Genomic DNA, 288,358 nt, shown 5'->3' with positions numbered 1-288,358 from the left:
CTGTATGTGCACCAGTTTGATAAGTATAGATATTACCAGGATGGAGTGGATCATGCAGCAGTGGCTGGTTGCGTCTGTGCCAGTGGGACAATGAATCTACTCTGGAGTTTAGTTTGAACTTCAAGACAACTATCCAAAGTAATATGGTTCAGCCCCTTAGGTAGCTATGTTCAAGCTAAGACTGAATCCCAGAGTAGATTCACTGAATGTTTTGTTTTGTTTGTTTTGTTTGTTTTAAGGAGCTCTTGGTGGCATAGAGGGTTAAAGCACTGAGCTGCTGAGCTTGTTGAGCAAAAGGTTGCAGGTTCAAATCCGGGGAGCGGCATGAGCTTCCACTGTCAGCCCCGGCTTCTGCCAACCTAGCAGATCAAAAACATGCAAATGTAAGTAGATCAATAGGTACCGCTCCAGTGGGAAAGTAACGGCGCTCCATGCAGTCATGCCGGCCACATGACTTTGGAGGTGACTATGGACAATGCCGGCTCTTTGGCTTAGAAATGGAAATGCAAAGATACAGAATGGGTGACGCCTGGCTCGAGAGCAGTACGTGTGAAAAAGATCTTGGAGTCCTCATGGACAACAAGTTAAACATGAGCCAACAATGTGATGTGGCGGCAAAAAAAGCCAATGGGATTTTGGCCTGCGTCAATAGGAGCATAGGGTCTAGATCTAAGGAAGTAATGCTACCCCTCTATTCTGCTTTGGTTAGACCACATCTGGAATATTGTGTCCAATTCTGGGCACCACAATTCAAGAGAGATATTGACAAGCTGGAATGTGTCCAGAGGAGGGCGACTAAAATGATCAAGGGTCTGGAGAACAAGCCCTATGAGGAGCGGCTTAGGGAACTGGGCATGTTTAGCCTGAAGAAGAGAAGGCTGAGAGGAGATATGATAGCCATGTATAAATATGTGAGAGGAAGCCACAGGGAGGAGGGAGCAAGCTTGTTTTCTGCTTCCCTGGAGACTAGGACGCGGAACAATGGCTTCAAACTACAAGAGAGGAGATTCCATCTGAACATGAGGAAGAACTTCCTGACTGTGAGAGCCGTTCAGCAGTGGAACTCTCTGCCCCGGAGTGTGGTGGAGGCTCCTTCTTTGGAAGCTTTTAAGCAGAGGCTGGATGGCCATTTGTCAGGGGTGATTTGAATGCAATATTCCTGCTTCTTGGCAGGGGGTTGGACTGGATGGCCCATGAGGTCTCTTCCAACTCTTTGATTCTATGATTCTATGATTCTATGAACACCAACCCCCAGAGTTGGACATGACTGGACTTCATGTCAGGGGAAAACCCTTACCTTTACCTTTTAAGAGCAGATTTTAAGACTTGTCTGAAATGTTATGTAATGGTGATGCTAATTCTGCTTATCATATAGGTGGTTGAGGTGATGAGTCTCTCCCATAAAAAAGTGGCATTCATAGGGTCACCATAAATTGAAGCAGACTTCATAGCAAACAAGAACTTAGAATTAATTGCTCAGCCACAAGCTGCCCTAATATTTCATTGAAGAAGAGATGAGTATGTCACCTCTACATCAGAACAAAATGATCTCTTGATACTGCGACCTATTGCACCCTAGCATGTCTGAATGCAAGTCCAACAGTCTCAGAGTTCATATTTCATTCCCATTTGAACTTAGGCAGCGATAGGCAAGTCATTGTTCTTTCCATTTCAGCTTTGCATTTGCAATGTTGATGTTATAAAATTCTTGTAACTGAGATGATGGATGTGGTAAGTTCTGAATACCAACCTACTTTGTAAGGCTGTCGGAACATAATCTGTCACTAATTCCAGTCTCGATGGAAGCGACAAGTAATTGTCAACAATTTTCCCAACTAACAGGAAGTATTCAAAAACTGCCATTTTCAATGTTTATTTGTAGTTCAGGATTCATTATGTGCAAAATGCACATAACAACATTTTTTGTGAAAAAAAAGTTTTCTGAACAGGAAGTACAGTTTCTGCACAGAAAATGAAGGTTTCTGCACAGAAAATGAAGTTTTCTGTACAGAAAATGTGTGGGCAGGCTCTGCAAAATATATAAATTTTGCAAACTCCAAACTAGAAAAAAATGTCAGGAAATTCTTGTCCAGGATTCCCATCAGGGTCGTCACCAATGAAAAAAGCACCATTTTTCAATATTTTTTGAATATTTTAAAATATATTTGTCACCACTGTAGATTTGCTTTAAATGAGAGAAAGGATATGGCTAGACCACATACAAAACACTATTAAATATCAAGGTCCAGTGACATGTTTAAAATGGACCTTAGACAACCTATTGTTTTAAAAAAATCCCAGTTAAATAGAAAATGTTCACAGTTTTTTCCAGATAATAATAATAAACTTTATTTATACCCCGCCACCATCTCCCCAACAGGGACTTGGGGTGGCTTACATGAGGCCAAGCCCAGACAACATATTACAGCCAAATAAAACCAAAAGCATAAGCAACAAACAACAGCATCATAATTAATTTTTTTTGTCATGTCAGGAGCAATTTGAGAAACTGCAAGTCGCTTCTGGTGTGAGAGAATTGGTCGTCTGCAAGGACGTTGCCCAGGGGACTCCCAGATGATTTGATGTTTTTATCATCCTTGTGGGAGGCTTCTCTCATGTCCCCGCATGAGGAGCTGGAGCTGATAGAGGGAGCTCATCTGCCTCTCCTCAGATTTGAACCTGCAACCTGTCAGTCTTCAGTCCTGCCAGCACAGGGGTTTAACCCACTGTGCCACCGGGGGCTCCATATCATAATTACATAATGATATGTAATTATCATATCATGATATGTAATTATCATATCACTATATATGGCCATTGAATGCTAAACAAGGTGATCAGCTGAAACATTCACACCTAGCCCCAGCAGACAAGAGTCCTTTGTCTCACCCTGGTCATTCCACAGATATATAAACCCTTTTTTCCTAGTTCCAACAGACCTCACTACCTCTGAGGATGCTTGCCATAGATGCAGGAGAAACATCAGGAGAAAATGCCTCTAGAACATGGCCATATAGCCTGGAAAAACCTACAACCCAGACAGATATTTATTTATTATTTATTTACTATACTTGTATACGGCCCCTCTCAGCCCAGAGGCGACTGGAGGCGGTTTACATTTGGCTATCAATGCTCCACAAAATAAAATACAGTAAAAAAAAACAATTATATATAATATAAACCATATAAAACAATATACAATTAACAATTAAAATCAGATATGACTGACTGAATGACCTAAAAGCTTGGGCAAGCTCATATGGGAGAATATGTTCCTTCAAACAGCCTGGAATAGAGGACATTATGGCCCATATCCAACACTTAACCAGCAACATAACCACCATTGTTCTGCTGCCTCTGTTAGAAATAATCACAAACTAGCTGATATGTATTCCTGCATCACAAGGGTTGGACTGGATGGCTCTTGTGGTCTCTTCCAACACTATATGTCTTTCTGAAACTGAGTATACAGCGCTCAGCTGATGTCCACCAGAAGTTCCTTTACCCAACCACACCAAATTTATTCTAAACATGATCACAATGAAGGTCTGTAGCAAACGTGTTCGAGAGATCCACCCAGATGAATGCTGTTTTTTCAAACAAGTTAGAACCAGATGGCCCACAAGATCATCTTACTCATGTTTAGTTTCCAAATTGACTCTTATAAAGGGAGACATCCAAGAGAGCAATCGACACTGAAAGCTCGGGCTCAGCTTGCCCATGGAAGCAGACATACTTTTGCAGAAACAGGATACAAGCTACCTGTGTACATCCACTCCCAGTTCATGTCTCAACATCACTTATTGAGGGAATGCATGACATGGAACAGTGTTCTTTTTTCATAACAAGCTGGACACAGAAGTATGTGTTTTGTTGACACATTAACAGTTGGCTTAAAAACTCTTCAAGTTTTCGCACCAGTGTCAATATCTGTATCCTAAGACCTAATGCTATCTGGAATATTGCCTACAGTGCTGCTTCTTGGGGTTTTTTGGATCTCCAGATGTTTAGGACTTCAGCTCCCCAAGATCCCAGTCACCTTGGCCAATGATTAGGAACTCTGGTAGTGTATCTTTGAATAATTGCTGGCATAGATGGTCAAGGAATAGTTAAATGGTTATAAGCATTGATGAGCCATGTTTCTGTTAATGTTTAGAACTGGTAAATAGGGTAGAGAACCTGTGACCCTCCTAATATTGTTGGACACCAACAATTATTTCATCTGCTCCAAGCCAATATGCCATTAAAAACTTGTCAAGTGCTAGAATGCTGTTAAAAACCATTCATATCTCTGTCTTCCCAATATCACAGTTCACCTCAGCAAGTGAGAGTCCAAAAGTGGCAGACTAAAACCCATAACCTCAATCAATGGCTGATATCAAATGAGAGACTCCTTCCTGGGCACACAGAAAGCTGGGTGACTTGGAAGGCACTCTGGCACCACAAGATGCAGAGCCAACCTTAAGAAATGCAGCTACAAAGAGGAATCCATGACATATGAGTATGGAGAAGAGCAAACCACTGACCACTTACTACAATGCAACCTGTGCCCTGCCACATGCACAATGGAGGACCTTCTTATAGCAACACCAAGTGGCCAGCTACTGGTCAAAGGACATTTAATAGAATGCCAAGTTTGCAAACTTGTTGTTGTTGTTGTTGTTGTTTTAATACAACGGTTTTAGTTCACCTTGTGAAATGAGGCCCAATCTTAGAGACCCAAGACCAGTGATGGTTGAATTCGTTCTGGGTTTTAGACTTAATTTTCAAGGAGCTCTCCAAAGTACTGAATGTGTTTCAGTGTCATAGTCCTTTATGTACCTCCTTTAAATTTTGGCCTAGTAGTGAGAGCAGATTCACTGCCCCATGGACAATAAAACCAACAGTCTCTACTGCCCATGACATAGATGTTCCAGGAACAATGTCCAAAGCCATCCGTATAAACTAGTAGTCCTTGCAGAGGGAAATTGCAATATTTGAGAGCCATATAAGCTTCTCCAGTGACCTAATCCCACCCCATTTTTTAGCCACTTCAGCTTCTCCCCATCAGCCATGCAATGTTTAGTGGAGAGTGAGGAAATTTGGAGAAATACCTGCCTATGTCCCCATAATGAGGTGTAGAATCCTTACATCAGTCACAAAGATCTTCCAGCAGATCCCAGTAAAAGATCCAATCATTCTGCATCTGGCTATGGAATATAGACAGTGTCTACTTTCCATCAGTCATTGAATGTCCATGGTTGTCCTTGTAGTGGACAAACATTGAGTCTCGAGTGATGGCCAAGAGGACAGATGCTGTTACATGCAGAACTATTACGTAATGCTGTGCCATGCAGGATCTCAACCATAATGTGTAGCATCTGGACTTACTCTCCTCCATCTAGTCACGGCTGTATAATATGGAACTGTGGGCTTGAAGTTTAGAAAGGTACTAGAGCTGTCAAGCAGAGAATTCTAAAGATCTCTTTTTAAACCACAAATCCCACAATTCTATAGTTTGCAGTGAGGGTGGTTAAGTTGGAACCATAGCTCTATAAATGTGTAGAGTGAAAATGTCCCACTGTTCACATTCTGAATTTAGGTAAATAACTACAGCATTTTCTATGTTGGGACCCAAATGACAAGGTTCAATTCAGACATATGTTCTTGGTATCAACTTTGTTCTTTTGCTGCGACTGTCTTCTGTGTAAGAATCATGATACACCTTGAAGCCACCTGATAGTGAAAGTGTGTGCGTGTGTTGTGTACCTTCAGGTTGTTTCTGATTTATGACAAACCTAAGATGAGCTTATCATGTTCTTGGGGTTGAGAGAGTGTGACACACTCAAGGTCATCCAGTGAATTGTTGAAGGCTTTCATGGTTGGAATCACTAGGTTGTTGTAGTTTTTTTTTAGGAGGCTATATGGCCATGTTCTAGAAGCATTCTCTCCTGACATTGTGCCTGCATCTATGGCAGGCATCCTCAGAGGTTGTGAGGTCTGAGGTTGTGAGGATGCTATAGATGCAGGTGAACTAAAACAGTTGTATTAAAACACCAACAACCTCAGAGGTTGTGAGGATGCCTGCATCTATGGCAGGCATCCTCACAGCCTCTGACGATGCCTGCCATAGATGCAGGCAAAACATCAGGAGAGAATGCTTCTGGAACATGGCGATATAGCCCAGAAAACCTACAACCCTGTCATCCAGTGAGTTTCCATGGCAAATATGGAATTTTAATACTAACCTCAATAATTGTAGTCCTACATTCAAACTATTATATCAATTTCAATTATATATATGTGTGTGTGTGTGTGTATAAATACACACACAATAAAATTATATAATAAAATTGGCAGAGTTGTTTAGGCAAGCTAGGTATTTTAAATGAACTTATTGTCAAATGTGTGGTCTTTCAATAGTACCTTTTGCTGGGAACATATTGCCTCAGCCAGTTGGCCCAGCTGAAAAGCTGAGCCCAAATTTCCTTGCCCTTCGAAGTCATTTGAATTACCTAACCTTACTGTTTACCTAAATCAGTGGACCCATTTCCAATGCCCGTCCACCTCTGGCTTTAAAACAGACCCTCATACATTTTCCAGGATCAAAAGAAAATTCGGTGATTGGATGCAACCCTTCCAAGTTCATAGTCAACAGTCTGGCAACGCTCCTGTTTATACACTCTTAAGGCAAAAATCAAACCTGTCTCGACATTGGCCAAGTTTCAAGTCAATACAAAAAGTCCCAAAGGAGTTCTGCCGCAGCAAAGCCAGGCCAATGTTTAGCTTTCATTTTGTTTGTAAAAAAACATACACCTAAAGCTCATTTTTGAGTCAAAGATTTTTTTTTAGTTTCCTAGCCATACTTATGGAAGAAAATATGGTCAAGCTTTCAAGTGTTTATTCATGGAAAAAGCAAGGTAGTGCCTACATGGATGGAACAACGACACGAATGGAACAAATTGAGAGAAACCGTGACTTTGTTGTCACATTAACAAGATCGCCCATCCTGTACTGCCACCAGAATAAACCTGGTCAAGAATGAGATTTGGCCCCAAACTTTGAATGACAAGAACAACAACACATTTGAAAAGCATTTGACTTAGACTTATAACGGCATGCTTGGTAAAAAAAAAAATCAGTCATGGACAAAATAATTCAGTTTACATAGAGTTTTCCATAAGCAAGTGACTTTTTGCAGGAAACCTAAATTCAACCCCACAGCATTTAAGCAGAAGCCAAGAATTTGTCTAACCAATTCCAAGTGCAATTTTAAATCCTTAAAAAATCTCTGCTTTGTACAGTAGAAGGAAAAATACAATCTCTCTGCTACAACAAGAAAAAGAAGCACTAGATTGGGTTGTTGTGAGTTTTTCAGGCTGTATGGCCATGTTCCAGAAGCATTCTCTCCTGATGTTTTGCCTGCGTCTATGAAGGCAAAACGTCTGCATAGATACAGGCAAAATGTGAGGAGAGAATGCTTCTGGAACATGGCCATAGAGCCCGAAAAACTCACAACAAACAGTGATTCCAGCCATGAAAGCCTTCAATAAATCACTAGATTCTCTCCTGACATTTCACCTGAATAGATGCAGGGAAAAGGTCAGGAGAGAATGCTTCTGGAACATGGCCATACAGTCCAAAAAACTCAAAACAACCCTGTGATACTGGACATGAAAGCCTTTGAGAAAGCACTAGATTATCTCCTTACATTCCACCTGCATAGATGCAGGGAAAACGTCAAGAAAGAATGCTTCTGGAACATGGTCATACAGACCAAAAAACACACAATAACCCAGTCATTCTGGACAGGAAAGCTTTCAACAAAGCACTAGATTATCTCCTTACATTTCGCCTGCATCTATGCAGACGAAAGGTCAGGAGAGAAAGCTTCTGGAACATGGCCATACAGCCCAAAAACCTCACAACAACCCAGTGATTCTGGCCATGAAAGTCTTCAACAAAGCATTAGATTCTATCATTGACAAGACCTGGCAGTCTGAAAACATAAATATAAGGCAGATGTAGATTGGGACTGGCTCACCAAACTCTGAATTTGCCTCTAGAAAAGGCCAGGGGTTTTTCCACCCTTAGTTCTAAAAGTTTTGTTTCCAAACGCAGTTGTACGCCATCCAAAAAATTACAAAAGAAAAATGAAAAAAAAGAGGGAATACTCTTTTTAAAGGCATAGCACAGCAGAAAACAACTGAGGCAGAATATTCACAAGCTGAGGTTATTTAATACAATCTGCAAAAGTCTATGAGCTACAGACAAGCAATCCAGGGAGCAAGGGCAGCAAACCACCTCTTTTATGATTCCCCAAGCATTTCTTTGGTAAACTACATGCTTTTTTCCTCTCCAATGCCATTGAAAATTGTGCAAAATTTTCCCGGCGTATGATGAAGCAGTGCCAGAAGGCAATGTCTCTCTCTTTTTTTAAAAAAAAGAAGCCTAGGGGTGGGAATGGATCTCTCCCCCCCCCCCCCCCCCCCAAATCCTTTACACCACATTTGTTACAAAGGAAGCATTAGGCCACTAAAAGGAGGCATGTTTAGACCGACTCTAGACGCTCCCAACCGCTCCGACACTCCAAGTTTGAACAGTAAATATTCAAAACAGTTTGAAATGTTTCTCTGGGTAATTATAGAGATTGGAATACTTTTGTCAATGGGAACAGAACAAGAGAGCCTTCTAAAAATAGGATCCCTCAAAGGGTGTATTTTTAATCCAAGGCGCATGCTTTAAAGGGAGAAGAGGCTGGAACAATGCTGGTTTTTATTAAAGCACAGCAGAGGTAATTCCTCCCTCTCTTGTTCTTCAGTCCTTTGTATGCTGGATTATATATCAACATCACAACCATCATTGGATCTATAATATAATATGGAAGCTTGAAAGCATTTATGATGGCCCGGTTTGAGAAAGTTAAACCGAAACTGCTAAGGCCAAGAGTTTAAAGCCTTGCCAAAGTTCTGGATGATCGGCCTGCTTGCAAAGGAGACGTGGCGCTTGAATCTCATGCATAAGAAGGAAATGGGAAGCCTGACAATATTCTCCACAGATAGAGACAAACCGAAAGAGATGGATTTTATCCAAAGAGTTCCAAAATCCTCACTGAAAGGGGGAGAAAGAGACAACGTCCTCTAAACATGTCGGAGGAAACGTCGAAAGCTCGGAAACATCACTGCTCATTTTTGTACCTGCTCTCCATTCAAGCTATTCCTAATCTTTGGCCTCTTTAGAAATAATGGACCAAAATGGACTAAAATGGGGAAAATACAAACAGAAGAACAGATAGCAAAATTAATGCTCATTTTGCATTTTCGCGACAACAGAGAATACCAGATCCAAAGCTATACAGATAGATAAATTAATGCACATACACACAGTAAATCTTCTTGTTGGAGCCGTCTTATTGGAAAATCTTAAAAAGCAAGACATACACCACCAGCACTCCTCCGAAATCATCCACTTAAGAAACCGCGGCATTTGACATATGACCAGCGAGCAACAAAACAGCAAAGGTACAAAGCAACCACCACCCACCGCATTGTGATAATTCCTAATTTTGCCGAATGTGCTGCGGAGCTGTTTATCATAAAAAGGGGGGAAAGGACAACAATGTCTCCTCAATGTTTTCCTCCTCCACTGCTACCCTTAGGCTGGGGCCACTGGTCAGGGAAACGGGTTCAGGGGGAAAAAAGCAGCAAAGTGAGAGGCTCCAAAACAATAGGCAACCGTGGCATTGACAATGCCGTCCCGGACCCTGCTGCGACACGTCCATTCAAGAAACAGGGGAGGGCTGCCATCATAAGAATGGAGAATGGCGCAAGAGGAAGATCAGGGGACCTGGGTTGATGCCTTTGGGGTCGAGGCAATAGAGAGGAAATTAGATGGATTCAGAGTGAAGATGGCAGAGCGCTCACCTTTTCTGGATGGAGTCGTCCCGCTGCCAGAAGCTTACCAAGACGTCCTGATGGATTCGGCCAGTTCTGAAGACTTCGACTTTGGCAAATTTTAAGAACTGTTTGTAGGGGTATATACACCGGATGCTCTGTGTGTGTATGTGTGTGTGCGTGTGTGCAAGTGAGTGTGTATGTGTGTATGTGTATGCGTCTCCCTGTCTCTCTCTCCTGTTTTATGTCCTGCTATCTGCATCACACACCTCTATTAGTATGAAGACTTTCTGTGTCCATGTAAGTAAGCGAGTGTGCGTGTGTTCCTTAAATGTTTGATCCGAGATAACACACATCTGCATGCATTTGTAAGCGAAGGGTAGCCTATCGCGGTTACTACAACTATCAATTAGTCAGCAATAGCATGCGATCCCCATGCGTCGGGGTGCACAAAAGGTGGGAAATATGCAAATAGGCTCTAACACCTGGGTCACGTACAGTAACTTCGCTGGCAACAAATAAATGCCTCCTTTTCTACCTTTTCAAAACGTTTGAGCCTCTGTTCCTTTTGCTCTGCTTCCTAACAGACAGCAGTATTATCCCTCAGTTTTCCATTTCCATTCTCCATTTGCTTTATTTTGCATTAGCTTTCTGTTCCCACCCTCCATTTCTTTATTTGTTAAGAAGATACAAAGGGAAAGATTATATTTAAGAGAAATCGAGTCTTCTATTTAAGAATAATGCTTGAAACGGCTAAAATAGGTGTATGTTTTTTATCATTTCCCATGAAACTCGAATTGGAGATAGTGAGCAAGTGAAAAGGGATTCGAGATGGAAATAATTCCAAAATAATATCAAAGGGTAAAATGACATGGAGAGAAGGAATCTACCCGACGAATCTATTTTTAAAAAACAGATTTTCTTCCTTTATAATGTATTATTGCATTAAGATTTGCACACACACAAATATATATATATATATATATATATATATATATAGCAAAACTTGTCCATAAGCAGCTTTACTGTTTAGTCGATTATGTTTTTTTATGAGATACGACTCGAAAGTATAATCCTCTCCAATTAAATCTCATTTGTGTTAGTTGTTTCTGAGCAGATTTAGCACCCGTTGCATAAACACAAACCAAAACCGAACGGAGCTCAGCAAAAGAAAAAAAAAGAGCTTGATATTTTTAAAAAGAGAGACTATATATTTAAATGACAACGACAAAAAAAGCAACATAATAAGGTTCTGTGCCTTATTCCCATGCAAGCCACGTTGCCTTTTTGTTTCTTCATTTTCGACTGGAAGAGCATTCTCCTGCCATTTAAAGCTTTTCGGTTGCATTCAATGGTTTGGTGACCCTTGAATGCAAATCATTTTCTTCCGCATCGGTCTAGATTGTACAGACAGAGCGTCTTAAGGTGGCATAAGGCTGGGCGCTTGGCAAAGTCCCAGCAAAAGGGGAAAAAAAACCCTGAAAGGCTGAGCTGTGAAAGAAAATGGGGGCTTTTCTCGCACTCTCTGCAACCCCGATAGCTGTTCGTTTCGCTAATACTCAGAGGGGGTGCAGTCCTCGAAAAACATGCAAAAAAAATTGCTCCAAAATCCCATCAAAAAGAAAGATGAGTGAATTTTGTGTTACGTATTTTATGAGTGGCAAGAAGAGAGGGAAGTAGAAAAAGAGAATTGCTCGACGATGGTGTAACGAGAGGGAATTTCTACTGTAAAAAAATGTGTACCAAAATACACAGCTATTGTCTAGCGGTGTTAAGCGGTTGGGCCACCATCTCAAGCACTTTGAGACATTTTCAGTGCAATCCAATATACAGAAGATTTTCAGTTAACCAGCACCCATGGGGATTGGTAGATGTTGGATCACTGTAGTTTCTCGTTGCTTGAGGGTTACATTTAAGAAGAGACATAAGTAATACTATACGCCATCCTATACCATACTATAAACTATATTATCTTGATATTAATTTTTAAATATGGTAATTAAAAGAAAATAAAGACAAGTTTGATCTTATTATAAAAAGAGCTTTGCGATTTTACTGAGTGTGTTGCTTGTTTGAGTTCTGGTTAAGTGAGAGACTACTATATATCTACAGTAGAGTCTCACTTATCCAACATAAATGGGCCAGCAGAATGTTGGATAAGCAAAAATATGGAGGGATCAAGGAAAAGCATATTAAATTTCAAATTACATTATGATTTTACAAATTAAGCACCAAAACATCATGTTTTACAACAAATCAACAGAAAAACCAGTTCAATACACAGTAATGTTATGTACTAATTACTGTATTTACGAATTTAGCACCAAAACAGACAAGGGTTCTTTCTTCCTCCCTCCCTGGACTGTGTTGGATAATACTGAACGTTGGATGAGCGAAGGTTGGATAAGCAAGACTCAGTCATACTTAGAAATGAATCCTGAATCGAGTGGTGTTTGTTCTTAGGTTGAGATGGACAGGATCAAAGCCTTGGGGGGTACAGATTTGCACCAATGATAGAAAAGCATATTTATTATGGACTAGCTGTACGTACCACACATTGCTGTGGCCAAACTTCCCTCCCTCATTCTCTTTCTTTCCTTCCTTCCTTCCTTCTCTCCCTCCCTCCCTCCCTCCCTCCCTCCCTCCCTCCTTCCTTCCTTCCTTCCTTCCTTCCTTCCTTCCTTCCTTCCTTCCCTTTTTGTCTTTCTTTCTTTCTCTCCTTCTTTCCTTCCTTCTCTTCTTCCCTTCCTCCCGTCCCCACATTTTCTTTCCCTTCGTCTTTCTGCCCTTTCTTCCTTCGCTACCTATTCTTGGACTACAACTCCCAGCAATCCTCCTGATTTATTTATTTACCTACCTATCTCTATCTAATCTATCTATCTGGAGGATTGCTGGGAGTTGCAGTCCAGGAATAGGAATTTGGAAATATGCCAGGATTGGGATGCTCTCCAAAAAATCCAAGGAGAAGAAAGCTTGCATCTTGCATCTTCCTCCTCTCCCAAAGAGGAGATTCTGGGAGCTGTAGTCCCAAAGAGAGTGTGTATATGCCATTGTGTGTTTTGTTTGCCAGGGGGAGTCATTTTTGCGCATGCGCTATAGCATCTTTTTGCTTTTTTGGCTTTTAAGTCCCTTCTGTTATGTTTTCAGTATTTTTATGAGTGATGGTCACTCGTTGGCCTGATAGGTGTCCAAATTTGGTGTCAATTTGTCCAGTGGTTTTTGAGTTATGTTAATCCCACAAACTAACATTACATTTTTATTTATATACATTTGGGAGCTTTTCCACTCACATGCCTAAAGAATTGTATTAAATGGAAAATGAGACAATGTTTGATCTTAGGGCTTTCCGTCCCACTGGAAATGGACGTCTCCCTCTCCGTCTGTTCCTGCTTTGCCCCAACCTTCCGACCATGACAACAATAACATGAAATCATCCTCACCCAATGCCAAACAAAGACAATCTAAACTATATACACAGGCTGGGTTGTGCTTCCTGGAGAAGTGAAAACCAAATGTATTGTCGAAGGCTTTCATGGCCGGAATCACTGGGTTGTTGTAGGTTTTCTTGGGCTATATGGCCATGGTCTAGAGGCATTCTCTCCTGACGTTTCACCTGCATCTATGGCAAGCCCAAAAAAACCCACAACAACCCAGAAAACCAAATGGTTCATGCTGCAAAAAATAAATTAAAAAAGATTTCTGATTTGCCATCCAACAGACACTGCCCTCACTGTACAAGAGGGCTGGATGGAAATGTAGCTGTACTTTCAGCTTTGATTAATCTTTTTTTTGAAAAGGTAGACTACATATCTAAGGTTGGATGGGATCTAAGGATACTCTGGTTTCTGGAAAGGTTGGACCCTACTGATTTGAATAAGAATGTTTAAGAACACCTTATGCCTTATTTGAAGAGGAATCACCTTGAAGCATTGGTAGTGTCTGCATGTCATTAAACCGAGTGTGCCGTGCTATAGCTGCCCAGACTGAAAGACAAATACATGTATGGCTTTGATTTACCATTATATTTCCATCTCTGTTGTCTTGTTTGTGTATAAATTACACTCCAGATAGCATCGATCCAAACAAAAGATTAGACTGGCAGATTCAAACTTTCTGTTGACAATCTTTACACTATTTCTTAGCATTTTTCATGATGGGTCATTTATTCATTTATTTATTGATGACATTTCTACCCTGCCCTAAAACACAATGTACACTTAAATAAATCTATATAAACAAAAATGTAATGTTCGTTTGTGGGATTAACATAACTCAAAAACCACTGGACGAATTGCCGCCAATTTTGGCCACAAGACACCTACTAACCCAAGAAGTGGCCATCACTGAAAAAATTGATTTTGTCATTTTGGAAGTTGTAGTTGCTGGGATTTATAGTTCACCTACAATTAAAGAGCATTCTGAACTCCACCGATGATGTAATTGAACCAAACATGGCACACATGACTCCCATGACCAACATGGGCATTGATAGGCATTGACTTTGAGTTTGGGAGTTGTAGTTCACCTACATCCAGAAAGCACTGTGGACTCAAACAATGATGGATCTGGACCAAATTTGGCACGAATATTCCATATGCCCAAATATGAACACAGATGGAGTTTGGGGGAAAATAGACCTTGACATTTGGGAGTTGTATAATAATAATAATAATAATAATAATAATAATAATAATAATAATAATAATACTTTATTTATACCCCGCTCCATCTCCCCAAGGGGACTTGGTGTGGCTTACATGAGGCCAAGCCCATCAATGTAGTACATACATCATAATACAAAAACATAACAATAACCAGAAAATAAAATACATAAAATCCAAAGAAATATAATAAACAACAACAGACAATATAAAACATGCAATTAAAAACAGAGGATTTCAGAGGATTGCAGTTACTGGGATTTATAGTTCACCTACCATCAAAGAGCATTCTGAACCCCACCAACGACAGAATTGGGGCAAACTTCCCACACAGAACCCCAATGACCAACAGAAAATACTTAAGTCCACCCAGTCCAACTCCCTTCACCAGGGCACGAAAACGTAATCAAAGCCCTCCTGACAAAGAGCCATCCAGCCATAGATAGATATATATGATTCATACACAGAGAGATATAGTATCCTAGATTTGAATGAGACCTCAAAGAAGGACAATTATATGTTGCATGTTCCAGAGTAGGCAAACCAGACAATCTTAACATCAGCACTGACAAAGAAACAGCAAGCATAAAGAAATTACATATATCAGAAACCAACACTTTCTAATTATTTCATTTTCCAGATCACTAGACTGGGCCACATCAATGCATGGCAGGGAACGGCTAGTATTAAAATAGAATTTTAAAGTACATTAAAACAATTAAAACATTTAAAAGCAATTTATTCAGAGTTAACCACATAATCCACTAGCGTAATCCAGGCTGTTCCAATGGCCATTGCACATCATTCCAAGTATATCTATTGCACAAGTTCTCTAAAGGCTTGGTTACAAAGCCACATTTTCACTCTCTTGCGGAAGGTCAGAAGGGAGGGGCTGATCTAACCGCTCTGGAGGGAGTTCCACAGCCGAGGGGCCACCACTGAGAAGGCCCTGTCTCTCGTCTCCGCCAATTGTGCCTGTGAGGGAGCATAATATGTACCTACTTAGGAGCAAGTCTCATTAAACTGGTTCTAGTTTTTAGACCCAACCACAGCAAAACATTTGAATCAATAGGACTTTTAAGTCAAATGATATTTAATCAACTACCAGGCTTGCAAATTTTGTGTTTTGTCTGTCTGTCTGTCTGTCTGTTTGTTTGTTTTGTTCTGTTAGAAATGTAATACAATTGTCTGGTTGCACCTGACATGATAAATAAAATAAAAATAAATAGTCAATGCTTATATAAGTCCTTTTGATTCAGGGGATCTACTCTACTTGAAGGGCTAGTACTTCAATTTAACCCAGTAAGAAATGCATAGGATTGTTCTGAATGCACCTTATTCTGCCCATATATAATTATGAGTCTCTCTATCTCCTTTCCCCCATTATCTCGGTTGCATACTTGCATATACACAAATATACAAATGCAAAAATGTAAGTTTATGAACCATTTAAATAGCAGCACTCAGGCTATTTAAATGGTCCATAAAATAGGGCAAACTTGGTGTTTGAATTCTCGATGACTATCTCTGATTTGGTCATTAACAGGGAAACACTGGACATAATTTTAAAAAGAAATCTCAATTCTAACTCAAATTGCAAGCATCAAAAACAGCAGGTTAAACTGCCACATGCAGGAAATCTGCTGACTGGAAGGTCGGCAGTTTGATGCTGCAAGTCAGGGTGAGCTCCTGACTGTCAGCCCTAGCTTCTGCCAACCTATTTATTATTTATTTATTTATTTATTTATTATTTGCACTTGTTAACCGCCACTCTCAGCCCGAAGGCGACTCGTGGCGGTGTACAGAACATAGAACATAAAGACAACAGTTACAGTAAATTCAGGGCCATAACACACATCTTACTAACACACAGCTAATTAAACTAAAAATCCGCTTCGTCTTGTTTGGGTCATAATCAGTCTCGTAGTCATAGTCCATTCCGGTGGTCATTCCAAAATATAGCACTTAATTGAAGGCCTTTTCGAAGAGCCAGGTTTTCAGGCCCTTGCGGAAGGCCATGAGGGAAGGCGCCTGTCTAATTTCAGCAGGGAGGGAGTTCCACAGCCGGGGGGCCACCACCGAGAAGGCCCGCTCTCTAGTCCCCGCCAAGCGTGCCTGTGAGGCAGGCGGGACCGAGAGAAGGGCCTCCCCGGATGATCTCAAGGTCCTCGTGGGCTCATAGGCCGAGATGCGGTACTCAAGGTATTTTGGGCCGGAACCATTTAGGGCTTTGTAGGTTAGCACCAGCACCTTGAATTGGGCCCGGTAGCTGATCGGCAGCCAGTGGAGCTGGGACAGCAAGGGCGTTGTGCGCTCCCTGCGTCCCGCTCCGGTTAACAACATGGCTGCCGCGCGCTGGACTAGCTGGAGCTTCCGGGCCGTCTTCAAGGGCAGCCCCACGTAGAGAGCGTTGCAGTAGTCGAGGCGGGATGTGACCAAAGCGTGTACCACCGTGGCCAAGTCAGACTTCCCAAGATACGGGCGCAGCTGGCGCACGAGCCGAAGCTGTGCAAATGCTCCCCTGGTCACCGCTGAAACCTGGGGATCCAGGCTCAGCGATGAATCCAGGGTCACACCCAAGCTGCGAACCTGCGCCTTCAAGGGGAGTGCGACCCCGTCCAGCACAGGCTGTAACCCTATACCCTGTTCGGCCTTGCGACTGACCAGGAGTACCTCTGTCTTCTCTGGATTTAATTTCAGTTTGTTCGCCCTCATCCAGACCGTCACAGCGGCCAGGCACCGGTTCAGGACTTCGACAGCCTCCTTAGTAGCAGGTGGGAAGGAGTGACAGAGTTGGACGTCATCTGCATACAGGTGACACCGCACCCCGAAACTCCGGATGATCTCACCCAGCGGCTTCATGTAGATGTTAAACAGCATGGGGGACAGTATGGAGCCCTGAGGAACACCACAGGTCAAAGGCTGTGGTGTTGAACAGGAGTCCCCCAATAACACCTTCTGGGTACGACCCTCCAGAAATGACTGGAGCCACCGCAAAGCGGTGCCCCCAAGGCCCATCTCTGCAAGGCGTCCCAGAAGAATACCGTGGTCGACGGTATCGAAGGCCGCTGAGAGGTCCAGAAGCACCAACAGGGACACACTCCCCCTGTCTAGCTCCCGGCGGAGATCATCCACTAAGGCGACCAAGACCGTCTCGGTACCATGTCCCGGTCTGAAGCCAGACTGTGCCGGATCCAGATAATCCGTGTCTCTCAAGAATACCTGGAGTTGTGAGGCCACCACGCTTTCCATGACTTTGCCCAAGAAGGGAAGATTGGAAACAGGCCGAAAGTTGTCAAATTTAGTGGGGTCCAGTGATGGTTTCTTCAACAGCGGCTTTATAATAGCCTGTTTTAGGCTCGCTGGAATCGTGCCTTCCCAAAGGGAGGCATTAACCACCACCGTTACCCACTCAGCCAATCCCCCTCTGGCCTCTTTCAGAAGCCAGGATGGGCAGGGGTCTAGGATGGACGTGGTAGGCCTCATTCCTCCAAGTATCTTGTCCACATCCTCGGGTTTCACAAACTGAAAAGAATCCATCAAAATAGGACAAGCAGGTGCTTGTGTCACATCCACAGAGACTGCATTTAATGTGGCGTCCAGTCCAGAACGGATCAAAGCGACTTTGTCTGCAAAGAACCGAGCAAATGCTTCACAGCGTGTGTCCGAGTTGTCAGGGCTCCCACCTGAGGTAGGGGGAGTTAAAAGACCTCTGACAATCCGAAACAACTCCGCCGGATGGTTTTTTGCAGACGCAATAGTAGCCGCAAAGAAAGTTTTCTTTGCGGCTTTTATTGCCGCGGCATATGCCCTTAAAAAGGACACAAACCGTGCTCGATTTGGCTCGCTTGGGTCCGAGCGCCACACGCTCTCTAGTTCCCTCTTCCTTCGCTTCATCGCTGCCAGCTCCCCAGTGAACCAAGGAGCTGGTTTAGCTCGGTTACTTGTGAGGGGACGTTCCGGAGTGATCCTGTCAATTGCCCTGGTCATCTCCCCATTCCAGAGAGCGACCAAGGCCTCGACATGGTCACCTACCGAGGTGGCGGGAAAATCTCCAAGAGCCGTCAGGAATCCGTTCGGATCCATAAGCCTCCTGGGGCGGACCATCTTAATGGGTCCTCCACCTTTGCGGAGGTTAGGGGGCGCAGTGAGCCTAAATCTGATCAGGAAGTGGTCGGTCCATGGCAACGGAGAGATGGACAACTCCTCCACACCGCCACCTTGCTCCCATCCCTGACAGAAAACCAAGTCCAATGTGTGTCCAGCACAGTGGGTGGGGCCAGTTATTTGTTGGGACAGCCCCATGGTTGCCATGGCAGACATGAAGTCCTGAGCCGCTCCTGTGAGGGTCGCCTCGGCATGGATGTTGAAGTCCCCCAGCACAAGAAGCCGTTGGGACTCCACCACCAGGCTCGAGACCACCCCCGCTAGCTCAGGCAGGGAGACTGTAGTGCAGCGAGGTGGACGGTACACTACAAGAATCTCCTCAGGCAGGGAGACTGTAGTGCAGCGAGGTGGACGGTACACTACGGTACACTACAGCGAGGTGGACGGTACACTACGGTACACTACTACTAGCAGTTTGAAAGCATGCAATGCGAGTAGATTAATAGCTACCACCTTGGCGGGAAGGTAAAAAGACACCCCATGCAAGCATGCCAACAACACAATCAGAGATGTCTATGGACAACAGGCTCCTCAGCATGGAAAAAAATGGAACAAGAGCACCTCCCCATGGCCAGAGTTGAGCATTGCCTCCAGACGCCAGAAATGGAACAAGCGGAAAGCCTTCACCTTTGTATGTGTTGTATGTCAGTGTTCACTGTGTGTGTAAAAAAGGCATTGAATGTTTGTCTCATATGTATATTGTAATCTGCTCTGAGTCCCTCCAGGGAGATAAAGCAGAATATAAATAACATGTATTATTATTTTACTGACACAAAAACACAGTATGTCACAGCATATGAGATCTATATGCTGGATTTCATATCACAAAATCACAGTGTATTGTTGTTGTTGTTGTTGTTGTTGTTATTATTATTATTATTAATTGTATTATCATCGTCATCATTATCTTTTATTTATTTATTTATTTAAAATACTAATTAAGTCATGTCTTGCTTTTTAAAACCTATAAATATTCTCCAGGCAACTTAGAAAAATGGAAAGAAAATAAACATAATTTGGATTGCATTTTGAAAGCTATTAATTTGAAATGCATATATGAGTAATGGGATATATGCATGTGTGCACATACATCCATGTACACAAATGTATTCACACACAAAAATTTATGCATATGTAGTAGGAAATCTACTAGTGTTCCCCAAGTTGTTGTTAATGATTTTGCTTATGAATTGAATGAAAAGTTTGACTGATAATACATATAAGAATACCTTTAAAATGTATTTCATAGAAGATTTCATACAAAATAGGGAAAAATATACAATTTTCCTCGAAACTTGGACAAAATTTTCAGAATGTTTATCTATGTGTTACTATCATGTATGCTTGATAACCAACATTCTAGATCAAATATTTAAAGACGTTTTCAGGTGATCATCATATTTGTTGACAAATTCAGACCCAATTCAAAGTGCTGGCTTTAGCCTATAAAGCCCTAAATAGTTCTGGCCCAGCTTATCTGTCCAAAAGTATTTTGTCCTATAAACCCTCTTGGAAATTAAGATCATTTGGGGAGGACTTGCTCTCTGTCCCATCTCTTTTGCAGGCGCAGTTGGTGGGGCCTTCTCAGTGGTGGCCTCTTGGCTATCTGCTGATACTGTTGTATTTCATTGATTTTTAACTAGTGGGGTTTTTGGTGTTGTGCTGTTATGTTGTCGTTACTGTTTCTGTTATTGTTATTGTGATATTGTTTAAACACTTATTGTATTTTGTGTGTTGCACCTTGAGTGCTTTTGTGAGCTGCCAGAGTCACTTCGGGGAGATGGTGGCAAGGTACAAAGTATTATTATTATTATTATTATTATTATTATTATTATTATTATTATTATGGATCTCTCCCCTCAGTGAAATCAGGCCAGCCACCTCGCCTCCCTCCTGACCTTTAGAAAGAAATTCAAGACATGGCTCTGGGACCAAGCCTTTGGGTAGAAATGCAGTGCAATAAGAGAAGAGGGAATATGTCCGGTCATGACTGGAATGGCCTTGACTACAGTTATGGATTGTGTGGTTTTAATAATTGGTTTTAATGTTTATATGGTTTTTTAAATGTTATGTTTTTAATGTATATGTTTCTTTTATTATTTGTTGTTTGATAAGGCATGTTTGGTAAGGTTAAAGCAATGGCATTCCCCATAGCATCCTGTGGTTGTGAGAACTAGATCATAAGGAAGGCTGAGCAAAGGAAGATAGACGCTTCTGAACTGTGGTGTTGGAGGAAAGTGCTGAGAGTGCCTTGGACCACGAGAAGATCCAACCAGTCCACACTCCAGGAAATAATGCCAGACTGCTCATTGGAGGGAAGGGTATTGGGGTAAGGATGAAATACTTTGGCCACATCATGAGAAGAAAGGAAACCTTAGAGAAGACAATGGTGCTGGGGGAAAGGGAAGGAAAAAGGAAGAGGGGCCCAACAAGGGAAAGATGGATGGATGGTATCCTTGAAGTGACTGGCTTGACCTTGAAGGAGCTGGGGGTAGCGACGGCCAACAGGGAGCTCTGCCATGGGATGGTCCATGAGATCACAAAGAGTTGGAAGTGAATGACTGAATAAATAACAACATGGCATCAAATTGTTGCCTGTTGTAAGACCACTCTGAATCCCCTTCAGGGTGAGAAGGGTGGGGTACAAATGTGACAAATGGCACAGTGGGTTAAACTACTGAGCTGCTAAACTTGTTGACCAACAGGTCACAGGCTTGAATCCAGGAAGTGGCGTGAGCTCCTGCTGTCAGCCCCAGCTTCTGCCAACCTAGCAGTTAGAAAACATGCAAATGTAAGTAGATCAATAGGTAACGCTCCAGCAGGAAGGTAACGGTGCTCCATGCAGTCATGCTGGCCACATGACCTTGGACGTGTCTATGGACAATGCTGGCTCTTTGGCTTAGAAATGGAGATGAGCACCAACCCACAAAGTCAGACATGACTGGACTTAATGTCAGGGGAAAACCTTTACTTTTACCTACCCAAGTTTAAAGACTGATCCATCATAACAGACCAAGACTTTAAATTATAGAACCAGTTGTTGGCATTGAATATTGGACAAATCCCAATGCAAAGTTTTTAGGCAGCCGAAATGAGGAAGAACAAACAACCCATATTTATGAATTTGAGTATAACAATACATCTATAACACCATCGACTCCGCTTCTTTAAATGATAAAAAAGATCATCATGATATTTAGAAATCCAGCACCTTTAGTACTGTATCTCTCTCTCTCTCTCTCTCTCTCTCTCTCTCTCTCTCTCTCCATATATATATACTAGCCATCCCTTGCCACGCGTTGATGTGGCCCACATGGGGGTTCTGTGTGGGAGGTTTGGCCCAATTCTATCGTTGGTGGGGTTCAGAATGCTCTGTGATTGTAGGTGAACTATAAATCCCAGCAACTGCAATTCCCAAATGTCAAGGTCTATTTTCTCAAACTCACCAGTGTTCATATTTGAGCATATTGGATATTTGTGCCAAGTTTGGTCCAGATCCATCACTGAGTGCACCATGCTCTCTGGATGTATGTGAACTACAACTCCAAAACTCAAGGTCAATGCCCACCAAACCCTTCCAATATTTTCTGTTGGTCATGGAAGTTCTGTGTGCCAAGTTTGGTTCAAGTCCATCATTGGTAGGTTCAGAATGCTCTTTGATTGTAAGTGAACTATAAATCCCAGTAACTACAACTCCCAATAGACAAAATTAATTTTTTGAGTGAAGAACATACATTGGGTTGTTAGGTGTTTTGTGTCCAAATTTGGTGTCAATACATCCAGTGGTTTTTGAATTGTGTTAATCCCACCAACGAACATTACACACACACACACACACACACATATATATTTCAAATATATATAAACATTTCAAATGGCTTGCCATTCAGTATTTTCCCTTCTCAATGTTCTTGCCTCTCAATGTGGTTGAAAAGTCTGACAATGAACAAATAATTCATGTCAAACCAAAAATGTGTCTGTGTGTCTGTGTGTGTTTCGATCAGTTTTGTGCAGCTTTCCTCCTGCAGGGCTCCACCACGGCGAAAAGCGTGGACCTCGTATCCGTTCCATCCATCCATCACCTTTCCTGAGTCTTTCAATTAATGACACTGCAATCAGATCGATAGCATGTAATAAGAACAGAGCTTTGCATTTCTGTACCTATTAATTCGCTGAGTAGCTCCAATGGTAAAACGTGACCAGAAAAAGGGATAACGACAAATATCAGCCCTTTAATCATTTGGGCGGCCGGGGAGAGATTTGATCCAGGGGTGGGGAGGGAGAGTGTTCTGTAATAGGAATAGCTCCTCCTCACACTCTCCAGCTCAGCTCGAACCAAATCTTCCATGTTAAAGGAGGGGGAAAACCCATCCGCACCCATTGCCTTACACATGCTGAAATTATGCTAAAGAAGAGCAGAGAGTGGCGGTCACATCAGAGATATCGCTCCAGAGAAGGGTAACATGAGGGCATTGCCCCATAGGAATATTGCCCCTCCTCCCCCCTCCAAATTGAATTCTCCTTCAGTCCCTAATTTCTAGCATTGTCATAACTTAAAACTCAGTTGAGCATTTAGAAATATAGCAATACCTCCCCTCCCCCCCAGCCCCATATTGAGGGGACACATTCCTGGCCAACCGTGGTTATGTAAACCATGAATAGGACTGAACATCACCAAATTGCTACACTTTAGGTTCCAGCATATAATTGCATTGAAGGACCTAGAGATTCCCAGAGGTATCACATCAGGATTTTGCTAGGTCCTTCAACACAATTCTATGGCCGCTACTGGGGGAAGTCTACCATATAATCATCTGGAGAACTTTGCTAGGTCCTTCAACACAACTCTATGGCCACTTCTGGGGGAAGTCTACCATATAATCATCTGGAGAACTTTGCTAGGTCCTTCAACACAACTCTATGGCCACTTCTGGGGGAAGTCTACCATATAATCATCTGGAGAACTTTGCTAGGTCCTTCAACACAACTCTATGGCCACTTCTGGGGGAAGTCTACCATATAATCATCTGGAGAACTTTGCTAGGTCCTTCAACATAACTCTATGGCCACTTCTGGGGGAAGTCTACCATATAATCATCTGGAGGACCTAGAAAATTCCTAGAGGGACAATCGCCAACTTCTGCAATGAGAAAGGGAGACCTCAATCAAAGTAGAAGCAAAGAGATTCCAGCATTGACATGCCCTTATTTTAGTTTCTCCGGCATCTTGTATGCAGGATATTTGCATCTTCAGGACTGGTATCTGCAGTTAGCTACTGGCATTGAATACATTATGTCCTCTCTCGGAATTTCCTAGGTCCTCCAGACAATTCTATAGCATACTTCTATTAGAAGCTACCATAGAATCATGTTGGCACATTTCTAGAGAGGATACTTCTCTGGGATTTTCCTTGGTCTTCCAGCATGACTTCATGGCAACATCTGGTGGCTGTTGTTCATTTCAATTGGGTTTGCTATGATTAATCATGTTCTCCTGTTTCCACAGTAAGTTCAAGAATATATATCTTGAAGATATTAGGGTTGTGCTGTATAGAAATAAATTAAGCTTAGTAGTAGGGTCAACTACCTGGACTTCTATGCCATGCCACTGAAGAACTTTGAACAGGAAATGTCACAGGCCTCCTGAGACCTGGTGCATGCATTGTTTCTGCAGTATCTCTAGAGTAGGCTTAATATTACAAACCAGTGGTTCTCAACCTGTGGGTCTCCAGATATTTTGGGCTTCAACTCCCAGAAATCATACACACACACTCACACATACATTAACAACTTGCAGTGTAAACAGAATACAAAACAATGAACATTTTTCAAACACATAACCCCACCACCATGGCCTGAAAAAGCATCATTTCCTTTGCCATACATTTATGAGTCGACCATTAACCAAATGCCATATCCAAAATTTCTGACAATGGGGTTGAATTGTTTTCCTTTTATTAAAACATATTTAATTAAAAAAAAACAACCAGTATGAATTGAAATCTGACCTGTTAGTTCTCTCCCTGAACATCCTCATTTCCATTGATAGTTTATCATTTATGGCTACGTTCCATACCTCTCCATACCATGCTTCTAATGTTACTATTTTCCAGTTCCTTGTAGTTATAAGTCTCACCACTGTGAGTAAAATAATCACCAATTCTTTCTTTTCCATACTCTTCTAGAAATCTTAACAGCTGATAAACTGGCTGGGATTTCTGGGAGTTGTAGGCCAAAACACCTGGGGACCCATAGGTTGAGAACCACTGTTATAGCCATTCTCGCTAGCCTCTGTGCCAATGGGTCAGCCTGTGGATGGAGGAAACCACATGCACATTTCCTGGATGCTCCACAGCACCACCTCGTTAATGGCAGAAAGTGGTACTGCACTTTTCCTATCCAGATGATCCAGCAGATCAACAAGGTTGGAAGTTCTATTGGCCTTAATGGAGATCAGGCTTGGTTCTAAGTCTGTAGAGTTTAACACATACTGCACTTGAGGAGCTATTGCAGGATTTCTCAACCTGGGGGTCGAGACCCCTGGGGGGGGTGGTCGCAAGGATGTGTCAGAGGGCTACCAAAAACCAGCAGAAAACACAGTATTTTCTGTTAGTCATGGGGGTTCTGTGTGGGAAGTTTGGTCTAATTCTATCATTGGTGGGGTTCAGAATGCTCTTTGATGGTAAGTGAACTATAAATCCCAACAACTACAACCCCTCCCCCCCCAAATGTCAAGGTTTATTATCTTCAAACTCCACCAGTGTTCACTGAGTCCCTGGTGGTGCAATGGGTTAAACCCTTGTGCTGGCAGGACTGAAAACCGACAGGTCACAGGTTGGAATCCAAGGAAAGTGCAGATGAGCTCCCTCTGTCAACTCTAGCTCCTCATGTGGGGACATAAGAGAAGTGTCCCACAAGGATGGTAAAACATCAAAACATCCAGGCATCTCATGGGCAATTCTCTCACACCAGAAGTGACCTACAGTTTCTCAATTTGCTCTTGACATGAAAAAACAAAACAAAAACAAAACTAGTGTTCACATTTGGGCATATTGAGTATCCGTGCCAAGTTTGATCCAGATCCATCATTGTTTGAGTCCACAGAGTTCCCTAGTGTAGGTGAACTAAAACTCCAAAACTCAAGGTCAATGCCCACCAAACCCTTTCAATATTTTCTGTTGGTCATGAGACTTCTATGTGCCAAGTTTGGTTCAATTCCGTCATTGGTGGAATTCAGAATGCTCTTTGATTGTAGGTAAACTAATAATTCCAGCAACTACAACTCCCAAATGACAAAATCAATTCCCCCACCCCCATCAGTATTCAAATTTGGGCATATCAGGCATTTGTGCCAAATTTGGTACAGTGAATGAAAATCCATCCTGCATATCGGAAATTTACATTACCATTCATAAACAGTAACAAAATTACTGTTATGAAGTAGCAACGGAAATAATTTTATTGTTGGGGGTCACCACAACATGAGGAACTGTATTAAGGGGTCACGGCATTAGGGAGGCTGAGAACCACTGAGCTATTGTATTTAACTGATTCTGGAACCTAACTCTAGACACAAATCCTGACCTTTCTAAGGCTACTTGCTGCTTCTTTTTCCTTCCTGCATTGACCTGTTGTGAGATCCCAGCCAACAAAGTATCACATCCTGAAAACAAAGCATCACATCTTTGGCTTTGTAACCAAAGAGAACTTGTTGCATGAGGATGTCACAAAACAAACAAATTAAATTGAGCAAGCAATGAAGGGCAATATGACTCAGTAGATAAATTCCCCTCTTCCCCACCTCCATTCAATGTGAATGTATTGCTGACAAGTTATTTCAAGAAGAAGTATCCCGAGCTCTGAGGATCACCTGGAAAGGAAACCCACTGGAGCATTGCAGCACACCCAAATACCTGGGAGTCACCCTGGACTGTGCTCTGACCTACAAGAAGCACTGCCTGAACATCAAGCAAAAAGTGGTTGCTAGAAACGATATCATATGAAAGCTGACTGGCACAACCTGGGGATCACAACCAGACACAGTGAAGACATCTGCCTTTGTGCTGTGCTACTCTGCTGCTGAGTACTTATGCCCAGTGTGGAACACATCCCACCACACTAAAACAGTAGATGTGGCTCTTAATGAGACATGCCGCATTATCACGGGGTGTCTGCACTCTACACCACTGGTGAAATTACACTGTTTAGCTGGCATTGCACTACCTGACATCCGCCAGGAAGTAGCAGCCAATAGTGAAGGGACCAAGGCAGTGACATCCCCAGCACATCCCTTGTTTGGGTTTCAGCCAGCACATCAACGACTTAAATCAAGAAATAGTTTTGTAAGATCTACAGAGACACTCACTGGAACACCACAGCAAGCAAGAGTCCAAAAGTGGCAGGCTCAAACCCAGAACCTCAATCAATGGCTGATACCAAATGAGAGACTCCCCCCTGGGAACACAGAAGACTGAGTGACTTGGAAGGCGCTGAACAGACTGCGCTCTGGCACCACGAGATGCAGAGCCAACCTTAAGAAACAGGGCTACAAAGTGGAATCCACGATATGCGAGTGTGGAGAAGAGCAAACCACTGACCACCTGCTGCAATGCAACTTGAGCCCTGCCACATGCACAATGGAGGACCTTCTTGCAGCAACACCAGAGGCACTCCAAGTGGCCAGATACTGGTCAAAGGACATTTAATCAACTAACAAGCTTGCAAATTTTGTTTTGTGTCTGTTTGTTTTTGTTCTGTTAGAAATGTAAAACAATCGTCTGGTTGCCCCTGACACGATTAAAAAAAATCAAGAAGAAAACATTTTTGGACACTGTTGAAAACCGGAAGGTGCCATTGAGTCCAACCTTCTTTAAATAGGGTGACAGGCCCTGAGCCATGACAACAAGCACCACAAAGTATTGTCTGTCCCACACAGACACCTGTTCTCATCTGAGTGCCCTGAACAACCCAATGTGATCTGTTTAACTATCTGGGGCAGAAAAACCACTGGGGAATCACAATCTGCAGTTTATTTTGGCTACAGTGCTCTTCCTTTGCCCCTCTTTTAATCCTTCACCGAAGACTTCAAGGTACTTCTAAAGTAGATAATGTGTTTCATTATCTGGCTGCTCAACAGTTTAATCTGCTCAACGCATCGCCCTTTTCTTCCCCAAATTACCATCTGCTCCACCTTGCATTTGTTTCCCTGCCAGACTTTCTCTCTTTCTCTCTCTCTCAGCTTTCACTCGGACCCTTCTGGCGCATTCAGCGCTTTCACATTTCTCCTCTGGCCTTATGTCTAGCTGCTTATGTTTGGTGCCAGACAATAGAGGTGATATGGCCCATTATTCATGAGGAGCTTCATGTGTAACGTGAGAAACTTCTCATCTCCTGACCCCTGTTAGCATAAGAATTGCTGATAAAATTCAGAATTCAAAAGAAAGAGAAAAAAGGGTCTTCTGGGAAAAGAGGGAGAACGAGAGAGAGTTGCAGTACAGAGAGGTGGCTTAAGGGAAGAATCTGAAAGGTTCGACTATTTAGGAATTTGCATTCCCTTCAATTAAACCTTTTTGGATACTGTAAGAGTTTAAAGTGCTCCTTGTATAAAACAGAGCCAACACGGTACAGTGGTTTGAACATTGGACAATGACTCTGGAGACCTGAGTTCAAGTTCCTACACTGAGCAGCTTTTGGGGAAAGTCATGCTCTCTCATCCTCTGAGGCAGGGAAAGCCCATCTGAACAAATCTTGCCAAGGAAAGAGTGGCCATCACTCAATGGGAAACCACATCTTTCTCATTAAGGTGGACCTCCATTCACTCATTCCCTTCAATTAAACCTTTTTGGATACTGTAAGAGTTTAAAGTGCTCCTTGTATAAAACAGAGCCAACATGGTATAGTGGTTTGAACAATGGACAATGACTCTGGAGACCTGAGTTCAAGTTCCTACACTGAGTGGCTTTTGGGGAAAGTCATGCTCTCTCTCCTCAGAGGAAGGGAAAGCCCATCTGAACAAATCTTGCCAAGGAAAGAGAAGCCATCACTCAATGGGAAACTACATCTTTCTCATTAAGGTGGACCTCCATCCACTCATTCCTTGGCATGTCTCCTTGAAGCAACACCAGCAAGGAGGGACATCAAAATCTTCCTGGGTCTACTTAAGATGAACCACATTGAATCAGACCAAAAACATATCCACTCCACTACTGAAAATGGGGACATCCTTCATTGATACATCTCCCTGTGGAGGTAATATCAAGCCATTCTGACCTAAAGCCATAGACAGCCCTTCTTTTTGTTGATGTGTGCCTTCAAGCCATTTCTGATTCCTAGGAAAACCTATCACAAGAGAAACTAGGACTTAAATCCCCACTCAGCCATGGAAAACCATTGCAGGATCTTAGGCAAGTTACAATTTCTCAGCCTCAGAAGAAGGCAAAGACCCACAAATCATGCCAAGAAAAAATCATGATAGGCTTTCTTTGCAGTCAACATAAATTGGAATGAATTGGAAGTGTGCAGCAACAGAGAAACAACAACTACAACACTGGGTTGTTGTAGGTTTTTTTGGGCTGTATGGCCATGTTCTGGAGGCATTCTCTCCTGACGTTTCGCCTGCATCTGTGGCAAGCATCCTCAGAGGTAGTGAGGTCTGTTGGAACTAGGAAAATGGATTTATATATCTGTGGAATGACCAGGGTAGGACAAAGAACTCTTGTCTGTTGGAGCTAGATGTGAATGTCTCAACTGACCACCTTGATTATCATTCAACAGAAAGGAGGAAACCATGAAAATGAACAAAATTTGGCTACCAGTATTAAAAAAACTCTAAAGTTACAACAGCAAAACAACAGAGAGGAAACAATCAGGGACACCTAATCACCTCTCAACAAAAGATTGCCCCAGGTACCAACAAGCCACACCAAACAACTGCCAGGCCATCAAATGCTAATCAAGGTGGTCAGTTGAAACATTCACACCTAGCTCCAACAGACAAGAGTCCTTTGTCCCACCCTGGTCATTCCACATATATATAAACCCTTTTTCCTAATTCCAACAGACCTCACTACCTCTGAGAATGATTGCCATAGATGCAGGTGAAACGTCAGGAGAGGATGCCCCTAGAACATGGCCATATAGCCCGAAAAAACCTTCAACAACCCAATGATTCCAGCCATGAAAGTCTTCGACAACAACTACAACAACTACAAAACCCAAATGTCCTAGTTCCAACAGACCTCACAACCTCTGAGGATGCCTGCCATAGATGCAGGTGAAACGTCAGGAGAGAATGCTTCTAGAACATGGCCATATAGCCCGAAAAAACTTACACCAACCCAGTGATTCTGGCCATGAAAGCCTTTGACAACAACTACTAAACCCACATTTCCTAGTTCCAACAGACCTCACAACCTCTGAGGATGGTTGCCATAGATGCAGGTGAAACATCAGGAGAGAATACTTCTAGAACATGGCCATATAGCCCAAAAAAACTTACAACAACCCAACAACTGCAACAGGCTATGAAGATCAGCAACGCTGTTACATCAAATTGCGCATTTTAGCGTGCCAATCCAACCCGGTTGCCCATCTCATCTTATACCTTCTTATTTTCCTCAGCTTTTCCAAGCATGCACTGAATTTGGCTTGACTCCACTTTTGTTCTTGGGTTCTTTGTTTACTCTGTCGATTCATGTGCCCACTGTTGTGGTAAATTTGTTTATTTTAATCATTTTTCTTAAATTGGTTGATAGTATCTAACGGAAAGGCAGGAAGTGTGAAAATATTTAAAGTAGATAAATAGCTAAAGATAAAATAAGACACAGGGCGCTCAGACTAGGCCAGATTTCCACATCCACTGCCACCCACCTCCTTCCTCCTTTGCTGCCCATTACATTCGCCATTTGAGAGAATGATATGAGTTTATCAAATTGATTTAGGGGAGGCCTCCAAACGTTCTTTTTTTTTTTTTTTGGTCGTTCCTATGGAAACCACTCCCTGGATGCCCTCGGCACACACTCAGTATTCCTGTCTTACACACACTGTTTGCTTCTCACATATGAGATGCAAACACACACACAAACTTGCACTTGAAACCTCACTAAATATACATTCTGGAATGTTTCCATTTTGTGCCCAGAGACAGCATATTTGATTAATCATTATTAATAATGGGATAGAAAGGTGCCAAATGGGGTCTTCAAGAAAAGGCATATGCTTGTTTCTCTGACCTGAAATAGCTTGGACTGAAATCACAATCATCAACCTGAGAAACTATGTCTGAAAGCAAATTCCAATTGCCTTTCAAAGGCTAAGGTTGTACATATCTGACTTAGCTTAGCTCTTCCTACCAGCATTGGTGGCTGCTGCCCTTCCATCTCAGTTGATCATGAATTCACTCTGTGTTTGTCTACACCTCAAAATAGTCACCCATAGTTCTCACCCTGCCAAACAGGTTATCCAAACTGTTGAAGTCTACTCCAAAAATACATTTAGCACCTTGGTTAGATCTCTTGAAATTTGGGCCAAAGTTTCCTATAGATTTATTGGCTGGTGACTGCTCTTCCAGTAGTCCATAGCCCGTCATCATTGATAAAGAGTCTGGGAGTCCTTTTGGACCCTCTGCTGATGATGGAGGCCCAGGTCTCCGCCATCAGCAGAACCGCCTTCTTTCATCTGCGGCAGGCTAGATGGCTGGCCCCCTCCCTGTCCAGGGATGACCCAGCTATGATGATCCAGGCTACGGTCATCTCAAGAGTGGACTACTGTAACGCCCTCTACATTAGCCTTCCTCTGTCGGTGATCCGGGAGCTCAAGTTGGTACAAAATGCAGCTGCTCAGCTTCTTGCGGGAATTCCGATGAGATGCCACATAACACCAATCTTACTACAGCTGCATTGGTTACCAATTGAGCACCGGATCACTTTCCAAGTGATGGTACTCACCTTTAAGGCCTTGCGTGGTCTGGGGCTGATGTACCCGAGGGACCGCCTCATCCCTTACCAACCCCAGAGATCCCTCCGCTCTGAGGACCAAGATCTATTGGAAATTCCCAGTGTCAAGACCTTGTGTCTGGCAGCAACCAGACGCAGAGCCTTTACAGCAGTGGCACCATCACTCTGGAATACTCTGCCACCTGAAGTCCGTGCCTTGTGGGACTTATCAACTTTCCACAGGGCATATAAGATATACCTGTTTCAACAGGCCTTTTTTTAAATTGTTTTTAAATTGTGTTAGATTTTATCCATTCTTGTAAGCCGCTCCGAGCCCCAAGGTGCTTGTTTATAAAGCTATTGTCCTCCCAACCCTGTTATACGCCTGCAAGACATGGACTATCTACAGACGTAGATAGAATGATTCCATCAGCATTGCCTCTGAAAAATCCTGTAAATTTCTTGGGAAGACAAGCGGACAAATGTCAGCATGCTGGATGAAGCAAAGACCGCCAGCACTGAAGTGATGGTCCTCCACCATCAACTGGACTGGCCACATTGTCTGAATGCTCGACCACTGTCTCCCAAAGCAGTTACTCTACTCAGAAAACGGAAAGTTGGTGGGCAGGAAAAGAGATTTGAAGATGGGCTCAAAGCCAACCTTAAAAATTCTGGCATAGACACTGAGAACTAGGAAGCCCTGGCCCTTGAGCGCTTCAGCTGGAGGTCAGCTGTGACCATCAGTGCTGTAGATTTTGGAGAGGCACGAATGGAGGGCGAAAGAGAGAAACGTGACAAGAGGAAGGCGCATCAAGCCTTCCACCTGGAAGCCGATGCCCTCACTGTGGGAGAACATGCAGATCCAGAATAGGGCTCCACAGTCACCTACAGACCCACCGCCAGTACACTGATCTTGGAGGACAATCCTACTCAGACAATGAGGTAAGTAATTATTGGTCCACTGTGTTCAGTGGGTTTGATACTGGAAAAGTAGATATTGTTCTAGAGTAACCTAAACATTGACACTGAAATACAACACCGCCTTGTCTAATCTAAGAAGCTAAACAGTGACACTTTTGATTTGTATTTGGATGGGAGACAGTCAACCAATATCAAGTGCTGTAGGCATGGAGGATATGTTCCTGGCCAAACAGTGATTACCTGAAACCACAGATATGACCGAATGTACAGATATGACCAAACACCATTAAAATATCTAACTTTTAATCCCAGCATATCGAAGAGTCATACTGTAGGATGTAGAAATTCTTAGAGGCATTCTCTCTTGGAATTTGCTAGGTTCTCCAAAGCAACTCAGTCATAACGTTGAAAGAAAGCATACCATATAATCACTGGAGGAATTAGCAAATTCCTAGGGAGGACAGCTAAGTGAAACTGAAGATACGGATTCCATAGTTCTGGGGTAATATTATATTTCAGGGGAAGGAACTGGCAAAGCTACCCCTGAGCATACCTTGCCTAAGGAAAACCTATGGTCACTCAGCTAGAGTTGAGAAAGGATTCAAACCCTGGTCTCACAGAGTCCTATATTCAAAATACTACACAACACAGAGTTCAATATATCCCTATACAGTTGCATTGAGAAAAATATAATACCCATAATACCTGATGCTATATGGAGCCCCTGGTGACACAGTGGGTTAAACCACTGAGCTGCAGAACTTGCTTACCAAAAGGTCGCAGGTTTGAATCTGGGGAGTGGAGTGAGCTCCCGCTGTTAGCCCCAGCTTCTGGCAACCTAGCAGTTTGAAAACACACAAAATGTGAGTAGATCAATAGGTACCGCTCTGATGGGAAGGTAATGGTGCTCCATGAAATCATGCTGGCCACATGATCTTGGAGGTGTCTATGAACAACACCAGCTCTTTGGCTTAAAAATGGAGATGAGCACCAACCCCAGAGTCAGACAAGACTGGAATTAATGACAGGGGAAAACCTTTACCTACCTCAGTGGTTCTCAATCTTCCTAATGCCGTGACCCCTTAATACAGTTCCTCATCTTGTGGTGACCCCCAACCATAACATGATTTTCATTGCTACTTCATAACTGTGATTTTGCTACTGCTTTGAATTGTAATGTAAATATCAGATACGCAGGATGTATTTTCATTCACTGGACTAAATTTGGCACAAATATCCAATACACCCAAATTTGAATACTGGTGGGTTTTTCGGGTATTTATTTTGTCATTTGGGAGTGTAGTTGCTGGGATTTATAGTTCACCTACAATCAAAGAGTATTGTGAACTCCACCAATAATGGAAATGAACCAAACTTGGCACACAGAAGTCCCATGACCAACAGAAAATACTGGAAGGGTTTGCTGGGCATACACTTTGAGTTTTGGAGTTGTAGTTCACCTACATCCAGAGAGTAGGCTTGGGTGGTTTCGTTCGTTAATTTCGTAATTCGTTATTAATTCGTATTTAAATTAGCTTACGATCCAATATTGAGCCATGTAGGAATAGTGTGAGGAGTAAATTTCGTTATTATTTTGTAATTATTTTGAAATTATTTCGTTATTATTTCGTAATTATTTTCGCATGTCTGGTGCAAGTTTTATAGTTGTTGTTTGTTTTATCACACCAACAGTCAACAACAGAGGGAGAGGGAAGCTTCAGAAGTTCCCCCTGTCCCATTTGGAGGTTTTTTTTAGCATATTGCACAATCTCATCCGCCATTAACGAATCAATTCATAATTATACGAAATTTTGTAAATTTCGAAATGTTTAAAAGGAAAATTTTGGAATTCTTTAAAAAAACGAAACACGATGGACCCCTAAAAACTAAACGAGTTTAGAAACAAATTTTTCCGTTGTTACCCAAGCCTACCAGAGAGCACTGTGGACTCACACAATGATGGATCTGGACCAAGCTTGGCACAATTACTCAATATGCCCAAATGTGAACACCGGTGGATTTTGGGTAAAATAGACCTTGACATTTGAGAGTTATAGTTACTGGGATTTATAGCTCACCTACAATCAAAGGAAATTCTGAACCCCATCAACAAGAGAATTGGGCCACACACAGAACCCTCATGACCAACAGAAAATACTGTGTTTTCCGATGGTCTTTGGTGACCCCTCTGACACCCCCTCACGACCCCCTCAGGGGTCCCGACCCCCAGGTTGAGAAACACTGACTACCTGATGCTGTAGTTCTAAAGCACAGATTAATGAAAAACTAACCTCATTGAAAACAGGTACAACTGGATTTGGGATTAATTGGAAGCTGGAACAGACATCAGGAAAAGGGAGTCCTGTCCGAACATTGCATGAAGACTTACAATCGCATGTCTTTAAAACCTTTTGAATGCAAACGCGGTTGTGGATGCAAATGTTAAATTCCTTATTGCGGCAAAACCCTTTCTTTGATTTCGCATAAGTTGTCACTTAATCAAACCCCAGATTTGTCGCACTTTTAATCTTTTCATGTCAGTCCGTACCTCCATCCTCTTAAATTATTTCGGTGGCTTTTTAGCAGAAACCCCTTGAGTGTTCCAGTAGACGCTATAAGCCGCCGAAGAAGAAAAAAAAGGTCAGGATGTTTCAAGCAGAAAGCTTCATTTCCAAGGTTTGACACCTTCATTTCTTGGGAACGTTTGAGAAGCACACACAAGGCCATGAATTAAATATGCATGCCTCATCTATCTGGATAATTTGAACACATTTCCAGTGAATAAATCTACTTACTGCTCCCTTGATCTGTACTGTCGATCTGCTATGGGGCATATTGTACATAAAGGGAACTTCAAATGCTTTCCCTCATTCCCTCAAGATGTGAACCTCAGCTTTCAAAAGCTGAAAGACACAAATCAGGTTTCAAGTAATCACTATGCATTTCTGAGATATTGCTCTTCAACATCTTATGCGTTCAGAGCGGAAAGTGGCTGAAATGAGACAAAAAGTATGTCCCCTCATCCCATTCCCAGAAAAGCACTAAAGACCAGGAAATTATGTTGTTATCCACATCATACATACATCTCAATGTAATCTTCAGTCAAAAGTGTTGTGGAGTTCGGAAATGTATGATGCTCATTGAACCAAAACCACAGTAAAACAAATGCAAGGCTAGCGATAGCCAAGGGCAAAAACTAGCAACTTCTATATCAGTGGGACTCTTAGGATGCATCTACATTATAGAAGCAATGCAGTTTGGTACCACTTGAACTGCTATGGCTCATTGCTATAGAATTGCTATAGAACGTATCTCCCTTTACGAACCACTGCGGAAACTAAGATCTTCTGGGGAGGCCCTGCTCTCGGTTCTGCTACCATCACAGGCACGTTTGGCAAGGACAAGAGACAGGGCCTTTTCAGTGAATGCCCCTTGGTTATGGAACTCCCTTCCTGGCAATATTAGATCAGCCCCCTCCCGCCAGTCACTTCAAGGATGCCATCCATTCATCTTGCCACTGGTCGGCCCCTGTTTCTTTTTCCTTCCATTTCCCCCAGCATCATTGTTCTGCAAGGTAGACTCCAGCAATATAGACTAAAGCAATACATGAAGCAAGAGTTGCCAGAGGTACAAGCTGGGTTTAGGAAAGGCAGAGGAATGAGAGACCAAATTGCCAATATCCGCTGGATAATGGAGAAAGGCAGGGAGTTTCAGAAAAATGTCTATTTCTGTTTTATTGACTATTCTAAAGTCTTTGACTGCGTGGATCATAATAAAATGAGGCAAGTTCTTGGTGGTATGGGGATCCCAAGCCACCTTGTCTCTCTCCTGAGGAATCTGTATAAGGACCAAGTAGCAACAGTAAGAACTGACCATGGAACAACAGACTAGTTCAAGTTTGGGAAAGGAGTACGGAAGGGCTGTATCCTCTCACCCTACCTATTCCACTTGTATGCCGAACACATCATGCAAAGTGTGGGGCTTGATGAATCCAAAGAGTTAAAACTGCTGGAAGAAACATTAACAACATGATATATGCAGATGATACCACTTTGATGGCCAAAGGTGAGGAGGAGCTGAGGAGCCTTATAACCAAAGTGAAAGAAGAAGCGCAAAAGCTGGGTTGCAGCTAAACACCAAAATAATCAAGATGATGGCAACCAGACAGATTGATAACTGGCAAATAGAGGGAGCAAACATGGAGATAGTGAAAGACTTTGTATTTCTAGGTGCAAAGATGACTGCAGATGCTGACTGCAGCCAGGAAATCAGAAGATGTCTACTTCTTGGTAGGAGAGCAAGGACCTATTGCAATAAAATAGTCAAGAGTACAGACATCACACTGGCAACTAAGATCCACATAGTTAAAGCAATGGTATGCCCCATAGTAACTCATGGATGCGAGAGCTGGACCATAAGGAAGCAAAGGAAGAGAGACACTTTTGAACAGTAGTGTTGGAGGAAAATTCTGAGACAGCAAGAAGATCAAACCAGTCCATATTCCACGAAATAAAGCCTGACTGCTCACTGGAGGGAAGGAGATTAGAGGCAAAGATGAAGTCCTTTGGCCACATCATGAGAAGACACAAAAGCTTGGAGAAAATAATGATGCTGTGGAAAATGGAAGGAAAAAAGAAGAGGGGCCAACCAAGGGCAAGATGGATGGATGGTATCCTTGAAGTGACTGGCTTGACCTTGAAGGAGCTGGGTGTGGTGATGGCCAAGAGGGAGCTCTGGCGTGGGCTGGTTCATGAGGTCATGAAGAGTTGGAAGCGACTGAAAGAATAAACAACAGCAACAAAAATAAGCAAATGTGACAGTGAGAAGACAAAATCATCCTCTCTGACATTTCACAGATATTTTTTTTTATGTCAGGAATGACGAGAAACTCAAGTTGCTTTGGGTGTGAGAGAATTGGCCGTGTGCAAGGATGTTGCCCAGGGGACGCCCGAATGTTTTGATGTTTTACCATCCTTGTGCGAGGCTTCTTTCATGGGGAGCTGGAGCTGACAGAGGGAGCTCATCTATGCTCTCTCCGGATTCGAATCTCCAACCTGTTGGTCTTCAGTCCTGCTGGCATGGTCTGGTCCATGAGGTCACGAAGAGTCAGAAGCAATTGAACGAATAAACAACAACAACACTTTGGAGAGCTACTTTAAAGCTCAGTAGCATATCTCTTTCACTCACAACATATTTAGCAGCCAACTGGGCCCTGAAAAGTCGTACAAAATGCAATAGTAATGGCATTTTCACAAGAGTTGGTGTGGTATGTTTATTTTATTGTAATTCGTATTTTATTTTATTGTTATTTGTTATTTGGGCTGGGCCTCATGTAAGCCGCCCCGAGTCTCCGTTGGGGGAGATCGTGGCAGGGTATAAATAAAGATGATGATGATGATGATGATTATTATTATTATTATTATTATTATTATTATGTGAGTGCTGAAGTGGAGCTTTGGAGACCAGGGTTGGAAACTCCCCTAGGCCATGGCAACTCATCTTGGGTGAGTCACACTTTCGCAGCCTTAAAGGAAGGCAAAAGTGATACTCTTCTAAACCAACTTTTAAAGAAATCTCTGTGATTGATTCATCTTGAGATGTCTTGAAGGCACACAACTGAATGGCAACCCTACAGAATCCAGACTACAAAATACTAGGGCTGCAGGTCTGTTGAGTATTTGAAATTCTCTGCCAAAGAATTCCAGGACCTCACCAAGCCACTAATCCTGGTATTTCATAGTATGCAACCATATATGTTAAAGTGGCATAAAAGAGCTGCTATTATATAACATGAAAGATATATCTATGTCACCCAAAGCTTCCAACGTATATGTATGAATATGATCAGAACCTATCAAGTAAGGAGGAAAAATTTGGACCTCTCTCTTTCTATTGATTTTGGGTAAATAAATATCCACCAGTATTTGTAGAAACAAGAAAGGTTCTGCTGACCTCAATCCAGGACATTTAAAAAAAAATCCAGGATTGTTGCTAGGTAGAAAGAGGAAAAACCCCACTGTCTGCCTTCTGTGGTCCCCAATCTTGGATACGTCATGATGGATAATTATGTTTTTCAATATACATTTAAAATAATGTGTTTAATGTCACTTCTGGTTTGATCTTGGACTTTTCTGGCTTGCTACATCATGTCTTTACATAAACCACTTTCCCAACAGACGCAGAGTCTGCATTGCTTGCTTTCGTCAAACTCTGAATGAAAGCAAAGTTAAATTTTATAGGCTGTTTCAAAATACCTGTGTAATTGGCAACCCCAGTGTTTAACCTACATTCCCTCTTCGTTTACCAAGTATTTCGCTGCATCATGTCTTCCTGCCAGGAAAATTAGCCGCCTTTGATTGTGGGTAAGTTAAGAAAAATACCTTGTGTATACCTTCATCCCTTCTTGGAAGAGAGTACTGTATATTTAGTAGGAGATCCCTAACTCTTCCTTATTGGACCCTCTATGAATGAGAGTCAACATCCAGAGTGAGTTGCTCTTTATTGCACATCCTGGCATCGACTTACTTACTTAGAAAGTCGTTGTCTGAGTAGGATTGTCTTCCAAGATTGATGTACTGGCAGTGGGTCTGTAGGTGACTGTGGAGCCCTATTCTTGATCTGCATGTTCTCCCGCAGTGAAGGCATTGGTTTCCAGGTAGAAGGCGGTCTCAGTTGGGGTTGGCTTGACATGCCTTCCTCTTGGCACATTTCTCTCTTTCACCCTCCATTCGTGCTTCTTCAAATTTTACAGCACTGCTAGTCACAGCTGGCCTCCAGCTGGAGTGCTCAAGGGCCAGGGCTTCCCAGTTCTCAGTGTCTATGCCAGAGTTTTTGAGGTTGGCTTTGAGCCCATCTTTGAATCTCTTTTCCTGCCCACCAACATTCCCTTTTCCATTCTTGAGTTCAGAGTAGAGCAACTGCTTTGGGAGACGGTGGTCGGGCATTCGAACAGCGTGACCGGTCCAGCAGAGTTGATGGCAGAGGACCATCACTTCAATGCTGGTGGTCTTTGCTTCTTCCAGCATGCTGATGTTTGCCTGCTTGTCTTCCCAAGAGATTTGCAGGATTTTCCAGAGGCGATGCTGATGGAATCATTCTTGGATGTGATGTCTGTAGATAGTCCACGTCTTGCAGGCATATAGCAGAGTTGGGAGGACAATAGTTTTATAAACAAGTACCTTGGTATCCCTATGGATGTCCCGGTCCTCAAACACTCTCTGCTTTATTCGTAAAAATGCTGCACTCGCAGAGCTCAGACGATGTTGTATTTCAGTGTCAATATTGACTATTGTGGAGAGGTGGCTACCAAGGTAGTGGAAATGGTCAACATTTTCTAATGTTACACCATTAAGCTGTATTTCTGGCATTGGAGAGGAATTGGCATCTACTAAACCCCCCGAGAAGTCATTTGTAGGCTTCTTTTCATGTCATTCCCAGTCCTAGAAGGTGGATGATGATGACAAAGTAAGCTAGCTCAGATTCAGTCTAAAGTCATGTCTACAAAGGCCAAATAATGTGAACTCACCCATTCAGCCATAAATCCAGTGCAAGGAGAAACAAAGTTTACTCTGGAGCTACTAGTGCTACTGGTATTTTGAAAGCATTGATGGATGAATCTGGCTGGATCCAGCCCAGTCTAGTGTCTATGTCTACAACAGATCCACAAGCATTCACTGGCAGAGGCTTATTGATGATGCTACTTCTGGGGAGGTCATATCATGGCAACTAAATATGTGATCGGGAAAATCAATATAACAAGCCAGCCTCTTCCAGAGTAGGGTTGCTGGGGTAGTATTTAAGACACAGAGACAGCCCCTAGAAATGTCATGGAATTGGACTTCTGTGATATTATTAACATAATAAACACCATCCTTATAACAACAACAACAACAACAATAACATCCATCTACATGTTTTTTCAAGGCACTTCTTTCACTCTGAGATTCTACTCTCTTGATTTGAAGCTATGGGATGATCAGATAGGCTTCGAAACCCAAAATAATTCAGTGGACTTCATGCATTATGTGCATGGGATGGTAACCTTCAAGGACCCAACGGGTCATTGGATTCTCTGCTGAAGCAGATTATATTTTATTGTGTTTTTGGCATGATGGCAGAAACAAGAAGCACAGCAAAGACAATGTGCTCCTCTCTGCATCAGTTTGTAAGTAAAGGCAATATGCTTCCCTACATCCAGACTCATAAATCTATGTTATTTTCTTCTACACATTCCCTCCATGTCAACGTTAGGGATTATATAGCTGTGAAGTATACGAAAAGTATTTTCTCATATAAAAGAAATATTGTCACACGGACTCTCCTGGGCTGCCCGAGACACTGTGAGAGAGACTTCTATCATAATGATCTCCAGACAAATAAATCTGATGAAATTAAAATTTCAAGGTTTATAAAATATTAAATAATTGGCATTTGCATTTCCAAGAGTGCCTTTCATCACCAGGCTTCCTTCTTTGGAGTGATTGTCGGCTGGAATTGCTCAGAATTGAAGGCCCTGCATAGACACAACCAGAAAGAAATTGACCATGTGAAAAAGGTGACAGCCATGTCTTCCAGCTGTCCTGGGCCTACTTCTCATCAAGCTTGCTAGCATGTCAGTAACCAAGGAAGATTTGTTGGCCCAAATTTTTGGATGACAACAAGCCACCTTCTGAGCTGCCAGACTTTGATTTGTGGCAACCCCGATGAATGAGAGACCTCCAAGTCACCCTGTCCTCAATTGTCCTGCTTAGGTCTTGCAGACTCAGGACATCCTGGACTGAGTTTATAGATTCACACTATAGAGCCAGATTGACAGGGAGCCAGGTGAACTCTAGCCAGGAACATGGTTGGAGAGGGAATGCAGAATGACACTATCTGTAGCCAAAAAGAAAGAGAAGCTTCAATGGATGACCAACGACAGTCTTCAAGTTGACCATAAAGTCACCCTGGAGATATCAGAGATCCCTAAAGCGCCTATGTTGGATGGGGTTCCACTCCCCCTGAAGATGCAGGTTAGCAGCTTGGGTGTGATCCTGGATTCATCGCTTAGCCTGGAACCCCAGGATTCGGCGGTGAGCAGGGGAGCATTTGCACAATTACATGAAACCACGTGAAAAGACCCCAAGCTCACATTCACATTTATTCAAGAACCTATACTACCTCCCAATATTCCAGCTGTGCCCGTACCTTAGGAAGTCTGACTTGGCCACGGTAGTCCATGCTCTGGTTACATCCCGTATAGACTACTGCAATGCACTCTACGTGGGGTTGCCTTTGAAGACTGTTCGGAAGCTTCAAATGGTCCAACTGGTTATTGACAGGAGCGGCGCTCAAGGAGCATACAACTCCTTTGTTGCACCAGCTCCACTGGCTGCCAGTTTGCTACCGGGCACAATTCAAAGTATTGGTTTTAGCCTATAAAGCCCTAAACGGTTCTGAAAGCATCTCCTCTTATGAACCATCTAGGACCTTGATCATCTAGGGAGGCCCTGCTCTCATTACCATCTTCGTCACAAGTATGTTTGGCGGAGACGAGAGACAGGGCCTTCTCAGTGGTGGCCTCTCAGCTGTGGAACGCCCTTTCTATAGATACTAGGTCAGCCACCTCCCTTTTAATATTCCAGAAAAAAAGTCAAGATGTGGCTTTGTGAACAAGTGTTTGCAAATGCAGAGTATCTGACATAGGAAAATGGAACAACTAGACAATGAATCCAGACAACGTTTTTGACCAGGAGACACTACAAATTTATATTTCATTGATTTGTTTAGTTTTTATTATATGTTATGTTTTAATTGTATTTATAACATCGTAAGCATTGAATTTTGCCCTGTTAACCGCCTTGAGGCACCTACGGGCTGAGAAAGGCAGTATATAGATACAGTAAATAAATAAAATAAATAAATATTTTGGTTGATTAGAAATAGTGTTGATTATTAACAATTGTTTGATGTTTCATGAAAAATTGAATTTCTAGCTACTACAAAAGTAGACACCTGGACACCTGGAATATTGTGTCCAATTCTGGGCACCACAATTGAAGAGAGATGTTGACAAGCTGTAATGTGTCCAGGGGAGGGCGACTAAAATGATCAAGGGTCTGGAGAACAAGCCCTATGAGGAGCGGCTTAAGGAGCTGGTATGTTTAGCCTGAAGAAGAGAAGGCTGAGAGGAAATATGATAGCCATGTATAAGAGGAAGTCACAGGGAGGAGGGAGCAAGCTTGTTTTCCACTTCCCTGGAGACTAGGGTGTGGAACAATGGCTTCAAACAACAAGAAAGGAGATTCCATCTGAACATGAGGAAGAACTTCCTGACTGTGAGAGCCGTTCAGCAGTGGAACTCTCTGCCCCGGAGTGTGGTGGTGGCTCCTTCTTTGGTGGTTTTTAAACAGAGGCTAGATGGCCATCTGTCAGGGGTGCTTTGAATGCAATATTCCGCTTCTTTGCAGGGGGTTGGACTGGATGGCCCATGAGATCTCTTCCAGCTCTATGATTCTATGATTCTATAACTTCAGGAACATCATAGAAGAACTAAACTGGCTTTCAAATGGCTGAATTTGGTGCTGGCTTTGCTCTATAGTGTCCTCATGGATTTAAGGGAAGGGTATCTGAAAAACCACCTCCTCTGACTTGCCTCAAACTTGCAATCTTTGGCAATCTTGCCTGTTCTGTGTCCTAATATCTTGTGAAGCTAGGATTTCCTCTGTAGTAGAAGCCCACTTATGGAACACTTTGCCAAAAGAGATTTGGTTGGTTCCATCCATTTTGAATTGATAGTAGGCAACAAAAACAAAATTGTTCCCCATGGACTTTGGCATTTGAAACCGCTCTGACTGATTTAATTGCACATTTTAAAATTACTTTAAGAAGTGGATTTAATTTGTTTCAAGAAGTTCTTAAAAGAGCATTTCAATCTTTTGTTTTGAAAGTGCAAAGTTGTCATTTAAAATGTTTTCAGCTTATATGCATTGTTTTCGGTTTCCTGGTGGGCTAGCTTGTGAGAAATAAGAAAGGGCTGGAATGCATTGTTTCAAAATGGTGACAATCCATTAAGTCAGCATTTGTCCAAACGTAGCTGCTATGATAAGGCATTGGCTAAATATTTATAGAAGTGTGCCATAACACTGACACAAAAGCAGAAAGAGAGATAGAGAAAGGTTGCCAGAATACAGAGCACTGACTTATTCTCCACATCTTGAACTCGTTGCCCTCTCTTCCCCTTCTTCACAGCCACCGCCATCTCCACCATGACAGAAATAAATTAGGTAGAGGTTCAGGTCACACCTTTGAGGGCAGTGAAGTTTCAGTCCAGACTCAATAGACGAGACTGGGAGAGTACTATAGACAGCTGAAGCAGAAGGAATGTGGCTTCCTTGTTAGTTTGACGTCATTCCAGACAAAAGATTCCCTGGCAAAATCTCCCTGGTTCTTAAAATAAACTGATAACTATTTAGGCAACTCTTCTTGGAGGGTATCATGTAAATATCCATGTGGAAGGATGTGATTCATGAGCACCACAAGACCCCCATGCAGAATAACACCTTTGGGCAGCCTATGTCAATGACTAGGTGCTGTTTCACAAGGCATAATGTAGGATGCAGCGGTCTAATGACTGCTTCTTTTAAACAGGATGGAAAGTTCCCCTCCTTGAGAGATGTATTAATATTTTGCTCTATATGAGACTGAATTGCATTGCCTCCCTGGACGACCAGCCAAGATGGACAGGGATCAAGAAAGCAGATTGTTCTTTCTATTAGCCCTCTAAGCTTGTCCACATCATCATATTCACACATTGAAACTGATCCAGTGTAACCCCACTTATGGAGTTGCTGGGCACCTCGTTCTTTGCCTCTTTTCAATGACGTCTGCATGGGGACGTCTGGGCTCCTTGTGTGTGTACAGTGCTCAACTGCAATGTACAGTGTATAACAGCAACACATAAGGCACCATGCACAACACACAATGTGCCATGTACAGGTACAACGTACAAAGAGAAGGCACCAAGAGGCATGCTACCTGAACAACTCCACTTCTGCTGCTATTAGTAGAATATATTAATCACGCAATGGTGTGTTTTTGGGCTCTCATGCATAGGACTTAGATATGTATATCACTAACTGGATGCCATCCAATGACTGGTAAAATAGACAACAGCAATTGTGAGTTGCTCCCATGTCAGTGTGGCATGGAATCCACTCCAAGTTTTAGTCCAGACCTCAAAGGAGCTATCCAAGATCATGTTTGGAAATGATGATAAACACATACATAGATAGGCAGAGAGAGAGAGAGAGAGAAACCCTCCTACATAGATAGCTAATATCTCAAACCAAAGGTTCAGTTCAAATCATACACTTGGCAAAATGCTTTTCTGCTTTATTGGAGCCTGAAGAGGTAGAATCCAAACTAAAAATGCTCTCCTTAGGAGGAACTCGATCTCATCCAAATGCATCCCATCCCCAAAATGCAGCCTCCCAGTCGAAGGCCAGTATACATCTAATGCATATATATTGTCATTTATACACCCACAGCCATATATACACACACATGTATATATACATATATATATACACACACATACGTGTGTGTGTATACCGTATATACTTGAGACACCTAATTTGACCTCAAAAAACTAGGAAAGCGTATTGACTCGAGTATAAGCCGAGGGTGGGAAATGCAGCCACAAATAATAAATTTCAAAATAAAAATAGATACCAATAAAATTACATTAATTGAGGCATCAGTAGGTGAAATGTTTTTAATATTTACATAAAGCTGTAATTTAACATAAGACTTTCCAATTCTGATTAAACCATCATTCTAACCTTCTTCAATGTAAATGTGCTTACGTATCCTTCCAATAATAATAATAGAGTAAAATAACAAATGTAATAATAGAGTAAAATAATAACTATAATAACAATAACAATAGAGCACAATAATAATAATAATAATAATAATAATAATAATAATAAATAGAGTAAAATAATAAATGTAATAAAATAATAATAGAGTAAAATAATGTAAGTGTAATAATAATAATAAATGTAATAAAAATAATACTAATTACAGAGTAAAATAATAAATAACATTGACTCGATTATAAGCCAAGCGGGGCTTTTTCAGCCTAAAAAAGGGGCTGAAAAACTAGGCTTATACTCAAGTATATACAGTATATACAGTGTGTGTGTGTGTGTGTGTGTGTGTGTGTATATCTCCATCCTAGTCCTCATTCTGTCTCCATCAACATGAAAGTACTGATTTCAGGACATATCATAAAGTATGCACTTAAAACAGTCAAGATCTTGAGTACTCCATAGGAAGCAACAACTGAAAAGAGTCTGGGGTTGCAAGAAGAGATCCCTTTCTTTATCTTTCTGGAAATGCAACAAGTAATTAGAACCAAAGTCCAGCAACACCAAAATTTGCTGCCGAAAGGAGACACACAAAGTTTCCAAAAGTTCCCAGGTTAAGAGCAAAGACACCAGGCTTCAGTGCAGGAAGAGGAAGTGATACCTTTCTCTGCAATCCACCAGGTACCTTTCCAGCCCCCAGTCAGCTCTCTCATTGACAAGGAGAAGAAAGAAAGTTTTCTTCCCCTTTCTAATAGGTTTGTTCATTCACTCTGAACCATCCTGAACAAACTGAGCATTGAAGGAGTTCATTTGCTGAGGAGACAAACGAAGGAATTCCCTTTTCGTTCACAAGTTTCAAAGGAAAGGAAAGGAAAGGAAATGAAAGGAAAGGAAAGGAAAGGAAAGGAAAGGAAAGGAAAGGAAAGGAAAGGAAAGGAAAGGAAAGGAAAGGAAAGGCTTGCAAAACTTAAATGTTTTCCAGTTCAACTGACTTGCTGGTACTGACCTGTTTCTCTCGATCCAACCAGCAGCAAACTCCCTCCTTTATATAATCACATTTTCAAGCTGCATTTGTGCAGAATAGCATAAAAGTGAACGAGAAATCTCTCTTGCTCTAGATATGTTCAGATAGAGACAGTTTCCAGTTTCTTCAGGATGCCAGAGGAAAGACAGAAGCCAAAGACTCTGGTCATCTTTCTGCTTTGCAAAGTAAATCCACTCTTCTGGGACGATTTCAAGCACCAGGCTTGACAGGCAGCAATGAGAAGCTGTTCTCGGCAGCTGGGCAGAGTACTTCCCCTGGTTGCATAGAGAACGCACTTAATGAACATCCCTTTCTTCCCTGCCGGCTGCTGGGGGAAGCCAACACCTCCCTCATGCCGCAGAGACCAAGGCGACTGGTGGAATCCCCCAAAACAGGCTCCGCCACCAATAGCAAGGCAAGGCCTCTCCGGATCAAGAAAGACAGGTTGCAACCTACTAGGCCGTTGATCAGGATGGAAATTTGGAGTAGGGGGTACATTCTGGACCACTTCTTGAGTGGTATAAACAAGACAAGTGTTGAGCTGTGGCTCCATTCCTCCTCTTTGCTGAAAAGTTTAGAAAGATTATGTCCCCATCTGAATTAGATGTATCTAATGCAGTGTTTCTCAACCTGGGGGTCGGGACCCCTGTGGGGGTTGCGATGGGGTGTTGGAGGGGTTGCCAAAGACCATCAGAATACACAGTATTTTCTGCTGGTCATGGGAGTTCTGTGTGGAAAGTCTGGCCCAATTCTATTATTGGTGGGGTTCAGAATGCTCTCTGATTGTAGGTGAACTATAAATCCCAAATGTCAAGGTCTATTTTCCCCAAACTACCAACAGTATTTACATTTGGGCATATTGGGTATTCATGCCAACTTTAGTCCAGATCTAGCAATTGTTTGAGTCCACAGTGCTTTCTGGAGATAGGTGAACTACAACTCCCAAACTCAAGGCCAATGCTCACCTAACCATTTCATTATTTTTTGCTGGTCATGGGCATTCTGTGTGCCAAGTTTGGGTCAATTCCCTCTCTGGTGGAGTTCAGAATGTTCATTGATTCTAGGTGAACTATAAATCCCAGCAACTACAACTCCCAAGGTCCAGAGAATGAAAATACATCCTGCCTATCAGATATTTACATGACAAATCATAACAGTAGCAAAATTCCAGTTATGAAGTAACAACGAAAATAATTTTAGGGTTGAGGGTCATCACAATATAAAGGGCTCACGGTGTTAGGAAGGTTGAGAACCACTGATCTAATGTGAAGAGAGATACTGACAAGCTGGAATGTGTCCAAAGGAGGGTGACTAAAATGATCAAGAGTCTGGAGAACAAGCCCTATGAGGAGTGGCTTAAAGAGCTGTGTATGTTTAGTCTGAAGAAGAGAAGGCCGAGAGGAGATATGATAGCCATGTATAAATATGTGAGAGGAAGTCACAGGGAGGAGGGAGCAAGCTTGTTTTCTGCTGCCCTGGAGACTAGGATGTGGAACAAGGGCTTCAAACTACAAGAAAGGAGATTCCATATGAACATTAGGAAGGACTTCCTGACTGTATTGTCGAAGGCTTTCATGGCCAGAATAACTGGGTTGTTGTAGGTTTTTTCAGGCTATATGACCATGGTCTAGAGGCATTCTCTCCTGACGTTTCGGCTGCATCTATGGCAAGCATCCTCAGAGGTAGTGAGATCTGTTGGCACTAGGAAAATTTATATATCTGTGGAATGACCAGGGTGGGACAAAGGACTCTTGTCTGCTGGAGCTAGGTGTGAATGTTTCAATTGACCACCTTGATTAGCATATAATGGCCTGACAGTGCCTGGACCAAACTTTTGTTGAGAGGTGATTAGATGTCCTTGTTTGTTTCCTCTCTGTTGTTGTGCTGTTGTAATTTTAGTGTTTTTTTTAATACTGGTAGCCAGACTTTGTTCATTTTCATGGTTTCCTCCTTCCTGACTGTGAGAGCTGTTCAGCAGTGGAACTCTCTGTCCTGTCCTGTAGTGTGGTGGAGACTCCTTCTTTGGAAGCTTTTAAACAGAGGCTGGATGGCCATCTGTTGGGGGTGCTTTCAATGCAATTTTACTGCTTCGTGGCAGGAGGTTGGACTGGATGGCCCAACTCTGTGATTCAATGATTCTATCTATACTGCAGAATCCTCTTTAACTGCCATGGGAGTTGTATTTTTACAACATATTTCACTTCCCTTCCAAAGAGTACTAGTACGCCACCAAACTTCATCTCCCAGAATTCTATAACCTGAAGCCTTGGCTATTAAAGTGTTGTCAAACTGCACTCTAAGACTGAGCACTGCAATGGAAAACTGTCTTCAGTCATAGCAGAGTGAGGTCAATATTCAGACAGACTTGCTGGAATGATCAAAGGCAACAGATTATTTCCCCCTTAAGTAGCCAGGGAAACAGTGTGGCAGTCTAAACCTCCTGGCATGGTAGTCTTGTATGGCCAAAATGTATTCTTTTGAACAAAACACAAGTCTACATAGGGACCCCCAAACACAGCAGCATTGCCCAAACACGAATCAAGGAACATGAAAGGCACTGCAGACTCCTTCAAACAGAGAAATCAGCCATAGCAGAGCACCTGATGAACCAGCCTGGACACAGCAGATTATTTGAGAACACAAAAATGCTGGACCACTCTCACAACCACCATGTCAGACTGCACAGAGAAGCCATTGAAATCCACAAGCATGTGGACAATTTCAACAGAAAGGAAAAAACCATGAAAATGAACAAAATCTGGCTACCAGTATTAAAAAAACTCTAAAATTACAACAGGACAACAACAGAGAGGAAACAAACAAGGACCTTAAGAAGTCAGACTTGGGCACGGTGGTCCATGCTCTTGTTGCATCCCATATAGACTACTGCTATGTGAAGTGCCTTTGAAGACTGTTCAGAAGCTTCAAGTGGTCCAATGGGTATGCCAGATTTCTCACTGGAGTGGCATACAAGGAGCATACAATTCCCTTGTTACCCTAGCTCCACTGGCTGTCAGTCTGCTACTGAGCACAATTCAAAGTGCCAGCTTTAGCCTATAAAACCTTAAATGGGTCCAAACATATCTCCATCTATGAACTATCTTGGAGGTTAATATCATCCGAGAAGGCCCTCCTCTCGGTCCCACCTCCTTCACAGGTGCGATCCATGGGGACGAGAGACAGGGTCTTCTTAGTGGTGGCTCCTCAGCTGTGGAACTCCCTCTCTAGTGAAATCAGATCACCTCCCTCCTGACCTTCAGAAAGAAATTAAAAACATTGATGTGGAACAAAGCAGTGCAATAAGTGAAGATGGAATATGTGTAATCCTGACTGAAACGGCTACTTGACTATGATTTCGGATGCTGTGGTTTTTAAACAATTGCTTTTAATGTTTATATGCTTTCTAATTTTATGTTTTCAATGTATGTGTTTATTTTTTATTATATGTCTGTTTTATATGGAATTGAATAGTTGCCTATTGTATGGCCACTCTGAGTCTCCTTCGGGGTGAGAAGGACAGGGTGTAAATACAATAAATAAACTGCCATGGCTCCATGCTTTGGAATCCTGGGTGTTGTAGTTTCGCAAGGCACCAGCCCTCTTTGGCAGAGAAAGCTAAAGACCTTGTAGAACCACAACACCCATCTTCCAGCAGCAGGATTGTAGATAGATGGCATTGCAACACCCTGGTGAAGAAGGAGGTGGAATGATGCAGGCTGAGCTTTGTCCTTCATCTGGGCAATATAGGATGCCAGTTGATATAGCCTTTACTCAGAAAAATGTCCTCCTCTTTCTTACATTTTGTGACAAGCACAGAGACAAGCTAACAATTTGAAACAAGCTTGGGAATACACAATTGTCAGTTCAGCCTTTCAGGCAATGGACCCTGATGTGTCTTGTCCTTCACCTACAGCAGCTATTTTAATCCACTTGAGTCTGTTTAGAGAGTGTCCTCCAAAAGGGAGATCTGAAAACCCAGGTGATTATCAAGAGCTTGAGCCTCTTTTCAGGAGTGAAAGGCCCCACCAGGATTAATACAGTGTGATTCAAAAGATGAAGAGCATCCAAAGTGTGTACGTCTCACAGTAAGACTGGAAAGAAGCAATATGTGTATGTATTTCTGGACAAAGGGGCTTACTATATGTAGTGAATCAATGACACTTTTAAAAAAATATATTTTATTGGTTTTCTTAGAATACATTAGGGCTGGTCAATTCGTTTCGTTAATTCGTAATTCGTTAAAAAAATCGTTAATTTTTGAATTACGAAACGATTACAAAACATTTTTTTTAACCTGGAAGTGTTTTTAAATATCGAAACGGCAGGCGGCCAAAAAATTTTTGTATTTCCGTCCATTTCGGAAATACGTAAGATGGCCGCCTGCCCATGCGTACCTATGGTACGGCAGGTCAAAACTGGAAGGAAATTTTGGCAACCACTTCGTAAGATCTAGTCTCCTCAAAGTATGGAATAAGTATAGGAACTATTTCTATTCCAAAACCCCCCAATGGCTGTCCCCGATTGAGGCGAAACAAAGACGCCTGCTAGGTTGGCAGAGCTGGCCAACCTATAAGGATATTCTGACTAAAGATAAAGAAAACAACAAATGGAGCATGAAACATCAGGAAGAATTAACTCAGGAATTTAAAAATCTTACATGGCTACAATATTTTCAGCTTCGAGAAACTTTTAAGCAAGATGAGAAGATCGGGTTCGAAGATAAACTATCACCCTGGGACACAGTACTAACAACAGGAAAGAAGCTTATCACAAAGCTGTATAACCAACTTCTTACTTGGGAAACTGAAACAGAGGAAATTAAAAACTGTATGACCCAATGGGCCCAGAATGTAGGACGGACAATAAATCTACGAGAATGGCAACTAGTGTGGAGAAAAAAGCTAAAATATTCCTGCTCCACGGCAATAAAAGAGAACTGGCTAAAGACCTTTCACAGATGGTACCTAACACCCTACAAACTCAGCCAAATGTACAAAAATACCAAGATTTCCTGTTGGAAATGCAAAGATCACTCAGGCACCTATTTTCATATGTGGTGGTCCTGCCCCGTCGTGAAGAAATACTGGCAAGGCGTACAGGAAGAAGCCCAAAAAATCCTTAAGATCAGATTTCCAAGAAAGCCCGAATATTTTTTACTAGGACTAACTGATGAAGACTTCATGCTGGACGCTAACGAGGACATCCTTTGGATGTACCTATCGACAGCAGCACGAATAGTACTAGCACGACATTGGAAAGAAAACCAGATGCCCACAGTAGAAGAATGGCTGGTTAAAATCTCGGAAATAAGGGATATGGACAAATTGACCTTCCTGTTGAAATCAAGTACTGGAAAGCCTATTAAACAGACGGATTGGGCGAACTTTGATGAATACGAGACAAAGAAATACGAATCGTAAAGGAGTATGCGCAATTGCAAGAGACATAGTCAATGAGAGTGTAGAATGAACTAGGTGCAAGTCAAGTCCGGAATAGACAGTATACCTCCGGAAGAGTGCACGGAAATGCTCTGGATGGAAACTAAATGGAAGTCACCACCCAACATCCCTCCAAAGCAGGAGGGACAGTGGGTACATGTCGTGGGTGCCCGCGACAACACCTTCCCCTTCCCCCACCCAAAGACGTCCCTCCCCCACCCCCTTCTTTCCCTGGAAGTTGATTGTATGTTATAAATATTGAAATGTGGATTTTATACATATATGTGCAAACGATGTTTTTTTATCCTATATCGATGTTTCTACTTTTTCCTAAAACCAATAAAGATTATTTTAAAAAAAAAGATGGCCGCCTGCCGATGCTTGCTGAGAGGGGTGAGCGAGCGGCGAGCGAGAGGGGCGAGCGAGCGGCGAGCGAGAGGGCCCGCCAGAGTGAGTGCCTGCCTTCCCTCCTTAATAATAATTAATAATAATTAATTCCTATTCTACTAAATTAATAATTAAATTTTAAAAATATTTTTAAAATATTGAAAAAAAAAGGGCGCCATCTTTACAAAATGTTTTGTAAATATTTACGAAATTTCGTAAATACCGAAACTTTTTTTTGGGAAAGTTTTGTAATTATTTTAAATATCGAAACAAAAAAAACCCCCAATTACAAATCGATTTAAAAACAAATTTTTGCGTTGTTACCCAGGCCTAGAATACATCAATACATCAATACCTTCAATACTCTTATATTCTGTACTCAATTCAATACATCAACTATAAGTGTATATATATCTTGTATACTTTTTTTTGTTCACCTCTGTGCGCCCCTCCCCTTTCCAAGCCATTTACATTCTCTTTCCAAAATACCATTTCTTCTTGTGGAGGTAATTTCCCATTTACTTCTTTTAAGCCATTCTCAATAAATTTTCCCCATACTTCATCAAAGTCATTTTTCTTCCATACCCCTTTCCTGACTCTTAACCTACATGTTAATTTATCATTTATTGCTATTTTCCATAGTTCTTTATACCATTCTTCAATTGGTATATTTATTCTGCCTTTCCAATTTTTCGCTATCAGTTAACTGTTATCTGTTGCATCTTTCTCTGTTTTTTTCAATTTCTTAACGTTATATAGTGACAACAATGCAATGCTTGCACTTTTTCTTATCTTCACATCCATTATAGCTTCTATTTCTCCAAATACCTTCCCCCAAAATTCATATTTACATTGCCACCTCATATGTATATATGTACCCACCTCCTGGCAACCTCTCCAACAGTCTTTTTGTGGCATTCCTATTAATGCTTGCAATCTTTACTAGTGTTAAGTACCATTTCCAAATCAATTTATAATACTTTTCTTTAACATGTATCGATAAATTCTTTAAATATCTTTGATCCCATAATTGTACCCAATCCGCTTCTTTTATTCTAATCCCTAGGTCTTCCTCCCATATCTTTCTTAATGTTGCACCCCCTATTTTTTCCCCCTTAATATCAATTATTATCTTATACAATTTGCTGGTTATTCATTTCATCTTGTGGTATCCTCGCGTAGCTCTTTCTTTTTGCATCATTTGTGTAGTGAATCAAGGTTACATTAGAAAACAGGTTGAGCATCTCTTATCCAGAATGCTTAAATTTGAAATACTCCAAAACTCCACATTGTCCACACATGTGGCTGAGATCATGACACTGTTGCTTTTGGATGGTTCAGTGTCAACAAACTTGGCTTCATGAACAAAATTATTAAAAAATATGGTATATAAATTTACTAGGTAGTGGTTCTCAACCTTCCTAATGCCATGACCCCTTAATACAATTCCTCATACTGTGCTGACCCCCAACCAAAAAAATATTTTTGTTGCAACTTCATAACTGTAATTTTGCTACTGTTATGAATTGTAATGTTAATATCTGATTTTTTTTTACTTATTTATTTATTTATTTATTTCTGGTGCTTCTACCCCGCCCTTTTCAACCCCCTAAGGGGGACTCAGGGGGGCTTCCAACCGGCATACATTGATGCCTACAATTCACACAATAAAATACATAGTAACAATAATTATAACAATTAAAACATTACATTAATACAAAAATACAGTAAAAAGCCAGCCTTGGACTGCGAGGAGATCCAACCAGTCCATACTTCAGGAAATAAAGCCTGACTGCTCATTGGAGGGAAGGATATTAGAGGCAAAGATGAAGTACTTTGGCCACATCGTGAGAAGACAGGAAAGCTTGGAGAAGACAATTATGCTGAGAAATTGGAAGGGAAAAGGAAGAGGGGCCGACCAAGGCAAGATGGATGGATGGCATCCTTGAAGTGATTGGATTGACCTTGAAGGAGCTGGGGGTGGTGACGGCAAACAGGGAGCTCTGGTGTGGGCTGGTCCATGAGGTCACGAAGAGTCAGAAATGACTGAACAAATGAACAACAACAAAGGTACTGTTGGGCTTGGCCTCATGTAAGCCACCCTGAGTCCCCTTTGGGGAGATGGTGGCGGGGTATAAATAAAGTTTATTATTATTATTATTTATTATGTGGCCAGCATAACTGCATGGAGTGTTGCAACCTTCCCGCCGGAGCAGAACCTATTGATCTAATCGCATTTGCATGTTTTTGAACTGCTAGGTTGGCAGAAGCTGGTGCTAACAGCAGGAGCTCACCCCACTCCATGGATTCGCACCCTGACCTTTTGGTCAGCAAGTTCAGCAGCTCAGCGGTTAAACCCACTGCACCACCGGGGCATTATGGAGGAGATATATTCCTTCCAATTCCTAACCAGATCAAATAACCCAGGGTCCTTTGAAGAGAACATTTTATTAGCAACCAAAAATATCCTTCATGCCTCAGTGCAGGAAGAAGCCATTGATTCGAGGTGTGTTCAAGGATCCCCCTTTTTTGTTGCATGCATGAGAAGGGGGGGGCATTAAAAAAAGGCTGTCTTCACCTCCTCTGCCCCCCTTTCCTAAAGACGTGCTCAGACTCCTCAACACTCAGGGCTTGCCTAAGAATCCACTATTATCAGTTGAGTCACGTCGAAAGCCAGGCAAAAGGTCATTTCAGGTCATTCCAGAGATGAAAGGAAGGGCTCAAGTCTGTGAAAGAGGCTGAGCTGCCAGCGAGGAGAGAAAGGAGGGAGGCTTGGTGCGCGGAGGGAGAGGAACAGCAAAAGGGACACCATGAAGGTGAAGGAAGAAAAGATGAAGGGCTGCCTGACATTGCAATGGGATTAAGAGTGGTTTCCAAGAAGAAGAAGAAGCAGCGAGGCTGGGATACGGCCATGCACACAAACACTGGGCCGAGCAGCTGAACTTGAATCTATGCCACATCTGAGACAGAGAGCTATGGCTATCCAAGGTCGCTGTTTGAGTTCACTCTCGTTCCTCAGATCCCTTTCTCTTTACAGCAGTGGTTCTCTATCTTCCTAATGCAGTGACCCCTTAATACAGTTCCTCATGTTGTGGTGACCCCCAACCATAACATTATTTTCGTTGCTACTTCATAACTGTTATTTTGCTACTCTTATGAATCATAATGTAAATATCTGATATGCAGAATGTATTTTCATTCACTGAATCAAATTTAGCACAAATACTTGATACTGGGGATCAATGTTGTCATTTGGGAGTTGGAGTTGCTGGGATTTATAGTCCACCTACAATCAAAGAGCATCCCGAACTCCACCAATGATTGAATTGAACCAAACTTGGCACACAGAACTCCCATGACCAACAGAAAATACTGGAAGGGTTTGGTTGGCACTGACCTTGAGTTTTTGAAGTTGTAGTTCAACCCTACATCCAATGAGGACTGTGGACTCAAACAATTTGGACCAAACTTGGCATGAATACTCAATATGTCCAAGTGTGAACATTGGTGGAGGTTGGGAAAAATAGACCTTGACATTTAGGAATTATAATTGCTGGGATTTTTAGTTCTCCTAAAATCAAAGAGCATCCCGAACTCCACCAATGATGGAATTGAACCAAACTTGGCACACAGAACTCCCATGACCAACAGAAAATACTGGAAGGGTCTGGTGGGCATTGACCTTGAGCCCAAGTGGGTTGTGGGGATTGATTTTATCATTTGGGAGTTGTAGTTGCTGGGATTTATTGTTCAGCTACAATCAAAGAGCATTCTGAACTCCACCAATGATGGAGTTGTAGTTCACCTATATCCAGAGAGCATGGTGGACCCAAACAATGATGGATGTGGACCAAATTTGGCATGAATACTCAATATGCCCACATATGAGCACTGGTGGAGTTTGGGGAAAATAAACCTTGACATTTGGGAGTTGTAGTTGCTGGCATTTATAGTTCACCTATGATCAAAGAACCTTCTGAACTCCACCAATGGTGTAATTGAACCAAACTTAACATGCAGAGCTCCCATGACCAACAGAAAATACTGAAAGTGTTTGGTGGGCATTGACATTGAGTTTTGGAGTTGTAGTTCACCTACATTCAGAGAGCATGGTGGACTCAAGCAATGATGGATCTGGACCAAACTTGGCACGAATACTCAATATGCTCAAATGTGAACATTGGTGAGGTTTGGGGAAAATAGAATCTTGACATTTGGGAGTTGTAGTTGCTGGGTTTTATAGTTCACTGACAATCAAAGAGCATTCCAAACTCCACCAATGATGGAATTGAACCAAACTTGGCACACAGAACTCCCATGACCAACAGAAAATACTGGAAGGATTTGGTGGGTATTGACCTTGAGTTTGGGAGTTGTAGTTGACCTACATCCAGAGAGCACTGAGGACTCAAACAATGATGGATCTGGACCAAACTTGGCACAAATACTCAATATACCCACATGTGAACACTGGTGGAGTTTGGGGAAAATAGACTTGACATTCTGAGATTTATAATTCACCAACAATCAAAGAACATTCTGGGCTCCACCAACTATAGAATTGGGCCAGACTTCCCACATAGAAACCCTTGACCAATAGAAAATACTGTGTTTTCTGATGGTCTTTGGTGACCCCTCTGACACCCCCTCTCAATCCTCTCAGGCGTCTAGACCCCCAAGTTGAGAAACAGCTGCTTTGTTACAGTCTTCTATTAAAAGACAGACATCTTAACAGCATGGGTTCATGAGTGCTGTTTCCCTATATAAATTTCACATTCCATCGAATGAATTACAGGCTGCATTCATTTTATTGCCTTATCTATCAAGGATTGATTTGCAATCCAAGATTGGAAAGGGAAATGCTCAAATGGCATTGCAGTCACAGCTAGCACTCCCTTCCCCTTGTTTTGTTTTTCTCCTCCCAAGGCAGTTGAAATTTCCAGTTTTGAATCTATTCCAAAGGCTCACAACAACACCCTCCTTCCCTCTTTTCAGTTTGAGGCCACTAAAATAACAAGGCCACACAACCTAGCTAGTTCAGAGCTGCTTAAAATGTTGGCAAATGAAACAGAGAGAGACAAATTCAGCAAAAGTATAATAAACTCAGCAGAAAATATATGTAAGCTGTAGATATTATTAGATGGATGTTAAATGAGTGAAAATGTGCTGCATTGCATCTCAATCAGCAGCTTCTATGTCTTCGGTTTTGTAGATTCACAGCTGTATTTCAAAGGAGATATCCAAGGTGCTGCACTCTGCCCTAAATCTAGTCCCATACTTTGTGTAGCTCCTTTAAAGTTTGGACTATAACCCGGTGACGAAAGCCACTGTCTACCTCTGATGTCCCAAGTTAATGGGATAAAGCTTGTAGCCTTGACAAGAATACATCAAAGTGTGTAATGAGCCACCGACTGAAGGCATGGCTGGATTCCCATCTCGTCTTTTCATTCTGTCCGACTGCTCTGAAAGAAGAGCTTTGCAAAGCCTTGGATATCCTCCTTGTGGAGCCCTGGCAACATAACACTCTGCTTTTCCTTTTTAAAAAAAAAAATAGTATTATTTCCTGCCACCCACTGGCCTACTTTCACAGTTTCACAATGCCCTGCTTTCCCCACTCGCTATATATAGCTGCCTTGATCATTCAAATTCACAAGAAGTGGGACAAAATCTGGTTCAGTTCAGCTTTCTTTTGTCGGGAGTGCTGTGATGGAGCTACCAGAAACGAGACTCTCTCTGCACTAGCCATGGCAATGACGGTTCTTGGTCTCATTTAAAAGATGAAAGCAGAGTATAAATATATTATTATTTAAAAGATTACAGCAGATTATTATCATTATCATCATCATCATCATCATCATCATTTGAAACACAACAAGATGAGTCCACAGCAGTCACTCTGCTGAGTTTGTATTGGATCACACGTCGGACACTTCCCAAGTGTCTAGGACTGTGTGATGTATTGGCGAATAATGCATGCAGATCCCAGTAAGGTGGCCTTTTGCAGCTGGCAGGTGGAAATTTTGTCAGCGCCAATTGTGTTTAAGTGCAGGCCAAGGTCTTTAGGCACTGCACCCAGTGTGCCGATCACCACTGAGAGCACCTTGAGTGGCTTGTGCCAGGGTCTTTGCAGTTTGATCTTTAAATCCTCATATCGTGTCAACTTTTCCAGTTTTTTCCCTTCAATCCTGCTGTCATCTGGCATTGCAAAATTTACAATCCATATTTTGTTTTTTAACACGATTGTGAGGTCAGGAATACTATGTTCCAAAACTCTGTCTGTCTGAATTTGGAAGTCCCAGAGTAGCTTGACATGTTCATTCTCTTTAACTTTTTCCGTCTTATGATCCCACCAGTTCTTTGTCGCAGGCACAAGCTCCAATGAATCACCTGAGCAACAGTGTTATGCCTCTGCTTGTAGTGTGTGTGATCTTCTTGCAGCAGCTGAGGATGTGATCTATTAGTTCGTCTGCTTCCCATTATTATTATTATTATTATTATTATTATTATTATTATTATTGTGCGGGGAGCCCCCCGATGGCGCAGTGGGTTCAACTGCTGAGCTGCTAAACTTGTTGATAGAAAGGTCGCAGGTTCGAATCCGGGAGTGGCGTGAGCTTCCACTGACAGCCCCAGCTTCTACCATCCTAGCAGTTTGAAAACATGCAAATGTAATAATAATAATATTTATTTATTTGACCAGTCATATGACCATTTCAAAATAGAACACGAGTAAAAAAACAAGGCAAAAGGTGAGGACAGCAGCTGACCTATTTATAGTCTATAGACATGCAATTGTTAATAGATCAATATTAATATGGCAGGAAGGTAACTGCCCTCCATGCAGTCATACTGGCCACATGACCTTGGAGGTGTCTATGGACAACACTGGCTCTTCAACTTAGAAATGGAGATGTGCACCACAACACAGAGCCAGATACAACTGGACTTAATGTCAGGGAAAAACCTTTACCTATTATTGCGCGGTTTTCTGGCATTGTATATTTTTTTTCCGCTTCTGTGACTGTTCATTTGTATTTTGATTCTGTAGCCCACTTGTCGATGTATGGTCAGAATCATCAGCATCTACCATGGTCCTTTTTATCCTGGCCAATGACAGAGCCAGTATAGACTTTGTTTTGGTTTGTTTCTCCCTAGTGCTAATGGGTTAGGTACTCTTAGTTCCACTCTTCAGCTGAGACCTCTTTGACTTTGTTGGATCTGCTGGTAGTTACATTACCACCAGCACAGCTCTCAGCATCCTTGGAGCAGTTAAGACCCCCACCATGATAAGGTGGCACCCAAAATATTGTGGGACTTTCAAATCCAGACTGATAAAGTTTTGGAACACAATACACCAGACATCACGATTGTGAAAAAGAAAAAAAATATTCTCAGCTGCTGCAAGAAAATCTCACAAACGGACTACAAACAGAGGCACAACTCTGTGGCACAAATGATTCATTGGAACTTATGTCACAAGTACCACCTGCCAGTAGGAAAGAACTGGTGGGATCATAAACCTGCAAAGGTAGTAGAAAATGAACATGCAAAAATACGGTGGGACAAAGTTTTGGAACACAATAAACCAGACTTCACAATTGTGGAAAAGAAAAACATTTGGATTATTGATGTCACCATATCAGGTGACAGCCGCATTGAGGAAAAACAACAGGAAAAACTCAGCCATTATCAGGACCTTAAAATCGAACTGCAAAGGCTCTGGCATAAACCAGTACAGGTGGTCCCAGTAGTCATCAGCACACTGGGTGCCATGCCAAAAGATCTCAGCCGGCATTTTGAAACAATAAACATTGAAAAAATCATGATCTGTCAACTGCAAAAGGCCACCTTGCTTGGATTTGTGTGCATCATTCGAAAATAAATCACACAGTCCTAGATGCTTGGGAAGTGTTCGACTTGTGATTTTGTGATATAAAATGTAGCATACAAATCTCATTTGCTGTGACATACTGTGCTTTTGTGTCAGTAAAATAATAATAATAATAATAATAATAATAATAATAATAATAATAATAAGGTGTGCAGTACAAATCCTTCTCTTCCATCCTATCTCCTGGTTTCTTTCAACTTTTCCTTTCCAAAAATGTTCTGGGTAGACGTCTCCTTTTTGCAATTGTTTCCAATAGTTATGATCTGCTCAAACCAATCTGTGAAAAAAAGAACAAGATAGAAGCAGATAATTGTCAAGTAATAGAGGAAATGCAGGTGGCGGTGACTAACGAGGTACTAATTAAGGAAACAATAATGAAGCAATGGGTGTCAGAAGGCAAGAGACAGGAGGCATTTGAGTAGGGGCAAACTGTTGCAGGAAGAAGTCAAGACTGTGAATTAGGCTTGTGCATTTCGGCTGAACTTTGATCCGTTTTTGCTAGCCGAATTCCAGGAGGCCTATAGATCTGTTTTCACATGGTTCCCGAAAACAGGTGGGTAGCCAGAAGCTGTTTTCAGTCCACAGCCGAAAAATGTGGCTAGATCCAACCCATAGTTAGAATGGGGGGGGGGGGTCCTCTTCTTACCATTTTTAGAACTATCAGGATGAAAATGACCACACTTGGAGGACAAATAACAACAACAACAACAACAACAACAGTTTATTGATATTCCACCCTATCTCCCCAAGGGAACTCAGGGCAGATCACAGTACACATACATGACATGCATGCCATTTGGACAGACAGGACAGAAGCAGACAGAAAGGAGGGATGTTGTGTCGACATCCAGCTTTTTGGCACCTTGGAGGTTGTGCTCAAATCCAATCACAAGGGGGTGCTGTCGCTCCAGCCTCTATGATGAAGAGCCATCAGGACTTCCTCTTTCCTTTTGGTCACTGAGCATTTTCTGATCTTTTTCTTTTATGGTGTCGTAAAATACCTCCCCCCCTCCCCCCATTTTTTTAGTGGTATCTAATTTCTCTACTTACAGCTCTAAGCTGTTTTCTAATTGCTTAGGCAACCAGTGGGCTGGGCTGACAGTCAGGTGTTCACAATGACCCAGGGCTTTGAACTGGCAAGCCTTCAGCTGGTAGATCTTATCACTGCTGGTGATTTACCACATCTACCACTGTTAGCCCACCAAGTATCATAATGTTTGGATAATCTTCTGTTTTTTAGGAATTACTTTTCTTTTTAGAAATCAAATCTTTAATAAATCCCCCAAAAGGTATATACAGTGGTGTTGTAGAATGGTCCTCATTATACAAATGGCAAAATTGGGATTTTTTTGGAATATTTTTAAACAGTGGATGGTTGAACCCGTGGATGCAGAATCTGTGGATATGGAGGGCTAACTGGATGCAGATGTTCTCCAATACTTGCTGGAGCTTCTCCTCCACATCTTGCAACCTTGATCCATTCTGATGCAAGCAACGGGAATGCTCCTTCCCATCACAAATGGATGAGATAGTCCAGGGGTCAACTTTTTAAACAGAGGACCAGATCACAGTCCCTCAATTTGTTAGAGGGTCAGATTATAATTTGAAAAAAAAAATGAATTTCTATGCACACTTAACATATCTTATTTGTAGTGCAAAAAAACCCCACTTAAAAACAATACAATAATTAAAATGAAAAACAATATAAACAAATATAAACTTACTAGCTGTACCCACCAAGTGTTGCTGTGGCCAACCTTCCTGTTTCTCTCCTTTCTCCATTCCTTCCCTTTTTTCTTTCCTTCGCTCCTTCCTTCCTTTCTTCTCTTCCTCTTCTGTTTCTTCCCTCACTCCTTTCCCTTCCTCTTTCTCCCCTTTCTTCCTTCTCTACCAATTCTTGGACTGCAACTCCCAGCAGTCTTCCTGATCGATCTATCTACCTATCTGTCTATCTCCATCTAATCTATCTATCTGGAGGATTGCTGGGAGTTGCAGTCCAGGAATACGAAACTGGAAATGTGCAGGGATTGGGATGCTCTCAAAGAAATCCAAGGAGAAGAAAGCTTGCACCTTGGAAGCAGTGCTTTTGGATCCTCCTCCTCTACTAAAGGGCCTGGTCGAGGGGATGCTAGAAGGGAGTGTGGGTATACTATTGTGTGTTTTGTTTGCCAGGGAAGACATTCTTGTGCATGCGCTGCAGCTTCTTTTTGCTTTTTCTTTTTTTTTTGGCCTTTTAAGTCCCTTCCACTGTGTTTTTCAGTGTTTTTATGAGTGATGGTCACTCGTTGGCCTGATAGGTGTATTGTATCCAAATGTGGTGTCAATTGGTCCAGTGCTTTTTGAGTTATGTTAATTCCACAAACGAACATTACATTTTTATTTATATAGATACTAGCCGGCCCCTGCCACGCGTTGCTGTGGCCCAGTTTGGTGATCTGGAAAATAAAGTAATCAGAAAGTGTTGGTTTCTAATATATGTAATTTCTTTATGCTTGAGGGTAAACAGTCTTTTTTACTGTTTCTTTGTCAGTGTTGATGTGGAGATTGTCTGGTTTGCCTACTCAGGAACATACAACATATAATTGTCCTTTTTTAGTGGTCCCTTTCAAATCTATGATACTATATCTCTCTGTGTGTGAATCATATATATATCTATCTGTATCTATGGCTGGATGGCTCTTTGTCAGGAGGGCTTTGATTACATTTTCTTGCCCTGGTGAAGGGAGTTGGGCTGGAAGTATGGGGGTTCTGTGTGGGAAGTTTGCCCCAATTTTGTCGTTGGTGGAGTTCAGCATGCTCTTTGATTGTAGGTGAACTATAAATCCCAGTAACTACAACTCCCAAATGTCAAGGTCTATTTACCACAAACTCTATCTGTGTTGGGTTGTTGTAGGTTTTTCCGGGCTATATGGCCATGTTCTAGAGGCATTTTCTCCTGATGTTTCACCTGCATCTATGGCAAGCATCCTCAGGGGTAGTGAGGTCTATCTGTGTTCATATTTGGGCATATGGAATATTCATGCCAAGTTTGGTCCAGGGTGCTCTCTGGATGTAGGTGTACTACAACTCCCAAACTCAAGGTCAATGCCCACTAAACCCTTCTAGTATTTTCTGTTGGTCATGGAAGTCCTGTGTACCACATTTTATTCAATTCCATCATTTGTGGAGTTCAGAATGCTCTTTGATTGTAGGTGTACTATAAATCAAAGCAATTATAACTCCCAAATGACAAAATATTTTTTTTAGTGATGGTCACTTCTTGGATTAGTAGGTATCTTGTGGCCAAATTTGGTGGCAATTGATCTAGTAGTTTTTGAATTATGTTAACCCCACAAACGAACATTACATTTTTATTTATATAGATTAGTATTTCAATGGGAAGTGTGGGCTTGCTTTTGGCTGATGAGTTAGGATTGTTGTTGTTGTTGTTGTTGTTGTTGCTGTGTCCTTTCAAGTCGTTTCAAACTTAGGTTGACATTGAGTGACGGCTGAGAAAATGATCTTGGAGGGGTTGTATCTGGCCCCTGGGCCTTAGTTTGGGAACCCCTGAGATAGTCCCCCCTTGCTTGGACCACTGGCCACTACCATCTATCATTCTGGCCTTCTTCCTGAAGCCAGAGCAGACACTTTCCAGGTTATCATCCCCAAGGTGACAAATATGCAAAAAATGGGCTAGATTGGAACTGGTCTGCATTTTAAAAAGGGATGCATAGAGAAATCAAATGAAGGGCACATTGGGTTTTAACTTCCTGGCGCTTGCTCCTTCCACCTGCTTCCACCACCATTTCTGCTGCATCTCCGGAGGGGTGGGGTTCAAGCTTCGTTTCATCCCTGTGAGCAAGACAATAATGAGACACGATGGGAACACACAGGCCCCTTGACAAAGGCAACGGCTGCCTCCTTTGTCTGGCTCCCGAAGGCTCTTCCGAATGGCCGATCCCTCCAACCCAGGCAGAAAAGTTTATCAGTTCGGGCCAGCTAATCAAGCCACTCCACGCCGTCTGCTACAATTTCCGTCCTTTTCTTCTCCAGCTTCTTCAGATCAAAGTTAAACGTCCCAGACTTGTTATTCCCCAAGCGCAGCCCCCTCCGAGCTTAATGAGTTCCAACTGAGGCCCGTCCAAAAGACAACGTGGAGAAAAGACAAGAGCCGATGCAATTCACTGAGTCTGATCCGGGTGACAAAAGAGGCAAGAGCGAGAGAAAGAACCACCCGGGAGTGCGGCATCCGCACCACCTCAATTCCCAATGCACTGATTTGTATTTGAATCCAATTATGAGTTCTTCTTGGGTAGACTAGAATGGGAGAGACACCTCCTCCTCCTCTCAAGCATTGGCAATGGGGACTTTGCATCAGGTTTCATCGTCTGCTCTTTAAAACATCAGATGAGGGCACCACTGGCTGTATTCGCAATCCTTTCTGAAACACTGTTTTCTTGGGGGAGAAACAATTCCACCTGCGAGCAAAAAGAGAGGATGGTTCACAGTGTGGAGATGCAAAAGTCAGACATGTTTTTCTCCCCCCCTCATCTTCCTTGCTGGAAGGCCCAATTTCAGAGGCCAAAGGAGTCCTACTTAAAATGATGTTAGAGGTGAGCTTCTGCATACAGATTTTTCCTTCCCTTTGTTCTGGCAAGCGTTCCCCTCACCTCCTCCTTCTTCCGCAATCACAGCCCCTTGGAAAGCTTGCCAAGACTCTCATTGCATTATCGGGTCAGAATATTCAGCGCCCAATTATTTTAATAGTCGACAATGGTTGAGCGCACCAGTCGGAAGAATATTCCAGAGCGAGTCGCTCATTCTAACATCTGGGAAGGGGTGTCCCCCCCCCCACCTCCACTCTTCCCAAGAAGAAGACGAAACACATGGAGATTCTCAGAAGTCAATGGAAAGGAATGATAATTGCTCATTAAAGCGCCTCCTCCACAGGTTATTTTTAAACTCCCACACATTTACTAATCATGCTGCATGCACCGGGTGATTTGGAAAGGGTCAGTGCAGAGGTTTGGCCCCAGTTAAAACAAAAGCCCCTTTGAAAGCCTGGAACGCCACTTAGCCAGAGAGCAAACACACCTGTGTTCATGATATGCGGGCCGAAAAATGGGAAAAGGGAATCTAGTGGTCCCATATTTTGGGATTGTGGAACATATCGGGCCAGCTAATCAAGTTTCTGAGTTCCCCAAATGCTTAGGGCTATAAAGCCCTAAACGACTCCAGCCCAATTTACCTTTCCGAACGTATCCTCACCTATGAACCATCAAGACTGCTAAGATCGTCTGGAGGGGCCCTGCTCTCGGTCCCACTGGCCTCACAAGCGCGGCTGGTGGGGACGAGAGACAGGGCCTTCTCGGTGGTGGCCCCTCGACTCTGGAACTCCCTTCTACTGGAGATCAGAACTGCCCCTTCTATCTTAACATTCAGGAAACAGGTGAAAAATTGGCTTTGGGGATTGGCATTCGACGAATGAGCCATGATCCTGTGATATGGATGGATGACGACGAATAATGATTTTTGATGACGAATGACCATTGTAATTATATGATTGTATTTTGCTATTTTAATTTTTTAGTGTGATTTAGAATATGTTTTAATGACTGTCTGTAATATTGATGTTGGAAACCGGCCTGAGTCCCTCAAACGGAGGTGAGAAGACCGGTATACAAAACTGCTAAATAAATAAATAATGGGAAGTCTGATCTGGCCACAGTGGTCCACGCTCTTGTTACATTCTGAACAGACTACTGCAACACACTCTACTTGGGGCTGCCTTTGAAGACTGCCCAGAAGCTTCAATTAGTCCAACGGTTGGCAGCCAGGCTGCTCACCGGAGCGGCGTTCAGAGAGCATACAACTCTTCTGTCACACCAGCTCCACTGGCTGTCGATCAGCTTCTGAGCACAATTCAAAGTGCTGGTTTTAACCTTTCAAGCCCTAAATGGTTCTGGCCCAGACTACCTGTCCAAACGTATCTCCTAGTATGAACCATCATAAAAAGAGATCATCTGGAGAGGCCCTACCCCTATGATTGGTGGGAATGAGGGACAGGGCCTTCTCATCAGTGGCCCCCTGCCTGTGGAACATTCTCCCCAGAGACATCAGAATGGCCACCTCCCTCCTGTCTTTTAAAAGAAAAATCAAGAACTGGCTTTGACATCAAGCATTCAATTAGAATCATAGAATCATAGAGTTGGAAGAGACCTCACGGGCCATCCAGTCCAACCCCATTCTGCCAAGAAGCAGGAATATTGCATTCAAAGAACCCCTGACAGATGGCCATCCAGCCTCTGTTTAAAAGCTTCCAAAGAAGGAGCCTCCACCACACTCTGGGGCAGAGAGTTCCACTGCTGAACGGCTCTCACAGTCAGGAAGTTCTTCCTAATGTTCAGATGGAATCTCCTCTCTTGTAGTTTGAAGCCATTGTTCCATTGCATCCTAGTCTCCAGGGCAGCAGAAAACAAGCTTGCTCCCTCCTCTCTGTGACTTCCTCTCACATATTTATACATGGCTATCATATCTCCTCTCAGCCTTCTCTTCTTCAGGCTAAACATGCCCAGCTCTTTAAGCCACTCCTCATAGGGCTTGTTCATTTGACCCTTGATCATTTGAGTCGCCCTCCTCTGGACACATTCCAGCTTGTCAATATCTCTCTTGAATTGTGGTGCCCAGAATTGGACACAATTTTCTAGGTGTGGTCTAAGCAAGGCAGAATAGAGGGGTAACATGACTTCCCTGGATCTAGACACTATGCTCCTATTTGTGCAGGCCGGACTGGATTTTAGACTTTGATGTTAATAGATGTGTGTTAATCAATTGCTTTTAACTATTGTTTTAATATTTTTAACATTTTATTGAATTGTTGATTGTTTTATTATGATGACACCGTATGGTGCTTTTGTGAGGCCGCCCTGAGTCCCCCCTCGGTGGATGAGAAAGGTGGGGTATAAATATAGGAAATAATAAAATAATAAATAATGCCCTCTTATATTTCTTTTACAGCATGAATAATGCTGAATTCTCAAGGCACCAGTATCAACTATGAGATGGAGCTGCAACAGATTTCTATCCAATGCTGTTTCCTATACACCAGTTTCCTATCCTATACAAGATCTGCTTCAGAGGCCCTCCTCTTAGTCCCACCTCTGTCTCAAGCGTGGTTGGTGGAGACGAGAGAGAAGGCCTTCTTGGTGGTGACTCTCCAGCTTTGGAACACCCTCCCCAGGTTTGCCCCTACACTACAATGTTTTTGCAAAAAGCTGAAAACATGGCTCTTCACTCAGGTTTTTGAAAATGACTAAAACATTAGCTAACCCAGAGGACCAAATGCAGTGATTCTTGACACCCGCACTAATGTTTTGAAAGTCAGCTGTGGCTGGGATATTGTACCATCCATTTTAATAGTAGATGTTGCTGTGTTTTGTTGATTGCTTTTTTAAATTGAGGCTGTGCCTTTTATTTTTGTAATGTGTTGTTTTATGTTAATTGATATTGCTATTGTTTAACATGTTTGATGTAATTTTATCTGTATTTTATGTGCACTACGGCACACTATTATGTGCTATTCTGTAAATCGTTCTGATTCTTTTTGGAAGATTGTAGTGTGATACAAATAAAATATTATTATTATTATTATTATTATTATTTAAAAGTTTTCCCCTGACATTAAATCCAGTCGTGTCTGACTCTGGGAGTTGGTGCTCATCTCCATTTCTAAGCCAAAGAGCTGCCGTTGTCTGTAGACACCTCCAAGGCCACGTGGCCGGCATGACTGCATGGAATGCCTTTACCTTCCTACTGGAGTGGTACTTATTGATCTATTCACATTTGCATGTTTCTGAATTCCTAGGTTGACCGAAGCTGGGGCTAACAGTGGAAGCTCACCCCACCCCCAGATTCAAACAGTCAGCAACTTCAGCAGCTCAGCTAACAGGGAGTTCTGGCATGGGTTGATCCAGGAGGTCATGAAGAGTTGGAAAAGACTGAATGAATAAACAACAAAAATGGTAAAAATTTAAAGTTTTCCAAAAATCAGTGGATTTATGAAATGTTCTGAAACTTGGCAGGGTGGCAGTCATAAATGTTTTCTATGCGTGTGCCAAGTTCCACCCTGATAAGCCTAAAAATAATGGAGAACCAAGCCTCTAAATTTTCCCCATTGGTGCCAGTGGACCAAATCTTACCAGAACAAAAACAGAACCCTGGAACCCTGAATTAAGGATCCAAATGGCCCCCCTCCTCAATCTCCGAATATTCCCCGAAAATGGAATTGGGGGCACCTGAAAACAGACCCATTTTATACATCCCTCTTATCAGTAGAGAATTCTGAGTTTGTTGCCAACCGAAAAAGTGAGTTGTGATGGTGTAAGTCTAACTTATGCCATCCTAATTCCCCAAGACGGTGCCAGGGACTAGTTGACATTGTATATTATTTGTTTGACCCCTGAGCTTTTATGTTTGTTTGCTTGCTGGCTAGGAAATCTGAATCTTAGAATAACAGGGCCATCCAGTCCAACCCCTTTCTGCCATGCAGAAATATACACCTAAAACACTCCCGAAAGATGTCCATCCAGAGAGCACTCAGAGAGCAAGGTGATCTGTCCGCAAGGGGCACCAGAAGAACTCCAAATCCCTTGGCCAGATCACTATCTGAAAGGATTTCAATTGACGTAAGCATCCCACCGCTGTCTGAATGGGGGAACCAGTTAAAATGACCTTCAGACATTAATTCTCCTCCTGTGGGAGGCTAGGTGCTAGAAATTAAAACTGATGGATGAGGCTGTGAAGGTGTGCCAAAATTTCAGATCTCTCGGAGCTGGGAATGAACCCAGTCTTGGAAGAGCACTTCTCTGTAAACATTGACATGTGGAGGCTTCAGAGGGGAAGGGAGATGCACTTTTGCACCTGCTTGGGGGAAAACCTCACTATTCTTATGTCAAGAATGCCAAGGATGGGTCCTAGGAGTGGAAACAGATGCTACTGCTAGGGTTGCATCCTAGTAGAAAATATTTCTGTCTGATCCCAGATTAAGGCATGCTACAGAAGAGAAAAGCTCATATGTTCCTTAAGGTATGCATTACCCCATAAAAGCCAAGGATGCTATCCTGGTCCTAACCTGATGTCTGTCACATCAGGAATTGACCGGATGAGGGCTTACAAGCTGAAATTAAATCCAGACAAGACAGAGGTACTCCTGGTCAATGGTGCGGCACAACAGGGTATAGGCTTGTGTTGGATGGGTTCGCAGCTTGGGGGTGATCCTGGATTCATCACTGACCCTGGAACCTCAGGTGTCGGCTGTGCCCAGGAGTGCTTTCACACAGTTTAAACTAATCATCATCATCATCATCGTCATCATCTTTATTTATACCTCGCCACCATCTCCCCTACAAGAAGCACTGCCTGAACATCAAGCAAAAAGTGGGTGCTAGAAACAATATCATACAAAAGCTGACTGGCACAACCTGGGGTCACAACCAGATACAGTGAAGACATCTGCCCTTGCGCTGTGCAACTCTGCTGCTGAGTATGCATGCCCTGTGTGGAACACATCTCACCACACTAAAACAGTGGATGTGGCTCTTAATGAGACATGCTGCATTATCACGGGGTGTCTGCGCCCTACACCACTGGAGAAATTACACTGTCTAGCTGGTATTGCACCACCTGACATCCACCGGGAAGTAGCAGCCAATAGTGAAAGGACCAAGGCAGAGACATCTCCAGCTCATCCCCTGTTTGGGTATCAGACAGCACGTCAACGACTTAAATCAAGAAATAGTTTTCTAAGATCTACAGAGACACTCGCCCAGCAAGCGAGAGTCCAACAGTGGCAGGCTCAAACCCAGAACCTCAATCCATGGCTGATACCAAATGAGAGACTCCCCCCTGGGCACACAGAAAACTGGGCAACTTGGAAGGCGCTGAACAGACTGCACTTGGGCACCATGAGATGCAGAGCCAACCTCAAGAAATGGGGCCACAAAGTGGAATCCACAACATGCGAGTGTGGAGAGGAGCAAACCACAGACCACCTGCTGGAATGCAACCTGAGCCCCGCCACATGCATAACGGAGGACCTTCTTATAGTAACACCAGAGGCACTCCAAGTGGCCAGATACTGGTCAAAGGACATTTAATCAACTACCAAGCTTGCAAACTCTGTTTTGTCTGTTTGTTAAAAAAATGTTTAAAATGTAATACAATTGTCTGGTTGATACTGACACGATAAATAAATACCATCTCCCCAATGAGGACTTGTAGCAGCTTACATGGGGCCAACCACATGTTACAGCAAAATAAAACCAAAACATAAACAACAAACAACATAATCAAAATTACATAGAAGAAGAAAAATATAAAAATAATAAAAAATATAAACACAGTAACAAAATAACATTCCAATAAACACAATCACGAGTTGTGCCCGTACCCTGAGATGCCAGATCTGTCCATGGTGGTCTACACCTTAGTCACTTGCCATTTGAACTACTGCAATGCTCTCTACATGGGGCTGCCCTTGAAGACAGTTCGGAAGCTTCAATTGGTACAGAGATCAGCAGCCAGATTACTAACTGGAGCTCCGTAAAGGGAGAGATCCACTCTCATGTTGCAGCAACTCCACTAGCTGCCGGTCTGCTTCCTGGCTAAATACAAATTGCGAGTAATCACTTGAAAGCCCTAAATGGTTTGGGCCCAGACTATTTGACAAATTGTATCTCTTCCTACAAACCAACTTGGACACTGCAGTCAATGGCCCGACTCTCGGTCCCACCTCTGTCGCAAGCACGGCTGGTGGGAACAAGAGAAAGGGCCTTCTGCGTGGTTGCCCCCCAACTCTGGAACTCCCCAATGAAATAAAAATGGCCTCCTCCCTTCTCTCCTTCAAAAAACAATATGTGCTCATTAGCATATGGAGAGGAGGAGAATTAGATTAATTAATAAACCTTGACCATTGCACTCTGGCCTTGTTGGTTCGGTTGGTGCTGTTGACATCACGGCAACATGTTTGTTTGTTTGTTTGTTTGTTTGTTTCAAACACTTTTACCCTGCCCTTCTCACTCTTAGGGGGGCTCAGGGTGGCTTCCAATTGGCAACAATTCAATGCTGCCTAATAAAATACAACAGCAATTATAACAGTTAAAAGCATAAACATTAAGACATAAAGATTAAAACGGTATACTTACAGTCCACTGAGCTATTACCAGTCTGGTGGCTATTTATCTAGCCGTATACTATGATTGAATACTCTGTTTAACTTATCCATACTCCACTTCCAAGCCATAGTCAACATTGTCAATTGTCTTTTTAACCTAATTGCCCGAAGACCTGGTCCCACATCCACGTTTTTACCTTCTGTCTAAAGGTGAGGAGGGATGATGATGACCTAATTTCCCTGGGAAGTGAATTCCACAGGAGGGGGGCCACCACCGAGAAGGCCCTGTCCCTTGTCCCCGCCAAACTTTCTTAATTGAATCTTTAGTGATTCTGAAATTGAGCTTCATCTTTTTCAGTTAGATATAATTTAATTATGTAATTTTAGTTTTATGTTACAATTTGCAGTTAGATGTTGCTTCACTTTGGTATTCGAGTGGATCGTTACTGTATTTGTGTTTATGGCTCTTTTTAAGGCATTGAATGTTTGTCTTCGTGTTTGTGATTGCTGGAATCTGCCCTGAGTCCCCTTAGAGAGATATGGCAGAATATTTATTTATTGTTGTTGGGTTGCTGTAGGTTTTTCGGGCTATTTGGCCATGTTTTAGAAGCATTCTCTCCTGACGTTTCGCCTGCATCTATGGCAAGCATCCTCAAAGGTTGTGAGGTCTCACAGCCTCTGAGGATGCTTGCCATAGATGCAGGTGAAACGTCAGGAGAGAATGCTTCTAGAACATGATGATATAGCCCGAAAAACCTACAACAACCCAGTGATTCCAACCATGAAAGCTTTCAACAATATTATTGTTGTTGTTGATGATGATGTTGTTTTTGTCTGTGGATCCATTTTTGCAGAATCAGAAGGAGGGTCAAGTGAAAGGTCAATTGAAAATCAAACTGGATTCCCCCACGTTCTCTCTGTTATCTCTGACTGATGGGGATCATATTGGAGGAGTCCGAAAAGTGTACAAACAGGAGGCAAAGTTGGGAGTATTGAGGAACATTTCACACTGTTCAAATGCCTAGTGGTCATCTTGTGGAAAAAAAAGTCCTAGCTTTGAGAATTTCGTATTGCACAAATCACATGAGTGATACAACAGCGACCCTCAGTGGTCAGAGCTCCAAATCATTGACCCAGAGGAAAGAACTGGAACCATGATACCAATGATGGGGACATATTTCAAGCAAGCCATCTCATCTACCAATTGCTTTAACCCAATCCTTATTGGTAGCCCATGACTTCGTTCATTCTAAAACAGAAACTCTAGAAATTGTTTCATTCACCATATCAAGACTCAAGCCCCAAATTGATGAGATAAGAAGAATACAAAGAATACAAACAATCCAAATAAAATAGCTGTGTGCATCTTATTTCAAGGGGAAAAGAACTAAGCATAGCCATAATTTAGCTATTAAAAATCAATTTAATTAAGTATATGCCCACATTTTTGGCACAGACATGGTGAAATCCCATATATGTTTGATCGGAAGTCGGTTTCACTCTGTTAAATGTGAGTTAAAAGGAAAAAGTAAAGGTTTTCCCCTGACATTAAGTCTAGTCGTGTCCAACTCTGGGAGTTGGTACTCGTTTCCATTTCTAAACCAAAGAGTTGGCATTGTCCATAGACACCTCCAAGGTCATGTTGCTGGCATGACTGCATGGAGCACCATTACCTTAAGGTTAGTGCAGTACCTATTGATTTACTCACATTTGCATGTTTTTGAACTGCAAGATTGGCAGAAGCTGGGGCTAACAGTAGGAGCTCATGCAACTCCCCAGATTCGAACCTACGACCATTTGGTTAGCAAGTTCAGCTGCTCAGTGCTTTAACCCACTGCACTACTGGGGGCTCCTTAAATGTGGGTTACTTCTAGGGAAGTGTGAAAAGGATTGTGCCTATGGGGTGAATATCATATTTTATATTTTATATTATGAAGGTTGTTTGGAAAGTAAGGTTACAAGTTTTTTTAAAAAAATACAAAGCATGAATACGTTTTAATAAAACTTACATGGATTATAGCATCGCTATTACATTGTTGTTCCACATAATCAACATTCAGTTCAAGACATTTTGTCATCCATGGGACGAGCTTTTGATGGCTGTGTCATAGGAGTTTCGCTCCACCTTTTCAGCCAGTTTGTCACTTTGATTCTCACCTAGTCATTGTCAGAAGAGTGTTTTCCACTCAGGTATTTCTTCATTTATTCACTAAACTAGTCTTTGTTTCTAATATATGTAATTTCTTTATGCTTGTGGGTAAACAGTATTTCTTGTTGCTTCTTTGACAGTGTTGATATAGAGTTTGTCTGGTTTGCCTGCTCTGGAACATGCAACATATCATTGTCCTTCTTTAGGGGTCCCTTTCAAATCTTTGATACTGCATCTGTCATATACGTATATGTGTGCGTGTGAATGGCTGGATGGCCCTTTGTCAGGAGGGCTTTGATTCAGGCAGCATTTCTCAACCTGGGAAGTCAAGACCCTGGGGGGGGGGTCACCAGGGGGGTGTCAGAAGGGTCACCAAAGACCACCAGAAAACACAGTATTTTCTGTTAGTCATGGAGGTTCTGTGTGGGAAGTTTGCCCCAATTCTGTCATTGGAGTGGCTCAGAATGCTCTTTGATTGTACGTGAACTATAAATCCCAGTAACTACAACTCCCAAATGGCAAGGTCTATTTCTGCCAAACTCCATCTGTATTCATATTTGGGCATATGGAATATTTGTGCCAAGTTTGGTCCAGATCCCTCATTGTTTGAGTCCACAGTGCTCTCTGGATAGAGGCGAACTACAACTCCCAAACTCAAAGTCAATGCCCACCAAACCCTTCCAGTGTTTTCTGTTGGTCGTGGGAGTCCTGTGTGCCAAGTTTGGTTCAATTCCATCGTTGGTGGAGTTCAGAATGTTCTTTGATTGTAGGTGAACTATAAATCCCAGCAACTGCAACTCCCAAATGACAAAATCAATTTTTTGAGCTAAGGACATACATTGGGTTGTTAGGTGCCTTGTGTCCAAAGTTGGTGTCAATTTGTCCAGTGGTTTTTGAGTTCTGTTAATCCCACAAATGAACATTACATTTTTATTTATATAGAAGATGATGGTAATGCATCTTATGATGCTTGTTGTGAGGCCACCCCTGAGTCCCATCCCTGGGTGGGAGTTGGGGGGGGGGGGGTAAGAAGGGCAGGGTATAACTATAGGAAATAAATAAATAAATATTTTATTGGCTCACCCTGAATTTCACTTACCTGCCATGAGTTAGGTCAACTACCACTTTACACAAATAGCAATGACCCAGTTAAATTCTTTTAGATCCTTCCCAGTCTAGATGGAGGGATCACATGGCTACATGTATCTCTTTTGGGAAAAATACCACTTACATTTTTATACTAAGCCAATAAACAAATGCATATTCAAAGAGAAAGCCATCTCCTTGACACCTGGGTTTTTAAGTGCAGAGGATACATATAGGGAAACATCCATTCATGCTATTACCCATCTGCTGTCAGAAATGATAAAGAGCCTTACTACCCTCTTTGCTGCTCATAAGAACTGAGCCTAATAAGGCCTTAGATCACTTCTTTTGGCTGATACAAACATCATCCCATGGCTGATTGGCGGCTGAATGTGTGAGCAGGTTCTGTAGGAAAGGGGTGACTGTCTGATGTGATGTGACAGTTCCATCTCTGATGGGGTCTATTCACAAACATCATCTTTGGTGAATTACATTAATTGAGTTGCCATAAAAAAGAACGCAGACTGGAAGAGACAGCCATAGACCCCACAGGCTTGCAAAGCTAGCAAATCAAAACAGGAGAGGGATCGCCAAAGAAGAGCAGTAATGAAGGCAAATGCCAATCAGGGAACCATGAGTAGCACAATTGGGGACGGAAGGAGACATCCATTCTGATCAGGAGATTGTCCCAGGCATTTTTATTTTGAGCCATGTATGCACGCACATCTATCAAGCTGTACCTATATAGCAGGCATGGGCAAACTTTGGCCCTCCAGGTGTTTTGGACTCCAACTCCCACAAGTCCTAACAGCCTCAGGCCCCTTCCTTTTCCCCCTCAGCCGCTTAAGCGGCTGAGGGGGAAAAGGAAAGGGCCTGAGGCTGTTAGGACTTGTGGGAGTTGGAGTCCAAAGCGGCTGAGGGGGAAAAGGAAAGGGCCTGAGGCTGTTAGGACTTGTGGGAGTTGGAGTCCAAAGCGGCTGAGGGGGAAAAGGAAAGGGCCTGAGGCTGTTAGGACTTGTGGGAGTTGGAGTCCAAAGCGGCTGAGGGGGAAAAGGAAAGGGCCTGAGGCTGTTAGGACTTGTGGGAGTTGGAGTCCAAAGCGGCTGAGGGGGAAAAGGAAAGGGCCTGAGGCTGTTAGGACTTGTGGGAGTTGGAGTCCAAAGCGGCTGAGGGGGAAAAGGAAAGGGCCTGAGGCTGTTAGGACTTGTGGGAGTTGGAGTCCAAAGCGGCTGAGGGGGAAAAGGAAAGGGCCTGAGGCTGTTAGGACTTGTGGGAGTTGGAGTCCAAAGCGGCTGAGGGGGAAAAGGAAAGGGCCTGAGGCTGTTAGGACTTGTGGGAGTTGGAGTCCAAAGCGGCTGAGGGGGGAAAGGAAAGGGCCTGAGGCTGTTAGGACTTGTGGGAGTTGGAGTCCAAAACACCTGAGGGCCAAAGTTTGCCCATGCCTGCTATATAGCAGTGTTTCTCAACCTTCCTAATGCTGCAACCCCATAATACAGTTCCTCCTGTTGTGGTGACCCCCAACCATAACATTACTTTCGTTGCTACTTCATAACTTTTGCTACTGTTATGAATCATAACGTAAATATCTGATATTCAGGATGTTTCTTCCTTCACTGGACCAGATTTGGCACAAATACCCAATACACCGCAATTTGAATATTGGTGGGGTTGGGGCGGGGATTGATTTTGTCATTTGGGATTTATAGTTCACTGACAATCAAAGAGCATTCTGAACTGCAATGGAATTGAACCAGACTTGGCACACAGAACTCCCATGACCAACAGAAAATATTAGAAGGGTTTGGTGGGCATTGACCTTAAGTTCTGGAGTTGTAGTCCACCTACATCCAGAGAGCACTGTGGACTCAAACGATGATGGATCCAGACCAAACTTGACATGAATACTCAATATGCCCAAATGTGAACACTGGTGGAGTTTGGGGAAAATAGACCTTGACATTTGGGAGTTGTAGCTGCTGGGATGTATAGTTCACCTACAACCAAAGCGCATTCTAAACCCCACCAATAGAATTGAGTCAAACTTCCCACACAGAACCCCCATGATCAACAGAAAATATTGTTTTCTGATGGTCTTTGGCGACCCCTCTGACACCCCTCACAACCCCCAGGTTGAGAAACACTAATTTAAAGGTATTTTTGCTGCAAAGAGAGGTCATTATTTGTGCTAACTTTGCATAGAGCACTGTTTGAATTGTGTTGGTTGCAGATGTTTATTTATATGCTTCTGAATGATCTGTCTCTTTCTTAGTCAATGAATATGGATCCTCTGTGCTTTTGATTTGTCTAGAAGACTGTGACTGCAAACAAAACGGGTAAAGTGTCATGTTTTCTCATTCATGAATCAAGGATCCTTTAGGACTTTGAACAAATGACAGTGTGGCATATAGATCATATGAATTTTCTTTCTTTTTTGGATATTTTAACGCTTTTCAATGATGTTTATCCAAATATGTTTTTCCTCCTCCACTACTTTCTCTATTATTCTGTGGTCAGCATATTTTAGAGATATATGTAGGCTAAAGTTCGCCTTATGATGCATATTGTTGCACTCCAGGTCTGGAAACACCTATGACTACTGCACCACAGAAGAGTCCAGGAATATAAGCAAACAGTTATTGTAAAAACACATAAAAAGCATATAAAAAGCAGGAATCTATATAATTAAAAATGTAATGTTCATTTGTGGGATTAACATAATTCAAAAACCACTGGATGAATTTACACCAAATTTGGACACAACACACCTCTTAGGCCAATGAGTGACCATCACCCCTAAAAACATACAAAAAACCTAGCAGAATGTATTTAAACCCACAAAAATAAACTACATATACATATATACATACACTCATATACATATAAACATGCACACATACATACAGACAGACACACACACACATATATATACACACACAAAAGCACACACAAATATACACATGCACACATACACATATAAACACACATACACACATATATATACACAATCACACACATATACTCAATATACATATACACATATAAACACAGAAATACACAAATATATACAAACGTATACACAAATATATACACACACATATGCGCGCACACATATACACCCATCTATCTATCTCTATATCTATCTATCTATCTATCTATCTATCTATCTATGCAAACACACATATATACACATATACACAAATATATACACACACAAACACATATACACACAAAACATTTACACAGATTGGGCTACAGCAACGCGTTGCAGGGGATGGCTAGTAAGAAATATAATCCAAAAAGGTCTAGCAACGGTGTTAGCCAAACCATAACCCAAATGTCTCATAAAGTTCCAGAGGTGACAATATCCAGGAACAGCCAGAAAACACAGGTACTGCATAAGTCCATAAGCAAGGCTATAGCAAATCCAAAGCCAAGACTTATCTTGAACTAGGAACCACTCTAACACATCATTGCCTGAACTGCCCTTAAGGTGTTTGTTGTTTAATAGACACCCTTGAAAGTCTTACATCTCCTGTGAATTTTCTCCACAACTTTCCCACATAATCTCGCAGACCAATGTACTCTATTTTTGGCGCTGATTTATAAATAAAGACTTTTGTTGATCTCCGTAGCTACAGATGGTTTCTCCTGGGAACCCTCCTTATCACTCTCTTCACTCAGTTCCTTATCTGCTGTTGCTCCTTCTGGCTCCTCTCACTGGCCTTGAAGCCCTGCACTTTCCGAGCCAGTTTTTTCACAGAGGGTATTACGTAAGGCTGGGCGGTTTCATTTCGTTAATTCGTAATTCGTTAATAATTCGTTATTTTTTTTAATTACAAAACAATAACTAACCATTCTGGAGCAATTTTTTTAAAAAACGAATTTTTAAATACGTTTTGTAAATGCTTCGTATTTCGTTATTGTATTCGTTTCATTATTGTTCTGAGGTCGTTTCGTTATTATTTCCGCATGTCTGGGGCAAGTTTTTTTGTTTAATTAGTGAAAAAAAATTATAATATCACACCAACAGTCAACAACAGAGGGAGAGGGAAGCTTCAGAAGTTTTTGGAGGTTTTTTAGCGTATTTCGCGGTCGCGTCCGCCATTAACGAATTGATTCGTTAATGTTTTGTAATTTTTTTCACATTTACGAAATTTTGTAAATATCGAACTTTTTAAAAGGAAAATTTTGTAATTATTTTAAATAACGAAATGCAAAAACCCCCAAAAAACGAATCGATTTTAGAAACAAATTTTTCCGTTGTTACCCAGGCCTACGGTATATTGCTTTAAGCCCAGTGTGTGTGTGTGTTAAAGAAAGCCTAAACAGAAAAGCCTTGCAAAGTATTAATGATTAACTGCAGCTGCAGAATGCTAGCTAGGCCACACCTTTTAAATGTAACAATTTGAGGCTTGTGCAGACGGCTGGCAGTTGGAAGTTTGAATTGCTGGAGAGAAGAAGCAAGAAACTTATGCTATGGTGAAGTAACCATGTTTTATTTTGTTATGCTCTATGATTTATAACACAGAAGATTTATTCTGTATTACTTACAGTGACTATGTAAGTGTGCCAAACTGTTTTATTTTTCAACTCTGCATCCAAGAGTAAAGTTTTACTGTTTTATTTCTTCTGACTGGTCTGTGTCTTTGGCATTGGGTTTTTGGGCATATTGGACATTGCTACTGTGCAACAAATTGACTCAGCGTAACAGAGGGAACCATCATTTCCCAGACCAGAATTTCCCAGACTTGAGGGTCCATCACTTTGTGCCACAGGAAAGCCCACAATCCTCTCTAAATCATCAGTTAAACCATCCACCTCTGGCTGATCTACAACACATATACATCCCTCCAATTATGGTAATCAATCTTCTATCATTTTTTTTGCATATGTCCCAAGTTTTTTTTTCTCCTCCTTACATCATGTGCTGCAAACTGAGTTCAAAGTGCCACGGTTGACTGGTGAGAACTGGGTGGTGAATGGAAAACTGCAGCATCTATAGATCTATAGAGATCTACATTGAATCTCTCTCTTTCTGTGTGTGTTCTGTTTCTTTTTCTTCTTGCTGTTGTATCATTTTACATAACAATTTAATATCTTTTTATGTCATAAAATTAATTTCTAAAGAGCTAAGGAAAAATGACAAAACTTCACCATGTCTCCCACCTACCCCCCACCCCAACCAGCACCATCATTTTGACATTCTCTTCCCTTCCAATCTGGATAAAATCCTCCAGGAAGAAAGATTACTGCATAGGGCAATTTCATTTTCTCTTGAAAAATAGGTTCGGAAACGTTACAAATGCACACACGTTATAAGAGTACAAAAATGCAATTGCATTCCGTCTAGACATTTCGAATATAACAGATGCTACCCTCCACAGTAAAGTTGAAAAAAAGAAATCAGGCTCAAAGCAAACATCCCAGAGTCAACCCATTGTCCAAACACAAGGGCCTTTCATGGCACCCCCTGGGGAAGTGATGGCATGGCCCTCATTCCATCCGATAGTTGCCCTCCCTGAGCGGTGACTGAAACATCTTGTTTCTTTTTCATTGGGGGACAGGAATTCGGTGCTCACAATAGGTCCTTTATTAGGCCGACCTTATGCTTTCCATGTCGAGCGTCTAGGGCGCAGGCTCCAAAGAGTCCTCCAGCTCCATGGATACAAGGCATTGATGCAGGCAGCGAAGATCACCCAGGTCTTTGTCCCTCCAATGAAGTTCAGACCTAGTTCTGGTTGCATGTGCAAGTGCGATACACCACCCACCACCCACCCAAGAAGTACGCTCACACAAGATGTGGGATGAACAATGACCACAACTCATTTATTGATAACAGGAACAAGGGTTGGCAGCCAAGCATGGGTCCTGGATCATGATCGGGCAGCCCAATACTGCCCGATCCCGCACACACCAGGGTGCCGCCGGCACAATACCGGGCAGACGCAACTTGGCACCCCTGGTGTGTGCGGGATCGGGCAGTATTGGGATGCCCGATCATGATCCAGGACTAGGGCTGTCCATCCACAGAAAAATTTGTTTCTAAACTCGATTCGTTTTTAGGGGGGGGTTGCGTTTCGTTATTTAAAAGAATTACGATTTTTTTCTTTTAAAAAGTTCGATATTTACAAAATTTCGGAAATTACAAAACAATTTCGAAACAATAACGAATCGATTCGTTAATGGCGGACGCGATTGCGCAATACGCTAAAAAACCCTCCAAATGGGACAGGGGGAACTTCTGAAGCTTCCCTCTCCCTCTGTTGTTGAGTGTTGGTGTGATAATTTTTTTTTATCACTGATAAAACAAACAACAACTATAAAACTTGCACCAGACATACGGAAATAATAACGAAATAATAACGAAACAATTTCGAAACAATTACGAAACGAATTGGAAAAATTTGTTTCGTTTTTTAGTTGCTCCTGAATGGTTCAATATCGCTTTGTTATCAAAAAAATAACGAATTAATAACGAATTACGAAATTAACGAACGAAACCACCCAGCCCTTGTTGTTGTTCATTCGTTCAGTCGTCTCCGACTCTTCGTGACCTCATGGACCAGCCCACGCCAGAGCTCCCTGTCGGCCGTTACCACCCCCAGCTCCCTCAAGGTCAGTCCAGTCACTTCAAGGATGCCATCCATCCATCTTGCCCTTGGTCGGCCCCTCTTCCTTTTGCCTTCCACTTTCCCCAGCATAATTGTTTTCTCTAGGCTTTCCTGTCTCCTCATGATGTGGCCAAAGTACTTCAACTTTGTCTCTAGTATCTTTCCCTCCAGTGAGCAGTCAGGCTTTATTTCCTGGAGGATGGAATGGTTGGATCTTCTCGCAGTCCAGGGCACTCTCAGAACTTTCCTCCAACACCACAGCTCAAAAGCATCGATCTTCCTTCGCTCAGCCTTCCCTAAGGTCCAGCTCTCACATCCGTAGGTTACTACAGGGAAGACCATGGCTTTGACTAGGCGGATCTTTGTTGCCAGTCTGATGTCTCTACTCTTTACTATTTTATCGAGACTGGACATTGCTCTCCTCCCAAGAAGTAAGCGTCTTCTGATTTCCTGGCCACAGTCTGCATCTGCAGTAATCTTTGCACCTAGAAATACAAAGTCTGTCACGGCCTCCACGGTTTCTCCCTCTATTTTCCAGTTGTCAATCATTCTTGTTGCCATAATCTTGGTTTTTTTGACGTTTAGCTGCAACCCGGCTTTTGCGCTTTCTTCTTTCACCTTGATTAAAAGGCTCCTCAACTCCTCCTCGCTTTCGGCCATCAGAGTGGTGTCATCTGCATATCTGAGGTTGTTAATGTTTCTTCCAGCAATTTTCACCCCAGCTTTGCATTCATCCAGCCCCGCACATCGCATGATGTGTTCTGCATACAAGTTAAAAAGGTTGGGTGAGAGGATGCAGCCTTGCCGTACGCCTTTCCCAATCTTGAACCAGTCTGTTGTTCCGTGGTCAGTTCTGACTGTTGCTACTTGGTCCTTGTACAGATTCCTCAGGAGAGAGACAAGGTGGCTTGGGATGCCCATCCCACTAAGAACTTGCCACAATTTATTATGATCCACACAGTCAAAGGCTTTAGAATAGTCAATGAAGCAGAAGTAGATGTTTTTCTGAAACTCCCTGCCTTTCTCCATTATCCAGCGGATATTGGCAATTTGGTCTCTCGTTCCTCTACCTTTTCTAAACCCAGCTTGAACATCTGGCAACTCTCGCTCCATGTATTGCTGGAGTCTTCCTTGCAGGATCTTGAGCATTACCTTACTGGCATGAGAAATAAGAGCCACTGTACGGAAGTTGGAGCAGTCTTTCGCATTTCCCTTTTTTGGTATGGGGATATAAGTTGATTTTTTCCAGTCTGATGGCCATTCTTGTGTTTTCCATATTTGCTGGCAAATGGCATGCATCACCTTGACAGCATCATCTTTTAAGATTTTAAACAGTTCAGCTGGGATCTCGTCGTCTCCTGCTGCCTTGTTGTTAGCAATGCTTCTTAAGGCCCATTCAACCTCACTCCTCAGGATGTCTGGTTCTAATTCATTCACCACACCGTCAAAACTATCCTCGATATTATTATCCTTCCTATATAGATCTTCTGTATAGTCTCGCCACCTTCTCTTGATCTCTTCAGCTTCTGTTAGGTCCCTGCCATCTTTGTTTCTTATCATACCAATTTTTGCCTGAAATTTACCTCCAATGTTTCTAATTTTCTGGAAGAGGTTTCTTGTCCTTCCTATTCTGTTGTCTTCTTCCACTTCCATGCATTGCTTATTTAAAAATAGTTCCTTATCTCTTCTGGCTAACCTCTGGAATTGCGCATTTAACTGGGCCTATCTCCCCTTATCCCTGTTTCCTTTTGCTTTCCTCCTTTCTTGGGCTACTTCCAGTGTCTCAGCAGACAACCATTTTGCCTTCTTGGTTTTCTTTTTCTTTGGGACGTACTTTGTTGCCGCCTCCTGAACAATGTCTCGGACTTCTGTCCATAGTTCTTCTGGGACTCTGTTTACTAAATCTAGTCCTTCAAATCTGTTCTTCACTTCCACTGTATATTTGCTAGGAATGTTAGTGAGATCATATCTAACTGGTCTGTGTATTTTCCCTGATCTCTTTAGTTTTATTCTAAATTGGGCAATAAGAAGTTCGTGATCTGAGCTACAGTCAGCCCCAGGTCTTGTTTTCACCGACTGGATGGATGTCCGCCACCTTTGGCTGCAAAGGATGTAGCCCTATCCAGGACTAATGCTTGGGGGGATACCAAACCAGATCCAGGGCCCATGCCCCACGCCAACAAGGAGTTGTGACAAGGAGCATGAAACACATAAGTACCTGTTAACAGGTAACCGTGACAAGGTAAACACCGACAAAAGTTAACTGCCACTGAAAACATAAACCGCATGCAGGGCGGGTGGGATGGATCAGCTGTTGCAGGCCGAGTGCCTGCCGGGGAGCCTGGGGCAGCCTTATGAAGGCTGCCCACAAGGTGGGAGAGGCCAGCTCAGGCCTCACCTGCGGTGGGCATGGTCGGTTGGCCATTGGCCCCTCGACCCGCCAGCGGGAAACCTTCCCGCCCTCAGAGGGGGCTTCTGGGAGAAAGAAGCCCCCCTAAGGCAAGAATGGCGGTGGGGGACGCCCTGCCCCGCAACTTCTTTGGCCCAGTAAGTCGGGCCATGCCTTTTACCTCCAAAGTGTTCTAGCGAGTTGACATTAAAGTGCATTCACCAAATGGAAGAGAAGTATTTATTTATTTACTTCATTTATATACCACTTTTCTCAGCCCTCAGGTGACTCAAAGCGGTTAACAACAGCAAAATTCAATGCAAAACATCTAAAACGATTATGGGACAGTTAAAACAATAGCATCATCAATAATTAAACATCAATGTAACAATTAGGGCTGGGCGGTTTCGTTTCGTTAATTCGTAATTCGTTAAAAATTCGTTATTTTTTTTGTTAACGAAGCAATAACGAACCATTCTGGAACAACTTAAAAACGAAATGAATTTTTCAATTCGTTTCGTAAATGCGTCGTATTTCGTTATGTATTCGTTTCGTTATTGGTTTGAGGTCGTTTCGTTATTATTTCCGCATGTCTGGGGCAAGTTTTATAGTTGTTTTTTGTTTAATTAGTGAAAAAAAATTATAATATCACACCAACAGTCAACAACAGAGGGAAAGGGAAGCTTCAGAAGCTTTTTTAGCGTATTGCACGATCACGGCCGCCATTAACGAAATGATTCGTTATTGTTTCGTTATTGTTTTGTAATTTTTTTACCATTTACGAAATTTCGTAAATATCGAACTTTTTTTAAGGAAAATTTCGGAATTCTTTTAAATATCGAAACGCAAAAAAACCCAAAAAACGAATCGATTTTAGAAACAAATTTTTCCGTTGTTACCCAGGCCTAGTAACAATCATTAGCGTCTCATCAGTAAAATCAGAATCCAATCTCATCATCCGTTAATCCGTGTTCCTATATGTATTACACTACTTAATCGAATGCTTGTTCAAACAGCCAGATCTTCACTTTCCTGCGAAACGCCAATACAGAGGGGGGCAATCTGATATCTATAGGAAGGGCGTTCCACAGCCAAGGGGCCACCACTGAGAAGGCTCTGTCTCTCGTTCCCACCTGTGATGCAGGCGGGACTGAGAGCAGGGCCTCCCCAGATGATCTTAATGTCCTAATTGGTTCATAGGAGGAGATGCGTTCGGAGAGGTAAGTAGGGCCAGAACCGTTTAGGGCTTTATAGGCTAACGCCAGCACTTTAAATTGTGCCTGGTAGCAAACTGGCAGCCAGTGGAGCTGTATGCTCCCTGAGTGCCGTTCCTGTTAGCAACCTGGCTGCCGAGCGTTGGACCATTTGAAGCTTCCGAGCAGTCTTCAAAGGCCACCCCATGTAGAGAGCATTGCAGTAGTCTATACAGGATGTAACCAGAGCGTGGACTACCGTGGCCAAGTCAGACTTCCCAAGGTACGGGCGCAGCTGGCACACAAATTTTAACTGTGCGAATGCTCCCCTGGTCACTGCTGAAACCTGAAGTTTCAGGCTCAGTGATGAATTCAAGATCACACCTAAGCTGCGAACCTGCCTCTTCAGGGGGAGTGTAACCCCATCCAACACAGGCTGTAACCCTATGCCCTGTTCGGCCTTGTGACTGACCAGGAGTACCTCTGTCTTGTCTGGATTCAATTTCAATTTGTTCGCCCTCATCCAGAGCGTTACAGCTGCCAAGCACCGGTTCAGGACCTGAACAGCCTCCTTAGTAGCAGGTGGGAAGGAGTGACAGAGTTGGACATCATCCGTGTACAGATGACATCGTACCCCGAAACTCCAGATGATCTCCCCCAGTGGCTTCATGTAGATGTTAAACAACATGGGAGAGCATTCTGAACTCCACCAATGATTGAGTTGTAGTTCATCTCCTTCCAGAGAGCACTCTGGACTCAAACAATGATGGGTATGGACCACGCTTGGCACGAATACTCAATATGCGCAAATATGAACACTTCTGGAGTTTGGAGAAAACAGACTTGACATTTGGGAGTTGTAGTTGCTGGGATGTATAGTTCACCTACAATAAAAGAGGATTCGGAACCCCACCAATGATAGAATTGTAAGAAAATTCTCAAACAGAACCCTCATGACTAACAGAAAATACTGTATTTTCTGATGGTCTTTGGTGACCCCTATGACACTGTGTCGTGACACCCCCCCAGGGGTCCTGACCCCTGGGTTGAGCAACACGGGTCTAGTCTCTCTGCAAACTCTCCACTAGATGGCAGAGAAATCCTAAAACAACAACAGGGAAGCAGTGGGCCTTGAATTAGTGTATATACTCATAGATAAGTCTAGAAATTGTAGTCAAAACATCAACCCCACAAAACTGGATTGACTTATCCATGGGTCAATATGAGCAGTACTCAGAGGTAGCCCTAGGTAATTTTCAATGGTAAGCAAACAGTATTTTGACGCCCCCCCCCCCCCCCCAAATTATTGATACATATTTTCTGTTCATCATGGGAGTTCTGTGTGCCATATTTGGTTCAATTCCATCATTGGTGGAATTCAGAATGCTCTTTGATTTTAGGTGAACTATACATCCCAGTAACTACAACTTGCATATGTCAAGGTCTATTTTCCCCCAAGAGTGCCCCTAGGCAAAATCAAATATTCTGCGAATGCTTATTTTGCGTAATGGGTTGAGCTGCCCCTGGTAGTACTATATCTTAATTAAAACCCAGCAGATACCAGAGGGCCACCATATTATAAAGGGAGTGAGTAGAGATAGATAGTAGGCCTGGGTAACAACGGAAAAATTTGTTTCTAAAATCGATTTGTATTTGGGGGTTTTTTTTGTTTCGATATTTAAAATAATTACAAAATTTTCCTTTAAAAAAGTTCGATATTTACGAAATTTCGTAAATGGTAAAAAATTAACGAATCGATTTCCGAAACAATAACGAATCGATTCGTTAATGGCGGATGCGATCGCGAAATACGCTAAAAAACCTCCAAAACCTTCTGAAGCTTCCCTCTCCCTCTGTTGTTGACTGTTGGTGTGATATTATAATTTTTTTTCACTAATTAAACCATAAAACTGGCCCAGACATGCGGAAGTAATAACGAAATGACCTCAAAACAATAACGAAACGAATACAATATCGAAATATGAAGCATTTACAAAACGTTTTTGAAAATTCGGTTTTTTTAATAATTGCTCCAGAATGGTTCGTTATCGTTTTGTAATTGAAAAAATTAACGAATTATTAACGAATTACGAATTAACGAAACGAAACCGCCCAGCCCTAATAGATAGTATCTATTAGATACAGAAATTCTTTTGAAATAGTTTTAAAGCATAGGCAATCTTTCCTTTCAACACTAGAGGGACCTCCAGGACTAACAAATAAAATGACTTGATTAAAGAGTATATCGAATGTTGAATAAATGCAGTTTGACACCACTTTAGTGGCCAGGGTTCAATGCTAATGAATCCTGGGATTTGTAGTTTGGTGAGGCGTCATGATCTTGAGACTTTGGAGGTGGCTACACTGTAGAATGGATGCAGTTTGTCACCACTTTACCTGCCATGGTTCAGTGCGATAGGAGTTGTAGTTTTACAAGGTCTTTGCCATCTTCCTCCAATAAAAGTACTTATTGGTAACTTACAGATTTCTTTCTGACTGTCTGATCGTTGGTCTGTTCCTGCTACATCTCAAAGGTGAAAGGATTTCTGAATCTTATAAATTCACATCTGCACACTTATATCTTTCTCCAAATCTATCTGTCTATCTATCTATCTATCTATCTATCTATCTAAATCTATATAAATAAAAATGTAATGTTCATTTGTGGGATTAACATAACTGAAAAACCACTGGACGAACTGACACCAAATGTGGACACAAGACACCTATCAGGCCAACAAGTGACCATCACTCACAAAAACACTGAAAAACACAGCAGAACGGACTTCAAAAGCCGAAAAAGCAAGAAGATGCTACAGCGCATGCGCAAAAATGACTCCCCTTGGCAATCAAAACACACAATAGTATATCCACACTCTCTTCCAGACTACATCTCCCAGCATCCCCTAGATCAGACCCTTTAGGAGAGGAGGAGGATCCAAATGCACTGCTTCCAAGTTGTAAGCTTTCTTCTCCTTGGGTTTCTTTGAGACCATCCCGATCCTTGCATATCTCCAATTTCCTATTCCTGGACTGCAACTTCCAGCAGCCAGATAGATAGATTAGACAGAGACAGGTAGGTAGATCGATCAGGAGGACTGCTGGAAGATGCAGTCCAAGAATAGGAAGAGAAGGAAGAAGGAAGGGGAGAAAAGGGAAGGGAAAGAAAAGGGGAGGAGGAAGACACAAGGAAGAAAAGGAAGGAAGGAGAGAAGGAAAGAAAAAAAGGAAGGAAGGATGGAAGGAAGGAGATAAAGAAAGGAGGAGAGAAAGAGTGAGGAAAGGTTGGCCACAGCAATGTGTGGCAGGTACAGCTAGTAAATAAATAAAAATGTAATTTTCGTTTGTGGGATTAGCATAACTCAAAAACCACTGGACGAATTGACACCAATTAAAACAGTGGAAAATACAGCAGAAGATACTTAAAAAGCCAAAAAAAAAATGCATTACAATGCATGCACAAAACCACATATTTACACAAACACACATATATATATATACACAAATACACAAATATATACACAAATATATACACACATTTATGCATACACAAAACACATACACAGAAAGGGGGAAGGAAGGAAGAAAGAAGAGAAGGAAATAAAAAAGTGAAAGAGAGAAGGAAGGAGAGAAGGAACAAAAGCGGGAGGGAGGGGGGGAAGGAAGGAAAGAAGGAAAGAAGGAAAGAAGGAAAGAAGGAAAGAGACAAGAAGGATAGAACCAAAGAGCAAAGGAAGCAAGAAAAGAAACAGGTAGAGAAGGAAGAAAGAAGAAGGGAAAGAAAAAGAGGGAAGGAAGGGGAGAAAGAGGGAGGGAAGATTGGCTACAGCAACGTGTGGTGAGTACAGCTAGATACACATATTTATTTATTTTATTTATTTACATCACTTATATCCCGCCCATATCAGCCCGCAGGCGACTCAGGGCGGTCTACATATCGGCACAATTCGATGCCATCAATACAATACAAAAGCAAAAACAGTTAAGTGAAATTATACAAAAAAGACAGTGCAATGACAATTTAAAAAGAGCTATATCCTCTCATTCCAATCCTCGTCCATTTCATCGTCTTGGCCGTTCCTGGGTCATTCTCCAACTCAAGCTTGACTATCTATTCCGGGGTTCCGAATGCCTGCTCGAAGAGCCAGGTTTTCACTCTCTTACGAAAGGTCAGGAGGGAGGGGGCTGATCTAATATCCCTAGGCAAGGAGTTCCACAGCCGAGGGGCCACCACAGAGAAGGCCCTGTCTCTCGTCCCCGCCAAGCGTGCTTGCGAAGCAGACGGGATCAAGAGCAGGGCCTCCTCAGATGATCTTAACTTCCTGGAGGGTTCGTAGGAAGAGATGCGTTCGGATAGGTAGGTTGGGCCAGAACCATTACACAAATATATACTCACACATATATACACAAAAAAACACATATACACAGACTGGACCACAGCAATGCATGGCAGGGGACAGCTAGTCTATTTATATAAATGTAATGTTCATTTGTGGGATGCACATAACTCATAAACCACTGGACGAAATCACACCAAGTTTGGCAACAAGACACCTACTAATCCAAGGAGTGACCATCGCTCAGAAAATCACCCCAAAACAGTGAAAAGAACTTTAAAATCCAAAAAAAAGATAGACGACGACACAGTGCATACACACAAATGAATTCCATGGCCCCGGCCCCTCCTGTATGAGTACACATTAAGTGCAAGAGACACCGCCGACCTTCCTCCCTCTTACAGTCAGAGCAGGATCTAGGAACAGATGACAAAATGGTGTGTCAAGCGAGAGAAGGAGTCTCATCCGCTGTCAGGGAAGGAAGGAGAGGAGGAAAGAAGGAGAGAAAGAGGGAAACAAGCAAAGAAGGAAAGAGAGAAGGAAGGATGGAAGCAAAGAGCAAAGGAAGGAAGGAAGGAAGGAAGGAAGGAAGGAGAGAAAGTGGGAGGGAACATTGGCCACAGCAACACGTGGCAGGTACAGCTAGTATAGTATAAGATCATTATCATCATCACCATCATGCCTTTAAGATGGGAAAGGGGATTAATTCACCCTCATACACCTTCCTTAAAACATTATTCTCCTTAAAATATATTTTCCAGTCCAGACTTCAGTTCTAAACACTAGGTGGCCAGAGTGAGAAAGGAGACCAGAGCAAGAAAATGGATTCAGGCAGAAGGCCTGCAAGAATGTTGCCCATCTGCTTCTGTTCGTCTTGCCAAACAGCAGGCTTTGCTCCGAAGGGGAACATGCTGAGCTCCAGGCTTATTTGTGCTTGAAATAATGAATCGGAAACACCAACAGCAAGATATAATCAGATTCTATGTGTGATTCCTTGAGGCTTCTTGTTGTTGATGATTATGTTGTATGCCTTTAAGTCCTTTCCGGCTTTGGGTGACTCTATCTCAGGGTTAACTTGACATGATTTCTTCTCCTCTGGGGATGAGAGAGAGTGACTTGCCAAAGGCTGATCCAGGTTAATAAGAATTTGAATTATGGTCTCTTGGAGTAGTAATCCCACTATATTCTGCTTTGGTTATGTCTCACCTGGAAATGGACTTCAGGTCTGGTTACCTCATTTTAAGATCAAATCACTTGGCAGACCATTATGCACATGTGGACCATAATGACGGATCTTCATTTTAAGATAAATATAGAGAAGTTGGAGCAAGTTTTAAAAAGGTAAAGGTTGTCCCCTGACATTAAGTCCAGTCATGTCTGACTCTGTGGTGTGGTGCTCATCTCCATTTATAAGCCGAAGAGCCGGAGTTGTCCATAGAGACCTCCAAGGTCATGTGGCCAGAATGACTACATGGAGCGCCATTACCTTCCAGCCAGAGTGGTATCTATTGATCTATTCACATTTGCATGTTTTCAAACTGCTAGGTTGGTAGAAGCTAGGGCTGACAGCGGAAGCTCACGCCGCTCCCCGGAATCGAACCTGCGACCTTTTGGTCAACAAGCTCAGCAGCTCAGCACTTTAACCCACTGCAAGTTTAAAGGATAATAAGTAGTATGGAGAACAAAACATATGAGGAATGCTTGAAGGAGCTGAACATGTTCAGAAAAGAAGACTGGATATAAAAAAAACTAGGTAGGACAAGGTCTAAAGATCTCAATTTACAGCACAGTAGATTTCAATAGAATGAATATTAAAAAGAACTTCTTGATCATGAGAGAGAGAGAGATTTGGTAAACATATCTATTATGGAGTCTCCTCCTTTGGATGTATTCAAAAAGAGGATGGATCAGCTAGGGATACTTTATCTGAAGATCTACATAGAGTTTGACTTTGATGATCCATGAGACCCCTTCCAACTCTATGATTTGATTGAAGTCTATGGCTTTCACTTTGCCATAAGTACACATGTGTGCAGTGGTGTCTCCAAATCAACTACCTCCAAGTTTTAGTTCCAGCTTGAAAGGGGTAACCTAAAGCTCTGGGCCCTATTCCACAAATAGGTTCAGTACCTTGGGCAGCTCTATCTGGACTGATTGACAATGGAACCACTGGCTGTATCACTTATTACATCTTGGCTTGACATTCTTTCTATTCTTGGCATCAGTAATTCTTTTGGCAACATTTGTGATCCCTGCAAGGAAAGAAATGGTGCATTCTGAGAAAAGTCCTGGGAACTGAATTCTATTCAGTTGAGGGTAGGGTATATTTATTAGAACCATCCAAATGTATACAACATTAAGAACATAGGATTGTTGTGAGTTTTCTGGGCTGTATGGCCATGTTCCATAAGCATTTTCCCCTGATGTTTTGCCCACATCTATGGCAGGCATCCTCAGAGGTTGTGAGATCCTAGCAACAAAGCCTTCCTGATCCATGTCTTGCATGAACTAGATGGCCCTTGTGGTCTCTTCCAGCTCTAGAGTTGGAAGATTCCACATGGGGCATCCATTCTGGAGCTGCTCTCTGCTTTCCAGGCTGTCTGGTCATGTTCCAGAAGCATTCTCTCCTAAAGTTTCACCTACATCTATGGCAAGCATCCTCAGAGGTAGAGGAGTCTGTTGGAAACTAAGTAAGTGAGGTTTATATAATCTGTGGCACGTCCAGGGTGGGAGAAAGAGCACTAGTCTGTTGGAAGTAATGTGAATGTTGCAGTTTGCCACCTTGATTTGCCACCTTGATGGCCTGCAGTTTCAAGACCTGGTTGGTAGCTGCCTGGGTAAATCCTTTGTTGGGAGGTGTTAGCTGGCCCTGATTGACTCTTGTCTGGAAATAATAATAATAATAATAATAATAATAATAATAATAATCTTCATTTATATCCCACCACCATCTCCCCAATGGGGATTTGGGTGGCTTACATGAGGCCAAGCCCAAACAACATATTACAGCAAAATAAAACCATAAGCAACAAGCAACAACATCATAAGTACATAAAAACATATGAATACATTAAGAATATAACATTACAATAAACACAATCACAGTGACAGTGGGCGAGCCACGTGTGCAGGATAAAATGTTAAATAACTCGAATGAAATAAGAACAGGAGCAAGTTATTTGCAAGGGAGCTCATAATAAACACAGGGTTGTTGACATATTTTGAAACTATCCTTTTTGATCCATTTTGGTTCAACTGGAAAGATGGAAAAAAGGAACTGTACAGAGGAGGCAAAGAAAGTGGCAGGAATGTTCCCTTCCCAAAAGATTTAAGCAAAAGCAAACTGCTGCAGCCAATCCAAACTTATATATTCACCCTCTTTAATAGTTTTTGTCATTGTGACCACACTTCAATGTTGCTTGGTCACGTGTGTACTGAATTTCATTCTTGAAATGCTAGAGAATCTGAAATACACACATTTTGTACACGCTTTTTATCCAAGAGCAGATCCCACTGAACTCAGGGTAGTGTGTTTCTCACTTGAGACAGCTAGTTTTTTCTCTCTCAAGCAATTCCTTGCCGCCTGTTTCTCTTTCTGCATTTCATAACATTAAAACAACCAAACAATTGCAAAAGCATTTCCTGGAAACACTACAGCCCTTTTCGACACAGAGCTGAGCCTGCGGAAACCTTTTGTGTTTCCTCCTCTTTGTTCTCCGCATTGCACAATATTGCTATTGTTAGCCCACGGAGAGCTTAACATGGGGCAAAAGGAAGCAGAACTAAGTTCAGAAAAAGAAGTGACACTTCTCCAGAATCCTGACTCAAGAGAAACCCACTTTTTTCAAAATCGTGTGCAGGGAGTAATTAAACCAATACGATTTCCCAACACAGAAGGAGGAGGCCAGAGTGGAGCCATTCCCAAAATGCACTCTTGAGTACCTTCAAGTCAAAAGGCAAGCCTGTCATGTGCCTTTCTTGGGTTGAGAATATGTTACTCAACCAAAGTCATGCAGGGATTTTCCATGGTTGACTGAGGATTTGAATCCTTGTCTCCAGAGTCATAGTGAAGCCTTTCCATACTTCATTGGGACATGGGGTAAAAAACCCCAGAAGGTGTTAAAATAACAATAGTTAAGGGAAAAGGTAAAGGTTTCCCCCTGACATTAAGTCCAGTTGTGTCTGACTCTGGGAGTTGGTGCTCATCTCCATTTCTAAACCGAAGAGCTGGCGTTGTCTGTAGACACCTCCAAGTTCATGTGGCCGGCAGGACTGCATAGAGCGCCATTAATAATAACAATAATAACAATCAATAATAATAATGATTAATAATAATAATAATAATAATAAGTTAGGTAAAGGTAAAGGTAAAGGTAAAAGTAGTCCCCTGACATTAAGTCCAGTCGTATCTGACTCTGGGGGTTGGTACTCATCTACATTTCTAAGCCAAAGAGCCGGCATTGTCCATAGACACCTCCAAGGTCATGTGGCCAGCATGACTACATGGAGTGCCATTACCTTCCTACCAGAGCGGTACCTATTGATCAACTCACATTTGCATGCTTTAGAACTGCTAGGTTGGCAGAAGCTGGGGCTGACAATGGAAACTCACACCGCTCCCTGGATTTGAACCTGTGACCTTTCAGTCAACAAGCTCAGCAACTCAGCGCTTTAACCCACTGTGCTACCGGGGGTTCCTAACAATAGTTACTGATGAAAAAATTGGGTCTGACACAACTCTTGACCCCTTTCTGCTTTACTTTCATCTCTACCATAATAAACACCTGAATAAGGCTTATGAAGACATAAATACAAGGGGTATTCATTAAAGATTTCCCCTAATCCACTTCCTGCGGACTGAGGGTAATGAAACTTAGCACAGCTATGAGTCCTTCTCTCCATGGGTGCCCCCTAGGGACACACACTTCTCCCATCTTTTTAAGCAACTGTAAACACCTTGCTTGTAGAAGCCAACAGTTTGCTCCAAAAGCCATGTTGTGACTTCAGAAATCAGAGTCTCGTCATCTGAAAAATGCTTGCCCTCCAAAAATAACTTCATTGTTGGAAAGAGGTGGAAGTCTGACGATGCAAGGTTGGATGAATAAGGGGGATACAGTAAAATTTCAAAGCCACAGGCACATGCTTCCATTTGAGCAACAAGTGAGTTGTGAACTGTTGCATTGTCTTGCAGAAGTGGACACCATTGTTGAGCATGCCACACTGTCTCTTGGTTTGATGGCCTCCCGTAATTTCCACAGCAGTGAAGCCTAGTCTGCCCTATGATCATGGCAACCTTTGCTAGGAAATCCATCATTAGTACTCCGTTCTGGTCCCACAATACTGTGAGCATGACCTTGCCTGCTGAGAGTTGGGCATGTGCCTTCTTTGGAGGCAGTGAGACATGATGCTTCCATTGCATCAACTGGAAGCATGGACTTTAGTCTCAGGATCATTGTATTGGACCCAGCTTTCATCCTGTGTGAGCAGTCTGTTGAAAATGTCCTCCTGGTTTCCATGGCACATCATCAATAGACCTGAGAGCATTCGTCCCATTCCTGCTTCTGGAAAGGTGTGAGCAGCTGAGGGACCCAGCGAGCGGATACCTTATGCATGTGAAGATTGCCTTGGATGATTTTTTTTTCATGGACTCCACACTAATCTTGACATTTTGGGCTAGGTGGCAAATGGTTACGCGGCGATTTTCCAAAATGGCAACCTCCGCTTGCTGGATGGCATGTTCATCAGTAGCAGAATGGGGTCACCTGGAATTGGAGCTGTTTCCACTGAAGTCCAATCACATTTGAATTGATGATGCCAGTTCTTGACTACTTCTTATGATGGGGAATCATCACCATAAACCTCGTTCATCTCATCGAACGTCCCCTTTGGTGTGCAGCCTTTAAAGTCAAGGAACTTGAGGACTGCTCTGTATTCCACTGGGTTTATTCTCAAACCTCACACCACTTCAGCACCTGCAAAATCAAGACCGTTATCAGTTCTGAGTTGTAAATTGGCACGTAACCTATAGAGACTTATAGCATTACACATGTGCTCTTTCAGCATCCTGTAATGCAGTGGTTGTCAACCTTCCTAATGCCGCGACCCCTCAATAGAGTTCTTCATGTTGTGGTGACCCTCAACCATAACATTATTTTTATTACTGCTTCATTACTGTTATTTTGCTACTGTTATGAAGCATCATGTAAATATCTGCTATTCAGGAAGTATTTTCATTCACTGGATCAAATTTTGCACAAATATCCCCCAAGATGCCCAAATTTGAATATTGGTGGGGTTGGGGAGGTTGATTTAGTTATTTGGGAGCTTTAGTTGTTGGGATTTATAGTTCACCTACAATCAAAGAGCATTTTGAAATCCATCAATGATGGAATTGAACCAAACTTGGCACACAGAACTCCCATGACCATCAGAAAATACTGGGTTTAGTGGGCACTGACTTTGAGTTTTGGAGTTATAGTTCACCTACATCCAGAGAGCACTGTGGACTCAAACAATGGTGGATCTGGACCAAACTTGGCACAAATACTCAATATGCCCAAATGTGAACACTGGTGGAGTTTGGGGAAAATAGACCTTGAAATTTGGGAGTTGTAGTTGCTGGGATTTATAGTTCACCTACAATCAAAAAGCATTTTGAAATCCATCAATGATGGAATTGAACCAAACTTGGCACACAGAACTCCCATGACCAACAGAAAATATTGGGTTTGGTGGGCACTGACCTTGAGTTTTGAAGTTATAGTTTACCTACATCCAGAGAGCACTGTGGACTCAAACAATTTATTTATTTATTATTTATTTATTTATTAGATGCACTTATTGACCGCCATTCTCAGCCCTTACGGGCGACTCATGGCGGTGTACAGTACACATAAAAAGACAGTTACAGAGGCCAGTATCAACAACATATGACTATACAACAATGGTGGATCTGGACCAAACTTGGCATGAATACTCAATATGCCCAATTGTGAACACTGGTGGAGTTTGGGGAAATAGACCTTGAAATTTTGAAGTTGTAGTTGCTGGGATTTATACTTCACCTACACTAAAAGAGCATTCTGACCTCCACCAATAGAATTGGGCCAAACTACCCACACAGAACCCCCATGATCAACAGAAAATACTGTATTTTCTGATGGTCTTTGGAGACCTCTCTGACACCCCCTCGCGACCCCCTCCCCAGGGGTCCCAACCTCCAGGTTGAGAAAGCTGCTGTAATAAATAGAAACGGGCCAGGGGAAATCTTTAATGGATGCCTCCAGCTCTCCCAGTTTGTCCCAGTTAATCCTCTGTCCTCCCACACTTTCACCTACTTTTAAAATGCACCACTATTGTTTATCAGAGGGAATACCTCTGTAGGAATCTCAAGGTTCTCCAGTGAAACTAAAAGTTGGCCATAGAGTTGAACTGGAAGAGATTCCTTAGTTAAAGAGGAATCATAATGCTGTAACTGTGCAGTGTGGAATGGCCACAGACTGGATCCAGGCTCCCTCAAAAGAGAAACCCTTTCAATGATCCAGAGTATAATAGGCTAGTTGAGAAAACAGTGGGCTCTTGTTCTTTGGGGGTTTTAAAAAGAGAGGTTAGGTGGCCACAGCTTGGGGCTGCTTTAGCAATGGATTCTTGCACTACTGGTTGGACTAGATTGCAGTCCTCTCAATCCCGAAGTCCATGCTGTAGGACCTTTTAGTAAACATACATGTGTCCTTTGCTAACAGCAGCCTTGAAGGCATGGAGTTGCAACCAGTGAATGTAATAATTTCAGCTCTGCATCTCTGCATTTGTGATGAATGGAGTGAGGTCTATATACATACATGAACGCAGAAGACTATGACTCTGGAGACCAGAGTTCAAATTCCATGGATCTTGGGCAAGCCTCCACGAAAGGCAAAGTTAACCCACTTCCAAACAAATCTTACCAATAAAACTCCATGGTAGGTTCACCTTAGAGATGTCAACAGCGTGAAGGAATACAACTATCCAATGGCAGCAGATGGAGACACTGGAACAAGAATTATATCAGTTGAATGGATCAAATCTGCTAGGCTTTTTTCATACTACACAATTATGGCATTTTGATACTGCTTTAACTGCATTGCACTGGCTTCATTCAACGGATAACTAGAGTGAGGGACATCATGTATATCTAGGTAAGGTAGTCCCCTGACATTAAGTCCAGTCATGTCTGACTCTGGGGTGTGGTGCTCATCTCCATTTCTAAGCCGAAGAGCCAGCGTTGTCCGTAGACACCTCCAAGGTCATGTGGCCGGCATGACTGCATGGAACGCTGTTACCTTCCCGCCGGAGCGATACCTATTGATCTACTCACATTTGCATGTTTTCGAACTGCTAGGTTGGCAGAAGCTAGGGCTGACAGCGGAAGCTCACGCCGCTCCCCGGAATTGAACCTGCGACCTTTCGATCAACAAGCTCAGCAGCTCAGTGCTTTAACCCACTGCGCCACCGGGGGCTCCTGTATATCTATATAAATAAAAATGTAATGTTTGTTTGTGGGATTAACATAACTCAAAAACCACTGGTCGAATTGCTGCCAAATTTGACCACAAGACACCTACTAACCCTAGGAGTGATCATCACTCAAAAAATTGATTTTGTCATTTGGGAGTTGTAGTTGCTGGGATTTATAGTTCACCTAGAATCAAAGAGCATTCTGAACTCCATCAATGAGTGGATTGGATGAGGAGGGTTGTATTTTGCTGCCAGCTGGGAACACCTTCAGCCAAAGATGAATTATTATTGTTGTTGTTTTTACTATTGTTATTCAGGAGGAGGTAGAGGGTGCCTGACCTGGGTTGGATGAGGTGGGATGTGTTTGTTGCCAGCTGGGAACACCTTCAGCCAAAAATGAATTATTTTTGTTGTTACTGCTATTCAAGAGGAAGGCAGCGGATGCCTGACCTGGGCTGGATGAGGTGGGGTACCTTTTGCTGCCAGCTGGGAACACCTTCAGCCAAAAATGAATTATTTTTGTTGTTACTGTTATTCAAGAGGGGTCAGCGGATGCCTGACCTGGGCTGGATGAGGTGGGGCACCTTTTGCTGCCAGCTGGGAACACCTTCAGCCAAAGATGAATTATTATCATTATTATTGTTGTTGTTGTTAGTATTGTTATTCAGGGGGGAGTGAGAGGTGCCTGACCTGGGTTGGATGAGGAGGGATGTGTTTTGCTGCAAGCTGGGAACACCTTCAGCCAAAGATGAATTATTATTACTACTATTACTATTATTATCCAGGAAGAGGGGGATGGAGGGTGCCTGTATTGGGCTGGATGAGGTGGGGTGCATTTTGCTGCCAGCTGAGAACACCTTCAGCCAAAGAAGATGAACTATTATTATTATTATTATTATTATTATCCAGGAGAGAGTTGGAAAATGCCTGACCTGTGTTGGATGAGGTGGGATGTGTTTTGCTGCCAGCTGAGAACACCTTCAGCTAATGAATTATTATTATTATTATTATTATTATTATTATTATTATTATTATTACTATTACTATCCAGGAAGAGGGGGATGGAGGGTGCCTGGATTGGGCTGGATGCGGTGGGGCACATTTTGCTGCCAGCTGGGAACACCTTCAGCCATAGATTATGAACTATTATTATTATTATTATCATCATCATCATCATCCAGGAGAGAGTTGGAAGATGCCTGACCTGGGTTGGATGAGGTGGGATGTGTTTTGCTGCCAGCTGAGAACACCTTCAGCTAATTATGAATTATTATTATTATTACTATTGCTATTATTATCCAGGAAGAGGAGTATGGAGGATGTCTGGATTGGGCTGAATGAGGTGGGGCACATTTTGCTACCAGCTGGGAACACCTTCAGCCATAGATTATGAACTATTATTATTATTATTATCATCATCATCATCCAGGAGAGAGGTGGAAGATGCCTCACTTGGGTTGGATGAGGTGGGGAACATTTTGCTGCCAGCTGGGAACACCTTCAGCCAGAGATGATGAATTATTATTATTATTATTATTATTATTATTATCCAGGAGAGATGTGGAAGATGCCTGACTTGGGTTAGATGAAGTGGGATGTGTTTTGCTGCCAGCTGAAAACACCTTCAGCTAATGATGAATTATTATTATTATTATTATTATTATTATTACTATTACTATTGCTATTATTATCCAGGAAGAGGGGAATGGAGGGTGCCTGACTTGGGTTGGATGAGGTGGGGTGCATTTTGCTGCCAGCTGGGAACACCTTCAGCCAGAGATGATAAATTATCATCATCATCATCATCATCCAGGAGAGAGTTGGAAGATGCCTGACTTGGGTTGGATGAGGTGGGATGTGTTTTGCTACCAGCTGAGAACATCTTCAGCTAATGATGAATTATTATTATTATTACTATTGCTATTATTATCCAGGAAGAGGGGGATGGAGGGTGCCTGGATTGGGCTGGATGAGGTGGGGTGCATTTAACTGCCAGGTGAGAACACCTTCAGCCAGAGATGATGAACTATTATTATTATTCACACCTAGCTGCAGCAGGGAAGAGCTCTTTGCCCCACCCCAGCCATTCCACAGATATATAAACCCATTGTCCTAATTCCAACAGACCTCACTACCTATGAGGATGCTTGCCATAGATGCAGGCGAAACGTCAGGAGAGAATGCCTCTAGACCATGGCCATATAGCCCGAAAAAACCCACAAGAGCTTATTATTATTATTATTATTATTATCATCATCATCATCATCATCATCCAGGAGAGAGTTGGAAGATGCCTGACCTGGGTTGGATGAGGTGGGATGTGTTTTGCTGCCAGCTGAGAACACCTTCAGCGAATGATGAATTATTATTATTATTACTATTGCTATTATTATCCAGGAAGAGGAGTATGGAGGATGTCTGGATTGGGCTGGATGAGGTGGGGCACATTTTGCTGCCAGCTGGTAACACCTTCAGCCATAGATTATGAACTATTATTATTATTATTATTATTATTATTATCATCATCATCATCATCATCCAGGAGAGAGGTGGAAGATGCCTGACTTGGGTTGGATGAGGTGGGGAACATTTTGCTGCCAGCTGGGAACACCTTCAGCCAGAAATGATGAACTATTTATTATTATTATTATTATTATTATTATTATTATTATTATTATTATTATCCAGGAGAGAGAGAGGTGGAAGATTCCTGACTTTGGTTGGATGGGGTAGGATGTGTTTTGCTACCAGCTGAGAACATCTTCAGCTAATGATGAATTATTATTATTACTATTGCTATTATTATCCAGGAAGAAAGGGATGGAGGGTGCCTGGATTGGGCTGGATGAGGTGGGGCGCATTTTGCTGCCAGTTGGGAACACCTTCAGCCAAAGCCAAGCTTGGAGAGAAAGGAGGGAGGAGAGGAGAAGGCGGAGAAAGCAGGAGGAGGAGGAGGAGAAGGAGGAGGAGTGCCTTTGGCAGCAAGCTGGTCCCCTCCTTCCCCAGGAAGCCGCTTCTTGCATCAGTGCGCCCTCGCTGCCTCCCAGTTGCCTTCCTCCCGCCTCCAGAGAGAGAGACAGAGAGAGAGAGAGAGAAGGGGAATTGCGCCCTTGGAGAAGCAGGGAAAGAGGAGGAAGAGGAGGCGGCGCTCTGAGCCTTGCAATGGGCTCCCTGTCCGGATGATCGTGTGTGGGGCTGTGGAGCCGGACCCACGCCTGGGCCCCTGACCCCAGCTATGGCTGCTGCAGCGGCTGCCACCTCCCGAGCGGACCTCTACAGCCAAGTCACCCCTCGGAGGACCCGCCAGCCCCGGCCGGGCACCATCAAGCACGGCTCCTCGCTGGACATCCTCCTCTCCATGGGCTTCCCCAAAACCAGAGCGTAAGTGGGGCTCAGGCCGAGGGGGACATGCTGACGTGTGCCTCGGGGTCTCTCTCTGTGGGGTGACTTCTCTCTCCCGGTGCCTGCTTTCCAAAAGAGAGGATGCAGAAAGAGGATGCGCTCGCCTCCGCGCCTTCCTTCACCCACGGGCGATGTCTGCCTCCCTCGGGGGTCCGGGTGTGTGTGTCCGTGGGCCTGGGGCTGGGCTAGAGATGCTGTGTTGCGATGGCGGGGAGAGAGAGGCAGCTCTGGATGGAGGAATGTCCCCATCATCCGCCTTGGCACGCAGCGGGAGCGCGCGGCTGGGCTGACGTCTTCCCTGCCATTCATTGGGGGCTCATCCGGGATAGGTTTGGGGTCCAGGAAGTCCAAAAGTAGGGCTGGGTTGTTGCTTTCCCACACAACACAGGGCAACCCTTGCCTCTTGAGTCTGGGCCTCGCCATCCAGAGCCTTGGAGAGGCAAAGATCCTTGGAGAGGCTGTGCGTTGGGCATTTGGAGCTTGTGAGAGGTCTGTGGCCACTTCACCCCAAAGCAGACTGTCCCCAAAGCCTTAGGGCGGATGGGAAGAAGGAAAGTGACACTGAGAGAGAGGGGAGACCCTCTGTGTAAGAATGGGAAGCTTTGAATAGCTGTCCTCCTGCTTCTTGACCAGAGCCAGGCATCCCTTGAAATAAGGATCACTTGGGGTCAAGGCAGGCAGTCCAGCAGCTCCAGAATACATTGTGGAAGGCTTTCATGGCTGGCATCACTTTGTTGTGAGTTTTCTGGGCTGTCTGGCCATTGTGTCTAATTCTGGGCACTACAATTGAAGAGAGATATTGACAAGCTGGAATGTGTCCAGAGGAGGGCGACTAAAATGATCAAGGGTCTGGAGAACAAGCCCTATGAGGAGCAATATATTGTCGTAGGCTTTCATGGCCGGAATCACTGGGTTGTTGTAGGTTTTTTCAGGCTATAGCCCGAAAAAACCTACAACAACCCTATGAGGAACAGCTTAAAAAGGTGCATGTTTAGCCTGAAGAAGAGGAGGCTGAGAGGAGTCATGATGAGGGTCATGTATAAATATGTGAGAGGAAGTCATAGGGCGGGGGGAGCGAATTTGGATGCGGAACAATGGCTTCAAACTACAAGGAAGGAGATTCCATCTGAACATTAGGAAGGACTTCCTGATTGTGAGAACTGTTCAGCAGTGAAACTCTTTGCCCCGGAGTGTGGTAGAGGCTCCTTCTTTGGAAGCTTTTAAACAGAGGCTGGATGGCCATCTGTTGGGGGTGCTTTGAATGCAATTTTCCTGCTTCTTGACAGAATGGGGTTGGACTGGATGGCCCATGAGGTCTCTTCCAACTCTAGGATTCTATGTTCCAGAAGCATTCTCCCCTGATGTTTCACCCATATCTATGGCAGGCACCCTCAGAGGTTGTGAGATCCCAGCAGCTAAGACTTCCTGCTCCATGTCTTTTGCATGGACCAGATCTCCCTTGTGGTCTCTTCCAACCCTAGAGTTGGAAGATACCACATGGGGCATCCGTTCTGAAGTTGCTGTGAGTTTTCCAGGCTATCTGGCTATGTTCCAGAAGCATTCTCTCCTGATGTTTCACCCACATCTATGGCAGGCATCATCAGAGGTTGTGAAATCCCAGCAACAAAGCCTTCTTGCTCCATGTCTTGCATGGACCAGATGGCCCTTGTGGTCTCTTCCAACTCTAGAGTTGGAAGATACCACATGGGGCATCCATTCTAGAACTGCTGTGAGTTTTCTGGGCTCTCTGGCCATGTTCCAGAAGCATTCTCTCTTGATGTTTTGCCCACATTTATGGCAGGCATCCTCAGAGGTTGTGTGGTCTGTTGTCAACTGGGATTGGCAGACTTGAGAGCAGATATTGTCCCAACTTTACTGGGATAATCCTTGGGACTGAGCCGCCAGGGATCTTTGCCATGCAAAACATGTGCTCCGTCAATGACTCCCTCCAAACACAGCCCCAGACCATGGGTGTGGCATGTGTGTACACGCCTTTGCATCACCTATGTCGTTATGGCAACCCCATGAATTTTCATAGAGTTTTCTTAAGCAAGGAATATTGAGAGGTGGCTAAGTCATTACTATTCCTCTGAAATGTAGCATTCATTGACTGTCTCTCATTCAGGTTCTAACTTTGTCTTCCCAACAGTGCCAATGGTATTGCTTATATTATTATTATTATTATTATTATTATTATTATTATTTGATACATAACAAGATTCGTATACAGCAAACAAGATCACTGTGCTGGCTTTTGTATTCGCTCACATGTTGGACACTTTGCAAGTGTTTAGGACTGTGTGATGTATTGGTGAATAATGTGTGCAGATCCAAGTAGGGTGGCCCTTTGCAGCTGACAGATGATAATTTTGTCAGTGCCTATTGTTTTTAAGTGCAGGCCAAGGTTTTTAGGCACTGCACCCAGTGTGCCGATTACCACTGGAACTACCTTGGCTGGCTTGTGCCAGAGTTTTCTTCTTCTCCTTCTTCTCCTTCTTCTTCTTATTGTTTTTAAGTGCAGGCCAAGGTCTTTAGGCACTCCACCCAGTGTGCCAATCACCACTGGGATCACCTTGACTTGCTGGTACCATAGTCGTCGTCGTCGTCTTCTTCTTCTTATTATTATTATTATTATTTGAAACACAACAAGATGAGTCCACAGCAGACAAGATCACTATGCTGGCTGTTGTTTTGGATCACACGTCAGACACTTCCCAAGTGTATAGGACTGTGTGATATATCAGTGAATAATGCGTGACGATTCCAGTAAGGTGGCCTTCTGCAGCTGGCAGGTGGTAATTTTGTCAGCGCCGATTGTGTTTAAGTGCAGGCTAAGGTCTTTAGGCACTGCACCCAGTGTGCCAATCACCACTGGGACCATCTTTACTGGCTTGTGCCAGTTATTATTATGCCAGCCTCTGCCCCGGAGCATGGTGGAGGCTCCTTCTTTGGAAGCTTTTGAACAGAGACTGGATGGCCATCTGTCAGGGGTGATTTGAATACAATATTCCTGCTTCTTGGCAGGGGGTTGGACTGGATGGCCCATGAGGTCTCTTCCAACTCTTTGATTCTATGATTCTGTGATGATGATGACGACGATGATGACGATGATGATGATGATGATGATGATTATTATTATTATTATTATGCCCCTCTTTTTTTCCCCACAAGGAGACTCAAAATAAATCCTCAAAACTGGCTGCACTCCAGTGTCCTAACACCAAAATATGCCAACCTCTGAACTGTTTGCTTCACTTACCTGGGTATCAAAGAAAGCTTCTCCTATTTATTTTCTGTGAGCCAAACAGCTGCTAAGGATGCAGGGGTGCAGAGGTTTTTAAATAAAGAGTAACCTCAGTCGGCTTGGGTTTTTATGTTTGGCATCTGAACTGTCGAATAAAAATATGACTTCATGGAAGTCCTCTGCTTCTATTGCATCTGGCAGCTCAGAGGGGAATTGGTCAGGCTTGGCATTTCCTTTCTATATACCATATGTCATTATCATGTGCCCAATGGGACTCTGTGTTTGTATGTTCAAGTTGCCTGTTGACTTACGATGCCCTGAGGCATTGCATAGGGTCTTCTTAGGCAAGGGTAGTTTTGCTTGTTCCTCCACTGGTGAAATAGCCTCAGGATAAAGACAGCCAACAAATACCAGATGCTGTAGGGTATATTTCAGAGGAAGGAACTTGCAAAACCACTTCTGAGCATTCCTGGCTTAAGAAAACCCTAAAATCCATGGGGTCACAGACAACTCAGAGGCACACCCATCTGGTATTCATTGGGAGGGGGTCTCTCATCCAAGCATTAACCAGGACGGCATCTGATATCGTTAGGGAAGTGTTTCTCAACCTGGGGGTCGGGATCCCTGGGTGGGGGGCTGCAAGGGTTGTCAGAGGGGACACCCCCTTGAGAATCAGAAAATACAGCATTTTCTGTTGGTTATGGGGAAGTTTAACCCAGTTCTATCATTAGTAGGGTTCAGAATGCTCTTTGATTGTAGGTGAATTATAACTCCCAACAGTTACAACTCCCAAATGTCAAGGTCTGTTTCCCCCAAATTCCACCAGTGTTCACATGTAACCAATCTAACCATATTGAGTATTAATGCAAAGTTTAATCCAGATGCATCATTGTTTGAGTCCACAGTGCTGTCTGGATGTAGGTGAACTACAACTCCAAAACCAAAGGACACTGCCCACCAAACCCTTCCAGTATTTTCTATTGGTCATGTGAGTTCTGTGTGCCAAGTTTGGTTCAGTTCCATTGTTGGTGGAGTTCCGAATGCTCTTTGATTGTAGGTGAACTATAAATCCCAGCAACTACAACTCCCAAATGTCAAGTCTGTTTTCCACAAACTCCACCAGTGTTCACATTTGGGCATATTGAGTATTCATGCCAAGTTTGGTCCAGATCCATCATTGTTTGAGTCCAGAGTGCTCTCTGGATGTAGGTGAACTACAACTCCATCATTGGTGGAGTTCAGAATGCTCATGGATTGTAGCTGAACTATAAATCCCAGCAATTACAACTCCCAAATGACAAAATCACACACACATACCCAATCCCACCAGTATTAAAATTTGAGCGTATTTGGTATCTGTGCCAAATTTGGTCCAGTGAATAAAAATAGATCCTGCATATCAGATATTTACATTACGATTCGTAACAGTAGCAAAATTACAGTTATGAAGTAGCAATGAAAATAATGTTATGTTTGGGGGTCACCACAACATGAGGAACTGTATTAAGGGGTCATAGCATTAGGAAGGTTGAGAACCACTGCTTTAGGATATTTTGACCCCTATATTAATATTTACCGAAATACCAAATTTGGAGGTTATATTCCTAACTGTTTTTTTTTAATGGAATTCATTACACCAGGGAGAAAAAGTCCTGGATGTTTTTGGCCTATTGAAGTGGCCGTAATTTGATGTTTTGGGGCAATTTGGGTATTTGTTTCATCGGGATCTCAGTCACTACAGAAGAGATGAGCTTCCTGTGCATCAGGGAGCTCAAGGAGGATCAAGTAGGGGCATAATTTTATCTAATCCAAGTGCCTGTGCTTTTCCGAAGCAATCTCTCTCTGTGCCGGACATCATGTCTAGGATCTGGGATTACTTTATTCAAGAAGAAATTACAGAGGGAAGAAGTTGTTGGGGGAGGGAAGGGAGATTTGTTGGGCTTTTCTTTTCTGTAGCTCTTCCAACTATTTATTTATTGATCGTGTCAGGAGCAAGCCAAACAGCTGTATTGCATTTTTTAACAAACAAACAAACAAAACACAAAGTTTGCAAGCTTGGTATTTGATTAAATGTCCTTTGACCAGTAGCTGGCCACTTGGAGTGCCACTGGTGTTGCTATAAGAAGGTCCTCCATTGCGCATGTAGCAGGGCTCAGGTTGCATCGCAACAGGTGATCTGCAGTTTGCTCTTCTCCACACTCGCATGTCGAGGATTCCACTTTGTAGCCCCATTTCTTGAGGTTGGCTCTGCATCTCGTGGTGCCAGAGCGCAGTCTGTTTAGTGCCTTCCAAGTCGCCCAGTTTTCTGTGTGCCCAGGGGGGAGTATCTCATTTGCTATCAGCCATTGATTGAGGTTCTGGGTTCTGAGCCTGTCACTTTTGGACTCTCGCTTGCTGGGGTGTTCCAGCGAGTGTCTCTGTAGATCTTAGAAAACTATGTTTTGATTTAAGTCATTGACGTGCGGGTTGATACCCAAACAGGGGATGAGCTGGAGATATCATTGCCTTGGTCCTTTCAGTACTGGTTGCTACTTCCTGGCGGATGTCAGGTGGTACAATACCAGCTAAACAGTGTAATTTCTCCAGTGGTGTAGGGCGCAGAGGTTGCAGACACTTTCCAACTATTGTAAGGATGGGAAGCACTGGATATTGTTGGATTCTGAACACACATCAGCACCTAGGCAGCCAGTTGAGAGTTGACGAATGATGGGAGTTGTTGTCCAAGAATATCTGGGATCCAAACACACAGCAGACATGTTGCTCTGGAAATGTGGGTGTAGTGCAGTTTAAATTGCTATGGACTGGGAGTTAATATTTCCCCAAATTCCTAGGCACCGTCATCAATTTTTTAAGGAGTCAGTCATCCAGATGGCAGAATATAAAATATGCTGCATTTCTCTGGTCTTGGTTCGTTTGCCTGGAAATGAGTCAAAATTTACACTCTTTCCCAGACAGACTGTATGTAGACTTAATCCATGTCCTTTTGAACCTCAGTGTTTCAGGTTTCCCTTTTGGGTTGCCCTACTTCAGTTCATTGGTGTGTTTTAACCATCCAGAACTGTAAACCAAATGCTGGGATCTATTGCTGAAAGGTACCATTTGTAAGCTTGGATCCTTAGCTTTGCTTGGGAATGCATGACTTTATCAATGTTTGCTGCAAGTACGCACAGTTTTCACAGCATGGCTTGAAATTAGCAGTTCGAAAGCATGCAATGTGAGTAGATGAATAGGTACTACCTTGATGGGAAGGTAAAGGGGTGCCCATGCAGACATGCTGGCAAAAAGATCGTAAATGTCTACAGAGAGCAGGCTCCTTAGCATGGAAAATGGAACAAGAGCACCTCCCCATGGCCAGAGTTGAGCACTGGCCACAAAGGCCGGAGATAAAAAAGGGAAGGCCTTTACCTTATCTGTGTATTGTATGTTGTTGTTCATTGTGTAAAGGGCATTGAATGTTTATCTTACATGTGTACTGTAATTAGTTCTGAGTCCCTCCAGAGAGATAAAGTGGAATATAAATAGAGTGTATTATTATTATTATTATTATTATTATTATTATTATTATTATTAGGCCACCGGTGGTGCAGTAGGTTAAAGCACTGAGCTGCTGAGCTTGTTGACCGAAAGGTCGCAGGTTCGAATGTGAGGAAGGGGATGAGCTTCCTCTGTCAGCTCCAGCTTCTGCCAACCTAGCAGTTTGAAAACATGCAAATGTGAGCAGACCAATAGGTACCACTCCGGCGGGAAGGTAACGGTGCTCCATGCAGTCATGCTGGCCACGTGACCTTGGAGGTGTCTACGGAGAACGCCGGCTCTTCGGCTTAGAAATGGAGATGAGCACCACATCCCAGAGTCGGACACGACTACTCCATTTCAGGGGAAAACCTTTACCTTTACTATTATAATTATTATTTGAAGCACAACAAGATGAGTCCACAGCAGACACTCTGCTGGCTGTTGTATTGGATCACACGTCGGACACTTCCCAAGTGTCTGGGACTGTGTGATGTATCGGCAAATAATGCGTGCAGATCCCAGTAAGGTGGCCTTTTGCAACTGGCAGGTGGTAATTTTGTCAGCGCCAATTGTGTTTAAGTGCAGGCCAACGTCTTTAGGTACTGCACCCAGTGTGCCGATCACCACTGGGACCACCTTTACTAGTTTGTGCCAGAGTCTTTGCAATTCAATCTTTATATCCTCATATTGTGTCAGTTTTTCCACTTGTTTCTCTGCAATCCTGCTGTCACCTGGGATTGCAACATCGATGATCCATACTTTGTTTTTTAACACGATTGTGAGGTCAGGAGTGTTGTGCTCCAAAACTCTGTCCGAATTCGGAAGTCCCAGAGGAGTTTGCTGTGTTCATTCTCTGTAACTTTTTCCGGCTTTTGATCCCACCAGTTAGTTGTCACTGGCAGATGATATTTGTGACACAAGTTCCAGTGGATCATCTGAGCAATGGTATTATGCCTCTGCTTGTAGTCCGTCTGTTCGATCTTCTTGCAGCAGTTGAGGAGGTGATCTATTGTTTCATCTGCTTCCTTGCAGAGTCTATATTCGGGATCTGTCATCAACTTTTCAATATTGCCTTTGATGGCATTGGTTGGAATGGCTTGTTCTTGGGTTGCCAGAATCAGGCCCTCCTTTGTCTCCTTTTTCAGAGTTCCATTTGTGAGCCACAGCCACGTTTTTTCTTTGTCAATTTGGCTCTCAATTTTTCCCAGGAACTGTCCATGGAAAGCCTTCTTTCACCAGTTTTCTCTTCTGTTCTGCATTATGTTTTTAGTGTATTATTATTATTATTATTATTATTACTACTACTACTACTACTACTATTATTTGATACATAGAAAGACTAGTACACAGCAAACAAGATCATTATGCTGACATTTGTATTGGATCACATGTCGGACACTTCCTAAGTGTCTTGGACTGTGCGATGTATCAATGATTAATGCATGCAGATCTGAGTAGGGTAGTCTTTTGCAGCTGACAGATGGTAATTTTGTCAGTGCCAATTGTTTTTAAGTGCAGGCCATGGTCTTTAAGCACTGCACCAATGTGCCGATCACCACTGGGACCACCTTTACTGGCTTGTGCCAGACTTTTTGCAGTTCTATCTCATCATCATCATCATGGCTGTAGTTACTTGACATCCTGAGTATTTTAAAATGCAGATTTCAGCCTAGTTTGCCAACTCTGTGAGCACATTGGTGCAGTGAAGCTGAAATAACCAGGGCTTTAAAGTAGAGGTAGGATTAATGTGGCCCTTCGGGTGTTGCTGGACTGGAAGTCCCAGCAGCTCTAGACGGGATAGCCGAGGGTGAAGGAAGAATGATGGGAGAGGAAGCTCAAAATATCCAAAGGGCTGCGGAGTTCCTTTGATGTGTGCCTTTGAGTCATTTCTAGCTTAATGGTGATCATAAGATGAACTTATCATGGCATTTTCTAAGGTTAAGAGTGTGTGATTTGCCCAAAGATCAACAAATGGGTTTTTCTGACTCAGCAGGGATTCGAACCTGAGTCATAGTCCAATGCTCAATCCACTGCTCTATGCTGTCTTATTGCAAAGTCTCTGCCACTGCTCTGAAGAGTGGTTTGGATTCGGATTTAGTAGTGTTTTGAATGTAGCTGTATCTACATTACCATATAATGAACTTTGAAGCTGCATTATATTTCTTTCTTTATTTACAGTATTTATATTTCACCCTTTTCACCCCAAAAGGGACTCAGGGTGGATCACAGAATACATATACGACAAACATTTGATGCCGTTATACACTGACAGGACAGACAACTGCACTTAGATAGAGGTATATATGTAGGTTTTCCCATCTTTGGCATCTTGGAGGCTTATGCTCGGTTCCAGCCACTGGGGGTAAGGGGGTCCATTGCTCCACTTTACCTGCCAAAGAGCTTTGTTCATAAACTTCCTCCTTGATAGAATCGCCAGCATTTTTCTGGCATTTCCTTATGGGTACCTTAAATATTTATTTATTTATTTACAGTATTTATATTCTGCCCTTCTCACCCCGCAGGGACTCAGGGTGAATTACAATGTGCATATACATGGCAAACATTCAATGCCATAGACATACAACATATATAGACAGACACAGAGGCAATTTAACATTCCAGCTTTCCAGCTTCATGAGGATATGCTCTATTCTGGCCACAGGGGGAGCTGTCGCTTCACCGTCCACTTGTGACACCGAGTCCTTGATGGAGTACTTCCTCATTCTTATGCATGCTGCTGGAAGATTTTTATGGTGTCGTAAATTAGTTAAATTAGCCTCCCCGCATAAAGCGATACCTAAATTTCCCTACTTGACGGATGCAACTGTCTTTTGGGCTGCATAGGTCAACAGCAAGCTAGACTATTAATGATCAGGAGCTTTACCTCCCCGCTTTAAAGTGGTACCTAATTATCTACTCACATTTTGCTTTCAAACTGCTAGGTAGGCAGAAGCTGGGCTAAAGGCCAGGAGCTCACCCTGACTCAAGCTTCAATCTGTCAACCTTTTGATTGGCAAGATTTACTGCACCTTGTGGTTAACCTGCTGTGCAAAAGCCCGGCCCTTCATTGCATTGCATGGATCTTCATTGACAATATATTGCAGTGTAGACAATCTTTAGGTTACCCATTGACTATGGAGCCCCCGGTGGCGCAGTGGGTTAAACCCTTGCGTGGGCAGGACTGAAGACCAACAGGTCGCAGGATTGAATCCGGAGAGAGCGTGGATGAGCTCCCTCTGTCAGCTCGAGCTCCCCATGCGGGGACATGAGAGATGCCTTCCAAAGGGATGGTAAAACATCAAAAACATCCCCTGGGCAATATCTTTGCAGATGGCCGTGCAGTTTCTCAAGTCGCTCCTGATACGGAAAAAAAAAAACCAAAACAAAACCATTGACTTATAACAATTCCATGAATTTCATAGGACACAGAATATTTATTTATTGATTGATTTACGGTATGCCGCCCTTCTCACCCCGAAGGGTCTGGAGAACAAGCCCTATGAGGAGCAGCTTAGGGAGCTGGGCATGTTTAGCCTGAAGAAGAGAAGGATGAGAGGAGATATGATAGCCATGTATAAATATGTGAGAGGAAGCCACAGGGAGGAGGGAGCAAGCTTGTTTTCTGCTTCCTTGGAGACTAGGACGCGAAACAATGGCTTCAAACTACAGGAAAGGAGATTCCATCTGAACATGAGGAAGAACTTCCTGACTGTGAGAGCCATTCAGCAGTGGAACTCTCTGCCCCGGAGTGTGGTGGAGGCTCTTTCTTTGGAAGCTTTTAAATAGAGGCTGGATGGCCATCTGTCAGGGGTGCTTTGAATGCAATTTTCCTGCTTCTTGGTAGGGGGTTGGACTGGATGGCCCATGAGGTCTCTTCCAGCTCTTTGATTCTATGATTCTATGAAGGGGACTCAAAGCAGCTTACAAGATATATTTTCATACAATATATTATACAGGGTTAGTCAAAATGCATAGGCCAATAAGCCATTCAATTGAATGGCTTATTGGCCTATGCATTTTGACTAACCCTGTATTATTAGCATAGTACAATATCAGTATTATATATTACTATATTGCACTACACCATTATATTGTAATATTACATGTAATGTAAATATATAATTATAATTATAATATTGTATTATTATTACTAGTATTTTATTGTATTACATTAGAATATTATAAATGTTATATGTATATACAATATACATATAATATTGTATATGTATATACAATATAGGAGCCCCCGGTGGCGCAGTGGGTTAAAGCACTGAGCTCTTGAGCTTGTTGATTGAAAGGTCGCAGGTTCGATTCCAGGGAGCGGCGTGAGCTTCCGCTGTCAGCCCTAGCTTCTGCCAACCTAGCAGTTCGAAAACATGCAAATGTGATTAGATCAATAGGTACTGCTCCGGCGGGAAGGTAACAGCGCTCCATGCAGTCATGCCGGCCACATGACCTTGGAGGTGTCTACGGACAACGCTGGCTCTTCGGCTTAGAAATGGAGATGAGCACCACACCCCAGAGTCAGACATGACTGGACTTAATGTCAGGGGACTACCTTTACCTTTACCTTATATACAATATACAATATTATATTATTAGTAAAGAATACTCAAAGAGGAGTCTGCCGGTTCCTTCCTCTGAAATATCAAAAGATAAAAATGGGATATAAATAAACATAAGAATAATATATCCTATGGCATCTGGTAATTGGTGGCAAACTCCCATCCAAGTCCTTCCCAGGGCTGACCCTGCTTAGTGTCCATGATTAGACGTATTGGGGCCTTTGTGGTATTCGGGCCCACTGAAAGCAAAGGGAAGGAAGGCATGTTTGAATTTTTTAGACCCTTTGATTCCAGTGACTCCGACTTTCCTCAAATCTGGCCCAACCCACAGGAAACAATAACATTAGTTCAAAGCAAATATTGCCGCTCCTTCCCTCTGGAGCTCTAATCCCACACCCGAATATACAGGATGTTTCAAAATAGAGGGTGATCCAATGAGGTCATGTGGAAGAACGAGTTAATTAGTGTGCAGATGAGGCCCTTTAAAGCTAATGAGCGAAGGCATTTATAAATAGAAACCAAATGTTTTGCAGAGGGCTTTTTCTTTACAGAGGGAAACAGTCAAGGAAATCAAGCAGGTCAGGGAAGAATTGCTTCCACCTGGAAGTTAAATAGATCAAGACACACGTTTCCCAGATAGAAATCAGAGGTGACTTTTATTTTGCCGGAGAGATAAAATCGGAGGTGACTTTTGTTTTGTTGGGTTGTTATCTTGCCACCTCTATCTGGCACATTGTTTGCTAGCCAGATGTTGTTACAAGAGAGTCTCTTTGTTCATGGTGGTGTCCACGGCCATCCAAGCATATACTTAGTTTTAACAAGTTCAGCTGCTCTAATGTGCAAGAGGTGACGGCATTGTAGAGGACATTTGTCAGATCATCTCAGAGGTTGTGGTTGACTCCCACTGCAAGTCATCACTACTTAGGGTGTATCCATATCATGGAATAAATGCATGTTGACACCACTGGGAAGTCTGATCTGGCCACGGTGGTCCACGCTCTGGTTACATCCTGAATAGATTACTGCAACGCGCTCTACATGGGGCTACCTTTGAAGACAGTTCGGAAACTTCAGCTAATTCAGATTACTAACTGGGGCGGCATACAGGGAGCATACCATCCCTCTGCTATGCCAGCTCCACTGGCTGCTGGTCCATCTCCGAGCCCAATTCAAAGTGCTGGTTTTGACCTATAAAGCTCTATACCAGTGTTTCTCAACCTGGGGGTTGGGACCCCTGGAGGGGTCGTGAGGGGGTGTCAGAGCGGTCACCAAAGACCACAAGAAAACACTATTTTCTGTTGGTCATGGAGGTTCTGTGTGGGAAGTTTGGCCCAATTCAATTGTTGGCAGGGTTCAGAATGCTCTTTGATTGTAGGTGAACTATAAATCCCAGCAACTACAACTCCCAAATGTCAAGGTCTATTTTCCCCAAACCCCACTAGCGTTTACATTTGGGCATACTGAGAATTCGTGCCAAGTTTGGTCCAGATCCATCATTGTTTGAGTCCACAGTGCTCTCTGGATGTTGGTGAACTACAACTCCCAAAAGTCAAGGTCAATGCCCACCAAACCCTTCCAGTATTTTCTCTTGGTCGTGGGAGTTCTGTGTGCCAAGTTTGATTCAATTCCATCGTTGGTGGAATTCAGAATGCTCTTTGATTGTAGGTTAACTATAAATCCCAGCAACTACAACTCCCAAATGACAAAATCAATGCCCTCCCCCAATCCCACCAGTATTTAAATTTGGGTGTATTGAGTCTTTGTGCCAAATTTGGTCCAGTGTATGAAAATACATCCTGCATATCAGATAGTTACATTACTATTCATAACAGCAGTAAAATGACAGTTATGAAGTAGCAATGAAGTTGGGGGTCACCATAACATGAGGAAGCGTACTAAGGGGTCGTGGCATTAGGAAGGTTGAGAACCACTGCTCTATACGATTATGGCCCAGCTTACTCGTCCGAACGCATCCACCCCTACGTCCCACCTCGTAATCTAAGATCATTCATGAAGGCCCTGCTCTCGCTCCCATCAACAGGGCAAATGTGTCCGGGGGGTTGAGAAATAGGGCCTACTCGGCTGTGGCCCCCCGCCTATGGAACACATTCCCAAATGAGGTAAGATCCGCTCCCTCCCTCCTGGCTTTTAGAAAGAAATTAAAATCATGGTTTTGGGACCAGGCCTTCAGGCAGTAGAAGTAAATGTATGCAGCATTTCGGAAAGACAATGGCTGGAACGGCGATTCGACGGACGAGACTATTTTATTGTTTTAATGATTGTTTTATTGCTTATGGATGTTTTCTTTTAATTTGATTTATGTCTAATTGTAATGTATAATTGTAATTGTTTGTACTGGCATTGAATTTTTCCATTACTTATGTGTAAACCGCTTTGAGCCCCCCTCGGGGTGAGAAAAGCGGTATACAAATACTGTAAATAAATAAATAAATAAACTTTAACTGTCATTGATATCAAAATTGGGATTTGTAGTTTGGTGAGGCACCAGCACTCTTGGGTAGAGGAGGCTACAGACCTCCTCCACCGGGACTATGGAGTCAGCTGCATTAAGATCTCTATTGACCAAAAGGTCATGAGTTCGAAGCCAGCCCAGGTTGGAGTGAGCTTCCGACCAATTTATATAGCTTGTTGACCTTTGCAGCCCAAAAAACAATTGCATCTGTTGAGTAGGAAATTTAGGTACCACTTACATGGGGAGGCTAATTTAACTAATTTATGAGGCCATAAACATCTCCAGCAAGCATGCAAAGAATGAGGAAGTACTTCATCGGTGTCACAAATGGACGATGAAGCGAAGCTCCCCTGGTGGCCAGAATACCCTCATGAAAATGTTAAATAGCCTCTGAGTTTCTGCCTATATAGGTTGTGTGCCGATGGCATTGAATGTTTGCCATGTATATGTATATTGTAATCCACCCTGAGTTCCCTATAGGGTGAAAAGGGCGGAATATAAATGCCTGCCATAGATGCAGGTGAAATGTCAGGGGAGAATGCTTCTGGAACATGGCCAGACAGCACGGAATACTCACAAAAACCAAATAGAATTCCTGCTGGAAAATAAAGCTCAGTTCAACAATCTGTTTGCATTAGATGTGTTTGCATCAATTATCTTTGCTTGCGTAGTTAGCAGCATAGGAGGAAGAGGCAGTCTCACTTGGTCCATCCTTTTGTTAGCCAGCCACAGCAAAGTATTGAATAATAGTGTGTGAACTTTCATATCCTCTTTCATTGACTTCAGATGTGCTGTCTGGAACAGAATTGGTTCTACAGTTTTGATCTACTAGAGACATGGTGAGGTAGGAACTGTTGCCAAGCTGGATGTCCATGTGTGAACCAGGCCTTGATGGAAGGGTGACAAAAGCCTGGGAAGGACGTTTCTCCTCAGCAAGAATGTGATTTCCCTATCCAATGGCTTAGTTTGAAGCTTTTTGCTTGTCTTATGACTGAATAGGTTCTGGATTGGGTAAACTAAGACGTGTTGGTGGTTGTCCAGAACTTCTAGGACTAACATTAGGAACCATTGACTACCTGAGCAGTTGCCCTTTGTAGCAAATGAAACAGCTTAGGTTTGGAGCAGTGAATTGTGGTCTGGAGAAGTTTTCTGTCCAGTGATGTCCCCCAGGACTTCCTGTTTGGGTTCCCTGTTTGTCTGGGCAACAGTTTTCCAGGCTCTATTGTGTTCCTTGGCTTTTGTTTCCCTGGCACCGCTCCTAGGTCTACTTAGATTGCTATCTTGTTTAGTATATATTTACTTAAGTTTTGGCTCATTGCCTCTTAGCCTTCTAGGCCCCCCATGGGGCAATGTATATGATCCAAACAGACCAAAAACAATTTCATTTAAAACCAGTTTTAAAAATGCACACATCATTAAAACACATTACCAAAGGCTGGTTTTTGAGGACCAAATAGCATATGAAATGGTACAGTCTTAACCAAAATGACGGAGCCCCCAGTAGCACAATGGGTTAAACCCTTGTGCTGTCAGAACTGCTGACCAAAAGCTTGGTGGTTCAAATCCGGGGAGTGGGATTGTTGTCGAGCAATTTAGAATGGCTGTGGATAGTGAGATCCAAGCCACTGTGGGTTTAACCTGATGAGAAAAAGAAGCCCATATTCCAGAATAAGTCTCACCAAGTTGAAGCAGAAGCCACCGAGGTATTTATTTCTGTTCCAGTTGGAAAAGGATGATTGCTGCAGTAATCTGCTGAAGAGCTGCCATGCCCCAATGCAGAAAACTAGACAATATATACAGATTTTCCATTCAAATTTCCTACGCCTGCCCCCTGAGCCAGCTTTGCTCTAATTGGTTCTGACATCAGTGAGCAGGGAGGAGCGACCGGGTTCTGGTGCGGCTTGTCCAATGAGAGCCCAAGCCCCGCTTCGGCCGCTCAGCCAATGGTGTTCAAGGAGGTGCGGCAACAGTAGAAATAAAGGAAAATAGTTGCTTAATGATGGGATTATGAGTGGCCCATACCAGATCCTATTGATAGGTGATCTAGGTGATTGCTATATACCCTCAAGCCTGACCTGGCTATTGACACATAGTATTGAAATAACATTAATGTCTGGCTCCTCAAAGCCAGCCCATTGTCCAAAAGTGCAGTGGTACTGGGTTCTTGATGGGATCTCTTGATCCATTCTTCTGGGAAGGGGAATGGCATTGTTGGAGAAACTGCAACATCCCCTTCTCCTCATGGATGGGGACATGTCCTTTGTCAAGAATGGTTAGCAAGTCCATAGGTCCCCGAAACATAGGCTGCCTGGTCATCGACACCCCCAAAAACGCCCAAAGAAAATGGGGCCATTGGTCTATTGTCCATGCTTGAGAGGTTTTGAAAAGTCCATTGATTAAGAATGAAGACCCAGGATGTCTTGCAATACTTAGGTCCTGAAGTGCTGGTCACAGTTCATAAAAAGGTCACCTTGCTCAATATTGTATACAGATATACATATAATAATTGGGACATCGAGGATATACAGGGGCTCATAAAGTGAAAAGGGAGCATGCAGGTTTGGGAAAAGGTTGGTCCTTGCTGTGGTTGTTAGTCCTTCTGCAGATTGGCCAAAACTTAACTCTTATATCATCATTCCAGCCTGGTGTCCTTGGCAAAACTATGAATTCCCTGATTATAAACAATATTTTATTGGGGGAGGAGGTCACTTCCAACTACAGGGTGAGCTCCTGTCTGTCAGCTCCAGCTTCTAATGTGGGGACATGAAAGAAGCACTCCACAGGATGGTAAAACATCTCCTGGGAAATGTCCTTGCAGACTGCCAATTCTCTCACACCAGAAGAGACTTGCAGTTTCTCAAGTTGCTGCTGACACGAAAAAAACCCAAAAACCCAAAATGGCAAGACTGGCATGATTTTCCTCAGAAAAGAAGCAGAGCATACATTTCAGGGCTATGGGTGGTCCGTTTGGGCACTACGCTTGAAACCAGCAAACTTCAAGTGCTTTCAGATGCTTCAAGTGCTTTCAAGTACTTTTCAGTAGTCTTTAATTTCTCGTTCATTCATTTGGATTCAGCTTGTGACTAATCCTGGAAAAGAGGACTTCATAGAGTGCTTCCACTCCCCATGTTTCCATTTCCCCAAAAGTATAAATGTGTGTTATGCTATGGTTTGTGATATTTCTCATGCATCAGAAAAAAGTAATTGATGGTTGGTTCATTTTGAGGTCAAGGGCCCTGTGAGCTGGTTTTTGGAGATACCTGGCCTCTGTCTTGGAGCTACTTACTTATCAATGGTCCCCAACAGCAATGCCAGAGTCACCTGTAATAATTTCATTTATATTAAAACTTTGAAATGGGAAGGCAACATCTTCAGTGCTGTGTCTAGTTTATGATGACATCATAAGACTAGACGATGGGTAGGATAATTTTATGTCTCTGAGAATAATTGTTTTGCTTCTATCTTTCTTCTGAGTGAATGTTCACTCTTTGTATCCATTTTTATAGAGATAAATATACGTAAACACATACTTATATGCATACACATATACATACAAAGCCCCTGGTGGCAAAGCGGGTTAAACCGCTGAGTTGCTGAACTTGCTGACCGAAAGGTTACTGGATCAAATCCAGGGAGCTGGCACGTTTCTCCCTTTCACCCTCCATTCATTCCTTTTTGAATTCCACAGCACTGCTGGTCACAGCTGACCTCCAGTTAGAGCACTCTAACTGGATAGAAGAGAGGGGCAATATTGAAGGTGCAATGGAATAGTGGGTTTATACAGTAAAGTTTTCAGTCAATTCAGAATCGTTTGAAATATGTGAAAGCGCATTAAGTTTCCATAACAATAGTCTTTTTCCAGACATATTTTTCCCATAATGTTAACACCCAAGAGCAGTAGTTATAAATCACGCTTTCCCCTGTGAATATTGGGATGTTTTGGTGCACCAAGTACAGGCAAGTGACTGCATCACAAAACTGTAAACCCAAATTGCAATTTGCACTTCTTGGCTCATTCCTGGGTGAACCTAATGCTTTGAAGGTGACAGGATGCTTTTCCATCTCTGATAAGAAAATGTGGAGACTGTTTGGAGCTGAAGGAGAAAGCAGACAGCAGCTGAGCACAAGCAAACATGCCTTTGGTCAGGTGTTCTCCTAGGAGACTTGGGATGATCTTGCGAGGAACAGAGGCAAAAAAGAAAGGGCTGTTGTTTAGTAAAAGCTTCCAGAGGCATTTGCAAACAAAGGGCGAGAATTCAGTTTTACATTTAAGAATAATTGGACCTGAGTTTAAGAATGGCTCATTATGCTTTCAGTTTAAAAAGCCCTCCAATGACAAGTGAGTCATATTTGGTTTCCTAAGAAGCTTGCAATAAATATTTGAAAGGCTGCACTTCCTTTTCCATTGTGTGTCTTAATGCACGGACCTTTCAGCTGAAGATCACTTTGCAAGAGCGAGCTCTTGTTCCACAACCATGGACTTCCAACAGTAATATGTTGAAGACATAAGCAATCATAAACAAATGAAAGAAAACAACAATATAAACTTATAGTTTCAGTGTCATGTGTATTACATACATTTCCATATTACTGTTGGAAGTCCATGGTTGTGGAACAAGAGCTCGCTCTTGCAAAGTGATCTTCAGCTGAAAGGTCCGTGCATTAAGTTTATATTGTTGTTTTCTTTCATTTGTTTATGATTTAGGGACCATCAGGATTTGTTCAGAATGGGTCACTGTCGCCTTCTCTGGGACTGGGACTCCACCAACGTTGCCATATAATGTAGTTTGAAACTTGATTGTATGGTCACTGCAGACTCATATAATGCAGTTTAGTTTCATTGAACTGCATTATATTATATTATATTATATTATTTACTATATTTATATACCACCCTTCTCAGCCCAGAGGCGACTCGGAGCAGCTTACAAATTGGCACCAATTTTATGCCTCAACAATTATAAGAAGTAAAAACAATGAGTCTATAAAAGATAAAGGTAAAGGTTTTCCTCTGACATTAACTCTAGTTGTGTCCGATTCTGGAGGTTTGGTGCTTCTGCTCTAAGTCGAAGAGTCGGCATTATCCATAGACACCTCCAAGGTCATGTGGCCATCATGACTGCACGGAGCACCGCTACCTTCCCGCAGAAGTGGTTTTTGACCTGCTAGGTTGGCAGAAGCTTGGGCTAACAGTGGGAACTCATCCCTCTCTCTGGAGTTGAACCGCCAACCTTTTGGTCAGCATGTTCAGCAGCTCAGTGGTTTAACCAAGGGGCCCATATTGTTTAAATAATGGTGTTTCAAAATGTATTATATAGAAGTATTCATGTGGCCTGAGCAAATGTGGCTTGCCAAAAGTTAGCCAGTGGGTTTCTATGGGTTCAAATCCCTGCCCTCCCAGGAGTAAACAGGATGGAATGCACAAAGGGTGCATCTACACTGTAGAATTAATGCAGTTTGACTCTGCTTTAACTGCCTGGGTGCAATCCTATGAAATCAGGAGAGCTGCCTTTTTTTTCAAAGCCCTTTGTTTCCTCTGCTTAAGAGTGCTGGTGGTTGAGGTTTCAGATTTTAGCCTGCCACTTTTGGACTCTAGCTTGCTGAGGTGTTCCTGCAAGCATCTCTGTAGATCTCAGAAAACTATTTCTTGATTTAAGTGATTAGCATTGTGCTGTCATGCGCTGGGCCTACAGCAATTGGCTTTTGAACAGGACGTGCTCTTTGTGCCCAGCGGGAAGCCGGGGTGCCTTGGCTGAGTGACCCTAAGGATTTTCCTATACAAAGTCTTTAGAAGCTTGAAAAGTTTAACAAAGTCCTTTATTATTGCTTAGGTCTTCAACTAATCAAATACTTCTCAGATCTTCAACAAGTCAAACAAATGCTTCTTAACTTGCCCACAATGGACAGGCAACTGGCTTCGTGAACTGTTTCTTTTCTTTAAGAGGAAAACCCTTTTTAACCCCTCCCTGGGCAATCTGCTTTCTAAACTTCGCTGGTGTAGGCCTTACTCCAAACTGCTTCTTGGGTCCCGAGTAGACCTACCAGTCAAGGCTTTGTAGATTCTCCAGCTGGAGTCCTTTGGATTTTCTCCATGAATGTTGTGGGTTTGTTTCTTTAACCCCAACAAGGGTTGTGCTGTAAACTGTTTCTTTTAAAGCTGTAAGGCTGTAAATTCCCCAGCCAGAGTTTTGGGACTGTTTTTCCCCGGAATTTCATAAGAAACGAAGCTTCTCTATAAGTGGAGCTGATTCACGTCCTGTAGCTAAGCTTTCAACTGTAAGACTGAGTCAAAATGGCTCCCTTTCCCTCCTGAACCCTGGGGAAAGGGGCAGAACTAAAAAACCCAACGATGATAGGCAGGTGGCTAGCCCCATGGCTGCAAACAAAGGGAAGCCACCTTATTGCAAAATGCATGGAACACTGGAATACATGCAAACACTCAAAGAAAGAAAAGGAAATTGGAGCTCCTGGTACAGCCATACCAGCACAAGCATCCTGACAATATCCAAACAGAGGATGGGCCGGAGATGTCACTGCCTTGATCCTTTCATTGTTGGCTGCTACTTTCCAGTGGATGTCAAGTGATACAATACTGGCTAAACAGTATAATTTCTCCAGTGGTGTAGGGCATAGACATCCTGTGATGATTTGGCATGTCTCATTAAGAGTCACATCCACTGTTTTAGCATGGTGAGCTGTGTTCTGGCAGAGTAGCAAAGTGCAACACTGAAGATAAAAACCATATACATGGAGCTCAATTCCTGCTATCCAAAACCTGTGTACAATATGATATGATAGACTAGATTTTAGTGCATGCAATTCCCTGCTTTGTACTGTTGTGGCAGTAGATGTTTTTCACTCGTTGCACATCTGGGCTGGAAAGAGGCCAAAGGAGGAGCGCTGAAGGGGTGGGCGAACTGAGCAGTGAAACCGGAGGAAGGTTTTCTGCAATGGAGGTAGCAGCTGTAAGCGGAAGGAAAACTTGGCAAGAGAAGGTGCAACTGGGAGCCACATTCCAGAGTCGGAAGTGTCATTCTGCGTAACAAATGGCATTTGACCCACTCTCTGGAGTGGAAGGTTTAGCTGCCTTTCGAATATGCTTTATGATACGACGCTGAGGCCTTCGGGTGTGTTACATGCATTATATTGTCTTAGTTGTTTTTACAGCTACTATTTAAGGCCACCTCATACTGTGTGCAGTTTATTACAATTTGTTTTAGGTAGACTTTCCACATTAGCTAGATGGCTGAGCATTTCCATTATGTGCCTTTGAGTTGCCTGTTGACTTATGGTGACCCCATGAATATCATAGGGTTTTCCTAAGCTACGAATACTCAGAGGAGACTTTGCCAGATCCTTCCTATGAAATGTAGCCTGCAGTCCCTGTTATTCAGTGGTGGTCTTCCATCTAAGTCAGTGTTTCTCAACCTTCCTAATGCCGTGATCCCTTAAAACAGTTCCTCATGTTGTGATGACTCCCAACCATAAAATTATTTTCATTGCTACTTCATAATTGTAATTTTGCTACTGTTATGAATCGTAATGTAAATATCTGATAGGATCTATTTTCATTCACTGGACCAAATTTGGCACAAATACCTGATACGCTCAAATTTGAATACTGGTGGCATTGGGGTGGGGGGGGGGGTGTTGATTTTGTCATTTGGGAGTTGTAGCTGCTGGGATTTATAGTTCACCTACAATCCATGAGCATTCTGAACTCCACCAATGATGAAATTGAACCAAACTTGGCACACAGAACTCCCATGACCAACAGAAAATACTGGAAGGGCTTGGTGGGCATTGGCCTTGAGTTTTGGAGTTGTAGTTCACCTACATCCAGAGAGCACGGTGGACTCAAACAATGATGGATCTGGACCAAACTTGGCATGAATACTCAATATGCCCAAATGTGAACACTGGTAGAGTTTGGGGAAAATAGAACTTGACATTTGAGAGTTGGAGTTGCTGGGATTTATAGTTCGCCTACAATTAAAAAGCATTCTGAACTCAACCAAAGAGAATTGGGTCAAACTTCCCACACAGACCCCCCTATGATCAACAGAAAATACTGTGTTTTCTGATGGCCTTTGGAGACCCCTCTGATACTCCCTCACAACCCTCCCAGGGGTCCTGACCCCCAGGTTGAGAAACACTGATCTAAGTATTAAACAGGATTTATCCTGTTTATCTTCCAAAATCAGACAGAATCTGGCACTTTGGGGGTATTTAGGACCAATTGTCCATGCCCAAGGTAGGTAGATTCATAGTTTGAGTATACTTGAAACTAATTTCTTCTTTGAGGTCTCCTGCCTGGAAGTCTTGTCTAACCATTCACACCCCAGGTAACTCCTGCCATAGCCAACCTTTCTTGCTGAACCTTCTTCTAATGTTCATCTAACATGTAATGTCTTGTAATAAACACATTAGGTACAATTCTGTTCCCTGGGGCAGCAGAGAAATGTTAGATCCCTTCTCTCTCGCTGACTCATCCATGTTGCGTAACAGTATATTGTCTTACTTAGAGATGCTTGAGAAGGATCATGTGCTTCCAAAAAAGCATATTCTACCGCTGAGCTCCTACCCACCCTGAGTTTCGTGGCTGGTTCATGTACAACTTTGGCTCGTATTGTTGCTAGGCAGATTAAAAGGAAGGAGTAACATCAAGTTTATACAACCGTATTATAGAATCATAAGAGTTGGAAAAGATCACATGGGCCATCCAGTCTGACCCCCTGCCATGCAGGAAAAGCACAATCAAAGCACCTCTGACAGATGGCCATCTTGTTTAAAAGCATCCAAAGAAGGAGCCTCCACTGGACTCTGAGGCAGGGAGTTCCACTGTTGAACAGCTCTTCTTACAATCTGGAAGCTCTTCCAGATGTTCAGGTGGAATCTCCTTTCCTACTATTTGAACCCATTGCTCAATTGAGTCCTAGTTTCCAAGGCAACAGAAATCAAGCCTGTTCCCCTCTTTCTTTTAATATCCTTTCAGATATTTAGTCATGGCTATTATGTCTCCTCTCAGCCCTTCTCTTCCGCAGGCAAAACAATACCCAGATCATGCGTGATGCGATGAGAGTGAGGACAGAAGGGTTCTTCTTCCATTGTATTATATATTATATTATATTATAATATATATATATATATATATATATATAATATTTTAATATATAATATAATATATTGTATATACATGTAATATTTATAATATTAAAATGTAGTACAATATAATACTAATAATAATAATACAGTATTATAATTATATATTTTACATTACATGTAACATTACTAATAATATTACAATATAATGGTGTAGTACGATATAGTAATATTTAATATTGATATTGTACTATGCTAATAATTTAACATATTGTATGTATATATATCTTGTAATCTTGTAAGCCACTCTGAGTCCCCTTTAGGGTGAGAAGGGCGGCATATAAATATCATAAATATATAGAGCCATGTTGTATCTTTGCTTGCCATTTTATTGCGGTGCAGTTGCAACAGATGGAAAGGGTTCGTTGCATTGTGTGATGCTGTGTTTGTGAGCCTCCTGGAGCATCTTGGATACCCAATAGATAAAAGCTGAACCATGGATCAGACTTTGCAAGTCTCTTCATAAATTCTTTGCCTTCAAGGAACTGTACTCTTGATTTACACCTACATTATTTGAAAATGTTAATTTTCGACTATAGCAACAAGAATGGGGGAGATGTATTAGAAAAAGGGATGTTTGTGAGCTGGGGACGTAGGAAGCAGTATTTTCCTGAGTCATACCATTCGTTCATTTAGCCCAGTATTGTCAGCTCTGACTAACAGTGACTATCTAGGGGGTCGGGCAAGTTTCCTCACTAGCACTGCCTGGGGATGCTTAGTATTCCCTGGTGGTTACCCATGTGTGTATTAGTCAAGCTTGATCCTAGTTAGTTTACAAAATTTAGATAGGAACCAGTGGTATGGTAGCATGTATAGACCAGGCGTGGGCAAACTTCGCCCCTCCAGTGTTTTGAACTTCAGCTCCCACAATGTTAAGAATTGTGGGAGTTGAAGTCCAAAAAACCTGAAGTTCAGAGTAGAGCAACTGCTTTGGGAGATGGTGGTCGGGCATCCCGACGTGACCGGTCCAGTGGAGTTGATGGCAGGGGACCATCGCTTCAATGCTGGTGGTCTTTGCTTCTTCATGACTTGTATAGACAATATTATTGGAATGTTACAGAGACATATGTGAATGTGCTCATATGTTGCATCCTCATGGTTCCTAGACCATGCAGAAAAGGTGGACAAATTAAGGAGACTACAGAACCACATTAATCTTCTAGGATGTCTTGGGGGGCACCACAATCCCACAATTTTTGTGCCCACCAATGTCTTCTAGGCGGTATTTTTCAACAGGAAATGATTGGAAGTTGCTTCCAGTTACTATACTAGGTTGGAAATGGCCATGGGATCTCCAAAACAAAGTGAAAATACCCCTACATCTCCCAGAGCAGTAGTTCTCAAAGTGTGCTCTGTGGAGCCCTTGGGTCTCTGTGAAGCATACTGAGGGTCTCTGCACTTTCCTCCTCACCCTCCAAGTTTTCCTTCCTCTTTTCTGCTCCTCTCCGTCCCCGCCTCATTCATAGAATCAAAGAGTTGGAAGAGACCTCATGGGCCATCCAGTCCAACCCCCTGCCAAGAAGCAGGAAAATTGCATTCAAATCACCCCTGACAGATGGCCATCCAGCCTCTGCTTAAAAGCCTCCAAAGAAGGAGCCTCCACCACACTCCAGGGCAGAGAGTTCCACTGCTGAACGGCTCTCACAGTCAGGAAGTTCTTCCTAATGTTCAGATGGAATCTCCTTTCTTGTGGTTTGAAGCCATTGTTCCATTGCATCCTAGTCTCCAGGGCAGCAGAAAACAAGCTTGCTCCCTCCTCCCTATGACTTCATCTCACATATTTATACATAGCTATCATGTCTCCTCTCAGCCTTCTCTTTTTCAGGCTAAACATGCCCAGCTCTTTAAGCCGCTCCTCATAAGGTTTGTTCTCCAGACCCTTGATCATTTTAGTCGCCCTCCTCTGGACACATTCCAGGTTGTCAATATCTCCAGCAGGGAAGGTCAGTCCCCCCTCCAATAATCAAATTTCAACATATCAGGTATGTGTGCCAGATCCATAAGGGTTCACCATGCTCTCTGGATGTAGGTGAACTACAACTCCTCCAAAGCAAGGCAAATTTCCTCCAAAGATCTCCAGTATTTTTTTCTGGTCATAGGTGCTCTGTGTGCCAAGTTTGGTACAATTCCATCTTTGGTGGTGTTCAGAGTGCTCATTGATTGTAGGTGAACTATAAATCCCATACCTACAACTCCAAAATGTCCAGGCCAATTCCCCTCAATCCCCACCAGTGTTCAAATTTGGGCATATGGGGTATGCATGGCAAGTTTGGTCCAGATCCATCATTGTTTGGGTTCATAGTGCGCTCTGGATGTAGGTGTACTACAACTCCTATAAATCCCTCCAAAGACCTGTGGTATATTTTGTTGGTCATGGGGGATCTGTGTGCCAAGTTAGTTCCAGGTCCATCATTGGTGGAGTTCAGAGCGCTCTTAGATTGCAGGTGAACTATACATCCCAGTATGTACAACTCCTATAAATCATAGTTTTTCCCCAAACCTCCCTGGTTTGTTCAGTTGCTGATCAATTTCTCTGTTTGCTGTGTGCCATAGAAAGGAATAGGAAAGGTTTAAAGGAGAGGCAGTTGGAGCTGTCATGCAAATTCCACACCAATGGAGAGAGTCAGAAACACAGGGATGTCTGTGGTGGAGGAAAAACACAAAATCTAGGAAGGAATTGTCCCCGTATGAAAGCTTTCACTTGGATGATGGGTAGTGTGGTGTTTGTGGAGGACAGTGGCAGGACTCTTGCACATGTTCATGGTGCTCACCATAACCTGCAATGTCATGGAGGGAGGGCCTTTGGTGTCTCCTGAGTGGTGGAAGTTATAGCTGTGGAGGCAGGAGCTTGTCTATGTAAGTGGATGCCCCAACTACATACTCACATACATATACACATTTTCACTTTTATTATATGTGTAGATAATATGTAATATAATATATAAATATTTCTTGGGGTTCCTTGAGAAACTTTTGCTTAATAAGTGGCTCCATGGCTGAAAAAGTTTGAGAACTATTCTCGACGGTTCTGAGAGGCATGGACTATAATCCACAGTTTGGCCCACCGCATTTCTGAATATAGTCTGATATTCCTGTATATAGATGTGCTTTTACTGAAATTTCATGCAACTGTGATAACTGAGTGAAATCCATATTTGTGTCCTTCATCATGTGAGTTGGGCATCTTTGGGTGTCATGTAGAGCCTCATTGTACAAAGGGCTGGTGGTCAGAATGAGCGAGGGTTTTGCGGTTTGTTTCCGTGGCTTTTTTCGCACCGCTTTCAGTAAATGCTGATGCTGGCATTGACAGCCTAGCTTCCTGTTTGACAGTTTTTTTCCCCACTGCCCTCAATGAATGAAGTGTCACATAGAATGACTCTCCAAGAAACCTAACCAGATGTCTCTTAGCCTTGTGAGTACTGAAGGACTCCTTAGCTCATATCTGGAGCAAAAGAGAGACAGTGCTTAGTTATTCTGAGCCAACAAAGGGCACTAATGAAGACATTAGCAGAATGGAATTTATTTTATTTATTTCATATCAAAAGCATTGCATAAATTAGTATAAAACTGATAAAAATAGAAGGATTGCAAGCGGCTAAGTATCTTTTGACCAAAAACGGGCAACAGCAACTGTATTGTCTGTAGCCTCCAACAATTCTTCCTCTGTACATGAGGCAGGGCATAGTGGACAAGCATACAGATGTGGAGTTGTGTGTTCTGCTCCACAGTCACACAAGGTGTGGGATTCTTTTAGGTAGTGCTATTTTTCCAGGTTGTATTTTGATCTGCCCACTCCACTTCTGAGTCTGTTCAGGGACTTCCAAGTGGCCCATTCTTGGTTTGCCCCTGGAGGAAGACCCTCCCTCATGGGAGGCCATCCAGTTGGGATTTCCAGGTTTAGCTGCCCAGGGGGAGACTCATGCTGTTGCTGGGGGGATGCCAAGAGGAGTGGTTGTTGTTGTTTGTTGTTGTTCATTCGTTCAGTCGTCTCCGACTCTTCGTGACCTCATGGACCAGCCCACGCCAGAGCTCCCTGTCGGCCGTTACCACCCCCCAGCTCCCTCAAGGTCAGTCCAGTCACTTCAAGGATGCCATCCATCCATCTTGCCCTTGGTCGGCCCCTCTTCCTTTTGCCTTCCACTTTCCCCAGCATAATTGTCTTCTCTAGGCTTTCCTGTCTCCTCATGATGTGGCCAAAGTACTTCAACTTTGTCTCTAGTATCCTTCCCTCCAATGAGCAGTCGGGCTTTATTTCCTGGAGGATGGACTGGTTGGATCTTCTCGCAGTCCAAGGCACTCTCAGAACTTTCCTCCAACACCACAGCTCAAAAGCATCGATCTTCCTTCACTCAGCCTTCCCTAAGGTCCAGCTCTCACATCCGTAGGTTACTACAGGGAATACCATGGCTTTGACTATGCGGATCTTTGTTGCCAGTCTGATGTCTCTACTCTTTACTATTTTATCGAGATTGGACATTGCTCTCCTCCCAAGAAGGAAGCGTCTTCTGATTTCCTGGCCACAGTCTGCATCTGCAGTAATCTTTGCACCTAGAAATACAAAGTCTGTCACGGCCTCCACGGTTTCTCCCTCTATTTTCCAGGAGTGGTAGTTCTCATAAGAGGAGTGGTAGTTCTCATAAAGCTTTTCCTTGATTTGAGTCTACTGTAGCATTTCTCAACCTAGGGGTCGAGACCCCTATGGGGGTCGAGAGGGGGTGTCAGAGGGGTTGCCAAAGACCATCGGAAAACACAGTATTTTCTGTTCGTCATGAGGGTTCTGTGTGGGAAGTTTGGCCAAATTCTATCATTGGTCGGGTTCAGAATGCTCTTTGATTGTAGGTGAACTATTCCAGCAACTACAACTTCCAAATGTCAAGGTCTATTTTCCCCAAACCCCAGTATTGTTCACATTTGGACATATTGAGTATTCATGCCAAGTTTGGTGTAAATCTATCATTGTTTGAGTCCACAGTACTCTCTGGATGTAGGTAAACTACAACTCCAAAAGTCAAGGTCAATGCCTACCAAACCCTTTTAGTGTTTTCTGTTGGTCATGGGAGTTCTGTGTGCCAAGTTTGGTTCTATTTCATCATTGATGGAGTTCAGAATGCTCTTTGATTGCAGGTTAACTATAAATCCCAGCAACTACAACTCCCAAATGACAAAATCAATCCCCCCCTCCCCAACCCCACCAGTATTCAAATTTGGGCGTATTGGTTATTTGTGCCAAATTTGGTTCAGTGAATGAAAATACATCCTGCATATCAGATATTTACATTATTATTCATAACAGTAGCAAAATTATAATTATGAAGTAGCAATGAAAATAATGTTATGGTTGGGGGTCACCACAACATGAGGAACTGTATTAAGGGGTCGCAGCATTAGGAAGGTTGAGAAACACTGGTGTGCAGGTACAGCTGTACCAGGAGCTCCAATTTTGTTTGCTTTGCATTGAATGTTTGTTTGTAGTCCTAAGTTTCAGGGACTCTGCAGATAGGTGGCTTCTTTTGGCTGCAATCATAGGGCAAGCCACCTGTCAATTATAGTTAGGTTTGGGTTTTGGAGGGAATAGGACCCAGTTTGGGTTCAGTCCACACAGAGAAGCCTTCCATACAGGACATAATACCAAGAGCTCCTGTAGAAAGCTTCATCTTCTACAGCTTGGCCGGGGAGAAAAGGCCCCACAGCTTGGCTGAGGATTTTGCAGCCTTACAGCTCCTTTCCTGAGGGAATCCGGTCCCACAGCACTTCAGCCAGCCATCACCGAAACCAGAACTTCTTTTTCCCTGGAAGTCTACAAAGCTCTGCTTGGTAAGGGTCGCTCGTGGAAGCCAGAAGCAGTTGGTACCGGGTGCAGGGGCTCCATGCCAACAGAGGCAAAGACAGACTGCCCAGATTAGAAGTTAAGGATTTCCCCATTAGTTAATGTACAGTTTATGAAGATAGTGCCTGTTCCCTGTGGACAAGATTGAGAGAGAGCCAATAGACTGTTAAAAAAGCCTTAAAGTACCTGTTTGTTTTCATTAATAAAGAACTTCGTTGAACCTTTAAGCAATCTAAAGACTCTGTTTTAAGGAAATCCAAGAGCCTTTAATCTGAGGCAGCCCCAGCGTCCCATTGGGCACACAGAATTTATGTCCTGTCTACAGTCTTATGCGCAGGCCCAGCGTGTGACAGCACAACTGGTCTACTGCTGGTCTACTGGGAGGGGGCTGATAGCCATGCAGTGGGTGGCTTTTACAGTGTTCAACCTTAATTCTCTCACAGTTAGCAACAACTTACCGTCACAACCGGAGGTCTAGCTTGTAGAGTTTATCAACAGTTGTAGGTTTAAGACATCCTGTTATTATTTTGCATGTTTCGTTCAATGCTATGTTCACATGGACAGACTTGTGCCAAACAGGACAGGCATACTCTGCAGTTAAGTAACATAAGTCTTATGATGTTCCCATGTGCTGCCAGTAAGCTAGTACAGAGATAACCACCTGAAGCCTAACCCTATCAAGACAAGTGTGTGCTTTCCACCTTCGAAAGCGTGAAGCCAACAGGAAATTGAAAGTTACCTAGGAAGGTCAAGAGCCTGAACATTGTTTTCATCTTAAATACTTTGGTGTCACTTTAGATCGAACACTAAGATATAGGAAACACTGCATGGACACCAGGTGTAAAGTAGCTGCATGCAATAACATCCTGTGGAAAGTTACTGACAGCAGAATGGAATAAAGTCTTGGTTTTGGACTATAGCTCCCAGAATTCCCAAACCAATATGGTCTGCTTGACTATCCCGGCTCTGGGTTTCTGGTTAAAACATGGCTATGGGTTCTGTGGTTTCTGGGATCTTACTGCACTTTGCCCCAGTTATCTCTTTAGTTCTCTGTCTTAAAATGCTGAAATGCTCAAAATGGTACCCAAAATATGATGACATTTTATTTTATTTCTGAATGGTATACTATATCAATGTAAAACTGAAGTACGTGCAAGCTAGAGGGTATCTTTCTCAGATAACGGTGGAATCGGAGGCTATTCCTTGGAAAGGTATTCATTCGTAATCTGAATTGCACACTGCAAGAGATATCAGCACCGTGATGTCAGGGAAATTGCCCGCTTCCTTTATTTGGGTGCCGGAGTCATTGTGATTGGAAAGCTTGGGAGGGGAGAGCCAGGGAGAGAAGTGACATTTTGCATGAGCTGTTGCCGGCGGAGCTGATAACGAAAATTAGCGGCTTCTGCTGAATGTTGTGCTTCGAATGCACTCTACTTCCTTTTAAAGGCTCTTTTTTTAAAAAAAAAAAGAGAAAATTTAAGTGGCTGCTCTTTTTTTCCTTCCTGTAAAATTGGTTGATTAGATTCAAGGCACTCGCATTAGTAAGATAAGATGCAGGGAGCCATTAAGACTTGTAGCATCGGGCGCATATGTCCTCTCAAAATTCTCCTTCCAATTTATGGGAAGATAAATGGCCCTGGAAGGAGGAGGGTAGGAGACCATTTTGCGCAAACCTCTCCAAGGAGAGAGAAATCCTCAAGTAGTGTTTCATTGCTGGGGCTACAATGTAGTTTCTTCCTCCCACTGTTTAATTGTTTTTCCTCTCTTTGTCACTGCTCTCATCTTTTTGAAGTCCAGGCCGGTGGAAATCCAGGAGAGTAAGAAAGAGGAGCAGAGTTTTCAAAGTTGCCCTTTTTTTTGTCATGTCAGGAACGATTTGAGAAACTGCAAGTCACTTCTGGTGTGAAAGAATTGGCCGTCTGCAAGGATGTTGCTCAGGGGATGCCCAGATGTTTTTGATGTCTTACCACCCTTGTGGGAGGCTTCTCTCATGTCCCCACATGGAGAGCTGGAGATGATAGAGGGAGCTCATCCGTGCTCTCCCAGGATTTGAACCTGCAACCTGTCGGTCTTCAGTCCTGCCGGCACAGGGGTTTAACCCACTGCACGACCGGGGGCTCCATTAAATGGGGTTGTCCATTAAAGCCTTTGAAGATGCACCAAACAGAGGGCTGAATGTTTTTATGTTGAATGTTTTTATATTGTGAAATGCTATTTTAAATTGTAAGTCACTTGGAGCACCTTGGTGGAGAGGGACTAATTAAGAAATAAAGTGAAGTGAAGTGAATAACCCAATGCTGGGTCATTAATGGTCTTCTAGTGGTCATCAAACCAGCCCATACTCTAGGAAATAAAGTGCAACTGCTCACTGGAGGAAAGGATATTAGAGCCAAAGATGAAGTACTTTGGCCACACAAAGAGAAGTCAGGAGACCATGGAGAAGATGGAACAATTAATAGTAGAGATATAGAGATACTGGGGTGCATCTTCCCCCTAGTAACCTACGGATGTGAGAGCTGGACCATAAGGAAGGCTGAGTGAAGGAAGATAGATGCTTTTGAACTGTGGTGTTGGAGGAAAATTCTGAGAGTGCCTTGGACCGTGAGAAGATCCAACCAGTCCATACTTCAGGAAGTAAAGTCCGACTGCTCATTGGAGGGAAGAATATTAGAGGCAAAGATGAAGTACTTTGGCCACATCATGAGAAGATAGGAGACCTTGGAGAAGATAATGATGCTGGGGAAAATGGAAGGAAAAAGGAAGAGGGGCCAACCAAGGGCAAGGTGGATGGATGGTAACCTTGAAGTGACTGGTTGACCTTGAAGGAGCTGGGGGTGACCACGGCCAACAGGTCACTCTGGCATGGGCTGGTCCATGAGGTCATGAGGAATCAGAAGCAACTGAACAAATAAACAACATGGTCATTCAACTACAATACCCATCATCCTTCTGCATACCAACTTTTTTGGTATCTGGAACATCACAACTTTTCTGTCTCTTAATGAACAATTAGAACACAACATGTTGAAGATGGTTGATCTGATGCCTCTTGGTTGGTCCCTGCTTGAATCCATGTTGATTGAAGACTCAGCAGATAGGTTGAACAGGTTTAATCCTGTTCAATCTCAACTGTTAACATCTTTTTAACTGTATGTGTCTTATTGTGCCTTTCTGTCTTTTGTAATTTGCCTTGAGTCTCACTGTTAAGGAAAAAATGGGGTAGAAGAAAAGTGATGAATGCATAGGACGGAATTAAAGTGTGTTCTGAAGCTGTTAAAGAACTCAAATTTAACCTCTCACGCAATGAAAGGGAAGTGGTTAATGGAAACTGTGATGACGCCTCTGCTGTTCTGTCGGTATAGATTTGAAAAAGCAAATCCTTACTGAAGGTCATTTGTCTAGGTCCACAATAACGGACTCCAGTATTTTTGTTTGTTTGTCCACATTGTCAATGCACCATTCATTGCTCACAATAATCACAAACACGGCATTGTTTGGGTTATTTCCCGGTTAGGACAGAGTTCGGCAGAAATGCACTGTTTCTATACAATAATGTAGCTACAGGGGAAGAATTGTGGTGGCTGCTTTGTCTAGCTGTATACAAGGTGTTCTCCACCTCGTAAATGTAATACCAATCTGTGTAATGTCTCCTAGTCTTAGGAGAGTTATATCTCATTGTTGTTGTGTTTTTTTTGTATTTGACTGTATTGGAGAAACACCTGTCCTGAGAAATATTTTGAGTGAACTCCAGGGGCAAAACCCAGTGTTGGCTCCAACTAGAGTGGATGCAATCAGATAGGATCTCAGTGGTCATAATAATGTTGCTTTTAAACTATTAAACTCACTGGGCTACCCAGTCATGAAGATGTCCAGATGGTTGCCAACTGTGATTGCTTTGAGAGGGGAATGGATATGTTAATGGAGATGAGACTGTTCATGACTACAACTCAGAAGAGATATTTATTACTAGAGTTGTGCGCGGTACGAGTTTCTCCCATTTCATCCGTTATTTCATTTCATTTGGTTGCACAAAACGGTACCCCCCTCCAGTAAGGAAATAAGCTCAACACGAAAGCAAGTGGGAGCAGGTACCCTTTTGTTGCCTGCTTTTTGGACCACGTGGTGATCCTCACATGGCCCATGGAGAACTGCTGCATGTTCTTTCCCTCAGAACCCTGCCTTTGGGTCAATAGGAGGAGAAGAACGCTGTCCACCTCACCTGCTGCTTGCCTTGCCTTGCTTTACCTTGCCCACCACCGTTCGTCTCCTCTGACTGCGGGGAAGGAATCACAGCCTATTTATTACCTCCAGTATCAGAAGCAACATGCCTCTGTTTTCTAATTGTTGGGGAAATATAATCAAAGGGTGTATTTGCACTCATGTCCTGCTGTCAGACTTCCACTACCTACCTGCTGATGTTTTGAGATGTTCTAGGGACCTACTGCCCTTAAAAGCACAGTATGACTTGTATCTATGTATGTGATGGGGACCTATAGTTTCACCTACTCATTTCCATTAGAATATGTCTTCTCTAGGTCCAAGAGTGCCTTGGACCACGAGAAGATCCAACCAGTCCATACTCCAGAAAAAAAAGCCTGACTGCTCATTGGAGGGAAGGATATTAGAGGCAAAGATGAAGTATTTTTGGCCACATCATGAGAAGACAGGAAAGCTTGGAGAAGACAATTATGCTGGGGAAAATGGAAGGAAAAAGGAAGAGGGGCCAACCAAGGGCAAGATGGATAGATGGTATCCTTGAAGTGACAGGCTTGACCTTGAAGGAACTGGGGGTGGTGACGGCCGACAGGGAGTTCTGGCGTGGGCAGTTCCATAAGGTCACGAAGAGTCGGAAGTGACTGAATGAATGAACAACAACAGGAATTTTCTAGGCTCTCTAGTGCTATTCTGTGGAATGCTTCTGTCAGACGTGACCATAGGATTGAACTGGAGGACCTTGCAAATTACTAGATATGTAAGAAAATTGAAATTTTAATAGGCAACATGTATTTCAACTGCAGAACTTGGAACATTACTTCATTACATCCATCTTTCTTACTGAAGCAACCCACACCCAAAGGGTAGTAGGATGATGCTGTCAGACCTGGAGCATCATCCTATATTGCTCAGTTATTAGTGGCTTCAGCGCATTTTTTTTCAAAGGAACTTGCTAGGTTCTGCTTAGCGAAAGAGGAGCCAAGTGTTGTTGTGTCTTCAAAGCAATTCGGTGTTATTGCAATGCTGTCTTAGGTTTTCTTAGCAAGACTTATTCAAAGGAGGTTTGTCATGCCTTTGTGAGGAGGTTTGTCATTGTATACAGTGAGATTTGAGCACCCAACAATTAGGTATTTATGGAGGCTCACCAGAAATCAAGGCCCTTCTATATATTGAAGTAATCTTCCGTTACTCTTTTCCAGGATTAACTAGATTTAAATGCTTGAAATCCTCTGCATTGATATATGTATTTGAATCCTATTTTCAATGTTCACAACGTACAATAAAATGTTGCTTCGTATTGTTCACGTATCCAACCTACATAAATCCCTAAGATCTGTACTGTGTTTGGACTTCACTACAAGCCATTTCTGGAAACCCTTGCAAAGCTCATGTTGTACACAGCTAACCTGAGCAGAGTGTGGGCCTTGTTATGACTTGTATTGTCATCACAACTAACATAATTCCAAGGTGTCCAGACTTATCGATCTGGGGAGAAGGAAATGGAGTGAACTAGAAGAGGGTGCTTGCTTTAGACGTCTGGGCCATTATGGATTTGTATGCATTTCTGTTAGTTTACTTTCCATCTCCCTTGAAGAGAGGAAGCGGCAATGCTATGCTTCCTACAAAACATTGATTTTCTGAAAATGCTCCAACCGCATTTGTCTGCAGTGGTTCAAGTGGCCAGAATACTGTTCCCGGTAGAACAATGTACATGTTTTATGCAAATTCATGTAACAAGGCTCTGGTGCATTTAATAAATAAATAAATAAATAAATAAGGAAACCCACTATTTAGCAGGAGCCAGTTGTTAGTGGCTTAATAATAGATCTAGAGCAGTGGTTCTCAACCTTCCTAATGCCACAACCCCTTAATACTGTTCCTCATGTTGTGGTGACCCCCAACCATAACATTATATTCGTTGCTACTTCATAATTGTAATTTTGCTACTGTTATGAATCAAAATGTAAATATCTGATCTGCAGGATGCATTTTCACTCAATGGACCAAATTTGGCACAGATACCCAAAACGCCCACATTTGAATACTGATGGGGTTTGGGGAGGGAGGGGATTGATTTTGTCATTTGGGAGTTGTAGTTGCTGGGATTTATAGTTCAGCTACCATCAAAGAGCATTCAGAACTCCACCAATGATGGAGTTGTAGTTCACATATATCCAGATCCAAACAATGATGGATCTGGACCAAACTGGTGGGTTTGGAGGGGGCGTGATTTTGTCATTTGGGAGTTGTAGTAGTTGGGATTTATAGTTAACCTGCAATCAAAGAGAATTCTGAACTCCATCAACGATGGAATTGAACCAAACTTGGCACACTCCCATGACCAACAGAAAGTACTGGAAGGGTTTGGTGGGCATTGACCTTGAGTTTTGGAGTTGTAGTTTACCTACATCCAGAGAGTACTGTGGACTCAAACAATGATAGATCTACACCAAACTTGACACAAATACTCAATATGTCCAAGTGTGAATACTAGTTGCTGGGATTTATAGTTCACCTACAATCTAGTTAGTAGTTACAATCCAGCTAGTAGTTGCTGGGATTTATAGTTCACCTACAATCAAAGAGCATTCTGAACCCGAGCAATGATAGAATTTGGCCAAACTTCCCACACACATCCCTCTTGACCAACAGAAAATACTGTGTTTTCCGATGGTCTTTGGCAACCCCTCTGACACCCCCTCGCGACCCCCAAAGGGGTCCCGGCCCCCAGGATGAGAAACGCTGATCTAGAGGGTAAAAGATTGGGGGAATATGGGGTCTACGTAACATCCCCCTTTTAGTTGCAGGCTTTCAAGGGCCTTTAGCAAACACTGAAAAGTTCAGACTGATATCTGATTTGCCTTCATCTTTGCCTCTAATTGCGGAGTGTCTGTCATCGCTTGGCAATGCTAATATTGGATTGAGAAGAAGCAAGATAAATGTTATCAAGTGACACGGTTACCTGGTTATATGACCAACAATAAAGGTAAAGGTTTCTCCTGACATTAAGTCTTGTGATGTCTGACTCGGGATGGTGGTACTCATCTCCATTTGTGAGCCGAAGAGCCGGCGTTGTCTGTAGACACCTCCAAGGTCATGTGGCCAACATGACTGCATGGAGCATTGTTACCTTCCCACCAAGACGGTGCCTATTGATCTACTCACATTTGCATGATTTCAAACTGCTAGGTTGGGAGAAGCTGGGGCTAACAGTGGGAGCTCACTCTGCTCCCTGGATTTGAACCGCCGACCGTTTGGTCAGCAAGTTCAGCAGCTCAGTTGACCAACAGCTTCAGCTAAAATTCCCTCAGGCAGTGTTGTATTTCGGTGTCAATGCTGACTTTGGTGGAGCTGCTTTAATAGTGATGTGGTATGTTCCCTATATTTAGCCTCAGTTAGTAATCTGGCTGCTGATCTTTGCACTAAGTGTAGCTTCCAAGCCATCTTCAATGGCAGCCCCACATAGAGTGCATTAAAGTAGTCCATTCTGGATGTAAACAAAGTGTGGACCACCATGGACAAGTCAGGCTTTTTGAGGTATGGTCATAGCTGGTGCACCAGTTTTAACTGTGCAAAGGTCCTCCCAGCCACCGCCGACACGTGAGCTTCAAGCATTAGCAATGAATTCAGGAGGATGCCCAGACTGCCGACCTGTGTCCTCATGGGGAGAATGGCACTCCACAGTAGGCACAGGCAAAAGCAAAATGCTGCTGATGTCTTGTTCTTCATGAATTAGATTTGTCTCTTGACCTGAATTGCATGTCAGTTTCTGTTTGTCCAGGAAAAGTTCATCCAGGAAATGTTGGAGTACTTCAAGTACCGTTTCCAAACTTTACTAAAGAAACAGGGTTGGGGTTTTTTGGGGAGGTGGGGATCTATTTTACATTTCCTATGTGTCGGTCTTATCTGAAAAACCCCAAGTTGTAATATTACGAGAGAGAAATTTTTGGGAATTGGGAGGAACCATAGATATTTTCTGTGTCTTCGAGAGGAAGTGATTTATTGTGTGATAGTAAATGTGTGTTGTTGTGTTTTGCCCATTGTAGCAATGGAGGTGGGGGGAATTGTGGCTTGCCACCCCTTGATATAATTTGTAACAGCAGTTGCCTGTCGTTGGGGGTTATTTTGTGTCATTGGTAATTGTCCGCCTGAAGCAAAGGAGGCTATAATTAGCCCGTATGTGCTCCGTGTTTATCAGAAAGGGAAAATGGTCTTTAAAAGATTGGGTGTTGTTTTGTTGTTAACTCAATTGCCCTCCACAGATTGCAACTTGCAAGCCTACTAACCATTCCCATGTGGGGTTCTTGTTTGTACAAACTGGGGGAGGACAGAGCTTGGCTGGGGTACAGGGCCATCCACTGTTATTTTGCCTGTGTGATCCGTAAATGTGTGCTGGAGCAATTAATCAGATTGGTTGTCTGGGAGGGAAAAAAGTCCGCTTGAAACTGAGGCTGATGCCATCCATTTCACCTTCTAGTGGATGAGCGTCCCTTATCCAGATATCTGAAATATTCCAAAATCCAAAATGGGTGGCTGAAATAGTGACACCTTGGCTTTATGATGGTTTAAGCGAAACCATACTTTCATGCACAAAAGTATGTATAAAGTTAACTTCGGGTGATTTGCACAAAGTGTCCATGAACTGTAAAGGAGTGGGTTTCTGTGGGTTTTCCAGGCTGTATGACCATGTTCCAGAGGCATTTTCCCCTGACATTTTGCTCACATCTATGGCAGGCATCCTCAGAGGTTGTGAGGTCCTTTGGAAACTAGGCAAGTGAGGTTATAAATCTGTGGAATGTCCAGGGTGGGAGAAAGAACTTTTGTCTGCTTTAGGCAAGTGGCCACCTTGATAAGCATTTAATGTCCTTGCAGTTTCAAAGCCTGGCTGGTTGCTGCCTGGAGGGATCCTTTGTTGGGAAGTGTTAGCTGGCCCTGATTGTTTTCTGTCTGGAATTCCCCTTTTTTAAGTGTTGCTCATTAATTTTTGCCCTGATTTTAGAGTTCTTTTAAATACTGGTAGCCAGATTTTGTTCATTTTCATTGTTTCCACCTTTCCGTTGAAATTGTCCACATGCTTGTGGATTTCAATGGCTTCTCTGTGTAGTCTGACATGGTGGTTGTGAGAGTGGTCCAGCATTTCTGTGTTCTCAAATACTATGCTGTGTCCAGGTTTGTTCACCAGGAGCTCTGCTATGATTGACTTTTCTGGTTGAATGAGTCTGCAGTGCCTTTTATGTGCCTTGATTCGTGTCTGGGCAATGCTGTGTTTGATGGTCCCTATGTAGACTTGTCCACAGCTGCATGGTATACAGTAGATTCCTGCAGAGATGGGTGGATCCCTCTTATCCTTTGCTGAACATAGAATTTGTTGGATTTTCTTAGTGGGTCTGTAGATAGTTTGTAGGTTGTGCTTCTTCATCAGCTTCCCTATGCAGTCAGTGGTTCCCTTGATGTATTCCGGCCATGAAAGCATTCGCCAACAAACTGTAAATGCATTACATCTTTAGACTTGGGTCCCATCTCCAAGATATCTTATCACATATATTCAAGTATTCCAAAATCTGTAAAAATCCAAAATATGTCCAGTACCAAAGCATTTTGCATGAGGAACACTCAACCTGTATTTCATGATAGCCATGTATAAATATATGAGAGGAAGTCACAGGGATGAGGCAGCAAACCTGTTTTCTGCTTCCCTGGAGACTAGGAGGTGGAACAATGGCTTCAAACTACAAGAATGTAGTTTGAACCACCACCTGAACATTAGGAAGAACTTCCTGACTGTGAGAGCTGTTCAGCAGTGGAACTCTCTGCCCTGGAGTGTGGTAGAGGCTCCTTCTTTGGAAGCTTTTAAACAGAGGCTGGATGGTCAGGGGTGCTTTGAATGAAATTTTCCTGCTTCTTGGCAGAATGGGGTTGGACTGGATGCCCCATGAGGTCTCTTCCAACTCTTTGATTCTATGATTCTTTTGTTTGTCCTGCATCTCCAAAAACTCATCTTCAATGAAAGATCTCTTTAGGTTCCAGGATTGTTTTCATTTTAATTTTCAGAACTGACAGAGAAGAGTGTCATCAGCAAACTTGGCTGACGTTGTCTTAAAATAGTATCTCTCCATCCCATTGCCATTTCCAAATAGTGTTCCAGATGAACTTAACGTTATTTTGGGGGGCTGCAACTCCCCAAATCCTGGAGGCTGCATGGAGTTGCATGCAGACCAATGTATTTAATATAATGCATATGAACATTATTATAAAGTGATAATGATGATGCCCATTTTATCATATACACACAAAGGAGCAACAAAAATATGTTTCTAATTCTATCCAGCATTTGATACTGCAATTAGGATTCCTTCTTCAAAAACGATAACAACTCGACCATTTGCCATTGGAATGAACTGCCCATTGGGACCCGGGTCTTTTATGAATGACATGCATTATATTATCAATACGCTGCCAAATCATTATATTTTAATAACCATTCCCGAACTGAGGGAGAGCGGGGATTCTTCCAGTATCAGCCCCGATGCTTTTAGCAGCAATCAATACAATCCTTACGAGAGACTTTAAAATATTAAGTACAGCCTTTTCTGTTCCACGAAATGGTATTGAAGAGCGTTTGAGCTGCATTACATCCTGCCATTTGTGAAACTGTTACCGACTATTTGCCTCCAATAATTTTGAGCCATTTGACATCTCTGCTATGTATGAAGACGCATATACGCAGGCACATATGTTTCCAGCTTTTAAAAATGCCATTGAAAAGCAAGATCTAATGCAAGGGGAACCCCTGGGGAGGGATTTGGCCCTACAGATAATGGCTCCTTCCCCATGACACCACTGTTCAGTGATTTCTCTGCCTTTTCTTCTAAGGCTGCATTAAGAAAGTAAGAGTGTGCAGGTACAGCTGTACCAGGAGCTCCAATTTTGTTTGCTTTGCATTGAATGTTTGTTGTAGTCCTAAGTTTCAGGGACTCTGCAGATAGGTGGCTTCTTTTGGGTGCACTCATAGGGCAAGCCACCTGTCAATTATAGTTAGGTTCCCTGGTCCCACCCCCTTTTGGGGTTTTTGGAGGGAACAGTCCATACAGAGAAGCCTTTCATGCAGGACATAAAACCAAGAGCTCCTGTAGAAAGCTTCGTCTTCTATGGCTTGGCCGGGGAGATACAGCCCCATGGCTTGGCCGGGAGATATACAGCCTTACAGCTCCTTTGCTGAGGGACTTCAGCCAAGCATCACCGAAACCTGAACTCCTTTTTCCTCTGGAAGTCTACAAAGCTCTGCTTGGCAAGGGTCACTCGTGGAATCCAGAAGCAGTTGGTATCGGGTGCAGGGGCTCCACGCCAACAGAGGCAAAGACAGACTGCCCAGATTAGAAGTTAAGGATTTCCCCATTAGTTAGTATACCGTTATGAAGATAGTGCCTGTTCCCTGTGGACAAGATTGAGAGAGAGCCAATAGACTGTTAAGAAAGCCTTAAAGTACCTATTTGTTTTCATTAATAAAGAACTTTGTTGAACCTTTGAGCAATCTAGAGACTCTGTTTTAAGGAAATCCAAAGGCCTTTAATCTGAGGCAGCCCCGGCGTGCCGTTGGGCACACAGAATTTATGTCCTGTCTACAGTCTGATGCACAGGCCCAGCATGCGACAGCACAAAGAGCTTTAATCTGAAATTGTCAGTTTTGCAGTCCCATCCTTCTGCCTTTAGTTCCACCTGCTTTTGGAATAAGACCTCCAAGAACTTTGAAATGGAATTTGGCCCCTGTGATGAAAATAGTCCTTTGCCTTTGACTCAAAGAATCTTTGGGTGGGTCCAGACAGGCCTTTATCCCAGTGTGCTGGAAGAAGCAAAGACCACCAGCATTGAAGCGATGGTCCTCCGCTATCAACTCCGCTGGACCAGCCACGTTATCTGGATGCCCGACCACTGTCTCCCAAAGAAGTTGTTCTACTCCGAACTCATGAACAGAAAATGGAATGTTGGCAGGCAGGAAAAGAGATTTAAAGATGGGCTCAAAGTCAACCTTAAAATCTCTGGCATAGACACTGAGAACTGGGAAGCCCTGGCCCGTGAGCGCTCCAGCTGGAAGTCAGCTGTGACCAGCAGTGCTGTAGAATTTGAAGAGGCACAAATGGAGGGTGAAAGAGAGAAACGTGTCAAGAGGAAGGTGCGTCAAGCCAACCCTGTCTGGGACCACCTTCCACCTGGAAACCAATGCCCTCACTGCAGGAGACGATGCAGATCAAGAATAGGGCTCCACAGTCGCCTACGGACCCACCCTGGAGGATTATCCTACTTGGACAACAAGGGGTCGCCTAAGTAAGAAGTAAAGTAAAGTATCCAGGAGAATCCGTTTTTTAAAAAACGTGGATCTTCTTGGGGGCCTGTTCACACACACCCTAGAAAGTGCACACTTTCTGAGGTGGGTGTCCGGATACTCTCACGGGACCGGCCCACAAAAACATCAGACCCCTTCAAAGCCCCCAGACCCCTTTGAAAATAAAATAAACTTACCCAGCCTCTAGTGCACTCTCAGAGCAGCTCTTTTGGTGCGTAGAAATGATGCGGCAGGAGAATGGGGAAGGGGGGAGTGATTTTCCTCCACTCCTCACCCCCCCCCCCCCAGTCTTGGAGTGTCATTTCTACATGCTAGGAGAGCTGCTCCGAGAGTGTACTGAAGGACGGGTAAGTTTTCTTTACTTTTCAAAGGGGCTTTGGAGGCTTTGGGGGAGGGGTGGGTATTCCCACAGTTTTCGGGACTAATTTAGACCGGAAAACTGTGGAAATAGTGGGTTTTTCCTGCGACTTCCAAGAAGGCGTAGAATAAATCCACTATCTTAACTAATTTGCTACAAACCAGGGTTTTCCTGGCTTGTAGCGGATTAATTTGGGACTGTACAGAACATTATCTGGGCATCCCCTCCTTTATTGCGGGAGTTACTGCTTCCTAAATGGAAATCAAAAAAAGTAACAGAGGCAAATCATCTCTGGATACATTTTGGAAGAACCCTTCAAGTGCTCTCTGGAAGACTTCACATGTTTTTCCTTTGCCTGTATAAGGCTGATTTGACCCAGTTATTTCAAGTTGCATGGCTTTGAACTAAAAGTTGGCCTAAATGTGTTGAACTGATTTTTTTTGTGGTGTATTTTTTGTGTAGCCCCCAGTGGTGCAGTGGGTTAAAGGACTGATGACCAACAGGTCAGAGGCTTGAATGCGGGGAGAGTACAGATGAGCTCCCTCTGTCAGCTCCAGCTCCCCATGCAAGGACATGAGAGAAGCCTCCCACAAGGATGGTAAAACATCAAAACATCCGGGCATTCCCTGGGCAATGTCTTTGCAGACAGCCAATTCTCTCACACCAGAAGCAACTTGCAGTTTCTCAAGTCACTCCTGACATGAAAAAAAAACCTGCATAAGGCTTATCTGACCCAGTTATTTCATTTCAAGTTGCATGGCTTTGAACTAAAAGTTGGCCTAAATGTGTTGAACTGATTTTATTTGTTGTGGTGTTAGTGACCTATCCCTGATCGCTCCATAGTCTTTCTGGTACCAAATATTCTGTTAAAGAAATAACGTCCAGGAACACATTCGCTCTGTGAAATGAGATATACCCAAACTATGCCAGATGTTTTGCTCATCTAAATGACTCTTATCTGCACTCATTGACGGCTGTTCCTCAGGGTCCCAGACAAAAGCTTTCCATGTCACTTTACTGCTGAACAAAGTAGAAAAACAGAAGGAGATCTGGGTGATCCCATATGCAAATGCAATAGTCTACCAATGGGAAATGGTTTTACTCTGGAAACCTTGAGACCAGGTTGAAAATCTCTGCAGGCCAGATCGGCTTCCTGGGTTTTCCATTGTTTACCCTCCTCAACCTTTGCGTTTCTTTTTGAATTTGATCAAGCTTGTGGATGAATGAGATCTGCCATTAAAGGTGAATCCTTGACAACTGTCTAGAGCAGTGGTTCTCAACCTTCCTAATGCCGTGACCCCTTAATACAGACCCTCATGTAGTGGTAACCCCCAACCATAAAATTATTTCTGTTGCTACTTCAGAACTGTAATTTTACTAGTACTTTGAATAGTAAGGTAAATATCTGATATGCAGGATGTATTTTCATTCACCTTACCAAATTTGGCACAAATACCAGATACGCCCAAATTTGAATACTAGTGGGGTTGGGCAGGGGTCGATTTTGTCATTTGGGAGTTGTAGTTGCTGGGATTTATAGTTCACCTACAATCAAAGGGCATTCGGAACTCCACCAACGATGGAATTGCACCAAACTTGGCACACAGAACTCCCATGACCAACAGAATGTACTGGAAGGGTTTGGTGAGCATGGATCTTGAGTTTCAGAGTTGTAGTACACCTACATCCAGAAAGCACTGTGGACTCAAGCAATGATGAATCTGACCAAACTTGGCACAAATACTCAATGTGCCCAAATATGAACACTAGTGGAGTTTAGAGAAAACAGACCTTGACATTTGGGACTTGGAGTTGCTGGGATTTATAGTTCACCTACAATCAAAGAGCATTCTGAACCCCACCAACGATAGAATTGGGCCAAACTTCTGACACAGAACCCCCATGACCAACAGAAAATACTGTGATTTCTGATGGCCTTTGGTGACCCCTCTGACACCCCTTCACGGGCCCCCCAGGGGTCTCGATCCCCAGGTTGAGAAGCACTGGTCTAGAGCCCACTGGCAAGTTGTCCCAAGTATTGGAACGCTGCTGCTTTTGGGTCTGATTGCTTCTCAATGGCAAGATCTGCGTATCTGTGAAAGCTGTTGGAACGATGTTATTTCCAGCCGTCTGTGGGAGGTGGGTGGGTTGCCTGCAGAGGCCTTGGTCTGAATCTCTCTTTCTGCTTCTTCTTTTTTCACAAAAAGTAAGAAGTGATATCACCTCCTCCTACCCACTCTCTCAATCTCTTTCACACATGCGTTTACACAAACACACACCTTGAAACACTTACTCCAATGCAAACATGTGAGTCACCTGTGACATCCCCCATTTCGGCACTCCGTGAAAACTCCTTGCTGGTATGCATCCCTGGAGATTCTCCACCATTGTTATTGCCATGGCTGGGACATTGTTTTCTTACTCTCATGCTGTCTTTAAAATTTAATAAAATCAATTTATTCTTGAGACACGGCTCTTGAATAATCAAATGTTTGGATTCTAAGCCCCATAACCCTTTACCATCGATTTCTTGGCCAAAGTATATGGGGGAAGAAGTCCAAAAAGCATCTAGAGGGCAATTCACCTATAGTCCTCTATGACAGCTGTATGTCAGATTTTTTTCATGCACATGGTGTGAGCTTCTGCTGTCAGCTCCAGCTTCTGCCAAACTAACTAGCAGTTTGAAAACATGCAAATGTGAGTAGATCAATAGGTACCGCTCTGGCAGGAAGGTGACGGTGCTCCATGCAGTCATGCCGGCGCGATCTTCTTGCAGCAGCTGAGGATGTGATCTATTATTTCATCTGCTTCCTATTATTATTATTATTATTGTGCGGGGAGCCCGCTGGTGGCACAGTGGGTTAAACCGCTCAGCTGCTAAACTTGTTGACAGAAAGGTTGCAGGTTCAAATCTGGGGAGTGGTGTGAGCTTCCACTGTCAGCCCCAGCTTCTGCCAACCTAGCAGTTCAAAAACATGCAAATGTGAGTAGATCAGTAGGTACCGCTTTGGCAGGAAGGTAACGGTGCTCCATGCAGTCATGCTGGTGCAATCTTCTTGCAGCAGCTGAGGAAGTGATCTATTATTTCATCTGCTTCCTATTATTATTATTATTATTATTATTATTATTATTGTGCGGGGAGCCCTCAGGTGGCACAGTGGGTTAAACCGCTGAGCTGCTAAACTTGTTGACAGAAAGGTCGCAGGTTCCAATCCAAGGAGCGGCGTGACCTTCCACTGTCAGCCCCAACTTCTGCCAACTTAGCAGTTCAAAAACATGCAAATGTTAATAGATCAATAGGTACCGCTCTGGAGGGAAGGTAACATCACTCCATGCAGTCATGCTGGCCACATGACCTTGGAGGTGTCTACGGACAACGGCGGCTCTTCAGCTTAGAAGTGGAGATGAGCACCAAATCCCAGAGTTGGACACGACAGAACTTAATGTCAGGGAAAACGTTTACCTTTATAACTACAGTTGAGTATCCCTTATCCAACATAAACAGGCTGGCAGAACGTTGGATAAGTAAAATGTTGGATAATAAGGAGGAATTAAGGAAAAGCCTATTAAACATCAAATTACATTATGATTTTACTAATTAAGCCTCAAAACATCATGTTTTATAACAAATCAACAGAAAAAGTAGTTCAATGCACAGTAACTTTATATAGTAATTACTGTATTTAAGAATTTAGCACCAAAATATTGCAATGTATTGAAACAGCTGTGGATCTGGGTGGGAGGCAGACTGCGTTGGATAATACAGCATGCTAGATTAGCGAAGGTTGGATAAATGAGACTGTACTATACTTCCAACCCAATTGGCAAGCTATAATTTTTTTTCTCATGTGGTATGCCATCCTTGTTGTCAGGTGGTAGTAAGAACAATGATGATAATCATAATAAATCTCAAGTCTACTCTACCATGAGTAGGCTTACATGGAGTTTCCAGGGAAGCTACTGGGAAAATGTTGATGGAACATTGGTCATCCAGTCTGAGAAATGGTGATTGAGCATCGGTCACTCAGAATACTTCCTATATGAATGGACATAAGAGACTGGATCTTTCTCTTTTTTATTATTTAGTAGGTTTGTGCATTCGGGCACAAGCCTACTCGGCTTTATGTACTGACTTTTGGGGGAGGGGGGGGGTTGATCCATTTTTGGGAGCCTCCCAAAATCGGGAGGGCAGATATCTGTTTTTGCTCTAGGTTGCCAAAAGATCAATTTTCTATTGGCCTATTTTTTTTTTGGGGGGGGGGGGGGGAGGAAGTGTCCCAGGCTCCCATTCTCATCATTTTAGGCATTTAAGTTGTTTTACTCTAGAGGAGAGGAACTCAGCTGCACGCAGGTGCACAGGCTTCTTAACTATTTATACTCAAGAAAAGAGGCACTCAGCTGCAGGCAGGCGCGTGTGCTTTCTAGGCCTGCACACCACTCTCTTTCCAAGGCAAGGAGGCAAGTTCTGACATTCTTCATACTCTAAAGGAGGCACTTGGCAGCAGGCAAACATATTCACTGGGCCTGCACACCACACACACACTCTTTCTTTCCAAGGCAAGGAGGCAAGTTCTGACATTCTTCGTACTCTAGAGGAGGTGCTCGGCTACAGACAGACATGTGTACTGGGCCTGCACGCCACACGTGCACTCTCTCTTTCCATGGCAAGGAGGCACACACGCACTCTCTCTTTCCAAGGCAAGGAGGCAAGTTCTGACATTCTTCATACTCTAGAGGAGGCACTTGGTTGCAGACAAACATGTGCACTGGGCCTGCACACCACACATGCACTCTCTCTTTCCAAGGCAAGAAGGCAAGTTCTGACATTCTTCATACTCTAGAGGAGATGCTCGGCTGCAGACAGACATGTGCACTGGGCCTGCACGCCACACACGCACTCTCTCTTTCCAAGGCAAGGAGGCAAGTTCTGACATTCTTCATACTCTAGAGGAGGCACTCGGCTGCAGGCAGACATGTGCGTTGGGCCTGCATGCCACACATTCGCTCTCTCTTTCCAAGGCAAGGAGGCAAGTTCTGACATTCTTCATACTCTAGAGGAGGTGCTCGGCTGCCGGCTGACATGTGCACTGGGCCTGCATGCCACACATGCACTCTCTCTTTCCAAGACAAGGAGGCAAGTTCTGACATTCTTCATACTATGTTCTTGTGGGTTTTTTCGGGCTATAGGGCCATGTTCTAGAGGCATTTCTCCTATATAACATGGCCCTATAACCCGAAAAAACCCACAAGAACCTAGTGATTCCAGCCATGAAAGCCTTTGACAATACATTCTTCATACTCTAGAGGAGGCGCTCAGTTGCAGGCAGACATGTGCACTGGGCCTGCACACCACATACCCACTCTCTCTTTCCAAAGCAAAGAGACAAGTTCTGATATTCTTCATACTCTAGAGGAGGTGGTCAGCTGCAGGTAGACATGTACACTGGGCCTTCATGCCACACACTGACGGCATGCAGGCCCAAGGAGCTGATGATAGGGTCCTGGTTGCTTTCGTGCTGAGCTGATTTTCGTACCGGGATGAGGCCTCCCGTTATGTGCTCCTGAAAGTAACGAAAGAACAGACTTAACAAAGGGAAACAGATCCATGGACAACTCTACTATTGAGTCATCATGATATATTGGTTTAACTGTTGGACTAGGATTTTGAGATGAGGTACTGTCTCAGCCCCAGAGGAAAGCAAAGGCCAACCCCCTTTGTACAACTCTTACCAAGAAAGTCCAATATACATTATCCTTGAATCTGAAGACACACCACACAACTCTCTGTTCTTAGGCCATTATCCCAAATTGCCTTTCCAGTGGATCCATGAACATCCTTGATACTCCTCTTGTATTTTTTTTAGCTCTGCCCTGTGAGGAAGGCTAGTCTTCCTATATATTTGATTTCCATTAGTGATCTTGTAGAGAGGGGCCCTGTTCAATGTTTCAGTGGCCCTAAAATGATGGAAGGGCTGAGGTTTGCTGCTATATGCATATAGGGACTTAGATTATTGTCATGTGAACTGTTTATGTGGGCATCATGCTTCCTGAGCTAAAGCATGTTCACAATGGTTGAAGAATGTAGGAAAGCAATAACCACCCCCACCACCCCCAGTACAAACATACCCTGTTATCTGTCATGCTTCAAAGACCAAAATGAAATCAATCAATAGCTAAGCAGGCCTTGAAGTAATCTGTCACGGACCAGGGATGTATCTCAACCTCTTCCAGATATTGGACCCTATATGGGCAAAGTCAATAGAAAGGAATGAGGAAGTCTTATCTCAAAGGTCTTCAGACCTCAAGGAGAACTTTGGTAAAAATTACTCTTTAGCAAATATGGGATTAGAGTCAGCATGGTGTAATGGTTTGAGCATTGGATTATTGTTCTTAAGAAAGGGTCTGAATCTGGTCCTCCAGACTCCTTGTCTAGCACTCAAACCAAAACATCAGCATTCTCTTAGACCCCTTCTACGCTGCCATGTAATCCAGATTATCAAAGCAGATAACCTACATCATCTGCTTTGAACTGAGTTATATGAGTCTACACTGCCATATAATCCAGTTCAAAGCAGATAATCTGGATTTTATATTTCAGTGTAGAAGGGTCCTCAGTCAACTTTTGCTCTTGGGGATGGTGGTGTAAAAAATTATTTATTTATTTATTTGTTTATTTACCACATTTTTATCCCGCCCTTTTCAGCCCAAAGGCAACTCAGGGCGGTGTACAGATTGGCAACAATTAAATGCCATAGCATATATGTGTATGTATCAGTTAAAAACAATTAAACCACATAATAAAAATCCATATAAAACCACTTAAAACTATAATAATCAATGTCTACCAGTCCAACTCCTTATCCAATTGCATTGCCTAAGCCGTTCCGTGTTCGTTATTCCAAAATACTATGTTTGTCTAATTATGCCGGGTTTCTGAAGGTGTGCCAGGTTTTTACTCTTCTCTGAAATGTCATGAGGGAGGGGGACAATCTAATATCCCTGGGAAGGGAGTTCCATAGTTGAGGGGCCACCACTGAGAAGACCCTGTCTCGCGTCGCCACCAAGCACACCTGTGAGGAAGGTGGGATCAAGAGCACTGCCTTCCTAGGTGATCTTAAATTCCTGGATGGTTCGTAAGGAGAGATACGTTCGGACAGGTAAGCTGGGCCAGAACCGTTTAGGGCTTTATAGGCTAAAGACAGCACTTTGAATTGTGCCTGGTAGCACAATTCAAAGTGCTGCTCCCTTTAGTAATCTGGCTGCCACCCGCTGGGCCATTTGAAGCTTCCGAACAGTCTCCAGAGGCAACTCCACATACCTTTTCAAGCTGTATTCCAAATATATGTAGGACTTCCTCCTCTTTCTTGAGGTAAGAGGTGTTAACAATGAAAGAAGGCAATCACAATACATCCTGAACCCAGGAGTAATTTTTGAATACCACTGAGGGAGGTATCAAGCCATTACTGAGAAGGTAACTTCAAATGCAAAGAAAGAATTGAAGCTCACCTTTGACAAGGTGCAATTTGGCACAGCCTGGGTTCAACAGAAAACAAGTTTCGCTATGGAGAGAAATAAATGCAACACTCTTCTAGACAATTATCAGAGTAGGAGACTGACCTTTGCAGTGGAGGATAGAAACAAAGGTTTTTGTTGTGTTGTCAACACGTTTATGACTAGATGCCTATTTTTATAACTAGTTTGCGATGCTTGGAACCGCACGATAAGCCAGTGGTTATAGGTCAACAGGATGACTAACTTACTGAGAAGATACGCATAGGGAAATCCATACCATTCGATAGGTAATAACAAAAACAATAAAACCCTTTAGCATTTGGAGGACTGCATTGGGTCACTAAAAGCATTTCCCAGCCAAGCACAAATGAAAATTGGGGCTACAGAGGTGTTCTATCGATGGAAAACAGCATTCATTGGGCCTCAATCAAAAGGGCACATTAATCATCAGAGAGAATGGTACTACAAGGAGCAGCGGCAACCAAAATACATAGGAGGCTGCTGACTCTATGGGAACAATGCCGCTATTGTGTTACAAAAGCAGAACTTGGCACATCAGCAAAACCTAAAAGGGAATAATGTTTTGTTTATTACGGAAGTGATGACATTTAGCAGAAGCCTATTGTTTCTGTGGCGCTTTCTCTCTCTTTTCCTGGAGAATGTTTATTTCTTTTGTTGAGTGTGGTATGCAAGCCAGGTTCTGGAGAAGTTGGTCAGTTGTCTGGTGGGAGAAACTGAGATGGAACTGAGGAAGGTGTCCTACATGACATCCAAACCTTGAGGCATTGGGCTTAGTACTGTCTATACAGGGCATGGGCAAACTTGGCCCTCCAGGTGTTTTGGATTTCAACTCCCACAATTCCTAACAGCCTCAGGCACAATTCCTTTTCCCCCTCAGTCACTTAAGAAGAAAAGGAAAGGTCCTGAGGCTGTTAGGAATTGTGGGAGTTGAAGTCCAAAACACCTGGAGGGCTATGCCTGGTCTATACTGACTGTTGCTGTTACTCTTCTGGAGATGATTGGTTTCTCCAATGTAGCAGGAACTAGGTTTCGTTTGGACAGCAGTTATTTATTTATTTATTTAAAACATTTATATTCCACCCTTCTCACCCCGAAGGGGACTCAGGGCGGAGCACAGCATATACACGGCAAACATTCAATGCTGGGACACAAATTCACATACACATACATAAACATTAAAAACATTTACAAAATATTAAAATGCACCATTTAAAACTGTCCTAGTCATCTGCGTCAAATCTAATTGGCCTGGTCATCTTTCCTATTGCCGCTTTATTGCCCTGTCCCAAAAGCTTGGTCCCACAGCCAAGTTTTTACCATCCTTCTAAAGGAAAGGAGGGAGGGGGCCGACCTGATCTCACCAGGAAGGGAGCTCCATAGCTGGCTTTGGCCTATAAAGCCCTTAACAGTTCTGGCCCAATGTATTGTCGAAGGCTTTCATGGCTGGAATCACTAGGTTCTTGGGGGTTTTTTCAGGCTATAGAGCCATGTTCTAGAGGCATTTCTCCTGACGTTTCGCCTGCATCTATGGCAAGCATCCTCAGAGGTGTGAGGTCTGACCTCACATCTCTGAGGATGCTTGCCATAGATGCAGGCGAAACGTCAGGAGAAATGCCTCTAGAACATGGCTCTATAGCCCGAAAAAACCCACAAGAACCTAGTTCTGGCCCAGTTTATCTGTCCGAACATACCTCCCAGTACAAGCCACCTAGGACCTTAAGATCATCAGAAGGGCTGTTCTCAGCCCCCCCCCTCCCCCACCATCACAATCACACTTGGAGGGACAAGAGATGGAGCCTTCTCCGTAGTGGCCCCTCGGCTATGGAATTCCGTCCCAAATGAAATTAGATCTGCTCCATCTCTCCTGTACTTCCGAAAAAAAGTGAAATCCTGGATCTGGGGTCAGACCTTTGTGGACTAGACTGACTTGCTGGCAAAGCTATGGTCTTAATGGACTATGATGGACTGATTTTAGGATGACAACTGAATTCGGCAATGCGTTTTAATGTTTTTATATTGCTTTATACTGTTTTTATTATATTATATATATTTATGATTTTCTTAATGTGGGCACTCTGCTGTGCCATTTGTTAGCTGCCCTGAGTCCCTCTGCGGAGGTGAGATAGGATGGGATATAAATGCCCTAAATAATAAATAAATAAATAAATAATGTAGTCTATCCAGTGCAGTTTTCTGAGTCAGCACCTCAAATAACCAAACGAATCTAAAGTTGACCAAAAACTGATTTGTAACCCTTTTGGTACTAATGTTGGAGAATGGTCCCTGCTCAAAAAAAGGTTGGGAACCACTGCTGCAGATGCTCTATTCTGCCCATATGGATGTGGGAAGAGTTGATGCATAACCATACTCCACAAGCACATGCTCCGGTTCTGGAAGCATAGTGTGATTGCCTAGCAACGCAACAATCTACTTTTTTGTTTTCTCATTAGAAATTTGACTAGAAACACAGTGTTGCAATGTGGAGGAGCCTGGGTTTATAGCAAGGCAGCTATGCCCCCTTCGTGGATACTATGCTGCTTTATATTGTTGATTTTGTTATTTCATATTTTGTTATGCTGTATTTTTTATTGTGTGTTTATTATGTTGTATTATTTTGGGCTTGGGCTCATGTTAGCCGCCCCGAGTCCCCTTTGGGGAGATGGTGGCGGGTTATAAATAAAGTGTATTATTATTATTATTATTATTATTATTATTATTATTATTTGTGCTTTCCTCACTTGCCATCTTGTTTCTGCCTTTCTAAATACGACTCAAAATTAAATCTCTATTGGGCATTGTATTGTCGAAGGCTTTCATGGCTGGAATCACTGGGTTGTTGTAGGTTTTTTCGGGCTCTAGAGGCATTCTCTCCTGACGTTTCGCCTGCATCTATGGCAAGCATCCTCAGAGGTAGTGAGATCTGTTGGAACTAGGAAAAAGGGTTTATATATCTGTGGAATGACCAGGGTAGGACAAAGAACTCTTGTCTGTTGAGCTAGCTGTGAATGTCTCAATTGACCACCTTGATTAGCATTTGATGGCCTGGCAGTGCCTAGGGCAATCTTTTGTTGAGAGGTGATTAGATGTCCTTGATTGTTTCCTCTCTGCTGTTTTGCTATTGTAATTTTAGAGTTTTTTTAATACTGGTAGCCAGATTTTGTTCATTTTCATGGTTTCCTCCTTTCTGTTGAAGTTGTCCACATGCTTGTTGATTTCAATGGCTTCTCTGTGTTGGAACAGACCTCACTACCTCTGAGGATGCTTGCCATAGATGCAGGCGAAACATCAGGAGAGAATGCTTCTAGAACATGGCCATACAGCCCGAAAAAACCTACAACAATCTATTGGGCATATTGTGTCATTATTAGGCTAGGAAATTATTGGAAGTGGGGATGTTGTGACCATTAAGATGGCCAAAAATGCACATTGGTCTTTTTGCATGAGCAATAAGACCAAGATCCAAAAGCACGGCTCGCAAAGGCCTGATCAACATGCCTCCTGGCACCGCAGCCCTAACTAGACCTGCTGCCAGACTCAAAATGCCAGGAAAATAATGTTAGTGGCAATTAGTTGTGTTAACATCGCAAGTGCTTGCCCTCTTCCACCTGTGTGCTCTCCGCAGATTTACCACCGAAAGAAAGAATGGAGGCAATTGTTGGATGATGGTTTGGGAAGGTTATAAATCTTTTTAAGGAGACAGCGTTGAGCAGCACCCTGAATGGCGCTCCTTGTTTTCCTCCCGGCCTCCGCATTGCCTCTTTGCTGCTTTTTGCCAAACTTGAGTCAGTGCTCAAAATTTATAGCATCCAGCGAGCGCATTCTTATCGCCACTGTACAAGGTACTCCAGGGCTTCCCTTCCAAGTTGACATTTCTGTGCAGAAAAAGCCATGTATAAGAGTGTCCCTGGTGGCACAGTGCATTAAACCGTTGAGCTGCTAAACTTGTTGACTGAAAGGTGTTATGAATCCGGAGAGCGGCATGAGCTTCCACTGTCAGCCCCAGCTTCTGCCAACCTAGCAGTTCAAAAACAAATCTAAGTAGATCAAGAGATACCGCTCCAGTGGGAAGATAACAGTGCTCCATGCAGTCATGCTGGCCACATGACCTTGGAGGTGTCTATGGACAAAGCCGGCTCTTCAGCTTATTAATTAATTAATTTATTTATTTACTTTGCTTGTATACCGCAGTTTCTCAGCCCGTAGGCGACTCAATGCGGTTCACAACAAGAGCAAAAGACATCCAACAACATACAATATTAAAACCATTAACAGTATAAAATACAAACTAATGACATCTCAATAACAGCACATTAACGTCTCGTAACTAAAATCGTGATCCAATTCGTCATCCAAATTCCGTTTCCTATATTCATCGTGTTTATTGCACTATTTATCCGAACGCCTGTTCAAACAGCCAGGTTTTTAGTTTTCTTCGAAACACCATTAGCAAAGGGGCTGATCTAATGTCCATGGGAAGGGCGTTCCACAGCCGAGGGGCCACCACAGAGAAGGCCCTGTCCCTCGTCCCCACCAGCCGTGCCTGTGATGAAGGCGGGATCAAGAGCAGGACCTCCCCAGAAGATCTTAAAGTCCTGGTGGGTTCATAGACAGAGATACGTTCGGATAGGTAACTTGGGCCCAAACCGTTTAGGGCTTTATAGGCCAACGCCAGCACTTTGACTTGAGCCCGGTAGCAAATCGGCAGCCAGTGGAGCTGGTGCAGCAAAGGAGTTGTATGCTCCCTGCGCTCCGCTCCTGTTAGTATCATGGCTGCTGAACACTGGACTAGTTGGAGCTTCCGAGCCGTCTTCAAAGGCAACCTCACGTAGAGAGCGTTGTAGTAGTCTAAACGGGATGTAACCAGAGCGTGGACTACCGTGACCAAGCTTAGAAATGGAGATGAGCACCAATCCCAGAGTCGGATACGACTGGACTTAATGTCATGGGAAAACCTTTACCTTTACCTTATTCTGTTCCCCATTGCTTTTTTTACTTCTAAAAGCCAAGCAATTTTGAAGCCTGTTCAGTATAGGGAGATTGTGCCGTTAGCCTTCCACGTTTCTAGGTTTAACTTCTGCAGATTTGATTAATATGTTCCGTCTACGAATCATTAGGTTCTCTAGTGTGATTGTACAGTCAACTTAGGCCAAAAGTGGAGGGAAGCAAGGACATTTTTAAAGGCAGCTAAAAATTGGGTTGACCAAGCATTCATCGGGACTCTCCTTGCCACATCAGAACATTTAAATGGTATTTTGTTGTCAAAGGCTTTCATGGCTGGAATCACTGGACTTGTGAGTTTTCTGGGTTGTATGGTCATTTTCCAGAAGCATTCTGTCCTGACAGTTTGTCCACATATATGACAGTCATCCTCAGAGGTTGTGAGGTCCATTGGAAACTAGACAAGTGAGGTTTATATATCTCTGGAATGTCCGTGGTGGGAGAAAGAACTCTGGACACATTCCAGCTTGTCAATATCTCTCTTCAATTGTGGTGCCCAGAATTGGACACAATATTCCAGGTGTGGTCTGACCAAGGCAGAATAGAGGGGTGGCATGACTTCCCTGGTATATAAATACAGTAAATAAATTCATAAATAATCAGGCTGGCCAATTGCAACATTCACACCTGCCTCAAACAGACAAGAGTTCTTTCTCCTACCCTGGATATTCCACAGATATATAAACTCCACTTGCCTAGTTTCTGACAGAAAAACCTCTGAGGACGCCTGCCATAGATGTGGGTGAAATGTCAGGAGAGAATGCTTCTGGAACATAGCCATGCAGCCCAGAAAACTCACAGCAACCCAGTATCCTTTTTTTCTGAAGCAGAAATAGAATTCAGTTTGGCATAGCCTTTCGAGAAAGAGAGGTTTTTGATGTGTTGGTCAGCATATGCACCTTTAAAAACAAACCACGCTGAAGCAGATGTGTTTGCAAAATCTTCCACTTTCCGACTGGTTTAGGTATGCATCCATCAGGTCTGGAGTTTGGTATCTGACTGCCTGTAGATGAGAAGCCAAAGACTTTGAGTCGGCTGAATGTAGGGCTCCTATTTTCTTTGATCAGGCCTTCCAATTCCACAAGAGGAAGAGTTTGCGCTCCTTAGAGAGTTGTCAGCAACTCAGAGCAACATGAAACACAGATCTGCTCTGCAGCGTCAATCCTACTGTGCCGCGTATCATGTTAGAAATAAGTCTGTGATCATCCCTCTGCTCTGGAGCAAAGAGGAAGTCTACTATAGCAACTAGATCGCATCTCCCTGCGCCTGTTTCCCTACAGATAATCTAATTTAATTTTTGAAAGGGAGCATCGTTTAAAAAGCACCATCATGTACTCTGTTGGTTTCAAGCCCTGGCTTCTGTGTTTTTCTCATGCTCTTTTGGGGGGAAAAATACCAAAACAAAACAATCTTTCTAATTATATTTGTGCAGAAATGTCAGCATTAATTGCTGCTCTACTATAGCACGCACATTCTTGCTGATTTGCACACTTTATGCTAAAATGAAGGCAGAAGAGGAAGAGAATGCAATTGGCACACAGTCTCCCGTCTCGCCCAGAGATTATTTGGCAAGGGCTTTGCAGTGTGTTCTTGGACTGTGCCCCAAAGGAGAAAACATGGGTAGACAAAATAGTTTACAGTTTAACAACTACATACACATTTGCAGGTTTAACTTTGGAGAATTTTGAGTATTCATGGATTTGCCCCAAGATGAGAGTTACATCATTTGGATCTCAAAAATAGATGCAGCAAGGACAGCTCCAGGAATGTTTGGCCAAAAAGCTCCAAATGCAGCATCCCTTAGTGTGGCTAATACAGGCATGGGAAAACTCGGGCCCTCCAGGTGTTTTGGACTCCAACTCCCACAATTCCTAACAGCCTACTGGCTTGTGGGAGTTGAAGTCCAAAACACCTGGAGGGCTGAAGTTTTCCCATACCTGGACTAATTTATATGTTTTATATTGTAATGTTGATTGTTTTTAATGGCACTTTTATGAATGCCTGACATCGAATTGTGCCGATCTGTAACGTGCCTTGAGTCGCCGTATGGCTGATGACGCCTGGCTCGAGAGCAGTACGTGTGAAAAAGATCTTGGAGTCCTTGTGGACAACAAGTTAAACATGAGCCAACAATGTGATGTGACGGCAAAAAAAGCCAATGGGATTTTGGCCTGCATCAATAGGAGCATAGTGTACAGATCTAGGGAAGTCATGCTCCCCATGCTCTATTCTGCTTTGCTTAGACCACACCTGGAATATTGTGTCCAATTCTGGGCACCACAATTCAAGAGAGATATTGACAAGCTGGAATGTGTCCAGAGGAGGGCGACTAAAATGATCAAGGGTGTGGAGAACAAGCCCTATGAGGAGCGGCTTAAGGAGCTGGGCATGTTTAGCCTGAAGAAGAGAAGGCTGAGAGGAGATCTGATAGCCATGTATAAATATGTGAGAGGAAGCCACAGGGAGGAGGGAGCAAGCTTGTTTACTGCTTCCATGGAGATTAGGACAAGGAACAATGGCTTCAAACTACAAGAGAGGAGATTCCATCTGAACATGAGGAAGAACTTCCTGACTGTGAGAGCCGTTCAGCAGTGGAACTCTCTGCCCCGGAGTGTAGTGGAGGCTCCTTCTTTGGAAGTTTTTAAACAGAGGCTGGATGGCCATCTGTCAGGGGTGATTTGAATGCAATATTCCTGCTTCTTGGCAGGGGGTTGGACTGGATGGCCCATGAGGTCTCTTCCAACTCTTTGATTCTTTGATTCTATGATTCTATGAAATGCGGGCTATAAATATCACAAACAAATAAATATTTCTTGACATTGCAGAGGGCCAAATTTTGCCCATACCTAGGCTAATATATGAAATCTGGAGCAGATCTATGCGAATAAATAGGCAGATCTGAAAGAGAAATTAGCTTTTGGTTTGAGTAGCTCCATTATATTTTACAGTATTGATTGTCAACCTTATCCTCAAGATATATTGGACTCCAGTTCCCAGCCAGCATAGACATTTTCATTCATCGGAAACTCTGTTTTCTATCCTTCTATCCAAGCCCTTTTGATGAATGGAGAACCTATTTCTGAATCACAACCTGGCTTTATCGCATTGCTGACTCCATTAACAGCCCTTTCGTTGTGACTCATCCCTCTCCCTATCAGTGAGACTAGATGTGAGTAGGCAAGCATTGGTTGACACATCCTTCCAGCTTAGTCTAGTGTCTCCGTTTTGAATTTTCAACACCCTCCTTGCTAAAATTGTTTGGTGACCTTCAACTTACACATTGCAGTCTTGCCTTCTCTCTTTTTTCCCTCAAGGTTCCCCTCCTTGTCAAAATCTCTCCCTTACCTCCTAGATTTCTTCATTGTTGATAGGATTGTTGTTGTCATTTCTGTCTTGTCCGCCTCCATCTTGTTTCTAAATCCATCTCAGCACTTTGGGTGGTACTGAAATCTTAGCATGGGACTTGGCAAAGTTTCAGCAGAAACGTAACAGCCAAGATTGGCAATAGAAGACAACACTTGCCCATAAATAGTGTCCAATATGCTTTATGGAAATTAGCTCATCTTTCCCAAGAACCAACCTTTTAGATCTCATTGAGACTGGACATGCTCTTAATCCGCATTAAGCCATTGTGGTCAATTGTCCATGATGGAGTATTCTTCTGCATGGATGTCCCTTGTGATTCTTTCCAGCTCTGTGCTGCTATGACAAACTTCTCAAAGTGGGTTCTTGAGTTTAGTGAAAGGCTGACATCCTGTGGTTCTCTTGCATGGGAGTACATGTCCCTGCTGGTTCTCTTGGACATCTCAGCGGCTTTCAATACCATCGACCATGGTATCCTTCTGAGACAAATCTCCAGGATGGGCCTTGGGGGCACGGCTTTGTCGTGGCTCCGGTCCTTCCTGGAGGGTCACTCCCAGATGGTGAAGCTGGGAGATGCCTGCTCGGACCCCTGGCCTTTGACGTGTGGGGTCCCGCAAGGTTCCATTCTGTCTCCCATGCTTTTTAACATCTACATGAAACCGCTGGGAGAGGTTATCCAGAGTTTTGGAGGTGGATGCTATCTCTATGCAGATGACGGCCAACTCTACTACTCTTTTCCACTGAACTCCAAGGAAGCCCCTCGGGTGCTGGATGAGTGCCTGGCCGCTGTGGCTGTCTGGATGAAGATGAATAAGCTGAGGATCAGTCCTGACAAGCCAGAGGTCCTCCTGGTCAATCGTAAGCCAGATCGGGGTATAGGGTGGCAACCTGTGCTGAGATGGGGTTACACTCCCCCTGAAGTCACAGTTCCGCAGCTTGGGTGTTCTTCTGGACTCATCACTTACGCTTGAAGCTCAGGCATCAGCAGTGGCCGGGAGGGCCTTCACACAATTAAGATTCATGTGCCAGCTGCGACAGTACCTCGTGAAGTCGGATCTGGCCAGGGTGGTCCATGCCTTAGTCACCTCCAGATTAGATTACTGTAATGCACTCTACGTGGAGCTGCCCTTGAAGACGGCCCGGAAATTCCAATTGGTACAACGGGCGGCAACCATGTTACTAACTGGTGCGACTTACAGAGAGTGGTCAACCCCCCTGTTCAAGGAGCTACATTGGCTGCTGTTCATTTTCCAGTCCCAATTCAAGGTGCAGGTTCTTTCCTACAAAGCCCTGAACAGTTTGGGACCTAGTCTCCAGGGAAGCAGAAAACAAGCTTGTTCCCTCCTCCCTATTACTTCCTCTCACATATTTATCCATGGACCTCATTATGTCTCCTCTCAGCCTTCTCTTCTTCAGGCTAAACATGCCCAGCTCTTTAAGCCGCTCCTCATAGGGCTTGTTCTCCAGACCCCTGACCATTCTAGTCAGCCTTGAAGATAACACTGGGGAAAAATTGAATAGAAAGCTTTGACTGAAAGTAGTGGATAACATGCAGAAATAGAAAGTCTATATGTTTTAAGTTAAGTAACTGATAATAATTTGTACTCAATGTCTTACTGATGTATTACTGATGTCATGGCCTATGGCTAGTACAATAAAGAATTCATTCAACTGGTTGATTGACTAAGGTAGATAGGCATGTACACCTCAAAAATATTGTTACTTGATTATATCTGCTTTTCTGTTATGTACCATAACCAAAATAAACACGTTTTTTTAAAAAGATAACATTCCCATATGGGTGAATTTTGGAAAAAATTGAGAGAGTGGGGGTGCCTTTGGCAGCTCGCGTTGACCACATGAAAGAACAGAGGTGCACTATGCCTGTGTTGTAAAGCCTTGCTTAAACAACTTCCTGGAAAACTTGCTTCACAGAAACAGCTGAATGGTTTTGTAAGCAGGAAGAAGAGACCCTGGTTGTGTGACTCCTCTTTGGAACCACTTCCCCATCCCTTTGGTCACCCCCACCTTTCCCCAATCTCCTATCTGGGGTGCTAATTCAGAAGTGAGTCAGGACACGATTTCAGCTTGACACTGAATTGCCCAGACCACTTCCTCCTTGCACAGAAGTTCTTCCTTCCCAGATCTTGGAGAAGTTCTCCTTTTCAGAGTTGAAACTCAGAACCTTGCAAGCCCGGTCTCTTCCAGGCTCTACAAATGTAGAGTCTGAGATGAACTCATGCAAGGAGACACCATTACTCAGTGGTGAAAGACAAATGTGCTGTTGTAGCAAGTCCCAGGTTAACTCTATAATGCCTCTAGTTAAAAGGTTTTTGGCTAACTGTCCTGTCTTCCCCCAGAAACAGCCGTACAACAAGGATTAAAGCAACTAAAAAGTTTTATGTATTGTCGAAGGCTTTCATGGCCGGAATCATTGGGTTGTTGTAGGTTTTTTTGGGCTATATGGCCATGTTCTAGAGGCATTCTCTCCTGACGTTTCGCCTGCATCTATGGCAAGCATCCTCAAGGTGGTCAGTTGAAACAGACAAGAGTTCTTTGTTCCACCCAGGTCATTCCACAGATTTATACACCCATTTTCCTAGTTCCAACAGACCTCACTACTTCTGAGGATGCTGGCTTAGATGCAGGCAAAACGTCAGAAGAGAATGCCTCTAGAACATGGCCATATAGCCCAAAAAAAAAACTACAACAACCCAGTAAAAAAAGTTTTACTTCAGCAAAATAATAATACTCTAACAAACAGCAGCAAAGGAACAGAAGGAAACCCCCAAAAGCAAAGCAAATTTCTTGCATCAGACATGAAACCAGAGTTTTTGGCAAAAAGTCTTTGTGAGATACTTGCTGGAGCTGCAAGCAAGGAAACCGGAGCACAAAAGCACTAAGTAGAACGGTTTCTGCCAGCACTGACCACTTGCTTTACCATTGATTTAAAGCCCCCAGCTCCCAGCACAGGTGTTCCTAGGGCGAGGTCTGATTGCTCAGTGTCCTTGCAGCAATTCTAGCTGAGCTTCTCCCTTTTTCTTTCGCCTTTCGATGCCCCTGAAACGTATGAACCGGCAGTATGTTTTCCTTGCCCTCTTCTTCCTCCTCAACACTCAGCCCCAAATCCCCAACTCCTATGTCTTCATCTTCCTGTTCTACCTTCTCAGAAGAGGAGTACACAACAGCATTATCTGTCCAAGATTCAAGACCAACCCTACCATTATTCAGAGCGAGGTGGCCACCATAGTTGCCAGATTCTTGAAGGTAATTTGTGGTAGTGGAGAGCTGCCTTGAGTTCCAAATGGGGGAGGGGGAGGAAATATACTACCACTGCAATTATTATTATTACTAGCCATCCCCTGCCACGTGTTGCTGTGGCCCACATGGGGGTTCTGTGTGGGAGGTTTGCCCCAATTCTATCGTTGGTGGGGTTCTGTGATTGTAGGTGAACTATAAATCCCAGCAACCACAACTCCCAAATGTCAAGATTCTATTCTCCCCAAACTCCACCAGTGTTCACATTTGGGCATATTGAGTATTCGTGTAGAGCAGTGGTTCTCAACCTGGGATCCCCAGATGTTTTTGGCCTTCAACTCCCAGAAATCCTAACAGCTGGTAAACTGGCTAGGATTTCTGGGAATTGTAGGCCATAAACATCTGGGGACCCCAGGTTGAGAACCACTGGTGTAGAGTCTGGTCCAGATCCATTGTTTGAGTCCACAGTGATCTCTGGATGTAGGTGAACTACAACTACAAATCCAAAGGACACTGCCCACCAAACCCTTCCAGTATTTTCTGTTGGTCATGGGAGAACTGTGTGCCAAGTTTGGTTCAATTCCATCATTGGTGGGGTTCAGAATGCTCTTTGATGGTAGGTGAACTATAAATTCCAGCAACTACAACTCTCAAATTACAAAATCAATTTTTTTTTTAGTGGAGGACATACATTGGGTTGTTAGGTGTATCGTGTCCAAATTTGGTGTCGATTCCCCCAGTGGTTTTTGAGATCTGTGAATACCACATTTTTATTTATATAGATGATAAATAGATTAAGCCGCTCCTCATAGGGTTTGTTCTCCAGACCCTTGATCATTTTAGTAATGGTACGCTCAGTACAAAAAAATACCTGAGCTTAAATGGCAGAAGACATGAGTGTGGGCATCCAACTGTGTATGGGGCACATACATTTCATGACCAATCTTTCCCACCATAAATGGCAGATGAATGACCCTCTTTGCTTGTATTCCCACCCCATTTATTATGCTGACCAGGCATGTTTGAAACTCCAGCTGGGGATATCAGGATAAGATGAGTATTTCTTTGCCAGCCTTATGGTGTAGAACTGGCTTTGTGCAAAGCTATGGCCAAACTATATTATTTGTGTTGTGTGTGTAAAAGAGAAGGGAGACACTGACAAACAACTGCAGGAAGGAAGGACGTGGGTGGGTTTGGTTTCAAAGTCATCCCCCCCCCCCAGGTGTTTTCTCATGAAGGAAAAAAAGATACCAATCTCTGTATCCTTTTCCACCCACAGAGAAAATGTTTAATGCTGCACGTTGTATGCTTTTGCTCCTTAATTAGCAAGGCTGTTCAAATCTGAGCCGCGACAATAAATTGGTGCTCTAATTATCCGTTTCCCCCGTCTCGTTTTGCTTTTGTGTGCATGCATTTTAATCAAGTTTTGTGAGTGCCATTGAACGGTTAGGGAGACAGAATATGCACACTCTTAAATCAAGGGGCAGGCCCTTGCTAAGTACACATCCGTCGCTCGTATAGTCCCTACCATGGTGCCATTTCAATTAGACTTGTAAAATGACATGTGGATTTCCCTCCTGTCACCTGATTTCCTGCCAACATTTTGGTTCACCCTTTCGTAAGTCAATGTCAGTTCCTCATGATGCAAACTGAAGGTAGATTCTCCAAAATATGTTGGAAAAAATGAGCTACGGCTCAGCCAAAGGCATCACGCTTCACCTTGCTATGTGGATACAGGCAAAGAAATCTCCTTGTTACTTCAGAAACAACAACAACAACAAAAGGGGGGAACACTTGAGGAAGTCAGACTGTTAAATTTTAAAGAGCTTTTATTATAACACATTCCATAGCACAACTGATCTCTGGTGAATTGAGCAAATTGTACCACCTCCAAATTTCCAGTCTTAAGCATTCGTGCATATTTGGATTTCATCAGACAGAGCTGGTGAAAGTGGGGAAAATCGTTTCCATTGTGTGCAGAATAGTCTTCTTTGCGTGAGATTCCATCTTTAAAGAAGTCAGAGAATTTACTTACCCCATCACATAAGATCACCTCCTTCCACCTTTAGCTCTGTCAGCCATGGAAGACACAAGTGGCATCATTCTTATGGTAGAATCCCATCCCCTTCTCTGGGTTCCTCTCCTTTCCCTCTCAATTGTTGAAGTTCAAAACCTACTGTCCAAAATTTACTGTGTTGTTCATTCGTTCAGTCGTTTCCAACTCTTCGTGACCTCATGGACCAGCCCACGCCAGACCTCTTCCAGCTCCTTCAAGGTCAATCCAGTCACTTCAAGGATACCATCCATCCATCTTGCCCTTGGTCGGCCCCTCTTCCTTTTTCCTTCCATTTTCCCCAGCATCATTGTTTTATCCAAACTTTCCTTCATCTTTGCCTCTACTATCCTTCCCTCCAATGAGCAATTGGCCTTCATTTCCTGAAGTATGGAAAGGTTGGATCTTCTCGCAGTGCAAGGCACTCTCAGAACTTTCCTCGAGCACAACAGTTCAAAAGCATCTGTCTTCCTTTGCTCAGCCTCCTGTATTACTGTAGTTGGTACAAAATGAGGGTAACACAAAGTTTAAAAGCTAGCAGTCGCACAATCTCAAAATGCTATGAAGGAAAAATGACAGGAAAAACCAAGTAGTGCTATCTTGAAATCGCAGTATTCCTAATTATTAAATTAATTAAAAAAAATACCATGCCAGGTTCATGAAGCAGGTTATTGGGAGAGAACCGTCAATGCTCAGTAGGAGCCTACCCATAGGAATGCACATGACTCTACATCACTGAAGCGATTCAACATGGACAGATCCCACCACATGTGTTTCACCCCACTTTCTCCCCTTTCTATGTGCAGCAGGAGCTCAGAAGATGATTACTAACTGGCTCCCTTTGTCCGTCCATTCCCTCCCTCCAATTTCCCTACACATCAGAAACAGTTCACAACATGGGATCCATGTTGCTTCATCAGGGAACTGTTTTAGAAGTGTTTTAGAAACATGGAGGGAATTGTGGGCTTTAGCACAGTGGGTCAAACTGCCAGCTGTAGAAAATCTTGCTGACCGAAAAGTTGGCAGTTCAAGCCCAGGTTGGGGTGAGCTCCCACCGTCAGCCTGGCATCTGCTCACCTAGCAGATCAAAAATAGTAATGTGAGTAGATAAATAGGTACTACTATTAGTGGGGAGGTAATGAAAGGCTCCCACAAGAACATGCCAGTGATTTGATTGGGAGGCTGTCTATGGACAACAAAGCTCCACATGGGAGATGGAGCAACAGCATCTCCCCATGACCAGAATAAAGCACAACCTCCAGCCTCCAGAAGCCAGAGATGGAAAAGATGGGAAAAGCCTTTACCTCTGTTTATGTATTGTCTGTCCATGTTAATTTTTTTTTCATGTCAGGAGTAACTTGAGAAACTGAGAGGTCTGAGAGAAATCTTTTTCATGTCAGGAATGACTTGAGAAACTGAGAGGTGTGAGAGAATTGGCCATCTGCAAAGACATTGCCCAGGGGACGCCCGGATGTTTTTGATGTTTTACCATCCTTTTTAGGAGGCTTCTCTCATGTCCCCGCATGGGGAGCTGGAGCTGACAGAGGGAGCTCATCCACGCTCTCCCTAGATTTGAACCTCCGACTTGTTGGTCTTCAGTCCTGCTAGCACAGGGGTTTAACCCACTGCGCAGCTGGGGACTATACTTGTTAATTGTATAACGGCATTGAATGTTTGCTCTATATGTGTTCTGAGAGTCCCCTCAGGGAGATAGAGCAGAATATAAATAAAGTATATTATTATTATTTGAAATACAACAAGGTGAGTCCACAGCAGACATTCTGCTGGCTGCTGTATTGAATCACACGTCGGACACATGCCAAGTGTCTAGGACTGTGTGATGTATCAGCAAATAATGTGTGCAGATCCCGGTAAGGTTGCCTTCTGCAGCTGGCACATGGTAATTTTGTCAGTGCTGATTGTATTTAAGTGCAGGCCAAGGTCTTCAGGCACTGCACCCAGTGTGCCAATCACCACTGGGACCACCTTGACTGGCTTGTGCCACAGTCTTTGCAGTTCTTTGCAGTTCGATATTATTATTATTATTATTATTATTATTATTATTATTATTATTAAGTCCTAGGGGTCATTTTACAGGTTTTTTATCCTTCTCTGCTAAGGAGAGCTGGTGCATCACCAAACTACCAGTCCCATGATTCCATAGCATTAAGCCATGGAAGTTGAAGTAGTGTCAATCTACATTCATTCTATAGTGCAGATGCACCCTAAGAGGCCACGGTCTGAATCCCTTCCCAGTCATAGAAACCCATTGGATGACTTTGCACAAGACATACTTTCTTGGGTAAAAGGAAGGGAGCGCTGAACCTCTGAACCTCATAACAAACTTCCCCAAGAAAACCTGAAGCCAGAGGCAACTCGAGGGCCTAGACCAAAGACAAGGCGGGGTAAGGGATTTTAGCCTTGTTGTGGCATCTCAGATGTTGTGAACATTTTAATGAAATGAAAATCAAGAGATTGGGTTGACACAACTTGGGTCATTTTGTCTGATCTGACTAAAGTGGAAAATGGCAAGGGAAGCGCTTTAATTTTTTCCAATTGCCATGAAGAAATGTGTCATGCAGAGAAGTAGACTTTCTTGGCTCACTCAGGCAAGTGCGGGTGGGGACGGCTTTTCCATCACACTAAAATCATACTAAATGTTGAAGACAAAATATGAGCTGTTCTCCCTGCCCCTCAGAAAAGTTACAAACAATACAGATCACATTATTTCTTCACATTCTCAGTGCAATGTAGGCAGAAGACACAGGCATCCCTCCACACTTGCTGGTTTAGGGGTGCAAGACCCCTGTTAAAAGTGGGGAAAAGCCCCCTTTTCTTGTAACACGAGAGAAACATTTCCTAGGCATCTTCATGTCCTCTAACATGACTCTTTGATCTGTTGCTGCCAGACTCTGTCATCAACGGTCTGACAAAAGTTGACCATACAGTTGCACTATAGGTCGTATTTTAATCAAATCCACCCAAGATAAACTTGCAAAAAGTGGAGGTCTAACTGTATCAGAAATTGCCATTGTGTTTTATAGAAGTTTGAACATGCCTGTTCCTTTTTTCCTTGCAAAAATGTTTGCTCTTGAAGAGAGAGTATTGGTTTGCATTGTTTTTCTCATCATGATCTAGCATGCCCATGGTGTTATCCTCAGGTCAGAGGCTTGCCTTAGAAATGATGCATAGAGCTACTTTATTCAAAAAGAAGCACATTGCAGCTTTTCTGATAATCATAGAATCATAGAATCAAAGAGTTGGAAGAGACCTCATGGGCCATCCAGTCCAACCCCCTGCCAAGAAGCAGGAATATTGCATTCAAATCACCCCTGACAGATGGCCATCCAGCCTCTGTTTAAATGCTTCCAAAGAAGGAGCCTCCACCACACTCTGGGGCAACTAAAATGATCAAAGGTCTGGAGAACAAGCCCTATGAGGAGCAGTTTAAAGAGCTGGGCATGTTTAGCTGCAGAAGAGAAGGCTGGGAGGAGACATGGTGAGGGTCATGTAAAAATATGTGAGGGGAAGTCATAAGGAGGAGGGAGCAAGCTTTTTTTCTGTTGCCCTGAAGACCAGGATACAGCGGAATGGCTTCAAACTAGAGGAAATGAGATTTCACCTGAACATGAAGAAGAACTTCCTAACTGTGAGAGCTGTTCAGCAGTGGAACTCTTTCTCCGCCCCAGAGTGTGGTGGAGGCTCCTTCTTTGGAGGCTTTTAAGCAGGGAGTGGATGGCCATCTATTGGGGGTGCTTTGAATGCATTTTCCTGCTTCTTGGCAGAATTGGGTTGGACTGGATGGCCCATGAGGTCTCTTCCAACTCTATGATTCTATAAAGAAATATCAGGTGTTGTTGTGCACCTGGTATTTCTTATTCCGTCTCTGTTGCTGCTGTTGTGTGCTTTAGGGTGAGCTTGTCACGTTTCCTTGGAAAGAGTTGTTCAGATGGGTTTTGCCTTTGCCTTTCTTTAAGGCTAAGAGAGTGTGACTCACCCAAGGCCAGCAAGTGGATTTCCATGGCTGAGTGGAGGATACGAACCTTGCTCTCCAAAGCTATTTTCCAACTTCCTTTTTGTTTCCTGTGAGCTGAACAGACCCATGGATTGTTGTAGGTTTTTCAGGCTATATGGCCACATTCTAGAAGCATTCTCTCCTGATGTTTTGCCTCCATCTATGGCAAGCATCCTCAGAGGTTGTGAAGTTTTCTGAGGATGCTTGTCATAGATGCACAACCTCTGAGGATGCTTGCCATAGATGCAGGTGAAACGTCAGGAGAACATGGCCATATAGCCCAAAAAACCCACAACAACCCAGTGATTCCAGCCATGAAAGCCTTTGACAAGACACATGGAGCTTGTTTGGGGCTGACTTCCTAGTCAGACCATGGGAATCTTTCCAGAACAAGATGAGGGAACATAGACTTCTGTGCTTTGTGGTTGGTGCCACATGAATTTGTAAACAGCAAAGTACAACCTTTGTGAATCCAGATGAACCCAACTGTATTTCCCAACTCTATAATCTATCGTGGTGCATCTAAGCTTTTGAATTAAATCACTCTGCACATGTTCAGAGGCGCTGCACAGATCCATTTGCAGAATTCGGTTTTGTAGCTTTAAATCCAGGTTTATAGGGACGGCAAGCTCTGGTTGCATGGGAAACGAGATGAAAAGCACTCTTCACATGCTCAGAAATCCTCATCAAACTTATCTGCAGCTCCAATTTAGAATTCCTGCTTCTTAGGCCCTCTGTGCATGTGATTTTTTAATAGGGAAGGCAAAACTGATTTCATGGGAATGGGATGAAAAGCACTCTGCACATGCAGAGAGGTACTTTGCAGTTCTATCTGCAGACAAGCTCTAGTTGCATGGGAAATTAGATGAAAAGCGCTCTGCACATGCTCAGAGGACCTGCTCAAACCCATCTAGAGATGAAAAGCATTCTGCACATGCTCAGAGGCCCTGCTCAAACCTATCCAGAGGTTTTGAGTTGATATTCTGACTCTGAAATCCAACTTTTTTTTCTGGAGCAACATGACAACAATTTCTTTCCTTCTCTATGTCCAACTTCTCTCAATAGTGTTTTCCTTTCTCTTGTGTTGCATCCCTGATTTTCAAGTGAGGAGAGCAGCCTTCCGGGCATGACATCTTTTCTTCTCCTTGAAAATACAGATTGCGACTCTAATAAATGTATGCCTTGTGAAGACCAATCTGGCTCTTCTGGAAGCCCAGTCGGCTGGTCCCTGTTGAGTGGCAAAGTGCTGTGACCATCTGGCTGCCTTCTGGGGCACAGTAATTCGAGCTCTGTGTTGCTGAGGATTGAAGACGAGTTGCCTTCTCTCTCGTGGTGCTAATGGATGGCGGATTTCCCCGAACCCTCATCATTCTCACTCCTTGTAGCTCCCTGAGCAGCACCTTGGTTTCATTTGAACTTCTGGTGATCTCTATTCTCTTGACAAGCTGGATAGTGTCTAGAAAGGAGTGACCAAAATGGTCAAAGTCTAGAATAGGTCACATCAATGTGTGGTTGATTAGATTGATAGTCCTGGAAATGGTTGGCACTCTCTAAACACCTAGTCAGTTTTAAACTGAATTTTAACCTGCATTTTATTGGCTTTAGGTGTCAGTTTTTGTTGTGTGTATTTTGATATATGCATTTTAATGGTGTTGTTTAGGTCTTTCTGTTTTAACCATGTCATATCCTGCCTCAAGCTATCATGAGAAGTGTGTATTTATTTATTTATCATGTCAACAGCAACCAGTATTACATTTGTAACAATTTTTTAACAAATAGGCAAAACAGAGTTTGCAAGCTTGGTGGTTGATTAAATGTCCTTTGACCAGTATCTGGCCACTTGGAGTGCCTCTGCTGTTGCCGCAAGAAGGTCTTCCATTGTGCATGCGGCAGGGCTTGGGTTGCATTGCAGCAGGTGGTCTGTGGTTTGCTCTTCTCCACACTCGCATGTCATGGATTCCACTTTGTAGCCCCATTTCTTGAGGTTGGCTCTGCATCTCGTGGTGCCAGAGTGCAGTCTGTTCAGCACCTTCCAAGTCGCCCAGTCTTCTGTGTGCCCAGGGGGGAGTCTCTCATCTGGTATCAGCCATGGATTGAGGTTCTGGGTTTGAGCCTGCCACTTTTGGACTCTCGCTTGCTGAGGTGTTTCAGCGAGTGTCTCTGTAGATCTTAGAAAACTATTTCTAGATTTAAGCCGTTGACGTGCTGGCTGATACCCAAACAAGGGATGAGCTGGAGATATCACTGCCTTGGTCCTTTCACTATTGGCTGCTACTTCCCGGCGAATGTCAGGTGGTGCAATATCAACTAAACAGTGTAATTTCTCCAGTGGTGTAGGGCGCAGACACCCCGTGATAATGCAGCATGAAAAGTGAGTAATAAATTATTATTATTATTATTATTATTATTATTATTATTTACTGACACAAAAAAACAAAGTATGTCACAGCAAATGAGATCTATATGCTGGATTTCATATCACAAAATCACAAATCTAACACTTCCCAAGCATTAGGACGGTGTGATGTATTTTCAAATGATGCGTGCGTGCAGATCCAAGTAAGGTGGCCTTTTGCAGTTGACAGATCGTGATTTTGATGATGCTTATTGTTTCCAAATGCCGGCTGAGATCTTTTGGCACAGCACCCAGTGTGCTGATGACCACTGAGACCACCTGTACCGGATTATTATTATTATTATTATTATTATTATTATTATATTTGAAACACAACAAGATGAGTCCACAGCAGACACTCTGCTGGCTGTTGTATTGGATCACACGTCAGACACTTCCCAAGCATCTAGGACTGTGTGATGTATTTTCGAATGATGCGCCCAGATCCAAGTAAGGTAGCCTTTTGCAATTGACAGATCAAGATTTTGTCGACGACGACGACGATGATGATGATGATTATTATTATTTTACTGACACAAAAGCACAGTATGTCACAGATCTATATGCTGGATTTTGTATCACAAAATCACAAGTCTAACACTTCCCAAGTGTCTAGAACTGTGTGATATATTTTCAAATGATGTGCCCAGATCCAAGTCAGGTGGCCTTTTGCAGCTGACAGATTGTGATTTTGTTGATGTTTATTGTTTCCAAATGCCGGCTGAGATCTTTTGGCGCAGCACCCAGTGTGCCGATGACCACTGGGACCACCTGTACTGGTATTATTATTATTATTATTATTATTATTATTATTATTATTAGCCATCTGCAAGGACGTTGCCCAGGGGACATCTGGAAGTTTTGATGTTTTACCATCCCTATGGGAGGCTTCTCTCATGTCCCCGCATGGGGAGCTGGATATGACAGAGGGAGCTCATCCATGCTTTCACCAGATTTGAACCTCTGATTTGTCGGTCTTCAGTCCTGCTGGCACAAGGGTTTAACCCATTGCACCACTGGGGGCTCCTACATTTGTGGGTAATCTGGTGGGTACATAAACATGGGAAGCCTATGACCTGTACTTTCTTCATCTCAGCACTGGACAAAACATAGCAATTTTGAAAACGATTGCAAAGGTGATAGAGATCTGAATGTTTGCTGGTTGCCAGAGAAGAGGGATTGTTGGGCATCATACTGCTCATAACTGCTATTTTCTGGGACTGGGGAGAATGGGAGTATTAATGCTGTTTTGCAAGCGCTTCCCTGCCTTTGCTAAAGGTCAGTTTGTTTACCTGTAAATAACACTCGGCTGCAAAGGCGCCATAGGTCTCCAGGACCCTGCTTTCGAAAGCCAACCATGGCCAGTTCCTTCTGCCCTTCAAAGTGATGGAAAGCCCAAACCACTCGTTTCCAAAGTCACTATTCTTCCATGGGATGAATCAGCGTGATTCTGTAGAAGGCAAGGCAAGGAGAGCTCTTCTCTCTTCTCCGACATAGAAGTCTCTTTGAGGAGATCAGAAGGGAGAGGCTGCTGAAAGGAGTCTGTGCCGTAAGCCTAGTTCCTTGCTTGTCTCATTGCTGTTGCTTCCAGTAATGACATTACTCTTCTGCACAAAGTCCAGGGAAGTTTTTGGCAGAAATAAAAATAATAATACATAGACATAACCTGAGAAGAAGGAGGCATTTCCTGGAGAGCTTTAGGGTCCAAATGGACAGAGAGATAAGCTTGAGATGTGGACATTTGGAGGAGGCTGAGTAACATTGTTTAGGAATGTAAACTCTCTTGTCCTTCAAGATAATAATAATAATAATAATAATAATAATAATAATAATAATAATTTGCAGAGAAACCACTGGAAAAGCTGACACGATATGAGGATTTAAAGATCGAACTGCAAAGACTCTGGCACAAACTAATCAAGGTGGTCCCACACTGGGTGTAGTGCCTAAAGACCTTGGCCTGCACTTAAACACAATCGGTGCTGACAAAATTACAATCACATCATACTGTGGATTCTGTAATACTAATACTACTCCTAATAATAATAATAATAATAATAATAATAATAATAATAATAATAATACATCACACAATCCTAGACACTTGGGAAGGGTCCGATGTGTGATCCAATTCAACAGCCAATTTCTAATAATAATAATAATGTTTCTAATAATAATAATAATAATAATAATCTTTATATATACCCTGCCACCATCTATCCAAGGGGACTCAGGGTGGCTTACATGATGCCAAGCCCAGCAATAGAGTAAAACAATATACAACAGAACACAAATATAAAAAAATAAAATAAAGTACAATACAAAACCATTTTAAGAACACATCAACAATATAAAATCACAACATTTAAAACAGAGTGATTGATCATATTGGGCACGCCGATTTCAATGGATTAAAAATTAAAAAACATTTGGTGAGACAGCAGTGTAATGTATCTGGACAGGGGATCCGAAAAAATAGAGTAGGGTGAGATTGCACAGCAGGTAAAATAAAGTGCTACCGAGGGCATTTTTCCAAAGGTATGTCATGTCAGGGTATTATTGTTCCTTCATTCCTTGAAGGCATACTGGAACAGCCAAGGTCTTCCTAAAGACTGCCAGGGTGGGGGCTTGTCCAATATCTCTGGGGAGCAAGTTCCAGAGTTGAGGGGCCACCACAGAGAAGGCCCTCAAAGCGCCCTATTAGGAAAACAGCCATACCTGTGATTTTTCATGTTTGTATTTATTTATTGCAAAATATTCATTGGGTTTTGAGCTGAGAAGAGTGCAACTGATACCAAATGGGTGTATTTCTGTGAAAAAGAAGTTTTGAAATCTTTGGTCCTTGAATTCAAGAACAAGCCGAGCAAAGGTCTGCATCCTTAGCACTGTTTAAATTGGCTTCATGGGTCATTTAATGGGAACCGGCCATATAGGCAACCTCACATAACTGCAGGAAGGTGTCCCTCGTGGATACGGAAGCCTTGCTGTATATAGTCGTTGCACCCCGATCTTTGTGAGCTCATTTATGCAGAACCTTGGAATTGTTTCCTCCTCCTGCCTCTCCCTTGACATTTGGAAGACATTTAACTGATGCAAACTCCCAGAGGATTTAGCTGAACCTCGGAAGCACAGCAGACTGTATACATATGGAACTGGGTAATTGCACATATACCATTAATTTGCTCCGTCTGTGTAGCGAGGGCTGTTGTGCTGCAGAGATGGGTACAATATGGGTTTGTGTATGCAATTGTTTGCACTGCACAGAGGGGTCCCTTTGTCTCCCACCTTTGCAGGAGATTCAGAAAGGAGGAGGGGGGATAAAGATGAAGTCCATTGAAGAAGGTCACCTTCTAATTATTTGAAATATATATTGAACTAGAATATATATCCAGCATTGTGTGGGTGTTGGTGGGGGTGCTGCTGCTTGTCTTCTTTCTCCCTTCTCCATCTCTCACAATATCTCTATGGCAGCACGGCTCTCTTATTGATTCTTTCTTTCCTTTCTTCCACTCCTACAATGTCATCTTTTCCCCCCAGTAACATCATAGGGGGCCACTTCACCTAGCAACAGCCAATCCAGTGACATCCCAGTGGGCCACTTCACCTAGCAGGAGCTTTTGTGGTACAAACAGACAGCCAAACATACATATATACTTTGACTTAGCTAGTTAAATAGAGTGATAGGTGGATGGATGGATGGATGGATGGATGGGTAGGTAGATGGATGGATGGATAGATAGATAGATAGATAGATAGATAGATAGATAGATAGATAGATGCCTGTATTGGGAAATGTCATTTAGAGCGGACGCATACTGAAGTAGGAAGGTTAACTTTCTGGCACCAGTGTCATGATCCAGGTTACAATCTCAGTTATTTTGTTTTGATTTGGTCACCATTATCCACGATATTCAGGGTGGTCTTCTCTATGTCCATCTTATTTTCATAACCAGCCAACTATAGGAGTGACTGGCTCAAGGTCACTCAAGAGATTATTTCGTTAATCAAGGAAATATATAGGTATTACTCCTGAACATATTTTTGGGGGAGTAGCAGTGTAGTGCTACTGCTACTGGTGGCGTAGTGGGTTAAACCTCCAAACTGCGGAACATGCCGACCAAAAGGTCAGCAGTTCGAATCTGGGGAGTATAGTGAGTTCTCACTGTTAGGCTCAGCTCCTGCCAACCTAGCAGATTGAAAACACGCAAATGTGAGTAGATCAATAGGTACTGCTTCTGTGGGAAGGTAATGGCACTCCATGCAGTCATGCTGGTCACTTGACCTTGGAGGTGTCTATGGACAACGCCAGCTCTTTAGCTTAGAAATGGAGATGAGTACCACTCCCAGAGTCGGACTCAACTAGACTTAATGTCAAGGGGAAATCTTTACCTTTGTCTTTACCTTTTAGTGGTACAGTATAGAAAGAGATCCATTGTTGATGGTTTTAGCATTAGACTAAGACACTGGACAATGATGCTGGGGAAAATGGAAGGAAAAAGGAAGAGGGGTTGACCAAGGGCAAGATAGATGGATGGTGTCCTTGAAGTGATTGGCTTGACCTTGTAGGAGCTGGGAGTGGCCACGGCTGACAGGGAGCTCTGACGTGAGTTGGTCCATGAAGTCACGAAGAGTCAGAAGCAACTGAACGAATAAACAACAAGACATTGGAGATCAGGGTTCGAAGCCCTGGTTGGCGATGTAAAACCACTGGGTGACTTTGGGTGAGTGACACTCTCTCAGCCTCAGAAGAAGGCCAAAACAGACCTTTGCAAAGACTCCTAGCCAAGTAAACTCCATGTTAGACTCACCTTAAAGCACACAACAATAGGGTTGCCATTGGGTTGCCCTTAATTGGAAGTAACAACAAAGACATTTTAAGAATCTCTATTTGTTCCATGTGAATTCCATCCCTGGTATCAAACAATGCCCAGAAATACATCCACTTTCTTAAGTATGCCCATAGTTTGGTCCTATATGGAGATCTTGTGACCCACCCAAAGTCACCCAGTGGTTTTCCATGGCCAAGCAGGGCTTCGGACAAGACCAATAAAATGATTCTGAAACACTGAAACAAAACAAAGGTTGTTTGTTTTCACAAAGCTAGCATCTGGAAGACAAGAACTGGCTACTTAATGGCTCTCCCTCTAACTTCTTTCCTGTGCTTTTCCCCATTGACCCTCCCACTCAAAACCTTTACTGTTTTTGGAGTTATGAATGTACGACCAGCAAAACATGGTTGCATTGAGACTACATTTTGTAGCACTAATCTATGAGCTGCTTGCCGTGGTGCAAACATGGATTTTCCAGAAGAATGAGGGGGCTGGAGGGCAGGATAAAGAAAGAGAAAGAGAGACCGAAGTCCAGGGCCTCCCAATGGGGTGGTTATTTACTTAAGACCACAGATCTCGAGTCATGTTGTTTCCACGGAGATTGTCGTCGTTTCTCATCTCCCTCCAACCTACTCTTTCCCCGTCAGGCACAGAAATCCCTTTTCCCCAAATGATAAGCATAATTGTCTCAGCTTTTGGGGTTGGGTGAGCTGGGAATATAGGATTTGTGTGATTGTTTTGGTACTTTAGTAGTGCAACCCCCCACTCCAAAAGTTGCCATAGCATTGCTCTGGATTGCATTTTATTGGTGTTGATGTTGGTCTTTGTTGAGGGTATTTTGGTATATAGGAAGCATGGGCAAACTTTGGCCCTCCGGATGTTTTGGACTTCAACTCCCACAATTCCTAACAGCCTCAGGCCCCTTCCTTTTCCTCCTCAGCCGCTTAAGCGGCTGAGGAGGAAAAGGAAAGGGCCTGAGGCTGTTAGGAATTGTGGGAGTTGAAGTCCAAGACACCTGGAGGGCCAAAATTTGCCTATACCATCTATATAGTGTTGTGTTTTATCTGTCAGCTTTACTGTATGGCATAAAATACAAATTAGACATGAGACCATGTGATGCTGAAGCTTTACAACAGTGTTTCTCAACCTGGGGATCGGTACCCTTGGGGGGGGGTCACGAGGGGGTATCAAAATGGTCGCCAAAGACCACCAGAAAACACAGTATATTCTGTTGGTCATGGGGGTTCTGTGTGGGAAGTTTGGCCCAATTATATCGGTGAGGTTCAGAATGCTCTTTGATTGTAGGTGAACTATAATTCCCAGCAACTACAACTCCCAAATGTCAAGGTCTATTTTCCCCAAACTCTACCAGTGTTCACATTTGGGCATATTGAGTGCTTGTGCCAGGTTTGGTCCAGATCCAACATTGTTTGAGTCCACAGTGCTCTCTGGATGTAGGTGAACTACAACTCCCAAACTCAAGGTCAATGGCCACCAAATCCTTCCAAGTGTTTTCTGTTGGTCATGGGAGTTCTATGTGCCAAGTTTGGCCCAATTCCATCATTGGTGGAGATCAGAATGCTCCTTGATTGTAGGTGAACTATACATCCAGGCAACTACAACTCCCAAATGACAAAAATCAATACTCCGCAATTCCACCAGTATTCAGATTTGGGCATATCAGGTATTTGGTCCAATGAATGAAAATACATCCTGCATATCAGATATTTACATTATGATTCAAAACCGTAGGAAAATTACAGTGATGAAGTAGCAACGAAAATAATGTTATGGTTGGGGTCACCAGAATATGAGGAAATGTATTCAGGGGTTGCGGCATTAGGAAGGTGGAGAACCACTGCTTTACAAGAGCAGCAGTGTAATATTCAAATCTGGTCTAGTCATTGATCCGAGACATTGATCTGCACCAACGTGAGCTGCTTTAGATGTAAATATGGCAGTAAAATGGAAGAAGAAGGAGAAAGAAGATACCATAGGAGAATTTGAGAAGTAGGAAAGAAATATAATAACAGACTTCTCACTTGGTTTTTTGAAATGTATATTCCACCAATTAGCAGCCCTGACCCATATTGCTATCCAATGCATGCAGTGCCACCTAGTGAGCATAAGAGCACTAACCTTGGGTTTCCTCTTCCCCGCAGGCAGAAAGCCCTGGCGTCAACCGGAGGTCGAAGTGTCCAAGCAGCATGTGACTGGTTGGTAGGAATTAATATCCCGTAAAGCACGTATTTCATCTCTCTGTGTTGTCACCTGATGGGAAATATGTCCATGTCTTCATTATGAACCAAGCTTTGGGGACGGTTTATGTGTTTTTTTAGTCCAAATCCCGGAATGCCCTGATACGAGATGCTCCCAATTATTAAATACGCATAGATAGAGATAGTATTTGTCACACAATACTATCAACACAAATCACTTTCTGAGTATATTGTACAGGGGTGGCTACTGATTTACGAATCTGTGGAATGGGGACTTCACTCCAGGGATGAAAACAAATTTAAAAGGATTGTTGTAGGTTTTTTCGGGCTATATGGCCATGTTCACGAGGCATTCTCTCCTGACGTTTCACCTGCATCTATGGCAAGAATCGTCAGAGGTAGTGAGGTCTGTTGGAACTAGGAAAATGGGTTTATATATCTGTGGAAAGACCAGGGTGGGACAAAGGACTCTTGTCTGCTGGAGCTAGGTGTGAATGTTTCAACTGACCATCTTGCTTAGCATTTGATAGCCTGGCAGTGCCTGGACACAGCATATTATTGGAGAACACAGAAATGCTGGACCACTCGAACAACCACCATGTCAGACTACACAGAGAAGCCATTGAAATCCACAAGCATGTGGACAATTTCAACAGAAAGGAAGAGACCATGAAAATGAACAAAATCTGGCTACCAGTATTAAAAAATTCTAAAATTAAAACAGCAAAACAGCAGAGGGAAAACAATCAGGGACATCTAATCACCTCTCAACAAAAGATTGCTCCAGGCACTGCCAGGCTATCAAATGCTAATCAAGGTGGTCAGTTGAAACATTCACACCTAGCTCCAGCAGACAAGAGTCCTTTGCAGGGTGAGCTCCTGTTGTTCAGCCCAGCTTCTGCCAACCTAACAGTTCAAAAACATGCAAATGTGAGTAGATCAATAGGTACCACTTCTGTGGGAAGGTAATGATGCTCCATGCAATCATGCTGGCCACATGACCTTGGAGGTGTCTATGGACAATGCCGGCTTAGAAAGGGAGATGAGCACCACCCCTCAGACTCGGACACGACTAGACTTAATATCAGAGGATACCTTTACCTTTAAACAGGGGCTAGATGGCCATCTGTCACGGGTGCTTTGATTCTGCTTTTCCTGCAAGGCAGGGCATTGGACTGTAAGGCCCATGCGGTCTCTTCCAACTATTTTATATGATTCTATTCAAGGGACACATTTCAGTACCTTGGACAGCTCCTTTACTTTAAGATCATGGCCCCATCTAAGGCCATGGTCCAATAAGGTCAGTGTAGACTTATATAATGCAGTTTAATACCATTTATTGAATTATATGGCAATGTAGATGAGGTCCCAAACTGAATTTGTTCCATATGTGGTGTATGGAAGCCCCTGGCTGCCCCAGTACATCAGCTGTATTCCATCTCTTACAAGATTCATTCACTCTATAAGAATGTTTCCTGTTCAAGTGCTAAAAAACTATTTCTCTTAATTAATAGTTGGTCCTGAAACTAGTGGGAAACCTGTGCCTTCTGCCCATTCTTATATGGCCCGTGGTGTAATTTCAGAATATCCCTCTACAAGTCCTCAGCTAAGCATCTACTTGGGCTATTATTTTTACTAAATCCCTATGACCCACCAGAGAAAACATATTGCAGTCAAAACACTTTTTCCAGTATTGTCGCTCTTTGGATATATTTGGGGGTGCTGAGTTTGAAAAACCCAATAAAACAATGTGTAGGGGAATCTGAGCTGTTAGACTCAAAAATAACCCTCAGTTGAGGTTATTCCACCATAAATATAGAGTATCAGAAGTACACTTCATACCCAGCAAAAACTTACATGTGTTGAAGCTGGGATAAGCTTCTATTCTTAGGATGGCACAGGATTGCAGAGTCAGAACTTTAGGTTCAAAAATATTAATTGAAGTAAAAGAAATACATTCTAGATAGAAAAAGTCTTGGAGCTAATTAGCTTATTAAATCTTGTCTTTTAAGAAAGTTAAAAGGATAAAAAGTCAAAATATCCACGCAACTACATTTTGCCTAGAGAGAGAGGCAAAATGCGCCTTCATTGGAAGGAAGTAAAAGGCAGAAGGAACAATGGAGGATGGCCATATGGCCAAGCCCAGGGTAATAAAAATATCTTTAAAAAAGGAAGTGACCTCACAGACATTCCATTGCTACATCTTCAAAGGGGGAGGAGATCGTGGCAAGGAGGAAGAGTAGAAACAAAGCCCTTTCTGGGAAAGAAAACATGCATAGGAGTGTGTGTGGAGGGGGAGGCGATCCCCCACTCTAATCTTATTTCTAGTCTAGCTACTCATTGAGGACTGGAGACTTGATGACACATGAGACTTGTGCAGTGCAGGAATGAAACCCAACAATATGTTGTGCCGTAAACACGGTTATTGGACAGATTTCACTACTGGTTCCAATACAGATTTCATTTGGTCACATATTACAACATAGAAATGTAAAAAGCAAGTTGGGGGGAGGACGATATGCAATGAAGCAAAGCTGTGAAAGGGTTGGCAAAAATTTGTGGGCTGTTTTTCAGTTGCCTCTGTTTGATTTTAAAATTCTAATGTTTGCAATTTGCTCATCAGAACTGAAAACAGAACAATCATTCTTCTGCCGAAAAAAATCAGTCTTGATTACATTAAGTTTTCTATGTTTCCATGGAACAATTGATCATATAATAATCACTGCAGTAACACCATGTGGAACACCCACCCCATTGCCTCTGTTTTGGCTCCCAGGCTGTTTTCCCACGTCTGTGACCCTTTCCTGGACGACCCTCTGCCTCGGGAGTACGTCCTCTACCTGCGCCCCACAGGCCCCTTGGCACAGAAGCTCTCCGACTTCTGGCAGCACTCCAAGCAGCTGTGCGGGAAGAACAAAGCGCACAACATCTTCCCCCACATCACACTCTGCCAGTTCTTCATGGTAAGTTATGGGCCCCTTCTATGCCCATTTGTTTTTCCTGGCACTCAGGCAACGCCTAAGGATTACCTGGCATGTGATGGGAAGTTGCATGTATAATGCAAATTGGTAAAATGATTGCTTTGAATCAGAGCTTTCCAAACATATGCTGTTGGTGACACGCCTTTTAGGCCTGTGTCATTTTGCAACACAGTAATCCAGTTTTACTAGCAAACCTTGTGTGTGATAGGAAGCTAAATGTACAATGCAAATTGGTAAAAGTATTGTTTTGGATCAGAGCTTTCCAAACATTTGCTTATGGTGACATGCCTTTTAGACATGTATCATTTCGCAACACAGTAATCCAGTCTTACTAGCAAACCCTGTGTGTGTTGGGAAGCTACATGTGCAATGCAAATTGGTAAAAGGATTGTTTTGGATCAGAGTTTTCCAAACATTCACCATTGATGACATACCTTTTAGACATGTATCATTTTGCAACACAATAATCCAGTTTTACTAAGCAAAACCTTGTGTGTAATGGGAAGTTGTATGTACAATGCAAATTGGTAAAATGATTGTTTTGGATCAGAGCTTTCCAAACATTCACCATTGGTGACACACCTTTTAGACATGTATCATTTCTCAACACAGTGATCCAGGTTTTTTTAGTAGCAAACCTTGCATGTGATGGGAGGCTTCATATGCAATTAAATTGGTACAAACATTGTGTTGGATCAGAGCTTTCCAATCATTTGCTGTTGGTGACATGCCTTTTAGACATGTATAATTTCACAACACAGTAATCCAGTTTCACTAGCAAACCGATCTTAAACCAACCCTTTCTAAGAGATACGGCTATATCCATACATTGTAATAATGAAATGTATATGGACTCAACATATCTCATGGACACCTTTCATTTATATTTTTTAATACATATGACTTTTTACTCATTTAACTCAGAGATTTCTTGTTACATTTGCACAACACACTTACACACTGCTGCTGGCACACTAGCATGTCGGGACATATAGTTTGGAAACTTCTATTTTGCATTTTCAGTCCCAGAATCCTCAGCCAGCCACTACCCATGCCAGTGATGAAGATTGGAAAGTCTTGGGAACTGTAGTTCAAAAAAAGATGATTTTCTCCAAATCTAGTGTGTAGGGTCTAGAGCATTGTGTCAACCAAGCCTGCTTGTTACACCAATGGAGTACTTCCTAATTCTTTTGCATACTGCTGGAGAGTTTTATGGCATCGTAAATTAGTTAAATTAGCTTCCCCGCAAAAGCGGTACCTAAATTTCCTACTTGACAGATGCAACTGTCTTTCAGGCTGCAAAGGTCAACAGCGAGCTACACAGAATGGTTGAAAGCTCACCCCGACCCAGGCTGGCTTCGAACTCATGACCTTTCAGTCAGTAGTGATCTTAATGCAGCTGACTCCCAGCTAGTTGTGCCACAGTTCCAGTGCTTGTCACACAACCAACATAGTTTGAGGATCCTGATCTGGTATAGACCCAGAGTTGGCCTTTAAAAAAAACTAACAGAGGCAGATGCAATCATTGTTGGTCCTTGAAGGATCCCAATGTAGCCCCCAACCCTTGAGATTTCCCACCCTAGTAACCTAACCACATCCTCTTGCAGTGTGAAGACAGCAAAGTCGACACCCTCTGCGAAGCTCTGCACGCTACTGTGACCCGGTGGAGGTGCAAGTTGCCCACCCCTTTGCCCTTGGAGCTCTATACATCTTCCAACTTCATTGGGCTCTTCGTCAAGGAGGAGAGCGCAGAAATCCTCAAAAAGTTTGCAGCAGACTTTGCTGCAGAAGCCTCTTCCAAAGCTGGTGAGTAGGCAAGGCTTGGCATGTGATAGGTTTAATAGTCATTCCATGTTCCCCTGTTATTTTGCATAAGAAATAAGTCCTTCAAGGAAGGATGGACAACATTTCTGCATGTAGGAGTAAAGTGTTTCCGGAAGTTTTCACTCTGTCAGACAAGATTATGAGAGTTCTGCATATTTCACACTACATTTTAGTACAAAATAATTACTGTATATACTCGAGTGTTTGTTGTTCATTCATTCAGTCGTCTCCGACTCTTTGTCACCTCATGGACCAGCCCACTCCAGAGCTCCCTGTCGGCCGTCACCACCCCCAGCTCCTTCAAGGTCAGTCCAGTCACTTCAAGGATGCCATCCATCCATCTTGCCCTTGGTCGGCCCCTCTTCCTTTTAACTTCCACTTTCCCCAGCATAATTGTCTTCTCTAGGCTTTGTTGTCTCCTCATGATGTGGCCAAAGTATTTCAACTTTGTCTCTAGTATACTTCCCTCCAATGAGCAGCCGGGCTTTGTTTCCTGGAGGATGGACTGGTTGGATCTTCTTGCAGTCCAAGGCACTCTCAGAACTTTCCTCCAACACCACAGCTCAAAAGCATCGATCTTCCTTCGCTCAGCCTTCCCTAAGGTCCAGCTCTCACATCCGTAGGTTACTACAGGGAATACCATGGCTTTGACTAGGCGGATCTTTGACTTGAGTAGAAGCCAAGGATGGAAAATGCAGCAGCTACTGGTAAATTTCAAAATAAAACTAGATACTAATAAAATTACATTAATTGAGGCATCCGTAGGTTAAATGTTTTTGAATATTTACATAAAACTGTAATTTACGATAAGACTGTCCATCTTGGATTAAATCATTATTCTAACCTTCTTCAATGTAAATGGGCTTGCGTATCCTTCCAGGGTGCCTCAGCTGAGAGGCTCTAAGGATTTTCCTATACAAAAGTCTTTAGGAGCTTAAAAAGTTTAACAAAGTTCTATATTATTGCTTAGGTTTTCAACAAACAATCAAATACTTTTTAGATCTTCAACAAGTCAAACAAATGCTTCTTATCTTGCCCACAAAGAGCAGGCAACTGGCTTCGTGAACTGTTTCTTTTCTTTAAGAGGAAAACCCTTTTTAACCCCTCCTTGGGCAATCTACTTTCTAAACTTTGCTGGTGTGGGCCCTACTCCCGGCTCCAAACTGCTTCATGGGTCCCGAGTAGACCTACCAGCCAAGGCTTTGTAGATTCTCCAGCTGGAGTCCTTTGGATTTTTTCCACGAATGATGAAGAGCTGTTTCTTTAACCCCAACAAGGGTTGTGCTGTCAAACTGTTTTCCTTAGAAGCTTTAGGGGTGTTTCCCCCGGATGTTGTGAAAAACGAAGCTTCTCTACAGGTGGGGAAAGCTCACGTCCTGTAACTGGGCTTCCAAAACTGTAAGACTGCCTGAAGTCTTTCTTTTCACTCCCAGAGCCCTGGGGAAAGGGGCGGAACCAAAACTTAATGATGATTGATGGGTCATTGGCCCTATAATTGCAAACCAAAGGAAGCCACCTTATTGCAAAATGCATGGAACTTTGGAATACATGCAAACACTCAAAAAAAGAAAAGGAAGTTTTAGCTCCTGGTACAGCCGTACCAGAACAGCAAGCATCCTCAGAGGTAGTGAGGTCCTGAACCATTTAGCCCAGAAAACTCACAGCAACCCACTTCTCTGAATTTGTCATGCCAAAAGAACCTTATTGTAGGGACAATAAACAAATAGCAGCAGCAGCAACAACAACTGGGTCTTGCCATTTCATTCTGTGTATATGTACTACAGGGTCCTTTCTGTTTTCCAACCTTTTGGGAGTTTTCCTGAAATGTAGAGCCTGACTTTATAAAGCTCTGCAGACTTGATTTTGCCCCTGTTTTTTGAGCTAAGAGAGAGAGCCCTCCTGCAGCTCCATACATAGCCTCTTCCATTCTCATTGACTCAAATGCTAATGAGAATCTATACTTCCTGTGATTCATTCTCTCCTGAGAAAAGAAGCTGACATTTTGGCAACACTTTCACCTTTTCTAGCAGACCTGTTTCTCTGTATGCATGTGGGTGAGTGCATTTTTTTTTTTTTTTTGCTTTCTTCTTCTGGCATTTTCTGCCCCCACTTCCAAACTCAAGATGCCGACAAACAAACAGTTTAGTGACATCATCCGGCATACATACGGTTTGCTATTCATTCCACACACTTGGCAATCATAATTCCTATTTCCTCCTCCGACCCTCTTTTTTCTGGGCTTCCTCCTCCTCCTCCCTCTTCCTCCGCCTTTTACACTTAACTGTACATTTGAATAATATGCCTGCAATCCAAGAGATGAATGACCTCCTGAAACTTTGAAAGGCTTATTGTATTTGTCAGCGGATGGTAGAAGCAGTCAGCTAGATCCACGTTTATATTGGGGTAGCCTTGGGATTTCCACCACCCACCCACTGGCTCTTAGCCCATCACGATGTCAAAAATCTGTTCCAGAAGGTTTCCCTGCTCTTTGGAATGAATTTTTAAGGACTACGGTGGATTGCCCCATTAGATATGTGTTCAATCCTCCCACTGGATTTTGACTTCCATATTCAGCCGTGGACTTTATATGCAAGTAAGCACTAGGTTCAATCTCCAGTAAGGAGGGCTGAAAAGGACCTTTCCTTTAATTTTTTTCCTGCAATTTCAAATAGCCATTGCAGTCTCCTTCCACTTATCTGACTGTTTAGGGACCTTACTTACTTACTTACTTAACTTAGGCAATCCCTCGTTGTCTGAGTAGGACAGTCCTCCAAAATCAGAGTACTGGTGGGTCCGTAGGTGACCCACCAGTGACTGTGGAGCCCTATTCTTGACCTGTATATTCTCCTGCAGTAAGGACATTGGTTTCCAAGTGGAAGGAGATGGCTTGATGCGCCTTGGTACGTTTCTCTCTTTCGCCCTCCATGCATGCCTCTTCAAATTCTACAGCACTGCTGGTCACAGCTGACCTCCAGCTGGAGCGCTCAAGGGCCAGGGCTTCCCAGTTCTCAGTGTCTATGCCAGAGATTTTAAGGTTGGCTTTGAGCCCATAGTTAAATCTTCTCCATGGTTGCCCCTCAACTCTGGAACTCACTCCCCAAGGATATCAGACAAGCACCCACATTGGCAGTCTTTAGGAGGAGCTTGAAAACATGGCTGTTCATTTTGTTAGTTTTGGCCCATCCCTCTGATCTGTTAATATTGTTTTGAATTCTGCTCCTGTCTTCTGGGGCATTAGCTCTCCTTCCCAATTTGGTGTCATCTGCAAACTTGATGATCATGCCTTCTAACCCTTCATCTAAGTCATTAATAAAGATGTTCATGTCCTGATTGATAACTTACCAAAATAACTGGCTGAACCTGGTGAGATCTGGAAGCTGATCTGGATGTGATGTTCAGGCCTTTTTTGTGATTAGGATCCACCCTGAGTCCCTTCGGGGAGATAGGGCAGAATATAAATAAATTGTTATTGTTATTGTTATGACCACATATGTCCCACTTGCAGATGTCCACGTGGAACCCCATAAGAAGCAGCTCCATGTGACGCTGGCTTACCACTTCCAAGCGAGCCACTTGCCCACGCTCGAGAAGCTCGCTCAGAGCATCGATGTCAAGCTGGGCTGCGACTGGGTGGCGACAATATTCTCTCGCGATATTCGATTTGCTAACCACGAGGTAAGTTCAGGGCTCAAGGCAGCAATCGAAACTCTTGTGCTAAGAACAAAGCCACCTCTTAGGCCAAATATATGGCAAGGGATTGTGAGGTTAGGTTTCAAATGAAGAATTGCATGCTATAGTATCTGCTTGAATATTCAGATCAGAATTCTGCTAGTGCCATAGACATGTGTAGGTTCCCTTATGGAAATTAACACACATTGTTGTTTGATGCACTACAACCGCATATACAGTAGAGCAGGGGTCCTCAAACATTTTAAACAGAGGGCCAGGTCACAGTCCCTCAAACTGTTGGAGGGCCGGATTATAATTCGAAAAAAACATGAATTCCTATGCACACTGCACATATCTTATTTGTAGTGCAAAAGACACTTAAAAACAATACAATAATTAAAGTGAAAAACAATTTTAACAAATATAAACATTAGTATTTCAATGAGAAGTGTGGGCTGATGAGATAGGATTGTTGTTGGATTGTTGTAGGTTTTTTCGGGCTATATGGCCATGTTCTAGAATGGCTCTAGAACATGGCCATATAGCCCGAAAAAACCTACAACAACCCAGTGATTCCGGCCATGAAAGCCTTCAACAATAGGATTGTTGTTATTGTTGTTGTTGTTGTTGTTGTTGTTGTTGTGTGCTTTCAAGTTGTTTCAGACTTAGGTTGACCCTGAGCAAGGGCCAGGTAAATGACCTTGGAGGGCCACATCCGGCCCCTGGGCCTTAGTTTGAGGACCCCTGCAGTAGAGTCTCGCTTATCCAACATAAACAGGCCAACAGAATGTTGGAAAAGGGAAAATATTGGATAGTAAGATGGGATTAAGGAAATACCTATTAAACGTTAAATTATGTTATGGTTTTACAAATTAAGCACCAAAAAGTCATGTTTTACAACAAATGGACAGAAAAAGCAGTGCAATACATGGTAACGTCATGTAGTAATTACTATATTTACAAATTTAGCACCAAAACATTGCAATGTATTGAAACTACTTTGGATCTGGGTGAGAAGCAGACTGCGTTGGATAATACAGAACGTTGGATGAGTGAAGGTTGGATAAGCGAGACTCTACTGTAGTTCAATTTCTGCTGGAAGTTGGCCATAGAGTTGTGCTAGAAGACCTAGAAGTTGGCCATAGAGTTGTGCGAGACTCTACTGTAGTTCAACTTCTGCTGGAAGTTGGCCATAGAGTTGTGCTAGTAGATATTCTTGGGGACATGCTTGAAAAATACAGCAGTGTTTCTCTGTTTGTTGTTTTGGCACTTTCACAGGCGTCCTGCCCCCTAACCCTACTGCAATGCCTAATATTATGTGGAGAGAATTATGTTGCATAATCCTAGTGTAAGATCTTGGCTATAAATAGCCTAGGTACATGAATATTTTAGAGTATCTGAATGCGATGAGACATTGTAGTCCCTTAGACAGAGGACGTGGAGAAAGAGTAGGAGAGGAGCATTAAAAAACTTCTTTAATAATACCTTCAGCAGAGGCTGTTTGTTAAGGTGTACTTTTATTCTTGTATTTCTTTTTAAACTATGGTTTTATTGCATTGGGTTTTTTATTTTGACACTAGCCATCCCTGCCATGCATTGCTGTGGCCCAGTCTGTGTATATGTGTTTTGTGTGTGTATATATGTGTGTGTGAGTATATGTGGTTTTGCGCAATTCGTCCAGTGGTTTTTGAGTTATGTTAATCCCACAAACGAACATTACATTTTTATTTATATACTAGCTGTCCTCTGCCATGCATTGCTGTGGCCCAGTCTGTGTATGTGTGTTTTGTGTATATATATGTGTGTATGTGTATTGTGTATATGTGTGTTTGTGTATATATGTGGTTTTGTGGATGCATTGTAATGTATTTTTTATTTTTATTTTTTGCTTTTTAAGTCTCTTCCGCTGTGTTTTTCAGTGTTTTTATGAGTGACTAGCCATTTCCTGCCACACATTGCTGTGGCCCAGTCTGTGTATTTGTGTTTTGTGTGTGTATATATGTGTATTTATGTCATTAGGCACATGCATTGTAATTTTTTTTTTTTAAAGTCTCTTCCACTGTGTTTTTCAGTGTTTTTATGAGTGATGGTCACTCATTGGCCTGAAAGGTGTATTGTGTCCCAATTTGGTGTCAATTCACACAGTGGTTTTTGAATTGAGTTAATCCCACAAACTAACATTATATTTTTATTTATATAGATGGTCACTCGTTTTGCCTGATTGTGTCCAAATTTGGTGTCAATTCGTCCAGTAGTTTTTGAGTTATGCTAATCCCACAAACGAACATTACATTTTTATTTATATACAGTGTTCCCTCACTACTTCACGTTTCGCTTTTCACGGACTCGCTGTTTCATGGGTTTTTGCCTCCCAGTTTAGGGAATGGTTGCTGTTGCCCAGAGCGGCATTCTAATCCCACCTCCTGGCAATGATGGCATGTGGAAGGGGGTTTTACCTTCCCCCTCGGGAGAGAGGCAGCCAATCAAGAGAGATTGCAAAGCAAAGCAGAGATAGTTAGCAACAAAAAAAAAAAAGTGCATGGTTCCTTTAAATTTCCCCTCGTTTCTGCCTCACCCTCGGAATTCGATATACATATATAGCATCCCTACTTCGCAGATTATTACTTTTCACGGGTGGTCCTGGTATGTAACACCCGCGATAAGTGAGGGAACACTGTAGATTCATTTTAATGACACTATTTGGGAAAATGGTTCATAAATTAAATTTTGAAAGAAGTGAGAGCGTCTCTGCTCAGATCAGGAAAAGGAGATACTCAGTCCTCCAGATGATGTCAAAGAATAACTCCTGGCATTCTTTACACTTGGCTGGAGCATCTGGAAATTGCCATTCAAGGTGGGCACAATGATTCCCATCTTTTCTCAGGTGGTATTCTCAACCAGCATGTTGTTTTAATAAGTGTTTAGAAATATACTTTTAATCTGAGTTGCTGTAAGTTTTCCGGGTCGTCTGGCCCTGTTCCAGAAGCATTCTCTCCTGATGTTTCACCCACATCCATGGCAGGCATCCTCAGATGTTATGAGGTCTATTGGAAGCTAGGCAAGTGAGGTTATATATCTGTGGAATGTCCAGAGTGAGAGAAAGAACTCTTTTCTGCTTGAGGCTGGTGTGAACGTTGCAGTTGGCCACCTTGATTAGCATTGAATGGCCTGGCAGCTTCAAAGCTTCAAAGAGGTGTTATCTGGCCCTGATTTTACGCAGATGATGTCCAACTCTGTCACTCCTTTCCACCTGCTACTAAGGAGGCTGTCCAAGTCCTGAACCGGTGCTTGGCCGCTGTGACGGACTGGATGGGGGACAACAGATTGAAACTAAATCCAGACAAGACAGAGGTATTCCTGGTCAGTCGAAAGCCCAAACAGGGCATAGGGTTACAGCCTGTGCTGGATGGGGTTACACTCCCCCTGAAGGCACAGGTTCTCAGTTGGGGAGTTCTCCTAGATTCATCGCTGAGCCTGGAACCCCAGGTTTCGGCGGTGGTCAGGGGAGCTTTTGCTTGTGCGCCAGCTGCGCCAGCTTGTGCGCCAGCTGCACCCGTACCTTGGGAAGTCTGACTTGGCCACGGTGGTCCACGTTTTGGTTACATCCTGTTTAGACTACTGCAACGCTCTCTACGTGGGGTTGCCTCTGAAGACTGCCCGGAAGCTGCAGCTAGTCCAACACTCGGCAGCCAGACTACTAACGGGTGCTGGGTACAGGGAGCACACCACTCCGCTGTTACACCAGCTCCACTGGCTGCCAATTAGCTTCCGAGCACAATTCAAAGTGCTGATGTTGACCTATAAAGCCCTAAACGACTCTGGCCCTGTTTACCTCTCCGAACGTATTCTCCCCTATGAACCATCAAGATTATTAAGATCGTTTGGAGAGGCCCTGCTCTCAGTCCCACCGCCCTCGCAAGCGCGTCTGGTGGGGACGAGGGACAGGGCCTTCACGGTGGTGGCCCCTCGACTCTGGAATTCTTTTCCACTGGAGATCAGAACCACCCCGTCTATCCTGACATTTAGGAAACAAGTGAAGACTTGGTTATGGAGACAGGCATTTGACGAGTGAGCCAACACCCTGAGATATGGATGGAGGATGATGAGCAATGATTTCAGTGTGACGACTGACCATTATAGTTATTGATTGTAATTGCTGTTTTAATGTTTTACTGTAATATGTATTATGATGTTTTATTGATTGTATGTGATATTATGGTTGGAAACTGGTCTGAGTCCCTCAAGAGAGGTGAGAAGGCTGGTATACAAAACTTTTAAATAAATAAATAAATAACTTTCATGTCAGGAATTCCCCTGTTTTTTATTTTGGCTGAAGGTTTCTCCCTACCCCTTCCTTCTCTCTTCTTCTGCAGACCCTGCAGGTGATCTACCCATATGTGCCGCAGAACGATGACGAGCTGGAGCTTGTGCCTGGGGACTTCATCTTCATGTCTCCTGTGGAGCAAATCACTACCAGTGAAGGCTGGATTTATGGGACCTCCTTTGCAACTGGATGCTCAGGATTGCTACCTGAAAACTACATCACCAAAGCAGACGAGTGTGGCACTTGGGTGTTCCACGGGTATGCAGTAGACCAAAAGTGGGTTGTACATCCTTAAATAAAATGTGTATGGATGCACAATTCAACCATATCTTTGTGTGTGGTGCTTGCCATACAGGTCATACTCTATTCTGAACCCTTCGTCTTCCTCTTCCCTTCTGATGTTCACCGACGGTGTGATGGATCGAAGGCTACAAGAAGATCAGGGACCAGGAGATACTGGACCACTAACTATTTTTTGTCAGAGTATGCAGGTAAATCCTGTGAATTTTTGTATATAGGTCGATTATCCCTTATCTGGAGATCCAAAATGCTCCAAACTTTGAATTGTCTCCATGAGTGGTGGAGATGCTGACACCTTTGCTTTCAAATGTGTCACTATATTATTACAAATATTGTGCATAAAATTAGTTTCAAGATATGTATATGACACTTCAATGTTTTTCATGTTTAGACATGAAATCTCCAAGATGTCTTATTATGTACTAGCCGTCCACTGCCACTCATTGCTGTGGCCCAGTCTGGTGAACTGGAAAATAAAGTAATGAGAAAGTATTGGTTTCTAATATTTGTAATTTTCTGTTGGTCATCAAGGTTCTGTGTGGGAAGTTTGCCCCAATTCTATCGTTAGTGGGGTTCAGAATGCTCTTTGATTGTAAGTGAACTTTAAATCTGAGTAACTACAACTCCCAAATGTCAAGGTCTATTTGCCCCAAACTCCATCTGTGTTTATATTTGAGCATATGGAGTATTTGTGCCAAGTTTGGCCCAGATCCATCATTGTTTGAGTCCACAGTGTTCTCTGGATGTAGGTGAACTACAACTCCCAAACTCAAGGTCAATGCCAACCAAACCTTTCTGGTGTTTTCTGTTGGTCATGGGAGTCCTTTGTGCTAAGTTTGGCCCAATTTCATCATTGGTGGAGTTCAGAATGCTCTTTGATTGTAGGTGAACTACAAATCCCAGCAATTTCAACTCTCAAATGACAAAATCAATTTTTTGAGTGATGGTCACTCCTTGGGTTAGTAGGTGTCTTGTGTCCAAATTTGGTGTCAATTCATCCAGTAGTTTTTGAGTTCTGTTAATCCCACAAACAAACATTACATTTTTATTTATGTAGATAACCAGTTAGTCCAAAATCCAAATAAATCGGAAATCCAAACCACTTCTGGTCCCAATTATTTCTAATTGGGATACGCAAACTGTACCTATTTCTCAGACTGGCTAGACAAACTAGTTGTTGTTACTGTACCAACATACTACCTTCTTTTGTGCAGCCTTTAAGGATTACTAACCCACCAGGGCCTCAGAAAAGATGCCTTTTCGTTTGCCGCCACGGAGAACGGATGGACGTCGTGTTTGGAAAATACTGGCTCTCACAGTGTTTTGATGCCAAAGGTGAGTCTGCCAAGGTGTAGTGGTTGAAGTGTTGACCATATTTCCCCAGTAACCCTTCCTGCTCCCAGTTTCAATGGGTTGATGAATCTGATCCAGGTTTTGTCATAAACTTTAAAGGACTGATCCGAGTTGCTAAGGTCTTTGGGAGATAGGCTTCAGGACCATGAAGAGCTCCCTTAAAGTCCAGAACTATGGCCTGGAACGGATTCATTGTCAGACTAATATGGGAACTGCTACTCCATCTTCCCATGGCATCTGCCCCATTAGCTCTCTCTCTCTCTCATTCCACACACACAGATCTATTTTGTGCCCCTTCGAATGAATGATCTAGGTTAGATTTTCACCTTTTCCATTAGTGAATTATTTCTCAATAGTTGGAACTAGGGGGCACTAATATGTGCAATAAATGCATGCTTATTTTATTTTATTTTACTTTGACGTACCCAGTAACAATCATCTGGGTTGTTACTGTCTCTTGTATCACACTGTATATAAGTGATGTACATGCAAGTGTTGGGGGGAGGTAGGATAGTGTCTTTGTGTCTTTATTAAAATAGGAAAGTGGAGTAACAACCACAACAATAGGTCAGTGAATGCTCTAGGCCAGGCATGGGCAAACTTTATTTATTTACCATATTTATATATCGCCTCTCTCAGCCTGAAGGCAACTTGAGGCGGTTTACAATCAGTAATCAATGCCATCAACAACATAAAATATAATGAAAAACATTAACATATAATATAGACCATGTAAAAGCAGTAGAAACAATAAAAGCCATAAAACACAAGTCCTCAGCATCTCATTACTAAAACCATCTGGAGAATAAGCCCTATGAAGAGTGGCTTAAAAAGCTGGGCATGTTTAGCCTGAAGAAGAGAAGGCTGAGAGGAGACATGATGGCCATGTATAAGTATGTGAGTGAGAGGAAGTCATAAGGAGGAAGGAGCAAGTTTGTTTTCGGCTGCCCTGGAGACTAAGATGCAATGGAACAAGGGCTTCAAACTACAAGAAAGGAGATTCCATCTGAACATGAGGAAGAACTTTCTGACTGTGAGAGCCATTCAGCAGTGGAACTCTCAGCCCTGGAGTGTGGTGGAGGCTCCTTCTTTGGAAGCTTTTAAACAGAGGCTGGATGGTCATCTGTCAAGGGTGCTTGAATGCAATTTTCTTGCTTCTTGGCAGAATGGGGTTGGACTGGGTGGCCCATGAGGTCTCTTCCAACTCTTTGATTCTATGATTTTCCCATCCTAAAATCATTGGTCCTCCTCCAGGTGTTTTGGACTTCCACTCCACAATTCCTAACAGCCAGCTGTTAGGAATCATGGAAGCTGAAGTCCAAACATCTGGAGGGCCAAAGTTTAATAACTTTTGTCTGTCCTGTCTGTTTAACAGCATTTTTTTATTGAGTTTTTATGTTACAATGATAGAAAAAAGAGAACGACAGACATACACTAAGAACATAACAATAACATAATCACAATCATACATGTCATACAGAATAATACACAATATTACAACTTGACAAACACCTAACTTACCTAACGCACTCATTACAGGTACATTTTAAAAGCAACTGCCCATAACGGCAGTGGACCTCCTACTCTCTTGTCTACGGCATCTCTTTATCTGGTATCTTACTTTTATTTTTCTTTAATTTTATAACTATTTCTTATTTCCTAACATGTCCTATCCTAACATCCACTGATTCTTTCTTATAACATTTAAACCTATAATTCTTTACAAGGAAAGATCCTTGGATTCTTAACTATCTAAGCAGTAACTTTCTCTGTTTCCAGGCTCTTTTTGGGCCCTTTTCGTCTAGCATTACCAACTTCTCTTCTACTTTCTTTCAGCCCTCCTGACGGAAATCTTAGACTATTCTGTATTACTAGTTCTTTCTCACGGATGATGTGCTCTCACCTAGTCTCACTTGGAGCTTAGGCTATTATCCATTTTATCTTGTTTTCTCTAAGCCATACTTTTACAGGTGCCCAGTTTGTTGGCAGTACTGGCATGTTTCTTGAGGCTGACAGGATGAACGTTAGGTGGTCCGCATTCATTAACTCAATTATTTTCTCTGTCCACTCTTCTTCCGTTGGTAAAGTTCTTTGTTTCCAAACCTTGGCTAGCACTAAACGTGCTGCCGTAATCAGATACGTGAAGAGTTTATCCGTCTCTTTATCCCATAGCCCTTCCGTTAACAGCATTGAATGTTTGCCATGTATGTATTCTGTGATCTGTTCTGAGTCCCCTTCGGGATGGGAAAGGCAGAATATAAATGCTGTAAATAAATAAATGTGTCCATGTCTGGTTTGGAAGTAGGCAGCTAATCTCAAAAACTGTTTGTAAGGTCAGAACCTGGAGTGGTAGCTTGCAAATCTAAAAACTGCTCTGGCAACCAGTTAGCAGTAGAATTAGGAATTGGGGAAATCGTAGAATCATAGAATCAAAGAGTTGGAAGAGACCTCATGGGCCATCCAGTCCAACCCCCTGCCAAGAAGCAGGAATGTTGCATTCAAATCACCCCTGACAGATGGCCATCCAGCCTCTGCTTAAAAGCTTCCAAAGAAGGAGCCTCCATCACACTCCGGGGCAGAGAGTTCCACTGCTGAACGGCTCTCACAGTCAGGAAGTTCTTCCTAATGTTCAGATGGAATCTCCTCTCTTGTAGTTTGAAGCCATTGTTCCGCGTCCTAGTCTCCAAGGAAGCAGAAATCAAGCTTGCTCCCTCCTCCCTGTGGCTTCCTCTCACATATTTATACATGGCTATCATATCTCCTCTCAGCCTTCTCTTCTTCAGGCTAAACATGCCCAGTTCCCTAAGCCGCTCCTCATAGGGCTTCTTCTCCAGACCCTTGATCATTTTAGTCGCCCTCCTCTGGACACATTCCAGCTTGTCAATATCTCTCTTGAATTGTGGTGCCCAGAATTGGACACAATATTCCAGATGTGGTCTAACCAAAGCAGAATAGAGGGGTAGCATGACTTCCCTAGATCTAGACACTATGCTCCTATTGATGCAGGCCAAAATCCCATTGGCTTTTTTTGCCGCCACATCACATTGTTGGCTCATGTTTAACTTGTTGTCCACGAGGACTCCAAGATCTTTTTCACACGTACTGCTCTCGAGCCAGGCGTTTGTATTTCTGAACTCCAGATCAGTTGTCCAAGGTGCTGGACTTTATTTGCATCATCTTGGAGTTGTTCGTTTGCCATTCAGAGTAAATCCCGGAGCTGCTTTCCACAGCATACATAGCTAACAAAACAAGTTATAATGGTTGCAACATTACAGCTCGACTCTACAGAGGTGGCTCTAGGTAATTTTCAATGATAAGCAAACAGTATTTTGGAGCCCTCCCCCCAACCAATCACTGATATATATTTTCTGTTCGTCGTGGGAGTTCTGTGTGCCATATTTGGTTCAATTCCATCATTGGTGGAGTTCAGAATGCTCTTTGATTGTAGGCGAACTATACATCCCAGTAACTACAACTCGCATATATCAAGGTCTATTTTCCCTCAAGAGTGCCTCAAGAGCACCCCTGGGCAAAATCAACTATACTGCAAATGCTTACTTTGTGTAATGGGTTGAGCCGCCCCTAACTCTGGAAAACCTCTGGCACCCTTCCAAGATCTCAGAAAGTCCATCTCATGGATACTCAAGGGTCTGTCTTGGAAAAGAACTGTCTGATCACTTTGCTCCCTTGTGTTTCCTGGCAGGACGGTATGTGCGCACAAACTTGAACATGCCCCACAGCCTACCTCAACGAAGTGGCGGATTCAGGGATTATGAAAAGGATGCCCCCATCACCGTGTTTGGATGCACGCAAGCAAGGCTGGTTGGTAAGCCAGGGACAGGTTGGGGCTTGCACTCCCATGAATCATCTTCCCATGCAAAACTCATTGCTTAACTTTTTGGAAAGCCTTGCCTTTGAGTTCCCTTTGCTCCCTGCATGGATGGGTGTCCGTTGCCCAGCCAGCAGCAGGATTAGAACTTGGGTAAATATTTCTATGCTTACAATAGACAGTGGTAAAGTCAAAACAGCTCATCGATAACTGTTTTTTTGAAGAAGTTGAGAAAGTATCCTGTTGTTTGCTTCAAGCTACCAAAAAGACTTGCTATGTCTCACTCTCTGAGAAGTTACTCTGGCCTCGTATCTAGAATGGGAATGGAGAGAATGTGGATGGTGGTAGACCACATGGCTCCTCTCCCAACCTTTGATTTATTTATGTATTTATTTACAGCATTTCTATGCCGCCTTTCTCAGCCCGAAGGCAACTCAAGGTGGCTTACAGTGGCACAATTCGATGCCACAATGAACATAAACAAAATTAAAACAAAATTAAAAACATTTAACACGTATTATAAAAACCCTGTAAAAACATTAAAAACATAAAACACCAGTAAGGATCACCGCCTTGGCGGGGCGCTGGAGCTTGAGCACCTCAATGATGTCATGAGCGAAACCGTGAAGGGCCACCCAAGACGGGACGGTTGTGGCAGAGAGGTCAGACCAAGCGTGATCCCTGGGGAAGGCAATGGCAAACCACTCCAGTATCCTTGCCAAGAAAACTAAATGGACCAGTACAACCAGAGATATGTCGGTATGCCATTGGAAGATGGGACTCCCAGGTCGGAAGATGGCCAAAATGCTACTGGGGAGGAGCAGAGGATAAGTTCAACTAGCCCCAGATGTGATGACGCAGCTAGCTCAAAGCCGAAAGGAAGGCTAGCGGCCGACGGTACTGGAGGCGAACGACGAATCCGATGCTCTAAAGATCAACACACCATAGGAACCTGGAATGTAAGATCTATGAGCCAGGGCAAATTGGATGTTGTTATTGGTGAGATGTCAAGACTGATCTTGAGGGAGCTGGGGGTGGTAACGGCCGACAGGGAGCTCTGGCGTAGGCTGGTCCATGAGGTCACGAAGAGTCGGAGACGACTGAACGAATGAACAACAACAGGGAGGGGGCCGATCTTATATCTCTGGGAAGGAAGTTCCATAGCCGAGGAACCACCACTGAGAAGGCCCTGTCTCTCATCCCCACCAGGCACGTCTGCGATAAAAGCGGGATCGAGAACAGGGGCTCCCCAGAAGATCTTAAATTCCTAGCTGGTTCATAGGGAGAGATACGTTCGGAGAGGTAGGCTGGGCCGGAACCATTTAGGGCTTTATAGGCTAAAACCAGCACTTTGAATTGTGCCTGGTTGCAAACTGGCAGCCAGTGGAGCTGGCGCAAGAGAGGAGTTGTGTGTTCCCTGAGCGCTGCTCCCGTTAGAAACCTGGCTGCCACCCACTTGACCATTTGAAGCTTCCAAGCAGTCTTCAAAGGCAACCCCATGTAGAGTGCATTACAGTAGTCTATACGGGATGTAACTACAGTGGCCAAGTCAGACTTCCCAAGGAACGGGCGCAGCTGGCGCACAAGTTTCACTGTGCAAATGCTCTCCTGGTCACCACCAAAACCTGGGGTTCCAGGCTCGGCGATGAGTCCAGGATCACATCCAAGCTGCGAACCTGCATCTTCAGGGGGAGTGTAACCCTATCCAAATTTTCTTAAAGAATTTGCAGATATCCCACACTGTTATGACATGGTGTAAATGTATTTATTTATTTAATTTATTTACCATATTTATATACCACCTTTCTCAGCCCGGAGGCAACTCAGGGCTGTTTACAAACGGCAAAATTCAATGCCTACAATAACATAAAAATAATTAAAACACTAACATATAATATAAACCATATAAAAACAATAGAAACAATAACAACAATAACAAAAATGTATTAATATTTGCCTGTTTAAAGGCTGTTGAGGACAGACCTCTTTTAAGCTTGAAACAGGCTTTCTTTACAAAACAGGGAATGACCTAAAGCCACTTCCTGGGATTTTTAAAAAAGCTATTCCAAGCCTAAAATAGCTTTCTTCACTATAGTTAGTCTTGCCCATAGGGACAACTTGGAACATGACTTGATATGCATATATGCATTCCCAGCCTTCTTTGCCAAAGAGTCTGGAACCTCCCCAAACTACAACTCATAGGATGCTGTGGCATTGTGCCATGGCAACTTGAAGTGGGGTCAACCTGCATTAATTCTGCAGTGTAGATACACTTTGAGCTTTCCTCCCTTCAGGCTCAGACATCAATCTGAGCTGGAGGAATTTTTCAAAAACATTCCTTCCTGCCTCCCTCCTACACACTTCAAACTGTGATCTTCCATTACTGTTTGTGATCAGCTGGTAAGGCACAGATTTCTTGCATTGGCTCTGGCCCAGATACTCAAGGAAGAGAGACCAGGGAGATGGGGAAATATCGTCCATTAAAAATGTAACGTGCTTTAGTGCGTAGTGCCTGACTTATTTAGCAACAGCAGCATTGTGGGAAGTAGATGCCACGTCTTCGATTGCTGGGAGACCATGTGATGAATTGATTAAAGTGTCAGGGTGCTCTGATTTGCACACAATCAGCATTGACTTTTTTGGCTTCCAAGGTTCAGCGGGTGGCACCGCCGCCCTTCCGCAATGCCATTTGTGCCAGTCCCTTTGCGAGAAGAGACTCATCAGTCGTCATGGTGGGTTTGGAGCAGATTGCTTCCGCTGCGCTCTCCATTTGCACATACTGCAGGGTTCAGCAGTGAAAAAACATTTGGCTGCAAATCTGTGTCGCGGCTGCTGTGACATGCTGAGCTGAGCACATATTGTAGAAAACAAAAGCCACCAGAAAAGATAGTGAGACAATATAGTTTCTAAGGGTTCCTTTCACACTACACAAGAACAGTATAGTATACAGGTAGTCTCCAAGTTAAGATAAGTTCTGTAAAAGGTAAAGGTTTCCCCTGACATTAAGTCTAGTCAAGTCCAACTCTGGGGGTTGGTGCTCATCTCCATTTCTAAGCAGTGGTATGAGGATACCAAGCCACCTTGTCTCTCTCCTGAGGAATCTGTATAATGACCAAGTAGCAACAGTAAGAACTAACCATGGAACAACAGACTGGTTCAAGATTGGGAAAGGTGTACGGCAGGGTTGTATACTTTCACCCGACCTATTAAAATTGTATGCAGAACACATCATGTGATGTGCGGGCTTGACGAATACAAGGGATCCCATCAGGTCTGCTGGCTTTGTTAAAATTGCTGGAAGAAACATTAACAACCTTAGATATGCAGATGACACCTCTTTGGTGGCCAAAAGTGAGGATGAGCTGAGGAGCCTTTTAATCAAGGTGAAAGAAAAAAGTGCAAAAGCTGGGTTCCAGTTAAACATAAAAAAAACCAAGATTATGGTGACAAGAATAATTGATAACTGCCAAATAAAGGGAGAAGACGTGGAGGCAGTAACAGACATTATATTTCTAGGTGCAAAGATTACTGCAGATGCAGACTGCAGCCAGGAAATCAGAAGCCATTTACTTCTTCGGAGGAGAGCAATGTACAATCTCGATAAAATAGTGAAGAGTAGAGACATGACACTGGCAACGAAGATCCGCATAGTTAAAGCAATGGTATTCCTCGTAGTCATCTACGGATGTGAGAGCTGGAAGGCTGAGCGAAGGAAGATAGATGCTTTTGAACTGTGGTGTTGGAGGAAAGTGCTGAGAGTGCCTTGGACAGCGAGAAGATCCAACCAGTCCATACTGTGGCCCCATTTCTGAAGGTTGGCTCTGCATCTCGTGGTGCCAGAGTGCAGTCTGTTCAGCGCCTTTCAAGTTGCCCAGTTTTCTGTGTGCCCAGGGGGGAGTCTCTCATTTGGTATCAGCCATTGGTTGGGGTTCTGGGTTTGAGCCTGCCACTTTTGGATTCTCGCTTGCTGAGGTGTTCCAGCAAGTGTCTCTGTAGATCTTAGAAAACTATTTCTTGATTTAAGTCGTTGATGTGCTGGCTGATACCCAAACAGGGGATGAGCTGGGGATGCCACTGCCTTGGTCCTTTCACTATTGGCTGCTACTTCCCAGCAGATGTCAGGTGGTGCAATACTGGCTAAAGCGACCAGAAGAATCCACATAGTTAAAGCAATGGTATTCCCCATAGTTACCTATGAATGCGAGCGCTGGACCATAAGGAAGGCTGAGTGAAGGAAGAGAGATGGTTTGAAACTGTAGTGTTTGTTGGAGGAAAATTCCGAGAATGCCTTGGACCACAAGAAGATCCAACCAGTCCATACTTCAGGAAATAAAGCCCGACTGCTCACTGGAGGGAAAGATACTAGAGGCAAAGATGAAGTCCTTTGGCCACATCATGAGAAGACAGGAAAGCTTAGAGAAGACAGTGATGCTGGGGAAAATGGAAGGAAAAAGGAAGAGGGGCTGACCAAGGGCAAGATGGATCAATAGTATCCTTGAAGTGACTGGCTTGACCTTGAAGGAGCTGGGGGTGGTGATGGCCGACAGGGAGCTCTAGCGTGGGCTGGTCCATGAGGTCACAAAGAGTTGGAAGCGACTGAACGAATAAACAACAACAAAATCTGGCAACCCCATCATTTAAGAAGAGCAAGAAAAACCACTTCTGTGTATTCCTTGCCTAAAAGAACCTATGAGACTTGGGCCCCTTCTACACAGCTGTATAAAATCCACATTATGTGCTTTGAACTGGATTATATGGCAGTGTAGACTAAGCTGATCCAAATCAGATAATGTGGCTGTTCTGCTTTGATAACCTGGTTTATCTGGCTGTGTAGAAGAGGCCTTGGAGGCACAGACAACATGCAATATGAACAACACGAGTGCCACCTGCAGGCGTTTAGCCACTATTGCTACCCCATCACATGTTTGCACTGGAGCAAACATGTTAATTACAAGTGATGACAATGTAGCTCAGTAAAGAATAATAAGAAGGTAGCAATCAATACAAATAGAGTGGGAATGGTGTTTTGTTTGTTTCAAAACTGAAATGGTTACCCTATTTGCAAGATTTCCTGATTTCAACACTGAGATATAGTTATCTAAAGGAAATCCATCTCATTCAGGAGTAAATTGATGGAGAGCAATAAATATTAGAATAAATTAGTGCTTTTTGCATTATTAAATGGAGCCACTGAGGGATAAGATAACTGGCCAAGACTTGCACTTATTTCGGAAAGTCACCAATGAACAGGCCTGTAGTGAGGGGGTGGTTTTAGGGGTTCAACCCCCCCCCCCCGAAATGTTTCAGATTTTTAAAAAAAACCTGGTTTACTCATGAATTTTAACTGGTTAACCAAATCCCCATGCTAAGTCTATGAGATGCAAAAAATTAGAGTCCCTCCAGAACTGCAAGCACTATTTCAAGCAAATATTGACAATTTATTCACACTGTCATTACTTGCAGCAATAGCCGATGTAGCGAAGCAACCAAGTTGGCGGGGGGGGGGGGGGTGTTGAATGCTCTCATTAAGGAGGCCAGACTTGGTGGAGGTGGTTGACAGGGGCAGAGCTGCAGGCTATTGAAGGCTGCTCTGCCCCCTGCTGTGCTCTTTGCTTCAGCGTGAGCTAGGAGGCAAGTTTCAACCCCCCCTGCGAAATTTTCACACCCCCCCCGAAAATTTCAACCCCTCCCGAAAATTTTTTCTGGCTACGGCCCTGCCAATGAATATGGAGAAACGGTTGTTGCCTTGTAAACCTGCATTCCTGCAGAGAAGCTATGGACTCTTCTGGGGAAAACAAACACAGAGAAAAGCTGTTTCCTAAAAGGGAAAAAAATGGAGAGCATGTCTTTTTGGTGGAAGATTTTGTTGCTTATTCCTTCAGTCGCTTCTGACTCTTTGTGACCTCATGGACCACCCCATGCCAGAACTCCCTGTCAGCGGTTGACACCAGCAGCTCCTTTAAGACCAAGCCAGTCACTTCAAGGATGCCATCCATCCATCTTGCCCTTGGTCGGCCCCTCTTCCTTTTACCTTCCCTTTTCCCCAGCATCATTCTCTTCTCTAAGCTTTCCTTTCTTCTTATTATGAGGTCAAAGTACTTCATCTTTGTCTCTAGTCTCCTTCCCTCCAATGAGCAGTTGGGCTTTATTCCCTGGAGGATGGACTGGTTGAATCTTCTCGCAGTCCAAGGCACTCTCAGAACTTTCCTCCAGCACCACAATTCTAAAGCATCTATCTTCCTTCGCTCAGCCTTCCTTATGGTCCAGCTCTCGCATCCATAGGTTACTACACGGCATACCATTTCTTTAACTATGCGGATCTTTGTTGCCAGTGTCATGTCTTTACTCTTGACTATTTTATCAAGATTAATCATTGCTCTCCTCCCAAGAAGGAAACATCTTCTGATGTCCTGGCTGCAGCCTGCATCTGCAGTCATCTTCACACCAAGAAGATGGTGAAAATTAGGTGGAATTAGTTTGAAGATGCTCCAGGCTAAATCCCTGACCTTTTCAAGCACAGAACACCATCCCAGTTCCAAATTCCACAGAAAAGGTTTTGTGAGTGAATGAGGGCCATACAACATACTTCAAAACTACATTATATAGTTAGTATAGGCTCATATAATGCAGTTTAACAGCACTGAACTGCATTTTATGAGTCTACAGCGTTATCTGGCAGTATAGATGGGTCCTGAGACAGTGCTGAAGACACTGGTGGGTGAGCCATACCCAATCAATCCAAAATAAGAGATATTTCTTTATTTCCGGGGCAGAGAACTTTAACAGAGATAGGAGAGGAACTGCAGTACACACAAAGAGCGAAGGCACATTTGAGCTATGCACCATCGACAGGCCTCTCTTTCTTGCAGAAATGTGACAGCCTTATTTTGAATGTCTGCTTTGATTCAGGTGAGGCCCTTCTGGAAAGCAACACCATCATCCACCACATCTACTGCTCCCCATCGCTGCGCTGCGTACAGACGGCACACTATATTTTGAAAGGTAAGAAAAGGTCCGCAAAGTGGCTTGACTTGTTCGTGTCACCTAGGTGAAGGAATTGTGTCTCTTTTCATTAGCCAACAGTATTGAATGGGAAAGGGGGTGAAAGTGCACAAATCCTTCTCCCAAAGGTCACACAAAACCTATGGTTGGAGTTGCACGAATGTGAAAATTTCCTCTTTGCTTCACATATTTTGTGCATGTGAAATGTTTTTCTTGGTTGCGCTGGAAAGAAAAGGTCAGAGCTTCTTCTTAAGCAATCACTGATGCAGGAGCTGAAGTAGTGCAATGGGTTAAACCCTTGTGCCAGCTGAACTGCTGACCTGAAGGTTGGTGGTTCAAATCCACGAGATGGGGTGAGCTCCTATCTGTCAGCTCTAGCTTCCCATGCGGGGACATGAGACAAGCCTCCCACAGGATGGTGTCCTCTGGCAATGTCTCTGCACATGACCAATTCTCTCACACCAGAAGTCACTTCTGACGCAATTTAAAAAATGCTGTTTTTTGGGCAAGAGATGGGCAAACATCCTAAGCACCACCACCAATTTGCAAACTGAGTTGACTTGCTGTGAAAACAACCAAAATAATGTATGTGAGAAGTATTGAAGGGCTCAAAATACACTTAGAAATGGCAAATGTTATTAAGCATTGTTGTACTATTTGTACATATCACATCTGTGTTAACTCCTTTCCATCCCTGAAGACTGCAATTAATTAAAATGACTGGATTTGTAGTTAAAGAAATAAAAAAGTAATTCAAAATCGGATATACTATTCAGTATCATCTCTTGAGGATAAATCCAGTATTAATCAGAACTAAAGTAAGCTAAATCAAAGAACAAGAATTGTTGGCCCCCACTTCCCTATATCTGATTGATTTAAATGAGTTCCTCAGGACTAGATTCAATGCAGCTCCTTGAACCCTGCTTAGATGTGAATGGATTTCTCCATTGACCAGCCCTTATTTTAATTCTCAACTTTGTAGGTTTACAGCAAGAGAACAGCCTGAAGATTCGAGTTGAGCCGGGTTTATTTGAGTGGACAAAATGGGTGTCTGGGAGTTCCCTGCCCGCTTGGATCCCTCCTATGGATTTAGCTGCAGCCAATCTTAGTGTTGACACAACATATAGGTAAGGAAGGCTGGCACACTATTAACCTCGTTTTGTTATTGTTTCTTGTGCAGATGGGGCACAAGAATCTAAAACAGTCTAAGTACTAATTCCCACTAAAGTAGATCCATTTACTACATTGGTGAATGGTAATGTGGCACTTAGACAAGCCCATTGCTTCAATGGGACTACTGTAATTGAGATCCACCACTGGTCATATATAGGAGAAAATGACAAATAAAAAGAGCAGCTGTATTTCCTCTGTGGTCACAATTCAACAGGTGATTTGGGTCCAATCTGCACTGCCATATGATGCAGTTTGAAACTTGGATTCTTGTGAGAATGTTCCCAGCAGAGGTTAGAAGGAGGATACCTTGATAGTTTCTTCAATCTGTTATTTCCCTTTTTTAAAGAAAAGGGGGGGGGGGGTGATGATGGTGGCATCCTTGAAGTTTGCTGGGATTTTCTCGGTCACCCAAACTTTTTCAATGAGCCGGAGGAGTAGAGTGTCAAGTCAGGTTCACCCTCTTTAAATATTTCATCAGGGATCCCATCAGGTCCGCTGGCTTTGTTATTTTTTTGTTGGCTGATAGCATTGCTGACTTCCTCCAAACTAGGCAGAAAATGTAATATGGCTTCCTCCTCAATCAGAATTTATAATAGATGTGTATGTGAACATACATTATATATTATATGTGTCTTATAACTGCATATCTCTATTATGTATCTGTTGAGAGCAAAAGTTGTGATATACCCCCCAGTGTTGTCTCCACAAAGGTCATAAATACATCCCAAACAAAATTTGAAACTTTTTCTGTTCCTGGTTTGAAAGTGTTATTTATAGATGGAGTGATTTTAATAGGGAATGGAATGTTTTTAAATATCTAATATGTATTATTTTTCATTTTTCATTTTGAAGATTTTGGAATTGTATGTGTTTTAAGGCATTAAATAATTGCTTCTGTTATAAGCAGCCTTGAGTCCCTTTCTGGGTAGAGAAAGGCAGGGTATAAATAGGGTAAATAAATAAATAAATAAATAAATAAATAAATAAATAAATAAATAGGGTTGTTGTAGGTTATTCCGGCTATATGGCCATGTTGTAGAAGCATTCTCTCCTGATGTTTCACCTGCATCTGTGGCAAGCATCCTCAGAGGTTGTGAGGTTCTCTGAGGATGCTTGCCATAGATGCACAACCTCTGAGAATGCTTGCCATAGATGCAGGCGAAATGTCAGGAGAGAATGCTTCTAGAACATGGCCATATAACCTGAAAAACCTAGAACAACCCAGTGACTCCAGCCATGAAAGCCTTCAACAATATAATAAATAAATAGTTGTGACCTCACAACCTCTGAGGATGCTTGCCATAGATGCAGGCAAAACGTCAGGAGAGAATGCTTTTAGAACATGGCCATATAGCACAAAAAACCTACAACAACTCAGTGATTCCAGCCATGAAAGCCTTCGACAATACAATAAATAAATAGTTGTGACCTCACAACCTCTGAGGATGCTTGCCATAGATGCAGGCAAAACGTCAGGAGAGAATGCTTCTAGAACATGGCCATATAGCGCGAAAAACCTACAACAACCCAGTGATTCCAGCCATGAAAGCCTTTGACAATACAATAAATAAATAGTTGTGACCTCACAACCTCTGAGGATGCTTGCCATAGATGCAGGCAAAACATCAGGAGAGAATGCTTCTAGAACATGGCCATATAGCGCGAAAAACCTTCAACAACTCAGTGATTCCAGCCATGAAAACCTTTAACAATACAATAAATAAATGGTGTAGCTCATATAATGTAATTTAACTGCATTGGAGTGCATTAGATGAGTCTACACCAGGCGTGGTCTACACTGACCCTATAATGCAGTTTGAAACTGCATTAAAGGGCAGTGTTGGTGGCGCTCTGAAGGCGCATACATATCCAGTGGATTCCAATACCAAGACTTGCTTGTTGTCCTTAGTAATCTCTATACATTTAGTGCCTTTTTTCTAATCTTTCTTTTTCTCTACATCTGTATGTCCTCCACAGACCTCATATACCTGTAAGCAAATTAGGTATTTCGGAGCCGTATGACACATACATCAGCAGAAGCTATCAAGTAACGAAAGAGATCCTCAGTGAATGTAAAGCCAAAGGCAAGTTTGAAAAACAACCCAATTTGTCTTCCAAGTCTTCCAAGGCTGGATTTGTTGGTTGGTTTTCTTCATCACTTGATGTTGACCAAGATCTCCAAAATGCATATCCACAGAGAGTTTGTGCCATGTACCATCTTGTGTTTTATCTGTTCTCTTTCTTCAGGGACGAACGTTTTGATAGTGGCTCATGCTTCCTCACTGGAGGCATGTACCTGCCAGCTGCAAGGACTGTCGCCGCAAAATGCCAAGGACTTTGTACAGATGGTCAGAAAGGTAAGAAATTTCTACCAGTAAAATAAAGCCTTTGTGTGCTTTTGTCCAAAGATTATGCGATGCAAACATGCTTTGTTCAGAAAGTGCATGAAACATTGTGGACCACTGTTTTGCACTGTCAACAATAGCGCATGATAATTGCAGCCTACTCTTTGGGGATTTAGAAGGCAGCAGGGGAGAAAGTTTCTTTAAGAGGATTATCTTGCATGCATATTATTTTAGCATCAACACATGCAAGCCCACGATATGGTTCAGATATGTGGATGACACTTTCACCATTTAGAGCCACGGAGAAGAAGAACTCAACAGGTTCCTGGACCATCTGAACAGCATCCACCCAAACATCCAATTCACCATGGAAAAAGAAAATGAAGGAGGACTGCCTTTTCTAGATGTCCTAGTCATCCGTAAACCAGATAAACAATTGGGTCACACCGTTTACAGAAAACCCACACACACAAATAGATATCTACATAAAAACTCCAACCATCACTCAAGTCAAAAAAGAAGCACCAGTAAAGCCCTGGTGGACCTTGCAAAAAGAATCTGCAAACCCCACCTCCTCCAAGATGAACTGAACCACCTCAACTGGGCTCTCCAGGCCGATGGATACTCCACCTCAGACATCAGAAGAGCTGCAAGACAATCGAGAAGAAGCCACGAGAGTCAAGACAAAGATCCACCCAGAGGAAAAGTGTTCTTGCCATACATCAAGGGAACCACGGACCGCATAGGGAAGCTGATGAGGAAACACAACCTACAAACGATCTACAGACCCACCAAGAAAATCCAACAAATGCTACATTCAGCAAAGGACAAGAGGGATCCTCTCACCTCTGCAGGAGTCTACCGTGTACCATGCAGCTGTGGACAAGTCTCCATAGAGACCACCAAACGCAGCAGCATTGCCCAAACATGGATCAAGGAACATGAAAGGCACTGCTGACTACTTCAACCAGAGAAGTCAGCCATAGCAAAGCACCTGATGGACCAACCTGGACACAGCATATTATTTGAGAGCACAGAAATGTTGGACCACTCCAACAACCACCATGTCAGACTACACAGAGAAGCCATTGAAATCCACAAGCATGTGGACAATTTCAACAGAAAGGAGGAAACCATGAAAATGAACAAAATCTGGCTACCAGTATTTAAAAAACTAAAATTACAACAGCAAAACAACAGAGAGGAAACAATCAGGCACATCTAATCACCTCTCAACAAAAGATTGCCCTGGGCACTGCCAGGCCATCAAATGCTAATCAAGATGGTCAGTTGAAACATTCACACCTAGCTCCAACAGACAATAGTTCTTTCTCCCACCCTGGTCATTCTACAGATATATAAACCCATTTTCCTAGTTCCAACAGACCTCACTACCTCTGAGGATGCTTGTCATAGATGCAGGCAAAATGTCAGGAGAGAATGCCTCTAGAACATGGCCATATAACCCGAAAAAACCTACAACAACCCAGTGATTCCAGCCATGAAAGCCTTCGACAATACAACAACAACAATAATAATAAAGAATTGGTGCCGTACTTGTGTCCATTGACTACAACTGTTTTCATCTTCCCTGGAAACATTCCTACTTTTCTTTCAAATAGTATGTATTTGCATATTTCTTGAATGGTTTTTCAGCTTTGGATTTGAGTTCATACCAACTTCAAGAAGCTTGCCCAGGGCTCAGAGATTTGGGAAGCTAAGTGGTCAAAGGCTGAGGAACTTCTCTTGTATTTCTTATCTCACTTTCTCCTTTTTATTTTGCCCTGCAGATTCCATATTTGGGCTTCTGTTGCTGTGAAGAACTTGGCGACACGGGTTTGTGGCAACTGACGGACCCCCCGATCCTTCCGCTTACTCACGGACCGACTGGCGGCTTTAACTGGAGAGAAACTTTACTACAGGAATAAAATGGAAGGACACAACCGTAGTGCAAGAATCTCTTGCACATTGGAGCATCTCCTTCTTTTTTAAATTACTGACAGAGGAGGACATTATTCATAACCCTCTCGATGGATTTAAAAAATAACCCTCTAGCATATCTTCCACAGAGTGGTGTTTGTGCGTCTAGGAAAAAAAAATAGGTCAGTGTAGACGCATGCTTGGATTGTGGACAAATATTCATGTGCTCCAAACACCTACTCACTCGGTCTCTAGGCTTCTGTCCAGCAGAAATGTCTTTGTGACGTAAGCTACTGAGCTTTAATATATGATTTTCTTAAAAAATACACACACAAAACACCTTGAATTAAGCTCCAAGGAGGAAAACCAGTCTTCACTGCCTTCTGCGTAACGTTAGTCACCATTAGGATGCGCTCTAAATTGTGGAAATTTGTTGTTCGTTGGTCTATTTTTTTTAATGGAATTGAACTGTGCCATTTTGTTCTGAGGCATTTTGGATAGCGTGCACACAAATGGTCCAATGCCATCTTTAGCTGCATTGTTATACCTCCATTCTGCAAGATCCCTCTCCGCCCTCCAAATATCGCTGCGGAAAAGAGGGTCGTGTTCTTGTCCCACTTAGCATAGGATCACGTTCCTCGTTTATTTCCATTTCAAGTGTGTAATATATCTATATGTTCAAAAGACAAAAGGGAGATCTTGGTGGGAACCAATTTAGAATTGAAGGGCTGGTTCCCACATCATTTCAACTTCTCAGCACTTGATGATCTTCAACCATGTTAACAAAGCACTGTATTTTTTGAGGGCACATGGAGATGCTGCGTGTGGTCTTGGGTCTACCATGCCACATTCACCCTCACCATCTTGTGACTCATGAATGAGCATGCTCACAAGTGTCCCACGATAACCAAAATGGTGGTGTTAGGTGTGTTGATGGGCTTCATGGTTTTGGTCATGAGCAACTATTCAGTTCTATGAACCACTGGTGCCAGCTATGTTCACCACTTCTTTTCGTGTTTGTGTTCTCCGTTCAAAGATGTGCAGCCCCATGGACTAGGACTGTTAAGGATCCATGTTTACTCTTAGTGGGTGTTTCTTTTCTGTAACAGCAAATTCTGAAAGCAACCGTTATGCTACATCAGAGCAACAGAGTCAGATCATCATCATCATCATCATCACCTTACTTACTTACATACTTACTTACTTAAGTGATCCCTCATTGTCTAAGTAGGACAGTCTTCCAGGATCAGTGTTCTGGCCATGGGTCCGTAGGTTACTTTGGAGCTCTATTCTCTATCTGTATCTTCTCCCGCAGTGAGAAAAGTTACCTTTTTAAAATTACAACTCCGAGAGCCTACCCATGGGAGATGTTTGGAGCTAAAATATGAATGTTTCCAAGATCTGCAGTTATCCTTACTTACTTAGGCAATTCCTCATCGCCCAAGGATGATGGTCCTCCAAGTATAGCGTTTTGGCGGCGGGTCCGTAGGTGGCTGTGGAGCTGCGTTCTTGATCCGCATGTTCTTCCACAGTGAGGACATCGGTTTCCAGGTCGAAGGTGGTCCCAGACAGGGTTGGCTTGATGCACATTCCTCTTGACACATTTCTCCCTTTCACCCTCCATTAATGCCTCTTCAAATTCTGCAGCACTGCTGGTCTCAGCTGACCTCCAGTTAGAGTGCTCAAGGGCTTCTCAGTTCTCAGTGTCTATGCCAGAGTTTTTAAGGTTGGCTTTGAACCCATCTTTAAATCTCTTTTCCTGCCCACCAGTTTTGCATTTCCCATTCTTGAGTTCGGAGTAGAGCAACTGCTTTGGGAGATGGTCCAACGGAGTTGATGGCGGAGGACCATCACTTCAATGCTGGTGGTCTTTGCTTCTTCCAGCACATTGACATTTGTTCACCTGTCTTCCCAAGAGATTTGCAGGATTTTCCAGAGGCAGCACTGATGGAATCGTTCCAGGAATTGCACGTGACGTCTGTAGACAGTCCACGTCTCGCGGGCATATAGCATAGTTGGGAGGACAATAGCTTTATAAACAAGTACCTTGGTTCATCACCACCACCTTGAGGCCAGGTTTGATTGTCTTCCAAGGACAGAGTCTTGGTGGTGAGTCCATAAGTGACTATGAAGACCTATTCACGATCTGCATGTTCTTTTGTAGTGAGGACATATATTTCCAGATGGAAGGTGGTCCCAACAAGGTTTTGTTTGAGGCACCTTCCTCTCGGCTCATTTCTCCCTTTCGTCCTCTATTTGTCCCTCTTCAAAATCCATCGTACTGTTGGTGACAGCTGACCTCCAGTTAGAACGCTCAAGGACCAGGGCTTCCCAGATATCAGTTTGTTTTTGGTTAGTTTTAAGCTCATCTTTAAACCTCTTTTGTTGTTTCTTTTTTTCCTGTGGACCAGCAGCCAATAGTTCATGGACTAGCACAGATCCATGCACCGCTGCCTTGAGTTACACTGTTCTACACTATATCTGTGTACACAATAGACATTCCCAGTTCCCTGTGTAAGGAAAGGCTCTTCACAATTATTCTTTAGTACAGTCTTGGATATTTTAGTCAGGTTACCAAATCATGGTTATGTTTGATCAGCTTCATTGCCCCAAAGTGGCCATTGGAAATAACAGATAGAGCTTGGAAAAATTACCTTTTTAAAAGTTACAACTCCCAGAATCTACCCATGTTAAATGGGAGATGCTTGGAGTTACAAAATGAATGGTTCCAAGATCTGCAATTATCCTTACCTACTTAGGCAATTCCTCGTAGCCTGAGGATGATGGTCCTCCAAGTGTAGAGTCTTGGCGGTGGGTCCATAGGTGGCTGTGGAGCCATATTCTTGATCCGCATGTTCTCCCACAGTGAGGACATCGGTTTCCAGGTGGAAGATTGTCCGAGTCAGGGTTGGCTTGACGTACCTTCCTCTTGACACATCTCTCCCTTTCGCCCGCCATTATGCCTCTTCGAATTCTGCAGCACTGCTGGTCTCAGCTGACCTCCAGTTAGATTGCTCAAGGGCCAGAGCTTCCCAGTTTTCGGCATCTATGCCACAGTTTTTAAGGTTGGCTTTAAGCCCATCTTTAAATCACTTTTCCTGTCCACCAAGAGAGAGTAGATATATGCAGATTGTCAAACCCATCATCATAACCTAGTATCCCTCTTGAGCAACTCTTAACATTTTCCCCCAGTGTCAGTCTATTTTAATTATAATTTCCCATTGGGTCCAATGCATTATGTGGAAGTCCATGGCTTTCAAGTTGGAAGTGTAGTGAATCTACTTTAGGTTTTATTTCAAGCTTAGGAAAACCAGGATCCTTGTTAAATAGAAGTCCTGTTTACATGAATTGAAATGGCCATGAGTCCCACAAGAAGATATAAATTGACTTCAGGATACGAAGGGAGGTTGAGGTGCAAATAAAGTACTATGTGTGCATTTCTGGGACACTGGTGTTAGAAGAAACTATGTTTTTATATGAGATCACCTGGAAGTGGTGAGACATTTTGACCAAAGTATTTGTTTGAGGTGCCACTAATATCTTTTGATATCTACATCAAAACTTTCACTAACGTAGAGGGCTTGAGGAGTTGATCTCTACCACTGACTTCATGGTGCCAGTCCTTTCACTTTGGATGCAAGAGAATTCCTTTCTTACTCAACTGAGACTGGACACAAAGCATCTTGAGATACTTTCACATGTCATGCAACCAGGCCAAGATGGGAACTTCCAGATGATAATTCATATCAAAACAAATAGATTAAAAATGAGATCCCAACTAGGACCACCACTGAGTCAAAGCATTGGTTATCTTGGTCTTAATTTACAAGGAGAAGGAAGTTGTCCTCATGGACAACAAGTTAAACATGAGCCAGCAGTGTCATGCAGCAGCTTAAAAAAGCCAGTGGGGTTTTGGCCTCCATAAATAGGAGTATAGTGTCTAGATCCAAGGAATTGATGCTACCCTTCTATTCTGCCTTGGTCAGACCACACTGTGTCCAATTCTGGGCACCACAGTTGAAGGGATATGTTGATAAACTGGAATGTGTCCAAAGAAAGGTGACTAAAATTATCAAGGGTCTGGAGAACAAGCCCTATGAGGAGCGGTTTAAAGAGCTGGGCATGTTAGGCTGCAGAAGAGAAGGCTGAGAGGAGACATGATAAGGGCCATGTATAAATGTATGTGAGAGGAAGTCATAGGGAGGACGGAGCAAGCTTTTTTGTGCTGCCCGGGAGATACGGAGCAATGGCTTCAAACTACAGGAAAGGAGATTCCACCTGAACCTTGAGAAGACCTTCCTGACTGTGAGATCTGTTCAACAATAGAACTCTCTGCCTTGAAGTCCAGTGGAGGCTCCTTCTTTGGAGGCTTTTAAACAGAGGCTGAATGGCCATCTGTCAGGGGTGTTTTGAATGTGATTTTCCTGCTTCTTGGCAAGGGCTTGGACTGGATGTCCCACCAGGTCTCTTCCAACTCTATGAAGATCTAGAGACAATGTTTCCAAAGGAATGAAAATGTGTTATCTTCCAACCTTCTCCAATCTGGCACCATCCAAACATGATGGGCTGCATCATGATGGCCCACGAGGTCTCTTCCAGCTTTATGAAGATCTGGAGGCAATGTTTCCAAAGGAATGAAAGTGTATTTTCTTCCAACCTTCTCCAATCTGCCACCATCCAGACATGATGGGCTGCATCATGATGGCCCACGAAGTCTCTTCCAGCTTTCTGAAGATCTAGAGACAATGTTTCCAAAGAAATGAAAATGTGTTATCTTCCAAGCTTCTCTAATCTGGCACCACCTTCTCCAATCTGGCCCCACCATCCAGACATGATGGGCTGCATCATGATGGCCCATGAGGTCTCTTCCAGCTTTATGAAGATCTAGAGACAATGTTTCCAGAATAATGAAAGTGTGTTATCTTCCAACCTTCTCCAATCTGGCACCATCCAGACATGATGGTCTACAGTTCCCATGTCACACAGAAGGAGGACATCAGATAGGAATGGTCTCCCATGCTTGAAGGACCACAAAACGGCAGTTGCCTTTCTTCCCAAGCTGTTCTCACCATCAGTCCTTTCATTTCCCTGTCCATGTTTCATGATGATTATCCATCCATTGCTTTCAAAAAACCAAACAAGCGAACCAAGTTGTAAGATGCAGATAAATAATCTGAGTGAATGATAGGGGACACTCCAGCTTTGCCACATGGCTAACTTGGAGAAAGCTTAATTCAATTCACATTTCTAGCCCATACACACTATGAAGTTATAGCACTATGATTCCACTGTAACTGCCATGGCAACATCCTGTGGAATCCTAGAATTTGTATTTAGTGAAATATCGAATGTAGCCCTAGCTGTTTACAATGGAAACATAATGCTATTATTGTATAGTGTGAATAGGCCCTTTCCCTTGTATTAGAACAGAATTACCTCTAATATGGAAGTTTCGAAGGACATCCAATAGGCACTGAACCGAAGCAGTTGACAGGCAATGACTTGTGTGCAATATGTATATTTAGTACTTAAAGCATACGGCGTACATTTGACCTGGAAAGGGCAGCAGGGCATTTTCCAATGCATTTCTTTTAAACCAGGGATGTATAGTGACAAAGTTAGGGAGATAAAAGTGAACGATAGCAGGAAAGCCAACTGCGTTGTTTGTATTTTGTTACTGCTGCTGGTATTTTTGGAATATATATATACATATATACATAGACACAGACACAAAGACACATAGAGAGATATATGTAATTTAAACTATTTTTGGCTATGTACAGAAATTCTGAAAATGAGCGAGCGTATGCCTTCTCCGGAATCTGCTTTTGTGGGAGACTTTTAATGGACTTTTAATGAGCCAAGAATGACAATCAAAACCAAAATGTGGGTTTCTGGTGTATATTTAATATGGGGAGGTCGCTTTTCAGTCGGGGGAAAGAAGTGTTTTTGCACTAACTGTTTGCAAGTTATTGATACTTAATGTACTGTACAGAGTAATGGCTGAGTCACAACAAAATGTACCAAACGCTTCCATTGACGAAACCTTTGTTCCTCGGGTCGTTCCCAAAGCAATTCCCTTATTAACAATCTCGTTGGGTTACTTCACTATTTCCACAGATATTCTATGAACATTTATTTGGGAGTAAAATACCACTGAATGTTGTGAGACTGAACCTCTCGGAAAGCATGAAAACATTGGGGTGTCCGTATTTTGAAGAACCCGTTCTATTCAGGGATGGAGAGGGAAGGTCCTTCCATAATCTCAGAAAAAAAGACTATTTTTGGATCATTCTAAAAGGGTTTTTCCTCCTAAATGTTAAGTTTCTCTAAAGAAGAAAAGGAAGAATTGTGTTCACAGTATTTTTCGAGTCAAGTTTAGTTTCTTTTCTAAAGGAACCGGTGCTAATAAAGCAACAAACCTTAAGTTCAGCGCTTGGAAAGATTACTTTTTGAACTACAATTCCCAGCATTCGCCCATGCTGGTTGGGGGATTCTGGGGTGTAGCAACCCTCCAAAAATCTTTCCCAAGCTCTGTTCCATTGTTGGAGAGATTTACAAGAAGAAGGGAGACAATTGTATGCCTCTTTCATAAGATTTTCATTAGGATCCGGTGCGGTTATTGTTTTCCCAAAAAAGCTCATAACTGATTATGTTTGGTTTCTATTACTGCTCATCTTTCACAGTTTGTCACTAGGAAAAATGCATTGATCTCAATAAAAAGAAAGTGGTCAGAATTTCTCACAAACACTGTGCAGAAAGTGCTTTTTCTCCAACTTATTATTTGTCTCCAAAATACTACAACTCTGATCAATCAGAGTCAGCTGTTGTTCATTAGTTCAGTCGTTTCCAACTCTTCATGACTTCATGGACCATCCCAGGCCAGAGCTCCCTGTTGGTCGTCACCACCCCCAGCTCCTTCAAGGTCAATCCAGTCACTTCAAGGATACCATCCATCCATCTTGCCCTTAGTCGGCCCCTCTTCTTTTTTCCTTCCATTTTCCCCAGAGTCAGTTAGCATGTCCCAAAAAGGATTTTACCAGGTAGGAAGCAGCCAGACTTTGATGCTGCAAGGTGATTAAATGCTAATGAAGACAGCCAATTGCAACATTCATACTTGCCTCAAGCAAACAAGAGTTCTTTCTCCCACCCTGGACATTATTCCACAGATATATAAACCTCACTTGCCTCACAACCTCTGAAGATTTTTGAGGCAAGTGTGAATGTTGTGATTGGCCAGCTTGATTAGCCTTGCAGCTTCAAAGCTTGGCTGCCACATGCCCAGGGGAATCCATTGTTGGGAGGTGTTAGCTGCCCATGATTGTTTCCTGTCTGGAATTCCCCTATTCTCTGGGTGTTCTTTCTCCAACCCTAGTCATTCCACAGATATATAAACCTCACTTGCCTAGTTTCCAACAGACCTCACAACTTCCGAGGATGCCTGCTGTAGATGTGGGTGAAACGTCAGAAGAGAATGCTTCATATCCACACAGCCCGGAAAACTCACAGCAACCCAGTGATTCTGGCCACAAAAGCTTTCGACAACACATAGTTGAATGTATTCTCCTTATGCCCAACTCACAAAGTTGAATGTATTCTTATTCAACACATAGTTGAATGTATTCAAAACATAGTTGAATGTTTTTTCCATATAAATTTTATTATCCACAAAAGGAAAAACATTTTACTATTTTACATAAAAAGTGGGAGAACATTGAGTTGATAGTAAAGTAGGAAACAGAAGAAAAAAGAAAAAAGTCCCATTGACTTCCATTCTGTGCCCCTGCAATTCTCATTCTTGCTTCATAAATTCAAATATATATGTATATCTAGAAAAAATAAGGTAAAAAGCCCATAATTAAGTAAATATTTATGTTTCTTTTTCCTTTTCATATTCCTCAACAGGGTTCCGATCAGTCCTTTTAATTAAGCTTCCTGAGGTGTTAAAAAAAAGGTTAATTTGTCCATGTCTCTAATTTCTTTTAATTTGCTTATCCAATCATCAATATCTGGTGTCTTGTCCAATTTCCAAAGTTTCACATAGGCAATACTCGCCACCATTGACATATAAGTAAATAGGATATCCTTATTATGGTCCAATATTTGCTCTGAGTCTGTGAGACCTACAATATTTGCTCTGAGTCTGTAATATCAACAATGTGATGCAGTGGCAAAAAAGCCAGTGGGATTTTGGCCTGCATCAATAGGAGTCTAGTATCTAGATCCAGAGAAGTCATGCTACCCCTCTATTCTGCCTTGGTTAGACCACACCTGGAATATTGTGTCCAATTCTGGGCACCATAATTGAAGGGAGATGTTGACAAGCTGGAATGTGTCCAAAGAAAGGTGACTAAAATGATCAAAGGTCTGGAGAACAGCCCTATGAGGAGTGGCTTAAAGAGCTGGGCATGTTTAGCCTGAAGAAGAGAAGGCTGAGAGGAGACGTGATGAGGGCCATGTATACATATGTGAGAGGAAGTCATAGAGAGCAGGGAGCAAGCTTTTTTCTGCTGCTCTGGAGACCGGGATGCAAAGCAATGGCTTCAAAATACAGGAGATTCCACCTGAACATTAGGAAGAACTTCCTAGCTGTGAGTGCTGTTCAGCAGTGGAACTCTCTGTCCCTGAGTGTGGTGGAGGTGCCTTCTATGGAGGCTTTTAAACAGAGGCTGGATGGCCATCTGTCAGGGGTGCTTTGAATGCAATTTTCCTGCTTCTTGGCGGGAGGTTGGACTGGATGGCCCATGAGGTCTCTTCCAATTCTATGATTCTAATTTTCTGAATGTTAAGTCCAGGAACATGGGGATTTTAGTGAAGTTGTGCACTACAATCAGAGGGAAACACCAGCTACCTCATTGTGTGAGTGGTTTGTTCAAAACATATTTAAGAAAGTACAAAATAACCAAGCAAACTAATCTTTTAAGATCACACTAAGTGTGAGCTCTAGTGTGAGCTCCCGACCACACATTGTTTGAGAAGATGCCGAGGGGGGAGCTGACTTTCTTGCCTTCAGCCGCAGGAGGAAAATGTCCCCCGTCTATAAGGTGTGAAGGGAGGTGGGAGCAGCGAAAGGAAAGGGGGCAGAGGCTGTGGCTGATGAAGTCATGGCACATGCCTCTTTCTGGCCCCTTGTAAAGGAGGAAGCCCCAACTGCACCCAACCCTGGGGTTCAGAAGAAAAGAGAAAGTGGTCTGTATTTCTCCCAAGGGCTGCCTTTGACACAAGAGACTGCCACACACAACACTATGCCCTTCGCTGCCATGCTCTCTGTGTTGGCTTTGGTATTGCCACTGCAAGGTAGGTAGCATATGACATTGGGATTGCTATACTGCACTCTACATGCCTCTGTTGTGAAAATTGCTCAGAGAATCATACTGTTCCAATTTGGCAGGGACAGTGCTGATTGATCCTCTGTCATCCCACTTTCCTAGCTGCTTTCACAATGTCCTGGTTTCTCTCCTCCTCCACTTCCCCTCTGAACTTCTTTCAACTGGTGCAAACTAAGGCTAGGTCTATATTGCCATACTATGCAGTTTGAAAAAGCATTAAAGTGGAACCTTGACTTAAGAGCATCCCAACTTATGGGTGTTTTGAGTTAAGAGCTGCTGCTCAGCCTGTGTTTTGCTTTGACATACAAATAGCATTTTGTGTTAAGAGCTAGCACCAGAGTACAAATTTTTAGGGCTTCAATGGAGCAGCCTCTGTGCCTCATGTCTCCATTCCTCACGCTCTTGTCTGCTTTGGAAGATTACTGTCCACTTTGTTCTTGCATTGTCGAAGGCTTTCATGGCCGGAATCACTGGGTTTTTGTAGGTTTTGAGGACTTTGTTCTTGTCCGCATTGAGGAACTTTGGATTAGTTGATTTTGGGTGATTTTTATTCCTGGTATGTTTTGCTTCATGAAGAAAGAGGGGAGGGGGAGGGAGATTGGGAGGGAGGGAGGTTGGAATGAGGATTTTAGGAAGAAGAAGATGATGGTTCTGCCTCTTCACTTTGTGCTTCCTTGCCACAACTTTATGCTTCTACCATTTTAAAATTGATTTTTCTTTTTTATTGTTCCATAATTTAACAATGTGCATTTATACATTATTGGTTATTGCTAAAGTACATTTTCCTATTTAAAAACACATAACAAAAATGGGGGGGGGGTTTGAGGGGGTGAAATGGATTAATAGTATTTCAATAGGAAAATTTGGTTTGAGATAAGAACAATTTGAGTTAAGAACTCAGTCACAAAATGAATTAAACTCTTAATTCAAGGTATCACTGCATATGATCTGTGTAAACTCATTAAACTGCATTATATATGGGTCTACACTGACTTATATGGACTGTCTACACTGAAAGGACAATAAAACACGGCTTCATTTTTTAAAGTAATTCAATACACATAAAATGTTACTTGTGGCTCATTATTTACAAGCTCTGTACTCATCCCATGATTACTTACATTCTGTTTGAGACAGGATAACCACTCTTAATTATGGTGCCGATGTGTGCCTTCAAGTTATTTGTTAACTTGTTTGTTTGTTTGGTTGCATGCTGCAAGTCACTTCTGGTGTTAGATAATCAGCCGTATACAAAGACGTTACCCAGGGGATACCTGGATGTGCTACTATCCTGTGAGGAGGCTTCTCTCATTTAGTATAATGCCAAGTTTTCAAATTCGTTTGTTGGTTTTCTATACATTGTAACAGTATGCTCATTCGCTTCTGACACCATAAATAAATACTTGTTAACTTTATGGTGGTGCATGAATGTCATAAAGTTTTGCTTGGACAAGCAGTACTCAGAGATGGTTTAGCCAGTTCCTTCCTCTGAAATACAGACTATAGAATTTGGGATTCATCAATGGTATTCCATCTGAAGGTGAACCAGGGCTGACCCTGCTTAGCTTCTAAATTGAAACAGGACCTGATGCCTTAATAGAATCCTGTTGGGCGTTGGGGTTCTGTGTGAGACGTTTGACCCAATTCTACCATTTGTGGGGTTCAGAATGCTCTTTGAGTGTAGGTGAATGCTAAAACCCAGCAACTACAACTCCCAAAAGTCAAGGTCTATCTTCCCCAAACTCCACCAGTGTTCACATTTGGGCATATGGAGTATTCATGCCAAGTTAGGTTCAGATCTATCATTGTTTGAGTCCAAAGTGCTCTCTGGATGTAGGTGAACTACAACTCCAAAACTCAAGGTCAATGCCCACCAAACCCTTCCAGTATTTTTCTGTTGGTCATGGGAGTTCTGGGTGCTAAGTTTGGTTCAATTCCATCACTGGTGGAGTTCAGAATGCTCTTTGATTGCAGATTAACTATAAATCCCAGCAACTATAACTCCCAAATGACAAAATCAATCCACTCCATCAATCCCACCAGTATTCAAATTTGGGTGTACCAGGTATTTGTGCCAAATTTTGTCCAGTGAATGAAAATACATCCTGTATATCAGATATTTAGATTTATATTATGATTCATAACAATAGCAAACTTACAGTTATGAAGTAACAATGAAAATAATGTTATGGTTGGGAGTCACTACAACATGGAGAACTGTATTAAGGGGTCGCAGCATTAAGAAGGTTGAGAACCACTGTTCTAGACCATGACAGTGACCAGTGGTGCTTAATGGTAACCACACCTATCTGTGTTCACCCTGGATTTTCTAGTGCGTCACATGGAAAGGATTTTCATCAATGATGCTGTTGCTTGTGTGTTTCCTTGTGGTGTCTGTTAAAGGCTTGTGAACTGACATGTCCTCCTCCCTGCTGCACCCCACCTAATGTCTGCGGCAGGAAATAGTGAAGTTATAGAAAGGTCTCATGGAAAACCACCAAAGCAGCCCTCTCAGCCGCTGACGGCATGAGCGTGTTGATGTTTCTGAATATTTTACAGTAGCTTCACAACACTTTCCTTTAGCTTGTAGAGGATATTCTAGTATCAAATTCATATAATAATAATAATAATAATAATAATAATAATCTTTATACCTCACCACCATCTCCCCCAACCAGGCCCGTAGCCAGGATTTCGATTTGGGGGGGGGGGCTGAATTTTTTTCCGGGGGGGGGGGGGTTTCGGGGGGCTGAGTTTGGGGGGGGGGGCTGAGTCTGAGTGAAAGAGGGTCTAGCCTAGCAAACCTTTTGTATCATTACCCCAATACCCCCCATGCATATGGGATATATTGAGTATGGTGATCAGATCATGATATGAATAAACATAACAGTTTAAATAATGCACCAGTAAGGCCTTTTCGTGAACCACCACGAGAATTTCGGGGGGGGGGGGCTGAAGCCCCTCAAGCCCCCCCCCCCCGGCTACATGCCTGCCCCCAATGGGGACTCGGGGCGGCTTACATGAGGTCAAGCCCAAACAACAAAATACAATAAAATAAGATACAAATTGCAATAAAATAAACAACATAGCATTAAAATATAAAATATATAAGCATATAAACAATATACACAAAACATAAAGATAAGAAAAAAACTGTAAACCAAACATAATGACAGTGAGCAGGCCGCATGTACACAAAATGATTTAAAAACTCAGGGTGAGATAAGGGAGCAGAACTATTTGTAAGGGAGAAATCATAGAGAGACAGGGAAATAATCAGACCTTCGTACAAGGGGGGGGGGTGTACTCCTAGGACAAAGACGTTGAGGGGAGCAATAGGTTAAGAATATGTAACTACTCTCCGAAAGCGCAACGGCAGAGCCAGGTCTTGAGATTCTTTTTAAAGGTTTCTAAAGTAGGGGCTTTCCTAATCTCTCTGGGCAATGAGTTCCAGAGTTGGGGGAGAAGGCTCTCTCCCTTGTACCCACAAGGCGAGCCTGAGAAACTGGCAAGGGCGAAAGGAGGGCCTCCCCCAAAGATCGGAGAATTCAGGCTGGTTCATGGAGAGAGATATGGTCATGAAGATAGGCAAGTCCCAAACCATTTAGGACTTTATAGGTAAGAACCTGTACCTTGAATTGGGACTGGAAAATGAATGGCAGCCAATGGAGTTCCTTAAACAGGGGGGTTGACCTCTCCCTTTAAGTTCCCCCTGTTATTAATCTGGCTGCTGACTGTTGGACTACTTGAAATTTCCAGGCCATCTTCAAGGGTAGCCCCACGTAGAGTGCTTTGCAATAGTCCAGTCTAGAGGTAATTAAGGCCAAGTCTAGAGGTAATTAAGGCCAGTCTAGAGGTAATTATGTGAGAGGAAGCCACAGGGAGGAGTGAGCAAGCTTGTTTTCTGCTTCCTTGGAGACTAGGACGCAGAACAATGGCTTCAAACTACAAGAGAGGAGATTCCATCTGAACATTAGGAAGAACTTCCTGACTGTGAGAGCCGTTCAGCAGTGGAACTCTCTGCCCCGGAGTGTGGTGGAGGCTCCTTCTTTGGAAGCTTTTAAGCAGAGGCTGGATGGCCATTTGACAGGGGTGATTTGAATGCAATATTCCTGCTTCTTGGCAGGGGGTTGGACTGGATGGCCCATGAGGTCTCTTCCAACTCTTTGATTCTATGATTCTATAAGGCATGGACCACCATGGTCAAGTCAGACTTCACGAGGTATGGTCACAGTTGGCGCACAAGTTTTAATGGCTGTTTGAACAGGCATTCAGATAAACAGTGCAATGAATACGATGAATATAGGAACGGAATTATGGATGACGAATTGGATCACGATTCTAGTTACGAGACGTTAATGTGTTGTTATTGATGTGTTATTACTTTGTATACTATGCTGTTAATGGTTTTTAAATTGTATGCTGTTATGATTGTCTTTTTCCTCTTGTTGTGAACCGCGTTGAGTCGCGTACGGGCTGAGAAACTGCGGTATACAAGCAAAGTAAATAAATAAATAAATAAATAAATAATTGTGCGAAGGCTCTCCTGGCCACCGCCGACACCTGTGCTTCAAGCATCAGCGCTGAGTCCAGGAGGACCCCCAAACTGCAGACCTGTGACTTCAGGGGGAGTGCAACCCCATCCAGCACAGGTTGCCACCCAATACCCCAGTCAGACGAGCGACTGACCTGGAGAACCTCTGTCTTGTCAGGATTGATCCTCAGCTTGTTCCTCCTTATCCAGATCGTCATAGCAGCCAGGCACTGGTCCAGTATCCTCGGGGCTTCTTTGGAGTCTGGTGGAAAATAATAGTGGAGTTGGGTGTCATCTGCGTAGAGGTAACACCGTACTCCAAAACTCCGGATGACCTCTCCCAGCGGTTTCATGTAGATGTTAAAAAGCATGGGGGACAGAATGGATCCTTGCGGGAACCCACAGGTCAATGGCCAGGGGTCCGAGCAGGAGTCCCCCAGCTTCACCGATTGGGAATGACCCTCCAGGAAGGACCATCTTCCACGGTTAAAAGCCTTGGGGTTGTGTTGACTCATCGCTGACAATGGAGGCCCAGGTCACTGCCATAAGTAAGCAGGCCTTTTTTCATCTTTGCCAGGCAAGGAAATTGGCATCCTACCTTTCGGTAGAAGCATTGGCAACAGTAATCCACGCAACAGTCACCACGAGGTTGGACTATTGCAATGCCTTATATGCCGGCCTTCCAAAATCAACAACTCAGAAGATTCGGATGGTCCAAAATGCAGCGGCCAGGCTGCTAGCGGGATCATCTATAAGATCCCATATTACACCGATTCTACAACAACTGCATTGGCTACCAAGAGAACATCGGATCTCTTACAAGATACTGATCCTGACATTTAGAGCTCAAAATGGCCAAAGACCTTTAAATCTTAGGGACCGCCTCATTCCTTTTTTCCATCAGTGGTTACCTCTATCCACCCAAGAAAATCTCCTATACATACCAGGCCCTAGGGAGGCACACCTGGAAGCTACAAGGCGTAGAGCTTTTTCGACCTATGCTGCAATTTTGTGGAACTCATTGCCTCCATATATTAGAGCAATGTCGGAATTGCGACGTTTTGTAAAGGTGCTCAAGACTTGGCTGTTTGGTTGTGCATTTATGTAAAGTGATCAGATCTAATTTGCCAAATAGTCACTGTTGTATGTTTTTATGTTGAATGTTTTTATATTGTGTAAATGTTATTTTAGATTGTAAGTCACTCGGAGCACCTTGGTGGAGAGCGACTAATTAAGAAATAAAGTGAAGTGAAGTGAAGTGAAGTGACGTGAAGAAGAAGTGTGCCCGCAAGTCCCATCCCAGCGAGCCTCCCCAGAAGGATACCATGGTCGATATTCAGTATATATTCAGTAGCATTCATGGTTTATGGCAGACCGTACATAGTAAGAACCAAACCATGCACATTACATGTATATATGGAATTCTGGATGGCATTTCATCCATCTGGCGTTATGAAAGCTCATTCTGCAGAACGTTAATTGGACTTTAAGATGCTACATAACTTCTAAATGTATATACAGGTTGAGATCTCGTATCCAAAATGCTTGGGACCACAAGTATTTTCAATTTTGGATTTTTTTTCCTGACTCTAGAGTCCCTGCATTTGCTTTTATGTATATGGTAAGTTGTTTTGGAGTTGGGCTCCAAATCTCAACATGAAGTCCATTTTTGCTTCATAAACTGAAGGTGAACAGAGTTTGTGTATCAAACGATCAGAAAGCAAAGGTGCCATTAGCCCAGACACCTATGTGGACAATTGCAACTTGTGGAGTATTCGGGATTTAGAAATTCTGGATAAAGAATTCCCTGTCTGTCATTGTTTTCCCTCTGCTGTAAATTTATTATTTTATTCATACATGTCAGTAAACAGCTTGCTTCAATAAGTTGCATAATTACATGTGTTATATGTTTCTTCCTCATTTGTGTTCCCATTTTTGCTACAACCTGGTAACTATTCCCACTAGAGTTTATTAATTGAGTGATACTAACATTGCATTTGTGCTTGCCTGTGTTAAATGCAATAGACTTTCATCGTATTTCTATCATGAGTCTAAATGGAAAAGTTTGCTCTTTTGACATATCAGGAGACTCATTCTTTTGCTAAGCTTGGGGTGATGGATGAATTTCTTTTCTTTTGTCAGGGGCTTTTCAAGAGACCCACAAGGAAATTGTAACCGTCGTGGAGGGTGATACGCTAGACCTGGACTGCAGAGTTGCTGCTGTTCCTTCTGGGCATCACAGACAGACTCTCGAGTGGAAAAACCCAAAGGGCTATGTGATTTTTTTAAACAGACACCGAGGTAAGTGCAAGAGAAAGTCCATGCTCCCCTCCCAAGCCCCACAGACACACACAAACACCTCTCTTCTACCAGAACACAGCAAGTGGTGGGTTTTCCTTCCCTCCCTCTTCATTGGTGTGTATGACTCATACTGTGCAATTAGTCATATTGTACAGTTAGTCACTGAAATACAGTAGTTCAAGATTTTCCATGGTATGGCTCAGCCATTGAGCAGAACGGAGACTGCAATAAAGAAATCAGAAGACCCAGGGTGCACCTATACTATGGAATGAATTCACTTTAACATCACCTTATCTATCATGACTCAATGCTATGGAATCATGGGAGATGTAGCTTTATGAGGTCTTTAGCCTTCTCCATCAGATAATACTGTTGCCTCACCAAACTACAGATCACAGGACTCTATAGTAATTGGAGTGCATTGACCATTTTAGGTTTTGAAAGGGAAGCCATGACGGAACTAGACAAGATCAGGTTTCAGCGGTTTCAGCGGTGACCAGGGGAGCATTTGCACAGCTTAGGCTCGTGCGCCAGCTGCGGCCGTACCTTGGGAAGTCTGACTTGGCCACGGTGGTACACGCTCTGGTCACATCCCGCCTTGACTACTACAATGCTCTCTACGTGGGGCTGCCCTTGAAGACGACCCGGAAGCTTCAGCTAGTCCAGTGCGCGGCAGCCATGTTACTAACAGGAGCAGGACGCAGGGAGCACACAACGCCCTTGTTGTTCCAGCTCCACTGGCTGCCGATCTGCTACCGGGCCCAATTTAAGGTGCTGGTGTTATCCTACAAAGCCCTAAACGGTTCCGGCCCAAAATACCTTTCGGACCGCATCTCGGCCTATGAGCCCACGAGGACCTTGAGATCGTCTGGGGAGGCCCTTCTCTCGATCCTGCCTGCTTCACAGGCACGTCTGGCAGGGGACGAGAGAGAGGGCCTTCTCGGTAGTGGCCCCCGGCTGTGGAACACCCTCCCTGTTGACATCAGACAGGCGCCCTCCCTTATGTCTTTCCGTAAGAGCCTAAAGACATGGCTATTTGAGAAAGCATTTAACTGAGTGCTATATTAACTGGTAATGACAACTGGAACGGAATATGGACTACGAGATTGGTTATGATTCTACGATAAGACGGAGCGGATTATTTTAGTATAATTAGATGATTGTGTATTAGTGATATGTTGGTTTTTTCGTGATGGCTTATTGTAAATTGTCTTTTATATGTTGTACACCGCCGTGAGTCGCCCTAGGGCTGAGAACGGCGGTTAACAAATGCAGCAAATAAATAAATAAATAAATCTTAAAGATATATGCGTGAAGACTAAAGTTAGTATGGTTGATGCCATTGTATTCCCCATTTCTATCTGTGGATGTGAACGCTGGACCATGAAGAAGGCTGATGGGAAGAAAATGAACTCATTTGAAATTGGTTCTGTAGGAGATTTATGAGGATACTGGGACTGATCTGAAGACACATGAATGGATTCTAGAGCAAATCAACTATAAACTCTCCCTAGTAGCCAAATTGACTAAATGAAGGTTGTCATACTTTGGCCGTGCCATGAGAAGACATGACTCCCTTGAAAAAAACAATAATGCTTGATGAGGCAGTAGGCAACAGAAAAACTGGAAGACTGCATTCCAGATGAATGGACTCAATCACGGAAGCCATGGATGGATGTCCCATGTCACCTAAGCAGGCCTCATGAGGACAGGTTGATTTGGAGGTTTCTCATTCACCAAACATCCAAGGTAGACAATAGGAGAAGAGAAAGACTGCATTCTAGACAGGTGGACTCAGCCATGGAATCCATGGATGGATGTCCCATATCACCTAAGCAGGTCTAGTGAGGACAGGTTGACTTGGAGGTCTCTCATTCACCAAACATCATAGGTAGTCAATAATAGGAAAAGAGGAAGATCATATTCCATATGAATTCCAGATGAATGGGCTCAATCATAGAAGCCGCAAATGCCCTGAGCCTGGAAACCTGCAAGGTTGAGGATAAGGAGACTTGGAGATGTCTCATACATGAAGTCAACATAAGTTGAAATTGACTTGACAGCAGTTACCAACAACATTAGTTCATCATCCAAGTAATTTTGTACAAGATGTCAGTGCAATGAATGCCTGACCACTGTGTCTAGGTGTGAATACAGCACTTCCTTCCAACATATTTGTCATTGTGCAATCAAAGAAAGAAAAGAACAAGGACAGAGAAACCACGAGGACTCCAAGATCTTTTTCACACGTATTGCTCTCGAGCCAGGCATCCCCCATTCTGTTTCTTTGCATTTCATTTTTTCTGCCTAAGTGGAGTATTTTGTATTTGTCACCGTTCCATATTACTCATTTCCTTTCTTCCCTTCTACAGGTCTAAGAGACCAGAGGTATAAACTTGCCCATTATTCAGTAGATGCTCTATCCATTACTCTGTCCAATGTAAAAATGCAAGATGAAGGGCTCTACACATGTTTCTACTACAGTGATAAAATCCAAAGAAAGGAAGTGAGTGTCATTGTCATAGGTGAGTCCTTGAATTGTGGGCTGTTAGTGGGCGGGAAGAATGCAGAGGTGGGAAGAGATGGTGTGGATAGTGGCCAAGCCAACCTATGTATAGGATAGTGTGTATGTCCCTTCAAGACCTAGTGCAACCCTATGAATTTCACAGAGTTTTTCTTAAGCAAGGAATACTCAGACGTGGTTTAGCCAGTTCCTTTCTCTGGAATATAGTTCACAGCACCTGGTATTAATTGCTGGTCTCCCATCCAAGTACTTACCGGGTCTTGCCCTGCTTAACTAACAAAATAAGAAAATGGTATTACCCTTGCTATAATGTCTAGCGATTGTTAAATATTGGGAGCTGACCAAAACCTTTTTTTGTTATCACAGTAGAAAGTCTGAACTCTCCAAACCTTCTTGTTGCAGCTGCTCCTTCTCAACCTCTTTTGGAAGCATTAAGAACCAGGAGTCACAATGAAGAAGAAAAAATTATATTGAAATGCTCCACCTGGGGAAGTAAACCTCCTCCTCGGGTTACATGGATGCTGGACAACGGGGTGGAACTTTTTGGTACATTTAAATTACTTAATGGTTTTATTGCAATGCCCTTTTGACTGCCTTGCTTAAATCAAAGTCGTTGGAAGCCTATATTCAGAGAAGGTTTGCCATTGTCCCTTTTTTGGGGTTTATTTATTTATTGTGTCAGGAGCAAACCAAACAGTTGTATTGTATTTTTTAACAAACAAACAAACCACAAAGTTTGCAAGCTTGGTATTCTTTTAAGTGTCCTTTGACCAGTATCTGGCCACTTGGAGTGCCTCTGGTGTTGCTGCAAGAATGTCCTCCATTGTGCATGTAGCAGGGCTCAGGTTGCATTGCAGCAGGTGGTCAGTGGTTTGCTATTCTCCACACTCGCATGTTGTGGACTCTACTTTGTGGCCCCATTTCTTAAGGTTGGCTCTGCATCTCATGGTGCCAGAGCGCAGTCTGTTCAGCGCCTTCCAAGTCACCCAGTCTTCTGTGTGCCCAGGGCGAGTCTCTCATTTGGTATCAGCCATTGATTGAGGTTCTGGATTTGAGCCTGCCACTTTTGGACTCTTGCTTGCTGAGGTGTTCCAGTGAGTGTCTCTGTAGATCTTAGAAAACTATTTCTTGATTTAAGTTGTTGATGTGCTGGCTGATACCCAAACAGGGGATGAGCTGGAGATGTCACTACCTTGGTCCCTTCACTATTGGCTGCTACTTCCCGGTGAATGTCAGGTGGTGCAGTGTAATTTCTCCAGTAGTGTAGGGGGCAGACACCCCGTGATAATGCGGCATGTCTCATTAATAGCCACATCCACTGTTTTAGCATGGTGAGATGTGTTCCACACTAGACCTGCATATTCAGCAGCAGAGTAGCATAGCGCAAGGGCAGATGTCTTCACTGTGTCTGGTTGTGATCCCCAGGTTGTGCCAGTCAGCTTTCCTATGATATTATTTCTAGTGCCCACTTTTTGCTTGATATTAAGGCAGCGCTTCTTGTAGGTCAGAGCACGGTCCAGAGTGACTCCCAGGTATCTGGGTGCACTGCAATGCTCCAGTGGGATTCCTTCCCAGGTAATCCTCAGAGCTCGGGATGCTTGTATGTTCTCAAGGTGAAAAGCACATGTTTGTGTTTTAGATGGATTAGGGATCAGCTGGTTTTCCCTGTAATAGGCAGTAAGAGCCTATTTTTTGGGTTGAGAGAGTATGGCTTGCACGAAATCCAACACTCAAAATAGCACACCATGTGGGTCCTTCCCTTCAAAATACTTGACAAGAAGATCTTCTCAGTTTGCTCACTTTCAGCTAAAGGCTCTACATTTTTTAAAAAAATGGTCCATAGGTATTATTGTCCCCTTTGTATTGCAGGTGACTCGGAACACCAACAGGATGCCAAGAAATACAATTCAACCAGCATCCTCACAGTCCGTAAATACACCCGGAAGTCTTCCTTTACTTGTATTATTCACCATGAAGCTCTTGAAGAAGGAAACTTAACAGCAACATTATACCTCAAACCTTTCAGTAAGTGCAGAGGCCATTGAGCACAATTTTGGTCAACAATAAATAATAATAATAATAATAATAATAATAATAATTTATTTATATTCCACTCTATCTCTTAAAGAAGACTCAGAGCATATTACAACATACACAGATAGCCAAACATTAAATGCCTTTAATACAGTGGAATAGCAATGACACACAAATACACAGAACAAGGGTAAAGGCTTCCCCTTTCATCTCCGGCTTTCTGGAGGTGGTGCTCAACTCTGGCCATGGGGAGGTGCTCTTGTTCCATTTCCAAGCTGAGAAGCCTGTTATCCGTAGACACCTCCTAGTCATGTTTGCTGGCATGGCTGCATGGGTGCCTTCATTACCTTCCCGCTGAAGCTGTTGATATACTCACATTTGCATATTTTCAAACTACTAGGTTGCCAGGAGCTATGGCTAACAGTGGAAGCTCACCCTGACCTGTGGCTTTGAACAATTTAATGGTTTAACCCATTGCTCCACTGCAGCAATGGAATAACATTTGTTGAATTAGTAGCATCCAGGAGCTGGGAACTGGGAACTGGGAACACCATTTCATCCATATTAGGGTAAAATGGTAGTCCAGATTATTGGCAGCAGCAAAAATAAAACCATCAAATTTTACTTCCCTAATGAGTTGGTACTTCCCTAATGAGTTCATGGGCCAGGGTTTAGCACAGCTGGTAAATCACCACCAATAATAAGATCTACCAACCAAAAGGTTGCCAGTTCGAAGCCCCGGGTCAACATGAGCTGCTGACTGTCAACCCAGTTTATTGTTGATCTAAGCCATTCAAAAACAGCTTGAACTGTAATTAGAGAAATTAGGTACCGCCAAAACAAGTGGGGAGATATTTTACGATACCTTGAAGAAAAATAATCAGAAAATGCTGAGCGACCAAAAGGAAGGAGGAATTCCTGATGGCTCTTTGTCATAGAGGCTGGAGCGACAACACCCTCCTGTGGCTAGATTTGAGCACAACTTTCCAAGGTGCCAAAAAGCTGGACGTTGACATTGACACAACATACCTCCATTCTGTTCTGTCTGCTTCTGTATTGTTTATCCAAAATGGCAGTGAATGTTTGCCATATATGTGTACTGTGACCAGTCCTGAGTCCCCTTGGGGAGATAGGGCGGAATATAAATAAAATGTTGTTGTTATTATTATTATTATTATTATTATTGATCATCCATCCCATTTTATTTCCATCTTGAGCAGACCCGTTTAAATTAATGTGAATTGTTCTTTGCTATTTATGCAAGTCCCATTGTTTTCAATGAGTCCATTTGCGATCAATATTGGATTTCGCTCACAGTGACCTGAATGCAATTGTTAGATTTGTTCTTGATTCAATGCATATTTTTTGAATCAAGGTGAACTTGGTAAGTGTAAGTCCCAGTTATTCAAAAGATCTACTTTAGTTGAGACTAACATTGGATTCAGGCCAGTCTTTGCCATCAGCAGTGTGTTGATACATGAGTTAAATATTGCCTTATGTGACAAAACAAGTAATTTTGAAATATTTGGTTTCCAGAATCTCCTACAGACCTCACTCCAAATGCCACTGAATTCAGTACAGTAACGCTTGCAAATTCGTTGGATTACACAGGTAAGAGCAAAACGCCATCGAGAACAAAATGCCATCAAACTGTTATGTTTGTATGGTAATATACCTTCACGACAAGAGACATTGGGAAAACGTGTGATGCTCTTTTGTTTTTGCAGCATCAGACAAAATATTCAATGCCACCGAAGGGAACTCTACAATGCCAACAATGTCCACAATGATAGAAGCATTTACCTTGAATTTTAATTCTACCATCAATAATGGTAAGTTAACTTAAGAACAGTGTCTATCTTTTAAACTAACGTAGACCAACATACTATGTATTGTTTTAGTTATATGTGAAGACATTCTCCATGGGTGAAGGCGAAAGCAATGGAGATCTGGTGCCAAATCTGTTGGGAAATCCAACTATTCTACTCTCCTTTCCACCAAATGCAAAACGAAATTAATTGCTACTGATGGTCCGATATACAGAGTGATTTACTGAAATATCAATAGGATGCTATGCATTCCCCCTGGGAGTTTAAAATAATAAGTCTTCTCTTTTTCCGTTTCTAAAAGGAACCCGCAAAATGTTAAATGCAACGGAGGGAAAGTTTCCTGCGTGGACACCATTCACAAGTCTGGATACAGCAACGGTGAATTCTGAGACAACAAACGGTAAACTAATGCAACTCAATGTCCATTCCTTAATATTAAAAATATTAATTCAATGTATTTAATTCTACACTGTAGAGAGTGTGCAGTTTGGCACCACTTGGAGTGGTATGGCTCAGTGCTATCGAATTATGGGATTTGTAGTTTGGTGAAGCACCCGCACTCTTTAGCAGAAAAGGCTGAACAACTTGTACAACTACCACACCTATAATTCCATAGCATTGAGCCAAAGCAGTGTCAAACTGCATTCATTCTACAGTGTAGATATACCCTAAGATTCTAGAGCAGTGTTTCTCAACCTGGGGATCGGGACCCCTAGAGGGTCATGAGGGGGTGTCAGAGGGGTCGCTAAAGACCATCATAAAACGCAGTATTTTCAGTTGGTCATGGGGATTTTGTGTGGAAAGTTTGGTCCAATTCTATCATTGGTGGGGTTCAGAATGCTCTTTGATTGTAGGTGAACTATAAATCCCAGTAACTACAACTCCCAAATGTCAAGGTCTATTTTCCCCTAACTCCACCAGTGTTCACATTTGAGCATATGGAGTATTTGTGCAAAGTTTGGTCCATATCCATCATTGTTTGAGTCAACAGTGCTCTCTGGATGTAGGTGAACTACAACTCCAAAACTCAAGGACGATGCCCAGCAAGTCCTTCCAGTATTTTCTGTTGGTCGTGGAAGTTCTGTGTGCCAAGTTGGTTTAATTCCATTGTTGGTAGAATTCAGAATGCTCTTTGATTGAACTATAAATCCAAGCAACTACAACTCCCAAATGACAAAATCTATCCCCCCCCCCCCCCCAAAAAAAAATCTCAGCAGTATTTAAATTTGGCCGTATGGGATATTTGTGCCAAATTTGGTCCAGTGAATAAAAATACATCCTGCATATTGGATATTTACAATTCATAACAGTAGCAAAATTACAGTTATGAAGTAGGAACTAAAATAATTTTATGATTGGGGGTTCACCACAACATGAGGAACTGTATTAAGGGGTCATGGCATTAGGAAGGTTGAGAACCACTGTTCTAGGGACCAGGGTTCAAATCCCCTCCTGGCCATCAAAACTCATTGGGTAATTGAAACTCACTTGGGCAAGTCGTACTCTCTCAGCATCAGAGGAAAGCAAAGGCTCCCTGAATTAATCTTCCTAAGAAAACCCTATGATAAGGTTACCTTAGGGTTGACATAGGTCTCAAATGACTAGAAGGCACATAGCAACCTATGTAAACTGTACCTAGATCCCTATACCTAGATCTAACACTTTTTATCATCTCAGTTTATGATAAAAAGTGTTATATCTAGGTACAAAAATATTTTACATAATAATGATGATGATCATAGAGTCATAGAGTTGGAAGAGACCTCGTGGGCCATCCAGTTCAACCCCATTCTACCACAGAGCAGGAAAATCTCATTCAAAGCACACCCGACAAATGGCCATCCAGCCTCTGTTTAAAAGTCTCCAAAGAAGGAGCTTCCACCACACCCCGGCGCAGAGAAAGAGTTCCTACTAGGAAGTTTTTCCTAATGTTCAGGTAGAATCTTCTTTCTTGTAGTTTGAAGCCATTGTTCCATTGCATCCTAGTCTTCAGGGCAGCAGAAAACAAGCTTGCTCCCTCTTCCCTATGACTTCCCCTCACATATTGATCCATGGCCCTCAGTGTGTCTCCTCTCAGCCTTCTCTTCTGCAGGCTAAACATACCCAGCTCTTTCAGCCGCTCCTCATAGGGTTTGTTCTCCAGACCCTTGATCATTTTAGTCTCTCACCTCTGGACACATTCCAGCTTGTCAAGACCTCCTTTCAATTGTGGTGCCCAGAATTGGACACAGTGTGATTCCAGGTGTGGTCTGATCAAGAGGGGGAGCATGATTTCCCTGAATCTTGACACTAGGTTCCTATTTATGCAAGCCAAAATCCCATTAGCTTTTTTAGCTGCTGCATGACATTCTTGGTTCATGTTTAACTTGTTGTCCAAGATCTTTTCCACAGATGATGATGATGATGATGTATTGCCTGCCTCTCTCTGCTGCTTGAGGCGGGATATAACATCATTAAAATAAGAGATAAAACACTATTAAAAGACAGACAAGATACAAAGTGTTATAATACAAGGTTTTTTTTCATGTCAGAAATGAGTTGAGAAACTGCAAGACGCTTCTGGTGTGAGAGAATTGACCATCTGCATTGATGTTGCCCAAGGGATGCCCAGATGTTTTGAATGTTTTACCATCCTTGTGGAAGACTTCTCTCATGTCCCTGTATGAGGAGCTGGAGCTGACAGAGGGAGCTCATCCATGCTCTCCCTGGATTCAAACCTGCAACCTGTCAGTCCTCAGTCCTGCTGGCACAAGGGTTTAACCCATTGTGCCACTGGGGGCTCCTAAATACAAGTTAAAACCCACTGATAAAATTTAGTACTTAAAATCCTTCTGAAACATTGCAAAATAATTTCATATAAAGTCATGTTGATGCCATCCTCTCTGATTATGTGATCCAAACCCTCCTAATGAAGCTGCTATGGCTGGGAACGATAGGAGCTGCAGTCCCATCTCTCGATATATTGGAGAGACTAAAGCAGGGAGGGAGGTATACACATTTTCACCAGTTTCTGAACGACTTGCATGGTCTCAAAAAAGCAATCAGGTTTATGGGTGAATCCGGAGTGTTTGCAAGACTCACATGTTTCCTCCGCTCTCAAGAGCGCAAGATGCAGTTGCTAGGAGACTGCCCTTAAAGGCATTAAAATTCCTATGTTTTTGTACAAACCTACAGGAACAAACCTCACTTACGAAGGCATCGTGGGAAAGGAGCCAAGCGTTTTGCTCCCGGCCCTTGTGACCATGCTGCTTGTTGTTCTGTCCATCGTAGTCCTTCTGTTTGTCGTGAAGCTGTGGAAAGCCCACAGAGAATGGAAGAAAGGTAAAGGGATGTGTGGTCAAATAAAAGTGTTTCACACTCAGATTTTTTAAAAAGGAAAACATTCAGCATCCACATTGCCACAATTATTGTCTTTTAGAGGCTACTTCAGTGCATAGCTCTTCTAATTACATTTTTTATGATGGACGTTGCTGTGGCCCACATGGGGGTTCTGTGTGGGAGGCTTGGCCCAATTCTATCGTTGGTGGGGTTCAGAATGCTCTTTGATTGTAGGTGAACTATAAATCCCAGCAACTACAACTCCCAAATGTCAAGATTCTATTTTCCCCAAACTCCACCAGTGTTTACATTTGGCCATATTGAGTATTCGTGTAGAGTTTCGTCAGAGGCGGCCCTAGGTAATTTTCAATGGTAAGCAAACAGTATTTTGGCACCCCCCCCCCCCCCCAAACCAATCACTGATATATATTTTCTGTTCATCGTGGGAGCTCTGTGTGCCATATTTGGTTCAATTCCATCATTGATGGTGTTCAGAATGCGCCTTGATTATAGGTGAACTATACATCCCAGTAACTACAACTTGCATATGTCAAGGTCTATTTCCCCCCAAGAGTGCCTCAAGAGTGCCCCTGGGCAAAAGCAACTATACTGCAAATGTTTACTTTGCGTAATGGATTGAGCTGCCCCTGAATTTGGTCCTTCATTGTTTGGGTCCACAGGGATCTCTGGATGTAGGTGAACTACAACTCCAAAACCAAAGGACACTGCCCACCAAACCCTTCCAGTATTTTCTGTTGTTCATGCGAGAACTGTGTGCCAAGTTTGGTTCAAATCCATCGTTGGTGGGCTTCAGAATGCTCTTTGATTGTAGGTGAACTATAAATCCCAGCAACTACAACTTCCAAATGATAAAATCAATTTTTTGAGTGAAGGACATACATTGGGTTGTTAAGTGTCTTGTGTCCAAATTTGGTGTCAATTTGTCCAGTGGTTTTTGAGTTCTGTTAATCCCACAAACGAACATTACATTTTTATTTATATAGACTAGCATATATACCCATTAATGTTGACCAGGTTGGGCATTTTGTAATACTGTTTATTAGAAATACTCATTCATATACTACTCTATCTTCTTTAACACACTAATATTTGAACCAAGGTCTATATGAACCCCTCTGTTTATGCTACCAACAGCTTAATATGAGCCACATGCAGTGTCCAAAAATGTATGCCATAACTACACTGTAGATAAAATGAATGCAGTTTGATGCTACTTGAACTGCCCTGGCTCAGTGCTATGGAATACTGGGATTTGTAGTTTGGTGGAGAACCAGCATTCTTTGACAGAGAAGGCTAAAGAACATGTAAAACTACACTCCATGATTCCATAACAGTGAGCCACGGCAAGTCAAGTAGTGTCAAAGTGCATCCATTCTGCAGTGAAGATGCAATCTAGGTCTGCCTCTTCACAAGCTCATTCTTATCCTATCTATAGGAAATGATGTTTCAGAACAGACCCTGGAAAGTAACAGATCAAGACCAAATGAAGATAACCATGGTCAAGAGAAACATTGGAAGGGTAAGCACCACATTGGGATATAGGGGAGGTGGAAGGAAAACAAATGTGGAAAAATTGCAGTAGAAATCTCTAAATCCACCAGCATGACTCCATGGTCAACTTCCTGTCTTGCTGAAATGACCTAGAGATTTCTAGAGAGAACACCTCTAGAACATAAGTTGGTTCTAGAGAGAACACATTTAGAATATAACTTGATGCTATGATCAACTTATATTGGAGCTGGCCATAGAAACATATTGGAGTTGATGCTATGGTCAACTTACATTGGAGCTGATCAAAGTATCATATTAGACTTGATACTATGGTCAACTTATTTTGGAAGCTGGCCATAGAATCATACTGGAGTTGACACTATAGTCAACTTATATTGAAAGCTGGCCATATAATCGTATTGTAGTTGATACTGTGGTCAACTTATTTGGGAAGCTGGCAATAGAATCATATTGGAGTTGATACTGTGGTCAACTTATTTGGAACTGGCTATAGAATTGTGTAGGAGTTGATGCTATGGTCAACTTATATTGGTAGCTGTCTATAGAATCATATTGGAGTTGATGCTAAGATCAACTTATACTGGAAGATGATGTTATGGTCAACCTGTATTTGAAGCTGGCCATAGAATCGTATTGGAGTTGATGCTATGATCAACTTATACTGGAAGTTGATGTTATGGTCAACTTGTATTGGAAGCTGGCCATAGAATTGTATTGGAGTTGATGCTATGATCAACTTATACTGGAAGTTAATGTTATGGCAACTTGTATTGGAAGCTGGCCATAGAATCGTATTGGAGTTGATGCTAAGATCAACTTATACTGGAAGTTGATGTCATGGTCAACTTGAATTGGAAGCTGGCTATAGAATCGTATTGGAGTTGATGCTATGATCAAATTATACTGGAAGTTGATGTCATGGTCAACTTGTATTGGAAGCTGGCCATAGAATCATATTAGAGTTGATGCTATGGTCAACTTATATTGGAGTTGGTCATAGAATTGGATTGAAGTTGATGCTATGGTTGATGTATATTGGAAGTTGGCCATATTGGAGAACCTAGAGATTTCTAGAATTGCCTGGAAGTCTTCTAAAATGCCTGGAGAAGGCATCATTGGTCAGACGTGGGCATGGGTATTGTCATACTCTATTGTCAAAATGAGACAGAATAAAAAACATACATATCTCTCCTTTCTTTCATAACCAGTAGTGCCTTGGAAGACAAGTAAGAAATATGTCATCCGAAGCTCCTGCATGAGGGCATCAAAGAATTCAGAAGGAAGTCAAGAGTCGTCTGTCTTTGAGAAACACCTGCCTTACATTATTAGAGAAACCGATTTCTAATCTTTCATTTCTCTCCAGTACTGAACAATATACACAATAGACAATATTTTTATTTATTTTGCCCTGCGCCATTCTGAGACAATACCTTCCAAAACCTATTAATATCTCCAGTAAGATTTCAGATCAAGAGAAGTGACTCATAAATTTAGTATCATCACAAAAGAATGTATAATCTTGAGATTTTGCAACCTGTGTCCATTGTTATTGAGCCAGTCTTAAAATGTAGAAACATTTGTGGAACAAACATACATACATCCATTTAGATGGATAGATTAGATATAGATAGATAGATAGATAGATAGATAGATAGATAGATAGATAGATAGGGGTGTGCATTTAGTTGTCATAAATCATATCAAATTAGTTAAATGTGTACTTACGATGCAATATCTGACATGTGGACATGGCCTGTGCCAAAAACTTAAGAATCAAAACTTACTCAAACACTTCTTGGTTTGCATTTTGTAAATCTCAGAAGACTCCCAAAGTAAGTTTCATTTTCAGCACAAGGAAGCAAAGCAAAGCCAAAAAGGCTGCCTTTCCCATTTATATTAATGGCCTCTCACCATTAGGAGAGGGAAGCAGCAGGGAGAAAGCAGAGTTTGCAGGGAAAGAGACTGAGAATGCACCGAATTCTGGGAAATGTAGTTTGGGAAGTTGAGGAGCACTATGTCAGAGAATTCAAAAGGCTCTGCCCTAAACTACATTTCCCAGAATTCTGCTCAGCATCAGATAGCCCCAATCAGGATAGGAGAAAGATGTGTCCCTCCATAGCAGCAGCCAGTCAGAGTTCCAATAAATGGTTGAATCTGCAAAGAGGAGGACTGACTGATACTTCTAGTAAGTAAGTCTTTGTGCTGGGCTGGGAAGAAATCCCTAAAAGGAAGTTCTACCTGTTAATATGAGAGACATTCAATAAGATGGTTGTTGTTATAAAATAGTTTTTGTCAAAACTTTACAAAATTCCCTAAAATCAGTAGATGTATGAATATTTCTGAAAGTTGGGCGGAATGATCCCCTGTTATCTTGTGTCATTGCATAGTTAGGAGCCTCCGGTGGAGCAGTGGGTTAAACCCCTGTGCCAGCAGGACTGAAGACCAACAGGTCACAGGTTTGAATCTGGGGAGAGGCAGACGAGCTCCCTCTGTCAGCTCCAGCTCCCCAAGCGGGGACATGAGAGAAGCCTCCCACAAAGATGATAAAAACATCAAATCATCCAGGCGTCCCCTGGGCAACGTCCTTGCAGACGGCCAATTATCTCACACCAGAAGCGACTTGCAGTTTCTCAAGTCGCTTCTGACACGACAAAAAGAAAATTACATAGTTGTTTTCTTTTTTCAAAATTATTTATAAAAACTTTGAAAATTTCCCAAAAATCCATGGATAAGTGAAACATTCTGAAACGTGATGGGCTAACAGTGGTAAATGTGTCCTACCATTGTAGCAGGTTTCACCCCAATGGCTGTACAAATGAGGGAGAAAGGAGCCTCTAAAGCAGTGGTTCTCCACCTGGGATCCCCAGGTGTTTTTGGCTTACAACTCCCAGAAATCCCAGCCAGTTTACCAGCTGTTAGGATTTCTGGGAGTTGAAGGCTAAAAACATCTGGGGACCCCAGGTTGAGAACCACTGCTCTAAAGCTTCCCCACTTGCGCAATTACTGGAACAGAAAAGTAATGATATTTTATTACTGTCATATGGTAACGAAAGTTTTACTAATGGTACTTTAGAAACAATTTAGAAACAAAATGCCAGTGCCTCCTAATTTTGTAATGACATTTGAAACATGTTTTTAATTGATCACACATGCCTAATTGATTAGATAGAGAGGGAAATGCCATGGCAAACCATCTAATAAAATCCTATGAAATTCATGGGACCGCTAGAAGTGAACGGATGATGGGAGTTGAAGTCAAACCATGGAGAGGGGGGCATCAGATTCCAGAAGCCTGCTTTTTGTTTATTTTTAAAAACAATTTAATTAATTAATTAATTAATTGAATAATTAATAACCAATTATTTAATTGGTTATTCAATGAATTCTGCAATTATTTCATTATTTGATCAATTATGCAAAAATTGTGTAATTCATTATTTAATTAATTGGTTAATTAGTTAATTATGCAATTAATTCATTATTTTTAATTATGCAATTAATTGTGTAATTAAATATTGCTTGAGTGACTGATGAATTGATTGATTATTGAATTGATTAATTGTGTAATTGATTGCTTAGGTAATTGATTTATTATGTAATTGGTAATTTAATGGATTATGCAATTATTTCATTATTTGATTAATTATGCAAATAATCGGATAATTATTTAATTAATTGGTTATTTGGTTAATTAATTATTTTTAATTATGCAATTAATTGTGTAATTATCTAATTGCTTGAGTGATTGATGAATTGTGCAATTAACTGATTGATTATTGAATTGATTAGTTATGTAATTGATTTATTATGTAATTGATTTATTATTGAATTGATTAATTATGTAATTGATTGATTAGGTAATTGATTTATTATGTAATTGATTGATTATTGAATTGGTTAATTAGGTAACTGATTGATTATTGAATTGATTAATTATGTAATTGATTGATTAAGTAATTGATTTATTATGTAATTGATTGATTATTGAATTGGTTAATTATGTAACTGATTGATTATTGAATTGATTAATTATGTAATTGATTGATTAGGTAATTGATTTATTATGTAATTGATTGATTATTGAATTGGTTAATTATGTAACTGATTGATTATTGAATTGATTAATTATGTAATTGATTGATTGATTAGGTAATTTATTTATTATGTAATTGACTGATTATTTAATTGATTAATTGTGTAATTGATTGATTAGGTAATTGATTGTTTATTGAATTGATTAGTTATGTAAGTGATTGATTAGGTAATTGATTTATTATTTGATTGATTATGTAATTAATTGGTTGGTTATTTGATTGATTCATTGATTGATTGATTATTATTATTATTATGATTCACTGATTAATGTAATCATTCAATTGTAGTATAGAGAAGTACAGACAATAACAGTCTCTCCCTCCCAGCAAACTCAGATTAGCCTTGTTTACATTGCCTTCTGGTCTAGGCTCCAATCAGCTGGCTGTTTCAATAGGGACCGGAATGTACCATTTCACGCCGAGCAAAAGGGGAAAGCTAACAATAAACTTCTCGCATTTTTAAAATCCTTTTCTATTTATAACCATTTCTGTATTTTTATTTTATACACTTGATGGAAATAACACGTTGAATCAATACATCCCCTCGCCGCTCCTCCCCCCTCTTTATTTCGGAGAGTTGGTAGGTTCCACTCAAAAACAGAATGGAGGCAAGAATGCGCAAAAGGGAGGGGGGAGAGTTCCGTTTCTGTGTATCGTTGCTATGGAGACGCTACGCGAGCGGCGCAGAGGGGAGGCGCAGAGCCGCTCTGTGAATAGCGCTTGGCGTAACTTGCAGGAAAAGGTAATCAGAAGGGAGCAGAAAGGGGGGAAAGTGGCATTAAGGGGGGAAAGGAGGCAGAAGAAGGTATTTGGGGACCTCTGCTTCTTGTTTGAGAGTTGGGGAGGTTGCATTTCTTTCCCTAGCAGGATTAAATGCCTTGAACAATGCAAAAAATTCAACATATTAAGTGCTTTTTTCCTTCTGAATTTCTGCCTGTATGGAATCCATGAAAAGCATGAAATGGTGGAGAAAGTGTCCATTCTTCTCCCAATGTGATCTTGGAGGTCATTTGGTTTCCTGAATTCTGCATATTTCCTTTATGTGTCATTTGGACTGTGTTTTGTCTCAGTCTCTCCATAGCACAGAAGGCCAAATGACACATTTAAGTCTCTAAAATCAATTTGTGTGTGTGTGTATATATATATCTGTATATGTGTGTGGGTGTATATATGTGTGTGCATACATGTGTATTAGGCTTGGGCAATCCATGGTTCTAAATGGTTCTAAAGTACTTACAAAACTAAAGTTCGGGTGGTGAAAATTTCAGAACTCTAACAAAACTCTCAAAATTTCATAATAAATGGCAGTTCCTAATTGGTTCTGTCATTAAAATCACAAATAATGAAATAATAATTAAATTTTGAAAGTTTTGTTAGAGTTCTGAAATTTTCACCACCAGAACTTTAGTTTTGTAAGTACTTTAGAACCACTAGGTTCTTGTGGGTTTTTTCGGGCTATAGAGCCATGTTCTAGAGGCATTTCTCCTGCTTGCCATAGATGCAGGCGAAACGTCAGGAGAAATGCCTCTAGAACATGGCTCTATAGCCCGAAAAAACCCACAAGAACCTAGTGATTCCAGCCATGAAAGCCTTCGACAATACTTTAGAACCATTTAGAACCATGGATCGCCCAAGCCTAATGTGTATATATATTTGTGCATTTGTGTGTTTAGATGTGTATATGTATATTGTGTATATGTGTGTGCTCGTGTATATGCATACATGCGTGTATGTGTATATGCATATATGTGTGTGTATATATGTGTGCATGAATATATGTATATGTGTATATTTGTGTATGCTATATGTGTATGAGTATGTATATGTATATGTATATGTGTGTGCATGTATGTATATGAGTGTATGTGTATTTTATATATGATGTATTTGGGGGTTTTTTAAGTCCATTCTATGCTGGGGAAAGTGGAAGGTAAAAGGAAGAGGGGCCGACCAAGGGCAAGATGGATGGATGGCATCCTTGAAGTGACTGGACTGACCTTGAAGGAACTGGGGGTGGTGGCGGCCGACAGGGAGCTCTGGCGTGGGCTGGTCCATGAGGTCACGAAGAGTCGGAGACGACTGAACGAATGAACAACAACAAGTCCATTCTGCTGGGGGGAGGGTGTTTTTAGGAGTGATAGACACTTGTTGGACTGTTAGGTGTATTGTGTCAAAATTTTGTGTCAATTCGCCCACATTATATATCTTATATCTTATATCTTATATCTATATATCTATATACACTTATATCTATATATCTTTACTTCTCCTGAATGGGACCCAAAGTGGTTCATAACATAATGCAATACAAATCAAAGCACATTTAACATAAAATACAAGACAAAAATCACACAAAGTATGATAACATCCAGAAATAAGATATAAATAAACATTAATAATCAAAAACATTTTAAACCAATTACAATTAGTATATTTTGCTAAGCTCGGTGCAAATCAACCTTTGCGCCATTAGCAATTGAATTCATTCGTCAAAATCTTGCTTGAACAGGTAGGTCTTCAACTGGATCTTGAAAGATAATAGGGATATATATATACACACACACACACACACAATTATAATTATATATACATTTCTACAGGAGTGCATAGCTTGACTTTAAAATGATTATTTGTATATTTTGTGTTTTATTTCTTTTTAAATAAAAGTTATCAGCTGCCTGGATAATCTATATAAATAAAAATGTAATGTTTGTTTGTGAGATTAACATAACTCAAAAACCACTGGACGAATTAACACCAGATTTGGACACAAGACACCTATCAGGCCAACAAGTGAGCATCACTCATAAAAACACTGAAAAACACAGCAGAAGTGACTGTTTTGTGAGTATGTATATGTATATGTGTGTGCAAAAAAAATGCATTACAACGTATGCACAAAACCACGTATATACACAAACCCATATATATACACACACATATATGCATATATGCACACACAAAACACATATACACAGACTATGCCACAGCAATGCATGTCAAGAGATGGCTAGTAAAACAATAATGATAATGGTAATAATCTGCTTCAACTCCTCATGGGTTGAGGCAGATTAGAACATTGCTATAACACACAGTCAAAACACATAATCATTTAAAAACACACCTCTTTTACATACAGATTACAATACACAAACAAAAAATAGGCATGAAATTGAAGTTTACAATATGTCATTAAAACTCTTTATTGTATGGATGCAATAAAGAAATAAATAAGAATATAAGCTACATTTCCATTGGTCTGGTTATTGTTTTATCTCATACAGTGTGGATATCCTTTCTCCCAAATGCTTACGATTTGAAACAAAAGTATAACTAACTAGGTATTTAAATATATTTGTTTAATTCTATTTTGATATTTATACATTTTAGGTTTTAATTTACTTGTGGTATGATTTTTTAGTACCATAAAGCTCCTTCCGCACAGATGTATAAAATCAATCCACATTGAGCTGGATTATATGGCAATGTGGACTCAGATAACCTAGTTCAAAGCTGATAGTTTGAATTGTCTGCCTTGGAAAGGCCCTGGGGACCCTTCTACACTGCCATATAATCCAGATTATATGTTTGGCCCCACTTTAACCACCATAACTCAAAGCTACGGAATCCTGGGATTTATAATCTTACAAAGTCTTGGCTCTTCGATGCCAAAGAGTGTTGGTCATTCCCCCCAAACTACAACTCCTATGATTCCATAGCATTGAGCCGTAGTGGTTAAAGTGATGTCAGAATGTATTAATTCTATAGTGTAGATGCACCTGTCCAAAAGTAAGATCATGTCCTGCACCGAGTGTGTTTTGCTAATTGTTTTCGATCTTCTGTCCAGCATGAATGCAAGCAAGCCATCACCTCAAGGGTTGGTCCAGCCCCACGTCCACTACTCCTTTCTGCAAACGGCGTCGGAAGGGCTATCGCAGAATGAATCTGACTCGGAAAGCCTCGCTCAAGAAATCGAGTACCAGTTTGAGCTCCAGGAACGGATCCATCAAACAGAGAAGCTGGTGGACCAAGACAATAGAGACAGCTTGGAAGAAGATGACAGTTTGGAGGAGGACAGTCTGGAGGAAGGAGGAGGAGGGGAACCAGATACAGAAGAAACACCGAGTCCAAATGGGAAGGAAGATGGTCTCAATGAAAGGTAAATGGTTTGTTCTATAACATACAATCATGGAGAAGTGGAGAAGATGCATCTACATGGTAGAAAGAACGCAGTTTGATACAACAGGCAGTCCCAGAATTACAAACATCCGACTTACAAATTACTCATAGCTAAGAATAGGGTTGAGATAACAGGAAATCTGCCATCGGTAGAGAAATCCACAATAAAGAACAAGTAGTTTACTCTTCTTAGTTCAGAACAATATATGTACAATGTGATCAGCTGCACCAACTCACAAAATGTCCTTTTATGAGAGATCTAAAATAGTCTTTCTTTGTCCATTTGGATAGACTCCTTCAGCAACTCATGAAGTGAGAGCACACTCCAAACTCAAGTCTCTTTCTGCTTTTCTCCTCTTCTCTCTCTGTACTTGCATAGCTCAAGCCTGAACAAAAATGTAACAGTATCCAAAAGTCCCAGGCTCAGCCTGCTCCCTGGGTATTGCATAGGGCCAGCAACCTGTCTATCATCATTAGAATCAGCTTAATCCATCTTATTTTATAGTTGGCACACACACACTCAATGATTTCTTCAATGCTCCAGTACTCACAACCACTGAAGATGCCTACATTAGATGTGGGTGAAAAGTCAGGAGAGAATGCTTCTGGGACATGGCCTTACAGCCCGGAAAACTCACAGCAACCTAGTGATTCCAGCCATGAAAGCCTTCAACATCACAGGATGCACACCGTTAAAATGCACGTTAAAATTCATTGATAAAATACAAGTTAAAATCAACTAAGAGTTTACATTATGTATTGAGTTTGTTTTCAGAAGCCTTTGATAAACAGGATGCCATACTCAAAATACTGTAACAAAATGAAAATCATACGTAGTTCACTTTTGATCAGCCCACACACTGCCTTGCCAGAGAACCAAAGGGTTTGAAAGTCTACAAATCCCATCATACATTGTCCGTCCACCCCCAAACCTCTTTAGGACATAAAGGTGGTCATGGGGATTATGTGTGTCAAGTTTGGTCTTGATTAGTCATTGATGAGGGTCACAGAGGTCTTGGGAAGTGAGTGGAGGTACTTCAAGTCCCATCATTCATGGTCCGTCCTCCTCCAAACTGCAGTAGGATGTAGAATGGGTTATGGGGGCTCTGTGTGCCAAGTTTTGTCTTTATTGGTCTTTGTTGGGAGCCACAGTGGTCTGTGGGAACCAAAGCTTTTGAAAGTACTACATATCCCATAATCCGTGGTCCACCTCCCCCAAACCGCATCAGAAAATAAAGGGGGTCATGGGGGTTATGTGTGCCAAGTTTGGTCCAGGTGTGTCACCCGTGCTGGTTGCAGTGGCTTATGAAAGTGGCAGCCAATCAGAAAGCTGCCACATACATACACCGCCCTCCCTCCCGCCGCATACAAACATTCTCTTTTCTTATATAGAGAGATTTAAAATGATCTTTCTTTGTCCATGTGGATAATCTCCTCCAGCAGCTTATGAAGCAAGACCACTGTGCTGGCATGGCAGTACCAGGAGATTTGAATTTTTTTCCCTTGCACTGCTAGTTTGTGTGAATTTATTTAAGCCATGCTTTTTGCAATCAGGTAGCTTCCCCAGGTTGCAGTCATAGGGCCAGCAACCTGTCTATCATCATTAGAATCTTTAGACCTGCCCCTTTTCCCAGGGTTTTGGAGGCAAAGGAGGACCTTTGTTCAGTCTCACTGTTTGAAGCCTAACAGCAGGATGTGTGGGATTCTCTTTCCCACCTGCACAAAAGCTTCACTTCTAATAGCTCTGCTGGGGGATTAAAAAGATAGTTCCACAGCTTTTTCTGGGGGAATACAGCCAGCCTTTGCTGGGGCAACAGGACAGTTCCTACAGCCTTCGTGGAGTAGATCTAAAGGACACCCGTCAGCTTGGCAGATCTACAGCAACCTTGTCTGGTAAGGGACCACTCGGGCTATCCATAAAGTAGCTTGGAGCCAGGAGTAGGGGCCTCACGCCAGCAAGGTAAAGAAAGATTGCCCAGGGAGGGGTCAGAAGATTTCCCTAAGGAAGAAAGGAACAGTTTACCACCAGTTGCCTGCCCTTGATAGCAGATTGAGGAAGCTACCGGTTTTCCAAGCATTTATTATTATTATTATTATTATTATTATTATTAACTTTATTTATACCCTGCAAAATCTCCCGACGGACTCGATGTGGCTTACAATGGCCAAGGCCGCCAACAAACAACAACATACAAATATAACAGTAAAACTCATAAGCAAATAATAAAACATCAAGCAAACAATTTAACTCATTTGTTTGAAGATTTAAGCCCAAATAAAGGACTTTGTTGAACTTATTTTGAGCCTCAATAAAACTTTGTGTTGGGAAATCTAAGGGGGCCTTCAGCTGAGGCATCCCGGCATCCCGTTGGGCATACAGAAGGCACATCCTGTAAACAGACATTATTACAGGCCCAGCGTGTGACAGCATAACCACACTCCAAACTGCCTCTCTGTCTTCTTCTCTTTTTCTGAGCATCTGCACAGCTCAAGTCTGAAAAAAAATGTAACAGTATCCAAAAGTCCCAGGCTCAGCCATCTCCCCAGGCATAGCTCAACCAAACAGCTTGATGTATCTTATTTTACAGTTGACACGCACACACACTAACTGATTTCTTACATGCTCCAATAAAAACATCTTAAGAGTCATAAGAAATTTGGCTACTAGAAGTGTAATCTTCCTGTCTATTAGTTTTGGTATTTTAGTTTGTTTTTTGAAGTTTGCTTCTCTCTTGTAATGGCTTGGAAACCCACACTGCCCTCCTTTTATTTCTGAGTAAAGTTCTGATTTTCCTCCTTTTGGCCAGACAATGCCAACCAACCGCTTGTAAGAGGTTACATGGGCAGAGTAGGGAACGAATAGCTATAAATGGACACAAGCTCCATTGATTTCTAGTAAGCACTCTGCAGCTTTCGAGAGGTTTTTAAATGTAGCTGGAAAAAGCTACCGTTTGGGAAAGCGCCAATGGAATAGCTGTCCCTTTTCATTCAATAACTGCATAAATGGAAGAGTTATGTATTCTCTTTTCTATATATACACATATAATCCAGAGTGGTTGTTTTGTCTTCCTCGCTCGCTTGGAGCGGTGCATTAATTCCCCCGGCCCTGCGCATGCCGGAATTGGATTTGTTGCGTTTGCCGGAGCGTTGAGGCCGCATCAATGCGAAATAATTGTTTGTTTAAAAGGATTAAATTAAGCCTGAATTAAAAAACGATAAACACATTCCGTTTAATGGTCCCCTTTCGGAGCGCAACGTGGCGAAAAGAAAAGAGGGCTAAATTTATTAATAGTGCACTTTGGTTTGCCTCTTCGATGGGCAAAGTGGCTGGTTATTGACCATTTTTTTTCAAAAATTATCATTAGTATTTCAAAAGGGAAAGGATTTTAATTGTACAGGAAACACGCTCTGGTTTTAGCGGAGGGAGGTGGGCGGGATTCTATTCTAACCGAGCGCCACGCTTTTCATTCAATGGAAATTTGATTTTATGTACTTTCACATTATCACAGTATGTACTCAAATGGAGTCCATTAACAGTGACAAGTATACCATATGCCTAGGAGTCTCGCTGTGTGCCTCTGCTACAGAACCAAGGATTTAAAGGGGAACCCCTATTCGGTGGACAAAGGGGGAGTGGGCCCCTATTTCCTTGCAGTTGCTTTGGAGATGGAGTTGTCTGTCATCCCCATATGGATTCATGGGGTTGACCCACACATTGTGCCTTGCACTTGGGTTTCCATGCAATGTGTCTCTCCCAGGATCGCATCCTGCTGTTTCAAGCCATAGCATTGTTTCCAGTTCATTGTGACCTGTTTCTGGCACTTCAGAATAGCTCTTCTGCATGCATATCAGCCAGATTACTAACTGGGGCGGCATACAGGGAGCATACCACCTCCCTGCTATGCCAGCTCCACTGGTTGCCAGTCCATCTCCGAGCACAATTCAAAGTGCTGGTTTTGACCTATAAAGCTCGATACCAGTGGTTCTCAACCTTCCTAATGCCGTGACCCCTTAATGCAGTTCCTCATAGGGCTGGGCAACCACGGAAAAATTTGTTTCTAAACTCGATTCGTTTTTAGGGGGGTTTTGCGTTTCGATTTTAAAAAGAATTCCGAAATTTTCCTTAAAAAAAGTTCAAAATTTACGAAATTTCGGAAATTACGAAACAATTACGAAACAATTACGAATCGATTCGTTAATGGCGGACGCGTTCGCGCAATACGCTAAAAAAACCTCCAAATGGGACAGGGGGAACTTCTGAAGCTTCCCTCTCCCTCTGTTGTTGATTGTTGGTGTGATAATTATATATTTTTTTCACTGATAAAACAAACAACAACTATAAAACTTGCACCAGACATGCGGAAATAATAACGAAACGATTTCGAAACGATTTCGAAACGATTTCGAAACGAATTGAAAAATTCGTTTCGTTTTTTAGTTGCTCCTGAATGGTTCAATATCGCTTCGTTATCAAAAAAAATAACGAATTAATAACGAATTACAAAATTAACGAACGAAACCGCCCAGCCCTAGTTCCTCATGTTGTGGTGACCCCCCCCCCCCCAACCAAATTTGGCACAATTACCCGATACACCCAAATTTGAATTCTGGTGGAGTTGGGGGGGGGGGGGTTGGTTTTGTCATTTGGGAGTTGTAGGTAAAGGTTTTCCCCTGACATTATGTCCAGTCATGTCTGACTCTGGGGTGTGGTGCTCATCTCCATTTCTAAGCCGAAAAGCCAGGGTTGTCCATAGACACCTCCAAGGTCATATGGCCAGCATGACTGCATGGAGCGCCGTTACCTTCCAGAGAGGAACCTATTGATCTACTCACATGTGAGTAAAGAAGATATGTTATTTTTAACCATGTTTACTTTCTGTCGCTTGAGAGCATGATATAGAAACAAAATATTTTATGGGAGAATAGACGATGCTCCATGCAGTTATGCCGGCCACATGACCTTGGAGGTGTCTATGGACAATGCCGGCTCTTCGGCTTAGAAATTGAGATGAGCACCAACCCCCTGAGTCTGATTCAACTGGACTTAATGTCAGGGGACAATATTTACCTTTACCTTTAGATGTTTTTGGGCATGGAAAAGAACACTTCTGAAACTCTGCTGTTTTGTGCATTGGCATATTCTCTGTTCCTAAGCGATCAGAGACAACCAGGCTATCACTCAATTGAAACAATTGAAAACCAAATGCCTTGCATAAGTACATGTAGTTATATACCTCTGAACTCTTAACGTTTTTTTTCCCCTTTGTTCCTTTTTTTCCTAGCAAAGAGGGAATGGTAGACCAATACTCCGAATTGCGTTACAATCCCAACTGGAGGAATAACAAAGAGGAGAACAGCTTGGCTGAGTTAGACCACTCGCACACGACAGATGAAGAAGGCTCACCCAGTCCTTCTCAGCTCAGGTTTTTGCACCCAAATAACCAACTACAGGACCGTCCTCAAACTTTTCCCTCTAATTTAGATAGTGACAGCTCAGATTCTCATGAGCATGCTACGAGTGCCAGGGAAGAATCTTATGGACTATTTAATAAAGCAGAAGTGGTTGTTCGCCATTACCGCCGCAATCCTAGTACACACAGTGACAGCTTTTCTTCCCAAGTTAAAGAGTGTCAACACAGGCCTGAAAAAAACTTTATAGAAAAGAACAAACACACTTTGGGAGTGTCAAAACAAGCGTCCAATTCCTACCTTCTCCTCCATGGTAAAAAGCAAAGGGAAAACCACCAGAGACAGGTAAGTGGAATATTCCTATTTAATCTAATATCTAATCACAGTTGTAAACTACACAGTAGAATTAATGTAGTTTGATACCACTTTAACTGGCACAATGCTATGGAATCTTAGGAGGCTGTAGTTTTACAAGGTCTCTAGCCTTCACTGTGAAAGAGTGATGGTGCCTCTCCAAACTACACATCCCATGGTTTGATAGCATTGAGCCTTAGCAGTTAAAGTGATTTCAAACTGCATTCATTCTACAGTGTAGATACACCCATATCTGTGGTGTAATGTAAAATAAACCACGTGTTGTTCACGTTTGATCAGCCCATACACTGCCTTGCCAGAGAAAGAAAATATGCCATGCAGATGAACAATAAAGAACTAGTAGCTCAGAACAACATATGTACAATGTGATTCAAATTCCAGAAATCTATAGGCTTGAGCTACAGCAGTTAGAGTGGGCTCATTCATTCTGCAATGTAGATTCACCCACATCACAAATTATTATTATTATTATTATTATTATTATTATTATTATTATTACTATTATTTATTTATTTATTTATTATTTGCCTCCCCTTGTGATTCAAGGTAGGGTACAGCACGGTTAAAACAACGAGATTTAACACAAGACTGAATCCGTATAACAGGATACATACAGGGTTGCTGTGAGTTTTCTAGGCTATATGGCCATGTTCCAAAATCATTCTCTTCTGACGTTTCGCCCACATCTATGGCAAGCATCCTCAGCCATGCAGGAGCAATTAAAAATCAAAACGATTTTTTCAATTTATTTCGTAATTGTTTCGTAATTGTTACGAAATCATTTCAAAATTGTTTCGTTATTCCGTATGTCTGGTGCAAGTTTTATAGTTGTTGTTTGTTTTATCAGTGATAAAAAATAAATTATCACACCAACAGTCAACAACAGAGGGAGAGGGAAGCTTCAGAAGTTCCCCCTGCCCATTTGGAGTTTTTTTTAGCGTATTGCGCAATCGCGTCTGCCATTAATGAATCAATTCAAAAATTACAAAATTTCGTAAATAACGAAAAAATTTTAAAGAAAAATTCGGAATTCTTTTAAAAAACGAAACGCAATGGACCCCCTAAAAACGAAACGAGTTTAGAAACAAATTTTTCCGTTGTTACCCAGGCCTAGTGGTTGTATATATGTAGTTGTGTGCATGTGTTGTAATGTATTTTTTTTTGGCTTTTTAAGTATCATCTGCTGTGTTTTTCAGTGTTTTTATGAGTGATGGTCACTTGTTGGCCTGATAGGTGTATTCTGTCCAAATTTGGTGTCAATTCATCCAGTGGTCTTTGAGTTATGTTAATCCCACAAACGAACATTACAGTTTTATTTATATAGATTTAAAATGGTCTTTCTTTGTCCATGTGGATACACTCCTTCAGCAACTCATGAAGCGAGAGCATCTTCAAAACTCTCTCTCTTGCTTATCTCTTCTTCTATGTACCTGCATAACTCAAGCCTGAACAAAAATGTAACATTATCCAAATGTCCCAGACTCAGCCATCTCCCCAGGCATTGCCTGACCAATCAGCTTCATGCATCCTATTTTACAGTTGACACACACACAGTCACAGATTCCTTGCATGCTCCAACAATACCTACATAGAACAAGCTGGGAGTAGAGCAAACTCTACCGCTTTAAACTGCAGGTCACCTTTTGATGGCTCCCATAGGTTTATTTTTATTTCTTTTACTAGCCGTCCTCTGCCACACGTTACTATGGCCCAGTCTGGTGATCTGAAAAATAAAGTTATGAGAAGGTTTTGGTTTCTAAAATATGTAATGTCTTGATGCTTGTGGGTAAACAGTATTTCTTGCTGTTTCTTTGCCAGTGTTGATGTGGAGAGTGTCTGGTTTGCCTACTCTGGAACATGCAACATATCATTGTCCTTCTTTAAGGGTCCCTTTCAAATATATGATACTATATCTGTCATATACATGTGTGTGTGTGTGTGTGAATCATATCTACCTATCTATATCTATGGCTGGATGACTTTTTGTCAGGAAGGCTTTGGTTATGCTGTCTTGCCCTTCTGAAGGGAATTGGATAGGATGACCTTAAGTATGGGGGAAGTTTGCTCCAGTTCTGTCGTTGGTGGGGTTCAGAATGCTCTTTGATTGTAGGTGAACTATAAATCCTAGTAACTACAACTCCCAAATGTCAAGGTCTATTTTCCCCAAACTCCATCTGTGTTAATATTTGGGCATATGGAATATTTGTGCCAAGTTTGGTCCAGATTCATTATTGTTTGAGTTCACGGTGCTCTCTAGGTGTAGGTGAACTACAATTCCCAAACTCAAGGTCAATGCCCACCAAACCCTTCCTAGTCTTTTCTGTTGGTCATGGGAGTTCTGTGGGCCATGTTTGGTTCAATTTCATCATTGGTTGAGTTCAGCATGCTATTTGATTGTAAGTAAACTATAAATCCCAACAACTACAACTCAAATGGCAAAAATCTTTTCTTTTTTTTTTCTTTTTTTTTGAGTGGTGGTTACTCCTTGGGTTAGTAAGTGTCTTGTGGCCAAATTTGGCAGCAGTTCGCCCAGTGTAACGAACATTACATTTTTATTTATATAGATTGTTGTATTATTCTTACAATATGTTGAATGAATACTACTTCTGTCAAATAACAAAACACTTAATACAAAGGCTTATGCACACTAGAGGGCAGCAGTTGATTTACAGTACAATTGGATTATAGTTTTATGTTTCTTTCCTTGGCAGCTATACTGGGAGAAATATAGGCTCTGCATTGGGTGAGATCTATGGATGTTTGGGGTTTTCAGACACATATAATATATGCTGATCTATGATATGATTTCCACTGCAGCATTCAAAATGCATGTCATGTATTTTGCTGTAAATGGGATTCTTTCCTTGAAAACAAATATTGGAATTCATGACCTGAATTCTGTGTTAGTTCCTGATTAGAGTCAACTGCAGCATAAAGTCACACTTAGAATAAACTCCTTAAAATCACTGAGGCTTCAGTTACTCATTACTACATGATGATTCTGTATTGAATGATGGCAAAGTGGTGTCAAACTGAATTAATTCTGCAGTGTAGATGCACCTTTGCATCCTGTTGATTTCAGTGGCATAATAATAATAATAATAATAATAATAATAATGTGATCCAATACAACAGCCAGCAGAGTGATCCTGTCTGCTGTGGACTCATCTTGTTGTGTTTCTAATAATAATAATAATAATAATGATGATGATGATGATGATGATAAATCACACAGTCCTAGACACTTGGGAAGGGTCCGGCGTGGGATCCAGTACAACAGCCAGCAGAGTGATCCTGTCTGCTGTGGACTCATCTTGTTGTGTTTCTAATAATAATAATAATAATAATAATAATAATAATAATAATAATAATAATAATAAATCACACAGTTCTAGACACTTGGGAAGGGTCCGGCGTGGGATCCAGTACAACAGCCAGCAGAGTGTCTGCTGTGGACTCATCTTGTTGTGTTTCAAATAATAATAATAATTATTATTTATTTATTTATTTATTTATTTATATTCCGCTCTATCTCCCCAAAAGGGACTCAGGGCGGATTCCAAACATACAAGGCAAACATTCAATGCCCGAATACAACCACCATACTAACAAAATTTAAACAACCCAACATATAAATACAAATTCTAACTTAACAAACTAAAATTAAATAAAAAGTACAGCCTGTTATAACAGACATAAGACAAAACACCAAACATCAAATGGAAACAATAATTTCCCATTTCTTTTGGGGCAATTCGATTAATCATTGCTCAAGATATATATTGAGCTGGTGGGGTGAGCAGGGCACGGATAACAACAACAACAACAACAACAACAACAACAACAACACTTCATTTATATTCTTCTCTATCTCCCCAAAGGGACTCAGGTTGGATTCCAAACATAAAAGGCAAACATTCAATGCCCGAATACAACTGGAACCTATCTAGTGTATTTCATATATCAGTCTTTTAGAGTTCCAGAAACTGAAGAGGATAGATACAGAGAGATACCAGCGCTGTCTCCAAGCAAATCTGTGACTCATTTCCTCTCAACCCGCTGCTATTCTCAGCACAAGCCTCTTCCCCTCAAACCATGAGCTCAGACAAATAGTAAGGATAACAATGATTGGTTTAATAGTACCGTACATCCCAATAACTGGGTTAGTCAAGCTTATTGCAAAGTATAGCCAGCCCTCTGTATCCACTGATTCTGTATATAACCATTCACAAATTATATAAAGACAGCCTTGGTCCTGCCATTTTGTATAAGGGATTAGCTGTACCCCCCATGCGTTGCTGTGGCCAACCTTCCCTCCCTCTTCCTCTCCTTCTTTCTTTCTCTCCTTCCTTCCCTTTTTTTCTTTCCTTCCCTCCTTTCTCTTCCTCTTCCCTCCCTCCCCATTTCTTTCCCTTTTCCCCCTTTCTTCCTTCTCTAACTATTCTTGGTCTGCAACTCCCAGCAGTCCTCCTGATTATCTATCTATCTATCTATCTATCTATCTCTGGAGGACTGCTGGAAGTTGCACTCAAGGAATAGGAAATTGGAAATATGCAGGGATTGGGATGCTCTCAAAGAAATCCAAGGAGAAGAAAGCTTGCATCTTGGAAACAGTACATTTGGATCATCCTCCTTTCCTAAAGGACCTGCTCTAGGGGATGCTGGGAGCTGTAGTCCAGAAGAGAGTGTGAATATGCTATTGTGTGTTTTGTTTGGGGGGGGGGGTCAGTTTTGCACATGCGCTGTAGCATCTTTTTGCTTTTTTTGGCTTTTTAATTCTCTTCCACTATGTTTTTCAGTGTTTTTATGAGTGATGGTCACTCGTTAGCCTGATAGGTTTATTGTGTCCAAATTTGGTGTCAATTCGCCCAGTGGTTTTTTAGTTATGTTAATCCCACAAAAGAACATTACATTTTTATTTATATAAATGCCATTGTATTATATCACAGTATATAATGGGATTAGAATCAAAGAATCCCAGAGTTGGAAAAAACCTCAAGGTTCAACCAGTCCAATCCTATTCTGCCAAGAAGCAGGAAAATCACATTCAAAGCACTCCCAACAGATGGCCATCCAGCCTCTGCTTTGAAGAAGGAGCTTCCACCACACTCTAGGGCAGAGAGAGAGTTCCACTGCTGAACAGATCTCTCACACAGTTAGGAAGTTCAGGATCTCCTTTCCTGTAGTTTGAAGCCATTGTACCGCGTCCTGGTCTCCAGGGCAGCAGGAAACAAGCCTGCTCCCTCCTCCCTATGACTTTTCCTCACATATTAATACATGGCCTGCATCATGTCTCCTCTCAGTCTTCTCTTCTGCAGGCTAAACATGCCCAGCTCTTTAAGCCACTCTTCATAGGGCTTGTTCTTTAAACCCTTGATCATTTGATTTGCTGTCCTCTGGACACATTCCAGCTTAGAGTCAATTGCGGTGCCCAGAATTGGACACAGTATTCCAGGTGTGATCTGACCAAGGCAGAATAGAGAGGTAGCATGACTTCCCTGGGTCTAGACACTAGACTCTTATTGTTAAAATCCCATTGGCTTTTTTAGCCACTGCATGACATTCCTGGCTCATGTTCACCTTCCTCCGCACATGCCTTCTAACCCTTGGTCTAAATCATTAATTAAGATGTGGAACAGAACCGGGCTCAGGACGGAACCCTGCTGATGGCACTCCACTTTTCACTTCTGTCCTGGATGAAGAAGAAGCATGGATTGTGGTATCCATGGCAGTCCATTGTATACAATGAAAGCAATGCAATTTTCTCTGGAACCAAACCCCAGTGGATAGATAGCGAGGAACGCTGAATCAATGCACAACGCAGTGACCTTGAGGAATGGCTGGAAATGGTGAAACAGGGGAGCACTGCATGAAATGACTCTTCTGCATGAAATGACTCTTGACTTACCCATGGATCATGTCAAAATCCATACTTTTATTTTTATTTATTTATTTTTTATTTTTTATTTACAGTATTTATATTCCGCCCTTCTCACCCCGCAGGGGACTCAGGGCGGATTACAATGCACATGGCAAACATTCAATGCCATTAGACATACAACATCTATAGACAGACACAGAGACAATTTAACATTCCAGCTTTCCGACTTCATGAGGGTATGCTCGGTTCTGGCCACAGGGGGAGCTGCTGCTTCACCGTCCACTTGTGGCACTGAGTCCTTGATAGTGTACTTCCTCATTCTTCTGCATGCTGCTGGAAGGTTTTATGGTGTTGTAAATTAGTTAAATTAGCCTCCTCACATAAAGCGGTACCTAAATTTCCTACTTGACAGATGCAACTGTCTTTTGGACTGCATTGCTAGACTATTAATGGTCGGGAGCTTACTCCAACCCGGGCTGGCTTTGAACTCATGACCTCTTGGTCAGTAGTGATTTAATGCAGCTGGCTACTAACTAGCTGCGCCACAGTCCCCAAACCTTCCCTTGATTGATACACAAAGTCGACTTGTACATGAGTATATAGGGCACCAAGATGTACATCACTCCAAATGTCTACTGAAATACTGTGATATCTGCAAAGCAACCCAAAAACGAGGCATCTCAGAACATTTTGGAGGCTATATAAATGTGAATTATTACTATGGTTGTTGCTTCCCCAATTTGGTGATTAAATGTGTATACACTCCTGCGCTGGGCTGTACAAATCCAGGCCGATTCCCTAATTCATATCCAATTTTCGAAAGCATCGACTTCTTTTGCGGCGCTGCCTAAGAACCCAGTGATGAGTTTCTTTGAGAGGAGAAAGAGAGAGAAGAAACGGGGGCCTATCTTGCTCAGCTGTCCTCCGGGCGGGTTGCTTTTCCTCCCTCCGAGCCCCTTACTTCAAAGCGAGGGACATAATGTACAATTTTTTAATGGCTCTAGACCAAGGCACTCAGGCTCTCGGTGCACTGTGCCTTACCTCCGTGTAAACACCTAATCAAGATTGCCTGCGCTCCAACAATAGCCGCCAAATGCAATTCGAGAACCACGAGCCTTTGAAGTCCTCCCTGCAAAGGCCGGTTTCCTCGTCCGGGATAATGACATGTCGTGATTGCTGTCTTTGTTGTATCTTTTCAACAGAGAAGCAATTACGGGCCTCAATTTAACAGAATAGACATTACACAGCTTATGATGCTCAAAATGCAATTTCATTTGATCATTTTCTCAATTTGATTGGCATTAATAGAACAGTTCGCTCAGAAAAAGAGAGAAAGAGAGAGAAAAGCAGGTCGAAGTTGTGTCCTGCTCCTCTTTCAAAGAGATAATGCAGAAGTATGCTCTACCTGCCAGGCAGTGGACCAGATGTGGCATCTCTACCCAAAACATTTTGCTTTCTCCCATGGAAAATCTGCCCATTTCCTCTTGTTTTGGAAGTCCAGACCTTAGGGTGTCTTCCTAATATTTTCATAGTTCCATAGAGACTGATAGACTCAGGCATTAATTATTATTTGTGATCAATGTGATTCAGCAGGAAGCTATTATATGAGTCAAAGACCCCCTAAAAGATATGGTTCTGAATCTCACTATGTTTCATATTGGATGGGTCGCCTCCTGTTTTGCGGTTTTTTGCTCAGTTGCTTCCGACGCTGTGTCCTCATGGACCAGCCCATATCAAAGCTCCCTGTTGGCTGTGGCCATCCCCAGCTTTTCAGGTTCAAACCAGTCACCCATCTTGTCCTTGGTCAGCCCCTCTTCCTTTTTCCTTCCACTTTCCCCAGCATCATTCTCTTCTCCAAGCTTTCCTGTCTTCTCATGATGTGGCCAAAGTACTTCATCTTTGCCTCTAATACCCTTCCCTCCAGTGAGCAATTGGGCTTTATTTCCTGGATTATGAACTGATTGATAACTGACAAATAGAGGGAGAAAACATAGAGGCAGTGACAAACTTTGTATTTCTAGGTGCGAAGATTACTTCAGATGCAGACTGCAGCCAGGAAATCAGAAGATGTTTACTTCTTGGGAGGAGAGCAATGACCAATCTTAATAAAATAGTGAGGAGTAGATACATCACACTGGCAACGAAGATCCACATAGTTATCTATTTATCGTGTCAAGAGCAAACCAAACAGTTGTGTTGCATTTTTAAACAAACAAACATGCATACAAAACACAAAGTGTTGTGAGTCAGCATTCTGACACAATACCTACTACTAGTAGTAGGAGAAGAAGAAGGAGTGATGCAGAAACAGAGGAGAATCAGCGCCAGCTGAAACGCATTCGTGACATCTTTCTGGCTCCCAGTGATGAAGAAGACTTTGCAGGATTCAGGCCAGAGGAGGCTATGGAAGCAGATTACAGGGGAGTGAAGAGAGTGGCTAGTGATTCTGGCAGTGAGAGTGACACTATGTCTAAGAGGCTTAGAGACACAGCAGATAACTCCAGTGATAGTGAGGATGAGTTGGAGGAGGCTGTAGACTGGACTCTGGTTCAGAACATTAGAGACATTTGCAATCAAGCAACATCAAGTGATGATTTTGAAGGTTTTAGGGATAATGGGAATGAGAGTACTGATTGGCAGGATCAGGCACTAGATCAAAGGTGGCAGGCTTGGCGTGGTGTAGATGCTTCAGCTGCGGGAGCAGAATCAGATGCAAGCAATGAATCTCATTCTTCTGATAGTGAATAAAATGAGCACTCTGTGACCTATTCCTTTGCAGATGACAAAGTGTTGTTTCGTGTTGTTCTCTGCCTAATCTTGTTTTGGATTCCCAGTATCCTGTTTTCCCTGCCGTGCCTCGGACCTTGGAACCTTTGCTCGTGAGTGTACATCTGGCTTCTTGACCCTTGGAACTGACTGACTACACGTTTGCCTACTGGATTTTGCTCCATGCCTTGCAACCCTTAAAGACTGTTTGTTTTGTATTCTACTCCTAGTTCATCGTATCTCCTGTTATTTCTTGGCTGCAATTCAAGCCTGCTTATCTAGCATTTTGTGTTCCTGTTTGAAAACATCCTTTGAACTGTTTGCACTGACTTTTAAAGTGCCTTATTAAGTTTGTTTTGCATTAAAATACTACTATTTTGCACCTCAACTGCTGTTTAAGACATTCTGTGTTCTGTGGGTCACGACACAAAGTTTGCAAGCTTGGTAGTTGATTAAATGTCCTTTGACCAGTAGCTGGCCACTTGGAGTGCCTCTGGTGTTGCTTCAAGAAGGTCCTCCGTTGTGCATGTAGCAGGGCTCAGGTTGCATTGCAGCAGATGGTAGGTAGTTTGCTCTTCTCCGCACTCGCATGTCGTGAATTCCACTTTGTAGCCTCATTTCTTAAGGTTGGCTCTGCATCTCGTGGTGCCAGAGCATAGTCAGTTCAGTGCCTTCCAAGTCGTCCAGTTTTCTGTGTGCCCAGGGGGGAGTCTCTCATTTGGTATCAGCCATTGGTTGAGGTTCTGGGCCTGAGCCTGCCACTTTTGGACTCTTGCTTGCTGAGGTGTTCTACAGCGAGTGTCTGTAGATCTTAGAAAACTATTTCTTGATTTAAGTCATTAACATGCTGGCTGATACCCAAACAGGGGATGAGCGGGGGATGTCATTGCCTTGGTCCTTTCACTATTGGCTGCTACTTCCCAGCAGATGTCAGGTGGTGCAATACTGGCTAAAGCGACCAGAAGAATCCACATAGTTAAAGCAATGGTATTCCCCATAGTTACCTATGAATGCGAGAGCTGGACCATAAGGAAAGCTGAGCGAAGGAAGAGAGACGCTTTGGAACTGTAGTGTTTGCTGGAGGAAAATTCCGAGAATGCCTTGGACCACAAGAAGATCCAACCAGTCCATACTTCAGGAAATAATGCCCGGCTGCTCACTGGAAGGAAGGACATTAGAGGCAAAGATGAAGTATTTTGGCCACATCATGAGAAGACAGGAAAGCTTAGGGAAGACAATGAGGCTGGGGAAAATGGAAGGAAAAAAGAAGAGGGGCCGACCAAGGGCAAGATGGTTGGATGGTATCCTTGAAGTGACTGACTTGACTTTGAAGGAGCTGGGGGTGGTGACGGCTAACAGGGAGCTCTGGTGTGGGCAGATCCATGAGTTCATGAAGAGTCGGTAGTGACTGAACGAATAAACAACAACAACATAGACTAGTTTGATCTTCTCATGGTCCAAGGCACTCTCAGAATTTTCCTCCAGCACCACAGTTCAAAAGCGTCTCTCTTCCTTTGCTTCCTTCTGGTCCAGCTCTCGCATCCATAGGTTACTATAGGGAATACCATTGCTTTAACTATGTGGATCTTCATTGCCAGTGTGATGTCTCTACTCTTCACTATTTTATTGAGATTGCTCCTTGCTCTCCTCCCAAGAAGTAAATGTCTTCTGGTCTCCTGGCTGCAGTCTGCATCTGTGGTAATCTTCATGCATAGAAAAACAAAGGCTGTCACTGCCTCCACGTTTTCTCCCTCAACCATAAATTGGCATCCCAATCCTCACTATGCAGAATCCAAATGGGATCAAGGTCACCATGAGTACTGGATTGTTTATTTTGGGACCACCATATTTTTGTCACCAAAAATTATCTAGCTCCCTGAGTTGTTCCTCATAAGACTTGGTTTCCAGACCTTTGATTAACCTTTGTCACTCCGATCAGAGTTTTTGGAGCCACCTAATGAGATTAACCAGGGATTTTATTTCATGAGAGCCAGTGTTTACTATAACATCAAAACTCATGGCAGAGGACAAGGGCAATGAAGCAAATCTCTTATCTCTTGCAAACTGCAATTCCTCTCCATTTTGAGTTGGATATTCTTGCAGGCGGTCTGGAAAATTGTTTTGTGCTTCTAGCTGTTAAGGAGACAGACTAAGGCAGCAAAGGTAAAACCATAACAGTTTTTTTTCCTGAGAGGAAAATTATAATTTGTATACAAACCCACTTGGTTCCTCTAGGTGGTCGGATCGCTGCTTGGTTCCAGCTCATGGAGCTACGGTCACATAAAAGTTGTTCTACATACAAACATTAATCACTAGAGAAAAGGTCTGGCTAACAAGTTATCGTCTTGGCACCAGGACGCCAAGATTCCCCAGTGCTAAAGCTTTCACTAAAACATTCTGCTCTATATGTGACTTAATACCTACCATTAAGCAGTTACTCTGAGTGCATACACTCTGTCGCAAACGCAAGTGTTGCTAACAAAGGCGCCCTGGTGAGACTGGAGGATGAAATGGAGGAGCTCAGCGCAGGCAAAGATTAAATGGATTAAGAGGGGCATTGTGCCTTAGCTTTGGGGAGCCCATGTCTCACCTCATGAGGAGTGGCACCTGAGGCCTTAACTGGCAGTGGACGAAGCTTTGAGTTTTTAAAAGCCCAGAGTATTTCAGATATGGTGGGTCCTTTCAGATAGCATGAGAAACTATTCCTAGCTGGTGGAGCCTGGGAATTGTAAACCCAAAATGGAAGTGTATCGGTCTCTAGAGCAGGCATGAGCAAGCTTAGGCCCTCCAGATGTTTTGGACTCTAACTCCCACAATCCCTAACTTTTTGGGGGGGGGATGGCAATCGTAACCTTTTTGAAAAGGAAAAATGATGTCCTATCCTTTTGGCAAATATGAATATCCAGGAACATCTGGAGACCACTTTGTGAAAACCACTAGTCAAGGAAAGGCATGACCTTGTTAGAAGTCAACCTTCGATCAAGTGATCTTCACAAGCATTCGTGTAATGGCACACAGGAAGTCAGATCTGGCCATGGTGGTCCACGCTCTTGTTACATCCCAGTTGGATTACTGCAACGCACTCTATGTGGGGTTGCCTTTGAAGACTGCTCGGAAACTTCAACTAGTCCAGCGAGAAGCAGCCAGATTGCTCACCAGAGCGGTGTACAGGGAGCATACCACCCCCCTGTTACATCAGCTCCACTGGCCGCCAATTCCGAGCACAATTCAAAGTGCTGGTTTTGACCTACAAAACCCTATACGGTTCCGGCCCAGTGTATTTGTCCAAACGGATCTCCCTCTACATCCCATCTCAAAATTTAAGGTCGTCTGGGGAGGCCCTGCTCTCGACCCCGCCACTATCGCAAGTGAGGCTGGCGGGGACGAGGAGCAGGGCCTTCTCAGTGGTGGCCCCTCACCTGTGGAACTCACTCCCCGGGGAGATTAGATCAGCGATTTCCCTTTTGGCGTTCAGGAAAAAATTGAAGACCTGGATATGGGACCAAGCTTTTGGACATTCTGGCAGCTAAGGGAAGATCTGACGATAAACATGGGCGAATGGAATGGAATGGATATACGGAACTCTGAACACTAAGCATGAGATTGTTTTGCTAGTTTATTATGTATTAATGTTTTTAACCTGTTAATTGTTTAAATCGTTTTTATGTATTGTTGTTTAATTGATTCAGGCATCGAATTGTGCCTTTGTTTGTAAGCCACCCTGAGTCCCCCCTCGGGGGTGAGAAGGGCGGGGTAGAAGTAATTGAAATAAAGAAATAACAGGTAACTCAGCTGTTAAACTGACAAACTGTCTTTGAACTGCCAGGGACAAAGACATGCCATTGCATAAAAATATATTTGGCTAGCAGAGTTTTAAAATGTTTCTTTGAAGTTGAAATTGCAGTTGCCCAAAAACATATACTCTCCTTTGAAACCTCTTAGTTTAAAATATGCACTCGGAGATTTTAAAAAAACCAGTCTTCTTTGAAAAATAACATATCATGTTTACTCACAAACATATTGTATTAATTCACCATACAGGTCAATTTCTTATTAAAATTCAGTCATAGATAGGATGTAGTTTCTCTGTTTTTGAAGACACAGCGCATCATTCCTAATCAGTAGTCCAAAGTCTTTAAGTATACATCTTATGAAAGTCCAAACTGTATAATTGTACTTTCTGCTTCTCAAAGCAAATATATAGCAAACTGTTCTTGCATAAGTCCAAAATGACATCTGCTTCCATTGAAGTCCAAAAGCATACTGGTACCATTGAAGTCCAAAAACATACTGATAACAAAACGAAGTCTTGAATCTGAACAGGCTCAGTGCAATCATACGTTTGTATCCCCTCCCACACCAAAGACACCAATCAAATTGGCAAATCAACATATTCATATAATAAGGGAAGGTAAAGGTTTCCCCTTGACATTAAATCTTGTCGTGTCTGACTCGGGGGGGGGGGGGTGCTCATCTCCATTTCTAAGCTGAAGAGCCAGCGTTGTCCGTAGACACCTCCAAAGTCATGTGGCCAGCATGACTGCATGGAGTACCGCTACCTTCCCACCGAAGCAGTACCTATTGATCTACTCACATTTGCATGTTTTCGAACTGCTAGGTTGGCAGAAGGTGGGGCTAACAGGGGGAGCTCACTTTGCTCCCCGGATTCAAACCGCCAACATTTTGCTCAGCAAGTTTAGCAGCTCAATGGTTTAACTAGCTGTACCACCTATACATACAAATAGTGAAGGGATAGAAGGTTGTTATTTCTAACACTAACAGCATACCGTTGAGGTACAAAACATCTGAAGAGCCAAAGTCAGCCAATGCCTAGTCTAGAAAGACGTCTTAGTCTCAGTTCGGATTATTTTAGATAGCATGGATCATTTCAGAAAGCTTGACCATGTAGTTGGGAGGATTCTGGGAGCAAAAATGGGACTTTTATTAGACTCTGGAGAGACATCTTAGCCCCAGTTGAGGCCTTGACTCACATGGTTGCTTCTTCACATGGTGGAGGGGCAAATGCATACCTTCCCATCCACTGCATCCCTAAAGTAATATCCAACTTGGGTATGCAAGGGCCAAATTGTGCCGTTATTTCATTATCAAAGCAAACAATGGAAGAAGATCTGCAAATCTGACTTCTCCGGTAAAAGTGTTTACTTAGGGGGGCATTAATTGACGCAGAATGGTAATAAGAAGTGCAATGAGGTAGCACAAGTCAACCCTTGATTTCCCTGAGATACATTTGGAAAAGGAAAACGATAATCTGCTTTGTCGAGCTTTCACCAGTGGGTTTAGACATCAACCTAATTAAAGAAGGCTTAGTCGATTCATCATAAGAGTCATAGTCAATTATCGATGGATTAAACTTGCAGAGTTCTTTCTCCTTTTTCTTTCCGTTCTTTGTCACACTTTGTCACACTTTTAAAAATCCATTTAATTTTTGGCCAGCATCCTCCTTCAGCAACTCGGTTAAGTATACTAAACTAAGTAATGTCCCACAAAAAAAAACCTGATGGAAATGTCTTTCACCTGGACTCTGATCACAAGCAAAATGGACTTCTTTCTCATGCAGCAGATGACTCTTAAAGTATGAGGGTTGAACGAAAAGTAATGCCTCCACCTTCGTTACTTGGGTTTGGATGGGAATATCTATATAAATAAAAATGTAATGTTCATTTGTGGGATTAACAGAACTCTAAAACCACTGGACGAATTGACACCAATTTTGGACACAGGACATCTAACAACCCAATATATGTCCTTCACTAAAAAAAAAAGATTTTGTCATTTGGGAGTTGTAGTTGCTGGGATTTATAGTTCACCTACAGTCAAAGAGCATTCTGAACCCTACCAATGATGGAATTGAACCAAACTTGGCACACAGTTCTCCCATGACCAAAAGAAAATACTGGAAGGGTTTGGTGGGTAGTGTCCTTTGGTTTTGGAGTTATAGTTCACCTACATCCAGAGAGCACTCTGGACTCAAACAATGATGGATCTGGACCAAACTCTACGCAAATACTCAATATGCCCAAATGTGAACACTGGTGAAGTTTGGGGAAAATAGAATCTTGACATTTGGGAGTTGTAGTTGCTGGGATTTGTAGTTCACCTACAATCACAGAGCATTCTGAATCCCACCAATGATAGAATTGGGCCAAACCTCCCACACAGAACCCCATGACCATCAGAGTGTGGCAGGGGACAGCTAGTTTTTAATAAATCAAATGCAGAAATAATCCTGAGAATGTGCTCTTTAACTACCACTATTCACTTTTCCACATAATCACCAGACAATTGGATACATTTCTGCCAAAGATGAACACGTTTTCTGAAGCTGTAACGGAAGAAGTTGACACTCTGTTTCCGCAACCAACGTCAGCATCCTGGGTACCTATCATGCACAGATCTTCCGATAGCCAAGTAAAGAAATAATGTGATCCACACGTTCTTGTGAAATGCCGATTATGCTTGAAATTTCTCTCAGAGTGATACGACCATCATCCTGAATCAATCTGTCAACCCTTTGCTTGTGAAATTCAGTGGTTGCTGTCACAGGACATCCAACTTTTTGTTTGTCATGCAAGTCAGATGTTCCCACCTCAACATCTTTAAACTTATTCGCTCAATGATGCACAGTACTCACATCAACACAATCACCATAAGCAGCTTGCATTCTCTGATGAATCTCCTTTGGGGTGACATCTTCTGCATCTCCTATCTTTGTGATCGCATCTCCCTCTATGAACCGGCGCAAACTTTAAGATCTTCCGGAGAGGTCCTCCTTTCGCTCCCACCACCGTCACAAGCACGGTTGGTGGGGATGAGAGAGAGGGCCTTCTCGGTGGTGGCCCCCCACCTCTGGAACACGGTTCCAAGGGAAATAAGACAGGCCCCATCCCTCCCCTCCTTTCGTAAGAGCTTGAAGACCTGGTAGTTTCAACAAGCCTTTGAGAATGACTAGTTCTAGCTCAGCCCTACACATTGTTGAATATGGCCTTATTCTTCCTACCTATCTAGCCCGGTCACTTCCTCTAATAGGCCCTGGAAATTAGCAACCACAGAGCCAGACATGCTATAGCTGTTGCCTGTTATAACACTGTACTCAATTCCTGGGCCCCTCATACTTTGTGTTTGCACTAGCCTCGGCCCAGGCCTTTTAAATGCTTTGAACAGGCAGGATTATTTTTAATATATGTTATTGTGATAATTTTTATGCTTATGTTGTCAATTTTATGTTTATGTTGTTTACTCTGTTTGCACTAGTTTGCTTTGGTGATGTTAGGGTTATTAAAGAAGGTTATTATAATGATTTAATCAGAGTTGGGCAGAGTCTTAAATTACAGTTTTATGTAAATGTTCAAAAACATTTAACCTACTGATGCCTCAATGTAATTTCATGGGTATATATTTTTAATTTAAAATTTCCCAGTAGCTGCTGCATTTCCCACCCTCGGCTTATACTTGAGTTAATACGTTTTCCAGTTTTTTATGGTAAAATTAGGTACCTCGGCTTATATTCTACTCAAGCATATATGGGTATCTACCTCTCTGCCTTTTGTGATGCTGTCCACCTAAGACTATATACTATAGAGGAGCCTACCTGTCTAGTGTATTTTTAAGATCCAGTCTAGAACAACTGATTAATACAAGAAGTTTTTGTTATTATTTTTAAAGGGAATCTAAGAATCTTCTGAAAATGAAGTATATTTTCCCCTGGTATTTGTTCTAGGGTTGTTGAGACCTTAGATGTTCAGTTTGTAGCCACAATGTGTTCCCTTCAAATAAAATCCAATCTACTTCCTTTACTGAAATACTCATTTTCTATTTGTGACGTACATAACTAAAAGGAGTTGATAATCTCACAAGCATTCCCTTTTAGTCCCTGCATTATATCATACAGATGGAAAAATGTGGAACATTGTTTGCCAACTATTTATGTAGCATTGACCTATATACAGTGGTTAAAACTAGTATACATGGTACTTGAACTTCAAAAGGAAAGGCTTATGGCTTTATTTTCTCATCAACTGCATCAAAATTATGAGCAAAATAAGCATTCCTGACCATCTATGATGGCATCTCAGAATCTCAAGGTTGGTTGGTGGTGATAATTTTTCAAATGTATCATAAACTCTATGGCCACATTTTGAGATTTGAGCCAACAATAGTTGCTTCTATTTGGTGTTCCAAAGTGACGGGGCGTTCAGTACTCCAACTTTGCTTCCAATTTAAAACTAAAGACTTTATCCTTGGAGTTTCATATAGTCTCCAGAACCATCTCAAGATACTTACCTCATCCACAAGGTTTGTGAATCTTTCTCTCGTTTCTATTTGGAGTCACCTTCATTTAGATGGTCCACATTCCAGCTCATAGCTATGATTGAGGGTGAGTCTTCAGAATATATTCATATTTTTCTTATGTATCTCTTTCATGGTTTATTTACAACTATTCATACAACCTGAGAGACTTTGCTCTGCCCAAAGTCACCCAATTTATTTATTTTTTATCATGTCAGGAGCAGACCATACAGTTGTATTGCATTTTATAACAAACAAACAAACAAAACACAAAGTTTGCAAGCTTGGTAGTTGATTAAATGTCCTTTGACCAGTATCTGGCCACTTGGAGTGCCTCTGGTGTTGTTGCAAGGAGTCCTCCATTGTTCATGTAGCAGGGCTCAGGTTGCATTGCAGCAGATGGTCTGTAGTTTGCTCTTCTCCGCACTCGCATGTCATGGATTCCGCTTTGTAGCCCCATTTCTTAAGGTTGGCTCTGCATCTCGTGGTGCCAGAGCACAGTCTGCTCAGCGCCCTCCAAGTCGCCCAGTCTTCTGTGTGCCCAGGGGGGAGTCTCTCATTTGGTATCAGCCATTGATTAAGGTTCTGGGTTTGAGCCTGCCACTTTTGGACTCTCGCTTGCTGGGGTGTTCAAGCGAGTGTCTCTGTAGAACTTAGAAAACAATTTCTTGATTTAAGTTGTTGACGTGCTGGCTGATACCCAAACAGGGATGAGCTGGGGATGTCCCTGCCTTGGTCCTTTCACTATTGGTTACTACTTCCCGGCAAATGTCAGGTGGTGGGTGCAATACTGGCTAAATAGTGTAATTTCTCCAGTGATGTAGGGTGCAGACACCCCATGATAATGCAGCATGTCTCATTAAGAGCCACGTGCACTGTTTTAGCGTGGTGAGATGTGTTCCACACTGGGCATGAATACTCAGCAGCAGAGTAGCATAGCACAAGGGCAGATGTCTTCACTGTATCTGCTTTCGTATCTGTTTCTAGCACCCACTTTTTGCTTGATATTCAGGCAGTGCTTCTTGTAGGTCAGAACGCAGTCCAGAGTGACTCCCAGGTATTTGGGTGTGCAGCAATGCTCCCGTGGGATTCCTTCCCAGGTGATCCTCAGAGCTCAGGATGCTTGTCTGTTCTTAAGGTGAAAAGCACATGTCTGTGTTTTAGATTGATTAGGGATCAGCTGGTTTTCCGTGTAATAGGCAGTAAGAGTGCTTAGAGCAGGGGTCCTCAAACTTTTTAAACAGAGGACCAGGTCATAGTCCCCAAAATTGTTGGAGTGCTGGATTATAATTTGAAAAAACATGAATGAATTCCTATGCACACTGCACATATCTTATTTGTAGTGCAAATTTTTTTAAAAACAATACACTAATTAAAATGAAGGACAATTTTAACAAATGTAAACTTATTAGTATTTCAGTGGGATGTGTGGGCCTGCTTTTGGCTGATGAGATAGAAGTGTTGTTGTTGTGTAGTTTCAAACTTAGGTTGACCCTGAGTGAGGGGTGGGTAAATGACCTTAGAGGGCCGCATCCAGCCTCTGGGCCTTAGTTTGAGGACCCCTGGCTTAGAGCTTCGGAGAGCTTCTGTTCAACCATCTCAAAACTCCCTGCTTGAGCAGTAATGGCACGATCATCAGCATAGATGAAGCTCTCCGTCCCTTCTGGCAGTGGCTGGTCATTTGTGTAAATGTTGAACATAGATGGAGCAAGTACATTCCCCTGAGGCAGGCTGTTCTTCTGTTTCCGCCATCTGCTTCTTTGGCCCTGGAAATCAACATAAAAGCTCCTGTTTTGTAGCAGGTTTCCTATGAGGCAGGTGAAATGGTAATCCTTTGTAGTATTATACATTTTACTCAGGAGAGGAGGCGGTGGTTTACGGTATCATAAGCAGGTCTATGAAGACAGCTCGTGTGATCTGCTGCCTTTCAAAGCCATCTTCTATGTGCTGAGTCAGGTTCAGCACTTGCGATGTGCAGCTTTTGCCCTTCCTGAAGCCAGCTTGCTGTGGAATCAGACATGGGTCTATTTTTTCCATAATTCTATGCAAAATAAGTCTCTCCGGAACTTTGTAAAGGTGACACAACAGGGAGATTGATCTATAGCTTTTTGAATCATTACAGTCTTCGCCTGCCTTCAAGATGGCTATGACTCTTGCTTTCCCCCAGATTTTGGGGATCTGACAGGATGCAGTGCAGTCACCCAATGAAGGTCATGGTTGAACAGAGATTATTTGGCCCTAACCCAAATCTCTCCACTAGACTGTACTACAGACCTTACCCCCTCATGCATTCCACTTCCATACAAGGGAACTGTGAGCTGTGGAAGCCATAGCACTGGACAAATATATGCATGGTGCTTCAATATGGCTGCTGCTAAAAAGGTGTTCACCAACGTGTGATGGTCCTTGCATGCAGAGTCAGACAGGGTGCTGGAAGGCATGGTTGGCCGATGCTTCAGCCTCAGTTTTTTGGGTGGTTTGATGTTCTCGCATGACTTGTTCTACAACTGGGATTGTCCAGTTGTATGCCCTCTGAGCCCACAGTTCCCTTGTATGGCAGTTGTCCACCTCTTCAGAAAGCTCTTCAGAAACCTTCATCCCTTCTGCCAGTGCAAGCTCACCGGGCAACTCCATTAGCTCTACCTCACAGGGCGGTTTCCAAGTAACATCACCAAAGCATACAGCGTAAACAACATAAACATAAAATTAACAATATAAGCATAAAAATTATCACAATAACACATATATTAAAAACTAGCCATCCCCTGCCACGCGTTGCTGTGGCCCACTCTGGTGGTCATAGGGGTTCTGTGTGGGAGATTTGGCCCAATTCTATTGTTGGTAGGGTTCAGAATGCTCTGTGATTGTAGGTGAACTACAAATCCCAGCAACTACAACTCCCAAATGTCAAGATTCTATTTTCCCCAAACTCCACTAGTGTTCACCTTTGGGCATATTGAGTATTCGTGTAGAGTTTGGTCCAGATCCATCATTGTTTGAGTCCAGAGTGCTCTCTGGATGTAGGTGAACTACAACTCCAAAACTCAAGGTCAGTGTCCACTAAACCCTTCCAGTATTTTTCTGTTGGACGTGGGAGTTCAGTGTGCCAAGTTTGGTTCAGTTCCATCATTGATGGGGTTCAGAATGCTCTTTGATTGTAGGTGAACTATAAATCCAAGCAACTACAACTCCCAAATGACAAAATCAATTTTTTTTAGTGAAGGACATACATTGGGTTGTTAGGTGTCTTGTGTCCAAATTTGGTGTCAATTCATCCAGTGGTTTTTGATTTCTGTTAATCCCACAAACGAACATTACATTTTTATTTATATAGATAATCCTGCCTGTTCAAAGCATTTAAAACACCCGAACCGAGGCTAGTGCAAACTCAAAGTATGAGGGGCCCAGGAATTGTGTACAGTGTTATAACAGGCAACAGCTATAGCATGTCTGGTTCTGTGGTTGCTCATTTCCATGGCCTATTAGAGGAAGTGACTGGGGTAGATAGGTAGGAACAATAAGGCCATATTCAACAATGGGTAGGGCTGAGTTAGAACTAGTCATTCTCAAAGGCTTGTTGAAACCACCAGGTCTTCAAGCTCTTATGAAAGGAGGGGAGGGATGGGGCCTGTCTTATTTCCCTTGGAAGAGCGTTCAAGAGGCGAGGGGCCACCACCGAGAAGGCCCTCTCTCTCTTCCCCACCAACCATACTTGTGACGGTGGTGGGAGCAAAAGGAGGGCCTCCCCGGAAGATCTTAGAGTTAGTACCACAGAAAATGTCAGAATTCATGTGGTATAATATTTATAGTGTTAGGTGAGGACTGGTGAAATACAGAATCAAATGTCTACATGAAGTTCTCACTGTATTACCTTGAGTCAGTTGTTATCTCTCAATATCTTATATTTCGCAGCTTGTTGAGAGGATAAAGTTGGAATGGTGAAGGAAACCAGACAGATATACCACTCCAAGGTCTTTAGGGAAAACAGTGGAAAATATTCAATTAAAACTGAAATAAATACACATTTGATTTTCATTGTAGTTCCAAGTGAAGCGCATAAGGCTTGTTCTTTTCTTAGTCTTCATTCCATGCCAGTGTATTCAGAATATACCCATCTACAATGGGTAGAAAGCTTAAGTTTCACAATGAATTCGTTTGTTCCTTTCAGCCTCGCCTGCATAAAATGCCTGAGATGGACACAACAAACTTGAGCCAAGATGGATCCTTAGAAGACAACTCCTTAAGCAGGATCCCTGCCCAGCATCCATTGGAAGACCGAGTAGAACTAAGAGGACAGCGTGGCAGATGTCACAATGTGGTAGAATTTGAGAACGCTCTCCCAGATTCCAGCTCTGATAGAGAATTGTTGCATCAGATTTTCTACCCAGATCCATCTGTTACATCTCACTGCGCTTCCAGTGCAGATAACTCCAGTTGGGAAAGCCCCTTTCCTACGGACCCATCCTGCAGTGTTCAACAGAGGGGCAAGCCACGTTCCATGAATTTAGCCTTTGCTAGGAATCCTCATCAGCCAAGTTCATACCAAAACTTTCCAGGGATTCATTCAGCAAATACTGGAGAGGGGGAGAAGAAAGAGACCCTACATGCTCCTGAAAATCCTTCTGGGCCTGGCTACCGAGACCCATATAGGCGTACTGTTTCTGAGCCTCGGTCTTTCGCTAGACATGGCAAGCGTCAGAACTTCCTAGGGCACAGAGGTCTCTCGTCTACGTATCATTCTGGCCTCCAACAGCCAGTAAACAAACAAGCTTCAACTTGGGATCCAAATCAGATTCATACAAAGAAAACCCCAAGCAACTATGTTTCTAGTCACTCGGGGTAAGAACGCAGTTTGATTAAATTAAGGCAGATAATACTATATAACACAATATTTGTTCCTGGGTTATAAATGTCATTTCCTAATTGGTTCTCTCATAAAAACATGGGGAATGTTTATTAAACTGCAAAAACTTTGTTTTTGCAGGACATCCTGCAGCATATTTTGGTATAGATTTTCAATGAGTATCTCATCGAGTCTCAACCAATTCAACATAGGTTGTTGTAGGTTTTTTCAGACTATATGGCCATGTTCTAGAGGCATTCTCTCCTGACATTTCGCCTGCATCCATGGCAAGCATCCTCAGAGGTATGCTCACTACCTCTGAGGATGCTTGCCATAGATGGAGGCGAAACGTCAGGAGAGAATGCCTCTAAAACGTGGCCATATATCCCAAAAAAAACCTACAACAACCCAGTGATTCTGGCCATGAAAGCCTTTGACAATACATTCAATTCAACATAGTTTGTGGCAGTCACAAAAACAAAGTTTCCGGAGTAAAACAACTACTTTCAAAATAAGTACTACACAATTAAACAGGAAATAAGACTTTGGAACCAGGAACAGAAAGGTTTTCACACTTTGTTACTTACTTACTTACTTAGTCGATCCCTCGTAGTCTGAGGATGATGGTCTTCCAAGTGTGGTATCCTGGGGGTGGGTCCGTAGGTGACTGTGGAGCCCTATTCTTGAACTGCATCTTCTCCCACAGTGAGGGCATTGGGTTCCAGGTGGAAGGCGGTCCCAGTCGGGGTTGGCTTGACGCTCCTTCCTCTTGACACATTTCTCTCTTTCACCCTCCATTTGTGCCTCTTCAAATTCTGCAGCACTGATGGTCACAGCTGACCCCTAACTGGAGTGCTCACAGGCCAGGGCTTCCCAGTTCTCAGTGTCTATGCCAGAGTTTTTAAGGTTGGCTTTGAGCCCATCTTTAAATCTCTTTTCCTGTTCTCCAACATTCCGTTTTCCATTCTTGAGTTCGGAGTAGAGCAACTGCTTTGGGAGACGGTGGTCGGGCATCCGGACAACGTGGCCAGTCCAGCAGAGTTGATGACGGAGTACCATCACATCAATGCTGGTCGTCTTTACTTCTTCCAGCACACTGACATTTCTCTGCTTGAGATTTGCAGGATTTTTCGGAGGCAACTCCTGATGGAATCATTCCGGGAGTTGTATGTGATGTTTGTAGACAGTCCACGTCTCTCAGGCGTATATCGGGGTTGAGAGGACAATAACTTTATAAACAAACACCTTGGTATCCCTACGGATATCTCGGTCCTCAAACACTCTGCTTCATTCGGAAAAATGCTGCACTTGCGGAGCTCAGGCGGTGTTTGTTACACAGTGTAATTATAATGCAAGCAGGTGATATATTCACACCCAGATTAAAGTCTTTTAATCACTCCCCCAATTTATGTCCTCCAAATAGATTGAATCTCAGCTGTGAGATTCTGGAGGTAATTGTGGACTTCCTGGTGTTATTGGAAATGTGGGCTCTCCGTGATATCTCACCATTGATTGTGCTCACCCAGCCTGCTGGGGGTTATAGTAAACACATCTGGAAAACTACAGTTGTCCCCTCTACCTTAATTCTGGGAAGACATTCCTACCTAAGGAGCACCAGGGATAGCATCATTGAATTGGAAGAGACCTCATGGGCCATCTAGTCCAACCCCATTCCTCCAAGAAGCAGGAAAATCACATTCAAAGCACTCCCAACAGATAGCCATCCAGCCTCTGTTTAAAAAGCCTCCAAAGAAGGAGCCTCCACCACAATCTAGAGCAGAGAGTTCCACTGATGAACAGCTCTCCCATGTCCTAGACTCCAGGACAGCAGAAAACAAGCTTCCTCCTCCTCCTTCCTGTGGCTTCCCCTCATCTCTTTATACATGGCCCTCATGTGTCTTCTCAGCCTTCTCTTCTGCAGGCTAAACATACCCAGTTCTTTAAGCCACTCCTCACTGGGCTTGTTCTCCAGGGCCTTGATCAAAGAAAATCACTGAAAATTGACGCCATGAAAATTCACAAGTAGGGATGTGCTTGGATTGTGCTGGCGGTCACAGTAGGGATGTGCAATGAGGTCCTGTCAGGCAATACGCAGGGGCTGCTTTGAAGGACAGGGTGTTGGTGTGGGACTGAGAAGCAAGATAGCAAACCATAGAAGGGATCTAAAGGGCCAACGTCAGATGGGCCAAAAAGATAATGGGAATGAATAACATGAGCAGCAGTGTTTGGTGGATGTGGGTAGATAAAAAAGTCTCAATATGACCAGTTGTGTGAGTCTCAAAATTATTTCCTTTTTGTCATTGTCTTGTTTTGGTTGGTTAATTTGCTGTTGTTTCTTGAGGCCATTCCAGCCACCCGCTCGCGACCTGATAGAAGCCCCTTCTCCAACCACTCGGCTCATCCAGGCGGCGGAGCGGCGTCACCAGGAAATCTCTCAACTGGCAGATGCCCACCTCGCTGGAAACCAGTTTGGTAGCATGTTTCCACCCATCATAGAGAGAGGGGATAGTGACTCGCGGCTCAACACGGAGAGCTGTGAAGAAAGCCAGCCGGTTCTGAGCCGCAGCAACTCCGAAGGCTACTTGCATCAGATGGAAAAAGACAAGGAGAGGAAGGAAAAGGAGAATAGAAAGGTATGCTGGGAGAACATCAAACTGGGCAGAAGATGGGCTTGGATCTAGTGGTAGCATGGACAAAGGCCATGCAGTAGATCAGCAAGTAATATACATAATATCAAAATGCACATAACATTAAATACAATATAAACCCACAACAGAAATAATAAGCAACTGCCAGGAGACACATGTTTTTAAAGTCTCTCCCTCAGTCCTCTTTCTCCTTTTAGCTGGCTTGGGAGGGGAAGAGTCGCAGCTGGACTTCCTCCTTCTCCTCCTGAGGTGGCAGGCAGATGTAGTAAACAACAGCCAGGAGACAGGTGTTTTTAAAGTCTCTTCCTCAGTCCCCTTCCTCCTCTTAGCTGGTTTGAGAGGGGGAGAGTAGCAGCAGGATTTCTTCTTTCTCCTCCTGAGGTGGCAGGCAGATGTAGTAAGCAACAGCCAGGAGACAGGTGTTTTTAAAGTCTCTTCCTCAGTCCCCTTCCTCCTCGTAGCTGGCTTGAGAGGGGGAGAGTAGCAGCAGGATTTCTTTCTTCTCCTCCTGAGGTGGCAGGCAGATGTAGTAAGCAACAGCCAGGAGACAGGTATTCTCAAAGTCTCTTCCTCAGTCCCCTTCCTCCACTTAGCTGGCTTGGGAAGGGGCGAGTAGCAGCAGGATTTCCTCCTTCTCCTCCTGAGGTGGCAGGCAGATATAGTATCAACAACCAGGAGACTGGTGTTTTTAAAGTCTCTTCCTCAGTCCCCTTCCTCCTCTTAGCTGGCTTGGGAGGGGAAGAGTAGCAGCTGGACTTCCTCCTTCTCCTCATGAGGTGGCAGGCAGATGTAGTAAGCAACAGCCAGGAGACAGGTGTTTTTAAAGTCTCTTCCTCAGTCCCCTTCCTCCTCTTAGCTGGCTTGGGGGGGGGGGGAGTAGCAGCAGGATTTCCTCCTTCTCCTCCTGAGGTGGCAGGCAGATGTAGCAAGCAACAGCCAGGAGACAGGTGTTTTTAAAGTCTCTTCCTCAGTCCCCTTCCTCCTCGTAGCTGGCTTGAGAGGGGGAGAGTAGCAGCAGGATTTCCTCCTCCTCCTCCTGAGGTGGCAGGCAGATGTAGCAAGCAACAGCCAGGAGACAGGTATTCTCAAAGTCTCTTCCTCAGTCCCCTTCCTCCACTTAGCTGGCTTGGGAAGGGGCGAGTAGCAGCAGGATTTCCTCCTTCTCCTCCTGAGGTGGCAGGCAGATGAAGCCTGTTAGTACCTTGCCTACAGCAAATTGAATGTAGATTTAACTTGTTCAGTTATTAATATCCATAAATGTGAATCCAAAAAGTCACAAAATTATGTATAAACCAACCTTAGCATCATGTAACAGGAGAAAAGCTACTATTTGAAAGGAAGGGAGAAAGTTCTTTTAACCCAGCATTTCTCGACCTGGGGGGGTGGGGGGTCACAAGGGCATGCCAAAGAGGTCACCAAAGACTATCAGGAAACACAGTAGTTCTGTATGGGAAGTTTCGCCCAATTCCATCATTGGTGGAGTTCAGAATGTTCTTTGATTGTAGGTGAACTATAAATCCCTGCAAGTACAACTCCCAAATGTCAAGATTCTATTTTCCCCAAACTTCCCCAGTGTTCACATTTGGGCATATTGAGTATTTGTGCCAAGTTTGGTCCAGATCCATCATTGTTTGAGTCCACAGTGCTCTCTGGATGTAGGTGAACTACAAGTCCAAAACTCAAGGTCTATGCCCACCAAACCCTTCGAGTATTTTCTGTTGATCATGGGAGTTCGGTGTGCCAAGTTTGGTTCAATTCCATCATTGATGGAGTTTAGAATGCTCTTTGATTGTAGATGAACTATAAATTCCAGCAACTACAATTCCCTAATATCAAGGTCTATTTTCCCCAAACTCCATGAGTGTTCACATTTGGGTATATTGAGTATTTGTGCCAAGTTTGGTCCATATAGTCTATCATTGTTTTAGTCCACAGTGCTCTCTAGATGTAGGTGAACTACAACTCCCAAATTCAAGGTCAATACCCACCAAACCAATATTTTCTGTTGGTCATCATGGGAATTCTTAGTGCCAAGTTTTGTTCAATTCTACCATTAGTGGGGTTTAGAATGCTCTTTTATTGTAGGTGAACTATAAATCCCAGCAACTGTAAATCCAATCCTATAAGTCCAAGTATATAAGTCCTTTTTGAGTCCAAAGTTTTTAAACAAATCCAAGGTTTTAAACATGACAGGTTTCAATTGTGTAGAGTCTTCCCCAGATGGTAGTTTGTGAAAGTATAGAAAACATAGAATCGGCAATATTCCAATGTGGACAGTTCTTCAAGTGAATTAGATTCAATGTACAAGTATCAACGACGGAGTGGACCTACAGGGAATACATATGAGTGGCTAGAAAACATAATACAGAATATGGTAGACTCCTGCAGAGGTGGGAGGATCCTTCTTGTCCTTTGCTGAACGGGGCATTTGTTGGATTTCCTTAGTGGGTAGGATTTGTTTGTTTGAACCTTAAGTCTCTTCTCGCCCTTCTCTCACCAAACCTGAGTTCACTTTCTCTTGGGTTTCCGTCCAAAAAGTTCCGTCCAAAAAGTTTCCGTCCAAAAAGTATGTTATCCCAGTGTGACAAAATGGCTGAAAAACAGCTCCGTGCTCCCATGACCAATTGAAATGTTTTAAGACGCTAGCTTCTGGCCTCAAAGCAGACAGATTAAGCTGGAATAATTGTTACTGTGCACTGACTCAGTGGCATTTTGTGGATTGCTGCGTGACTGCCCTTCAGAAGGAATTAACTGGATTAGATCTGCAACTGCAGGGCACTTTTCCTTCCCTTTCTCTCCTCCTTATTTTCAGACTCTTGTCCTTTTGGGGTGGGGGCAGGCAGGAATCATGGTCTTAACATGTCGCTTTCTCAAGACTTTCTGAGAGGTGGGCAGTAACCACAATTCATGATGCATCTTTGAAGACCAAAGCTCTGAACAGACCCCTTTTCCACAAGCCTCTCCATCTCATGACAACCCCAGACTGGTTGAAAAGACCCAGATTTTGTTCCCATTCTTTCCAGTTTTAGGGTAAAGGTAAAGGTTTTCCCCTGAGATTAAGTCCAGTCGTGTCCAACTCTGGGATTGGTGCTCATCTCAATTTCTAAGCCGAAGAGCCGGTGTTGTCCGTAGACACCTCTAAAGTCATGTGGCCAGCATGACTGCATGGAGTGCCGTTACCTTTCTGCATAAGCGGTACCTATAGATCTTCTCACTATGGCTGGAAGAGGTTTATAAACTCAGAAGTAAGCTGGAGAAACTTGGAATAAAATACTACAATGTTGGATTGCTCAGTGAAGCTAATAGGAAAGTGAGTTTGGAAGTACCTAAGTATCACAGGAAGAGAATACTACAATGTTGGGTTGCTCAGTGAAGCTAATTGGAAATGGTTCTGGTTCAATGAAGGAAAAAGGAATCACTCACATTAGTTTGGCAGCTGGTTTATGTTTTGCTGAAGCTGGTAGCAGCCTCCAGATACTTTTGTCCATGATCAATTTCTAACATGGACAATAATGGAAATTATTATTATTATTATTATTATTATTATTAATTTGTAGACCACCCTATCTCCCCAAAGGGACTCAATTCTCACCATTTTGGGACTAAGTAAAAGTAAAGGTTTCCCCTTGAGATAAGTCTACTCGTGTCCGATTCTGGGAGGTTGGTGTTCATCTCCATTTCTAAGCCAAAGAGCTAGTGTTGTCTGTAGACACTTTCAAGGTCATGTGGCCAGCATGACTGCATGAAGTGCCATTACCTTCCTGCAGAAGCAGTACCTATTGATCTACTCACATTTGCATGTTTTCGAACTGCTAGGTTCACAGAAGCTGGAGCTAACATCAGGAGCTCAGGCCGCTCTCCAGATTCGAACCTGTGACCTTTCAGTCACCAAGTTCAGCAGCTCTCTTCCTATGAACCTTCTAGGAATTTGAGATCGCCTGGGGAGGTCCTGCTCTCGGTCCGGCTAGCCTCACGGGCGTGTTTGGTGGGGACAAGAGACAGGGCCTTCTCAGTGGCCCCTCGGCTGTGAAACTCTCTTCCCAGGGATATTAGATTGGCTCCCTCCCTCGTGACCTTTCGGAAATGAGTTAAAACCTGGCTCTTTGAGCAAGCATTTGGAGCTGCAGCGTGACCAGTTAACACTAAATCATAATACGAACATGGAACGGCTAAGACTATATAAACAAATGAGGAATTTTGATTGGTAGACATTAGTTTTGTATTGATTTTTATAGTTTTTATGGATTTTATATGTATTTATGATGTTTTTAATTGTTTTTATTGATATATATATTTCTATATATCTATATATCTATATATCTATTTCATATATCTGTAAGCCACCCTGTACGCCACCCTGAGTTGCCTTCGGGCTGAAATGGGCGGGATAAAAATGTTGTAAATAAACAAATAAATAAATAAATTTTCCAATGTTTATCTTCCAGGTATGTTAGACTTAGCTCCCAAAATCCCAGACCATTGGCCAAGGCAGCAAAGGCTTCTGGGAGCTGAAGTCCAAAACACCTGAAAGACTAGAGTTTGCGGGTCATTGATCTAAATTTGAAAGAAGCTCTCCAAAATGCTGAACGCTGTCCTCAGAGTAGATTCAGCACCTTGGACATCTCCTTTATAGTCAGGATTGAAGCTGGGACCAAATTAATCATGGATACACAACTATGCAGAACACTAGCCACCATTGGTCGAGCCATTGTTGCCCATCCATTCAGATGTTTCGGACTACAAGTCCCATCAGCAACATGACTGATGGTGAGATGGTGAGATCTATAGTCCAAAATATGTGTACAAGCTGAGATTTCCCCAGCCTTGCTCCAGTTTTTTTTAATTTCTTCCTCTGTTTGTAACCAGTTATTTCTTGTAATATATTGTACAATCTTTGTTGTTTGCACAAGAGGCAAAACTTCATGTTAACTGTTTGTTAGGGTTCCAGGACAAAAGGCTACATGAAGATGGATGTGAAGCTTGGAGGCCTTGGACCTGACTATGAGGGAATCAAAGAGAAAGTAAGTGGCATGTGTGGCATTTCAAATGATGATCTTTGTAATTGCTTGGCCATCAGAATCTTAAAATAGGGGCAGAAGAGGTTTATAAACTCAGAAATGAGCTGGAGAAACTTAGTGGAAGTATCTAAGCATCACAGAAAGAAAATACTACAATGTTGGGTTGCTCAGTGAAGCTAATAGGAAATGGTTCTGGTTTATGAAGGAAAAAGGAATCATCCACATTAGTTTGGTGACTAGTTAATGGTTTGCTGAAGCTGGTAGTAGCCTCCAGATACTTTAGGCCTCAACCCCATTATTAATATCTAGGATGGACAATAATGGAAATAATAATAATAATAATAATAATAATAATAATAATAATAATAATAGAAGAGAAACAACTGGAAAAGCTAACACGATATGAGGATTTAAAGATCGAACTGCAAAGACTCTGGCACAAGCCAGTCAAGGTGGTCCCAGTGGTGATCGGCACACTGGGTCCAGTGCCTCAAGACCTTGGCCTGCACTTGAACACAATCGACGTTGACAAGATTACCATCTCCCAGCTGCAAAAGACCACCTTACTGGGATCTGCACACATTATTCGCCGATACATCACACAGTCCTAGACCCTTGGGAAGGGTCCGAAGTGTGATCCAATACAACAGCTAGCAGAGTGTCTGCTGTGGACTCATCTTGTTGTGTTTCCAATAATAATAATAATAATAATAATTATTATTATTATTATTATTATTATTATTTATTTGTTGACCGCCCTATCTCCCCAAAGGGACTCAAGTGTCACCATTTTTGGAACTAAGTAAAAGTAAAGGTTTCCGCTTGACATGAAGTCTACTCATGTCCGACTCTGGGGATTGGTGCTCATCTCAATTTCTAAACCAAAGAGCCGGCGTTATCCCTAGATATCTCCAAGGTCATGTGGCCAGCATGACTGCATGGAGTACCATTACCTTCCTGCAGAAACGGTACCTATTGATCTACTCACATTTGCATGTTTTCAAACTGCTAGGTAGGCAGAAGCTGGGGTTAACAGTGGGAGCTCACCCCACTCCCTGGATTTGAACTGTCAACCTTTCAGTCAGCAAGTTCAGCAGCTTAGCAGTTTAACCAGCTGTGCCACCAAGGGACCCATTTTTGAGACTAGAGTGGTATATTTTGGGTTTTTATAGTGGGGGAAAAATAACAGTTCCAACCTCTATCCAAATGCCATATTACGGATATGATGGATTATATAGGAGGCCTCCCACAAGTAAACCAATTCTCCAGTTGCAAAGTTAGAGGTAGCCAGAGGAATGCCCCAAAAGAAAACTCAATTGATTAAAAACCAATATCCTTAGATTCCAGGGTGGCATATAGGCTTAAAGTAGCCTTCAGTAACAGTGAAACTTGATAACATCTTATGGGAAAAATCACTTTTTTCAGGGTGAATTATAACTCCTTATTTCCCACAGCCAGTGGCACGTTGACTGGTACATTTTAGTCCTAAAATGTCCTTTTTCCAAGCTCTGGGCCTTCTACTCGATTTCCATCTGTGTGCCTTTGTGACGTAAATAAATGTGTGTCCATCACATTCAGAGCGGATCACATTTTCGAGCCACAGTTTTCTTTTGCCCCTCAGCAAAAGGTATCCATTAGTTGGTACTCACCTGCGGAGAATTCCAATTGCAGATAAGTACACCCAAGTTTATTCTCTTCCGGCTGGTTCAAGTGTGCATTACTTTAATGCAATTGAGCTGCCCCTGTGAATTCAGATGGCCTGGCTTTATCGCAGAAGGGGAAGAAATGAAAGTAAACACGGCCGAGCAAATGCAGCGGCAGAGTAGCCGAATGCACATTATGCCCTGTTAGGAAGCATCAGGTATTACTGGGCCCCCAGAAGAAGATGAGGCCAATCATCCGAAAAAGACTCAGAAAGAAAACTTCCTCCCATTCTCACTTTACTGTGGGCGATTTTACAAGAAGCTCTAAGGATCCATCTGATAGTGTTTTATCTGGGCTGCTTTTCCACCTTCTTCTAAGAAGACAGCACCAATCTAACACTGGCAACCTAGCAAGAGTTTCACTTAAATAATAGCACAAAAGGTAGTGATCCAGAGATGTTTTCAAACTGGTTTATTTTACTTTAGCCTAGGCTATGAAATCAGACAACTTGGTCTGCTGAAGTTGGAATAAATAGACCCACAGCGAAGAAACAATCTCCATAAAGCAGTGGTTCCCAACCTGTGGTCCATGGTCCACAAGAACTAAAATATGGTCCATCACCTCACCGTTACAATGAGAGCAACTGCTCGCCAAACCCTTTTATACTGCCGAGGCCTACTAAATATGGTTTTCTACGGGCAAGCAGATGGCGACTACTGGATGGCATATGTTCTTTATCAGAAACTAAAGCTGATGTGTATTGTTGAAGGCTTTCATGGCCAGAATCACTGGGTTGTTGTAGGTTTTTTTTCGGGCTATATGGCCATGGTCTAGAGGCATTCTCTCCTCATGTTTCGCCTGCATCTATGGCAAGCATCCTCAGAGGTAGTGAGGTCTGTTGGAACTAGGAAAGTGGGTTTATGTATCTGTGGAATGACCAGGGTGAGACAAAGGACTCTTGTCTGCTGGAGCTAGGCGTGAATGTTTCAACTGACCACCTTGATTAGCATATAATGGTCTGACAGAGTCTGGGGCAATCTTTTGCTGAGAGGTAGCCAGATTTTGTTCATTTTCATGGTTTCCTCCTTTCTGTTGAAATTGTCCACATGCTTGTGGATTTCAATGGCTTCTCTGTGTAGTCTGACATGGTGGTTGTGAGAGTGGTCCAGCATTTCTGTGTTCTCAAAATAAAATGCTGTGTCCAGGAGCACATTGAAACCATGAAATTCATAAGCATGTGGACAATTTCAACAAAAAGGAAGAAACCATGAAAATGAACAAAATCTGGCTACCAGTATTAAAAAAAAAACTCTAAAATTACAACAGCACAACAACAGAGAGGAAACAAACAAGGACATCTAATTACCTCTCAGCAAAAGTTTGCCCAGGCTCTGTCAGACCAAAATATCCTAATCAAGGTGGTCAGTTGAAACATTCACACCTAGCTCCAGCGGACAAGAGTCCTTTGTCCCACCCTGGTCATTCCACAGATATATAAACCCACTTTCCTAGTTCCAACAGATCTCACTACCTCTGAGGATGTTTGTCATAGATGCAGGCGAAACGTCAGGAGAGAATGCCTCTAGACCATGGCCATATAGCCCGAAAAAACCTACAACAACCCAGAGCTGATGTGGTCTAGCCAAAGCAATTTTCTGAATCGACATCCCGAATAATCAAACCAAATGTAAAGTTGACTAAAAACCAATTCATAGCCATGTATTTTCAAAGGCTTTCATGGCCAGAATCACTGGGTTGCTGTGAGTTTTCTGGGCTGTATGGCCATTATAATAGGTAGGGGCTTATTTGAGAGAATAAAGATCCCTAAAAGGCAGAACACCACTTGAGATTGGAATGAGGTTTCTGCATGTAAAAGCCAACACCAAAAAGCTGTAAGAAAAGCTGGACCTTTCTTCTGGCCAAAAAACCTTTTGAAAACTCACTGGCCACCACCAAACTTAAAAGCACTGATAAGCCCTTGGCTTACTGGAAGTATCTTAGGCAAGAGTGCGTTGGATTAGCCCTCAGGCTTGTGTTCTGAGGTAACACTAAAAGATAGTTCTTTAAATTATATGCTGCCACCATAGACTTTTGTTTGTTGTAGTAAACTGCTTTTTAAAACTTCACTCACAGAGGCACACATGAGACAGATGTTGTGAACAACAAAATAATGATGTTTATTTAGGAGAACTGGAACAAATCCACCTTTCTCTTTCCTTCCTTCCTTTCTTCCTTCCTTTCCTTCTTTCTATGTAAGATACAAATGGAAGAGACAGTCAAGAAGTAACGAGAGAAGGAGGGAAAGAGGGAAGGAATGAAGGAGGGAAAGGGGAAAGGAAGGAAAGAGAGAAAGAGGGAGGGAAAGAAGGAAGGAAGGAAGGAGGGAGAGATGGAAATAAAAAAGTGAAAGGAAAAAGAGAAGGAAGGAAGGAAGGAAGGAAGGAGAAAATGAACGAAAGATAGTGAAGGGAGGGAGGAGAGAAGGAAGGATGGAACCAAAGAGCAAAGAAAGGGGGGGGGGAGAGAAACAGGTAGAGATGGAAGAAAGAAGAGAAATAGGAAGGGAAAGAAAAAGAAGAAAGGAAGGAAGGAGAGAAAGGGGGAGGGAAGGTTGGCCACAGCAACGCGTGGCGGGTACAGTTAGTGTAAAATAAACTACATGTAGTTCACGTTTGATCAGCCCACTGCGTTGGCAGTAAGAAAAATATGCAGCACAGATGAACAATAAAGAGCAAGTAGTTTACTCATTCTTCATTCAGAACAACATATGTACAATATGGTCAGTTGCATCAACTCACTGAATGGCCTTTTATGAGAGATTTACAGTGGTCCCTTTTTATCCATATGAGAGGCCTTCTTTTCAGCAGACAAGAAGCAAAACTGTCTGTCTCTCTCTGCTTCTCTCTTCTTCACTCTACTTCTCTCTGAATGTCTGCATAGCTCAAGCCTGAACAAAAATGCAACAGTATCTAAAAGTTCCAGGCTCAGCCATCACCCCAAGCATTGCCAGACCATTTTATTTTACAGTTGACACACACACACACACTAATTGCTTGTGAGTTAGGCCTGGGTAACAACGGAAAAATTTGTTTCTAAAATCGATTCATTTTTTGGGGTTTTTTGCGTTTCGATATTTAAAAGAATTCCGAAATTTTCCTTAAAAAAAGTTTAATATTTATGAAATTTCGTAAATGGTAAAAAAATTACAAAACAATAACGAAACAATAACGAATCGATTCGTTAATGGCGGCCGCGATCGCGCAATACGCTAAAAAAACTTCTGAAGCTTCCCTCTCCCTCTGTTGTTGACTGTTGGTGTGATATTATAATTTTTTTTCACTAATTAAACAAAAAACAACTATAAAACTTGCCCCAGACATGCGGAAATAATAACGAAACGACCTCAAACCAATAACGAAACGAATACATAACAAAATACGAAGCATTTACGAAACAAATTGAAAAATTCGTTTAGTTTTTAAGTTGCTCCAGAATGGTTCGTTATCGCTTCGTTAACAAAAAAATAACGATTTTTTAACGAATTACGAATTAACGAAACGAAACCGCCCAGCTCTATTGTGAGTGTGTGTGTATCAACTATAAAATAAAGCACACAATGCTTCTCTCTCCATTTATTGTCAGGCCTAGCACTAATATCAACGGTGTTAACCCTCCCTTTGTTGTCTTTTGGCAGTCTGAAAAGATAAAGCAGCAAAAGGAATATGCCAAGCACATTAAGGAGCACAACTTGAAGAACATCGCAAGCACACGCAAAACACTGGCAAAACCAGAAAACAAATCGACCGTGTCGAGGAAAAAGGTGAAACGAGCTGCAAGGGAAATAGAAATCTAGAAAAGGGAGAGAAGATGGGGCTAATCAGACCTCCCCCCCCCCTTTCATTGTTATCTAAACACTGTGTTGTTCTGTGCAACCTGGACTTTTAAAGCTAGAATATCATTGGCTAACAGTTGGATTTTTCCAGCCCCCATGGCAGTCCATGGTTCTAAATGGTTCTAAAGTACTGTACTTACAAACTAGGGGGTGCTGATGCTTTGCTTCTAAAGTGTTTCTAAAGATGGTGCTTTGCTTCTAAAGTGTTTCTAAAGTTCTGGTGGTGAAAATTTCAGAATGTATTGTCGAAGGCTTTCATGGCCAGAATCACTGGGTTGTTGTAGGTTTTTTCGGGCTATATGACCATGTTCTAGAGGCATTTTTCCTGACGTTTCGCCTGCATCTATGCCATTGCCATAGATGCAGGAGAAACGTCAGGAAAAATGCCTCTAGAACATGGCTATATAGCCCGAAAAAACCTACAACAACTCAAAATTTCAGAACTCTAACAAAACTTTGAAGATTTCATTATTATTTTGTTAATGGCGATTTTTATGACAGGAGCAATAAGAAAATGCCATTTATAACTAAATTTTGAAAGTTTTGTTAGAGTTCCGAAATTTTCACCACCAGAACTTTAGAAACGCTTTAGAAGCAAAGCACCAGCTCCCCCTAGTTTTGTAAGTACTTTAGAACCATTTAGAACCATGGATCGCCCATGCCTACTAAGCATATATCCACACCACACAATTGTATCATTTTGATACCGAACTGTCATGGTTCCACGAGGGGGAATCCTGGAATTCGTAGTTTGGCAGCTTCAAGGAGGTGCGTTTCAAAGAATTTTAAGTACCCCATCCCAAGTCACAAAGTTCTGGAGTCCATAGAAAGGAGCATTGACAGTTCAAGTAGCAGTAAGCACCCTAATATCAGCAAAGTCAGTGGCCACAAGTTGCAGTTCCAAAAAGGTATCTTTTCCAAATTCTGGTTCTCACTCCTGCGTTGCTATCAAGTAGAGTGTGGAGATGGCATAGAATGAAACTTTAGCATTTTTCCCATCACTTGAAAGAGACAAACATTTGTAGGTGGGTTGTTTTGAGTTTTCCAGGCTGTCTGGCCATGTTCCAGAAGCATTCTGTCCTGACATTTTACCCACATCTATGGCAGGCATCCTGAGAAGTTGGGAGATGTGTTGGAAACTAGGCAAGTAAGGTTTATATATCTGTGGAATAATATCCAGGGTGGAAGAAAGAACTCTTGTCTGCCTGAGGCAAGTGTGAATGTTGCAAATGTACACCTTGATTAGCATTGAATAGCCTTGCAGCTTCAAAGGCTGCCTGGTTGCTGCCTGGGGGAATCCTTTGGTAGGAGTCTTGTCCCTGATTGAGTCTTGTCAGGAGAGAATGCTTCTGAAACATAGCCATACATCCTGGAAAACTCACAGCATCCCATTGATTCTGGCCATGAAAGCCTTCGACAACACATATGTCAAGTGCTTTGCATTAATGGGTAGAAAAGCTGGCCTGGGTACATTACTTTGATTCTCGGTCTGCTGCTTCTCTCTAAAGTAGCATCTTGAGAAGGTTTGCAGGGTAGGAAAGGATGGGTGGTGGGATGGAGAAGCATTGAACTTTCAAATGGAGTCCTTGAAAATCCCTGCACTCTGGGACAAAGCAACTGCTCTCCTTTGCAGGTATTATATATATTGACAAGTGGGAGGAATTAATGGGACAGAACAGAACTGCATGTCAAGAAAGGTGAAACACTGCACTCACTATTTTCCCCATGAAAATTGCTCCAGTGTTTCTTTGCAGAAGAAAAGTAACAAATGGTGGATTGAAACCCATAGTCTAAGCAGAATATGCAGTCTGCGCCTTCACTAGAATTAAACTGTTTTATATATTACTAGCCTTCCCCTCCCATGCATTGCTGTGGCCCAGTCTGTGTATATGTTTTGTGTGTATATGTATGTGTATATGTGTATATAAGTGGTTTTGTGCATGCGTTGTAATGTATTTTTTGGCTTTTTAGGTCTCTTCCACTATGTTTTCTAGTGTTTTTATGAGTGATTGTCACTCGTTGGCCTGATAGGTGTATTGTGTCCAAATTTGGTGTCAATTTGCCCAGTGGTTTTTGAGTTATGTTAATCCCACAAACAAACAGTACATTTTTATTTATATAGATACAGAAGATATGTGTGTGTGTGTGTATGTATGTGTAGTTTTGCGCATGTGTTGTAATGTATTTATTTTTTGGTTTTTTAAGTCTCTTCTGTTGTGTTTTTCAGTGTTCTTATGAGTGATGGTCACTAGTTGGCCTGATAGGTGTATTATGTCCAAATTTGGTGTCAATTTGTCAAGTGGTTTTTGAGTTATGCTAACCTCACAAACAAACATTACATTTTTATTTATATAGACTAGCCATCCCCTGCCACACATTGCTGTGGCCCACATGGGGGTTCTTTGTGGGAGGTTTGGCCCAATTCTATTGTTGGTGGGGTTCAGAATGCTCTGTGATTGTAGGTGAACTATACATCCCTGCAAGTATAACTCCCAAATGTCAAGATTCTATTTTCCCCAAACTCCCCCAGTGTTCACATTTGGGCATATTGAATCTTTGTGTAGATTTTGATCCAGACCCATCATTGTTTGAGTCCACAGTGATCTTTGGATGTAGGTGAACTACAACTCCAAAACCAAAGGGCACTGCCCACCAAACCTTTCCAGTATTTTCTGTTGGTCATGGGAGAACTGTGTGCCAAGTTTGGTTCAATTCCATCATTGGTGGGGTTCAGAATGCTCTTTGATTGTAGGTGAATTATAAATCCCAGCAGCTACAACTCCCAAATGACAAAATCAATTTTTTTTTTAGTGAAGGACATACATTGGGTTATTAGGTGTATGTTGTCCAAATTTGGTGTCAATTCGCCCACTGGTTTTTAAGTTCTGTTAATCCCACAAATGGACATTGCATTTTTAGTTTTTTTGACAATGGTGGTTGGTGGCTTCCATATTAATGAGGCATGGAATCCATTCCTGGTTTTAATCCAAACTTTAAATGAGTTAGTAGAACAACCGGTAGCGAACCATTTTGGGGAATGTGGTTCAGCACCTTGGATAACTCCTGGAAAATTTAGAGTCAGCCCAGAAGTAAATTTACCACTGCTTCTGCCACTGTTTGTGGCTCTGGTTTTCCTAGGAAAGCTCAATGTGATCTCTCATATTTTTGTGTCTTTGTTTGATCGATGGAGGCCCTGGAGTATGCCAAGACCATCCCCAAGCCCAAGCTGTTTGTGTCGAGGCCGCCGTTGGAGCAAGAGCCCAAAGAGGAAAGACATTTGGCCCGCACTTTAAACGGACAGAATCTCCCTCCCATTGCGTCCCTGGAATCGCTGCAGAACAGGCACGAGAAGGAGAAGCAAGTTGTAGCTGCTTTCAAGACCCTGCATATTGTATGAGGAACCCTGTGCTGCGTTCCCCAATCTGGACACAGAAAGCGGGATCCAACGCTGTCCAAGTCTTTCTTCAGTGGCTCGCCTGGACTGTTGGAGAAGTGTTTTAGGATGAGCCTAATGAACTTACGAAATGGAAAAGTTTTCCCACATTGTTTGCACAATCTCATTTATTTTATTTTTTTTGGTCAGATTTTATTGTTGATAATAAAAGAATTTAATAAGGAATGGCCTGACTCCATTTCTTTCCTTCGAAAAAACATTTTTGGGATTGTGGGTGGGGAAATGTCATCAGCTCAAGGACCAAATTTAATGTATTTATTTATTTACTTCCCTTGTATACCACTTTTCTCATCTGGGGGGGGAGGGGGGACTCAAAGCAGTCAGGAAAATCAGGAAATACAGAAAACCAATAGCAGCAAAAGCAATATTGTATGTTCATAGTTTATGCAGTGAGAGCCCCATAATTCAAA

The 288,358-nt window shown here is 42.7% G+C and overlaps 3 protein-coding genes across 3 annotated transcripts; all 3 read left to right on the top strand.

The window, feature by feature from the left end:
• Positions 1-100,511: 100,511 nt before the first annotated feature.
• On the top strand, positions 100,512-214,784 carry UBASH3B (ubiquitin associated and SH3 domain containing B). The gene is made up of 14 exons (XM_060787009.2): positions 100,512-100,931; positions 177,260-177,313; positions 180,093-180,279; positions 181,905-182,103; positions 185,627-185,796; positions 190,164-190,372; positions 190,470-190,605; positions 191,629-191,749; positions 195,471-195,593; positions 202,506-202,598; positions 203,581-203,725; positions 205,749-205,855; positions 206,019-206,128; positions 207,907-214,784. Exons 1-14 carry the CDS (start codon positions 100,786-100,788, stop codon positions 208,042-208,044), a joined length of 1,938 nt encoding a protein of 645 aa, XP_060642992.2. The 5' UTR covers positions 100,512-100,785; the 3' UTR covers positions 208,045-214,784.
• A 2,459-nt stretch (positions 214,785-217,243) lies between these two features.
• Positions 217,244-236,986, top strand: CRTAM (cytotoxic and regulatory T cell molecule). Its single transcript, XM_067470867.1, has 11 exons — positions 217,244-217,333; positions 224,042-224,200; positions 226,573-226,725; positions 227,127-227,270; positions 228,594-228,749; positions 230,295-230,369; positions 230,486-230,590; positions 230,889-230,987; positions 233,762-233,908; positions 235,362-235,445; positions 236,647-236,986. The coding sequence occupies exons 1-11, from the start codon at positions 217,282-217,284 to the stop codon at positions 236,781-236,783; spliced, it is 1,311 nt and encodes a 436-aa protein (XP_067326968.1). The 5' UTR covers positions 217,244-217,281; the 3' UTR covers positions 236,784-236,986.
• A 3,245-nt stretch (positions 236,987-240,231) lies between these two features.
• On the top strand, positions 240,232-288,064 carry JHY (junctional cadherin complex regulator). The gene is made up of 8 exons (XM_060787709.2): positions 240,232-240,274; positions 243,380-243,691; positions 248,994-249,465; positions 270,618-271,288; positions 273,634-273,925; positions 278,881-278,961; positions 284,297-284,422; positions 287,685-288,064. The coding sequence occupies exons 2-8, from the start codon at positions 243,381-243,383 to the stop codon at positions 287,889-287,891; spliced, it is 2,160 nt and encodes a 719-aa protein (XP_060643692.2). The 5' UTR covers positions 240,232-240,274; position 243,380; the 3' UTR covers positions 287,892-288,064.
• The last annotated feature ends 294 nt before the right edge of the window (positions 288,065-288,358 follow it).

This window comes from Anolis sagrei, chromosome 7 (assembly GCF_037176765.1).
Source record: "Anolis sagrei isolate rAnoSag1 chromosome 7, rAnoSag1.mat, whole genome shotgun sequence".
In the NCBI taxonomy this organism is placed as follows: Eukaryota; Metazoa; Chordata; class Lepidosauria; order Squamata; family Dactyloidae; genus Anolis; species Anolis sagrei.
The sequence above is the reverse complement of the archived record's forward strand: the minus strand, read 5'-3'. Positions and strand labels throughout refer to the sequence as shown.

What these genes read in the sequence shown, in the direction of transcription:
- JHY (XM_060787709.2), top strand. Translation starts at nt 243,381, where the DNA reads ATGAATGCAAGCAAGCCATCACCTCAAGGGTTGGTCCAGCCCCACGTC. An exon ending in GGGAAAACCACCAGAGACAG is followed by an intron (nt 249,466 to 270,617) that starts GTAAGTGGAATA and finishes TGTTCCTTTCAG; the next exon opens with CCTCGCCTGCATAAAATGCC. An exon ending in AGGAAAAGGAGAATAGAAAG is followed by an intron (nt 273,926 to 278,880) that starts GTATGCTGGGAG and finishes ACTGTTTGTTAG; the next exon opens with GGTTCCAGGACAAAAGGCTA.
- UBASH3B (XM_060787009.2), top strand. Translation starts at nt 100,786, where the DNA reads ATGGCTGCTGCAGCGGCTGCCACCTCCCGAGCGGACCTCTACAGCCAA. An exon ending in GGCACACTATATTTTGAAAG is followed by an intron (nt 202,599 to 203,580) that starts GTAAGAAAAGGT and finishes TCAACTTTGTAG; the next exon opens with GTTTACAGCAAGAGAACAGC. An exon ending in AGTGTTGACACAACATATAG is followed by an intron (nt 203,726 to 205,748) that starts GTAAGGAAGGCT and finishes TGTCCTCCACAG; the next exon opens with ACCTCATATACCTGTAAGCA.
- CRTAM (XM_067470867.1), top strand. Translation starts at nt 217,282, where the DNA reads ATGCCCTTCGCTGCCATGCTCTCTGTGTTGGCTTTGGTATTGCCACTG. An exon ending in ATTATACCTCAAACCTTTCA is followed by an intron (nt 228,750 to 230,294) that starts GTAAGTGCAGAG and finishes TTTGGTTTCCAG; the next exon opens with AATCTCCTACAGACCTCACT. An exon ending in AAATTCGTTGGATTACACAG is followed by an intron (nt 230,370 to 230,485) that starts GTAAGAGCAAAA and finishes TTGTTTTTGCAG; the next exon opens with CATCAGACAAAATATTCAAT.